The 288,358-nt window shown below is 39.7% G+C and overlaps 4 protein-coding genes across 4 annotated transcripts; 3 read left to right on the forward strand and 1 right to left on the reverse strand.

Moving 5' to 3' along the window:
• Positions 1–18,727: 18,727 nt before the first annotated feature.
• HtrA2 (HTRA2-related serine protease) lies at positions 18,728–88,180 on the forward strand. Its single transcript, XM_067156816.2, has 7 exons — positions 18,728–19,138; positions 26,520–26,643; positions 34,402–34,488; positions 42,435–42,629; positions 66,231–66,381; positions 66,459–66,630; positions 84,357–88,180. Exons 1-7 carry the CDS (start codon positions 18,741–18,743, stop codon positions 84,520–84,522), a joined length of 1,293 nt encoding a protein of 430 aa, XP_067012917.2. The 5' UTR covers positions 18,728–18,740; the 3' UTR covers positions 84,523–88,180.
• Positions 88,181–94,803: 6,623 nt separating this feature from the next.
• Positions 94,804–114,506, reverse strand: spt4 (Transcription elongation factor subunit spt4). The gene is made up of 4 exons (XM_067156240.2): positions 114,341–114,506; positions 114,068–114,174; positions 106,995–107,050; positions 94,804–95,071 (listed from the first exon to the last, which is right to left on the reverse strand). Exons 1-4 carry the CDS (start codon positions 114,407–114,409, stop codon positions 94,953–94,955), a joined length of 351 nt encoding a protein of 116 aa, XP_067012341.1. The 5' UTR covers positions 114,410–114,506; the 3' UTR covers positions 94,804–94,952.
• Positions 114,507–114,637: 131 nt separating this feature from the next.
• LOC136884047 (E3 ubiquitin-protein ligase Hakai) lies at positions 114,638–160,213 on the forward strand. Its single transcript, XM_067156072.2, has 5 exons — positions 114,638–114,877; positions 127,484–127,580; positions 133,197–133,384; positions 150,023–150,211; positions 158,619–160,213. Exons 1-5 carry the CDS (start codon positions 114,764–114,766, stop codon positions 159,051–159,053), a joined length of 1,023 nt encoding a protein of 340 aa, XP_067012173.1. The 5' UTR covers positions 114,638–114,763; the 3' UTR covers positions 159,054–160,213.
• A 44,496-nt stretch (positions 160,214–204,709) lies between these two features.
• Positions 204,710–243,101, forward strand: Vamp7 (Vesicle-associated membrane protein 7). Its single transcript, XM_067156824.2, has 7 exons — positions 204,710–204,942; positions 205,227–205,442; positions 205,534–205,671; positions 222,934–223,024; positions 229,943–230,010; positions 237,035–237,127; positions 242,678–243,101. Exons 2-7 carry the CDS (start codon positions 205,239–205,241, stop codon positions 242,744–242,746), a joined length of 663 nt encoding a protein of 220 aa, XP_067012925.1. The 5' UTR covers positions 204,710–204,942; positions 205,227–205,238; the 3' UTR covers positions 242,747–243,101.
• Positions 243,102–288,358: the final 45,257 nt, after the last annotated feature.

The raw sequence follows: 288,358 nt of genomic DNA on the forward strand, positions 1-288,358 counted from the left end.
CCGGCTATAGATTAAAAAATAAACACTCCAAACCATTCTGGCCAATTAATCAAAAATCACGGGAGACTTGCACATGGCTCCACACACCTACCTAAATAACACACATATACCTCTCTCGGTCGGGATTTCTTCTTTCTTGCTGTACATGCATTGATTAGATGTGTAAGCTAGGCATGCATTGTCTGACTGACCCATGAGTTTCCCCGGCATCTACGGCAGCCACGTGGGACAGTAACTACCAACATTTTGACATGGTTTTCCCTGCTCGCCAGCACTATTGTTCCAACCACCCCTATGGGAAACTCAAATATTCTCCTAACCTTGTTCCCATATTTGCTAGGACATTCTACATATTACTAGAAATATAACCCTCACGATAAGCTAATCATTAAGAAAAACAAATGAGTCGTCCGGGAATTTAGCTCCCCTGAATTTACTTCAGCTATCTAAAGATCAATAAAATTTCCATATAGGACATGCATTATCTTACAACATTTTGATATTTACAAAAGAAAGCTAATCCTATCCCCCGGTTATATCATGCTTAGAAATTAAATTTGGACATCACTCATCTGTTTGGTGGCCGTTGTTTCTCCTTCCACGGGAGACCCATGGTGAAGTTCTTAGTACTCCATGACCACTCGGTAGATGGCGGGCGTGCAGTCCTTCATCCCTGGTCCATACAAGTCCGACATCCTGGGGAACTCGTTCACAGCTGAAATCTTACAGTAATCCAAGATGGGTACACTTTACACTCGTCACACGGCCTCTATTTCGGAGTTTACACCCACGAATAAGACGGTCTTTCAAACCACGGCGGGCGCGTTCACAGTAAGAATCGGGTGGCTCACGAGACTCGAGCCCCTGATTCAAAGTAACACTTTGGGTGATACCAAATTATGAATTTCACTGACTCATTAAACCGGCACTGTCTCAGCCGTATTCTGCTACTTGCTTGTAAATTATGCTCGCGGAGTTACTAGTTTGACACGCAGCACAGAAACAATTCACCTAGGCTCGTTTGGCCTCCCGTTCACTTCACAAAGGCGTGCTGGACACAATAGCACTTTCAGTACGCGGTCAGGGGTTTCTGACTGTAAACTGGAGCACCGCGGGACACAGTGTCCGTCTCAACGACCCGCACGATACAACTGTCTCTGCAATGGCCTGCCCGGCCTATATTATCTTGCCCGCCGGAAGCTTGGGGGCGTCAACATTCACGGTTCATTAAGAACAAGAGCTCCTTTCATACCAAGAATTGAAGATATTTAAATAGTGCATCTTATGGCCCTCTGTCTCCTCTTTCATTTGAGCAAGGCGTGCTGGACCTACGATCGGCAGTTTTTATGTAATTTGCTTCCCGCCTTTGATTAATTCATTAGCGTCCTCTGGAGGGTGGAGTCATCTTTGAGCGCGACTCTTAGCTTGGGTGACGCTCTCGTATTCACATGTGTTAGCGATATGTCACCTCCGGACAGCTGGTGACCTCATTTCTTCCCCTGAATAAGTTATTACATATTTTTAGTCTGGGAACCGCAGAAAATTCCGCTCTATTCAATGGTGCGTCTCACATAATTTTCCTATGTCTGGATCAAAAATATCATCCCATTTTCACGCGCCAAAATCCGACGTTGGCACCCGTGACACGTGCATAAAAAACCGGAAGTTCCTTCTGTTGGTTTGAAACTCTGGGGAGCTAAGCCACACCTCGGGGCATATCTGACTACTCCAGCATCGCGTCCCCTTCTATCTCTCTCTGCAAGTTGAGAGGGCATTTCCGCGGGGGCTTGGCTCTTGCTTTGTCTTCCCTTTGTTTCCCAGGCGCTCCTTCGCGGGTTCCGTTCTGGCCGGACGCCGCTCGATCCCCTTCGCCCATACTGCTACCAATGACGCGACCTTTAGGAGTAATTTTAATGGAGTAGAAAGGCACATATCATTCCCATGAGCTGTACAGGACACTGTACGGTTTCACTATCTGTTGCCCAAGATCTTCCGTAGTAGCTAATACCAATATAAATGGTCCATAATTGGACATTATAAATTTTCCAGCTAACTCATTCCTGGTTGCCAGCGTTTCGCCACTGTGCTAAGTTGGGCTCATCAGTTGGTAAATAGCACACCCACCGAGACGCATGGCTAGTACATACCATGGAGCCCACTGCGTAGGCTACTTGGAGCCACCGGCAGTGCCAATGCACTTTGAGAGACTTTCTCATTTTCAAAAATATAGATGTTAATTCCCATAGGGAACCTGAAATATTTGTCCTGAATGAGTAAATTTATAAAATGGTCCATTACTGCAAACCTTTGTTTTTTCTTGTTAACTGATCCTCGCAAACCAAAAATGCCATATTGCACAGTTAATGTTGCACAAAATTTGAGTGAAGGGAGGAAATGTTTGCTTCGAAAAAATCATGTAACAGAATTTTGAGTTAAAGAGAAATAAATACTCGTGAAGAATGGGACAAACAGCCGGGAAATTGAAGTTACTTTAAGATATTGAATATTTGAGATGTTAAGGTTCGAATGTGCGTGTTCAATTTGTAATGGATTCTGTGTTTACAAAAATGAAGCATTTGTATCAACTTGCCCCTTTTGAATTTAACAAGCATGCTGTTTGTACCTCTTACTGATGTAAGATGTTAAAAATTAGTTTTATTAGTAAGTAGTGGAAAATAAGTAATTAACCCATGACAGTGTTGCTCTGTCAAATGAATACTTAAAACATGCTACATTATATTCACCTGACCACAGAACCCACTAGCGCGGCAAGCATGACAACACTGAAGTTCATTGTTTTTTAAAAAAAGTCAGGAAATATATTCCACATTTAAATGTTGCTAGTTCCATGTACAAAGATGACCAAAACCTACTGAATGAGGACTTGGGGAGTCGAGTGCCTATGGAAGCCTGCGCACACAGTTTTTGCTCCTTTAGACAGTTTACAACTATATGGTCGGTGAAAGACTGAAGAGAAGCCTGTGATCAACTATTTATTACTTTCATTTAACATATTCTCAATATTATTTCATGCAATATTTAGTAGCTTTCTGTTTCAATTTGTTATTCTGCTGGAATATCCAGTTATAATGAAATGAACCTCTCTGTTGTAACATATCAGGCAAGCTCTGCTACATAGCCATGCGTTCAATGATTTGAGAGCTTATTCTACAAAATTCATTACAGTTATGTACATTTTGAGAAAGAGATTATATGTATATAAGAAGTTTATTCTCTTTAATGTCATATAATGTTCAATACCAGTGCAACTAGACTGACAAGTCTTTAGTTATAATGGAGAGAAAGTAATTTTGGTTTATACATATTTATTTTACATATATGTGTTTAATTCTTTAAGATTGTACAAATTATCTTTGATGTACATTATGTAATTTTAGATATACATTACAAGTTTATTTGTGTCTTGAATTAAATTTCATTTTCACAGGTAAACCCTTTCTCCTTCAGTTTTTCCTTCAATTTTTAACAATTTTTTCTTTCGCATATAAAATTTTCAAGTACACTAGCTGATCAAATGTATCCAGACGTACGAACTGGAACCTAGACATCACTATGACTGCAACTGCTGCTGTAAAAAGAGGCCTAGGGTTTTACATTCAGTGCTACGAGATACCTACAGAATGGGTGGAGCAAGGCAGTTTAGTAACTTCAAAATAAAGACTAGTTATTGGTTGCTACAGCAGTAAGCGATCAATCAGGGCCATTTCCTCCCTTAGTTATTTGCCTAAGCCAACTACCGGGGGCATGATTGTGAAGTGGAAAAGGGAAGATGCGACTGCAACAAATTTAAGGCCAGACAGGCCGCATGTTAACCAGCAGGAACCATCGAGCATTGAAGAAAGTTGAATCCATGAATTCCACAGTGCCATTAATTGGGCAGCTAGCACTGTGACTGTGAGCCGGATGATGCGAGGATTAGTGATAGGCAGACTAAGACGGGATCTCAAGATTACTCGAGACTAACGTAAGCAGTATTTCTCGCGAGAAATTTCGAGATATCTCGAGAGCGTTGTCCCCGCATTGTGGAACGTGTCATGCCTAATGAGAAAGAAATATATAAGAAGTATATTCTCTTCAAATGTCATATAATGTCTAGTACCAGCACGACTAACTGATGAATCTTTAGTTATAATGGAAAGTAATTTTGGTGTTTATAGATTTATTTTACATATATATGTGTTTAATTCCTAAAGATTACAGAAGAGGGAAAGGGAAGACACGAACACAACAAATTCAAGGCCAGGTAGGCCACGTGTTAACCAACAGGGACCATCGAGCATTGAAGAACGTGATAGATAGAATCTGGACAGAGCTGAATGTTTGTGCCGAGTACGCAAATAACCAACCACAAGCTTTCTCCATTCTGTAAATATGTGTCAACAAGCAACTAGAACTTTCATTTCTGCCGAGGTCTGTTATTGATGCAGTATAACATATTTATAAAGGATACCCATTCTGGCATTATATGTAACAATAAGTACACGAATGAGCAGGATAAGTACAGAAACTGAGAGCCACTGTAGCTGTACATTGTTATCACTCATAATTTTTCAGACTCCACATTCAGTATCCATTTGACCAGTGCTTTTATGTCAGGTTGAGTGGCTCAGACGGTTGAGGCACTAGCCTTCTGACTAGTGATGGGCAGTCTGAGACGAGGTCTCGAGATTTCTCGGAATTTCTCGAGACTAGCGCAGGCATTATTTCTCGCGAGAAATTTCGAGAAATCTTGAGAGCGTTGTCCCCGCAATGTGCGGCGAGCAGCGTGTCGTAGGCCTGCAGGTAGTCGGAACTGAATGTTATTTATTCCCAATATGCGAATAGCCAACCACGGACCTTCTCATTTTCGTAAATACGTGTCAAGAAGAGACTAGGACGTTCATTTATACCGAGGTCTATTTTAACGAAGTATAATATAATTATAAAGGATACGCATTCGGGCATTGTATGCACTGATAGGTACACGAATGAGTGGTTTAAGTACAGAACCTGACGGCTACTGTAGGTATACGTAACGGGCTACTAAAGGCGTGCATTATTCGAACTCGAGACGAGGCAAGATGCGCCTTGCTGTATGTACAATCACCATTACGCATGAGTGGGATGTGCAATCTAAATTGCTATAGAGTATTCGCGTCATAATTAGGTAGGTACTTCGATATATGACGGTGCAATGTGAACTGTGTCAAACTGTACGCGACAATTTGAAGACTATGTCCGAAACGCAACGTAAGTCGTGGATGTTGGTTATTTTTAAGAGATGTCACATAGCACAGCCCACTGTGTTGCTTATTCAAAAGAAGTAAAATACATCGGCAGGAAAACTTCTGGTATGATCCGGCACTTACAAACGCATAATATCAATGAAGAGGAATCGTCACAGAACACCTCCGGCCCGGTCTGAATCACAAGAAACTACCCTGCCGACAGCGATTGTGAGGCATTCAGGTAGGGTTACATCCTAATAACAATTATTAACAAATTATACGGGTTATTCAGCTAAGAAGTCCACCTGACATAACTCGTGAACAGTTTAAGATACTGGCATTCTGTATTCACTTTCGTTAATGGTAAGGAGCTCATAGTTCAACATACAGTGCTTTCATAGGATTTTGACAAAATTTATCGTCACACACGTTTCCATGTGTGAACTGCTGATGATAACTATCAAGCTTAAACTCGTAGTTACTGGGACGTGGCACAGCTCGCAGCACCCCTGTTACATGTTCCACTCATGTGTAATGGGGGTTGCGTTCAACAGCAAAGCACATCTTTCCCGTCTCAGGTTCGAATAATGCACGTCTCTAGTATCCAAGTAGGTGTACATCCTATCTACAATTATTCACAAATTATGCATTGTTATTCACCTAAGATGTCCACCCCAAATAAGTCATGAACAGTTTAAGATACTGACATTCTGTTTCCACTTTAGTTAACGGTATTAAGGGGTTCATAGTTGAACATGCAGTACTTTTCCAGGCTTTTGACAAAATGTATTGGCTCACAGGTTTGCATAAGAGAACGTTATTTCACGCAATAACTACCAATGATATACTATCAAGTTTACAGTCGTAGTTACTGGTACGTCGCACAGCTTGCGCTACAGGAGGATCGGTCTCAAGAGTCTCGAGATCGGAGACGTCAGTCTCGAGCGAGAGCGTTGACCATCACTATTTCTGACCCCAACTTGGCAGCTTTGATCCTGGCTCAGTCTGGTGATACATATGTCAGCCCCATTTACATGCACATAAAAGAACTGGTGGACTAAATTTCAGCGCCTCCAAAAAAAGTAGTTAACGGGACACAAAGCAAATATCATTATGTTATTACCAGTGCTTGTGTTTACTGACATGGTGACAAAGGAAATAATTCATTACAATGATATAGAGTATTCACGTTGTAATTAGGTACTTTGGTATATGACAAGGCAATGTGCAATTGTCTAATTACACGTGACAACTTTAAGAATTTGTCCAAAACGCAACATAAGTCGTGAACGTGGGATTCTTTTGAAGAGTTGCCACATAGCACAGTCCGCTGTGTTGTTTATTCAAAAGAAGTAAAATGCATCAGCAGAACTATTTCCGAGATGATCCGGCACACTATCACTGAAGCGGAATCGTCACAGAGAACGCATCCGGCCCGGTCTGCATCACAAGAAGCTACCCTATTGACAACAGTTGGTAGGTATACATTCTATCTACAGTTATTCACAAATTTTGCAGGGTTATTCAGCTAAAAGGTCCACCTCAAATAACTCTTGAACTGTTTAAATACTGACATTCTGTTTTCACTTTCATTAGTGGTATTAAAACGCTCGTAGTTAAATATGCAGTATTTTTCCAAAAAAGTGAAAGCACCACATACCTAGGTATCATCATAGACAAGAAGCTGAACTGGACCAAACACATACAACATGTGGAGGAGAAAGTAAACAAACAGATGAAATTGCTGAAGAGACTAGCAGGATACACAAATATAAGGATGAAAATCTTCCTAATCAATACTTTTATTAATATAAGGCGTCTAAAACATTTCTATATCACAGTATTGGTTTTGACCTTTTACTCGAGTCATCTTCAGCTGCTTGAAGAACCTGGTAGTAATAACAATGTACAATTCTAAAACACTACTAATCTAATCCGAAATGACCTATAATTCTTCTTGTTTCCGAATTTGGGCGCCTATGGACCGCATTGAACTTCAGGCTTTCTCTTCATCTCCCAGAACCTCTTCATCCTTTCATTTCTGATCTTCCTTTCTTCCTCAGATATGACCAGTTTGGGTCTACATTTTGGTGGTTTTTCCTGGAATGTTTTGATGCTGTACACTCGGCTTCTAAACTATTTTCTGTTGTGAACCATATCCATTGTAAGTCACTTCCTATTGCATCTCTTTTTACCTCTTCCACCCACTTCGTCGAAGCTTTCAGTCCAGTGATGTACTTGAATATTTTCTTAGTTAGCCGTTTCTCATCCATTCTTTCTAGATGCCCATAGAATTTTAGCCTTCGCTTTTGGACACATATATTAGTGTTATAATATGCTTCATGATATTGTTCTCATAGTCTAAAATGTTCAATAGCCTTCTTGTGACATACTTAAAAACATCTTGAACTGTGTTGATAAAACATTATTTCCATTAATTGCTCATTGTAAGTTCTAAGGTGCATAGGTGAGTTATAGTTGCGAAGAATAATCTAGTATGTTCACCAGTATATTGAGACTCTGTTCTTGATGAGTCCACACACTTATTTACTTTGTCTGTTATTGTGCAATTAACCTACTTAATTTATACTAAAACATCATAATGTTGAGTTGTGTCGGCATCATTAGTAGATTTGGTAAGTGCGAATGCTCCCCTCTAAGTTAAGTAGGTGGACAGTCAAGATTTTCTTTAAGCCTTTCTAGTAGACAGTCGAGATTTTCTTCTGATGATGCAGAGCACAGTTCTCTGCGAAACGTAAAGAATGTCACCTTATTTTCTTGACAAAGACACAAGCCTATACAGTATCATATCTATAAGTATGGGCCGTGAAAGCATCAACGGCAAAATTTGTTTTGGCCTACTGGGAAGTGGAGTGAGAAGAGAGATTTTTAAACGATTTCAAAGAATTTTGAAATTTATCAAACATTTCCCTTGGTAAATTATTTCAGTCTCTAATTCTTCTTCCTATAAATTAATATATGTCCCAGTTTGTCCTTTCGAATTCCAACTTAATCTTCTCGTTATGATCTCTAAAAGCTCCTCTCAATCTTATTTGACTTGTGGGAAAAGTAGATGCTGCATACAGGAAAATCAAGGAAACCTTGGAGAAAGGAAAACCAGGTGTACCCTGTGGGTGGGGGACACAGATGATGAATACACCCATTGTATCCCCTGCTCCTCGTAAGAGGCGATCAAGGGATGATGGATCTTGAACCATGAGATTACCTGTGATTAGTACCATCACACGAGGAACACCATGGAAGTGTGGTTAGTATCATCGTGGGTCACTATACGCGGAACACCATGGGTTTGCGCTGCCTGTGATTAGTACCACTATGTGAGGAACACCACGGGTCTGGACGTTGCCTGTGATTAGTACCACTATATGAGTGGCACCATGGGTCTGCGTTACCTGTTATTAGTACCACTGTGTGAGGAACACTGTGAGTCTACATTACTTGTGATAAGTACCGCTACATGAGGAACACCATGTGTCTGTGTTGCCTGTGGGTGATATGTGTGATACACCGTGGATCTACATTGCCTATGTTTAGTACTACTATGTGAGCAACGCCATGGGTATGCGTGGCCTGTGATTAGTTCAACTGCGTGTGGAACACCATGGGAATACCAGGGCCCATGATGAGTTCCACTATGTGAGGAACACCATGGGTCTGCGTTTCTAGTGAGTAATACCCCTATGTGAGAAACACCCTGGGTCGGTGTTACCTATGAGTGGTGACATACCACGGGTCCACATTACCTGCGATTAGTACCACCGTGCAAGGAACACCATGAGTCTATGTCACCTGTGATTAGTACTACTGTGGATCAGTGGTAGAGTGTCTGCCTCCGGATCCCAAGATAGCTGGTTCAAACCCAGCAGAGGTAGTCTGATTTTTGAAGGGCGGAAAAAAGTCCATTCGACACTCCCTGGCGTACGATGTCGGCATGTAAAAGAGCTCTGGTAACACATTTTGTGTTTACCCGACAAAATTCATTAAATCTCAGCCATAGATGCCCAAGAGAGTTTCGGTTTACTCGGTCTGCCATCTAGTGGGCCTGGAGTAAAACGGAATGTCGAAATTGAAGAGCAGACAGCCAGATGGCGTCAAATTGAAGTGTCTGCGCAGAGTAGCTGAGGCCATAAGATTATTATTATTATTATTATTATTATTATTATTATTATTAGGCCTATTATTTAGTACTGGTATGAGGGGCCAGTGATCTGGATTTTGGACCTGTTTGTACACAAGCATGATCTCAGAAAATAAGACATTGTGATTTTGATTCACAGGCATTTTTCATAATTCGTTTGAGATTCTAGTCAGTGGATACATTTTGAAGTTTTAATTAATGTTTCATTAGGGGCTGATGACCTAGTTGCTAAGCCCCCTTAAACAACAAATATCGTCTACAAAACTAGGTTTATTAAGATCTCGGATGGAACACCATTTCTAGGGATAGAGGACAAGCCAAAAAGATGGCAGGAACATATCCAACAGTTCTATTAAGGTAAAGAAGTAGATGATATAGTGCTGGAAAAAGAAAAGGCTGTTGATGCTGATGAAGTGGGAGACCCAATTTTGGTGTCAGAACTTGACAGAGCTTTGAGAGACATGAATAGGAACAAGGCCCCTGGAATTGATGACATTCCCTCTGAATTACTGACTGCCTTAGGAGAAACCATCGTGGCGAGGTAACTCAATTTAGTGTGTAAGATGTATGAGACAGGAGAAGTGCCATCCAATTTTAGGCAGAATGTTGTTATACCTGTTCCCAGAAAGCGGGTGCGGACAAGTGTGAAAACTACCGTACTATCAGTTTAGTAAGCCACGTCTGCCAAATTTTAACACGTATTATTTACAGAAGAATGGAAAGACAAGTTGAAACAGAATTGGAAGCAGTTTGGCTTCAGAAGAAATGTACAAACATTTGAAGCAATCCTGACTTTACATCTGATCTTACATGAATTAAGAAGGGGAAGCCCACAAACATTGCTTCCGTACATCTAGAAAAGGCATTCGATAATACTGATTGGACCAAGCTACTTACGAATTCTGAAGGTGATTAGGATCAGATACCGAGAACAAACAATTATCTACAATCTGTACAAAAATCGGTCTGCGGTGTCGATTCGAGGGCTTTGAAAAAAGAAGCAGGAATCCGGAAAGGAGTGAGGCAAGACTGGTTTCTGACCCCTCCTTTTCAATATAGACAACAGACAGTGAAGGAAATCAAAGAGGCCTTTGGAAAGGGAGGTACAGTCCAAGGAGAGGAGACCAAAACATTGAGATTTGCCGATGATGTTGTTTTATTCGAGTCCGCAGAAGATCTGGAGAAATTGCTGAATGGTATGGACAGTCTTGGGTAAGGATTACAAGATGAAAATAAGTCCAAAACAAAAGTAATTCCATGCCATCTCTCCACTAACAGCTCAGAACATCCTGCATATTCAAGCAACTCATCTCCTTACTCCAAAGTCTGCAACATTTTTATAACTATTTTGTTGGAAATCATGCTTTCCTTTGGGTCTCGTATCGGATAGTCCTGGTGTGGGTCCCGTAAATTAATTGGGAGTCTTACCAAAGTTTTACATCTTTACTGCTACCCCTAAATGCCTACAAAACCATATGAAGGTGTCTGTCTCCCTTGTAGCCGGCTGTAACTAGGAACTGAGTCGTCTATTTGCAAAATCGGCCATCTCCAAACGGTTAAATTTTTCAGAAAACCGGAAAACTTATAATAAAATCTAAATAACAAGATTTATAATAATTTTTATTTGCTTAATGGCTTATAAATGGTGTAATGAATGTTGCTGAATCCCAATGATTTGTTTGTATAATTATGTGGAATATTTAAATTTCAAATTTGGAGATGGCCAGGTTTGCACCAAACAAAAGAAACTCAACAAATGAAAATATACCAAAAAGTTAACTAAAAAAAAAAAAAAATCAATACAGTGTAAAATCCAATGTTATTCACACAAAATGAACCAGAATTAAACATTAATTAATATGTCATTGTCTACATTGTGCTCATCTTCTGAGTTGTTTTGTGGAAGGTTATCATTATCAATGTGTTCTTTGTAAAACTTCAACATTTCCCATCTTCACACCAGCCAAATGTTGGGGCTATACACTTCATTAAGGCCACGGCCGTTTCTTTCCCATTCCTAGGCTGTTCCTGTCCCATCGTCGCCATAAGACCTATCTGTGTTGGTGCGACGTAAAGCAAAAAACCAAAACGACAACTTCAACACATCTACATTTTACCACCGAGTCCCAAAATGTTTAGTCAATAGAGATTCAACATCTTTTGCCTAACTCCAATTTTTGATGAAGGAAATAAGCTGGTTAGAGGCCAAATTTGCAGCTAATAGCTTGCTGTCTTGTGTAAAAGTGGACAGAGAAAATTTTCAGCACAAAAAGTGAATTCCAATTTTGTTTTGTTTTTTTTGTTTTGTTTTGGAGATGGCCAGTTTTGCAAACAGACGACTCAATTATAGGAATTGTTTGTACAAGCCCTGTATTCTTATCAGCTAATTCTTTCCTTTATTTTCTTTATTTATCAACAAAATTATTAGCGGAAATACACACAAAATATAATTTGTTGCGGCTAACTGATTTGTATAGCGCCACAGCAAGAAGTGGAGACTTTGCACGTGCTGTGAGGAAGGGCAGCATGAGGATTTTTTTTTTTTTTTTTTTTGCCAAGGTCATGGACATGCATTCATCAGTCTGACAGTCACTTTAGTGTCAGTTTCTTAGTGTGTGTGTCAGTGTGTACTCAAATACTACACACATACATACATACATACATACATTATTATAGACTTATGCCTTTCAGCGTTCAGTCTGCAAGCCTCTGTGAATTTACTAAACGTCGCCACAATCCTCGATTTGCAACTAGTGTTGTGGCCTCATTTAGTTCTATACCTCTTATCTTTAAATCGTTACAAACCGAGTCTAACCATCGTCGTCTTGGTCTACCTCTACTTCTTTTACCCTTCATAACAGAGTCCATTATTCTCGTAGGTAACCTATCCTCCTCCATTCACCTCACATGACCCCACCACCGAAGCCGGTTTATGCATACAGCTTCATCCATCGGGTTCATTCCTAAATTAGCCTTTATCTCCTCATTCTGAGTACCCTCCTGACATTGTTCCCACCTGTTTGTACCAACAATCATTCTTGCTACTTTCATGTCTGTTACTTCTAACTTATGAATAAGATATCCTGAGTCCACCCAGCTTTCGCTCCCGTAAAGCAAAGTTGGTCTGAAAACAGACCGATGTAAAGATAGTTTCGTCTGGGAGCTGACTTCCTTCTTACAGAATACTGCTGATCGCAACTGCGAGCTCACTGCATTAGCTTTACTACACCTTGATTCAATCTCACTTACTATATTACCATCCTGGGAGAACACACAGCCTAAATACTTGAAATTATCGACCTGTTCTAGCTTTGTATCACCAATCTGACATTCAATTCTATTGAATTTCTTACCTACTGACATCAATTTAGTCTTCGAGAGGCTAATTTTCATACCATACTCATTGCACCTATTTTCAAGTTCCAAGATATTAGACTGCAGGCTTTCGGCACAGTCTGCCATTAAGACCAAGTCGTCACCATAGGCCAAACTGCTTACTACATTTCCACCTAACTGAATCCCTCCCTGCCATTTTGTACCCTTCAGCAGATGATCCATGTAAACTACGAACAGCAAAGGTGAAAGATTACAGCCTTGTCTAACTCCTGTAAATACCCTGAACCAAGAACTCATTCTACCATCAATCCTCACTGAAGCCCAATTGTCAACATAAATGCCTTTGATTGATTTTAATAATCTACCTTTAATTCCATAGTCCCCCAGTATGGCGAACATCTTTTCTCTCGTAAAAGCCAAATCGATCTCCTCTCACCAGTTCGATTCAGTATCTCTTCATTCGTGATTCGATCTATCCATCTCACTTTCAGCATTCTTCCGTAACACCACATTTCAAAAGCTTCTATTCTCTTTCTTTCTGAGGTTATCGTCCATGTTTCACTTCCATACAATGCCACGCTCCACACGAAAATCTTCAAAAACATCTTTCTAATTCCAATATCAATGTTTGAAGTGAGCATATTTCTTTTCTTAAGAAAGCTCTTCCTTGCTTGTGCTAGTCTGCATTTTATGTCCTCCTTACTTCTGCCATCGTTAGTTATTTTACTACCCAAGTAACAATATTCATCTACTTCCTTTAAGACTTCCTTTCCTAAGCTAATATTTCCTACATCACCTGCCTTCGTTTGACTGCACTCCATTACTTTTGTTTTGGACTTATTTATTTTCATCTTGTACTCCTTACCCAAGACTTCATCCATACCATTCAGCAACTTCTCGAGATCTTCTGCAGTCTCAGATAAAATAACAATATCATCGGCAAATCTCAAGGTTTTGATTTCCTCTCCTTGGACTGTGATTCCCTTTCCAAATTTCTCTTTGATTTCCTTTACTGCCTGTTCTATATAAACATTGAAAAGGAGAGGGGACAAACTGCAGCCTTGCCTCACTCCTTTCTGGATTGCTGCTTCTTTTTCAAAGCCCTCGATTCTTATCACTGCAGACTGATTTTTATACAGATTGTAGATAATTCTTCGTTCTCGGTATCTGATCCCTATCATCTTCAGAATCATAAATAGCTTGGTCCAATCAACATTATCGAATACCTTTTCTAGATCTACGAATGCCATGTACGTGGGCTTGTCCTTCTTGATTCGATCCTCTAAGATCAGACGTAAAGTCAGGATTGCTTCACGTGTTCCTACATTTCTTCTGGAGCCAAATTGATCTTCTCCCAACTCAGCATCAACTTGTTTTTCCATTCTTCTGTAAATAATACGTGTTAAAAATTTTGCAGGCATGAGATACTAAACTAATGGTGCGGTAGTTTTTACACCTGTCAGCACCGGCTTTCTTGGGAATAAGTATAACAACATTCTGCCGAAAATCAGATGGGACTTCTCCTGTCTCATACATCTTGCACACTAAATGAAATAACCTTGCCATGCTGGTTTCTCCTAAAGCAGTCAGTAATTCAGAGGGAATGTCATCAATTCCAGGTGCCTTGTTCCTGTTTAGGTCACTCACAGCTCTGTCAAACTCTGACCTCAAAATTGGGTCTCCCATTTCATCAGCATCAACAGCCTCTTCATGTTCCAGAGCCAAATTATCTACATCTTTACCTTGATACAACTGTTGGATATGCTCCTGCCATCTTTCTGCTTTGTCTTCTTTCCCTAGAAGTGGCTTTCCATCTGAGCTCTTAATATTCATACACCTAGATTTCCTTTCTCCAAAGGTTTCCTTGATTTTCCTGTATGCAGCATCTGCCTTTCCCAGGACCATACAGCCTTCGACATCCTTGCACTTCTCCTTCAGCCATTCTTCCTTAGCTACCTTGCACTTTCTATCCACTTGATTCTTTAATCGCCTGTATTCTTTTCTGCCCTCTTCATTTCTAGCATTCTTGTATTTTCATTGTTTATCAATCAGGTCTAGTATCTCCTGAGTTATCCACTGATTCTTAGTTGATCTTTTCTTCCTTCCTAACATCTCTTCAGCAGCCCTACTGACTTCATTTTTCATGACTCTCCACTCTTCCTCTGTAGTGTTTCCTTCAGCCTTTTCATTTAGTCCTTTTGCAACATGTTCCTTGAAACAATCCCTCACACTCTTTTCTTTCAACTTGTCTAGATCCCATCTTTTTGCATTCTTTCCTTTCTTCAATTTCTTCAACCTCAGATGGCATTTCATGACCAACAAGTTGTCGTCAGAGTCCACGTCTGCTCCTGGAAAAGTTTTGCAATCCAACGCCTGGTTTCTGAATCTCTGCCTAATCATAATGAAGTCTATTTGATACCTTCCAGTGTCTCCAGGTCTTGTCCACGTATACAGCCATCGTTTGTGGTGTTTGAACCAAGTATTGGCAGGGACTAAATTATGATCAGTGCAGAATTCAACCAGCCGACTTCCTCTTTCGTTGCTTTGTCCCAATCCAAATTCTCCTACTGTACTACCTTCTCTTCCTTGGCCTACCACAGCATTCCAGTCTCCCATCACAATTAGATTCTCGTCACCTTTTACATATTGTATTAAATTTTCTATCTCCTCATATATTCTTTCGATTTCTTCATCATCCGCTGAACTAGTAGGCATATAGACCTGCACTATTGTGGTGGGCATTCGTTTGGTGTCTATCTTGACGACTATAATTCTTTCACTATGCTGGTCGTAGTAGCTTACCCGCTGCCCTATTTTCTTATTCATTATTAAACCAACTCCTGCATTTCCCCTGTTTGATTTTGTGTTGATAATTCGGTAGTCGCCTGACCAAAATTCTTGATCTTCCTGCCGACGTACTTCACTTATACCAACTACATCTAACTTTAGTCTATCGGTCTCCCTTTTCAGATTCTCTAACCTACCACAACGATTCAAACTTCTAACATTCCACGCTCCGACTCGCAGAATGTCTTACATAAAATCAGCTTCATGGTCCGTATCGCACTTCAATAGATTCACAATTAAGTATTTATTTTCCACCTAGTCGATACAATGATTGTTTAAGGCAATTTTTAATGGTCAAAAGTGGTACATGTTTCGTATATTATCAACATCTTCAGCCACATAACACTGTTTAGATGAAAAATGTATAAAATTGACAAAGTAATGCTTAGAGGAAGTGTCCTTAAAATTAACATAAGATTGACAAGATTAAAACAAACAAATAACTCAAGAGAAAATATATAAATTATTTCTACAATAGAAAGCAGTCGTCAAGGAAACACTTGTACAATATTCCATAGAGAAATTGTCCTAATAAATATTCTTTTCTTAATAATTCATGAAAAAAGATCAATTTATAAATTAAAAATTATACAATTTATAAGTAATTATCGAAATGAAGAAATTCTGATATCACAGTGCGGCTCTTATTATTAATGTAGATGAAGATATAACTAATTCCTAGTTGTCAAATCTTATTAAGCCTGCTTTCCTTTGGAATAGTAACTCCTGTCATTCTTTCACAGTTTTGCGCCGGGTGTAATATTGATGATGCGTTCTTCCTTGCTCTTGCACCTGAGGAGGTCTCAGTTGAAGCTATAGGTGACAGCAAGGAAGTTCTTGACACACCTATATCCCCCGCTCCTCCACCTCCTCAGGTGCAAGAGCAAGGAAGAACGCATCATCAGTATTACACCCGGCGCAAAACTGTGAAAGAATGACAGGAGTTACTATTCCAAAGGAAAGCAGGCTTAATAAGATTTGACAACTAGGAATTAGTTATATCTTCATCTACATTAATAATAAGAGCCGCACTGTGATATCAGGATTTCTTCATTTCGATAATTACTTATAAATTGTATAATTTTTAATTTATAAATTGATCTTTTTTCATGAATTATTAAGAAAAGAATATTTATTAGGACAATTTCTCTATGGAATATTGTACAAGTGTTTCCTTGACGACTGCTTTCTATTGTAGAAATAATTTATATATTTTCTCTTGAGTTATTTGTTTGTTTTAATCTTGTCAATCTTATGTTAATTTTAAGGACACTTCCTCTAAGCATTACTTTGTCAATTTTATACATTTTTCATCTAAACAGTGTTATGTGGCTGAAGATGTTGATAATATACGAAACATGTACCACTTTTGACCATTAAAAATTGCCTTAAGCAATCATTGTATCGACTAGGTGGAAAATAAATACTTAATTGTGAATCGCAGAATGTCAGTATCCATCTTCCTGATGATCGCCCCCTCTCGTGTAGTCCCCACCCGGAGATCCGTTTACCTCCAGAATATTTTACCCGGGAGGAAGCCATCATCAGTACATCATTCATACAGAGAGAGCTGCATGTCCTCGGGAGGTAGTTACAGCTGTAGTTTCCTGTTGCTTTCAGCCGTGTAGCAGTATCAACACAGCTAAGCCATGTTGAGTATTATTACAAGGCCATATCAGTCAATCATCTAGACTGCCGCCCTTGCAAATACCGAAAGGCTACTACCCCCCTTTCGATGAACCATTCGTTAGTCTGGTCTCTCAACAGATACCCATCCGATATGGTTGCACCTGCGGCTCGGCTATCTGCATCATTGGGACACGCAAGCCTCCCCACTGCGGCAAGGTCACATGGTTCGCAGAGGAGGTCTCCCATTTTATCAAGGCTAAATCTGTAAGTGTCGCATATTGTCCCTACTGTATTTGGTGTTCATCCTATCTGCAGTTATTCACAAATTATACAGTATTATTCAGCTAAGATGAAAACCTACAACCTGTTTTCCAGTCATTGATCGGGTCAGGGATGTAATGAATGAAACATATATAGGCTCCCAAGGTAATTTATGAAATGATAATGGAGAGTGTTGCTGGAATGAAATATGACAGAGAAAAACCTGTCCCGCCTCCGCTTTGTCCAGCACAAATCTCACATGGAGTCACCGGGATTTGAACCACGGTATCCAGCGGTGAGAGGCCGACGCGCTGCCGTCTGAGCCACGGAGGCTATTTCAGCTAAGATGTCCACCTCAAATAAGTTGTGAACAGTTAATGGTATTAAGGGGGCCATAGCTGAACATGTAGTACTTTTCCAGGCTTTTGAACAAAAATTATCGGTTCACACGTTTCCATATGAAAACGTTATTTCACGCAATAACTGCTTATGGTATACCATACAGTTTACACTTGTAGTTGCTGGGACGTGGCACAGATTGCAACACAGGTGAATCGGTCTCGAGATTCTCGCGAGAGTCTCGAGAGTGTCGAGCGAGAGCGTTGCCCATCACTACTTGAAGGTAAGAACTACAGTACTATCCTATTTTCGACTATTTAATTCTGACAGCACTGGGGTCAGTTGGTGCTGCCACCAAGAAGTGCGTATTATCCGCGCACTTTTTAGTGATAGATTTACACCCTAGTGCTGAAGCGGTCGACCTCGGTTATCTTCGAGATTCGTACTGGCAACCTTTGAAACACAAACTAAGAATCGCTTATCATCGCTGTGCGCCATCTGGCGTACACTTTAAGTACTCGTACTGTTGTTGTTTACACAGCAAAGCCAAACCATAGAATTCATGCTAGGAACAAGTTTCGCAACGGGAAATGTTATATAGTATTAAATATTGTGTGTGTGACACAGTTGTTTGCTTAAAATAATAAAGGTTTATAAAATTCATATCGATCGATCATATTATCGATTCAATTCAGATTTCATTTCCATTCAGTTGGCAGTATTGACGGAACCCTTCTTACTTCTCCAACGAGTACAAAAATCTATCACTAAAAAGTGCGCGGATAATACTTGTAAACGCACTGTGCCATGTTCAAATGTTGCAATAAGCAGGCAGTGTAAGCATCATTCGATGCAGATCAAGCAGGCAGTGATTTGCCTCGTATAATGACGTTGGCAATGGATATACTTGCCATTTGCAGTCATTTGTCGTATGTTTTATCATGGCGGCGAAGTTAATCACGAAAGGTTCGTGTGGTCGATTAAATGCCGGAATATTTGCTGAGTTGTGGGGTTCGACTTATTGCAAACGTGCCAGTGTTACTGCTTTTCCTGTCAGACTGTATTCAGGGGAAGATAAGGAATTTAATAGGCGGAGGACCGGATTCTATTGGTTACTCTTGACATCTGGTGTAGGTTTTGGTTTGGGGTTAGGTTATTATTTGTCAAGAGAACGTAAGAGGTTAAGTGTGCTTCCCTCTGTAATTGCCGCAAAGCCTACGGATGCTGGTAGTGGTGATGGTGACAATATAAACTTAAGAGAAAAATTCAACTTCATAGCTCAAGTGGTGACAAAAGTTGCTCCGGCAGTGGTATATATTGAGATTAAGGATCATAGAAGGTTAGTTAGACTTGGAATTTTTATTTTCCACAGTTTTATTATTTAACTACATTTGGTTAGTACGTAAGTACACAAAACACATGGAAACAGAAGTGACTTTTCGTATGACGGGGATGGTTGTTTGTTGTAGTGAAGGACATTTTATTGTCAAATGCATTTCTTGACAGTTATGTGTTTTTATTGACTAATGCTCGTTGTTGCCGCTAAATTTCTGTTCATTACTTTTCCGTTAATATATCCATTTTGAAAAAAAAGTAGTAATAACGCAGTTTCTGTAGTGATCTCAGACTGTTTTAAGAAGCATGAGAGGGAAATGAGTTCCGATCATTTGGAACAGGTTTAACATTCTGAAATTCGCGGATGACATTGCACTGTTTGCTACTGACTTTGAAGAACCAAATCCTTTGTCATGCACCATGCCTCAGAATACCTGAACATTGATTTTTCCTAAAGCCAAAGGCATGTCCAACAGATGCATTACAACAGATAGTGTATAGATCAGAAAAACATTGCTATGAAAGGTCAGTGAATATATCTACTTTGGATAGCTTTTACATAGAGATACTTGGCATTCTTCAGATGATACTTCCATATAAATCTAAAGAAGGCAGTTTTTGATGAGTGCTTTATCTCTGTGCTGCCTTTTGGCTTCAAGATCTGATTGCTGAATGAGTTTATTACTGAAAGAAAACAACTAAAAACAGCCAAAAGAGGTATGGAGAGGTCAATGCTGGATTTACACAGAATTATAATAGGAGGGCAGAAGATATCAGCTCGATAACAAACATTAATGATCCTGGAGGGAGCAGCCAACTATGTTGTCATCATCATCCTAAACCATCTCCAGTTTCCCGGGTGTGGTATATGAGCCAATAAGAAAAAGATCAGACTATGTTGTATGCATGAAAAATGACAGATTGACAAAATTATTGGATTGGAGACCAAGACAAAGATAACCTGATCGATGGGATAAAAATATTAAGAATATTGCTGGAGTTCACTGGCAGAGAACTGCTGGAAAGAACTAGGAAAGAATTACCAGTACTTAGACTTAGGACTTTTAAGAGGCCCAATCATTTCCATAGAATTGACTAAAATGTAAATTTTTTCCTCATCCTGAGATGGTGCAGCTCTTTTCAGGTAATCTCCCAATGGGGGTGAGCTGCATGTGCCTATTGAACCCGGGCCCTTGAGGTGTGCACCTAGTAACGCTAACCATTACACTACAGTGGAGGACAATGAAATTGGCTGATGATGATGAAGGCTGAGACAAGATGCACACAAATTTCACAGTTCAGTTCTGTAACAAGACAGTTTCTCATGGGGAATTCCAAAGGGGAGTTGTTTGAGTCATAAGAACATTGCCTGCACACTCTATAATGTAGGCCTACTGTGTAGTCAAACAATACAAACTTCAAGATTTTAAGTTCTTTTGGGTTTGTGATATGTGTTAACTTACGTGACAAGACTAATTTTCTTGAAATCTTAACGTTGTGTGAGTACATTTGCATCATTTTCTCAGAAGAGAAAGTTATAAAATGTAATTTCCTTCTATTTAAATTTAAAATACAAGTTTGTAAGTTATAGGCTCTACTTTGTCTCAGTCTTACTTATGTCCCCGGATTCACCAAACTTAGGTTTAAATTTGTCATTTCATTATACTTGAATGTATTGCAGTTAAAACCAGATGAATCTATACAAATGTTCTAAAGAGAGAATGTTTGTGAGTGATTTAGCTTGTTTGTTTTTGGAGACTAGCCTAGGAACCACTCAACAAATTTGAGTAATTCTTTCATCATTAGTAAGCTTATTTCTCCTAAATTATTATAGGCTATATACATGTATAATATAATGCAATTAATCATAATTTCGTCATATCCGTTCCAGGTGGATTGGGACATTTGTCGTATTTCTCCATCTTGCCATAGTCTTCCAACATTCTTCTTCTGTAATTCTGTTCCATTCAGGGTTCCTTCTTATTATTCTGATCTTGATCTATTATCTTCATCTTGCTCTGAGACTTGGTCTCACTGAGCTCGATAGCTGCAGTTGCTTAAGTGCGGCCTGTATCCAGTATTTGGGGGATTGTGGGTTCGAACCCCACTGTCGGCAGCCCTGAATATGATTTTCCGTAGTTTCCCATTTTCATCCCAGGCAAATGCTGGGGCTGTTCCTTAATTAAGGCACAGCCGCTTCCTTCCTACTTCTAGCCTTTTCCTGTCCTATCGTTGCCATGAGACCTATCTGTGTCAGCGGGATGTGAAGCATCTTGCAAAATAAAGAAATAAAAAAGGCCCATCTGTGTTGGTACGACGTAAACCAAATTGTAAAAAAAACTTTCCTTTTTTTTCCCTACCATACTACTTAGGAATTTCATTTCACTGACTTGAAGTTAATTCTCCTCTCTTGTCACTGCCCAGGACTCTGCTGCATATGTCAGGATGGGTGTATAATACACCTTCCTGCATCACTTTCTTGGTAGCTCCTTCCAAACTAGATTCCTTATTTATATTCTGGTAGGATTCATTCTTCTGTTGCACCCATTTGCTAACCTCTATATACATTTTACATAAGTTTACTTCTTAGATCTTTGAAGCTGTCCACAATTTCAAGGTTCTGATCTCCAATATTTGTGATTCCTTTCCCTACTGTGTCACCTCATGTTATCACAGTCGTCATGCCTCTTCTCCATGCTGAATTTCACACTGTATGTCACAATTTCCTCATTCACTATGCCCACTGGTTCTTGTACTTCCTTAGTATCAGTTCTCCTCACCACAATATCACTACCTTCATCTCTCTTTCACTGAATGCTTCCTTTGATTCCTTCAGAATTGCATCCATTACTGATTTAAATAATAGTGCTGAGAACATGTTTCCCTGTAGCATTCCTAAACCATTCTGTCCTCCCAACTTGGGTATGGACACAGCCATAACATTTCCCATACACTGCGTGTAGAATTTCCATAGTTTGTTTGCCAGTTTTCTTTCTTACCATGGTTTCTCATACACGTATCTTGGGTACACTATCGTATGTCTTTACTCTGTCGAGAAATGTCATCACTAGATCTTTCCTGTGTTTCCAATGGCTTTCCATCAGCTGCCTCATACTAAAGATGGGGTCTTCCAATGATCTGCCATTTTAAAAGTCATCTTTCTCCTCTTCTAACTGTCCTTCCAACTTTCCTCTCACCGATCAAGTGGCCGTGTAGTTAGGATCGCGCATCTGTGAGCTTGCATTCGGGAGATATTCGGTTCGAACTGCACTGTCGATAGCCCTGAAGATGGTTTTTCATTTTCACACCAGGCTGTACCTTAATTGAGGCCATGGCCATTTTCTTCCCACTCCTAGTCCTTTCCTTTCTGATCGTTGCCATAAGACCTATCTGTGTCGGTACTGCGTAAAGCAAATTGTAATAATAATCTTTCCTCTCAATCCCCTTTCCATTATTCTTGAAACTTGTGATGTGAATGAGATTCCTCGATAGTTATCGCATACTTCCTTGTCCCCATTCTTAAAAACTGGTATTATTTTTCCCTTTCCATGGAGTATGGTTCACACACTCCTGAAAACAATTTGGCTGTATGGCAGACATTATTTGATATTTGATTATTCTGGGCGGTGAAATAATGAAACATGAATTGAAGTTCACATTACCTCCTAGTAATCCAATAAATTAGGAAATCCACGTGATTTATGTTTGAATTATCTGCGTTATTTTAAATTTTGGCCTATTATGTGTTAATAACTTTTGTGTTGAAACGGTCCTTACGTTTTAATTTCATGTGACGATTATGGAGCCTTGCCTCTGAACATATCTCTGCTATGTAATACCTCCACTGAGGATGGTCACAAACCTCTCTTGTTAATTTCAGCCTAACTATTCGTCCCACACTTAATCTTACTAAATTTGATTTAATATTAAAAATAGGATGTTTAAAAATTGTGCGTTGGTTTAAGGTGCACCTTACCTAAGATATGTTAGTAAAAAGAAAAGGATTTATTTTAAATCTCTATATTTATTTTAATTTCATTGATTTATTTATTCATTTTGCAAAGATTATTACTGATCAGTTTACTTATATTTTCAAATTTTCTTTTATTTACAAAACAATTAAAATATTTAACATTTTTCTTTAATGTTATTAATTATAGTTATAATTTTATTTTAAAGAATACTGGTTTTCTCTTTTGATGCCCTGCTCAGTATTTCCCAGGGATCTAACCCCCCTTTTTTTTTAATAGGGTGGGTTTTCAGTGCAGATTTCTTTGCTTCCACTTGTGGCTAGGTAGGTTATATGTCTGTGTGTTATATTTTTGATCTGTGCTTCCCTCCTTTGTAGTTAACGTAGCCCTATGGTGTTTAAGCGTAACGTAATTCCTCCTCATCTTGGGGTCGCTTCGCACTTTCAATGCTGAGATTTACTAACAGCTTTTGATTCTTTGGTTGATTCTAGCATTGGACATAATTTATCTCGAAGGATAGCACGTTAGCTTCCAGCAGGATAATTACCCGGCTCATACTTCGTAGTTGTACATTTGCCACGTTTAGATGATGTTCAGTCGCATGAAACATTCTACGTTGGACAGCCAGTGCCAAGCCATCTGCGTATAAAACATCTTTTGGTTTGTTCTGGAAGTGGTTGGTCATTGGTGTAAATATTGAACAGGATGGGCTCTCAGACACTGTCTTGTGGTAAGCCATTCTTTTGTTATCTCCAGCAGCTCTGTTGTCCTTGAAAAAGAATCTTCAATTTTAAAGCAATTCGTCATTGAAGTAAACTCGTGTCGTCATCCCGAGGTGGTACAGCTCTCTTCAGGCACACTTCCGATGGAGATGAGCTGCATGTACCATTTCAACCACGTACCAGTCCCCCTGTCATTCTTAACTTTCTGGCAGAATAAAAGAGAATGAGAAAATACCTCCTCACTCACCGCTAATGGCTGACCTTGGAAGGAGGTTATGGCTTGCAAAGAGAACACTCCACAGATCTCAGAATCACTTTCTTGCCACTTGTCTTTCCCGAAATACACTGGGACATGTTAAACAAGCACGAATTATGTACCCACTAACCAATACACGGATGTAAATAAAACTACAACTATTTTTATACACCGATTATTAAAAGTATATTGTACTAACTTATGCTATGCTAAACTGTAACCACATGGTGAATGTAAATATTAGAGTTGGCAACAAGGTTTCGAGAATGGACTCTGCCAATATAAGTCGATATGAATGGCAGCTTGGGATTGGTTGGATGTCTATGTTTCAGCACATAACCACCAAACAGAGCCAAAATCGGCCAAAACGTCAATTTAGAAGTAAAGCAGTGCGGAGTATAGCTAATGTATGGATTCATGAGCAAGGATTAAAGTGGTTAATGGTTACAGAATTAAATGTGAATTATAAACCCATTAGATATGAATACTAAAACTGCTCAATATTAAAGAGATAGAAACATGGAATATAAAAATAATACAGTGACATTGAAAATGGCAGAATACATCAACTACAGAAGAATATGGGAGACAGTGGGTAGGACAAGAGGAAAGACGGGAGCTAAGCGGGTTGTTGAACTCCGGTAGGACTGGACTGAGATGGGATCAAGGTGGAAGGGACAGAGAACCAATATGCTAGAGCTCAATGACAGAGAAAGGTACAGGAACAGGGTAGAGAAGCACCAGCAGCGGTGCTAAGAAGCTCCCCCCCCCCCCCCCCCCCCCCCCCGGCAGTAATTGAAAATTGGCCCCCTCGTTTCCTGATAAGGAACGTTACAAGTTTATTTCATAGTACAAGGTTGTATATTATTATCATGAACAGAGACGACTATAATAAATAATAATAATAAATTACACAATTTAATTTTCAAATCCGACGGAATTACGGTAAAATAATACACTAAAATGGTACAAACACACACACACACACGAGAAATGCATATTCCAGTTACAGTAACCAAAGCACGCTGACGTCACAATATTAAGAAATAATCTCGGTTCTAGGAACAAATAATTTACAGCGAAACCGTCCATTGTAAGCGTACTTAGCTACACTGATTGCTGAGAGTTATAAACAGGCTCGGAACTTCCAGTATTTAGTGTTTAGATAAGGAGGATTTCTTTGTTATTGCATCTTCGCTGACTACTGGGTTCTCAGAACTGGCTAATTACTTCAAAAGCCTTGTTGATTGTTGTGAGTGGCAGCAAGGGATGGTTTTTATTGAAACAGGCTGGGAAACCCACACTCTTTCAGAAATAACTACCGTAGGCCTACTCATATTGACGAAAGAAGCTCTGCAATACGATGGTCTGAGTTTGGATTAACCCTCTGTAATACAGATAATACTGTGTTGTGTGCTGTAGCTTTATCAATATGAAAATCATTCTTCACCTATTGAAGTAAGAAACAGTGATAGTCCCCTCACAAGCCATGGACCCCGCCCCGCAGGGTCTGCGGGGTCCTTATCACCGCCACTGTGAAGCATCAGTGGGGGAGACAGGAGAAGAGGATATTGAAAATATCAGTTGAAAAACAGGAGAGGTGGGGAGAGAGAGAGAGAGAGAGAGAGAGAGGATGAAGAAGTTTTGGGAGGAGGAGATGAAACCAAACCATGACGTGGTCCTGCAGAGGCCATAACAAAAGAGAACTAATGCCCACAGCAGTTCTCAAATACGGATATGCACGCATAGCACTTTCAGCAGTTCAACCGTATCCTCCAAACGCTTTCCACAGAATGGCACGCGCTCGTTCTTCAGCTGCCCTTGCCTGACTTTACATTAAATATAATGACGAACATGACTTCATGTGTGACCCGTGCTTATGTGCAGAATGTGTAGCCTATTCATTAGCGAAGGCAACTGCAGCCACAAACTTATTAAAGCTGTATTTTCTCAAAGTGTTCGAGTCATTAAGAAAATGTAATTTCAAGGCCATGTCATGCAACTCATTTTTGGTTGGGGCCAGCCGTTTACCCATTATTTTAGTTGATGTAGGGCAAAAATTGTCCAAATTTTGGACACACCCCCGTAAAATCTCCCACTAGTTGGAAACTGTGAAATATGTAACAAATCTAAAGTATCCCATACGTAACTTGGAATTTCAAGCTGTATCCTTACCAAATTTCAGCTCAGTCTGTCCAGTAGTATTCGAGCCTATGTGGAGCAAACAGACACACACAATCTCATTTTTATTAATACTATAGATTATGTTCTGTTTGTGCTTAATATTTTACACAGTAAATGTTCAGTCCCAAGTGAATTGCTCTGTACGTCCCTTGCTTTGTACTGAGCACCTGTCTTCCATTCAGTAAACCATCATGGGAGATTTCACCTCAGGAATATGTTACTCTTACTTGTTAATTTCTGTTTCTTTGTCAGGTTAGATTACTTCACAGGCAGACCCACAACAGCCTCCAACGGTTCGGGCTTCATAGTCAAGGGGGATGGCCTCATTCTCACCAACGCACATGTAGTCATCAATAAACCTCACAGTTCTGTCCAGGTATGAATAGAGCTACTCACTGTGGAACACAGAAATTATCTGTTATACCATCCATGGAATCAGCAGCAGTATGGGCTGTGTTAGAATCTTGCAGGAAATACCCAATTGAAAAAATGGTGCGAGTATATTTCTGTGGTACCAATACGGCCATGTTGTTCATTGTGCTGTATGCCAACTTTAGCATTATGCAGTGGAACTACATGAATTAACCGGGAATTTTCTGTGCTTCGATATTTATGGTTTTGTGAAGCAAGTTGACCACTTATGTGAAACTATGTTGCATCAGAAAAGTTATTTAATGGGATCAACAGTGCTTTGTAAAATCCAGTTACAGACATCGTCTCATTTACCACCATCAGGGGGTTGTAATTCATGGATGATAGTCGCTCTGTAAGGTTTCAAATGTAAAAGTTTAGTAGTCAAATGGACTGAAGTTTTTGAAACCTGTATTTCCTGAGCAACAGGTGATGGGGATTTTTCTGGTAACTGTCCGAATGATGTGCTAATTTCAGCAATGTTTTTTTGTGTTAGAATCCTTCGATTACACTAAGGAATTGCAGTATTCAGTGATCACCTTGTTCATAACTTATTAACAAGACATCTCACAGTCTCCATACTGGAATGCCAGGAAATTTGTCCTGAAATTGTCTACAAACCTCTCTACATGACTTGGTTTTTACAGGTTTGTCATATATAAAAATTATTTATTCGGGAAGAAATTTTTCGGTTGACAAGGTGGCAGGTAGGGATCCCTCTTCAGAGGCAGCCCTACCCAGGGAGTGGTGCCCCTGCCTATGTGAGTCCCAGAACACACTGACCCAGTGTGTAACATCTGGTAAGGGTCCCAGCTCAGGGTTACGAGTGAAGACCTCAACGGAATCTACAATGGAGAAGATGGACTTTGGAATGGTGAAGATTGCAGAAGAGGCAGCCTGGTATTCGGGGAATAGTACGAGTACACTATTCATCATCAGCGTTTGTTTCCCATGTTAGGGGCGGCTGCGAAGTGTCTGTTCCCTGTTTAAGGGGTGGCCTGAATATTTGCTGGCAGTTGCTCTGAAGTGCTGTTAGGAGTGACCACATAGCCTGAAATGAGTGGTGGTAATTATCAGCCTCGGAAAAGGTTAGGGCATCATACTCTGCGAAAAGTGATATGCAGTTCTTGTGCTGGGGGAGCTGTGGTAAGTGGGTAACCAGCAATTCATATTATGAAGATGGGAATAATAAATGTTGTGACCCTGATGAGAAAATCAGGAGAGTTGATTGATTTTATGGAGAAAGAGAAAGTTGCAATGATGGGACTGCATGAGGTCAAGTGGAGGGGAAAGGGATTGGGGAGGATGAGTAGAGAGTACGCTCTATACTGGAGTGGAAGAGGTGAGGCAAAGAACGGAGTAGGAGTGATTGTTAAGAAAATGTGGATAAGGTAGACTACGTTAGTGATAGAATAATCAGAGTACGACTGAGGACAGAAGAAGGAGTGAAAGATTTCACCTATGTTTATGCACCCCAGACTGGAAACAGTGAGAAAAGTATAATGGAATTCTTAGACACACTCGAGGAAATAATCACCGATGTGGAAGTGATAGTCATGGGAGACCTCAATGCGCAGGTTGGAAATGACAAAATTGATAAAGAAGAAATGATTGGTCCGTTTGGATATGGAGAAAGAAACAGCGAGGGAGATAAGCTGATTGATTTTTGTGAGAGAAATGGAATGATTGTGTGTAACACTTGGTTTAGAAAAAAAGAATAGTAGAAAGATCACTAGATATGGCTATGGTGGAATGACAAAAACCCTTATTGATTATTTTTTGGTTGAGAAAATAAATCTTAAACAGTTAATGGCTGTAACAGCATTACCAGGTGAGGCATTTGATAGAGACCTCAGAGTAGCAAAATTGAAAATGGGTGAAATTGTGAGAGTAAAAGAAATGAGACAGAAGAAAATTAAAGTATAGAAATTAAAAGATGAAATAATTCAGCAGAAATTTCAGGAGGAATTAAAACAGTCCATCCTTATATATCAGAAATAGAAAGTGTACAAGAAAGATGGACCACATTTAAAAACACATTTATAAGCTGTACAGAGAAGATTTGTGGCAGCACTTTGGCGAGAGTGAAAGAAAAGGAGACACCTTGGTGGAATGAAGCAAGGCGAAGGAAGTTGTTCAAAAGAAGAAAACATGACAAGAATGGAATAGAGATAGGAAGGAAGGAAGTAAGATTAAGTATCAGGAAATTAAAAGTAAATGTAAAAAGGTGATAAATGAGAAAAGAAAATATGTTGGGAGAGATTCACACAAGAGTTGGAAAAGGATGTAAATGGTGGAAAAAAGATGTTGTATGGATTGATAAAAAATAAGAGAAAAGAAAAAATCTACTCAATACAAGAGAAGGAAGAGAGTGGAAATATAAGAAGAGATCCAGAGGAGATAAATAATAGGTGGAAAGATTATTTTGATAAACTGCTGAATGTGAGAAATGATAAAGAGAGCGTAGTGGTAAATGAGGAAAGTGATATGGCAATGGCTGTTAAACAAATCGAAACAGGAAAAGCAGCAGGACCTATTGGTCCACATTGGTTATATAGGCTGCTATATGGAGGAAAAATCAAGTGCAGTATGTGATGATTGGTGTAAAGGTGTAATAATACCAGTATTTAAGGCGGATTACAGGAAGGTATGTGACAGTTATCGAGGAATTGCATTGTTGTCACAAGTAGCCAAACTATTGGAGAGACTAATAGAAAGGAGGATGAGAGGAAAGGTGGAAAGAAATTTATAAGAAGGGGAGTATGGATTTTGACAGGGCAGGCCAGCGAAAGACCCTATATTTACCATGAGATTATTGAGGGAAAAACAGTGTGAATACGGAAAATATCTGGTGATGGTATTCCTTAATCTAGAGAAGGCATGTGATAAGTGTAATAGAAAAAAGCTGTGGGAAACCCTGGAAAGAAAAGAATGTGAAAGACAATCAAGGAAACTAGTGAAAGTAATGTATAAGTATTGCTCCAGCTGTGTCCAAATTCCAGTGGCGAGAACAGATTGGTATAGAAACCAAACTGGACTAAGACAGGGAAGTGTATTGTCTCAACTTATGTCTATAATGGTTATGGATGAAATTCTAAAGGAAACAAAGGCAAGATGTATGTATGTATGTACGTTCAGTCCATCAGCGCTAACGCTGGTGGGATCCTCAACAGCTCTGCCGTCAGCTGTCATCGATGGCCTAGGCATCACTGAAGGGGTGTACTAGAGAAAAGAGGAGTGAGGTAGTTTCCCATTACTTTCCTCACGGAGCCAGAGTTGCTATTACATATCAGTCTGCCAAACCCACTGAAATGCATCAACCGAACCTGCGAGCAACATTTTCACATCATTCATAGCAGGGACTGGCTGCATAAGGAATTGGCATTACTAGCATCGCTCATACCTCAGTCACTTTCGTATTGTCAAAGCCAAGGATAAGACAGAGACAGATCTATGAAAGTAACAAAATTGCTCTAGCCTATACTAGAATACATAGTGCACTGTAAACACTAGGTTCTGCCAGCAAAGGCCTAAAGGCAAGATACAGAGGGGATATAAAAATATTGTTGTTTGCAGATGACATAGTGATCCGGGGAGTCAACAGTGCAGACGTGCAAATCCAACTAGAGGTTTTAAATGACAATGTTGAGAAATATGGTATGAAAATCAGTGTGGAGAAGAGCAGAACAGTGGTGATGACAAGAGGAGAAAGAGAATGAATCGTTAGCATTCAGGGGAAAAAACCTTGAGGTTGTTGAATACTTCAAATATTTGGGAAGGGAAATAATGCAAGATGCAAGGTTGGATAAGGAGCTCAGCAGAAGGGTGCAAGTGGGAAATACATCTACCAGAATGTAAGGAACCTGGTGTGGAACAGAGAAGTTTCTGTGAAATGTAAAGAGACACTGTACAAGATGTACTACACCCCTACATTAACATATGCGTCAGAAACTTGCACTTTGACAGCAAGAAATGAAGAGTAAAATTCAGGCCAGTGAGATGAAGTTCCTGAGGAGTACGGTAGAGAAGACAAGGAGAGACAGGGTAAGAAATGTAGAGGTCAGAAAAGAGATAGGGGTAGAAAAACTGAGTGTTACGATGGAGAAGAATAAATTGAGATGGTTTAGACATGTTAAAAGGATAGAGGAGGGAAGTATTCTGAAATAAGATTTGGAGGCTAAAATAGAAAGAAAGAGCGTAAGATGGGGGGGCCTAGAGCAAGATGGATGGACTCTGTTAAGAACCATATAAGAAAATAAAAGACATGACTGGAATACAATTACTGAAGCGGTGTGGTGGAAGAAGAGGCAACGGTGGAGAAGTGCCATCAACACCTCGACCTGGCGTGAACTGGACAAGGGGAAATGAAAATGATGATGATTTCCATGGTCTAACAAACTAATGCACTTAATGCAAACACAGCTTTCTAACTAATCTTATCTCTCAGGTTTTAGAAATGTGTTGTAATACACTAGTGTCCAAAAGTTAGGCATAATCACTAAACAAGGCCATACCGCCTGATAGGAATGTCAGACGGATTGCTGAACAAACGGAAGCTGAATGACACACCAAATGTCACACAACTTGTCCAAAAAAAGTGTCAGAAAGGTTCTGATAGCTAAGGTACTCTTTTGACAACAACTAACAACACTTGGCAATGTCTTCCACAAAAAAATATGTTGTTAATAGGGTGTATGGTTACCCCTAATGGCCACACATGCTTCCCAGCGATGTGGCATGTTCTCTTTCAGATGGTCCAAGAGCTCTTGTTTCAGTCGATCCCATTCCTCCGCAAGGGCAATGCGAAGGTCTTGGTGGGTCCTTGGTGGAGGCTGACAGGATGCAGTTCGCCTCCCCAATGCATCCCAGGCATGTTCTGTAGGATTCAGATCTGCAGACCTCGCTGGCCAGTCCATGTGATGAATGTCTTCCCCAGCCAGAGCAGCGCGGTGTGGTCAGGCATGATCATCCATTAACAGGAAGTCTGGACCAAGCGCACCTCTGAACATGTGGTCTCATTACCTCATCCCTGTATCTCTGAGCGTTAAGTGTTCCGAGGACCACTCATGAAGATTTGCAGGTCCGTATGGCCATTCAACATGTTGCCGCCCCACATCTCGACGCCACCACCACCATACTGGTCCCGTTCGACAATGTTCTTGTGGTTGTATCGGCTACCCAGTTCTCTCCTGATTAATGTGCGACGGGAATCGTTCTGCAAACTGAAGCGGGATTCATCAGTGAAGAGCACATGCTTCCATTCATGGTCCAGTTTCAATGTTGACGGCTCAACAGTAAACGGGCCCGTCTCTTTGCATGAGTGAGCGGGACGCACACCGCTGGACGTCGGGCAAACACCCCTGCTGTTCTGAGCCTCCTGTACACAGCTTGCCGGGAAATGGCAACCCCTGAGACGGCTGCAGGCTCTGCTGACAGTTGTCTTGCAGGTGCACTCTGATTTTGTCGGGCAGTTAAAGGCAGATGTTGGTCCTGTTGTGGGGTAGTTACTGTTGGGCGACCTGGTACTGGCCTACGACTAACATCTCCTGTGTCTTGAAATCGTCTCCAAAGCCTAGAAATGACACTTTGTGACACATTCAAGGATGCGGCGACTTTGGTCTGTGTCTGGCCTACTTCCAGGCGGCCGAGTATTCTACCCTGCGAAACGGGGTCCAGATGGCGTTGTTGTGCCATTGTGTTGTCACGTTCACCACGAGGCTACACTCCGCACACTATAACAGGGCAAACACGACTGAGGGAATATGGGGCGCAGGCACTGGCTGTGTTTACCTTGTGGTTACGCCGCTAGTCACAGCCGGGAACAGTCCTTTCCTATACAGAGCGAACACGTATGGTTGGTAGGTGCATATGTCGTACGATTTGCGGTCTATTTCCTGTTTCGCTGCTTACCCGTAACTTATGCTTAACTTTTGGACACTAGTGTATAATGTAGTTCAGTGAATTGCACTCGGCACAGACCAGCAGACACTGTCTGCTTACAGAAATCGTCAGACTAGGGCTGTCTCGGAACCTGTCTGTCGCTCCACCCATATATACCACGCGGGTATCATTTGAGTTTTTCTGCTCAACTCTCTTGCATGCGTTCATCCGGCCAGGACTGGAAACGAATGCCAGACTGAGATCATGGACTAATAATTTACTTATATCTTTATTTTCAATGTTCTTTGTCTTGGGCAGCCTCCAATTGGAGGGAGATTTTGAAAATAAAAATAAGGCTTGACTTCAGTTGCTTTCTCTACGAGTTCTTTCCCTAGTCTGATATTTTCAATCATCAACAGTCCATTATATTTGCCTACTTTTAAGACTTTGTCCATTACCATGTATTAACATCTCTAGATTCTCTGCTTCAGATAAAATGGTATTGCCAGTGGCAAATAAAAAAATATAAATAACAAACAAATGTACGAGGGCAGATCAAATATAAACAGGAATTATTTTAAAAATTTAATTGCGTCAACCAAAAAAATACGCACATAGAGATCAGTTTTCTACATAGTGTCCTGCCTTTGATACACATTTTCTCCATTAGATTGGTAAGTTTTTGATGCTGCGCTGATAGAAAGAAGAGGGACGTGTGCGAGCCTGTTGCGCACAAACTCTTTTACACTTGCATCATTGAATTGCTGTCCTAGGGATTGTTTGAGTGGTCCAATCAAATGGTAGTTGCATGGTGATAAGTCTAGACAGTACAGAGGGTGTTCTAGAGGTGTCCAGTGAATTTTCTCAAGGTTTTCCTGCATTAAAGCAGAAGTATGCGGCCTTGCATTGTTATGGAGAAGAATGACGTTTTGGATCGGTTGCTGCTGTATCTTATTATGAAAAACAGCACTTTTTTTCATCTAAAAGGCGACAGTAAAAGGCTGCGTTAATTGTTCGTCAAGAAAATCCACCGGCAAAACGCCCGCGGAATCCCAGAAAACGGTTCAAGCACCTTTCTAGCAGATGGGTGTGTTTTGGCCTTGACCGGACCTGCTTCTTCTCTTTGCCGCCAGTCCATGCTTGCTTTCTTTGGCCCTGGGGTGTAATAGCGATGCAGGAGTCTCTGACAAACTTCCTGGCGTATTTTGTTCCTAGTCGAGGAGACAAGGAACCCACCTGGCAGACAAATTTCTGAAATAGAGTTCATCTCGGATGATGGTTTGAACACTTCCATAACTTATTCCTCTGCTAAAAACAATATACAGAATTTTTATTCGCCGATCTTCACCAATAATGGCACGAATGGCAACAATATTCTCTGCAGTGATGCTTGTCTGCGGTCTTCTTTCACGAGGTTCATTTTCCACAGCTTCTCTTCCTGACACAAATTTTTAGCCCAGTCATACACTCGAGTCTAAAAGTGTTTCTTCCGCAAACTGTGCGTGGATCAGTCTCAAAATTTCAGAAGGTTTGGTGCCCTCTTTTGCGAGAAATTTGATAATGATGCGTCGCACAACAGACATGTGCACCTCTTGCTCACTCATGGCATACTGAAGCAGCACTGTCGTTTGCGCATGCAGACATCTTCTCCAGACACCCCCACCAACATCCTGACAAAGCTACAGCAGTACATTCAAATTCACGTTTATAGGTGTTCTGCTTTCGTATTTAATTATTACTAAGCTTGGTTCGAGTTTTAAAAATTATCTTGAAGCTTATAGTTGTTAGGAATGGAACTTCCTGCAATGGCTGTTTAGCTCATCTCTTTGCTGTTTCATTACAGGTTAGACTTCACGATGGCCAGACCTACCCTGGCGTTGTGGAAGATGTAGACATGAAGTCAGATCTGGCAACAGTGCGCATCAATTGTGTGAGTAACCCCTCTCTTTCATTCATGTATTATATGTCATCGACCATGGGTTCTGAACTGTGTTGTGTGAAGGGTTGCCATATTTTCAAATAGTGAAATGGGGGCGGTTTTCTTGACAATGGTTGAGCCATTATAAATCATTGTAAAGATGTCTATACTCGTAATTAATTATATATGTTACGAGCTGTTACCCACAGCTTCGCTTGTGTGGATTTCATAATTTGATAAAAGTAATCGTTCCTCAAGGACCACCAAGTTGAAATAGTACACCAATAGGAAGCGTAATGGCTAGTAATAACAGAGCTGAGATAGAAATGACAAACAGAGTAACCAAAGGCTCTAACATTTACAGTATCGTTAAGACACCTACTATGGGATGAGAAGGTCCCACAAAGAACAAAAATGACCCTGTACAAGTCATATTTCATTCCCATCCTTACATATTCTCTGGAAACCTGCACACTAACATCAAAGGATTGTAGTAGGATTTAAGCCTGTGGAATGAAATTTCTTAGAACTGCCATCCAAAAGACCCGACCTGATCATGTGAAAAATGATGAGATCCAATCTAACCTAGGTCTAAATGAATCGATGGAGGAAAGACTTAGGTCATCTAGACTTAAATGGTTTGGGCATGTTAAAGGAATGAATAGCACAAGGTTACCATGTGCTTATTTGGAAAAGAGATATAACGGGTAGAAGACCAGCTAGAAGACCAAGAAGAAGATGGATGGACCAACTGAGGGAAGACTTGGAGAGAAGAGGATGGAATTTGGAATCTGTCTTGGACAACAAAATGTTTTTGAATAGGCAACTTTGGAAGACGCTCGTTTTCAAACACACTATCCGGCTCGCTGGAAGGGCAAACCGATGATGAAGATGAATCGTTCCTCAGTACTGCATTAAAAACTCACCGTAAAATTCAATTTCAATAGCTGCAATCGCTTATGTGCGGCCAGTATCCAGTATTCGGAAGATAGTTGGTTCAAACCCCCCTCGCTCCCCAATGTAGTAGATTTTCCAAAAACAAAAAAAAACAAAATTCTTTATTTTTAAAGGCATTCGAAATACCAATTTTCATGTGTGTAACATCTTCATTTTTTAAAATATAAGCATCTTCATAAAAAGAACTGAACTAATTTTTGACTTTTTATCCCCCCTCCCGTTCAGTGGCTCTTCCAAAAACAAAACACTTGTTCCTGTAAAGGACATTCCAGATACCAATTTTCACATCTGTAACATGCTAAGTTTTTGAGATATACTGTAGATATATTCATTTTAAAAATTCACCTGCTTTTTCAATACTTTTCATTCCCATAAGTGGATTTTCCGAAAACAAAAACATAAATGTTTCTCTATTTTGAAAGGAGATTCTACCAATCTTAACATCTGTAACATCTCCAGTTTTTGAGATATAAACGTCCTCATAAAAAGTAATTCAACTCCTTGTTCACTTCCTTCTAGCCCCCCCCCCCCCCAATCCTCTTCCCCTTTAAATTGAGTTTCTCAAAACAAAAAATGTGTTTCTTTATTCTTGAAGAAGATTCGAAGTTTTTGAGATATACTCATTTTAAAAATTCACCCAATTTTCACTTTTAAACCTCCCTTAAGTGGATTTTCTGAAAAAGAAAACGTGTGTTTATTTTTGAAGGAGATTTAAAATACCAATTTTTACATCCGTAACTTGTTAAGTTTTGATTATTAATGTACAACCAAAATTTAATTTTTTTAATGTCCAGTGGTTTTGGCTCGGCGATGATGAATCAGTTAGTCAGGACATGTTATTTTATTAGAGATATAATATAAATCTTTCTGCCTGTACTTTTTGAATATTTACTTGGTACTTTGTTTTAATACCAGACAGAAATAATAATAATAATAATAATAATAATAACCTCTGTTGGATTCAGAATATTTTTTTGTTTTAGTCTGTTTGTCTGTTACAGTATCACAGGAGAATGGATTGTTGGATTTTGATTGAACTTATTTAAGTTTATGATGAGGGTGATTAGGATTTTAGCTATAATTTGTTTTTAAAAAAATTTGGCAGGTTGGGGAGGGGGGTTGGGAGCCGTTAAGAGACATAAAACTCTATGCATCTCTTGCCCGGTTGGTTTTAGAGAAAAATTACTCGTGACAGAATTTATTTAGAAAATGATTTAGACTTTTTTTTCTTCTGTACCTTTTCTTCAATAATGTGAAAGATTAGGATAATATCAGTGCTGGTCGTGTAAAACTTCAACTCTTCGTGGGCAGAAACATTATATATATATATATATATATATATATATATATATACACAATTTTTTTTCTAAATAATAATAGTGTTACGTCCCACTAACTACTTTTACGGTTTTTGGAGATGCCAAGGTGCCAGAATTTAGTCCCTAGGGGTTCTTATACGTGCCAGTAAATCTACCGACACGAGGCTGACAAATTTGAGCACCTTCAAATACCACCAGACTGAGCCAGGATCGAACCTGCCACGTAAGGCTCAGAAGGCCAGCGCCTCAACCGTCTGAGCCACTCGGCCTGGCACTTTTCTTTCCCTCTGGGCAAAAACATATATATCATACCTGCCAAGTATTCCGGTTTTGCCGTAAAATGTACGGATTTTGAGTGTTTTTTACAGTTGTACGGATGAACAATATTATTGTATGGATTTTGAATATCCGCATTTGGTTTCGCTTTATGCAGTCATATCGGATTTGACTTTCGATAGTAGTTGGTAATACCAATATAATGGTCCGTTATTGGACATTATAAATTTTCCAGCTAACTCATTCTTGGTTGCCTGCGTTTCGCCCTCGTGTGCTAAGTTGGGCTCGTCAGTTGGGACTTAGCACACCTCCCAAGACGCAAGGCTAGAGCATACCGTGGAGGCCACTGCATAGGCTACTTGAAGCCACCAGCAGTGCCAATGCACTACGAGAGCTATGTCTCATTTCCAAAAATTGATGCCTGGCCAGGTCTGACAAGTTGCTGCTGCCAAAAGGGCAGTAAAAGCAAAACTCTTCCTCAATGTAGAAAATGTAACGTTTACTTGTGTTCGAACGAAGATTTAATTGTTTTAAATTATTCCCCACTGTAAAATAGAACATTTGATCATGTACATATGTATATTCACATGCATTGAGGTAATTTTTCTTTTTTGTAAGTAGTGAATTAAGTCCTGTTTCATGGCAGCTGTGAAAGGCTTTGTTTGTGTGTGGGTGTGAGTAACATTGGCGGTAGTTGTGAAAGTCGTGGAATTGTGTGACGAATTTGTAAGCGATTTGGTATTTTTGGTAGTGTTCTTAATGAGTTCAACTAAGGAACTATATTATCAGTCTTTTAGGGAGGCATATTCTGCTTAATTTCCTTATTTTATACGATCACGGAAAGTGTTCCCAATGTTAAGTGGAAACAGATGAGCACTCATCAAGGTGTAAGTTTGTATAAGTATTTAATTTCAGGGGTGATCATAACATATATTTGACTTGTATTAGTATTGTTTATAATCTCCCCTCTTGTCATCCTTTTTCATTATGTCTCAAGAAATTACGACGCATGTGTGGGTTGTTAAAAATTTTCCGTTTTGGGATCTTCCGAATTTTTCTTTTTGAAAGTTGGCAGGTATGGTATATGTTCTGTACAAATTTTGCAGCTTTACTAGCTGAGGAACTTCAGAAATATGATCATAGATGGCAGAAGCTGTTTCATTAATTCTACTGATAAGGAAAATTCCCTCGGTATCATGAAATGTTTCTTCTCCTGTTAGTAGGAGACAGTTTTTAGTGCGGGTACTTATTGTGTATTTTCTCGATTTTCTGGTAAAATGGCATTGCAGAAAACAGATTAATGTACCAATATAATGTCAATATTGTATGATACAATGAAGTGTTAGATTTTAGTTTATGTGACACTGAAGGCGAAAATTCTTTTCGAGCTCACCTAAGAGTAACAACCATGCAAGTGACACTGGCAACGACAGAGGGGGCAGTTCCAATATAAATGGTCCATTATTGGAAATGGTAAATTTTCCAGGTGCCTCATTCTTGGTTGTCAGCATTTTACCCCAGTCTGCCAGTTTGGGCTCATCAGTTGGTAACTAGCATACCTATCAAGACACATAGCTAGTTCATATACTGGAGGCCACTGCATAAGCTACCAGGACCCACAGGCAGTGCCAGTGCACTATGAGAGACTTGGTCTCTTTCCCAGACGTACAAACGTGCCATATAAATTCATCTCACCTCATCCCTGACCCGGTATCAGGAAATGAAACTAACGGGTAGACGTGCAGAGGACTATGTGTACTTAAAGTTCATCGTTGTCAGATCATATGTATCATTGTATGTCATTCTTTCAGTGAAAAAATTGAGACGATACTTATTTTCTCTTCAGACCACTTCAAAGTTGGGTTTCCTCTCTTGAACGAGGTATGTGGTTAATTTGGGTATATTTTCATGGTTTTAGAAGATTTTCAAAATTTTGCAGGCATTAATTATTATTATTTTTTGCCATCTACAGCCATGAATTACCACCACCTCTGAAGGATTAAATTTTAGACCTGATAACCAACTTTATGGAGACCTGCAATGGAAATCGTACTGACAGTGTTTAAAGGCTTTGTACATGCGTCTGCAGTCTACTTTCTTGTAATGTATGGGTTGGAACTTTAATAGTGGCAACTGCATTTATTTACTACTGAGACTGCTGTTACAATTCTTCAGTGTAGTCGCCAGCATTGTCTACAGCTCGTTGCCAGTGATGTGGAAGTCATAGAATCCGTGTAGCAGCGTCTGTTCTGTCGATGTCTCTGATAGAGCGAGCTACTTCCTTTAGGAACAGTCCAGAAGGCAGTGCCATGAAGTGGTTTCTTCATAACAGGGGCTCATATCCAGTGAATATGGTGGATGGAAAAGACTTTCCCAACCCCAGCAACCATACAAATTGACTGTAGAGTGTGCCACATGTGCCTGTGTATTATCCTGCAACACAATGGGAGAGTTCTACAGGAAGTGTCGCCGCTTTCTTTGCAATGCTGGTCTCGGGTGATGCTCCACAAAATTACAGAAATACTTTCCAATAGGTCTGTCCTTGTGGTATGGCATGTGTTAGGATGACACCATCGCAGTCATAGACAAAAATCATTATAACATTCACGTTCATTGGGGTGTGATGAACTTTTGTTTTGCTTGGTGACCCGTAATATGCCACTTGTTGGAATGGCACTTTGCCGGGCTGAGTGGCTCAGACGGATAAGGCGCTGGCCTTCTAACCCCAACTTGGCAGGTTCGATCCTGGCTCAGTCCGGTGGTATTTGAAGGTGCTCAAATAAGACAGCCCCGTGTCGGTAGATTCACTGGCACGTAAAAGAACTCCTGAGGAACTAAATTCCGGCACCTCAGCGTCTCCGAAGACCTTAAAAAGTAGTTAGTGGGACGCAAAGCAAATAACATTATTATTATTATTATTATTATTGGAATGCCACTTAAGTTTAGATTCATATGACCTTGTTCACGTCTCATCTAGTGCAGTAATACAGCGTAAGAAATCATGTCCTTCATGAAAATAGTGCTCAAAGTGAATTTCAGCATCGTCATACTATAACCATTGCTGTTGTTAACTCGTGGGAAACCCAACAATTTGTTTCAGCGAATGAGTCGACAATTTCATATTTTGACTTCATGGCTGTATGCAATTCATTAAAGGAAAAATGGTATATTCCAATTATTTTCTGGCTTTTTAATTTCTGCACGCAATGCACGATTGCTGAGCAGATTGTGTGGAGTGAATTTGGACGCGATTGTTATGTCAAGTGACGCAAAGCAATGTTACACAAACATGAAACCGTGTTTGCTTCACGGGAGCTGACAGAGCATCAAAGGTTGGACCATACTGGTCCTCTTCCTTGACAAGAACAACTATCCAGAAACGTGGTTGGGAGATCTTTCCAGCCCACTCTCCCCCCTATCATTTCCTCGATCTTGTGCCCTATGATTTCTGAATTTTCCATTCTCTGACCAGAAATATCCAAGGAAACTCCTTTGATAATGAAAATGCTCTTTGAATTTGGCTCAACGACTTCATTACCGGAACTCAGAACCAGCAATTTTTTGGAATTGAGAAGTAGCCCTAGCATTGACAGAAAGTCATAATATCATACTAATTAGATTGTATCTCCGTGACATCTCTGGTATTCATTGTCAGTGGTGATGAGTTTGTGGCAGTGCAAACACCATCCATCCTTAGCTAATACTTTCAGTACCCCATACTCCTTAACATTTGAAATTTAAATACAAACTTCAGTTTTTCAGCAGATGCCACTTGTGTAATTTCAGTTGTGGACATCCATTAACATGAAACTCGGTGTCGGTACTGATGGACTGTTCGACATTCAACTAGTTGTTCAATTTCATCTCAGAAATACTTTACATTTAATAAATTAGAACTTGCTTCAGTCCTACATTTTGATAATGAGCCCATAGAAGAGTTTTTGGTACTGAAGGTGCCATCCAGTATTGGTTAATATTGTCAGTTCCTGAAAGCTTGATAGCTGCAGTCGCTTAATTGCGGCCAGTATCCAGTATTCGGGAGATAGTAGGTTCGAATCCCACTGTCGGCAGCCCTGAAGATGGTTTTCCGTTGTTTTCCATTTTCACACCAGGCAAATGCTGGGGCTGTACCTTAATTAAGGCCACGGCCGCTTCCTTCCAACTCCTAGCCCTTTCCTGTCCATCGTCGCCGTGAGACCTATCTGTGTCGGTGCAACGTAAAGCAACTTGAAAAGTTCCTGAAAGGTAGGATAATAACACTGATAGATCATAAATTATAAGTTGTGAGCCGCTGAGGTAGCTCTCTTAAGTTAGGCCCATAAGAACTTCCTCAGTCTACGCTGTCTTCGTCTTCTTGTTCCACAGGTAGTAGAATAAATTTTTGGTTAGTCTGCTTTTGTCAATTCTGTACGAATGTCCGAGAAATGACATCCTCCTCTTTTTCGTGGTGTCTGAGAAATTTTCTCCACAGTTTTGTAGACTTCATTGTTGTTCCGAAGTTTCCAGCTAGTTTCAGTCTGGATTGGGCCCAAGGTTTTCCGTAGTATTCTTCTTTCTAGGATTTCCAGCTCCTTCAATTTGTATTTCACCGAGAGGCATTCGCTGGCATGTTGTTGTTGTTATTATTATTATTTTTTTTTGATTTTGATTTGTAAAGAGTCATACCGAAGAAGACCTTAAAGAGGACAAAACATTTGTGTATACACTAGTACCGTGTAATTTATAATTTTGTGAATATATTTTAGTATTGAAAAGGTGGAAACGTTTACGTTGTTATTATTATTACTTATATATTATTCTCAGTTCAATACGGACCAAAAACATGAAATTCATATCCATTAATAATACACTCAACTCTCGATTAACCGGGATAATATAGGATTAAGGCTTCCCGGATAATAAAATCACGGTTAACCCGCAAAGAGTTAAAAATAGATCAAGTGAATTGTAAGTACAGTTGTGTATTGTTTTTTTTTTTAATTAACTTACCCAATACCTTGCAGTAAAAGTAGCACTTAGCACAATAATAAATGGAAAAATAAACAGCATTTTTCGTTGAAACTAATAAGGCAAGGAAAAATATTCAGACTACATAACTGCAAGGTCGCGCCACATCTGCTGCTATTACGACTTGGCAATATTATCCCGACCCTTTGTAATTCTGTGTTACTGTAACTCCTAACACTCCTGCATTTTTAGCGTTTTTTATATCGCAGTTAAGCCGCAACGAGGTTGATCCGATTATGGTAAATCGAGAGTTGAGTGGAATATTATTATGTAATCCATCATATAGTATTGACTGGTGGTACAACTTTATTTATCATTTAACAGGTCATTATTTAGCATTTGGTAAGTAATCAACATCCAACCTGTGATGACTGTCCTAACAGAATTTCTCTTTTGCAGAAAAACCTGCCAGTAATGAAGCTGGGATCGTCTCGTGACCTGCAACCGGGTGAGTGGGTGGTGGCCATAGGCAGTCCGTTATCTCTGTCCAACACCATCACTGCAGGCGTGGTGAGCTCCGTAAACCGAGGGAGCGATGAGCTGGGTCTCAGAGGCAGGGATATCGACTACATACAGACGGACGCTGCCATCACGGTAGAGTACCACGTCTTAGTTTCTTTGCATACAGTGTGCCCCACCCCCAGCGGGGCCAGGAGACAACATGCATGTTCCGAGCAATATATTCATAGCCTCCCGCATGTTCTATTACTGATATTATTACATTTATTGCTCATTTATGAGTACCAGCCTTTTTTGCAGGTGGCGTTGAAAGAGGTGTCCTTCAGAATTCAAACATTCCTGGCATATTTTAATAAAATTGCTATTCACATGCATGAGTTCCAATTGCATAACTGACCTAATTACTGTAGTTTTATTGCTTTTAAGTCCATATATGGTGTAAGAATTACTTCTGTAAATTTTATTTTTTAGGGTTCCCCACAAATAAAAGTCGCACACAGTAAGATCAGGGGGGAGCAGGTTGATAATATTATCTTGATACTATCTTATCATAAAAAACTGCCTCTGTCTTGCAGAGAATCTCCTGAAAGTGCCTACACACCTCTCTATTTGACTCGGTTGTTACGTATGTGTCATACATCAAAACTCTTTGTTTAAGCGTGAATTCCACTGGTATTTCAATTGTGTAATACCGTATTTACTCGTGTATTAGACCCCCCCTGGTTTTTCGAGACGAAGAAAATGAAAATAAATTTCGCCTATAAGACCCCCTAACGTAATTCTTCAGAGAACGACGACGATTCCGCTTCGAAGCGGTTACAGGTCTTATTGCAGCTCTGATGACATCGCATAAATTTGTGAATAGTTTCGTCCGTACGACCTATGCAATGAAAACGTGTTGAATCCATGCTGTACCGGTACACCTTTGTTTCGTAGTTAAGAAATGCCCGCCTCTGTAGCGTAGGTCTACTGCAGCTCTGATGACGTCGTACATATAGGTGAATAGGTCTATCTTCGTGTCCAACCCGCGCATTGCAAGCATGCATCAGTCATGCTGTATGTCTGTGTTTTATAGTTAATAATGTCCGCCAGCGTAATGGTTAGCACAATTAGTTGCTGTTTTCGGGGTTCTGACTTCGATTCCCGGTACCGTACTGCCAGAGATTTACGAATGGCAGGAAGGTTGATATGCGGTAAAAGCGGTACATGTAACTCCCCTCCACTGGGGATGTGTCTAAAAAGAGCTGTACCACCTCGGGATGAGGAAACGAGTTTACTTTAGTTGAGAAATATTTGCGGCTGTTGCTATTTATATAGCAAGCGAGATCATTAACAAAGTGGTCGTTTAATATCTCGCAACTCGGGCCAATATAGGTAGATATTTGGAGAGAAGTAAGTTTGAAATGTGATAAAAGCTGTTCAATTAAAACAATTGTTTTACCCTCCAACGTACCTAATAATAAGAATAATTTTATGTCCCCACGTACTTTAAACGATTTTCGGGGACGCCAAACAAAACATACTAGGGTATGCGTTAATAATATGGGAGACAACGAATGTACGGAATTAAACATTATGATAATAAAATGCATTACCGCCACACCTGTAGATATCCATAAATGCGGTATATTTTCCTGTTATTTATTTTTATTCTTTCCGTCGAGGAACTTTTGGCACTATCAGGGCGATAATATACCTAACCTAAACCTTATCTCATGGACAGCTGTTTACGTAAATGCGGATGTGATAAATGTAGAGAACAAGCATGAAATGTACTTAAAAATAAGGGTCTGTGTTTCAACAACCGCAGTTATCAAAATAATGTTTCCAGTTACTATGTATTACATTCGGAAGTACAACTCGTAACATACCCTATTTATCAGCTGATGGTTTGGCATGCCTTCTACAGTACGGCTGTATTCGGAAGGAGTGGCTTCTTTTACATATACACCAACTGGGAATATCAGAGACCATCTCCAGAAACCATTTGGGAATAGATTCACACTGTTTAGACTCTATAGACGGGAACGAAATTATTTTTAAAAGGTTCAAGAAGACGGGACCTCGTATGCTCTCGATTGTAGTGCATGGCTCAAAGAGAATTAAGCACGGCTGACGCGACTGGTGAGATGCCAGTGAAGATGACGTCACATGAATTTCCGACACGCCGGTAGCACGACAGGAAAGTTGGCGGCGCAAGGCGATAATTCAAATGAAAGCAGTGATCAGGTTTGCTGTATGGTAGGCCTACTGCTGAACTTAGAGACAAATGACTGGCCATTAAGTTCTTTTGTATCAATATTTAATTAAATGATAACACGATACCCTTATCCCATTTTTCTACGGGGTCGAATATGAAGCGAGACGAATCTTCGTAGCTAGTTTTTACGACCATATGCCCTTCCTGACGTCAATCTCACCAGAGGAGTTAATGAGATGTAACGAAAGACGTGATATGAGTAACTAAAACGGACTTTTATATGTACCATAGGCCTAAAAGTCGTGTTCACCATTGTCTTTTTTACGTTTAGAAATACTGCCTTCCGACGAAAATAGCCAGTATAACTTAAACACTTTCTAAGTTTGTTAAATAAGAGTATAGAATGTTTACACGTACAATTTATAGCTCTTTATAGCCTAGAAGTAGTGTGTTCGCTGCACAAAATTTTGAGGTTATCGCATATATGACCCCCCTTTACTACTTTTGGCTGTAAAAGTGGGGAAAAAAGGTCTAATACGAGAGTAAATACGGTTATATAATTAATTCCCCCCATGTGGGTGGGGGACGCAGACGAAGAATACAACCATGGTAGCCTATCCCCTGCCTGTCGTAAGAGGTGACTAAAAGGGGCGACCAAGGGATGATTGAATTAGAACCATGAAACTACTTGTGATTAGTACCATACCATCACACGGGGAAAGCCATGGGTTGCCTTTACTTGCGAGTAGTACCACTATGTTAGGTACACAATAGGTTTGTGATTAGTACCACTATATGAGCGACACTTTGTTCTGCATTGCCTTTGATTTGTACCCACTATGTGCGGAACACCGCGGGATAGTACGAATCCCTGTGTTTAGTACACCTATATGAGGTGCGCTGTGGGTTTGCGTTGTCTACGAATGGCACCGTTATGTGAGAAACACCATAGGTCTGCGTTACCTGTGCGACGTACAATACTTGTGAGTAGTACCATAATGTTTGGAACACCGTCAGTTTACGTTACTTTTGATTAGTACCGCAACTTGAGAAATACCATAGTTCCACTTTACTAGCGACAAGAACAATTATGAGTGACCGTTGACCTGGATTTTGAACCCCTTTAGACAACAAGCATCATCGCTTCAGGATTGCGCTTTGGAAGCAGTCCCTTGGTCAGTTATATAGTTTCTGGCCAGGTGAGGCATTGTGGGTCAGATCCACTGATTGTTTTAAGTTCATATTCATCCATTCATTCTTCATCGTCACGTTTTGAATTCTGATCAGAGGATGAATTTTGTACTTTTAAATTGTCATTGCATTTTGTCTCATTTCGTACCATTAGGTTCTGATGACCTAGATGTTAGACCCCTTTAAGCAACAAGAATGATTATCATCAGTCTAATTAATTCTACTGTAATTCAGCCACACTTGCTCTTGCAAGAAACGTATCACTTTATGGCTTCCCACGATACACAAACTTGAGTAACTGACCGCCTCCTGGCTATGCAGCGAGTCATCATGAGGATATGAATACAGCGCTCGGAGTGCGCATGTGCATGTCGACTGCCGTACCCACTGTACAACTGATGATAAATTTTATCCTGTGCGCTGATGTCTTGCCAGGCCCATGTTACAGGGTCAGCGGCCCGGGTTTGATTTATGCCCAGATCAGGTATTTTTACCTGGATCGATTATCAACCCGTAGGCTGGTTTGATGCAGCTCCCCATGCCACTCGATCCTGTGCTAACCTTTTCCTTTCTACATATCTACTGTATCCTACATCTACTCTAAATCCTTTTGTTATATTCATACCTTGGTCTACCCCTTACCATTCTTACTGCCTACACTTCCCTCAGAAACCAACTGAACAAGTCCTGGGTGTCTTAAGATGTCAGATTTAACCAGATCATTCTCCTCTCACCAATTCGAATCAGTATCTCTTCATTCGTGATTCGATCTATCCATCTCACCTCCAGCATTCTTCTATAACAACACATTTCAAAAACTTCTATTCTCTTTCTTTCTGAGCTAGTTACTGCCCATGTTTCATTTCCATACAGTGCCATGCTCCCGACGAAAATCTTCGAAAACATCTTTCTAATTCATATATCAATGTTCGAAGTGTGCAGATTTCTTTTCTTAAGAAGGGCCTTCCTTGTCTGTGCTAGTATGCATTTTATGTCCTTTCTTCTGCCATCATTAGTTATTTTACTGTCCAAATAACAATATTCATCCATTTCCTTTAAGACTTTATTTGTAATCTAATATTACCTGCATCACCTGACTTCGTTCGACTACACTCCATTACTTTCGTTTTTGTCTTGTTTATTTCCATCTTGTACTCCTCCAAGACTCTGTCCATACCATTCAGGAATTTCTCCAGATCTTCTGCAGACTCTGATAAAATGACAATTATTGGCAAATCTCAGTTTTGATTTCCTGATTCCTTTTTTCAAATTCCAAATATTCTCCATCTCGATTTATCATAGAGACCCAAGGTCAGACCCGGTTTGATCAAGGCCATACATGTCTTTCATTATTTTGTGTAATGAAATGAATGAATTGTGGTGGGTTCAGTCCTGGTCAATCTGGTGGTATTTGAAGGGGCTCATATTTGTTCCCACGTGACTGAGTAAGGGGCTGCACGGTTTGGTCAATGTAGCTGTCAGATTGTGTTTCTAGTAATGGGCTTGTGGGATAAATTCACCTGCATATGCCCCGGTGTCAGTTGGTAGGGTCTGATACATCCCACTCTTACTATTAAAGGGTAAGGAAAGGTCCACCTATTCAATACTATTAGATTAGTATAGTATCTTAAATAATTGGTACTAGGTTCGACCTTGCTATATTAGAAGATATTGGAATCATTCCGTATTGACAGTTTTCACTTTACTAAGGAAAATTTAATGTGTCCTCCTATTCAATACATAATTCCATCATTAGATGGAGTAATAAAAGTCAAACATGTTTCAACTCGTTTGAACCATCTTCAGTGAAAAAGGGGGGTTCAAGTTATTAACATAATAGAAGCTAAAAATGTGCCAAAAACATAATGATTGAATGAAAAAAAGCAGACAATTCAATATATACATATCTACATCATTAGATGGAGCAACAAACAACTCGCTTGACATCCTCAGTGAAAAATAGGTTAACATTTTTATAGTTGAAGGTAAAAAGTGTGTTAAAACCCATGAAGAAAAGGACGAAATGAAATGAGACGGAAATGAACAATAAGTGTTTAAATGACGTTGTGGACCTCTTAGTCCAAAAATTTTTTTTGCGTGTCATATGATAAAAAAACAGGACGAAAGCACTGTGTCAACAAATTCAGAATTGACAGTCCGTCTTTGTAGAGTCACCATCATCACGAATAGTTAAGGGGGATGATATGAGTCGTGTAGTTTCAAAAACCCCTATCTCCAAGAAAATAAATTTTTCAGGAAGGGCAAAAAACTGCCATGACTGCATTTTACACTCCTTTTTAACATTTTCTTTACTTTTGCTTTAATTAGCTCATATTGAACAAAATACACAAAATGTATGCAATTTCATCTCTACATTTTTGTACTAGGGCAATATTTATCTAGAACATAGGGGGTTTTGAAAGTCACAGGTGGACATGGCGGGGTTTGAAAGTAAACATAGATATTGCAAACATACCCTTACTGTCTAATGCTCAAAGGAACTTTGTTTACTTCACTTACTAACATCTATGTAGCACACTGAGATGTAAAACGTACTGAAAACATGAAATACAGTATAAAATGTTTAAATGTTTAAATGTTCATTGCGATGGAATGGTTTTGTCTCTGAAGAATAAAAACATAATCATATTATTGCAATCTAATACAACAAGGATACGGAATCATCTCTTGGTCACAGTATTCTTCTTCCTCTTGCTCTTCTGTCATACTGCAACGATGTTCAGCCTGTCATGTTTCCAGCGAAACATAAAACTGGAGATCTGCAAGCTCCCTCCATCTAGCCCCATAATGTTTCTCAACCAATCTGCACACATCCTTCACTTTTGCATTTTTTAATGGAACATTGCCTTTTTCGATTAACTGTGGAACCAGTACAGAAAAGGTTTTGCCTCTCTTTAACACACTCTTTGGCTGGCCAAATGTGCAACGGTAAGCAACTTCCCCTTGTACCAATATATTGCTTTTCTTCCTTTTTAGACAAATTCTTTTCGTAGGACTGAACTGAAAATGCCACGAGCCGACAGGTTTCAAAACATGTCGAACAGCAGTCTTCCAGTCAAATATTGGTACTTCACAACCAGGCTGGAGAAGCTTCCCATGTCCACTGAAAATATTGTTGTATCCCTCTGGCTTAACTTCTCTTTTTCGAACAACTTTCTCTATACGTGCAAACACCCTGTCGGGTGGTAAAAACGAATGACCAACTACAGGAAAGTAAATTTCAACTTATTTCATATTCACTGGTGCATATAGAAGCCACTTACTAACCATACCCACAAGAATACTGTTTTTATTTTGTCCGCCGCATCCATCTGCAAATAGGCGTACAGTTTTTTTGTGATAGGTCAATGCTGTTGAGAGCATGAAACAAACAACTTGCAATTTCATTTGCACCTCTACGAAAGTCAGCTTCATTCCATGAATAGATCATCACATTTTCGTGCGTCAGTGACGTCTTAGAGCTTCCAAACACTACAGTGAAGTTGTACACATTTATTTGCCTGCTGAAGTAAGCACTTTGGTCATTTAGCTTGGGCAATAGCATGTTCTTCTGACAATCAAAGGAAACAGACTGAATAGACTCATATTCTTCTCTTAAATATTCGTAGAATGCACTGTATTTTAACTTGTGGACTCATTTCTTGGTCTGCAGGGCAACTTTTGCATGTTCTGATGTGCAGTTTTTTAGTTCCTCGTCAAGTTGTGAGCAAGTTGAGCAATCATCAGTCTTCGGACTTCCGAAACCAATATTATAGTTACGATTCAAGATCTTCCTGAAGAAGGCGTGCTTTGCCTGCAATTCAGGTTCAACAGTGGTATTGTATTGTCTCCACATTTCTTTGATATTTAGTTCACATGGCAGGTACATACGTGCCGCTGACTTGGTACGGCAATAGTGCGGCTCTTTAGCACGATACGATTCAATAAATTTACAGATGGGCTCACGTTTTGGTTTACTGGCATAGCTTCTTCTGTCTCCCCCTCTTCTCTCCACAGGCATTCCCCCAGATTCAAAATGACGCTTTAGTACCCCTTGAATTCTGTCCTTCTTCAATAGGAGAGCTCCCATAAATGCTTCTCGGCAAACTGGTGCCATCGTTCCATCCCGTTTCCGAATAGTGTACTTGAATGTGTGAGCTTTTCCGGACCTGATACTGTTACCCGGCCTGCGTCTCGCCGCTGGTATGCAAGAAACATGCTTGATAATGAAACTATCCTGCTGCAGTTTTGATGCTGTAGAGTAGAATACCGAATGAAACTTCACATCCAACAAAGAAATATTTCCGCACTGGCAGGCCTTGGATTTATGGCCGCACATTGGTGTGACAGGAGGTCCAGCCGAGGAGTACCTGTGTAATAAATACCCTTTTCACTTACGAGAATATGTATGTTTACTAAAATATCATAGGTATTTATGAATGGCCTGCATCGAAAATGAAAGGGAAGTTCGCTTCTCAACGTGACCATAGAATGTAATATCAGAAGCTGCACAAAGCCACAATGATACGGGCTTTCAGGAATCGAACGTGCACTGGCCGAGATTCGAACTGCGGCCATTTTTGTGACAGGAGAACGACCGATCCGGCACAACACCGTGCGCCGACTTCATGCAGCAATACATGTTTTCTAAAGCTTATTCTAAAAGTGCAGTTTCTGATACAGTTCTACAATTGTGCTCACAAGAGAGGAACGTAATAACATAATGTTACTATAATAAAACATACCTTGATATTTTTGCTTCCTTGCATTTCCACTGCTGTTCGTTACGTAATTTCTTCCTAGCCTTGCCAGGGCTACACTTCTCAATACATTTATGAGGTGAATCCATTAGTAATAGACAATACACGACACTGTGTCAACACAAATGCTTCCTCACTGTCGCGCCAAGAGCTCCTCACGCGCCTGACACATGGTTACGTATTGCCTTCCTATTGGCCGGCGGAGATGGCGGGTTATGTTATCTATCGCCGAGCGCAAGGCGTTGGAGATGGCGGAATATGAAAATAACCCCGTACTTTGACACTGAATTTCGAACTGTTAGAGCGGGTTTTGATGCGTACTAATAGTATACAGCGGTGGACATGCCCACAGCAAAATCAAATCAATCTTAATCTCCATTTTCGTGAAAATTGGAGATAGGGGTTTTTGAAACTACACGATTCATATAGATGTTGATTCCCAAAGGGAATCTGAAATATTTGTTTCGAATGAGTAAATTTATAATACCAATATAAATGGGCTCATCAGTTGGTACCTAGTCCAGCCTAGCACATGAGGGCGAAACACTGGCAACCAGGAATGAGTTAGCTGGAAAATTTATAATGTCTGATAACGGACCATTTATATTGGTATTAGTTAAGGGGGAGCGAAAAACTTGAGAATCCAAGTTTGAGATGAAACCCACGCCTGGCAAAATGTGTGTGACGTGATGAAAAACTGCCAATGAATTTCAGTGAATATAATCAAATTCCTCCTAGCAACAGATATTACAGAAAATTTATTAATAGAATGATAAATAAAGTGAAAAATTAACCAAAAACAACTTTAATTAAAGAGCGAAAGGAGAAAGAGAAATCTGCAGTACTAACTTTTCGAAATAAGCACTCTTATCAACTGGTTAAAATTTTCAGGAAAAAGAACAGCAATATCGCATACAAAACGGATGATGATAATAATAATAATAATAATAATAATAATAAGATAATTTTCAATTCAGATAAGATAGAGAATAATTGTGTATTTAATAAATCAGGAATTTACAAATTAACATGCCGAACATGTAAACAACGATTACATAGGACAGTCTGGAAGAAGTTTGGCTATAAGGTACAAAGAACATGTTAATGCAGTCAAACATGAAAGATATTGGGCAGTGGGAGAACATATGGTTGAAAAGAATCATAAATTTACAGACATTTCTAATGACACGGAATTAATACATTTGGCCAAAAAGGGAAAATTTACTGTTTTGGAAAGTTTAGAAATTTATCTTGCACAAAAAAATAATTTTGAATCAAGTTTAAATGAGAGAAGTGCAGAAGATAATCCACTGTATAGGCTAGCATATGATCATTTAAGGAACAAAAAGAAGAAGTTGAAGATCTTAAATTTAAATTATTCTCATTCAGTTCAACAAATTTTATGTATTGATCATTTTTATAATATTTCATAAATTTTCTTTATTCATTGATATGGTAAATTAGGAAACAGTACTTCTCTGAATTATAGAAGCAAAAGATAGTGTTATATTGTTTTACTCTTTGAACTGATAACTCATGAAGGGAATGGATGAGTTCCCAAAACATGTATGGTTAAATAAATAGTTTTCTCTCATTGAAAGGTGTATTGAGAAGGCGGATTCAAGTAAAACCATTTTAAATAATTCTGTATTACATCCATGCGAACTGTCAGAACTCGCCGCAAACTGCAACACTTTGTCTTTATTCTTCATTAGGTCCCGCACTGTTGTCACACCCACACCAAACTCTGATGCTAAGTTTGAGACTAGTTCAGCTTTCTTTAACCATTCGATTATATTAACTTTATTTTGTATGGTTAAAACTACATTTTCTTTTTACTGCAGATTTCGATCACAACATTTCTCGGCTGTTAGAACGGAAAATAAATGTTCAACTTCATCAGTCACACTCACATTTCCTTACTTTCCACTACAGTACAGAGTATAGCCTACCTGTCTAGTAATAGCGGAGACTATGACGGACTGCTGGCTGGTTTCCGTTTCCTGTGCATTATGAAATATTTACGATGCAGTAGCCTGTGGTGAAAATATTTAACCTTGACAGAGAACAATATGAAAGATCTATGTACGGTATTCGGAGATGTTACACGCTACCAAACGAGTTGTAGGTATTATTCTAAAGTAGAAATAACCACCATACCATACTCTACGCTTTGTGGGCTGGGAGAGGGCAGATTACAGTACGTTATTCGTCAACAATGGAATGGATAATAAAGTTTGTGACTGTTGAATTTGAATAGCATCCCTCTTCTTTCGGAACAGTTAAAAGTTAATTTTACACAACATAAAATTACGTAGTAAAAAAATGTATGAAGTCATGTCTCAAATGCCAATTGCCAGTCTATGTGCATGTACGTACAGTAGTTACTGTAATTTATGATCGTGGACTCAGGAGTCAGAGAGTCAATGTACAGTCGCTCCAAAACAGAATACTATATCAAGATACCTTGACGTCAAGAGCTGGGCTGAGTGGCTTAGACGGTTGAGGTGATGGCCTTGTGATCCCAACTTGGCAGGTTCGATCCTAGCTCTGTCCTGTGGTATTTGAAGGTGCTCAAATACGTCAGCCTCATGTCGGTAGATTTACTGGCACGTAAAAGAACTCCTGCGAGACAAAATTTCGGCACCTCCACGTCTCCGAAAACCGTCTAAAGTGGTTAGTGGGACGTAAAACCAATAACATTATTATTATTGTTATTATTGTTCTTGACATCAAGAGTACGTTCATTCAGTTTTGGAGGGTTTTTTTTGGCCACGGATAATCCGCAGCACGGTTAATCGAGGGGAGGATAATCATGGTTTTACTGTATATTGAATTGTTTTTTATTTTCTGTCATGTTTCTTTTGTTTTTTCATTTGTTCCTTCGTTAGGTTTTTGGCTTTTTTTAGCTTCTATTATATGAATAACTTCAATCCCCCTATTTTCACTGAAGATGGCTCAAACGAGTCGAAACATGTTTGACTTTTATTACTACATCTAACGGGGAGTTATGTATTGAATAGGAGGACGCATTCAATTTTCCTTTGTAAAGTTGCTACATTATGTCATCTTCAGCCATGATCGAATTGGAAACACCAGTAAAAAGTTACAAATTGGTATGTCTTAAGCAGAATCTAAATCTAAAACAGTGATGAAATTAAAGACTACAAATTTCTAATCTATATATGTACAGTAGAGTCTCGTTAATCCGAACTAATTGGGACCGGAGTCTGTTCGGATTACGAAATTTTTGGATTAACCGGAGAATATTTTCTAATAATAATGTTATTGTTTTTAAGTCCCGCTAACTACTTTTATGGTTTCCGGAGACGCTTAGGTGCCGGGTTTTTCTCCCGCAGGATTTCTTTTATGTGCTTGTAAATCTATTACACGAGGCTGACTTATTTGAGCACCTTCAAATACCACCTGACTGAACCAGGATCGAACCTTCCAAGTTGGAGTCAGAAGGCCAGCGCCTCAATCGTGTGAGGAAAATAGTTTCTACCATATAGTACATATTGTAATTTTAAATGTCCATTCTTTAACAGTTACATTAATAAAACACTATAAAAAATTACAGTAGGGTAGTTGAGAACCTGTAGAGGGGAAAACGACTAAAACTAGGTTACAACTTGTCTCCTTACATAACATTAAGTTATTCTAGTAAAATATGACTAATAAAATGCAAGTAAATCTTCATTCTATAATTTCTTTCATTTCAATAAGGAAATTTTAAAAAAATGAATATTTTAGTTCGGATTAACGAGACTTTCGGATTAACGGGGTTCAGATTAACAAGACTCTAGTGTATATATAGATATAAAATAAGAGTTCTGTCTGTACATTGCGCAGAATTTAAAAAAATAATTGTATTTCTGTATCGGTCGTGTCCACAGTGACAAGGAAATGCACTTTTTTATTTTCCATAATTTCTGTCTGTCTGTCTGTCTGTCTGTACACACATCACGAGAAAACAACTGAAGAGAATTTAATGAAACTCGGTATGTAAAGTCGGAGAAAAAGTCTCTACAATCTAGGCCATAAATAATTTTATTCACACTGAGTTGAAATGGTAGTTTAAGAGGAAGGCCTAAAACTTAATTCTCAAATATAAATTTTATTAGTGGTCCTAGCAATAAAAACTTTATAAGTAAAGTTATATAGTATTAAATTTCTGATCATTTATGTCATATACATTTTTAGCGTACCAGCCATGATAAGAGATGTTCATGAATTTGGATTTTTGTTGCTAAGTCCATATCAGCACCGAGTCACAAGAAAATGGGTAAACAGATTTTAATGAAAATTGGTATGTAAAAGTCAGGGAATAAGAAACTACAATATACGCTATAAATAATTTTATATGATGCCCTAATATCACAGAGTCAGAAGAAAACTAAATGTGAAAGCCTACAATATAAAATTGATCAACAATAACATAACATTGACCATTGTTTTCTTGTGCTTTGTGTCTTCTGCTACCACTCATCTCCAATAGATGGGAATACTGCTGCATACCGAGTATAACAGCCTGCCTGAATATTGGCCAGAAGTAGCTGGGGAGTTTGATCTCTCTCTCTTCTTTAGCATGCCATTCCTCTGGTTTATAAATTTTCTGATACTACTGGTACGTAACAGACTGGTTGATCATAGTTCATCATAGCATCCCAGCTATTCAATCCCTACTCTGAGGGTGTGCACATTTAACGGAATAATGGCAGACGAGTGTTTGCAGCTGTTTGTGACCTGATCATTCTAGCACTGGATCTTTGGAATTTTAGATCGGCAGCATAGAACTGTTCATTAAAAGTGACAAAAAAGTGCGGTTTTTCATTTGATCGACTATTTTATATGATAACATTGCTTTTAATCGCTACATTTGTACTGATGTCATTTTAATGACATATGTTGACTTCAGTTGGGAAAACCATAAAAACAGTCTTTCTGAGAATTGCGTAGCTCGCCGGGCTGAGTGGCTCAGACTGTTAAGGCGCTGGCCTTCTGACCCCAACGTGGCAGGTTCGATCCTGGCTCAGTCCGGTGGTATTTGAAGGTGCTCAAATACGTCAGCCTCGTGTCTGTAGATTTACTGGCATGTAAAAGAACTCCCACGGGACTAAATTCTGGGACCTCGGCGTCTCCAAAGACCGAAAAAGTAGTTGGTGGGACGTAAAACAAATAACATTTTTATTATTGTACCGGGCGGTACACCTCTACTCTGTTTATTTAAAAGTTGCGCCAGTTGAAACTCCTCTTCTGGAGGAAGTCTGAACTTTATCTATACTATTAATCTACTAATTTCTCAGAAGATGTCACTACCTGGAAATTTTTGAGTTTGTGAACTGTGTCATTTTTGATGTGTTTTTGTTTCGCTTGAAGTAAGAAGTGTGAACTTTCTCTTCTAGAGGACACTACTGAAGATCAACAATAGTGCGACCTAGTGCGGAGTCAAAGAACTATTTTGTTGGAGAAATTTTTATTTCAAGAGTTTGTTCTTGGTTAAATTTCTTTCTGTCATTGTTTAAGTTGGCTGTATACCCCTCTTTTTCCCCTTATTTTGGATCTAGCCAATCCCGAATTTCTTTAATTAATTTTCCACCAATAATGTGTTTCTTCTTCCTCTATGTAGGGGTTTCTTTTCCCTAGCCAATAAAATTTTTTTGGGAGGGTGTTTTCTTTCCCCTAACGCCTAGAATCTTCCGTGAGAGGATATAAACTGCTGATTTTGGGGTCTCCGGGCCACTTCTGTTCCATCTTTCAGTGTATTAAGTACATAGCAGGAGGCGGGGAGCGCCTCTTTCCTCGGCGGCGGTCAACAATAAGGTAATGGCCGATTAATAAATTCTTTCTTTTCTTGCTCAGCAGTTTAACTTTCGGGGCGGGTTCTAAGCGTTCAACCATGTAACCTTTTCCTAAAATGTAAAAACAACTGGTATCTACTCTATTTTAAAACGACATATCGGGATAGAGAGTGCTTAACCCTCTCGAGCTCCCACTCACATCGTCTTAAGGTGAACTTATTTTCTCAACCAATTCTTCCGTAATGTAATGTAAATTGCTATTAAGTCACCTCTGTAGTATGGGATTAGCCCTTGTAATAACGGCCTAGTGCCAAAGTAGGTTTTAAAAAATCAAAGTGTATCAGGAGTGCGGTTAGCCTCCTCTCAAATTGTTATTTTAGAGGTCATATAATCAACCTCCTTTTCATGTAATAGACCTCAGTAGGTTGGGTATTTTACCCCTGTGAATACGTCCTTAGAGGACAGCTTGAAGGTAGAGTTTGGTGTGGCCTTTGAGAGGCTTAAATTTTGAGAACGGATCGCTCTTTTGAAATGGAGTGTCATATGCCGCGTGGAGGCTTTTCTGTGTAATTCGGAGCCAGGGGCTCCTAGGGATGAATGGGGTTTTCTGCCCCTCTGTTAAAACTTGTGTTTGTGGTAAAACTGAGCTGATCGCTGAAGTCAGGGCGTGAAGCCCAAAACCTGTAAATATTGTAACTCCCCTTGTTTCGCTACATTGTACCTGCCATGTCTGTTATTGCTTTGTTTTTGAAAAGAAAATATAACCTTGTTAAATTTTAAATTAATTTTACATGCACTATAATTTCGTAGCTTGAAACCCATTCACACCCGCACCTTCTTTTACGCATAACTACCGCTAAAACACGGTAACAAGTGGTAGCAGAGCGTGGTTGAATGGGTCTCAATTTAGCCCCTTTTGACGGCTAAACATTGCTTTGATTCGAACTCTAACAATTGTCTCAGTTGCTGGAATTTTTTGAGTTTTTCAAAATTGTTCTGTCATCATGCCCGGCCCTCGCGATGTTCTCCTCCTTAACTATTTGCGCAAAGAGGAGTTGATATACGAGTTAACTATCAGAAATGTACAATCTGGAGGCACGGTTGCAATCGACACCAACAAGCTTAGAGAGTCCCTTGATTTGCCCATTTCCATCCCCAATTTTGGAGAGAAAGAAATTGATGATTCTCTTTCCACGATCGTCGAGAATATTACTGGGCTAGCATCTGTAGTCAGCTTTTTTGATGAAAACGATCCGTCTCCTAATCAAATTAAGCGTGTGCAAGGCAGGCTGTATCACTTTGCAAATAGAGTTAATGATCTGTTGTCTCTAAAGGTGAATGACGTTCAGAGGAAGGACGCTAATACGCTCCTTGAAACTATTTCTGAATTGTCTAATAAGGTTACTCAATTGCTAACCGGCGAAGTTCCTCCCAAAACTGATCAACCCGCCACAGTGAACGTAGGTAGTGATGAAGAGCCTCCTCAGGGAGAAGTCAATAGGATAACCGTTGCTGCTCAAACTATCTCTGCCCCATTGAACAACGAATCTGAACGCCGTGCGTCATTGGGTAACATCCGCTCTGAATTAACTTCTTTGCCATTGAAACCTTTAACGACTATGTCACCTGGGTTCAGTAGCTTGCCTCATCCATTGGCAATGTTGCTTAGAGGTATCTCTAAGTTTTCCGTCAACACCACCAGTGATGTAATTTCATTTTTAAGATTTCTAGTGGAATTTCAGGATCATGCTCTTGTTTTTTCTCTTTCGCCATGTCAAATTTTGCAAATTATCTATCCGTATGCTATTGGTATTCTCTCTGATAAAATCGTAAGAGCCATTGCCGAGCAATCATCTATTGAGGATTTCCATGCCCATTTGCTAGCTAACTTCATCCCGGCTAGGGCCAGGTCCTCCCTGATTCAGAAGTACTATTACCGTGTACAGCGCTTGGATGAAAACTTGGCTGATTTCATACAAGATATCAAATTCTACACTAGGGTGTTTGCTCTTCACTTCCCTGAGGATCAAATTGTACAAGCTATTGTGGAAGGCATTTCACCATCTTATAGATCATACTTGTGTTTTGCGGAGTGCCCGCAAACTTTCTCTGAACTTGAAGCGTTGGCCGTCTCAGCGGAAGGAGTTAGATACGCCGATTCTTTGCGTGTAGCGAAAGAACCCCCGCCTTCCTTTAGTAACACTCGGCCTCCACCTCGCCGACCAGTCAATCTCCGTAAATGTTATGCTTGCGGGTCGCCTGACCATCTGCGCAACAAGTGTCCACTGATCAAGCCAAGTGGGACTAGGAATGGAGCTGGTTCATCACAAGGCTGCTTTAAATGTGGGGCTTTCTCACATATCGCCAAGAATTGCCCAAACTCAAATAGCACCCCCTCCTGCTCTGGTGCAAATTCCAACCATGCCAATAATAAAAAGTGACTAGCGGCTTCGGCTGAGTCGACTAATTCTGCTTTCCAAGGCTCAGCCCCGGGCAAAAGGGTCGAGAATTCAGGGAATGAGCAATCTTCAAATTCTTTTTTTGAATGCCCCAGAGAGTGTCTTAGGATTGCGGCGGATACCCCCGCACCTGTTCCTTTTCTTAGGATTGAGTTGAATAACGAGCCTATAACAGCTCTCTTAGATTCAGGCAGCGTTTGTTCCATTATTTCGGCTGATTGGTATTCTAAATTGAAATCTGTTTGTAAACTCCCTGACTATGACTCATCTCCTGTTAAATATGTTTCGGCTAATTCATCTCCATTAGAAATTCTAGGTTCCTTACATGTCAAAATTCGTGTTTTTAAATTTACATGGAAAATCAAATTGTTTGTGGCCAAGCATTTGTCTTGCCCCATCATACTGGGAGCGGACTTCATGTCTCACACTGGTCTGGTGCTCGATCTTCTGAGTAAGTCGTGCACATTCAAATTTGCCTCTAATTGTAAAATCCCTCTATTAAAGTGTAATTCTGCATCATGTTCATCTATTTCGCCTACCCAGGATGAGATGTTGTTAGACCTTAGACATCTACCTGAGGAGCAGGCTGATAGTATTCGCAAATTGTGTCAGTCGTTTCCCGAGGTGTTCTCTGATACTCTTGGTGTTACTGACCTTATTGAATACAAAATTGAGGTCACGGATTCGATTCCTGTCCGTTTTCCACCGTATAGGCTATCTCCACCTAAAATGAAGGCTCTGAAAGAAATCATCGATCAGATGTTGAAGGACGGTATTATTAGGCCCTCTAAGTCAGCGTATTCTTCGCCTATTTTTCTAGTACCGAAACCTCAAGGAGGTTTCAGGCCTGTCATTGATTACAGGGCTCTCAATCGGAAGGTGGTGTTGCAATCTGTGCCCCTTCCCGAGCTTCATTCTTGCTTTTCATGGTTTCGTAAGGCCAAGTTCTTCACCATCTTGGACTTGAATCAGGCCTATAATCAAATTCCCCTTGCCGAAGAGTCTAAACACCTTACAGCGTTTGCCACGGACTGGAATTTATACGAATACAACCGCGTGCCTTTCGGGCTCCCCACGGGGGCAGCTGTGCTCACTAGGCTACTAGATAGGGTCTTTTCCGACATCAAATTTGAGTACTTATATCACTACTTAGATGATGTCGTCGTATTTTCAGAGACCTTTGAAGAACATCTAGATCATCTGCGAGAAGTTCTCGATCGCCTTCGTAAGGCTGGGTTAACTGTTAAGTTGTCCAAGGTTGCCTTTGCTAAGCCCTCTATGTCATTCCTAGGGCATATTGTGTCACCCGATGGAGTAGCAGTCGATCATTCTAGAACACAGGCCATCCGTGATTTTAAACCTCCCAAGGACATTAAAGGTATCGCCAGGTTCATTGGTATGGTGAATTTCTTCAGGAAGTTCATTCCTAACTTTGCTAATAGAGCGGCGCCCTTAAACCTTCTTCGTAGGAAAGGCATCAAATTCGAGTGGGGACCTTCTCAACAAGCCGCTTTCGAAGACCTTAAATTAGCTCTCTGTAATGCCCCTGTACTTGCTATGCCTGATTTCTCGAAGAAATTCATCGTCCAAACCGACGCATCGTCGTCAGCAGTAGCTGCAGTTCTTCTTCAAGAGACTGAACTAGGGAGGCGTCCCATCGCCTATGCATCTAGGACTCTATCGGTTCAAGAAGCCAAGTATTCCATCTATGAGCTCGAAGGGTTGGCAGTCTTATTCGCCTTAGAAAAGTTCCGTCTCTATCTGGAACATGTCAAATTCGACCTGGAGACAGATAATCAAGCCTTAAGCTGGGTCTTAGGTAGGCCGCGTCGTACTGGTCGTATAGCCCGTTGGGCCATCCGTATTTCTGCCTTCCAATTTGATGTACGACATATCAGAGGTACCGAAAATGCTGTTGCTGATGGACTCAGCCGTATGTTTCATAACGACGTCGAAACCCACGAACCGGTCGATAGGTCATCGCCTTCCGAGTCCATACTATCTGGTGTTAATGCCATCTTAACAGATGCTCCCATGCTTTTTAGGGATATTGAGAAATACCAACGTGAAGATCCGACGCTGGCTCCTATAATGGAAACCCTTTCTTCTGGGGAACATGCTGTCCCTTATGTTCTGAGGAATGGTGTTCTATGTTGCCCTTCGAGGCATGATAAGTTGATGAAAGTTGTAGTTCCAGCGGTTCTTGTACCTATGATCTTCAAATACTATCATGAGACCCCATTGGGGGGGCACCTGGGTATCTTTAAAACTCGTGAAAAGATTCGTGAAATGTTCATCTGGAAAGGTATGGACGGTGAAATTCGGGAACTTGTAAAAGCTTGTAAATCTTGTTTGATCAGTAAACCCACCATGTCCACTAAAGTAGGCCTTTTGTCTTCTCATCAAGCGTCGCGCCCCATGGAACGCCTGTATATTGATTATGTAGGACCCTTCCCCCAGTCGAAGGGAAATGCCAACAAATTCATCTTTGTATGTGTAGATGGTTTTACCAGATTTTCTTGGTTATTTCCGACTAAGCTGGCTACCGCTCAGTCCACCATTACTTGCCTAAATTCTATTTTCGCTTCTTTTGGTCCGTGCCAATACATTGTATCTGATAATGCTAAGGCTTTTACATCTAATTTATTTCGTAAATTCTGTTTTGACTTGTCCATCTCTCATGTAACTACTTCCGCTTATTACCCTCAACCATCTCTGGCTGAACGGGTTAACCGTAATCTCAGGTCTGCACTTATTGCCTATCATCATGAAGATCATTCCAGGTGGGACACGTCCCTGCATTGGATAGCTTTTGCTTTGAATTCGGCGGTTCATGAATCTCACAAGTTTACTCCAGCTTCTTTGATGTTCAAGTTCGTTCCCAACTCGCCGCTCTCTAACCTCTGGTCTCTGAATGACATTCTACCCGAGACAATAGATCCTGATAACATTAAAGATCTTTGGAAGAAGGCTAAAGCCAATCTTAAAGTGTCTCATGAAAAGGTTAGGGAAAGGTATGATCGTGGACGGAGACCCACCCCTTTGAAGGTAGGTGACCAGGTTATGGTCAAAAATTTTGTTCCCGCGGGCAAGCTTGCCCCCAGATTCCATGGGCCATGCATCATTCTCGATTTTCTCACACCGGTTACATTGTTAGTAAGCAATCCAGCCACCGAGAGGATATTTAGGGTTCACCTGTCCCAGGTGAAACCGGTGTAAATTTTGTGTCAACTTGCTTCATATAATTTGATAGGAATATGATGGTTATATTTTTTTTTTGAGTTCCACTTTTAAGGCATTCTGCTCCTTCTATTTTATTTTATATGTAAGCATTTCTTGTAAACCTCCCCCGATTGTTAAACTGCCATCCTGTCCTTGTCACGGCCATTACCACGCTCCCGTCTCCTGCTCCACTAAATACAGTGGCTGGCTTAGATGAAATGCCATGGATATCGCCACGCCGCTGGCCCCTCAATCTACATGCCTGTGCCCTCAAAAAAAAGATGATGGTCCAACACAATTCTGCCGCCTAGCTTTAATGTTTCAGCGCCCCCGCGGCCGCGCAGCGCCGTGCAGCGACTGGGGAGGGGGATGGGCCCCCTCCTCTCCAGCGAGGACGACATGTGCACGGCGAACCGGAGCTCTCCTCCCGGCCAAGGCTGATGTGCGGCGCACGACCTACTACATGCCCGCAGCCTGTATCTGTTCACCGCGGGCGCGGCGTACTTCTACACCTCTGCTCCCCTCATAGTGCGGGCGAGCGGTATCTCAGGGTACTTGAGGGGTCCGAGCGGCCTCCGTTGGACGCAAGCTGCAACGGCCGGTCTGGCCATCCGACTCAATCTACATCAACTACATGGACAGTCACCATAAGCAATAACTACACTTGGGAATTCAACAACAATATTTGGTGGACATTGCAAAATTTTTCTTCACCTTTAAGTATTAAAAGTTTATCTTCAGAAATTCAAATTCTAAAAACAGAAAGACTTTACTTCACCTGCAACAACAAATTGTGAAACTGAATCACACAACATTCTGAAAATCTTGTAATCTGTTTTCATATTCACTTTATAACTTGGAACTTGTTTCAAACTGATTTCATGTGTCACCCCTGGAGGAACTTTTGGGGGGGGAGGTCTGTACCGGGCGGTACACCTCTACTCTGTTTATTTAAAAGTTGCGCCAGTTGAAACTCCTCTTCTGGAGGAAGTCTGAACTTTATCTATACTATTAATCTACTAATTTCTCAGAAGATGTCACTACCTGGAAATTTTTGAGTTTGTGAACTGTGTCATTTTTGATGTGTTTTTGTTTCGCTTGAAGTAAGAAGTGTGAACTTTCTCTTCTAGAGGACACTACTGAAGATCAACAATAGTGCGACCTAGTGCGGAGTCAAAGAACTATTTTGTTGGAGAAATTTTTATTTCAAGAGTTTGTTCTTGGTTAAATTTCTTTCTGTCATTGTTTAAGTTGGCTGTATACCCCTCTTTTTCCCCTTATTTTGGATCTAGCCAATCCCGAATTTCTTTAATTAATTTTCCACCAATAATGTGTTTCTTCTTCCTCTATGTAGGGGTTTCTTTTCCCTAGCCAATAAAATTTTTTTGGGAGGGTGTTTTCTTTCCCCTAACGCCTAGAATCTTCCGTGAGAGGATATAAACTGCTGATTTTGGGGTCTCCGGGCCACTTCTGTTCCATCTTTCAGTGTATTAAGTACATAGCAGGAGGCGGGGAGCGCCTCTTTCCTCGGCGGCGGTCAACAATAAGGTAATGGCCGATTAATAAATTCTTTCTTTTCTTGCTCAGCAGTTTAACTTTCGGGGCGGGTTCTAAGCGTTCAACCATGTAACCTTTTCCTAAAATGTAAAAACAACTGGTATCTACTCTATTTTAAAACGACATATCGGGATAGAGAGTGCTTAACCCTCTCGAGCTCCCACTCACATCGTCTTAAGGTGAACTTATTTTCTCAACCAATTCTTCCGTAATGTAATGTAAATTGCTATTAAGTCACCTCTGTAGTATGGGATTAGCCCTTGTAATAACGGCCTAGTGCCAAAGTAGGTTTTAAAAAATCAAAGTGTATCAGGAGTGCGGTTAGCCTCCTCTCAAATTGTTATTTTAGAGGTCATATAATCAACCTCCTTTTCATGTAATAGACCTCAGTAGGTTGGGTATTTTACCCCTGTGAATACGTCCTTAGAGGACAGCTTGAAGGTAGAGTTTGGTGTGGCCTTTGAGAGGCTTAAATTTTGAGAGCGGATCGCTCTTTTGAAATGGAGTGTCATATGCCGCGTGGAGGCTTTTCTGTGTAATTCGGAGCCAGGGGCTCCTAGGGATGAATGGGGTTTTCTGCCCCTCTGTTAAAACTTGTGTTTGTGGTAAAACTGAGCTGATCGCTGAAGTCAGGGCGTGAAGCCCAAAACCTGTAAATATTGTAACTCCCCTTGTTTCGCTACATTGTACCTGCCATGTCTGTTATTGCTTTGTTTTTGAAAAGAAAATATAACCTTGTTAAATTTTAAATTAATTTTACATGCACTATAATTTCGTAGCTTGAAACCCATTCACACCCGCACCTTCTTTTACGCATAACTACCGCTAAAACACGGTAACAATTATTATTATTATTATTATTATTATTGTTAATTGCGTAGCAAAGCACGAGTACATCAGCTAGTTGAAACTAAAATGACACATTGAAACTGTTTTGACTGGTGTTGGACTATGTCAATGTATTCTTGAGTTGATCTTGGAACTGATATTCATTGTCTGTATAGTGAACCCATTTGATCTACAAATGATGCCTTGTTGAATAGTAATATGAGTAACAGTTTATATGTAGCTTGAAGGGGACATTCACAACTTGAACCAGTGGTCTTTCTATCAGATGTAATGATCTATTGTTTAATTTGGTGTGAAGTGAATGTCTGAAAAAGAAAAAATGTTCAAAGTTTATTTTAAGAAAAGAAGAGAAGCTAACATACGATGAGACTCACCTCCATGTCCCTCGTAATTTATATGCACTTGGCATGGACACAAACTCCAGACTTATTGCCAAAGGGGAGCGAAGGCATAGCTAATGATGGCAGGGGTTTGAGGAGGGGCGGGTTGGTAGGAATGAACAGTTTGGTGGACTTGACATGTCTTTTTAACATTTATACTTCGCGTATATAGGAATGATTATGTCAAACAAAATATTATGTTTTTCATTGATTTCATTAATATTATAGTTAGAATTGAAGTACTGTATGGTACGTGTATTATAGACATTGGAAAAATTGTTATTATTAGTTTTAAAAGCTATTTGTTGATTGTTTTTCTTGAAAATATTAGTAGTTTGCTGTGTAGTTGCAGTTTGTCCAACCCTTGTCCTGTTTCTCTGCGGGGTTGGGTATGAGGTGAGACCAATCTGTCGTGGCATGTTTTAATGACCGGATGCCCTTCCTGACTTCAGTCTCATTAGAGGAGTTACTGAGATTGAATGACATGATATATGGTAGTAGGAAGGGAGAGGGTGAAACCTGGTATCGGCACATAGCCTACTCCTGTCGAATAGCACCAAGGGGTCTGCTCAGGACTTAATGTTCCCATCCAAGGGACGAATCACCATCAGCAGCGTCATATGCCCTCACTCCATGTGAGCACTGCGGAAAGGTTAGGAATTTAATCCAGGCTTTTGGCACGCAATCTAGTGATTAGAAATTGTATACCACCACCTCTCCTACCCTGCCAGCCAACATTATGATGGGGATAATTTTTACGACCAACGGGACTCGAACTGGCTAACTACTGTGTCAGGCCATTTAGACTTCAACGCCTTAAAGATTGTGATCACCAGGCGGGCTTGGTGTATAGTTGCACTATTGAATCTAAAGGAGAGGTATGTTTTTTTGTCTGTTGATTCTTGGATTTAAGTAGAAATCTGACGTCTTTTAGTTGTGTTGATGAATTAATTGATAAATTGTGCATTTAGCTATTGATAGTGTAACATACAAGATACTATATTAAATGGTATTGAATAGATGCACCTTTCCCTACCCTTTGATAGTGATCAATTGTCAATACGGACCATAATGAAATTCATAACTTATGACATCCCACTCTGACGGGTTGTCAGGCCTAAGACAAAATGCTGGTTTATAGAGGAAACGCCTGAAAAGCCTTGCATTTAATTCTTGAAAAGCTCCACTTGTGGGAAAAATTGAAGTCATTCATCGGGAACACATGTTTGGAGTTCAGTAGGTTCATATAACTCGATTTCTCACTTGTTTGTTCCTTTCTGTTACTTATTCTTAATAGTAAACTTTCTTGTCTTGCAGTTTGGAAATTCAGGAGGACCCTTAGTGAACCTCAACGGAGAAGCTATTGGCATCAACTCGATGAAGGTTACCGCCGGGATATCGTTTGCTATCCCCATCGACTACGCGAAGGACTTCCTGAAGAGGAGCGAGGCGAAGGTCAAAGGCGCTGGTGAGCTAATTGTTGTGTGCTCCTTAGCTGGTATGTTAGCGCGTGCGGTGTGACAGAGGGTACTTTGCCTGTCGCAGGTACGTCGAACAGCCAGCAGCAGGGCCGGCCCAGACGGTACATGGGCATCACCATGCTCACGCTCACGCCGGAGATCATTGCTGAGCTCCAGATGAGGGACGCGCACATCCCCGCAGACGTCACACACGGTGTAATCGTTTGGAAAGTTGTCGTCGGATCGCCTGCATACACGTAAGTTTCTATCATTTGACTCTAGCTGAACACTATATTTGCTTATTTTAACATTTATCATCACTTGCTTATTTTAACATTTATCATCACTCTTCTTCTTCTCTTTCATTTTCCGCTTCCAGTCTTCTGAGTCGGGTTGTGAATCAAGGAAATCCACAGTTCTCTCTCTCCACCACTCCCTTCTTTCCTCCAATATTTCTGCTACTTTTACTCTGCTCTTCTCTATATTCTCCTTCACTGTATCCATCCACCTCTTTCTGGGTCTTTCCCATTGTCTTACTCCTATTATTTTGTCCATGAATACTTCCGTTGGAATTATATCCTCTTCCATTCTCATCATGTGTCCATACCATTTCAGCTTACTCTATCTTGTTTCGCAGTTTAGGTAATCCAATTCTTTCTCTGATGTTTCTGATTTTGTCCCTTCGTGTCTTCCCAATTATTCCTCTAAGGACTTTAATCTCAGCTGCTTGTATTCCGCTTTCATCTAGTTCTGTTATTGCCCATGTGCCTGAATACAGAATACAGAATTTCCATGCATTTTTCTGGGACGTCTACACTATGCCTCTCGCGTATTGGCAAAATCCACCGGCTTCCAGTTTCTTCTGTCCTTGCTTGTTTTCTGTACAGCTGATCTAAGGAATTTCATTTCAGCAGCTTGCAGTTGACGTATGACACAACTCTCCAGACTATGTCATGATGGGCAGGAGATAAGTCTTGAAGTATACTCTCCAAATATTTGAAGCTTTTCACAACTTCTAATGGTCTTCCATTTACTTCAGTTTTCCTCCTCTATTACCTCTCGTCGTCACTACTGTCTTACTCTTCTCCACACTTATTTTCATTCCATGTTCCTCTATCTTCCGACTCCACACAGTATCTTGTTCTTCTACTTCCATTTCATCTTCCCCCGATATTACTATGGGGTCTGCAAAGTGTAAGACCTTTGTCTCTTTGCTTCCTATTTTTTGTTGTACACTCTTGGGGATTTCATCCACGACCTGTGATGAAGAGTAGAGGAGATTATCATCACTATTTCTAAAAATAAAATTATAATTTTGTCTCTGCACTTTAAAATGTTGCCTCATTTTATCTTGGATTGGGCTCTCAAAAGTCAGGAACAGGTTCAGTTCAATTTTTTTCTGTCTGTTTGTAGCACGGCCGACTTGATGCGTCCCTCTAGCTAGCTCCTTACTGGCCTTGACAATTGAGTCCACGCACTGTGATCGGAGTAGTTTGATAGCTCGACACGTGGTGCTGGCGGCTTAAGTTTTTGTGGTAGAAATGCATACTCCTCTATGGAAAAAATATTGACTTGGATTGCCGATGCACCGTAATGTAGAGGTATGGAGATTGTTACGTAGGTTAATACTGTTAAAATGATTAATCCTAAAGGTGACTTTCATTTATATTTGCCAAAATAATGTCATGAAATGAAATTGCGCAGAGATACAGTAGTCCAACTGACGTTCCTTAACTTTGAGGAATAATAGTAATCACTTTTATTATCTATAGCATTTAGATACACAACCGGAGCGTGGTTAAAACATAAATGTCTTATTTGATCTCCTTATATATTCGGCATATGGATAACATCAATATTTTGACTCAAACCTGCTAAAATTTTAATTTCAATATGTATAATTTCAGATTACATTTCATTCATACCTTGCACTAGAATTTTAAATAAATTTTAAATAATAATTCTGTAAGAGAAAAGTATTTTGAGTAAATACTTCGTAAACTGTTCATTGGGCAGGTAACACTTAGCTTCATACGTTGGCCTTACTCTCATAACAATAATGGTTCTTACTTGTCAGCGATCGTACTCCTCTGTAGCCTAGCGAAAAGTGCCACGAGCTTGATTGCGCTCCGTGTTGCAGCTGTCTATGTAAGTCGTAATAGTTTGCACATATCTGACGGATGGCAGCTCCAGTCAGCATCACTCTGTAGTAGATACTACATAGTTTCTAAATCTACCACCAGATTCTCTGTGCGACATGTTGTGTTGATGTTATGATTTTTTTCTATTTCAGCCGTTTGGCGCGTACCTGAAGACCCTGTGTTCGTAATAATGGCAACTAGTTCTCGTATTGTTTGAAATTGATGACAATTTGGTACAATATATTGATTAATTGAGTGATGATTCTGATTATATCGAGTCAGGCGACGATTCAGATGATACTGAGAGTAATAATAATGCTGGTAACGTTTCAAACAATGACGATAGTGATTATGTTATCTGACTTACCAGTGTGACAGTGATGCATGAAATTTCTGATAAAGACGGTAATGATAGTGACAGGAATAATGATGGAATTGACGGAGACAGTAACGACGATGACCAAATTCCCGATTTCCGTAAAATTCAGTCTGATCACAATGTGCAATTTTAGCCCTCTCCTGGATTCCTTGAGACGCCCGGCCCTAAACATGCACTTCCTCCTGATGCTAGACCAAGTCGGTATTTTAATCCATTTTTACAAGAACTATTATTTCTTAAAACACTGATATTTTACAAACTTAGTAAACAATGCATCAGTGTGCACAAGAATACCAAAATTAGGTGAGTACAATCAATATACTAGGATGTACTGAGATCCAAATTTGAATTTTAAAATTTTCAAAAATTGCATGAACACATTTAATTTTTTGCTCGGAAGTATGAACTATTTTCGAGATGTTAATATAATTAGTAAAGAGAGGGATCACTTAGCTACAAGAAAATATAAACTACAATGAGATATCTTGAAAAGTGAGGATAGGATATGCTTTTATCTTCGGTGCTGCATAATAGGCATTTTCTCTCTGGCAACCACGGCAGTAAGCAAGCCGGCACTAAGAGAGTTAAGGTTGAGGTTATCTTGGATAAAAATATGTTGTGTTGCTGTCATATCGCAAATATGACTCCGCCTGAAAGATTATTCAATGAAAGAAAATTTAGGGGTAATAAATACCTGAAAATAGAAACAGAATACCAAGATGAAAGTGCTAATTCAAGGATGGTTGTAGGGAGGTATAATACAAACTTAGGTGTTTCAGTCATCTTCGTGCTTGTAATGTCATTTCTGCTTCAGGCATGTCTTCACTTTATGCTAGTTCTATAATGAAACTGACATTTGAAAAATTGACTGTACCTATCTTATTGGCTGTTGAACAGCTTGCATCAGGATTTTGAAAATGATAAGCAGTTTTATCTCTTTTTCATTTCTTGGGTGAGGGTGGTGCGGTTCTAGTATTTGTTCTAGAACTCTTGGTACTAGTCACCTTATAACTAGGATAGTTAGAGAAAACTGATGGTACAGAACCTTTCTTTAGTACTCTTCTACTTTTGCTTACAAGAGACTAATCATGTTCTTTGAAATGAAGGCTACAGACAATAGACGAAGCAGAATTAGTGTTACGGACAAAGTCCATCTTCATCATCATCATCATTATCATTATCATCATTGACCAACTCCAGTTTCCCAAGTGTTGTATACGAGCTCCTTCCATTGTGTTCGGTCCATGAACCATTCTTCGTTCACAATCCGCTCCCAATCCTGACTTCTCTCCTCTACATCCTTCTTCACTAAGTCTGCCCATTTTTCTCTAGGGCTGTCCACTGGTCTCTTTCCCCTCTTTCATACTCCTTTCTTGCCGACCTATTGGCACTCATTCTTTTCACATGACCAAACCACTTCAGTCTTGCCTTTTGGATCTTCAGGAGTAAGGAGTCTTCTAGTCCTGTGTCATCTCTGATTTTTTCATTCCTGATTTTATCCCTCCTGGTCTTCTGGATCATTGTGTGTAGGAACTTCATTTCTGCTGCTTGGAGTTTTGAGTTGTCCTTTCTTGTTACTGTAGCGGTTTCCAGGCTGTATGTGAGGATAGGGGTGTAGTATGATTTATACGGTGTCATCTTGGTTTTGAGTGGTACTTGTTTATCCCATAGTAGCTGTTTTACTTGGAGGTAAAAATGTATTGCTTTGCTGATTCGACTGTTTACTTCATATTTAGCTAAGTTATCCTTGGACATTATACTACCCAAGTACTTAAATTCTGTGACACTGTCCAGCTTAGTGCCATTTAGCATGATTTTTGGCTGGTTGTCACCCTTCTATACCTTCAACACCACCGTTTTAGCCTTGTTGATGTTTAATCCGTATGTCTCAAACTCATGACTCCACCCCTGCAGTCTCTCTTCCAGATCTTTCACTGAGTTACCCCAAATTACTACATCAAATGCAAATGCTAATGCTTTTAAGTCTTGTTGCCCCTTTTCTTTTAGCGCCTTTAATATGGTATCCATTACAATGATAAATAATAGAGGCGACAAAGCACTACCTTGTTGTACTCCCCTTTTTGTCTCAAACCAGTCTGACAGTCCAGAACCGACTTGTACACAGCTTCTGGTTTTCTCATAAAGCACCTTAACTTTTGAAATTAGACTGTCTCAAAATTTGAACTTTCTCAGGCACTCCATAATAAGCTCCCTTGGTATGCTGTCATAGGCCTTTTCGATGTCGAGGAACAGTAGATATAAAGGCTTCTCTTTTTCCCAATGTTTTTCCATTAGCATCCTGACAGCAAATATAGGATCTGTTGATCTTCTAGGAATAAAGCCATATTGTTCCTCTTCCAAAAGTGGTTCTACATTTTTTCGTAATCTATCCTCTATAATTTTTCCCAGAATTTTTAGTGCATGAGAGAGTCGAGTGATGCCATGGTAGTTGGTACATTTTCATCTGCTGCCTTTCTTGAATATAGGTACAATTATACTTTTCTTCTAGCCTTCTGGGATGGTATTTTGCTGCCATACTGCATTTAGGAATCTATATAGCCATTGGATTGCTGGGGTTCCTTATGCTCTCAACATGTCCACACTTAACTCATCTATTCCTGCAGCTTTCCCTTTCTTCATACTTTTGAGACTCTTCTCTATCTTGAGCCATGTTATTGGTGGCTCCATATTTTTACTAGTCTCTTTCACTTTTCCAGATTCTTCTCTGTTTTGAATTACATTTGATGCCTCTCCATTCAGGAGCTTGTCAAAGAAATTCTTGAATTCTCTCCTATCTTCCTCTTGTACTACTGATCCATTGTCCTGCTCTATTACCTTGATGTCTTATAGATTATTTCGCTTGTTTTTAATTACTCTGTAAAGAAGTTTCTTGTTTCCTCTGCTGTCCTCTTCCAACTTTTCTGCAAACTCATCCCATTTTTTATCTTTCTCTTCTCTTACTAACCTCTTAGCTGTAAGTTTTTTTGGCCTGTAGAGTTCCTGTAGTTTAGTTATTTCTTGGCCACCTGGATCTTGTGCATCTCTTTGCTTTTCTTTGTCTAGCATCTTTTTTTTGCCCAATTTCTCTCTTTTATAGCCAATCTGACTGTCATTCCACCAGGGTGTCTCTTTTTCTTTCATGGTCGATTCTGTTACTCCACATAGGTCTTTAGCTTCACCCACCAAAGTATCTTTAAAAATTTTCCATTCTTCTTCTGCTGTATTCATTTCCCATTTTGGTAAGTGTCTCTGTATCCTTATTTTATATTCTTCCTTCAGCTTGGCGTCTTCTAATTTCCAAGTCTTCACTTTACATTTTCTTTTTCTTTTCTTCGGGGTTGTGTTAGCCACATGATTAAGCCTACAATCGATAATCTATGATCATGTCCATACTCTCACTAGGGATAACTTTAACATCAGTTACATATTTCCCTCCTATATCTTGTTATCTTGTGGCTGTCTTGTTTTTGGAAGAAGGTATTTTTGATGATCAATCCATTTCTTCTGCACAAATCAAGCAGTTGTTTGCCTTCTGCATTTCTGTTCCCAAAATCCACGTGGTCCTATGATTTCCTCATAACCAAGTCTGTCTGTTCCGACTTGTTCATCAATTATATCTTCTAGATCTTGACAGAATTGTTCCTTCTCTTGAGCATTACATCGAACCTGTCGTGCATATATCTGCACTACTGTGTAATTTGTGGACCCCAGCTGCATAGATAATTTAATGATCCTTAATGATACTTCAGTAATGGCATCCATATCTTTTGTTAGCAGGAAAGCCTTTCCTCGTGTCCACTCCATGCTAATTTGTAGCCATCTCTGAGAATCTTGCTACCTGCCTTTCTCCATTTTGTTTCACTCATTCCCAATATGGATACATTTTTTCTTTTCATCATATCTATAAGTTCTTCAGTTTTTCCAGTCAGGGTCAAAAGATTCATAGTCCCAGTTCTTACATTGGGAAAATTAGTGTTTTATTATATTAAGCGCCAATTCTTCTTCCATACAAAGGAAATACGGAAATACAAGGTCATATCTGTGATTACTGCTGCATCCAAAGTCTGTGGGTCGGACAACTATAGAGTCTATGCTGTCCAAACATGCAAAAAAAAAAAAAGAATCACCCCATAAATTTTGTTCTGATCGCAATTTTTCTGAGTCTTCTTCTTCTACTTGCAATAGCAACCTAAACACACAGTGAAGGATATGTCAAGTATCGCAAGCCTTTCTTGGTGTCATAATCGTTAATGATGGTAAATGTTGCCACAGGTGCCTGTTCACTACGAAGAGTGGGAGCACAATCTAAGCAGTCAACATATTTGTCACTTTTTCCTACTATGTAGCCTGCCAGCTGAAACACTAAATTCTGTTTTGTGATATTTCCCTCGTAAGGAAGAGTTATTTCATTTTCCCAGTCTGTGGATACTATTTTTATTTTTATTTTTTTCTTTAATTTTGACCTCTGCTGAATCTTTTTTTTTTTTTTTTTTTTTTTTTCCTACTTGCTTTATGTCGCACCGACACAGCCAGGTCTTGTAACGACGATGGGACAGGAAAAGGGCAAATCGGTTAAAAATAGGCATAATTTGCAAAATTGCACATACAAACAGTTGAGAGTAAAATCATACTGTTTAATCACATATTGCTCATCATTCAGTTTTGAATACACTATGGAAAATAAGACAAACCTCAGCATAAGACTGCAAGCAGTATTAACACACACACACACGAACATGCACATTTACAAATTTACAAACACAATTTCAAAGTGAAAAATACTATTCCGAACGTATTCCTTTTATCACAGTACAACAGACTTACAAGGAAGAGGAATTTCGATGATGATTGAAGTACAACATGCCAGTTGTTTGAATGGTGTCCTCCTTCATTTGAGACCGCCTATTAGTTACAATCATGTTGTACTTGCTATAAAACCTCTCTACATCGACTGTTCGTAGGGGCCCAAATGCACTGCAGTCCTGCCGAAGCAAAGGAAGGAAACTTCAGCCTAAGTGCCATCAACATTTGGAGTGTGTCAGTGTTTTTTTTTTTTAAATTGTAATGCTGCAGCATCTGTTGGTGATATGCCTCGCAACCTTCGACAAATTGATCAACAGTTACACTTCTAAAATATTGCAACTTATGCTTCAAAGACATAAGTGATTTGGGTTCCAGAGCACTGTTTTGTCCTGCATCTGCAGGATTGAATACATTGCACATTTCTTTGGAAAACACATTAGTATCCCTGACGCTCATATGCTTCGAGAGCTTAGTTATGCATTTAAGCATACACTGCTTAAATTGCACCTTCATTTCCTCTTTCTTCATATTGTTTGCCAAATAAACTTGTTCTGCAGTTGGTGTGATCGTCCTGAATAGAACAGCGTAGACACATCTGCCTCGGTTGTCGGATGTCTCGCCTGCGATTACTGGAATGGGCTTCCCATCCAATGCAGCATTTACCTCTGCTCTTGCTGAATCTCCGCAACGTGGAACATGCTACTAATAATAATAATAATAAAGTTTAGAGGTAAGGACAAATACTTAAACATTTGATGTAGTGCTGGCCTAGTGAATCACTGAGCGAGTTTTGAAGCTTTCCCCTGTAAACTTCCATTTATGTACATTGTAACCTCCTAATAAGTAAGGTTACAAATAATAGTTTCTTCTTCTTCTTCTTCTTCTTCTTTTATGACCACATAGGATCACTTTAGTCAGTCCGTCGTTCAGGTCTCTTTGAAGGGATTGTTCGGGCTTTGCGGTCCTCCCAGTACTTCTTCAGACGCTCCGATCTTCGTGCCCTTTCCTCAGTTGAAAATGTGCATGTTGTTGGTTTGTTTTGTGTAAGGGTAAAGCGGAGGTTTGTATTCTTGAGTTTTGTATTCAATTTTATCTTATTTTTGGTGTCTTCTGTTGTAAGGCCTATTTCCTTCAGATCCTCTCTTACTTCTCTGATCCATTTACATCCTGTTGTGGTATTTTTTGAGACGAGATTGTGTTGTACTAGTTGTTTCAGAAGTCTCGAGTCCTGCATCCTCATGATATGTCCAAAGAATCCCAGTCTCCTCTTACGCATAGTAAATAATAGTTTATAATAACAATAATAATTATATCTGCTACCACTGTGCAAACACATCATTACACAGAAACACATTTTGACGAAAGGAGGAATGATAATAAATTGCACGAAATTAAAATCATAACAAACAGGTTAACAAACATAACGGCTAAGAAAGGATGGTGTGGAAGGTGGCTGGGAACCATATCCAGGCGGTGGAAGGTATAGGCATTGCTGAAGAAGCGAAGTCAGTGATGATTCAAAATTAATATAGTTTACTTAAAATTAAATTGAAATGAAAGCTCAAATGATCCACGAAATTACACCTTTTAAAATCGGAAATAAATCAAACAATAATTACAATGATTACCCAGAAGGTCCCAATTCAGTGATTCTACTTCATACGACTTTAGGTCGGAACACTTCACACATGGCGTAACGTTTAAATTACATAAAACTGTCAGAAGGAATAAAATTTAGGTAACATAATACGTTAGGCTATTCATAGAAAATGAGGGAAAATATTTAAGATAATTATCCTAGTGCAGCGCACCCTTAGTAGGCAGCCTCCTCAAAAACACTTCTGAGGAAGGTGCCTGTACTAAAAGTGAATACTTCTAGGACGATGCAGAACTGAGACACAGCCCCAAGGGTAAATTAATAGGTTTTTTTTTTTTTTGCTAGGGGCTTTACGTCGCACTGACGCAGATAGGTCTTATGGCGACGATGGGATAGGAAAGGACAAGGAGTTGGAAGGAAGCGGCCATGGCCTTAATTAAGGTACAGCCCCAGCATTTGCCTGGTGTGAAAATGGGAAACCACGGAAAACCATTTTCAGGGCTGCCGATAGTGGGATTAATAGTTTATCATTACATCAAAAGGCGTTGAACACACAATTTACGAAAACAACGAAGTGGGAACTGTCTCTTTACAAATGTGACGCGACTAAGGCTAAGTCATTTTAATAAAATTTGGAAGCTGAAGGAAAACACGGGTAAGCTCCGGCGAGAGAAATTAAATGAAACACTACATTTGAAAATAAATACCTGAAAGATGAAAAAACAATTAAGTGCTTACCTGGTGGAGGGGCCAAGAAGACCCGTTACCTTGTAGAAGGCAACCTTTCCCTTCACTGGTCAAACAGAAAAGACGCCTTGGAAGAGCAAGGCTCTAGCGAAACGCTTCTCTCCGGAAATTAGGAAACCTTACAACAACTAATGAGCGTCCGATCTTTTTCCTTCACTCTTCACCTACCAATCACATTTACGTTTATTTTCTCCAATTAGTGCTGACCAAGAACATTGAGAAGCATCGAGAAGTTACGAATTTGATGCAATAGGCTGAAACCGGAAATATCCCACGCCGATCTGGCGCGTGTGCACTACAGTATGTCCCAAAATATTACATTTTACTTCACTTTTCCCGCGATAAGAAACAATATTGAAACCATACGAAAAGCAAACAATTCCAAAATTCACATACCGAGGAGAGACAAAAACAAATGAATAAATACATACATACCAAATTAACACAAACATATACAATTCCTCGCCGTCTTCCAAATCCAAGTAATCACTACATACATGAAAACAAGCTATTATTTTACATCCCAGATGATCTAATAAAATGTGACATTTTAAAATAACGTCCATCCACGTTTTCTTTGTCGAAAATTTGAATAACCTAAACTTAAATTCCACATGGAGTTGTCATATTAGGAAACATGCATCCACATGGTTTTTGGTCGAAAGTTTAAGAGACCTAACCTAAAAATCAACAAGGCCGTATATAGCAATCGTAATACTTCAAACCAACCATCCACATGGTTCTTTTTGGTGGGGTTGATGGGGGATATAAGCTAGTTTATGAATATACCACTCAAGATGGTGTAAATGTATTTTAAACACAAATATATATATAATGTCTGAAAATATATCTGAAATAGGCACTTACTCTTCAAGGTAGTCTCGGAAAGCAGGATGATCCAGCTTGTGGCTGAGGATGTTAGTTTTCAGGCATATCTTAGTATCCTCAATGAACGTTTGTTTCTTGCTTTTGCTCTCTTTGAAATTTGTGCTATTGTGGCGTGACGCTTGACGGCACGCTGTTCACATGCTGGTTGGGAAAAAAATTGGTCCTTTATTTTCTGCCTTTGCTGTGTTTATACAAAACAATTTTCTTCTGCGACTCAAGTCTTTGATTGTCATGTCAGCACATTAATATATTTGTATGTCTTGCATAAAAATGTTCTGATTTGTAACTCTCGGCATGCTGTTTGATCGTCACTTTGCTTCTATCCATGGCTACCAGACAATAAATCGCTACTGTACTTTAAAACAGAACTCAACACCTATGTCAAGAATAACCGACTACGACCAAAGGTCAATACGAAGTGAATGAACGCAAGTGCTTGAAAGTGTATTATACTGTTTGATTGGTTGTTCTTTGCACTGCTCTTTGGCCAATGAAAGATATTCCACACATTGAAAGATTTAAGACGCCGTACTAATTCTTTCCCCAGAAATTAACAACATATATCTTATTTTTAAGAAACAAGTATCGTTATTAAAAAGATAAATATTTATTTCTCATAAACCCAAGAATTTCACATCTATTTTGCACTTTGAACCAATTTTGCATTTTATTGCGGATTCAAAATCTCTAAAAATCACTTGTAGGGGTCATACAAGATGAAGGCACATTCACTGACAATGTTTCAACTTATTCACATTTATCGCAAATGATAAAAACCACAAACTCTACCAATGCATTTTCAAGCACTTCATTTGATTCACCATCTGTATTATTACTTCCTCAAAACACGTGCATCAGTTTGTCCAAACAATGACATGGATCATATCAGCACCAGAAATGCACAAATATTGTACATTAGACTACATAATTTGCTAATATTTTCCAAATTGTACACGTAGATTTTAAAGAAATTTTTTTGTTTTTGTTCTACATTATACAGAAGTAAGAACATTATACCACCGTAAGCTTCACCGGGACCGAGCACAATTTATTGTTTGTTGTATTGAATAGGAGGATTCATTTTACATTTACTGTATATTGCTGTAATTGTTGTTCCAATATCATTCATATCTTCTTTTACTCCTTGAATCCACTGGTTGCCATTCTTGCTCTTGTAAATGTTGTTGAACACTCGTTTTGACAATCTGGTGTTATCCATCCTCATTATGTGATCAAAAAAATTTCATTTTATCTTTCTAATCGTGTCTGACATCTTTTAATTTTCTTCATCCGTGTATAGATCTTTATTTCTCCCTTTCATTGGTGTAGCTTCAGTAATTTTCTTCCTTTTTTCTGGATTGAACAAGAACAATTGATTTTCTTCCAGTTGCTTGTAAATGCCAACAAAATTGGTGCCATTGTCACTGTTCATATTCATTGGACGACAGGTTCACTGGGTTATTCAGCAGTCTAACTGCTAACCGGCAAGCAAGAGACAACTTTCCTCAGGCTAACAACTTGCTTCCCAAAGGTACAGTGTACCCTGTGAACTTCAGGAATTCATGGCCTTTTCCTGTTATTGTGCAGCTTTCCCCACTTTCCTGCTGTGGCAAAGGCTTTAATCTGTGTTGGTAACTGATCACATTCCATGCACAAGGGATAAGAGCATTTTCAGAGCTGGGAAAAATATCTAAACAATAATAGTGAAAATTTGTGATCCGAGGTATTTTTATATAGATTTAATACAATGGGAATCAGGACTTTGAATTTAAGACTGCAAAGCAAGAAAACGTCTAAATGAAATGGCGTATGGCTTTTAGTGCCTGGAGTGTCTGAGGACATATTCGGCTTGTCAGGTGCAGCTCTTTTGATTTGACGCTCATAGGCGACCTGCGCATTGTGATGAGGATGAAATTTTGATGAAGACAACACATTCACCCAGACCCTGCCGGGAATCAAACCCGGGACCCCTGTCACCAACAGCCAGCACGCTGACCATTTAGCCATGGAACTGGACAATGTCTTAATGAGGAGGACACCAATGAAGTTTCACCGTTTTTAAATTTATCGACCATTTTCAGGGGCTTGCGTGGGGGGAGGGCGGGGATGTGTCTTAGCTGCTGGTTTTCCCTCTGGAGGGCTGAGGGTCAAATCGCGGTCAATCTTGGGTTGGAATTTTCACTGGATAAATCATATGGCATCAGCTCTTAAACTCTGGCCAGAACCAAAATGAGCCAAGATGCCCCAGTGACCCCAGAATTCCACCAGTCATACAGAATACTCCATGGAAGACATGCAGTCAAATATTGAATAAAAACAAAACTAGGAAGTCCTCCAGCACTGCTCTTGATCTTCATTGTTGAGGTGGCATAGGGCCAGCTACTCGGGAAGCTTTCGGTTTCTCAGTGCACTCCAAACCAAATTATTCTTCAGTTTCCACTGACCTGCTGTTGTATTAGAAGGGTTCTATTTTGCGGCCAGTGTTGAATACAGCATCACTCATTCAGCTAGTCAGATTGTAACTGGTAATTCTTCACCAAGGCCAATTAGAACTTGGTTATGTGGACATTGGCTTGGACCAGTTATATGAATATATTGATTTTTACTCCCACCTTTTCCTTCTTTCTTTCTTGTGTTCTTCCTGCATTCTTACATTTGTCTTTGTAATGCTTGGTAGAGTTAATGAAAAGTTTCTAAATTTGTAATAATAAGTTTAGACAGCCTGGGATTCGCTGATGACCTTGCTATCCTGTCCAACAATGCACAGGAAGCTGAAAACAAATTGAATCACTACACCAATGAAGTTTCACTGTTTTTAAATTTATCGACCATTTTCAGGACAAAATCAGCCTCAGTATATCCTTGAAAAAAGACAGAAATCACTTTAACTGACCCACAACTCATAAATAAAATTACAATGGAAGAACAGAAAATGGGAAACAAATTTAAATAGTCATTCTCCTTATTTCCTCTTATCCAGCTCCTGCGGGGTCGGAGCATTTATGGCACTTTCCCATCTTCCTCTTTCCTTACACCATTTTGTCCCAGTCTAGGCTGCTGCTTCTTCTTCCTCCTCTTTATTGAATCGATCCACCATGTTCTATGTCTCCTTCTCACATTCTCGATCTGTCTTTCCTATCATATTCTTAGATATTTCATTTTGCTGCTTGGCATTTTGCAATGCAGCCAAAATTCATTGACGAATGACTAATGTGTACAGTGAAACTTTCATGAATGACAGCAAAGTGCAGCAGTAGTGCAGGAACTTGAAGCAGGAAGTACAGACGTTCATGTTGCAGGCAGTCAGGGACGGAACCAACTGTGAACCGACGATATGTTCAGCGAGTGGATCAGGCGATTAAAGAAAATTGCATTGTACCCCTCAGCATGAAGAAATTGAATGACAGGACACACTTCACATTTAGCGGAAGACTCTCTTGCTCTAGGCGTGTTTACGTGCTCACTGCGCACTCAGAATTGACAAGTGTGACGTGACACGGTCGACGAGCACACTAGACACACTGCGTAACGCTTCATCGGATTCTAACTGTTGTTTTAATTTAGCAACTGTATTTAAAACTGTCCACAATTTCAAAGCATTAACTACCAATTTTCACACTACCTTTCCCTCTCTCTCTCTCCTCTTGATAATTCCATGGTCTACTTTTCTTTGCACTGGGTGAGTTGGCCGTGCAGTTAGGGGCACGCGGCTGTGAGCTGTGGGTTCGAATCCCACTGTCGGGAGCCCTGAAGATGGTTTTCCGTGGTTTCCCATTTTCACACCAGGCAAATGCTGGGGCTGTACCTTAATTAAGGCTTCAGCTGCTTCCTTCCAACTCGTAGGCCTTTCCTATCCCATCATCGCCATAAGACCTATTTGTGTCGGTGCGACGTATAGCCACTAGCAAAAAAAAACCTTTTCTCTGCACTGATTTTCGTACCATACATTTCAGTATTGTCTTGTTGTTGTTGTACTTCTTTGCTGTTCGTAATATCGTCTGCAGGTAGTAATAACTTCATCTCCCTTCCTTTGTCTCTTTTCTTTTACAATTTCATCCATAACCATTAGAAACAGAAGAAGCGACAGTTAAGAAAGTAGTACTGGGTTCAATTTCTAGCCGTATCATAGATTTTAACTGTGTCTAGTTAACTTCTCTGGCTCGGGGATTGGTTGTTAGTTTTTGCCGCCTCTTCACGTGCACACAATGCATCACACTAGCTGTAGTCATTGTCACCGGCTGATACACGTATCAGAGTATTCATGTCTCTTGTGCGATTTGAATTCAGAGATGCAGATGCCTTTGATGGCTAAAGAGACCAATCTTGGCATGAAACATATGACTACATTGGTTAGACCGTATAGAGGAAGGAGGTTGTGGTTGAGCCTGGCGTTGTTTACGCCTCTGACATTTTTTACTTCCTGTCTACGATGTTCATGTTCAAATTGTGTAACAGCAGCTGCAGTAGTTGTGCGCTAGCGAGTGCGGTCATCTGCAATGATATACCAACTCCTTGGATCAATGTCTATGCTCCTAAAGGTCTTTTTAATCTGATCTTTATAGCGCTTCTGAGGGCCACCATGCGGTCTCCTGTCTATACTGATTTCACTATACAGAATTTTTTGTGGAAGTCTGTCATCTTTCATGCACTGGACATGTCCATTCCATCTGAGTTGGTGACCAACGATCATCTTTGCTCCCTCTAGAACTGGCTGAGCAAGTTGGCTGTGCGGTTAGGGGCACACAGCTTTGAGCTTTTGGGAGATAATGGGTTCGAACTCCACTGTTGGCAGCCCTGAAGATGGTTTTCTATGGTTTCCCATTTTCACGCCAAGCAAATGATGGGACTGTACCTTAATTAAGGCCATGGCCACTTCCTTCCCACCCCTAGTCCTTTCCTATCCCATCATCACCATGAGGCCTATCTGTTTTGGTGCAACAAAAATCAGTTTGCAAAGAGATAAGAAAAAACCTCTAGAGCTGTTGTTTGGAATGTAGTCATCCCATTTATCTGTAATATATCTCGGTTTCCGTTGATGGAAGCATTCTGGTTTCTTCATGCCACAGTGATATAGAAACCAGGTTTCATGTCCATAGAGCAGGGTGGAGATGACATCTTCTAAATATACCATTAATTTTGTATATATTGTTAGATCTTTATTCAGGAAGACCTGATGTGAGAGACATCTGAAAACTATATGGGCGACATGTATTCTGTTTTCTTTGTCCTTCTCCGTTGAGGAGTCAGTAGAGAGAATACTTCCTAGATAGTGGAAATCATCTACTTGTTCTAGAGGCATACTGGAGATAGAAATACCTGCAGTAGTCAATTCTTCTTCTTCTTGTCGTTTGGGCCTACTGAGGACCACAGGGCCTGTTTCGACTCCTTGTATGGAAATTCTGTTTTTTCTTCGCCCAGAAAGCTTTCATCTTCTGGCTGTGTGCTTGTTTCCTTTCCTTGGTCCACTTCGGTCGGGTGGTGCCTGTACTCTGTCTGCTAGTGAGAGACTCTGGAAAGACACCTTGAAAAGTCAACTGCCGGAATAATACACGATCCTGTACGGTTTGTTCTGAAATACTCAGCTGTTCTAAGTTGGACTTCACTGTGGTGATCCATTTATTTTTGGACGCTTTCCCTCTGCCTGTAGTGGTAAAGATCTTGCTGGTAAGTCTGTAAGTACTCATACGAGTCAAATGTCCATAGAAAGTCAATCGCCTCTTCCTCATGGATGTAACTATGTCTTCTTGATGGTCATAGATCCCATTGTTGTGCCTTATCCTGTAAGTACCATCCCCTTCTCTTATTGGTCCTAAAATCCTCCTTAGTATTTTTCATTCCTTGAGCTCTAGCTTCCTCAGTGGACCTTTCTGTTCATCAGAAGACACTCGGAGGCGTACAGTACGGACGGTCTTACTACCGAATTGTAATGTTGGAGTTTAAGGTTCTCAGAGAGGCACTTGGATGTATACAGTAGATGCTCTTACAGGTACGGTAGATCCTTTCCAACTTGGTGCATCTGGTGTCTATTGCTAATGTCTCATTCTCGGTTGCTGAAATCCACTCCGCTAGGGACTTCACTGCAGGAACCTTACGAATGGTGGTGTTTTGTAATGGCAAAGTAGGTGGGACTCCTTTTATGGTAGTCATGAACTCAGTTTTCTTTATATTGACCCTCAAGCCAGTTTTAGCTGCTATGGTATAGAGGCTCTGTAGCTGGTGAGTAGCTTCTTCTATGTTGTTGGCTAATAAGGTAAGGTCGTCGGCAAAGGCCAGGCAAGGTGCACTGAGATTATCTTTCTTGTAGCCAATTTTCAGTCCACTTCCTGGAGGTAATGTGGCAGTCCATTCCCTGATAATCTTCTCTAGAATGCAGTTAAAGAGAATGCAAGAAATTCCATCATCTTGTCTAACTCCCATTAGAGTAGCAGAGATGTGGAAACATTTGAGAGCTCACCTCTAAACTTTACCTTGGAGGTGGTGTTCTTCAGCGTAACCTGGATTAGCCTGGTGGTCTTCTCATCGAGGCCTAATTCCTATAAGGTGGAGAAGAGGGTCTGCCTATCTGTTGAATCATATGCCTTCTGGAAGTCCACTAGTATGACTACCCATTGGTGTCCACCACTCCACTATTCTTGTACCTCAGGATTGTCTTGAGGTTCTGTATCTGCTCTGTGCAAGATCTATTTGCGCGAAAACCGACCTGATGTTCACCTAATTGGGAATCCAGTTGACTGACCACTCTGGTTTGCAGGGCTTTAAAAAAGATCTTGTACGTAACCGATATTAGAGAGATGCCTCTGTAGTTCTCGTGGTCTATCTTACTACCATTTTGTGTAGAGGATGGATCACCGCTGAGGTCCATTCCTCAGGTAAGGTCTTCGTTGCCCAAATATCCTCTATGATCTGGTGGATGCTTTGTATGGATTGTTCGTCAGCATGTTTCCACATCTCCGCTACTGTACCGTCTTCACCTGAGGCCTTGTTGTTCGATCCTGGCTCAGTCCGGTGGTATTTGAAGGTGCTCAAATACGACAGCCCCGTGTCGGTAGATTTACTGGCACCTAAAAGAACTCCTGCGGGACTAAATTCCGGCACCTCGGCGTCTCCGAAGACCTTAAAAAGTAGTTAGTGGGACGTAAAGCAAATGACATTATTATTATTATTATTATTATTACATTCTGGTAGAACATATTTCCCGCTTGTATCCTTCTACTGAGCTCCTTATCCAACCTTGCATCTTGCATTATTTCACTTTTCAAATATTTGAAGTATTTAACAACCTCAAGGTTTTGTCCCCTTGGTACTAACGATTCCTGCTCTTTCTCCTGCAGTAGTAACAGTATTAAATCACAAGAACTTTAAATATTACAAACCACAAAATACAGATGTACAGTGTAACTCTAGTTGTTGTTTTCCTTGCTTTTGCAGTGGTGGTTTGAAACCAGGTGACATCGTAACGCATATTAACGATCAGCCTGTGCAGAATGCTGGCACCATCTACCAACAGCTGGATGCAAGTGGGAAACTTGACATGTTGGTGATACGTCAAGGGAAGCCAATCAGACTCACAGTCATCCCAGAAGACACCGTGTAATTGGCTGCTGTTGGAGAACATGTGTACTCTGTATTCTTTTCCAGTGAAATGTTGGACCTAGAGCTAGTCTGTTTGTGGTCATTCTTTGTTTTGCTGGGTAAGACAGGAAGTTATGAAAGATTCATAACAATGTGATTTTTTTCATATTTTAATATTCATATTAAAAAATTATATTTATTAGAATAACCTCAATCGACGTTGGTTGTATTTAAATCCAGAATGGCCGCCCAACTGACAAATTTGAGATTAGGAATTGAAGGAAATAGGCAAAATATTTTCTGTTTTTTCAATGTATTTTGTTGAGTAGCTATACAGAGCTAGCAGATGATGGAGGTAAAGTATTGTGTTGACATGCTGTCAAGAGAGAGGGAAAAGCTGTTTTATCCAGCACCTTCAGGATCAAAGGATTGCCGGTTATTACAATTTCCCAAATATTGAAATGCCATTTCATCACAACTTACATAATATACTGTAAACAATGCCACAATGAGCCCATTTCATCAGCATTATGTATTTGTTTTGGTGTTAAGATTCTGCTCCTTCACTATTTCCTCAAACTTATGGACAATTTCTATTGCTGCATTATAGTTCGATGATTTTTCAAATACCGTGAGTGTCTTGAAACCAACCATCTGAAAAGGCGCACTTCTGTTAGTTCTATTTTCTCGCGCAATTCATTAGCCTTACCTATAATCATTGGTAGAGAAATATGCGCTTCCTCTGACCGTTTAATAGTAATAGATTTCAACTCTTGGACATGTGCTGGGGTCATGCCCCAAAGGTGAATTTCTGGTGAGCTCAAGACATCACGAATTGAGAAGTGGTCTAGCCTCACCTGTGAGGGTTAGGATGGGAAACGTGAGTCCTCTAAATGATCTTTTAGATGAGCTGATGTTGAAATCTGTTGCTTTATAGGGAAGTAACTCTAATAGACAGTCTTGTATCATCTAAATGAGCTGATATTGTTGCAGTAAATCAGCACATCATAAAAGCTGTTGTATTAGATCCAACAATTCCCTTTGAAAGGGATCAGCATGGGGCATCTGAAGTAAACACGAGAAGAAGTCCGTCTACAAACCCTGCCTACTCTACCTCTCTGATCACCACCATGTTCATTTGAAAAATTGGTGTGCTACAGAAGTACAGTTTGGCAGTAGGGGTGCTGTGCCGCTGTTAACCTGGAAACGTGAAAAGCCTTGGATTGTCATTAACTTGTCTAAATGACATCACCCACGTGGCAGATATGGGGGTCCTCACCGGTATACCGTCGGACTTGAGGGAAATAAAATAGCTCTCGCGGACCAAACACACACTTCACAACCTCATTAATAAATTCATACCTCACCAATTGCCTTTCCAGATCACATCTGGAATTGTAAACCCTGACCTCAGTCAGAAATGTTTCGATTGTAATAATCAATTAGCCAATCATGAAGAGTCTTCTAACGAATGAATCCACCGGCTCAGGCATACAACATTGTGGATCCGAGTAAAGGTACCATTCGGATACGTAGGAGTGTCGCATAGAAGATCAAGGCGAGTCGGAGCGCCTGGAAGCCTAAAGGAGCATGCAGCCACAGCAAACTAAGAGAACTCTTAAATTCAACAAGCCAGGGAAATTTTCATATTTTACAGGTGTGTTATAGTGTAATATTTATATTGAACTTTTGTGTTCGACAGACTGAAAAGCTTTTAAGTTACATTAAACTGCTGCTAGACACAATTGTACAAGTACCTGCCAGATGGAGCACCATAACAAAGTTAACTGTTGCCTCTGTCATTACACTTTTTTGCTCAGTGTATTCCATGTTGTTTTGTCACATGAACACTACGGCAGTGTTTTTTGCTGTCTGCACATGATCTTGATGTTTGCATCTCTGATCGATCATCAGACACTTCAGCAGACCTGCATTCAATTAATTCAATTGAATTTCCCATCAAACTGAGTCATACGATACTTCCACAACATTTTGTGGCATTCTTCAAGGTCATGACATCTGGAGCCCAGAAGCAGTCACAAATTCTCTTCTTCATATTTACATCTTCTCTAGTGTTTCTGGGAACTTTTCAACACTACAGCAAACTACCAATTATCTGTACTAATATGGACCTGAGGTAACACGAATAATTAAAAAACACAGTTAATTCACAAACGCCTGTGACTTAACATGAAATTCATGTATAAATAATACTGCATATGAAATTCAGAACCGACTGAACTCTCAGTTTACTTTTGGGAAGTAATCATTAATTTATTCTCCTTCAACTTATCATTACATTATTTTTTTTCCTTATAATTTTCCCTTTTCCAGCTGACACCAGGTGGGGGCAAATATGGTTCCTTTCCATCATAATCTCAGCCTCCCTCGTGCTCTCTTCCCTGTCATCTGTCTTTCCAGAGCTTGTCTTGGCAATTTTTCTTCTGTTATCTGCTTGACATGTCCAGATCACTTAATTCTATTTTGTTTCAGTTTGTCATTCAGTTTTTGCACATTCAGCTCTTCACGTATGTCTTCATTTCTCACTCTATCCCTCCTTGTCCTCTGTACCACACTCCTGCCTGTACTCTACTCTCGTCTCTCCGAGTCACTGTCGAGGTTTCTGCTGCATATGTCATTATAGGTAATATCTCTTGTACATTATTTCTTTAGCCTTCATAAGCACATCTCTATTCCACATGAATCTCAGTACCTAGTGGTAAAAGACACTCCCATTAATTTCCATATACAGTTTTCCATTTTCTGTTAGTTCACTTGCCAGTTATTTGAAGTGTTCTACTATTTCCAGTGTCTCCAATTTTGATAGCTCATTTTCCGTGTGACGTAAAGCAAATTGGAAAAAAATTTACTTGGTCCACCGATGTGCCTCTTGCCTACTCCGCTGTCCTCTACCCACTGAGCACTGCTCTCCTCCAAGTGCAATCATATTTTGAGTATTTAATAATAATTTTTATTATTAAAAAGTATATTCTTCCTAAAGATAATCATCGTTCAGCTATTCACTTTGACGATATTCAGTCATCACAGTTTGTGACATGAGAACTACTCCATTCCCACACCAACGATGTACGCTCTGTAATGAAATTGGAGGTTGATAATTCTAATCTCTTTTTCAATGTAATACACGTTGTGATGCTCTGGTTGGGTTTGTGGAAGTTACTCGACAAAATGTGGAACACATGCCATTCAGCATTATCCACATTGATTTCAAACTTTGACACCCCACAGGGCCCAAACTGTGTATTTTGAGGCTTGGGTCGCCCTCTTGAAAAATGATCAGTTTGTCCTCCCGCACTACAGTAGAGGCTAAGCATTATCATATTCATTCCGGATCACACTGTATAATCACGGGACAAGGCAGAAATAAACGGAGGATCTTCTAAGTAAAATTGTGTGGCTTCTTTGTAAATAAGAGGTGGAAGTTTTGGATTTGTTATTGCAATTTTATAGTGTACATAGTATGTATATAGAATGTGTTCATGTGACTTTGATGTCCCCTCCTCTTCATGTTTCTGCACTTGTGTGTTCTGTTTGAAGAAGAATGTACATAATCTTACCACATTTACTGGCAGCTGTTTTATAGTGTTGAAAATATGTAATGAATTCTGTGTACAATGTTCCTTTGTATCAATAAAGTGACAAGATTTTTATATTTGAAATATTAATACAGTAGAATTGGGATAATTCAAACTTTTCTTTTGTTTCCCTTAATATTCCTGTACAACAGATTGTTAAAAATCTATGTATAACTTGAGCATGTAACACAATATTGTGCAAAATCTGAAACACTAACGCCTATGTGTTATACTATATAAGTAATAATAATACTAATAATAATAATACTTATTACTTATATATTATTCTCAGTTCAATACGGACCAAAAACATGAAATTCATAACCATTAATTTATGTGTTATACATCAAAAGAAAGATCCCTATCCCAGGATTCTTCTTCTTCTTCTTCTTCTCTCGGTGCCTATCCGTTTCGGATGTTGGCGATCATGATGGCTATTTTCGTCTTGTTTGTGGCAGTGCGGAACAGTTCAACTGATGACATACTGTACCAGCCTCTAAGATTGTCAAGGATTACTAGAACAATATTATCTATTTCATAACGTCCTTTATTTGTGTAAAATAGTAATTTATTCAAATAATACGATGCTCTATGAAAGTTTTACATACAGATCTTTCTATGTTAGTGAAATCAAGTCAGAACATCTTTTTCAGAAGCTCCAGGAGGCTGTGGGAAAACATTTGTTTATTCAAGTACACACAATTCGAAGCAGAGGTGAGATTGCAATTGTTGCTGCATGAACAGGAATTGCAGCTTTCTTATTACCAGATGGTATGACAATTAAAAAAAATTGCATTGATCGCCTTCTGAAGGACACAAGATGTGGAAAAGAAATGGGTGGTAAAATTGTTATATTTGGGGTAAATTTTTGTCAAGTTCTTCCTGTGGTATACAAAGGTGAAAGAGGTCACGTAATTGAGGGATGTATCCAGCATGCTCAAATATGGCCAGAAATTAAAGTATTGCACTTGAAAACAAATATGCGTGCAAAGCATTCCAAAAAGGAATTTGCAGCATGGCTAATACAACTAGAAAATAATTAAATTAAAAGTGAAACAGGAAATGATATAGCCTAATAAATGTTCCCAATGACTTCATAAGTAACTTTTTTTAGCCATTGTATAGACTTTAATTCTTCAGCTTAATGGCCAGCCGGCAGCTTTAGCTTGTTTCTGAGTGATGAACTTCTTCAAATAAATTCACTTCTGTCTGTGCATATACTTTCGATGGTTGAAGAGACCAATTCTTGCATGGAATAAGCATCCACACAGATTGCACAAAATTGTTGGAGGAGGGCGTGGTTGTGCTGTACGGAATTTTCGTGCATCCCTCTTGGCCTCTTCACACCTGCATCATTCCCCTTCAAACAGATTGACAGCAGCAGCGATGGTCCGGCGTCAAATTGTACAATCTTGAACAAGCGTGTCCCAGGTTTGTGAAACTGAGACCTGTCATCTTCATAGTGTGCTTAAGCTGGTCCTTGTAGAGGCTCCACGAGGTCTGGTGCCGGAACAAAGTTCATCACACAGGATTTGGCTTGGAAATCTGGTATCACTCATCCGACAGACATGGCCAATCCATCTAAACTGATGACAAATGATGGATGATTCTATGCTCGTGGCATGCGCTTTCTCAAGAACAGCAGTGTTGGTGAGTGACATAGTCATCCATTTTGATCCTAAGGATGGATCAAAGTTTTTGTTGGTGGAAATGCCCAAGCTTTTTCAAGTCTCGTCAGTAAAAGGTCCAAGTTTCAAAACCATACAACAGAGTGGTACACCATGAGTTTCGTCTACACGTTCAGGTCTTTATTCATGAACACCCAGTGTGATAGTCGCACAAATGCTGCATGGGCAGCACCAATTCTCTTCTCCACATCTTGCGCACAGATAGGATATTACCCAAGTATGAAAAGTGGTTACCTGCTCCAGTGGAATATGTGAGATGGAGATGTTGAAATGTGGAAGGGTTGTACCTTGTGAAGGTTGTGCCACGACCTTCGTCTTTTGAATGTTAATTGTGAGACCAAAACAATCACATGCACTCTTGTAGCAGTTAACTGACTGTATTCCTCCGGTGTGAGTGTAGGTGATGCAGCATCATCTGCATACAGCATTTTGGTTACTTTTGAAACCTGGGTGAGCCCTTGGGAGCTAGTCTTGCTAGGGTGAAAACCCCTCCATCGAAACGATGCCTAACCTCCACACCTGGGTTGTTTGTAGAAGATTCATGTAGCATGGCAGCCAAATATAATGCAAATAGTGTTGGAGCAAGCACTCACCCCTGTTTCAGTCCATGAGTAATAGGAAATTCATCTGAGATCCTATTCTGATGGCAAACCTGTCCAGTCATGCCATCATGGAGGGCCTGAATCAGATCAACAAAGCACTGAAGACAGCAAAGTGTTTCAGTACTGCTCACATAGCAGGTCTTGGAACAGAGTCAAATGCTTTTTCCAGGTCATAAAAGACTAAGAAGAGAGGATTCTGTTGCTCTCTGCATTTTCCCTGAAGTTGCCTTGCAGAGAAGATCAGGTCAGTTGTGCCTCTGGAAGTTTGAAACCCACACTGGAACTCTTGAGATAACCTGGTGGTGGTTAAGCAGAATTCTTGCGAGAATTTTATCTAGAATATAGTAGTGATATACCGCGATAGTTACCACAAACACTGCAATCACCTTTCTTTAAGATGGTGATGATAGTGGCATTTCTTATTTCACCATGTACACTACTTCTGACTTTCCAAATTTTTGAGGATGAGTGAAAATCCTCGTTTTGAGTGATTGACCACCAGTTTGAATTAACTCCAGAGGGATGTTATCTGGGCCAGGTGCCTTTCTGGGTTTCAGATGATTGAGAGCTGCACTGAATTCTTGGTAAGTTAGCGGCACTGCCACCCATGGTTATTCAGGCTGTCGAGGCACATCGCAAAGTAAGTCTTCTTCAGCAGTGGAAGGACAATTTAGAAGGGTGGAGAAATGGTCCTTCCAACATTCCAATGCTGTTAATAAGAGTGGTAGAGTTGTCAGCAGTTTTCAGTGTACCTGTTGAAGAGCGAGATGGATCATACAGCTCTTTTATCCCCCTGTGGGTGGGGGCGGTAGAATAACACCCACTCTTCTTCTTTTCCAACCCCGACGCTGTTAGGTTTGCGAGAGCTAGGGAGTCTTTCATTTTCATGCCCTTCATCTTCCTTTGGCCGATATCTTCATTTTTCGAAGTGTCGCATCCCCTCCATTTTTTCCCCTCTGATTAGTGTTATATAGAGGATGGTTGCCTAGTTGTACTTCCTCTTACAACAATAATCATTACCACCACCACCACAGCTCTTTTATTCCTGCATAGAAGTTCCTCAGGTCCCGAGCATCAGGTAGTTTCTGAAGTTCCTGAGCTTTCTGCTGCCATAAGGTATTCTTAATTTCTCTTATCTTTGTCCGACATGTTCTTTTAATAGTTCGGCTGTTGATCAGTCCCATGTTTCAAATTCTTCCTGCCAAAGATCTAGTTTTGCTTGAATTTCTGTTTCTGTCCCACCCCATAGAATAACAACAGCAAATACACATGCACTGGTTCATTTAAATTGTGACATGTATTGAGTTTTGTTCAGGACTGTTTGCAAAGGAGGATAAACCACTGAAAAAGTAGGGTTCGTTTTGAATTCAAGATCTGGGAAAGTATAGTGAGCGATATTGTTTGATTCAGTTCTTTTCTTTTTTGGACCCTATGGGTTTGAATTAACAAAGTTCTACTGTATACACATAGTTGACAAAATTGTGAAGCCGAATAAGTTCTCTCGATAAGTGAAGATCTCTGACTGACAGTTATTTCTTTTTCTTTGTGGCAGTCCTCACCAAGATTCCACAAGCGATGACTTGGATGTTACGCCTCTTAAAACGAGTAATTGTTATTTCATAGAGCAGAGAATTTCCGGTATAATTTCGTAAAGTTTCATGATGAAATTGTCTCCTGCACATTTCCATAATTCTGCAGTTATTTGGTCTTCCCCTACAGCCTTGTCGTTCAGTGATTGAATGACTTCCTTTATTTCCTGGGCATTCAGTAGGATTGAATCTGGATTACTTTGGGGAAAGTTGAACTGAAACCTTTCCTTAGGTGATTCACGGTTAAGTAGTTTAGAAAGATGTTACTGAACTAGGATCACCAAATCTACTACTAGATCGGAATGAAATTAGAATTATAGTCCAAACACAGGGATTTGAGGAAGAAAAACAGGAACTGACAAGAGGTAAATGGTCAGAGAAACAGAAACTTGCACACTCCTGCAGATCAGCAGTATCCTTGTCGTCTTTTAGTATGAGTGAGCGTCTCCTGCAGGCCAAGGTTCCGTCTTAGCCAGAGAGATCGGCGCACTCTGTGAGGATGTGGGCCCTCTTTAGTAGAGAAGAGTGTGCAGATCTTACGTGACCTATCTTTACCCGACACAAAATTATGGCCCCTCTGCATGAAGGCCAGAAAGTGGGACTGCCATACAGTGGTACCCGCTGTGGGTGGGGGATGCAGATGAAGAATACACCCACAGTATCCCCTGCCTGTCGTAAGAAGCGACTAAAAGGGGCGACCAAGGGATGATCAAATTAGAACCATGCTACTACTAGTAATTAGTACCACCATGGATCGCTTTTACTTGCGTGTAGTACCACTATGTTACGTACACAATAGGTTTGAGATTAGTAGCGACAATGTGTGCTCGGGATGCATTTTACAGTACCTGTGATTCGAATCACTATATGAGTGACACCATGGTTCTGCCTTGCCTATGATTAGTACCCACTATGTGAGCAACACCACGGGATAGTGCGAGTCCCTGTGGTTAGTCCACTTATGTGAAGAACACCATAGGTTCGTGTTGCCTGTAAATAGCGACACAATGTGCAAAACTCCATATGTCTGTGTTACATGTGTGCATTACATTACCTGTGAGTGGTACCATAATGTGTGGAATACAGAGAGTCTACGCTACTTTTGATTAGTACCGCAACATGACAAATACCATGGTTCTACTCTCCTAGCGGTAAGTACCATTATGAGGAGCCGATGACCTGGATTTTGGATCAATTTACACTACAAGCGTCATCGATTCAGTATTGTGCTTTAGAAGCAGTCCCTTGGTTAGTAACTCTATTGTTCAACACTAGTTTCTGGGAATGTGGGGCATTGCGGGTCGGATCCACAGATTGTTTTAACTTCATATCCATCCATTCATATTTTGGACTCGCGTTTTGAATTCTGGTCAGTGGAGGATTATGGATTTTTAATTGTCCTTACATTTCGCCTCATTTCGTGCTATTAGGGGCCGACGACCTAAATGTTAGGCCCCCTTAAACAACAAGCATCATCATCATCATCATCATCATCATCATCATCATCATCACACAGTGGTTGTCTTAAATTTTCTCAGCTTGTTGGGAGTTCAGATTCCCAGTAGGTGCAGCCTGTTCTTCAAGTTCATTCCCTGCAATACCCACGTGGCTGGAAGCCACATGAAAATGATTCTAAAGCCAGAAGACGCTTGGGAAAATGACCATAGAGAAGTTGAACATAACTCATTGAACTTTGCAAATCAGCAGTTCTCTATTCTGCTTTGACAACCTGGGTATTTTTCTTTAGAGAATCTCAAAGATCAAGCAACCAACCATTGGGGAGTTAAAAAATAATGCAAGAGCAGAAACTTAAGCGTCAAAGCGTCACAGAGGGAAACTCTGGAAAAAGCCTATCTTTGTGAAGAAGCGAATGGTAGTCATTTGAAAAACAATTTACAGTTCTTCAGTCTTACAAGTTAAAAACTTCATCCTTGTTCCGTATTGACTCCGAAATTTAAATTATAATGGTTGGGGAGATCCACCAAATCAATACAGCCTTAAAATCACTCTTTGCGATCAATTATTTTTACAAAAAACACAGTATATGTTTCAGCTTCTAAGAGCCATTTTCAGCTGTTTCAATAGTCTAAATTAAAATAGCCATAAATAAGATATTGTCTACACGATGGTGTGCACAAACAATTATCTTTTTTTGTGGGACTGTTGTAATTTGAAGAAACAATATTTTAAAATTTTAATCTGGACTGTGAACTTATTTTAAGATTTGAGTTGAATGTACTTGGTACATACTGTGTACACAGTGTTTTAATGTGTTAGATCTTGCTATGTTTTTTGTAAATATAATTGATTGCAAAGAGTGATTGTAAGGCTATATTGATTTGGTGGATCTCCCCAACCATTATAATTTAAATAGAAGTGCTTCAGTCTGTTGAAAACACGAAATGTAACGTTATAATATACCTATAAAAATGAACAACTCTTTTGAAAGACGTAATTTTCCATAAATAGTGTGTCACCATATTCCAAACATTTTTACTGACATGTGGCGCCTAGAATATTGCAATGATGGTAGGCTGGCATGTAGTGCATTTTGTATTGTTCCATGCCTTCAGCTATGGTGTTCTGCTAGTTGGGTCATTTGCTCCAGGTTGGTATTGAGTAAGGTTTCTAAAAGGTCAGTTCAGACATGTCTTCGTAGAGTGTAAACCTTTCCCATGTTTAGCAGAAACATTGATCAAAACAATATATATATAATTGTATATTCCAATGTGTTGCCATACGCTAAATAAATAAATAATTGATCAAAACAAAGAACTTATAGATTCATGAACATGTAGAGACCATGCAAGTTTCTAAAACCAATACTGTGTGGGAAGAAGCAATAAACTTAATTTTATCGGTCAACAATGTGGGAAAGAAGGAAAGAATCAGCTTGTTGCTTACAATACGAATATATATTAAGAAAACGTAGTTTAAAGAGCACTTGAACACGCATGATAATTAAGAAATAATATGGCTATCGCTGGCTTGTGTCACGAGGACGATAGACAAGTCCTCGACTCTTCATCTCCCTGACAACACCTGCTGGCAATCTGCCCGATACGGAGATGGCATAAATTCCCTTGCAGAAACGATCTGTAAAGAAAGCAAATACACAAGATTATTTCGTTCCATAAAATGCATTACATTTATTTTATAATCATGGTTTATTGTAAAATAATAATAATTATTATTATTAACAAACATCAAGCTGGCACCCAGAGAGCTCACAATGGGACAAGACAAAATGAGACGAGAAGATGAGTTCAAGTATGAGAGAAATGACAATACCAAAATTTATTATTTAAGCAAGCCTCAGACCTATTGGAAGTAACAGGATACAACTTCTATTTGACAGGTTGAAAACAACTTGGCGAAGAAAATGGAATTCGATGGGGAGCTATCAATATTAACCCATTTGATTGTAATGTCCTACACATAGGATACAGGCGAGTATGTTCAAATTTTTCTCTGAATTATTGAGTACAATTTATGAATTTCAGGTTTTTTTGTTCAGTTTTGTCTTTAAATGTTCTATAAAATATTCCTTAAAAGGAAGCAATTAAGTACCGCCTTATTCAATACAATACAAATCTTTAAATGTCTAAATCTTTAACAAATGTTTTCACCATAACTTAGCCTTTTTCAGCCATGGAAATCAGTGGACATACAATAGTTCAAATCATGAAATTGATAAACATACATACACTGAAAATCTCTAAAAATGAGTGTTACATTAAAACTGTTTCTCTTAAATTTGAAATGTCCACATCAATGAAGCATGATTACATAAGCTTGAAGAGATCATTCTTAAACATTCATTGAAACATAACATTTTGACGCGTAAAGACGCAGTCATATTATATTTTCTTGACAAATGTCCTTGATGTAGGAAGCGTGAAGTCATGAAAATTCCAGTTGTAAAAATTATTCTGATTGAAGGCAACAGCAGGCGGTTCCAACAGCTGATCTGTGGCAGTCTGGCAACTCTTAACATTGCAAGGAATCGGTTTCATTTCCCATCATCATCATCTCCCTTTATACAGCTGTAGCCAGGTAGGGGCAAATATTGTTCCTCTTCACTTTCTTTGCTCTTCATTTCCCACATAAAATCTTATCATCATCATCATCATCATCATCATCATCATCATCATTATTTTACAGTTCCAGTTTCCTGGGTACTGTTAGCAAGCCTTTTCCATTCTGTCTTATTGAGATACGTTCTGTTGTTAATGATGTCTTCCAGTGTCCTTCCCTGATCTGCAATGACCATCTTTACGATGTCCATCCAGTGGGTTCTTGGTCTTCCTACCATCCGTTTCCCTGCCACATGTTGCTCTGAGTTAACATATGCTGTCCTTGTTGGCTCCACACTCATTACATGCCCAAACCACCTCAGTCTGGACATGCAGATCCGATCTAACAATGATGTAACGATCCCAGCTCCACATCATTCCTCAACTTGTCCAGTTTTTTGAATTGTGGACCTAAGGAACTTCATCTCAGATGCCTGCAACCTTGAGGAGTCTTTCTTAGTGAGGGTGCAGATTTCAATACCATAGGTTAAGACTGGTATGAAGTACTAATTGAACATCACCAGCTTTGATTTTGTTGGTACTTTGGGATCCCAAGGGAGTGTTCATACTTGCTGGTAAAAGTGAGAGCTCTTCTGCACTCTATTTGCCACCTCCTTTGTGGCTAGTGTATCTCGAGATATTACACTGCCGAGGTATGTAAAGCTTTCCACACTTTCTAGTGGATGGTTTCCTAGCATGATGTTCGCTGGTCGTCCCTCTCTGTTTATTGCCATCATTACTATTTTGAGTTCGCTTACCTTGAGATTGAACTCCTGGAACTTTACTTTATTTACATTAAATCAATAAAAGAAAACTTCCACCTGTTTTATACTATATAATTATATTCTTTAAGCAAATTAATTACTTGTAGAACATGTTTCATTCCTTAAGAACATTATCAGCTGTATAGCATCCCTTAGATGAAATGAGAGAGAATATTTCCCTTCTAAAAAAAAAAACATCTTAAAATAGTACCTATGTTATGCTTAAAACAAATCTAATTAAAAAAAGATAAAAATAATAAAATATGTGGGAAGGGTTGAGTGGGGCAGTGAAATGGGAAGTGAAGATGGATCTACTTGTGTTTTAACATAATTTAAAACAATTTCCTATTCACTTTAATGTAAACTCTCAACTTAGTGAACACATGTTTACGCAACTGAAACTTTATCAACATAACACACAATATTTTATCTGGAACAGGATAAACTCGCACTGCAGTTTAAGACTCCCGGACCATTGGGCTACAAACGTTCATCTCTTGAAGCACGGAACTTGAGCCATTTACGAGGATCACAGAAATCCACAGCCTGTTCCCAGTTTCAACCGAGTCAGGAATGGAATGAATGAAGCCCCCATCTAACGACGAGGATAGGAACTGTGCAGGCTGCTAAAGCCTGCCGCACTCCTCCAAGGCAATGATTAATGACGGAATGAAATGATATCGGAGAGTGAAGCTGGAATGAAAGATGGCGGGGGAAACTGGAGTATCTGGAGAAAAACCTGTTCTGCCTCCATTTTATCCAGCAAGAATCTCTACTGGACTGACCGAAATGTGAACAACTGACCCCAGTGGGTGGGGAACGCAGACGAAGAATACATCCTCAGTACCCCTGCCTGTCATAAGAGGCGACTAAAAGGGGCTTGCAAGGGATTATTGTATCAGAACCATGAAACTACTTGTGATTAGTACCATCACACGGGGAACACCATGGGTCGCCTTTACTTGCGAGTAGTACCACTATGTTAGGTACACAATAGGTTTGTGATTAGTAGCAGCAGACAGTGGTTCACTGTGGGTTTCCAGTACCCGTTATTAGTACCATTGTGAGAAACGCCACGGGTCTGGGTGTTGCCAGTGATTAGTACCACTATATGAGCGACATTGTGGGTCTGCGTTACCTGTGATTAGTACCCACTATATGAGGAACACCACGGGAATATTGACGCCCATGATTAGTACACCTAGGTGAGGAACATCATAGGTCTGCGTTACCTGTGTGATGTACAATACTTGTGAGTAGTACCATAGTGTGTGGAGCACTGTGAGTCTACGCTACTTTTGATTAGTATTGCAACACAACAAATACCATGGTTCTACTTTAATAACAGTAAGTACCATTATGAGGGGCCATTGACCTGGATTTTGGACCCCTTTAGACAAAGAGCATTCTCGATTCAGCAGGATTGTGCTTTAGGAGTCCCTTGGTCAGTAATACTATTGTTTATGATAGTTTCTGAGTCGGATCAAGCAACAGTTTTAAATTCATATCCATGCATTCATTCGTTATCACATTTTTTATTCTGGTCAGTGGATGATTTTGAACTTTTAAATTGTCATTACGTTTCGTACCATTAGGGGCCGATGACCTAGATGTTAGGTCCATTTAAACAACAAGCATCATCATCATCATCATCATCAGTGAACTACAGAACCCAGCTGTGAGAGGCCGGCGCAGTGCCGCTTGAGTGACGGAGGCTTTTACAAGGACCACATTTTCAATTAATATGCCGTAACATCCTTTTTTAGAATTTCTTGCCTTCAGAGTACTGCATATTGGATCTTCTGTGTTAATATACATTCCCATGGATCAGGCAGGCTTCAGACCAGGTCGCAGCTGTTGTGATCAAGTTTTGGCACTTACAACATTCATAGAAATGGGGTTCCAAAGACAATTGAAAATATCTGTTGCTTTTGTTGATCTCACTGCTGCATTTGATACCGTGTGGAGGGAAGGTATGGTCTATAAACTTCTCCGGGTCATACCATGCATAAAGATAGCAAAACTTATTAACAATATGTTGAGTGATAGGAGGCTTCAGGTTATTATCAGGAACAATGTGAGCAAGGAGAGGAAGCTTAAAAATGGTTTGCCTCAAGGTTCAGTCCTATCGCCACTCCTGTACAGCTTATATATACCTGATCTTCCTGAAGTTACATCACGGAAATTCTGCTACACTGATAATATAGCATTAGCTGTGCAACACAAAGAACTGGAGAGAACTGAAGAGATGTTAACAAGGGATTTGTCCATCTTGGAAACTTACTTCAGGAACTGAAGACTCAAGCCCAGCACCAATTAAACGGAGGTGTCTTGTTTCCATGTAAACAATCACTTAGCAAATACTAAATTGAATGTAAGTTTCTGTGGCAGGATACTTCACCACAACTGGAACCCAAAATATCTTGGAGTAACCTTGGATCGAACACTATCCTACAAGCAACATCTGCAGGGCTCTGCACAGAAACTGAAAACACGTAACATCATCATTCATAAGCTTTGTGGAACTACCTGGGGTTCTTCGGCAAGCGTTTTACGGACTTCAGCGTTAGGCTTGGTGTATTCAAGGGCTGAGTACTGTGCTCCAGTATGGATGAACAGTCATCACACAAGACTCATTGATACTGAATTGAATTCCACTATGCGCATAATAATTGGCACAATTTGATCTACACCAACTCATTGGCTCCCGCTTCTATCTGGAATAATGCCATCTGACTTATGTAGATCCACCGCTCTCATCAAGGAATTCAATAAAATCTTAAGGAACCCCAATCTACCTGTACATGAAGATCTACGAACTATCAACCAAAACAGATTACGTTCATGCCATCCAACTTTACGTACCGCCTTAGACATGGTTGCTAGAGGCTACGACCCAACTACAGAGTGGAAAAGACGGTGGGAAGCAGCAACAGAGATGCACCTGCACAGTATGTTCTCGAATGCCAAACTTCCAAGTGGATTCCAGCTACCACGTAAAACATGGTCTGCTCTGAACAGAACAGGCCATGTTAGATGCAGAGACATGTTGTTTAAATGGTACAAGTTGCCGACACCTGCATGTGACTGTGGAGCTGCAAGACAAACCATACATCATATTGTCAGAGAGTGTGAAACGCGGGCATATACAGGCAGCAAAGTGGATTTTCTGATGGCAACTCCAGAAGCAATACAGTGGATCAATGATCTTGACATTCAGTTGGAGGGAGCCTTTTCTTGTTCATTGTTTTCTCGTTATGTAAATACTTTTGTTTTTTCTGAACTCAACTTGATTGTATGGGCCATACGCTAAATAAATAAATGTGTTAATATAAACAAAACTGCTAACTTACATAAATTAATGAAAGAGAACAAACCCTAATATAGGAACTCTTCAAAAACAACCAAAATATAATTTGCTATTAAAGAAATACAGAGGTTATTCATCTGAATATGTTTTGTGGTGTGGGTTACTGTAATCACGTCCAAGTTCATGAACCACGGGCAACGGCTGAGTGGCCTAGTAAGAGGTCGAGAGAGTTGGGATACCAGTTGCTAAAAGAATGGGAGTAGGCAGCTTGGACATTCCGATTTATGGCCTCCCTTGTACTCAGGCAGCTAGGACTATATAATTTACCGGTGGTCCCTACACCATTAGAGGAGAGATCCTCAATGGAACTATGTGTAAGCAGGGTAGCATCCTGCTTCACAGAATTTTCATCTTGCACGCTCAGAATATTTTAAATGAGGTGCAGCAAAGCGAGTTCACAGTTGCGATCGGCAGTATTCTGTAAGAAGGAAGACAGCTCCTGGATGAAACTATCTTTACATCAGTCTGATTTCAAACCAAATTTGCTTTATGGGAGTGAAAGATGGGTGGACTTAGGGTATCTTATTCATAATTTAGAAGTAACAAACAAAAAAGTAGTGAGAATGATCACTGATACAAACAGGTGGGAACAAAGGCAGGAAGGTACTTGGAATGAGTAGATAAGGCTAAGTTAGGAATGAACTCAATGGATGAAGTTATACCTTCAATCAATCAATCAATCAATCAATCAATCAATCAATCAATACTGATCTGCATTTAGGGCAGTCGCCCAGGTGGCAGATTCCCTATTTGTTGTTTTCCTAGCCTTTTCCTAAATGATTTCAAAGAAATTGGAAATTTATTGAACATCCCTCTTGGTAAGTTATTCCAATCCCTAACTCCCCTTCCTATAAATGAATATTTGCCCCAGTTTGTCCTCTTGAATTCCAACTTTATCTTCATATTGTGATCTTTCCTACTTTTATAAACGCCACTCAAACTTATTCGTCCACTAATGTCATTCCACACCATCTCTCCGGTGACAGCCCGGAACATACCACTTAGTCGAGCAGCTCTTCTTTCTCTCAATTCTTCCCAACCCAAACATTGCAACATTTTTGTAACGCTACTCTTTTGTCGGAAATCGCCCAGAACAAATCGAGTTGCTTTTCTTTGGATTTTTTCCAGTTCTTGAATCAGGTAATCCTGGTGAGGGTCCCATGCACTGGAACCATACTCTAGTTGGGGTCTTACCAGAGATTTATATGCCCTCTCCTTTACATCCTTACTACAACCCCTAAACACCCTCATAACCATGTGCAGAGATCTGTACCCTTTATTTACAATCCCATTTATGTGATTACCCCAATGAAGATCTTTCCTTATATTAACACCTAGATACTTACAATGATCCCCAAAAGGAACTTTCACCCCATCAACGCAGTAATTAAAACTGAGAGGACTTTTCCTACTTGTAAAACTCACAACCTGACTTTTAACCCCGTTTATCAACATACCATTGCCTGCTGTCCATCTCACAACATTTTCGAGGTCACGTTGCAGTTGCTAACAATCTTGTAACTTATTTATCACTCTATAGAGAATAACATCATCCGCAAAAAGCCTTCCCTCCGATTCCACTCCTTTACTCATATCATATTGTACGCATAAACTGGCTTCGGTGGTGAGGTCATGCGAGACTAATGGAGGAGGATAGCTAATATTAATAATCATACAGTCTCAATTACCGTGTGCAAGTACTTTAATTTGGCTGCTTGCCTGTAAATTTTAATATTCCATTTTACTCCAGGCCTACTAGATGGCAGAGTAAACTGAATTTCTCTTGGGCGTCTATGATTGAGTTTTAATGAATTTTGTTGGGTAAACACCAAATGTAAAAACACGTCAACAACATACGGCATGGAGTATCGAAACTGGACTTTTTCCCGCCCTTCAAAAATCCAGCTACCTCTGCTGTGTTTGAACCCGCTATCTTGAAATACCACCGATCCACAGAGGAAGCTAGGAGGATACGTTACCTAGAAGAAGAATGGACTTGGTTATGGAGGGTAAGAGAAGTAGAGGGAGACCAAGACGATGATGGTTAGACTCAATTTCTAATGATTTAAAGATAAGAAGTATTGAACTAAACGAGGTCATGGAATTAGTTTCAAATAGAGTTATTAAATTCACAAGGGCATGCAGACTGAACGCTGAAAGGCATAACAGTCTGTAATGAAGATAGATGTATGATGTACTCATCTCAATTATGCTCTCTCTTGATTTTTTTTTTACAAAAGCAGTGTTTTTTTTCTGCTAGTTGCTTTATGTCACACCGACACAGATCGGTCTTATGGCGATGATGGGATAGGAAAGGTCTAGGAGTGGGAAGGAAGCAGCCGTGGCCTGAACTAAGGTACAGCCCCAGCATTTGCCTGGTGTCAAAAAAGAAACCACAGAAAACCATTTTCAGGGCTGCCGACAGTGGGGTTTGAACCCACTACCTCCCGGATACAAGCTCACAGCCGCGCGCCCCTAACTGAAATGCCAACTTGTCCGGTAAAACAGTGTATTTAACTGTAAAGCTTACCTATACATAGTATAAAGTGAAGTCAGTCCATTTTCTCTGTCTGTTTGAAATCACTAATCTCAGGAAGTAATGAACGAATTTAATTCCAGTTTTCACCAATTAGAGTGTCTATCGAGGAACATTTATGTGTATAATTAATTAATACATATATGTTGTAGTACATTAGCTGAGCTGTCATGGTTTATGTCAAGCAAGCAAGCAAGCAAGTCGTATAGATGTGATATATTGTATACTGCAACGTTATGGAAGATTGTGTCCCTTTGTTTCAGGCTATTTTATTTAGTTGTGCTTGTTGCAGTACTGAGACTATTTCTAGACATCGCATCTATGTAACAATTATTGGTGTCTCTTTAAACTACGCTTAACAACAAACTGACCACTGAATATAGACCGACTTAAATCCGTTGAAGATGGTGAAGACTACAAGTACGATGTACACAGCAGAGTATAAACCTCCAAAGATCCATCCCTTAATAATGATGTAGTTCTCAATTAACAAAAACACAACGGAAAAAAATACTGCAAGTTTAATCCTTTAACTTTCACTAATTTCATTTGAAACTCCGATAAATTCACTAACAGTACAGTATTTGAAAAACCAAGAAACAAAGGAGAATTAGCCAAATCTTTCAATTTAATTGGCATATTTAATATGACTTGGACACAATATTATGTCATTAACGATACATTTTGATTGTAAAAAAAAAGTTTTTTTTTTTTAAGCAGTGACAAAAAAATGTATTGTGTAAAACATTTTCAATGAACAAAATTATTATGTATAAGGTTTAATGTATGACTCAACCTTAAGAAAATCGTATAAAAGATGGCTGAAGATGCTTGATACAGCGAGCGAAACATATACCAATTAACATTTGTTTTGTACTGTCCCTTTAGAGATAAACATTTTATGTATTGAATTGAGTGGATAATAAAAATAAGAATTGTAAACACTAGTAGTAAGTTCAATATGGGTAAAAACATGAAATTGGTCTTATGCAATAAGTGATATGTTCTGAGCTGTCAACGGAGAGATGGCATGCAATGTCATTAGTAAACAAATAGGTTTGAGTGGTGTCTTTAAAAGTAGGAAAGATCACAATATGAAGATAAAGTTGGAATTCAAGAGGATGCATTGGGGCAAGTACTCATTTATAGGAAGGGGAGTTAGGGATTGGAATAACTTATCAAGGGAGATGTTCAATAAATATCAAATTTCTTTGAAATCATTTAAGAAAATGGTAGGGAATCTGCCACCCAGGTGACTATCCTAAATGCAGTTCAGGATCAATTGATTGATTGATAAATAATGGCAGAGGAGTGTTCACGGCTATCGGCGGCCTGGTCATTCCAGCACTGGGGCTTTGGACTCTCAGATCGGCACTGTAGTACTGGTAACTAATCACATTTTGTTCCGCATTGAAGATAACAATAAGTAAAATTCTCTCAAGAATAAAATTTACTGTGTCCACCTATTCAATACAATTATATTCTGTAGTGACTAAATCCTACATGAATTACAAACACTAAGTAGGAACATGTTTCGCCCAAGTTTTGGTCATCTTCAGCCTAATAGTAATCTTATCAGCAGAAAGGCACAGCTATGGGAGACCCTCTTTCTGGCATTCTAGCAGATGTTTACATGGATTCAATAGAACATACAAAAATTATTTCACAAATAAAGGGTATTTGTTTATGGCTAAGATTTGTTGCAGAAACTTTCGTGATCATCAATAAGGGCATTACTAATAGTGACGATATATTAGTTTCACTAAACAAAATAGATCCTAATATCAAATTTACCGAAGACGATGAGGTCAATAATTCTTTAAATTTTTTAGATTTAACAGTTACATGCTTGAATAACACTTTTGAATTTCAAGTTTTTAGGAAACCTACTCATTCACCCATAACTATTAAAGATTCATCCTAGCATCCTAAGACGCAAAAACTAGCTGCCTATCATAGTCTAATATTTAGGGCACTAAAAATTCCTCTTTTGCCAAAAAGTTTGGAAATAGAGCTGAATTACATAAGACAGCTCAGTTCAATGGCAAAATAAATGCAATCAATCGGTTAGTTAATAAGATCAAAATTAGGCTATCTTCTAAACTAGTACCAGAGAAATCAAAGAAAAATAGCTACGCCACATTTACGTATAACAGCCCGGCTATTCATCAGATCACTAATGTTTTAAATAAAAACAACGTCAACATAGCCTTCAGGACAGTAAATAATAATCAGAACATATTCCTCAACCACAATAAAGTCAATAATAATGCTTACTCAAGATCTGGTGTTTATAGGTTAAAATGTACACAGTGTGGGTTCACGTATCTTGGTCAAACAGGGAGAAGCTTGTACACAAGGTATCTGGAACATTACAATGCTTCCAAACATAACAAGTATTCAGCCATGAGCCAGCATATGAGTGAAACGGGACATAAATTCACCTTAATGGAGAAAGATTTGACGATCGTTAGAAGCCTAGGTAAGGGGAAGTTATTGACTGAGATGGAAAACTTGTACATTTATTTGGAGCAAACTTATAATAAAAATAATAATCTCAACCACGTCATTGACAACAAAAATCCGTTATTTATATGAGGCAACTCCACGGTTAATCCAGGCTGTAAATCAGAATAAAGTCCCCAGTATGTTTCAGTCACAGCATGCATGTGTTCCAATTACCACGCCTAATGCTGGGCCCGCCCAATCCAATTCGAGTAATGCCTCTCTGGCAATAACACAGGTGCACGAGTTAAAACTCACTTCACCAGAAGTAACAAGGTCAGTCGTTCAGACACAATCAGAACAAGTGGATCCAGCTAACATCTGACTGGACAAGTAAGTTTGTCCACTTTTATGGGGTATAACACTTTCACTTTACAATTATTACGTGGACTCTACATTCATCATTCTAAATTCCTTTTTTCTCTTATTCAGTTACAGACAATACTCATAAATCCTCCCAAACAACGAGAACATTAATCCGACAAGAGCGGCACAAAATTCCAGGAAACATCAGCACAAAATTCCAGGAAACATTTTATCAGATGAGGACCTGACTAATGAATGATATTAACAATATGTTCCAACATACATGTTTTAACAATAAAATATTACCATCCAACCATGCTTCTTTCTAAAGGAATATTCAAACCCAACAAGATGCAGCATTATACCACGATTCCTGTTTCGTAACAGTATACTTACGACGTAGGTGACCATAACCACCTTTCAACGAACACAACTGTATAAACCTTCAACCTAATGTTTCATCCATACAGTTGGAGAAGCTCCAATTTACGCTGTGGTCAATTCTAGTCAAAGTGAACACATTTGCAAAAACTTTCATCCATACAGTAGGAGAAGTTCCAATTTACGCTTTAGACAATTTCTAGTCATTGTAAGATAATTTTAATTGCTTCCTGGTCACAAATTCTGGCTCTTAATTAATGTACACATTGTAAACTATGTAAATATCACCTATAGCACAACTTTTTGTAAAAATTGTTTAGCATAAGACCATTGTATTTAGTTTTAAGTTCCAATGTTTAATAGATGTAAAGACTTGACCTTAAGATTATTATGAGGCTGAAGATGCCCAAAACTAGGGCGAAACATGTTCTTAATTAGTGCTTGTAATTCATGTAGGATTTAATCACTACAGAATATAATTCTATTGAATAGGTGGACACAGTAAATTTTATTCTTGAAAGAATTTTACTTACTGTAGTACTGTTCATTAAAAGCGAGAAAATATGCAGTTTTTTATTTGATTGAGTATTTTCTATGATAACATTGCTTTTAATCGCTACAATCCGACTGACTTTTTTAATGACCTATGTTGACTTCAGTTAGAAAACCATAAAGACAGTCTTTCTGAGAATCCGTAGCGAAGCACGGGCACATCAGCTAGTAGTTTATGTAGTAGCGAAGACATAACCTATTCTGTCGCTGTTGAACAAATAATAATAATTTTTAATGATTTTGGTTTTCTGCCCCACTTAACTATTTTTACTGCTATTGGAGAAGCTGAGGGGCCGGGATTTTGTCCCGCAGGAGTTCTTTAATGTGCCAGTAAATCTACTGACACAAGGCTAACGTATTTGAGTATCTTCAAATACCACCAGACTGAGACAGGATCGAACCTGCCAAGTTGGGTTTAGAAGGCCAGCAGATCAACCATGTGAGCGACTCAGTCCAGCTGTCGAACAAATGACAACCATCATGGTCAAGTTAATAGATAAAAATGACAACCAAGATGGAAGATACTTACTAATTCTCTGCCATTTGCAGACCCAACTGTCTTCCGGACTCATTGCAGCAATCATCCTTAAAAAAAAAAAAAAGTTTTTTAAAATGCAAAATTGTTATACATAGAGTAAATGCTAGATTCAAACAGTTCAAACGGGAAGTGGTTTGCCCTTGAGAAGCTATCCAGAATTGTTCACCCAAGCAGCTGTTACGTTATCAGGTTATCCCAAACGCTAATGCACTGCGCTCAGCAGAAAATTTCACTGCATTTTCGCTGGTGCTAGGCCAAAATAATTTTATATCTTAAAAATGACCACAACAGAAACAACTTCCCATTTGACACACACTGTAGCAGTTGTCACACTATAATTCTCCTGTAAGTTACACAATGATATTTGCACACAATCCCAACCCAGCAGATATAATGAAACCTGATATTTTGTACATTAGGTAGTTCATGCATTTTTGTGTTTGTGTGCATAACAATTTGTCAGTTTCAACACTTAATTAATCTGAATCTGTACCCATTATAATTTTTATTAGCAAGAAAACTAATGGAGAATTCTTACTTCTTTGCTAACATATAAATCTGAATGTTCAACCTTCCTTTCAAGCAAAAACCACTTGACCAATTGTGCTCAAATTTGGCAAGCTTATAGCTGATATCTTCAGTTAATATATAGGCTACTTACCATCACACTGTCTTTTAAGAGGGTCATGCAACAAACGAAAATGTGAAGCAAGTCAAAGAAAAATGTTCTCTGGCATCTTTAAAAGTGAATATGTTGTCTGCAGGGTTAGTAACATTAACAAATGGCGTCTACCAAGTGTATTCAGAATTAATGTTTGGAAAAATGTATATGCATTTGTTCTTTTCCAACACTATTCAATGAGAAGTAAAATATTACAAACAAAAAGAGCATACCTATAGCATTTAGAATACAATTTCCTATAAAAATGCTCAGATATGTCTTCTATAGTGCTATTAAAACAACGTGCGTGTTCTGACAGCTCTCAGCATGGTAGTAGGAGGTGGGAGTTACTATGGCAACCAGTACACGCCTCACGTTTCAGCCAATCCCAACTCGACATGCGCTCTCCCTTTTCCTACCCCCGCTGTCTTAAAGCTTCGTGAGGCGGTCGGTCCGAGTTCCACGTTGCCAATATAGTATACCGCAGCACATGTAGCTGGGCTATATAACAATGTCTACTTTGAGTGATATCATTGTCTGTATAGTGTGTTTTTGAAATCAACTACATATTATAGTGCTATTGTGTTCATGTTAATAAAGTGTATAGTTATCGAGGCTGGCATTCTAGTGTAGTGTAAATTATAGTATTGTGTAGCATAGTGTAATTTTAACACCGTCTCATTTACTGAACTCAAAATGTTGCAACCCATTCATAGCGCCGATAAACGACGAGGGCGACTAAGAATGTATTCACCTCGAGAAAAGGCAAGTGTAATGGGGAGGCATGGCTTCGCTATTCGTGGTCAAGCTCGCGTGTGTCTTAGGAGAATATTTTGAGGCTGAAAGGGAAAATGGAGGCCCACTGATAGACGTTAACAAAGTTGCAGAAAGAACAGCAGCAGCTTTAAAAATTTTTTTTTTTTCATTAGTGATTTGGTATATAGCTGGGTTAGTAAATGTGAAAGTTGCAAATGCCATCAAAAAGCAAAATATTAACACTGCCTTCAAGACCCAAAATACGAACCGAAACGTTTTCTTCAACCACAATAAAGTTAATACAAATAGTAATCAATATCAAGGATCTGGAATATATAGGCTCACGTGCGCAGAGTGCAATTTTTCATACGTTGGCCAGACTGGCCGAAGCTTTATAATAAGATATCTTGAACATGTAAATGCAGCCAAACACAGGAAACATTCTGCAATGAGTACACACATGCAAGAAACTGGACACAGTTACTATTGAAAGGGATTTAAAAATCTTAAGAAGAGTAGAAAAAGGAAAAGAAATGACGGAATTGGAAAACATATACATTCGTTTAGATCAACAATACAATAAAAATAAAAACCTAAATGACGAAATAGAAATAAAGAATCCCATCTTATTACAATTACCGGAACTAATACAAATACTCAAATCAAATATAAATAAATTCTATAAACATTTTAATCCGATAAAAGTTAATGGCTTATTGACACAAACAAACTCAACTCCTCCCTTCACTTCCCCTAGACTATCCCCTCCACAGTCTACTGCAGCTACCAATGCGCCACCTACCTTAACTTCCCATTCCCCCTCCCTGCCAAAACGTAAACTCATCCACACTCACTCATACAACACAAGAAGTGCAAACAGGATAACAAGTAGTTCTCAAGAGGCTAGGAGTAACATCAAACAATTACGCAGCAGAAAGGAAAGTAAGTGACAATTCTTCCAATAAGATGTTATACAGAAATACAATCATACAACCATAAACATATAAATTTTTATCTTTCATTACAGATACACCAACGAGCCATTATGGAACGTTTGAGAACATTTAAAATCCAATATCACATTCAAAAAGTGTTTCATCAACAAGTTTGTTCACGAACAATTTTACCCCATTGATAATATAAATTAATACCAATATATTTTATAAATGTTACTCCAGCAACGAGAACAAGTCTATCGACCATAATGACAATTATCAACTGCAGAAAATATTCAATACTGTTATGAAATTTTAATGACAATTATGTAAGTTAAGTAACGGGAATCAACACAACTAGCCAGATTTCAAAGTTTTTTATTTTATTTTATTCTTATTTTTAAACAATTTTAAAAGATGTTCACCGGATGAGTTTCGGCGATAAAATGTTTGGACTGAAGAAGATTTTAGACAAAAAGTGTTAACTTAAGACATAATTTTATTGTTGTGTGACTTTTAAAAAGTTTTAAGATTGTCAATTAATTTTATAGGAGTAATCTTGAACCAAAAGAATTGTTTTATGATCTTACACAATCTTAGATTAATGGCTGATGATGCTCACGAAAAGGAGCGAAACATGTACCATGTAAACATCATAATAAATATGTAAGTTTGTAATATATTTTTATTGTATTGAAAAGGTGGCAATTGGCAAAACTAAAGGAATTGTATCACACAGATAGGTCTTACGGCGACGATGGGACAGGAAAGGGCTAGGAGTGGGAAGGAAGCGGCCGTGGCCTTAATTAAGGTACAGCCCCAGCATTAACACGTGGTTTATGAAGAGGAATAGCCGTAAGATCAGCCAATATAGTTGGGATGGACAGTATGGAATACTCATCGATTTTATAATAACAGCCGGGCTGAGTGGCTCAGACGGTTAAGGCGCTGGCCTTCTAACACCAACTTGGCAGGTTCGATCCTGGCTCAGTCCGGTGGTATTTGAAGGTGCTCAAATACGACAGCCCAGTGTCGGTAGATTTACTGGCACGTAAAAGAACTCCTGCGGGACTAAATTCCGGCACCTCGGCGTCTCCGAAGACCTCAAAAAGTAGTTAGTGGGACATAAAACAAATAACATTATTATTATTTATAATAACAGACCGAGAATGGGGAAGATACACCATGAATACGAAGATAATCTCCAGTGAAAGTATGGAAGGTGATCGTAGATTATTAATTGTTGAATTAAAACAATTAAAAATCCCTAAAATTGTTCTGAGGAAGAAACCAAAGATCAGGATTTGGGAATTGGAGGAGGAGGAGAAAAGAATGGCAATTCAAGATTGTGTAAAACAGAAGTTGCCTAACACAGAAATACGAAGGGGAGAATAATTTTGTTTGTTTGTTCAGTCCGTCAGCGCTAACGCTGGTGGGATCCTCAACAGCTCTGCCATCAGCTGTCATAGATGGCTTAGGATTACTGCAAAGGCGTACTAGGGAAATGAGGAGTGAGGTAGTTTCCTGTTGCTTTCCTCACGAGCCAGAAGTTGCTATTACATATCAGTGCCAAGCCCACTGAAATGTATACATCAACCGACCCTATGAGCAACATTTTCACACCATTCATAGCAGGGACTGGCTGCATAAGGATTGGCACCTCAGTCACTTTCATATTGTCAAAGCCAAGGATAAGACAGAGACAGATCAATGAAAGTAACAACATTGCTCTAGCCTATACCAGAAGACATTGTGCATTGTAAACACTAGGTCCTGCCAGCAAAGGCATGGAGAATAAATAAATAAAATAAGTGTGGGACAATTTAAGACAAACATTTGTGGAAGCAGCAAATTAAATGTGCGAGAAAACAAAAGCAAAGGGTAAGGGAAAGGAGACACAGTGGTGGACAGACAAAATAAAAAAAGAAAGGAACAAGGTGAAGAAAGAAATGGATAAGGAAAAGCAAAAAACGTATCATAGGGGTGAGGATAAGATAGAAAGGTTATATGTGGAATACAAAAGATTGAAACTACAAATAAAGAGGAGTATCAAGGAAGAAAAGGAGAAATGTTGGGGAGAGTTTACCAACAAAATTGAGTAAGATAGTCAAGGAAATCAGAAACTACTATACAGAGTAATAAAATCGAAAAGAATAAATCAAGAAAAAATTAAGGCATTAGGGAGAGAAGATGGATCCATAGTACATGACGAAAAGGGTCTTCAGAAGGTGATGGCAAAGTATTTTGAAAAACATTTATAATGAGGATGACTGCTCGGAGGAAGAAGGAGATAAGAAAATGAAAATATAAACGGAGAAAAAGAAGAGAACCTGATAACATGGTTGGAACTTGAAAGGGCAGTGAAAGCAATGACCAAAGGTAAAGCAAGTGGAAAAGATGAATTCAATGCTGATATGATTAAGGCAGTAGGAAGCATTGGACTACAGTGGCTATACAGAGCCCTCAATGCCATATGGAAGGATGAAAGGATACCTGAAGATTGGCAACAAGGAAGCATTGTAACACTGTTCAAGAAAGGAAATAGGACGAAATGTGAAAATTATAGAGGTATAACCCTATTATCACATGGGCTAAAAATAATGGAGAAAGTCATACACAAAAGGCTGAGGGATATAATAAGTGGTGACTGATACATTTTATACAAAAAAAGGTCTCAAGCAAAGAAGTGGACTGTCGCCATTATTGTTCATTATATTGATGGATGAAATCACAAAATGTCTAAAACAGAGTATCAGTAGTGATGAAGTGAATGCTTTGGTATTTGCAGATGATGTGGTGATTTGGCAAAATAGAGAAAAGGAAGTACAAAGGAGATTGGACATTTGGAATGAAAATCTGAAGGAGTTTGGAATGGTAATCAGTAAAAAGAAAACTGTAGTCATGCACTGTGGAAAAGAGAAAAAGACAAGCCAAGTGAACATAGACGGAGAACGGATAGAGATTGTAGAACAGTTTACATATCTGGATAGCATTATTAATGGAAGTAATAAAATCAATCCTGAAATTAATAAGAATAAGTAAAGGCACAACATTTTATCATCAAGTCAGAGAGCTTTTATGGGATGACAAAGTACCCAAGAGAAGTAAATTAACATTATATAAACAGTATTTCATACCAATTGTAACATACAGACTAGAAATGCTGGTAACTAATAAGAGACGAGATAGTAAGACCCAAGCAGTAGAAATGAAATTTTTAAGAACATCGGTTAAAAAGAGAAGAAGAGATAGAATTCAAAATATTAAAATCAGAGAAGAGCTAAATATAGAACCATTAGTACAGAACATACAGAAAGCAACACTGAGATGGTTCGAACATGTAAAAAGAATGGGAAAGGAACAGGTAGCAAGAAGGGAATTGGAAAGAGAAGTTAAGGGAAAGAGTCCAGTTGGAAGACCAAGAAGGTGGATGGACTAAATTTGGAAGGACATTAGAGAAGCTGGACTGGATGTGGCGGAAGTTTTTTTTTTTTTTGCTAGTGGCTTTACGTCGCACCAACGCAGATAGGTCTTATGTCAACGAAAGGATAGTAAAGGATTAGGAGTTTGAAGGAGCAGCTGTGGCCTTAATTAAGGTACAACCCCAGCATTTGCCTGGTGTGAAAATGGGAAACCACGGAAAACCATCTTCAGGGCTGCCGACAGTGGGACTCAAACCCACTATCTCTCGGATGCAAGCTCACAGCAGCGCGCCTCTGACTGCACAGCCAATTCACCTGGTGTGTGGTGGAAGTAATGGAGCAGGAAAAGTGGAAGGACAGAAAGGAGTGGAGGAGGCTTGTTAACCACACCCGGGCGACTGGAGTGCGACACTGATGATGATGATGATGTCAGCAGACACATTTAATCATGCAAACTGACAGAGCAAAGGAAAGAATGTGGAATACAGGATAGGAATAATTTTATATGAACCTTACCATAATGTAGTGGAGGGTACAGCGCTGCAGCAGCATTACAGAATTCGTGCAACCTTGCGTCTAAAGGTGAGCTCTTAAACAGGGATTTGGCAAGATATCCCGGCAACTGGTGTTTCCTCCAGTCGAACCCTGGAAGGGAGTGGCTGCTGTGCTTGAAAATGTTGCCACCTGTTTTCTATATTCTGCGTTTGCATGGCAGGGCGATCGTTGGGCATCCTAATTCCGCTTTCCACAACTAGCCCACATAGAATACACCGCTATTGACAACCCTAATCAGTGCAGACCAATGGTATTTGCATAAGGGGAAACTAGAGGCCTAAGGCCACTTTGCAGCTCTAATCTGGAGCTTATGCCCCCACATCCCCTTTACCTGTCCCTATACCACCGGTCTGGTACAGGCCCTACCCTAACCTATCCAGACCAATGCTCTTGTCTACCCCTACCCTAACCAATCTAACAAAACGAATGGTCTCTGTCCAGGCCCTATCCTAACCAGTCCAGACCAATGGGGCTTAAGGCCACTTACGCCCCCAGACTCCCTTTGTGTGTCCCCGTATCACTGGTCTTGTTTATGCACTTCCCTAACCTATCCAGACCAATGATCTAGTCTAGCCCCTTCAGAGCGCGGTATGGCGATAAAATTACACCATGTAAATAACAGATTGCTTAACCTCATCACAGCTGCTTTCGAATGTACTGATGATATAGATTGGAGAACATCGTCAATCATACAGTAATTATAAACTTAAAATTATTACTGGACAATACACTTACCCATCAAAATTAGAACTGGTGCAGTCGTAAACATTGTCGCGGTTATTCTTCATTCGAAGGAACTCGTCACAGTTATCACACCCATCGTACTCGAATTGTTCAAACGTCTAGGAAAAGTAATACAACTTTATATTGACAATTAATGGTTACTCTCAAGAAAGAGCCCTTCCATCACTGAGATCTAGTTCAACAATTCTTACACTAGCCTACTACTTTAAGTCAGATGTTTGATCATGCACAAAGATGCTGAGATGTAATGTAAAAATATCTTACCTTAACTAATGAACAAACTAAACACGCTCGTAATCCCCTTAGGTCTTTTGGAATAGTTTCTAACGACATTATTACCGATATACATCAACTGATGGTCCACAAATTTCGCGTCAATATAACAATAACAAGAGCAAAGAATGGTCTCTACAAAAGCGAAATGTAAATACACAATCAGTTTTACCAATGCCAACCAATGCACTCGCTGGGAAACTTACCTTTCTCCCTCGAACAGGGTGTATATTTTCCGTTGCCTACGATATTTTCTTAGAGATGGTAAAATTTGTTTTGTATGGTTGGTGTACTGTAAACTGTATTATTGTTTTTGAATGGAGGGTGAACTTGTTTATACGAGACTGAATGTCAAAAATATATTTACAATAGCGTGATTATTATTATTCATACTACTGAATATTTATAATTGTGATGGACGTGACTAATTCTGGATCCAGGGGCAGAGGTCGGGGAAGAGCTAGAGGAAGGGCCCGTGGAAGAGGAAGAGCCAGAGGCCGCGGCCGGGGAAAGAAGACCGTCGACAAGGTGAGAAAATTGAAATTGTCCCAGTATTGGGGTTATTTTTAGTACATGGTTTTCTTCATTTATTTCTTTTGGAAAAGCCCTATTATTCAGTTAGCAACATTTGATCTCAGTTTTTTCTCCATTTGAGAGGTATATTAAACCAAGATTTGAAAAGTTGGAAGAGTCCATGGTATAGCAGTTGGGTGGGTTCGAATTTCTCCCAGCCAGTGAACCATTCTTTAGATAATTTACTATAGGCATACTTCAAAACAAAGAAAATTCTGAGATTATAGCTTTCGTATTCCATATTTGAAAAAAAAAAACATGCTATTACAGTGCACTGATAGTTTTTGGCCTACCAAGCGACCGCCCCTCAGCCCGAAGATCTGCAGTTTACGTGGTCGCATAGTCAGGGTGGCGAATCCACTCGGATGTTATTCTTGGCTTTCTAGACCGGACCCGCTATCTGACCGTCAGATAGCTCCCAAGTTGTTCGTACGTAGGATGAGTGGACCTCGAACTAGCCCTCAGATCTGGCCGGGAATCGAACTCAGGGTTTCCGGTATGAAGGACCGGCTTTCCTTCATATTTGCTGTCCAAATTACAAATGCTCAAACCAACACCCACAACATTTCTCTTTGGGAATTCCAGCAGGTACCAACTGTTGAGCCCAGCCTAGCACATGGGGGCGAAACTCTGGCAACCAAGAATGAGTTAGCTGGAAAATTTATAATGTCCAATAACGGACCATTTATATTGGTATTATAAATTTACTCATTCGGAACAAATATTTCTGATTCCCTATGGGAATCGACATATCATCGTCAGAGGCAATGTCGTGCTACATTGAAAACTTCCACATCGTCCACGTAGTGCTTCTCGCGGAGTGCATCCTCCATTCGGCCAAATAGATGGAAGTCAGAAGGTGCAAGATCTGGGCTGTAGGGTGGATGAGGAAGAACAGTCCAGATCAGACGGGTTTGCTCGATGTTGTTGTGATGAAACGCCTCGCCCAACGACTCACTGTGCTTTTGTGCACTGCCAGGTCTTTGTAGACATTCTACAAGCGCGTATGAATATCTGTAATGCCTTGGTTTTCCGTCAAAAGAAACTCAATAAATGTTCTCTGTTTGGTGCGCACCTCCATTACAGATGCCATTTTGAAGGCTAGTTATAGCGTTGCCACCTATTGGAAATTAATGAAACTCTACGAGATGAAGTGGGAATATTGAAAGATGTCCCAAACAAAATACCAATTTTTAAAAACCGAAATTGGCCGAGAAATAAAATGTGTTGTATTATATATTGAAAGCCCCTCGTAATAATTTGCCATTTATGTTACAAAATAATTGGTTCTTAAAATTCTCATCGCTAAGCCTCAAGCTCTTGGGGAAAGTACATCTTTGCATTTGCTGAAAAGATGTCCTACATGGGCACTTGAGTGAATGCCTGATTTAAATTTTATGAACATCTCCAGCAGTGATAGATATTCTGGGATAAGTTCTAGAGAGGTAAGAAAGCATCTCATCCAGAACTGGTGAAGCTACTGAAAATGTTTTCTCCGTCATTACTTAAATTTTTCTAATTTTTTCTTTCATGCCAAGTGCGGTAAAATATCAGTTACCTAGTGTAACAATTAAAATTGCATTTCCAGAAGTAAATTATAATAAAAATGACTTGTTAAAAGTAACAAATTCAAGTTAAAATTACTGAAAAGGTATTCATGATATTGTAATTCATTAGTTCTACTCATCTACCTCCCAACTCCCCTATGTGCCGGCCCCGCGGTGTGGGGGCAGTGTGCCTGCCTCATACCTGGAGACCCCGGGTTTGATTCCCAGCCAGATCAGGGACTTTTACCTGGATCTGAGGGCTACATGATTACAATTGAGGAGCTATCTGATGGTGAGATGGCGGCCCCGGTCTAGAAAGCCAAGAAGATTTGTCGTGCTGACCACATGACATGTAATCTGCAGGCCTTCAGGAGAAATGGAAATCTGCAATTCTAACTTTTCAAAATAAGCACTCTTATAAACTGCTAAAATTTTCAGGAAAGGAACATAAATGTCGCATACAAAACTGATGATAATACTAATAAGATAATTTTCAATTCAGATAAGATAGAGAGTACATGTACTGAATATTTAATAAATCAGGAATTTACAAATTGACATGCCAAACATGTAAACAACGATACATAGGACAGTCTGGAAGAAGTTTGGCTATAAGGTGCAAAGAACATGATAATGCAGTCAGACATAAAAGATATTCGGCAATGGGAGAACATATGGTTGAAAAGAATCATAAATTTACAGGCATTTCTAATGACATGGAATTAATACATTCGGCCAAAAAGGGAAACTTCATGAGAGAAGTACATAAGATAACCCATTATATAAACTAGAATTTGATCATTTAAGGAACGAAAAGAAGAAAAACTTGAACTTAAATTTATATAGGTATTCTCATTCAGTTCAACAAAATTTCATGTAATGATCATTTTCATAATATTTCATTATTTTCTTTATTCATTGATATGGTGAATTAGGACGCAATACTTCTTTAAATTGTAAAAAACAAAAGGTAGTGTTATATTGTTTTATTCTTTGAGCCGACATCACTGATGAAGGGAATGTGTGATTTTCCCCTAAATATGTATTGTAAAATAAATAGTTTTCTATCATTATAAGGTGTATTGACAAGGCTGACTCAAGAAAACTATTTTAAATAGTTCTGTAATAGATTCAGACAAGTCAATACAGGATCGAACAACCATATTAACCTATTATGGTTAAGTTTATCAACATGCATGGCTTCGGGGCTATTGTGCCATTTGGTTTGGTTTGGTTTGGTTTGTAGTAAATGTAGATGGCTCAACAGATCATATACATCAGACAATGGCAATAGCAGGATATGCAGTGTCAGAGCTGGAAGAATTGTGTGATAAACAGACACATCAAACGAAGGCTGCTGAAGACCCAAGTTTTAGAATTTTCTTTTGTAATGCAGTAAGGTTTTGATGATTTAAATCGTAAGATATATTTTTGTGTAGCTACTTTAAATACATTTGTCGTCTTAAAATTAAAGAAAGTGATTCAAATGTAACTGGGTTATAAATAATAAAACTACATTAGATAACATTGAAACATTTTCAATGAAAATATAAACAGGAATTTAGCCGTGCGGTTAGGGTCGCGCAGTTGTGAGCTTGCATTCGGGCGATAGTGGGTTCAAACCCCACTGTCAGCAGGCCTGAAGATGGTTTTTTGCTGTTTCCCATTTTCACTTCAGGCGAATTCTGGGGGCTGTACCGTAATTAAGGCCACGGCCACTTCCTTCCCACTCCTAGCCCTTTCCTACCCGATCATCGCCATATGGTGCGACGTAAAGCAAATTGTACCATTATAATATAAATATAAATTTTCAGGCTAACTCATTTCTGTTGCCAGCGTTTCGCCCCAGTGTAGCTCATCAGTTGGCTTGTCAGTTGGTAAATAGCACACCTACCTAGTGCATACCATGGAGGCCACTGCGTAGGCTTTTTGAAGCTACCGACAGTGCCAATGCACTATGAGAGACTTCGTCTCCTTTGCAAAAGTTGAAGCTCGCCAGGCTATCAGATGATATGGATATAGATTCCCTTAGGGAACCTGAATTATTTGTCCCGAATGAGTAAATTTATAACACCAATATAATGGCTCTGTTATTGGGCATTATACATTTTCAGGCTAAGCAAATTGTAACCAAAAAGAATAAATATTTATACTGTATGCTGCAAAAGAAACGGCACTGAATTGTTATTTAATTGTGTTGGTATTATTTTTTTATTAATACAACTTCTCCTATGAGGAGTATATCAACTACACAGTATTTTGCCTTCAGTATGTGATCAAAATATGCACCATCATGTGGCACACATCGTCCATAACATTTCTGAAGATTATTGAACATGTTGATTAACAAAGGTTGCTGGCATGATCATAGTGCTGATAATGCTCTAAAAAATCCCTCCAGTCTATCGCTTGTTTTTAGCCACACTGCAGGTCACATTGTAGTTTGCACAACTACAGAGCTCGCACTTAATTGTTTAAAGACAAGTTATCCTTACCTTCTAAATTAAATTGAAGTCATCTGCAAATTCAGTCTCCTGACATCCACGGTTCATCAGCCCTGGTCCGCACAGGCTACATCACTGTAGATCATACATATTTACCGGCATATGTATGTAACTGCGTTGTTTTATTGAAATGTTGTTGGATTGAAATATTTGCAAATGGATCGGATTACCTAAAGGATTCTTTTACCTTTGGGGTGTATAGTAATAATGGCATGTGGCCTCTGGAGAGGTCTGGTGCAGGTCTTTCAATTTGATGGCTTATAATCAGTCTGAATATCTGTGGTACAGGAAATTCCAAATGGTGCCTGCTTTATCAATACCAAACATACGTATTTAGGAAACAACAGTATGTTTATTTCATATGAATTCTTAGGGGCATCTCACCCCCCCCCCCCCCCCCCCACAGTATGTTTTTCAGATAGAAAGTCATATATGTACCAGGTTTCATTAAGAGCTGTACTGAAACATAGATTCATTCATTCATCCATCCGTAATCTCGATCGTTTTGGACATCTTTCTTTCTTTACCCCGTCTCGCCCTCCAATGCCGATGGGTACTGAACTTGGACTTAAATGACACCTGGAGTGTCACTATGCATCTCAGCGACCCAGAAAACTATGGATTCTACCTTAATATTGGTTGTTTTCTGTTATCCCACAGTACCTTTTGTCCAGATAATAAGTCATATGTGTACCAAGCTTGGTTAAGAGCAATGCTGGAATATATACACATACATCAATAATCTTTGTCATTTTTGGACACAGTCTTTTTTACCCCATCTAACCCCCATTCCAAGTGGGGCTGAACTTTGAATTAAATGGCATCCAGAGGGTCACAGTTAGTCTCAACGACCCTGAAAACTATGGATTTGATACTAATTTTGATTATTTTTATATGCCACCCCATTCCCACTCCCACCTCTGGGGCTCCTAGGGGTAGCTTACCCCAGAGTGTTTGTCTCCAGAAAGTAAATCATGAGGGTACCAAGTATATAAATATCTCTCTCTCATTTATTTTACATAATTAGATAGAGTCACGTAGAAGATAATATTTAAAAGAATAACAAATTCATGTTGTTTAGCCTTTATGCATCTCATGAAAAAATAATTCTCATGTAATGTACCAATACTTGTGTAAGTTTAATGTCAGGGTAAATTAAACTTGAAGTTCTAAAAGGCAAGTGTGTAGTTTTATGTGGAATCTTAACCTCAGTGACGTGACTTTTCATTTTTTAAATCCCACACGCATGGGCCTGCATTTGAATTGCAGCCATCTTGGTAAGTAGCAGTGATCGTACCGCACAGCTATCATGCCTGTCTTGAAGTTTTCCAGAGTACCCTACAAGTAATAAGACGACGTCAAGCTTACAGCCGATAAACCGAATGCATCATATGAAATAATCTTCATGTTTAATCCGTATTGATGAACCAGTACAATAGGTTGAAAAGAATGTCCACCTAATCAATACATATTACATTGTGGTACTAGTTTTGACCATGTTCTAGGTCACCTTCAGCCACATATAATTAAAATTGACAAATGTTTAATTTATTGTATCCTTGAAACTGATAAAACCTGTTCTTAAAATCTAATAGTGCACTTATTAAACCATTATGGTGAAAATGGGAAACCATGGTAAACCATCTTCAGGGATGCTGACAGTGGAGTTCGAACCTGCTATCTCCCGATTACTGAATACTGGCCACATTTAAGCGACTGCTGCTATCGAGCTCTGTATTATTATTATTATTATTATTATTATTATTATTATTATTATTATTCATGAATTACTCACCTAGGACCACACAGAATCAACTTTTTCTTCGGCCTTCCCACTTGCCTAGTAGTTCTTCATTCTTAAGAACTGTACATGTTTCTGTCCCTCTGACCTCGTTAGGTTCCTATTCTTCTTTCTTAAATCCCATAGTTTGTACCAATATTAACCAGTTAGGCAAAGCAGTATCCTTCTTTGCTGCAATTGTTAGGAACAGAAACCCCAAGCTCAGAAATCCGTCTATGCAGCAGGTATTAAGGGCAATAAATGTGTCACCAGTGTACGTCAGGGGACAGGTAGCTGACCTGAGTTTCCTCCACGGGATCTTAAATGGGCATTACCGCTCGGAACATCTTGTCTTACTCTTCTCTCTCCGTGTTCCATCCCGCTCCACCAGAACCAAAGACCTTCTCCACATTCCCCACACTTAGCACTCAATACTTCAATGATCTTTCCTAATCTGCCTCCGAGCTCTCTGATAACGATATTAAAAGGAGACAAGAGCTTGATATAGCATCAAGTAAAAGTATATTCGGGAGGGGTGTAAACACTCTCCTAAGGATAAGTTTGATTGTGAAGAGGTTATACCACCATTTGGACCCACGATGACTTGGCTATGAACATGAGCATTCTCATGGTGTTAGATTTGGACAGTCGTTATTGGTAGGCTGTCCGACTCATTGGCTGAATGGTCAGCGTACTGGCCTTCGGTTCAGAGGGTCCCAGGTTCGATTCCCGGCCGGGCCGGGAATTTTAACCTTCATTGGTTAATTCCAATGGCTCGGGGGCTGGGTGTTTGTGCTGTCCCCAACATCCCTGCAACTCACAGACCACACATAACACTATCCTCCACCACAATAACACGCAGTTACCTACACCTGGCAGATGCCGCCCACGCTCATCGGAGGGTCTGCCTTACAAGGGCTGCACCCGGCTAGAAATAGCCACACGAAATTATTATATATTGGTAGGCTGTGTACCTGATCTTGTTATCTTTTGTTGTGTTTGTTGTATTTTATCATGAAAGTTTACATTTGTTAATTAGTCTGTTGACAGTACAAGTGAAATTTGCTCAGTGTATCTTGTGCTTTGTGAATGAATAAATTATTCTGATTTTATTCTGATCTAGTAGATTTGGTGACCCTAAAGGTTTATGCCACTTCGGTCTAGTGGCCTTGTTTTGCAGATATTTGTAAATTTTTTGGGGAAGTCTAGTAGAGTTCTTCCTAAATGCCCTGTAAATTGGATTTGTTGCAGTCATATCATATCTGTGATTTTATAAACACATTGATATATTTCAAATTAGGTTTAGGGTAATGAATTCCACTTTTAAATCTTGGCCCTAAAATTCTTCTCGATTTTTCGTTCCTTATTCTCTGATTGTTCCTTTAGGCCTAATCCTTTTGTTGCAGACTGAGGATTTCTGAATAATATAGTGTGTCTGGATTAATCACTGTTACGTCATGATGAATCTTACTTTTCCAGGAGAGGCATTGTTTGCTGTAAACAGTTTGATAGATGGAAAGCAGTTTCCATCTTCTGAATTCTTGATGTTATGGATTTATTTCCGTTACCACTTTCTGTAGCCTAATACATTCACATACAAGAGTTTTGGTTCTTTGAGGAAATTCCACCTTTACAATGTTATAATTATTCATTCTACTCAGAATAACAGAGTTAATGGGACATGTTTATTCTTTTTAGGAGACACCCTCAGCCCTAAAAAGGAACAAAAACCAAAAAGCTAAGATACACATAAATTTTTAAAAATAATACTAAACAGTTTCTTATATAACTTATCCTAGTCTACGGTGATAACCTAATTCTTAAAGAAAGACGGGCTGAGTGGCTCAGATGGTTGAGACGCTGGCCTTCTGACCTCAATTTGACAGGTTTAATCCTAGCTCAGTCCGGTGGTATTTGAAGGTGCTCAAATTGTCATTCTCATGTCGGTAGAGTTACTAGCTCATAAAAGAAACTCCTATGGGACTAAATTCCAGCACCTCAGCATCTCTGAAAACCGTAAATGTAATTAGTAGGACGTAAAGCCAATAACATTATTATTATTATTATTATTATTATTATTATTATTATTATTATTTGTTCTTGAAGATTATAGTCAAATGCGCCACTGTGGAGACATAAATTTAAAGTAAGATGCATTCAGTTGAAAAGGATTCATACCATTGAGGTGTTTTTCACAAGTTATGTCTTAAGTGTTTACAAAACCTTGGTAACACAAGGCTGCATGGCAAGATGGCCACGCCAAAGAAAGACCGGTGAGAAAACATCCCTTTTAACTTCAGAGGTATCTTTAATTTCTTCATTTCAACGTATGAGTCACCAGTTCAACCTAGCCCAATAATTCAACTTCAAATAATAATAATCTTTGAGAGAAGTTCCCCTCCGGATTCAAGCTCAGTTTTAATCAACAATGAGCATGTTAAATTCCAGTATGCTAGCCATGTGTTGGAACTGTCATTTTAATACTTTAACTCAGCAATTACAAAAAAAGCACTCATATTATTTTGGAACAAATCTAAAGTATATTAATTTGAAGGACAGAGTAACATCTTTGTCTCACACATATCAGTGCTCCGTAAGAACCTTTTTTGAGGACTATCTAACAACCCAGGTTTTATAAACACTTAAGGCACAACTTGTGAAAAAAACACCTAAATGGAGTGAATTCTTTTCAGCTGAATGCATGTTACTTTAAATTTCATATATCCTCATAGTGGCACATTTGACTATAATCTTCAAGACTAGATTATCACCAAAGACTAACATACAGGGTTATTCACTTAGGATGTTACACGGAAATAACATCTAAACCATTAAAGATATCAGTATTCTGTTTTCATATTCTAAATGATACCCGGGGGCCTGTAAAATAATGTGCTACTTATTCCCATGGGGTGATTAATAACTGAGATATTGATAATAACTCCATATTTTTAAATGGAACTGCACGAATACACACAGCTAGCCTAAAAGTTCAACTGTGTACAAGTTCAAATGTATGTATGTTGGGTATTCAGCCCAAAGGCTGGTTTGATCCTCTGCAGCTCCACCAACAGCTGTCATAGTTAGCCTAGGTGTCACTGAAGAGGCATACTAGGGAAATGAGGAGTGAGGTAGTTTCCCATTGCTTTCCTCACTGAATTAGAAGTTGCTATTACATATCAGTCTGCCAAGCCCACTGAAATGCATGCACCAACTGACCCTATGAACGATATTTTCATACCATTCATAACAGGAACTGGCTGCATAAGGAACGGTGTTACTAGAATCGCTCATACCTCGGTCACTTTCATATTGTCAAAGCCAAGGATGAGACTGAGACAGATCAATGAAAGTAACAAATTTATTCTAGCCCATACCAGAAGACATAGTGCACTGTAAACACTCCATCCTGCCAGCAAAGGCATACAAGTTCAAATATGTAAGTATTTTTAAAATCGGACTGTTACTTTTTGAGATGTCAATAAAAACCGCATTTGGGCTTTTGCGTGCCACATCGGACAGCGTGCGGTCGGCCAAGGACGTATTGGCACGCAAGCTGTTTCCTGGCATTGATTCCAGCCACAGAACAGATATCAGGCATGTACCGTAAACTGTCGTACACATAATGTGGTGTACCGTAACATACCCTGGGTGTGCAGGGTTATTGTATGACTGGCGAACACACAACGGGGAAGGGAGATTAAAGTTTTTTTTGTTTTGTTTTGAAATCCATGTGTGACAGGTTGCATTCAGTTTGGCATCTTTCCCCACGGATGGGAATGGGAAAGATTTGGAAAGGACGTTGGCTGTGGGCTATCTGAAAGGTACCAATCTGGCATTTGCGTGGTGTTGAACATGGGACACCAGGTCGGGCGAGGCAGGACTCGAAGCACTCTACTACATTATTAATTTGCTTTGCTAGGAGCTCTTCAGGTGTCCTGTGTTATGTTTATTTCTCAATTCATACAGTAGTATGTACTGTACACTCAAACCAGTGACAATTATAGTTTTCGTTATGTTCCTTTGAAGTCAAAGTTATTATTTTATTCCTTTTAAAAACATCAACCCTCCCTGTCTTGTCATGAGTTTGCCTGTCATACACACTTTGCAAACCCATCACATATGTACGATGTGCTTATATGCCTGGTATCCATTCTGAGGCTGGAATCACACCCAGGAAACTACTTGCACGTCAGTATGTCCTTGCCCAACTGCACGCTGTCTGATGCGGCATACAAAACCGCGCATGCTGTTCTTATTGATATCTCAAAAAGTAACTGTCCGATTTTGAAAATACTTACATATTTGAACTTGTACGCAGTTGAACTTTTAGGCCACCTGTATGAATTTGTACCGTTCCATTTAAAAATATGGAGTTAGTATCAGTATCTTGGTTATTAATCACCCCATGAGAATACGTAGCACATTATTTTACAAGCCCCTGGGTATAATTTACGAATATAAAAACAGAATACCGATATCTTTAATGGTTTAGACGTTATTTCCGTGTAACATCTTAAGTGAATAACCCTGTATATTATGCCTTTACAAGAAATATTTTTGACTGGGCGAGCTGGCCGTGCGGTTAGGGGCGTGCAGCTGTGAGCTTGCATCTGGAAGATAGTGGGTTCAAATCCCACTGTCGGCAGCCCTTAAGATGGTTTTCCGTGGTTTTCCATTTTCACACCAGGCAAATGCTGGGGCTGTACCTTAATTAAGGCCACGTCTGCTTCCTTCCATCTCCTAAGCCTTTCCTATCCATCATTGCCATAAGACCTATCTGTGTCGGTGCAACGTAAAGCCACTAGAAAAAAATGGTTTTTTTAAAAATGTATGTGTATATTTGCTTCTTGATTTTTGTACCCTTTTAGGGCTGTGGGAGGTAGTGTTCTGTCCTCAGACAGTACCATACATCAAGAGATTAGCAACAGAATACAGAAAGCTCCCACATTCTGTCACGTCATACGTCAAATACTTTGGGATGAAACATTTCCGTTAATTTCCAAGATCAGCTTGTCTAAAATATGTCTGGTACCTATATTGATGTATGGTCTAGATCAACAAAGAGTCATCAGATGACAGAAATGAAGTTCCTATGTTCTTGTCTATAAAAACAAAAAAGGATAAAATATGGAGTGTGGATATCCAACAACAGCTTGGATTGGAAAGAAGCTTGGTGGAGAGTCTCAAAGTGAAGAGATTGCAATGGTATGGTCACATAAAAAGAATGGATCCCCACAGGACTCCTTGAGTATACTTTGATCGCAGTGTTCCTGGAAAGAGACCAAGCGGAAGACCTCATGATGTTTGGGAGAAGCAGATTTTCAAGGACCTTGAAATTCGAGATGTAAACTGGCGTCGCAAATTTGAACATCATGTGTGGATGGACAGGACAAACTGGAGGAACCTCGTACACAACCGCATCTGGCTTCCTGGAGCGAAGAAATGATGATGATTTAGGCTTGAGGATGTTTCTTAAAGAGACAAATCATGTCTCATTAACTTGATTATTCCGAATAAAATAAATAATTATAGTATTGTAAAGGTGCAATTTCCTCAAAGAACAAAATACTTGTGTTAGGTTAACAATACGGGCTTTAATAATGAATTTTATTTCATGCACATTCACATCGGCATTTAAATTCCTTCCTGCGGCGCAGTTTTGAGCTCTGTCATAAATATATTTTTTTCCATATGATATTTGAAGTCCAACTATTATTCTACCACTTTCCCCACACCTATGGGATCGCAGGTGCAAACTTTACGTGTTATAATTCTCATGTTTAGGTCCATATTGAAATGTACAATGAAGTTAAATAAATATTAAAGTTTATTTATTCGACCTGTTCAATACATAGAAAAAGATAATGAATTAAATGAAATTATAGGGACATGTTTCGCCCTTTAATTATGGGCATCTTCAGCCTTAATCTCAAACTGAAAGTTGATTAATCAGGTACCTGATTGTAATTAACTTACATATAAATGTGAAGGAAATGTTGGAAATGTGCAAAATGGTTGACAATAGTTATGAAATTCTTAATATCAGGCCTTAATAAAGTCTAAAATACAAATATTCGTAAAATTATACACTTTCTTGAATATAGTTAAGAAATTCTTGAAATGAGGCCTTAATGAGGTTTAAAATACAAGTAGTCATGAGTTTATACACTAGAGGAAACTTTTAGATCTTAAACAGTTTGAATGTCACTATAATAATCACATCAAATTAATTCTTTAACACGTAAATCTCCTATTGTTACAGACTTCAATCCAAACTTCCCTTACGACTCTACACAAGAGACTACTGCCGTTCCTTCCTGCTAACATTTAACACAGCAACTTACCTTCAAGCAGTCTACTTCTCTCATGCTTCTAGAAAACCACAGTTTTATCACTTCACATTTATTATAAACCCCACTTGATGTGCATCTGATTAATTCTTCTGGCTTTGGGATTGGGTGTTTGTGTTTGTCCCAACACTCTCCTCTTCATATTCAGACAACACACTACACCACAAACCACCATAGAAACACGCACTAGTGATTACATCCCTCATTCCTCCCTCTGGGAATTGAACCAGGACCCTCTGGACCGAAGGCCTCAACGCTGACCATTCAGCTTAGGTGTCGGATTATTATTATTATTATTATTATTATTATTATTATTGTTATTATTGTTATTATTATTGACTGTGGTTATGCAGAGATTATTATTTTGTTTGTTTCAGGTTCCAGACATCACAGACATCACAGAAGAGCCCAATTCACCTCCACCTGAGATAGCTACTGAGTGCAATGTTGTTGAAACTCACGAGCCTCCAAAGTGTAAGTTATCTGTACAATATTCTAGGTTTGATCAAGCATTGCTTTTTCTCATTTTATTGTTGACTGATTGAATATCTCCAGGTAAGAGTTGAGAGGTTCTATTGTGGATAACATAGTAGCATACTCAATGATGCCTAGTCTCTTATACCTCTCTTTCTTCTTCTTCTTCTTCTTCTTCTTCTTCTTCTTCTTCTTCTTCTTCTTCTTCTTCTTCTTCTTCTTCTTCTTCTTCTTCTTCTTCTTCTTCTTCTTCTTCTTCTTCTTCTGGTTGGGTTGTGGATACGAATTGTGGCCCGCACATAGACATGGCCCAGTTTTACAGGTGGATACTCCAACCCTATCACCTGTGACTAAAGAGGAATTCAGTGAGGCACTGACATCATTACCAAATGGGAAGCTGCCTCTGTGGGTCCGTGGTAGAGTGTCGGCCTCCGGATCCCAAGATAGCGGGTTCAAACTCGGCAGAGGTAGTCGGATTTTTGAAGGGCGGAAAAAAGTCCATTCGACACTCCATGTCGTACGATGTCGGCATGTAAAAGATCTCTGGTGATACATTTGGTATTTACCCGACAAAATTCATTAAAATCTCAGCCTTTGACGCCCAAGAGAGATCCGGTTTACTCTGTCTGCCATCTAGCGGACCTAGAGTAAAATGGAACGTCAAAATTGACGAGCAGACAGCCAGATGGAGTCAAATCAAAATGTCTGCACACGGTAGCTGAGGCCATACGATTATTATTATTATTATTATTATTATTATTATTATTATTATTATTATTATTATTATTATTATTACCAAATGGGAGAGCTCCAGGTATTGGCAACCTTCTAATTGAATTTCTTAAAGTAGCAGGTGATGAGTAGACCTCAGATTTTAGGCAAAAATCTATTTTGTTCCTTCGGAGATATCTTAAAATGAAGTTGTATTTACACATTTCATGTATTTATAAGGTTAACAACGGTGGTCCTATAGTGCCTAAAAATGCCTAAATTGATGTTAGAACCTATGTTTGCCTATATTGCTATAATTCCTATTTTTTAATCCCTAAATAGATTAAAATGCTTTTAATTTATTCCGAGAAACTCAAATATTTGTTGATTCATTATAAGTATCTTGAACAGTATACTCACAAAATACTTTTCAAACAAAATCCTAAAATCTGAAAGCTGTAAACCTCACTCCCCAGAATTCCTTAAGGACCTCCCACCACTAGTCTTGTGTCATGAGTGTCCATTGACCTGTTGAAAACAAAGTGTTAGCTTCCACGTCATCTTTAATTAACACATTGCTGACGGGTCCCGAGTTAACTCCTGTTCACGAAACTTGTACATTAGGTGACATCTATTGGAATTTCTGAAACTGGCTAGCAGTCTTGGTTTATAGAATCTTGTTGTTGAATGTTGTATTTATTCCATGCTACCTTTATGTTTTGTTCTTCTCCTGTTTTATCCTTCAATTTCGTAGTTTTCCGACCTAATGTTTACATCGTTCGATGAGCCGTGTGGTGGGTAAGGTGGCGCTTCCCCGACTAATTGTATGCTTAGATCAGGACGAAATATTTAAGGAACTGTATGCAGATAATTATTCGGAATGCCCAAGTAAGGTTGAAGAACGTGAGTTTGATACTGAAAACTCTTCTGATGAAAGTGCGAGTAGTGATGGTGAAGATATCCACCCTTCAAAACAACGTGAAATCAGTACAAGTTGTCGTATGCCACTTCATCAAGGTCATTGCTACACAACCTATCGCACCAGAAAACAATATTAGGAGTACTTCAGAAGGTTTCCAGTAAATATTAGCACAATCAGTACAAGGGCAGTGAAGCCAGGCTCATTTGATTCTATGTGTGTGGAAACATTAAATTGCTCAGGAAATGGCGGGCACAGGGGATGGGCGATGTGAAGAGCATCCAGTTAGCAATGCGTTAAAGGTTGCAGTCATTTCCCCTCTCCACATCGGATGCTCAAATAATATTCTCTGACGTTTGTAACAAAGATGTGAGTGAAATTTGTTTTATATTCCTCCCTAAGGAATTATCAATTTAGCAAAATAGCAATATTTTAATTGATAAATGTCTTAAAATATGTAAAATTGAAAGTATCTAAAATATATATTTAGAACTTTTTTTTTTTTTGAGAACCCATTTTAGGCACCAAAATAACATTTTTAGCACCAAAAAATCCAAGGTTTAGTGATGAGCTTAAAATTCTATTCTACAATCTCATCCAAGGAATTTACTAGGGAGGTGTCTGACACCGTGAATTTCATAAGTCGGTCATAATACCAATTAAAAAGAAAATAAATGCAACTAAATGTGAAATGTACAGAAGTATCAGTCTGGTCCCACATGCATCCAAGATCCTATTGAATATCACAAAGAAAAGATTGGAAGGAAAAGTGTCTACTTTAAAGAAATTTGGTTTGGTTTCTGCCAGGGCTTGAGCACAACAGATGTTATCGGCTGCTTCAGAATCCTAGCAAAACTCACGATTGACTGAGAATAGAACCTTGTACATTTGTTAATTATGAAAACACCTTCGATAGAGCATACTGGCAAAAAGTAATCCCTCTACTCCACAAGACAGGTGTAGAAGACCAGCTTATCTCTCTCATTTGGTATTTGCACCATTGTTAAAAAGTTCTAGTACTGGTGGTATCCCTAAAGAATGGCCATTCGAACCCTGTACCCATCAAGAAGGGTGTAAGGCAGGGATGTCCCCTTTCACCAGCACTGTTTAACGCTTTGGAGAAATGATGGAAGAAGCACTAGAAGGATCAAATATGGATATAAATGTAAGTGGAACATTGGCCAGTATAATCAAATTTGCAGATGACCAGGCCTTACTAGCAGGTAGTGCACCTTCATTACAATCAATGATTTCTAGAATCGCATCCACTGTGACAAGGTACAGAATGACGTTAACTACCTCAGAGACAAAATACATGGCCATATCACAATCACCAAAAGAACTCCACTTATTCATCCTCAGTGACATGATCAAACAACTCCAAACGTTTCCCTATATTAGTCAGAAAATAACTGAGGGTGGAGGGAGTATGACAGAGATAAAGATTGCTTTTATGATGATGGTGATGATGAAGGAGTAATAGTTACTGTGTAGCAATAAACTCAAGTCCACCCCTTCGAATAAGGATCCTACAGGCATTTGTTTCGACAATAAAAAAGTTGTGACTGAGCAAGTTGGTCGTGTGGTTAGGCGTGTGCGACTTTGAGCTTGCATTCAGGAGATAGTGGGTTCGAATCCCACTGTCAGCAGTTCTGAAGATGGTTTTGTATGGTTTCCCATTTTCATACCAGGCAAATACTGAGGCTGTACCTTAATTTAGGCGGTGGCTGCACCCTCTCCTTTACATCCGTACTACAGCATGTACATACCCTCATAAGCATATGAATATGTACATTTTGACTAGGGTCTATAGACTATAGCTCAAGAAGACTAAGACATGGTTTTTAGGAATGCATATGTATCTTTGCTATTTCTTTTTGTTCCTCGAATGGGTGAAGATGTCTCTTAGAGAGAGACGAAACATGTCCCACTGATGTTATGTTTCCAGTACCGGTGTTGTGAAGGTGGATTTCTCTTCATTCACTCATTCATTCATTTAAAAAGATGTAGAACACTTGATAGATATTATATTTTAGGTGCTAGTTTTGACCTATTAAGAGGTCATCCTCAGCCATTGACAAAATATATACAAATTGGCAAGGTCCAGATTAATAAGAGACATTAAAATATGAATGAAGGAAAACAACTGAAATATGATCCTCAAACAATTAAAATAATACGATAAGTTAATAAAATAATCTGGCAGAGATTATACGTCAATCAGATTATTAATCTGTTAGGCATAAGCTATGGATTCCATCGTCCATTTTGAGTCTTAATAATGTCCATATAAAGGAGTTGTATATCAATTATTACAATATAACATTAAAAAAAACAGTAATATCAATATAAAGCAATATTGTATGTCAAGATATTACAATATAACATTCAAAAAACATCTGGAAGGCACGATTACAGATTATGAAAAACAACCATCCAAATAATGGTGTACCAAGCTGTTGTTATTTCTGAGTTACTCTACGGGTGTGAAACCTGAACCCTATATCGCCGGGACATGAAGAAACTGGAATACTTTCATCAACAAAAACTTAGACCCATCATGGACATCAAATAGGATGACTATATAACTAATATAGCAGTTCTTGAGAAAGCGAAGCTTAACAGTATCGTAGCCACCATCGTATGAGTGACAGCAGACTCTTTCGGCAAATCCTGTATGGTGAACTCAGCACTGGCAAGAGGACTCGTGGTGCTCCTCTGAAGACCAACTTAAGCAGACCATGAGAAGAGTAGATATAAACCCAAATACTTGGCATACTCTCGCATTGGATCGCCCTCACTGGCGTGCTATTATCTCGGCTGCAGTTGCACAGTTTGAGCAGAAACGTCGGAGACAGGATGAGGAAACTTCCCAGAGAAAGAAGCTACACCAAAGACTGCCACGTCCCCCACCTTCCATCGGATGCAACCTGTATGGCTGCATGTGTTATGCAAGAATTGCTCTGATAAGCCATCAGCGTCATCTTCATCGGGTGGACTAAGGATTACGGAACTGCAGGCGAGAAACAAAAACTCTAATACAACGATGTAAGGAGTAGACTTATTGTATAACACTGAATCGGTTGATGTAGTTGTGGTGATTATGACATATCATAATATTAAACTGAGGACGACATTATATTGAAAAATAAAGCTTGTAGTGAGTGGCCCAATTCAGTGTGGTGTTATTTGTAATTGATGTCAATAACAGATCAAAGTAGTTTGTTGATAAACAGTTTAGATGTCCACCCACAGCTGAACTGGTGTCCTCCTGCTTAGATAACATGTGCCAGGTCAACTGTGAAGTTGATATGATGATAAGAGTGGGCCACAACTCAGGTCAGAAAAATCTTAGTTCAAAAGCAGGAAAAATAATGTAGTGTACAACACTTTTTATTTATTTATTCTTACGTTTCTATTTTCAATTTTTTTAGGGTGCGTGATTAACCCTCAAATTGGGTGAATGCATATGTATTATCAGAACTTGATTGTATATAATGTTTTATATATTTTTATCTGTCCATCAATTTAATAGCCAGGCTGAGTGGCTCAGATGGTTGAGATGCTGGCGTTCTGACCCCAACTTGGCAGGTTCGATCCTGGCTCAGTCTGGTGGTATTTGAAGGTGCTCAAATACGTCAGCCTCATGTCGGTAGATTTACCGGCACGTAAAAGAACTCCTGCGGGACTAAATCCCAGCACCTCAGCATCTCCGAAACAGTAAAAGAGTAGTTAGTAGGACATAAAGCAAATAACATTATTATATTATTATCAATTTAATAGATTAAGGATATGAGTAAATATAGTCAAAGTCATAACATTCAGAAATTGAAGGACTTACATACACCCTCCTTCTCTCCTTGATCCCATAAGCCTTCAGTACTCATATCTATTGATAAATCTGGAATAAAATTGTTGAAATTGTGTTGTACTCCAGTACCTCTTTGAGAACTTTTACTGACAGCATGCCTTCTGCTAACCCACAGTTGATATGGAGACAGACATATCTATGCTGGAACCTCCAACATTCACCACCATCGATCGTGGCCCGTCAGAAGCAATGCTGCGTCTCAATTGGGACCATCCAGTCAATCTGGTTGGGGTCAAAGTTGAAAATCCTCTGATCCACTGTTGTGACAAATGTCGGAGACCTATTCTCATCTACGGACGCATGGTGAGTATATGTATTTATTACCACTAGTTATATTTTTCCATAGCGCATTGCAGAAAATATATTCCTTTCTTTTATACATATATATTCTCTTTAACTATACCAGGCTTATGCATAAGTCTTTTCTGTTTTACTAAGAGATGGCACCCGCGAACAGTACGCAGAGTATGAATTTGACACATACGTCAGTTTGTTCGTCTGACGTTAACCTACCAACACACACAAGTTGAGTCCGCCAAACACTAGCGTCTGTGTTGTATCATTCAGTGATCATGACGACGTTTGTGCCTGAAAAAGAACATTTGCGGCACGTATTGCTTTTCTTATTTAATCAAAGCGAAAGGCTGTGGAAAGTCATCGTTTGCTGGTAGAAACATGTGGTGAGCACGCTCCATCGATTAGAACATGTGAGACACGGTTTCGACCATTTAAACATGGTGATTTCAAGACGAGCAATTGCAGGCGTTACTGGATGATGACCCAACTCAAACTCAACAGCAATTGGCACAAGCATTAAATGTGTCACAATGAACAATCAGCAGACGTTTACGAGCATGCTATGTTGGAGATCACACCTCATGAAGTGACGTCAGCTGTTGCTCTCATTCCTGTTTCTACTGAGCAAGTACTGATATCGCAGCTGACACCAGTGTCAAGTACTTCGAGGAATCCGTGAAGTGCAAGGAATGGGCCCAAATTAAATAAAGTGGAAAAAGACCGAAGCTGCCAAAGCCCGTGAGAAACTTTCCGAACTGTCTGAAGAAAGACGAAAACTATGCAACATAGAGTTGAAGAACTTAAAAGAAAAACATGATTCAGAAATGCGGCTTCTTGAAATGCAGAAAGAAACTGAACACATGAAACAAGAAAATGAAGAGCTTAAAACATCTGTGTTGCAAGCAAAACTTGCCAAGTATTTGAACAAGTAATTATTTATTAATAATGTAGTATTGCTAGTATTTAAACTATTTAATTTAATTTTTCTCTCGTCCCATACAAGGGATAATTCTAAGAGTTAGAGAACAATACTTCTGCATCTTTGCATTATGTGACAAAATACATATCAGTGAAAGTGAACTAACAAAAATTACATTGATGTAGACACAATTTAAATTGCCAGTAAACTGAAACAAATGAGTTAAAATGTAATAAAAATAAGTTCATATCATTGTGTAAGAACATTTCATTAAAATGCTTGCGAATTTGTTTGTTTAACTGGACTACTTTCTTAGAGGAAATGAGTTTCGACAATCCTTTCACGAACAGCAGCAGGTGCACCGTCACGAGGAACTTCTACGGCAGGGACAGGTACCACATCAAATATAAGATCATTTCTGACGTGAGCTCTTTTCTCTTGCAAATACTCACGAAGCTCTTGATCCTCCTCTCTAGTTTGTATTGAAATATTGTGAAGAACAGCAGTGGCTACTATGATGGTTAATGCAGTTCTTACTTTTGTTCTTAATCCTAAAGATAGCACAGGAAACCTCCTTTTTCACACCCCATACTGTCTCTCCACAGTGTTTCATGTCTCCACATGAGCTTTGTTGTAGTTTTCTTGACCTTCAGTCCTTGGATTCAAAAAGGGAGTTAGAAAATAGGGGGCTAAACGGTAACCATTATCACCCAATAAATGCCCTTCTGGTATTTTTCCTGTTTTGAACATCATTCTGATTTCTGAGTTATCAAAAATGAAGCTATCATGTACCGAGCCGGGCCATCGTGCTACTACATTTCTAATCAGTAGATTCGTGTCAGAAATGGTCTGAACGTTAATGGAAAAAATATTGTTTTCTGTTGCGAAACATTTCCGCATTATGACCACCAGGAGACTGTATTGGTACATGAGTACAGTCAGTTGCCCCTATTACACCCGGAAAATTACATATACCGTAAAATTCCTGTATAACAGCACGTACTTCATCTGCGCTGGGAAAACAAACATACGGTAGTGATGTCTTAAATAGGTGATTGCTTCAGACACATTCTTGATATATCTACTTACTGTAGCTTTCGAAACTCCATTTGTATCTCCAATTACTATTTGAAAAGAGCCAGTAGCACAAAAACGCAGTATCAGAAGCAATTGCTGGATAGGAGTGAGTGGTCTATTCGTATTAGTGGGATATTCAAGCCTTGCTTCAATTTGTTCTAATAATTTCAAAGTCACTTGTTTATAAAGCCTGTACCTCATAATAAATTTCAAATCGTCCATCGTGTGGAAATGGTCATTTCATTCCATAATTACTCTTTCAGGCCCAAGATTCTCCAACAGTTCTATATACATAATCTCAGCATCGAAATTCTTTCCCATTTTGCACTACGAGCTTTAACATATAAATGAGCACAATAATAATTGAGATGAAAACCGGTTTTTCCCTTAGTGCTCTCACGTTCTCAAATAAAATTAAGAGAGTAAAAAAAAAAGATAAATAATTAGAGAGTAGACACAGTACAATATTAATGTCCAGAATAAAACTATTGTATTACTCCACTTTACAAGGCACTATTGAACAGCACTCCAAATGACGACTATTCTCACTTCATATGTGTAGCAAACCTGTTATCACGAAGCCATTGCACTGCACTTCAATTCATCGTACACTAGCACTGCTTGTATTGCCGATGCGCAATACCGAAGTAAAATCATCCTCCGTTGGAGCTATAGTCATAAAGTTTGCTGTTGAGATATGCGATATGCAGCGGGCCTTTTCTTGACTTCACTTGTGGAGATCTAGCTCACCTCAACTTAACGACAGCAATGTTGTTAGTTATTTATTTCGCCTGATCACACTTCCTTGAATTTACATCAAGTCTGTGACCGTTCGTCAGTTTGACAGGAGTAGATATGTCTAAATTGCAATGAACATTACCGTATGTTTACAGCTTGGTAACCATTTTAATTAACCTGAGGATCGTCAAGTGAGTTGACGAACGAAAAACCATTCTTCAAAGTTAAGGAACAATTTGATGATCATCAGTGAAAATGGATGTTGGAGAAACGTAAAAAGTGGATTTGACGGACCATCAAATATATGACGATCGTCATCTCCCTTGACGAAGGTTGGTGAAACCGGGCATAAAAGTATTTAAATAAGTAGTTTTAATTCAACATTATTAACCTTAGCCAAGCGTTACACGTCTTTATCCGGAACCCGTCTGTTCGTGCGCGAGCGATAGATGTGTTTACCTGGAATTTTGAGTTACGCGCTTTTGCGACCACATGAAATATTAGCCATTAGATGCCAGGAGTGTATAGACAGGCAGTCCAAACACAGGAATTTAGAATTTTTAAAAAGAGGTGTTTTTTACGAAGAACAGTTTCCATGCTGGTGAGCTTCAAGTTTGCTGACGTTGTGAAAGTTCATGTTTTGCCTTTTCTACACATTATGTCGTGGAAATATATTCAAAACGAGAGTGAAATAGAGTCACAATTGTTAAATAGTAATGATGAATACCCAGAAATTAGTAATGATGAGTGGGAGAACGAGGAAAGTGAAATTATTGCAAGTGAGTGCGAAAAATAACCTAAGTGACAGAGCAGACACCGATGATGAAAAAGGGGTTCTGTAGCCTGTGTTGTCTGTGAGGCCCAAAAAGTAAGAAAATAGACTATTTATTATTGTAATATTTGCACAGCAAAGGCATTCTTACACCCTGATACATGCTTTGAAATGTATCACACAAGTGAAAGTTTCTAAGCTGTCAGGGAAGACTCAACATCGTGTGTATAAAATTGTATCATAAATACCAGTTAGATTGTTACTGTACATGCGTATTACGAATTTGCCAGTTCAATGTTTATAGCAGTAGTCATGATGAATTATGAAGTAGGGTAGAAAGTGAATTACAGCTCAGTTGTTTAGTGATCTTAATCAAGATTACGTTGTGTTGTGCCTTGTGTCATTTTTGCACTATAACCAGCAGTTAAGGATTTATTTTTTCAAGATTATATGGATACCTGCAAGCTGACCTCCTGAAATCAGGTATGAATGACTTAATAAGCCTTAGAGTACTTACAGATTTGCATTTTCATGTGTGTTAAAAATAAAAAATATTTTACAAAAAAATAATTATGCTCACAAGCAAAAACTTATCCGCTTGGCAAGGATTAATGATAATTAGGTAAGTAATATCATTAGTAACCAAGCAAAAAAGATAATGAAATATATAATCCTTCAAAACGGTACAAATCATAACAACCTAATAATAATAATAAAACAACCTACGAATCAGTGTTATCAAGTTGAAGCTGAGTTGGAAGAAGATGGCTTCAGAAGAAATGTAGGAACACGTAAAGCAATCCTGACTTTACGTCTGATCTCAGAAGATCAAATTTAGAAAGACAAGCGGTCGATCATACATGGCATTCATAGACTTGGGAAAGGCATTCGATAATGTTGATTGGACCAAGCTATTTGAGATTCTGAAGGTGATTGGGTTCAGATGCCGCAAAAAAAGAATTATCTCCAATCTGTACAAAAATCAGAGTGAGGCAAGGCTGCAGTTTGTCCCCTCTCCTTTTCAATGCTTACATAGAACAGGCAAAAAAAAGGAACTCAAAGAGAAATTTGGAAAAGGAATCACAATCCAAGGAGAGAAAATCAAAACACTGAGATTTGCCGATGATATTGTTATTTTATCTGAGTCTGCAGAAGATCTGCAGGAATTCCTCAATGGTATGGACAGAGTCTTAGAAAAGGAGTACAAGATGAAAATAAATAAGTCCAAAACAAAAGTAATGCAGTGAAGTCAAATGAAGTCAGATGATGCAGGAAAAATGAAGGATGCAGGAAATGAAGTGTTGAAGGAAGTAGATGAATAGTGTTACTTGGGTAGTAAATTAACTAACGACGGCAGACGTAAGAAGGACATAGAATTCAGACTATCACAAGCAAGGAACGCTTTTCTTAAGAAAAGAAATTTGCTCACTTTGAACATTGATGTAGGAATTAGAAAGACGGTTTTTGAAGACTTCCGTGTGGAGCTTGGCATTGTATGGAAGTGAAACATGGGCAATAACTGGCTCAGAAAGAAAGAGATTAGAAGCTTTTGAAATGTGATGTTACAGAAGAATGCTGAAGGTAAGATGGGTAGATCGAATCACAAATGAAGTGATACTGATTTGAATTGGTGAGAGGAGATCGATTTGGCAAAATTTGATCAAAAATTAGATGTATGGCTTTTCAGGCGTTTGCTCTATTAACCAGCATTTCGTCTTAGGCCTGACACTAGACTCGTCAGAGTGGGATGTGTCAGACCCTACCCGGGATATCTTAAGACACCCACGACTTGTTCAGTTGGTTTTTGAGGGAAGTGTAGGCACACGAAGAGGATGCCAGTTAACAGAACTGCAAGGAAGGAATTTGACAGAAAAGTAGAAGGAAGATGACCCGTGCGAAGGCCACGAAGGAAATGGGTAGACTTAGTTAAGAACAATGTTTTGTGTAGATTATTTTAGTATAGAGTAATTTTATTGAAAACATAAATAATTCTTATTTATAAGCAAAAAACTGAGAGGGAAAATTATTTGTTCATGTTTTTTGGCTATAGCTCAAATTCCAGGAAAATGTTTTGTTGGGAACTCTCAGATTCATAATCAGTATCCCAAGAAACATAAAGGATCAAAAAATCATAACTACCCCACAGTTTGTTTCAAACAAGGTACCTAATGACTGGAGTAATAGTGTTTTCATTGTTTTGTTTGTTTTATGGATTAGAGATCAAGGTATCTACTGGTATTGGAAATACTAGAACAGTTGTGGAATGTTTTAATTGTATAGTGTAAAATTAGATTAAATATCTATAAAATATTATTACTTTATTTCAGGTGATAATTTTAAGTGATTGGTCTCTTTGTTTTCTTTTTAGTAGCTCTTGTTTAGCCTGAAGCTATTCCTCATCTGTGTCTTTGGTCTGTACAGTTTCAGGTCGTGTGTGCTATGTCTCTTTCGTTCCCGATCTTGAGCGGCTTTTCTTTTCTTTGTTCTTGTGTATGGATTGTTCATTTGGAACAGTGACTGGTGTGCAGAAACTACTCTATACAGTATATATTTATTTGGACAGCATATACTGTATGAAAACAACAGTATAGTGATGATAGTTTGAGAGGTTTTTTTTTTTTTTTCTGTTATAGTGGAAGCCATTTCTCAGTCTCGACTCGGTTCATTTAGAACTGTTAGTTTCTCGGGTCTGTCAGAACTAACTTCTGAAAAAGAAACAATTAATTTTGGGTATAATCTGTTGTTGTATATTTTCTTTTTCAGGAATTTTCTGCATTTTATTTATTCATAAATTAGTTTCGGTAGACTGAGGAACTTAACAGTTATAAAACAAGCATGAGAGTCTACCGATGATGGTGGTGGTGATTATTGTTTTGAGAGGAAGTACGACTGGGCAACCATCCTGTATAGAGTCTGCAGAAATCACCCTCACAGCAGCAGGAAACCTCTTGCTCAGTGGATTGATTGATTGATCTGTCTGTCTGTCTGTCTGTCTGTCTGTCTGTCTGTCTGTCTGTCTGTCTGTCTGTCTGTCTGTCTGTCTGTCTGTCTGTCTGTCTGTCTGTCTGTCTGTCTGTCTGTCTGTCTGTCTGTCTGTGACCGGGCAAGTTAGCCATGTTGTTGGGGCGCGTAGCTGTGAGCTTGCATCCTGGAGATTTCTTTCTTTCTGAAGGTGTGTATCTGAATAAATAAAATTTAGGAATTTCCTGAAAAGGAAAACATATGACAATAGATTATACCCGAATTTGTTTCTTTTTCATAAATTAGATCTGACAGACTGGAGAAACAGGGTTCGAACCCCACTGTTGGCAGCCCTGAAGATGGTTTTCTGTGGTTTTCCATTTTCACACCAGGCCAATGCTGGGGCTGTACCTTAATTGAGACCACAGCCACTTCCTTCCCACTCCTAGCCCTTTCCTATCCCATCGTCATCATAAGACCTATCTGTGTTGGTGCAACGTAAAGCAAATTTTAATTTTTTTTTTTTTTTTTTAATTTACGTCGCACCAACACAGATAGGTCTTATGATGACGATGGGATAGGAAAGGGCTAGGAGTGGGAAGGAAGTGGCTGTGGTCTCAATTAAGGTACAGCCCCAGCATTTGCCTGGTGTGAAAATGGGAAACCACGGAAAACAATCTTCAGGGCTGCCGACAGTGGGATTCGAACCCACTATCTCCCGGATGCAAGCTCACAGCTGCGCGCTCCTAACCGCACGGCCAACTCGCCCGGTAAAAATAAAATTTAAAAAATCTGTCTGTGTCTTTCTAATTAATTTTTTTTATTGATTGATTTCTTTCTTTCTAAAACATACTGAAATTCAGTAATTTGGAAAAGCGTATCATCTAGTTCCTACAGTTGACATTTACTTGAAGAAAGTAAATTATCTGACGATATGTGGAATGGACTATGTTCTTACATTTAAGTCATGTTAGCAACACCTTCTTTTAAACAGTTGTGTACTAGGAATGTCTCAAATTTCTACCAGCAGGGAATTCCACAGGCAAATAGAAGTAGGTATGAATGAATCACTATAACTAGCCATGCGATGAACTGGGGAACTTCGCAGGGAGTTGGTTAGTGACCTCTTTTGGTGATTATTTCTGGTAGTGAAGGTCACCTATCAAGTAACCCGGTACAGTATTTCACTCCTAATTGCCTTATGAATAACTTGAATAACAGACATGGAGTGCAGACTCTATCTCTCTAGATATAGCCTAGACAGCTGATTGTGGCATATTGAGGTATGGACATAATGTCTTGGTTTACTTGAGGTAAAGCAGATACATGCATTGTATTCATGCTGTAATTTGATGCTGACTATGCTGTTTAAACTGTTGTATAGAACATCTCTATAGTTGAAAATGGGTAGAATTACACTTTATATGAGTAAAAATTAAATGGCTTATGGCTTTTAGTACCGAGAGTGTCTGCCAGGTAATTTCTTCGTTTTAAGTGGAAGAAAATTTCTTAACTTCTTAAGTGACTGTAATGTGAAGAAAGTTCACTCGAGTTATTTATGGCGAGGTGGATGTCGTTTGGGTCTCTATGTACAGTATAACTGTATGTTGTTAGGATACAAATGGTATTTACAGTCTTTGAGATTTTCTGGTAATTATGGAGAAGAGGAGTGGTGCCAAGACATTGCCCTGAGGTACACCTACTTTTGTTTTGTATCCAGTTTGAGGTATTGGTACCTACTGATACACATCGTTGGCATCCTCTGAGGCATGATAGCAACCAAACAAAAGCTTTAAATTTTGCCAGTAATATGTTTCTATCTGTGCAGTCAAATGCTGTATGAGAATTATCATTCATTCTTTATCCATTTCTAATTGAATGTCCCTGGTAACTTTGCAATGGTGCTGTGGTTAGGTCAGAATCCTGATTGATATTTGTTTGGATAATCAGAGAATTGTTTCTGTACAAGTCTTTCAAGTAATTTACGTAGACAGGGTAGGATACAAATTTGTCGAAAGTCTTCTGGGTTGCTTGAGTTCTGTCGTTTTTCTAAAGGTTATATTATGGCACACTTCCATTCTGAAGGGAAAATTCCAGTCTTGAGTATGGAAGTGTTAATGATGTGTGTGATTGTGGGGAGAAGAAATTCCAAAAAAAATTTTATCTGCGGAATGTTTATTCCATCACATCCACTTTTGTCCGATTTTATTTCAGATATCATGGTCCTAACTTCATATGGTGTATCATGAGAAAATTGAAATGGATTGGTGGAATGCCTCTGTTTAGAAATTATTCTTTTAGTTGACTTTTTTTTTTGGTTCATTCGTCTGTGTACTGATGATCAAGTGTTAAAACGCCTACAGTGGTCATCCAGTGGTATGCCTATTTTTACATTACTTCCTTTGTTTCCCACCAAACCAATACTGTGGAGAGATTTCCACTTGTTGGTTGAGTTGTTACTTTTTAGGATTTCATGCGTAAGTTGTATTTTTTCGTTTCTGATCAATTGTTGTATTATGTAGCTTTTGGTATTTTCAACATTTTCAGCCATCAGTTGTTAATTGTAGTGTTTGTATGCTGCATCTCTGTCAATAATTTTTTTTGTCTGATTTCTTGTGTCACTCAAGGCGTTTGTTTTCATTTTATTCTAGCTATCCAAACTAATCATTGTTCTCATTGTTAACTAATAATTTATACATGATATATTGCTTCTTCTTCTTCTTTTATGACCACATAGGATCACTTTAGTCAGTCCGTCGTTCAGGTCTCTTTGAAGGGATTGTTTGGGCTTTGCGGTCCTCCCAGTACTTCTTCAGACGCTCCGATCTTCGTGCCCTTTCCTCAGTTGAAAATACGCGTGTTGTTGGTTTGTTTTGTGTAAGGGTAAAATGGAGGTTTGTATTCTTGAGTTTTGTATTCAGTTTTATCTTATTTTTGGTGTCTTTTGTTTTAAGGCCTATTTCCTTCAGATCCTCTCTTACTTCTCTGATCCATTTACATCCTGTTGTGGTATTTTTGAGACAAGATTGTGTTGTACTAGTTGTTTCAGAAGTCTCGAATCCTGCATCCTCATGATATGTCCAAAGAATCCCAGTCTCCTCTTACGCATAGTATCCGTAATGGGTTCTAGCTCTTTGTACACGACTTTGTTAGGTATTAACCGCCACTGTCCATCTTTCTGGTATTTTTTGTTGATGCAGGTTCTTCCAATCCTCCTTTCGATTTTCTGAAGTCTGTCAGTCTTTGATTGTTTATTCAGGTAAAAAAGTGTTTCTGCTGCATATGTAGCTTCCGATTTTATAACTGTGTTGTAGTGTTTTATTTTTGATTTATTGATAGACATTTCTTTTTGTAGATTTCCCATGTTAATTTTTGTGCTTTAGCTAATCTATTTGTTCTTATTTGGATTGAGATTTTTTCATTTAGGTTATGTGTTATTACTTCACCAAGATATTTAAATTGAGTTACTATTTTGAGTTTATTACCATTTATGGTAACTTCTTTTAGTTGTGTTGGTTTTTGGGGCATAATTTCTGTTTTTTCAAATTATATTTTGAGGCCAATTTTGTTTGCAATGTTGTGAAGTTTTGATATCTGGGTTTTTGCTTCTTTTATGTCCACTGCTAGTAATGCTAAATCGTCAACAAAACCCGGGCAATTTGTTTTGATTTTTCGGCCAATCTTTAATTTTGGGGGGACATTTCCTAAACCATTCCCTCATTACCATTTCTAAAGCACAGTTAAATAATAGTGGTGAGAGCCCATCTCCCTGCCATGGTCCAGTTTTAATTTCAAATGACTCTGATGTTTCACCCCTAAACTTCACTTTTGATTTGGTGTTGCTGAGAGTCAATTTTATCATGTTAATTAATTTGGTACCGAGCTCGATAGCTGCAGTCGCTTAAGTGCGGCCAGTATCCAGTATTCGGGAGATAGTAGGTTCGAACTCCACTGTCGGCAGCCCTGAAAATGGTTTTCCGTGGTTTCCCATTTTCACACCAGGCAAATGCTGGAGCTGTACCTTAATTAAGGCCACGGCCACTTCCTTCCCACTCCTAGCCCTTTCCTATCCCTTCGTCGCCATAAGACCTATCTGTGTCGGTGCGACGTAAAGCAAAAAAATAAAAATAAAAAATAATAATTTGGGGGTGTAGTCCGAGGTGTCTTAAAATTTTAAAAAGAGATTCTCTATGGATGCAATCATAAGCTTTCTTGAAATCTACAAATGTTATCACCATATCTCTGTTTCTTCTCCTGTTATAGTCCATTATCAACTTAAGACTCATGATCTGATCAGGACAGCTCCTCCGGGGTCTGAAACCTCCTTGATATTCTCCTAGTTCTTTCTCAAGTTGTAAACTTATCCTGTTAAGGATGATTATTGAAAATATTTTGTATGTTATGTCTAGGAGCGAGATTCCTCTGTAGTTATTAGGGTCGGTTTTGTCTCCTTTTTTGTGCAGTGGATGAATGAGGGCTGTTGTCCAGTGTTCTGGTAGTTCTTCTTTAATCCAGATAGAGATAAGTTGTTGATGGAGGGCAACTTTTGCTGATGTTCCTGCATATTTCTGGATTTCCGCAAAGGTCTGATCTTCTCCTGGCGCTTTGTAGTTTTTAAATTTATTCAGAGCTTGGTAGACTTCCTTTATTGTGGGGGGATTGATGTTCTCTGGTGGTGTTTTTATCGGGGTGCTGGTGTCCAAATGAAGGAGTTCTGTAGGTTCCTCACAATTTAGAAGCTTGTTGAAATATGTAGCCAGAATTTCTGCATTGTCTTTATTGTTATGGGCCAGCTTACCATCTTCATCCTTCATCAGTAGGGTCGGGGGTTCATACTTTTGGAGCTGCTTTCTGAAGGTTTTGTAGTAGTCCCTTGATTGAGTTTTATTGAATTGTTCTTCAATTAACTTCAGTGTGTCCTTATGATGTTGTCTTTTTATTCTTTTTAAGACTTGGGTAGTTTCTTTTCTCTGTTTTACTAGATTTTGATAGGATATTTCTGTTTTTTGGGACTGATGTAATAGCCATGCCTGATGTCTTTTCTCCACTGTTTCATCACATTCACTGTTCCACTATTGGTGTTTTTTACGTGGTTTAATTGGAGCCAGGTCTTCTGCAATTTGTTTAAGGTTGCGTACTAAGTCTTCAAGTTTATCTGTGATTTTTATTTTTTCAGTTGCTTTCTGGTAATTTTTGTTGTTGATTAGCTGGGTAGGATCTATTTTTCTTTTAGTTTTAAGGGCTTGCTTTTGTTGTCTCATCTGGGGAGTGAGTTTAATTTTAATTTTAACTACGTAGTGATCTGAACCTGTGTCTATTCCTCGGAGGACTTTGACGTTATAGATCTCTTTGTGGTGATATTTGTCCCTGCAGATGTGATCCAGTTGCCATTATCCTTTAGTGTAGTCAGGGTGTTTCCATGTTTTGAGTTTTTGAGGTTTCATCTTAAAACATGTAGATTTTGAGATTAAATTATGGTTTCTACACAGGTCAACTAGTCTCTCTCCATTTTTATTTGTTTTTTTGTGTGCTGGCCATTTTCCGATGATGTCACGGTATTTTCTTTCTCTGCCTAGTTGAGCGTTGAAGTTGCCTATTAATAATTTTACACCGGGCGAGTTGGCCGTGCGCGTAGAGGCGCGCGGCTGTGAGCTTGCATCCGGAAGATAGTAGGTCCGAATCCCACTATCGGCAGCCCTGAAGATGGTTTTCCGTGGTTTCCCATTTTCACTCCAGGCAAATGCTGGGGCTGTACCTTAATTAAGGCCACGGCCGCTTCCTTCCAACTCCTAGGCCTTTTCTATCCCATCGTCGCCATAAGACCTATCTGTGTCGGTGCGACGTAAAGCCCCTAGCAAAAAAAAAATAATAATAATAATAATAATTTTACATGGTGTTTGGGAATGTTATCTATGGTCTGGTCCAATAGGTCCCAAAATTCTCCTGTTTCCTCCTGGTCTTTTGAGGAGTTGTTTTTATCATTAGTGGGAGCATGGGCATTTATTATAGTGTATATTTTATTAGATGCCTTTAAAATGAGCGTTGAGAGTCGCGGAGACTGTGATTTGAATTCTTGAACTGAAATTATTATTTTAAGGCTGGCCAAAAAATCCTGTTCCAAATTGTGGGACATTCTTCATCACTCTCTTCTCGGGTATACCTTTATAAAGTCTGTACCCTTGAGATTCCAAGGCATCCTGGTCAGTGTTTCTAATTTCCTGTAATCCCATGATAAGAATTTTGTGTTGGTCCATTGTGTCGGTGATCACTTTTAGTTTACCGGTTTGCATGAGTGAGTTTATATTGTGTGTAGAGAAGTATGTTATCTGCTTTGGTTTGATTCTTGATTTTGTCTCATTCGTGTATGTGGTACTGGGGTATTTCCGTGCCTCCGACTTCACGGTATCTTTCAGGTGGCAGCCCACCGTATCCGAATGTTGCATTCTCTGAACTCTTGGTTCAGCCGGTGGAGTATTCCTTAAAAGACCTTCCATGGTTGACCGTCAAGGTGTCACCTGTGTGGGACTAGGTCCCGAATTGCAACTCTGGATGTGATCCAGTGAGGTGATAATGAGGCCGCTCCTCTGGAGTACAGACGCCTTGTGCAGCCGCCCCTAACCTGGAGAACAGACGCTGCATAATGGATTCCAGTGGCATTTCCTCCACTGTGGGGACCATCACCCCACCCAAAGGGGCTCATTCATCTGAAGCCGTTGGCCCCCTTAGGAAGTCGATGTATTGCTTCTGATACGAATAAATAAATAAATAAATAAGCTAGATATGAACTCGTCCTGGTTTATGTTTTTAATGTCTTTGTATGTGATCAGTTTGTATTTTGAACACTCGAGGGAGTAGGTTGCATAGAGGTCATGGTGTGATAATCTAGGGGTGGGTAACTGTCTGTAGATCTGTATTCTGTCTGCATTGTTGGTTATGATCAGTTCTAACGGGGTGTGGGAAGTGGCTGTGTGGTGAGTGGGATTTAAGGGTAGGGAAGTCGTCGTCGGCTGCAACTCTTACATGAGTACACGTGTTCTTCAGCAGTTTACATTTTCACACTCACAATGCCCAACCTTGGCATGTAACATACGTCCACACAAATCACATGGAATGGCTGAGGGAAGGGCGAGGCTGAGTTTGACGGAGCTTCCGTGCTTGTCGTTCAGCCTCTTTGTGTCTACGTCGTTCCTCTTCAAACACTGATGTAGAAACAGTGTTGATAGAGGAGCTGACAAGAAAGTCTGGTATTACTCGTGCAGCGGACGTGCCCTGTCCATCTGAAATTATGGCCTATGATGGTTGCCTCAATGCCTATAGCATGCACTTTCTCTAGAACAGCAAAGCCTCCCATTTGATGTTCGAGATGGTTCTAAGTTTCTTGCAGATGCAAGTGCTCTTAGCTTTTTGATATCCTGATGGTAGAGAGTCCAAGTTTCACAACCGTAAAGCAATGTTGATGTGCCAATAGCACGGTAAACCATGATCTTGGTTTTCACTGCAAGGTCCTTATTCGTGAAGGCATGATGGGATAAACGTCCAGATGCTGAATTGGCAGCACCAATTCTCCTGTCCACATTTTGTGAGCAGTTAGCATTTGTTGAGAGGATACTTCCTAGATATAGTATCCACAGTCAAGATATTGAAAGCTGGGAGGTTTGACCCAGGTGCAGGCTGTGCAAGTAAACATACTGTACTTTAAAATCGTTTATTCTCCAGAGTATCATGATTTGCCAGATCAGTATTATAATCTCTTGCTCCCTGGATAATATGTTCTGAAGTGGTTCTTCCAGCTCTTCAATATGCCCAGTCTTCAGCACACTATACACTACACTAACCACACATTTCACAATATGAGCTTGCATTTCAATAAACAGGAATTCGGGGCCATTGTTGAGTTCATTGATCATTGTTCACTCTGTACCTCGCCCTCCCTTCCCTATTCTGTCTTTCCTGATCAGTGTGTAACCTTCTATATGGACAAATGTTGGGATGGATTCTTTAAGTCAGGACTTGGATACCATTATTGCATGTATGTGAGTTCTAGTGAATATTTATGAGAAATCAGTGAAATGAGGAAGTATGGTTTGTGTGGTGACATGGCTAACTAACAGGAAACCCGTAGATTCAAGGTCTGCCATGCAATTAATGGTACTAGTTACGGGAGTGGGGCGTGCGGGAAGGTTTGGGTCTTGTTAAACTCTGTCCGGAGAGTGCTGGCTGAAATTCAAGGCATTTGTTTCCCTATACCTTTGCATTGCCAAATTAACGTTTACTAAACTAGCTTAAACAGTGAAAAGATGAAATTTAGAATGGATTAACCTATCTTTATCTTATAAATAAAGTTGTAGGAGATCCACTGTCTGTAATGTCACTTATTTCTCCAGATTTTGATATATCTGTTTTAGCTCAACTCAAGATCGTACCAGTAGTTTTTAGCTTTCGTGTCTGTTTGTTCCACCATCACAGGCTGAATAGATCCTGACCAAACTTCATATTTAGAGTCTACTCATCAGGAGCATGTTTTAATATGCATACTATTTAAAAATCACCTAACAGATTGGGGGTTTATAGGGAGACCAGAAGAGGGTTTTTTTTTTTTTTTTTTTTTTTTTTCTCTTACACTATTGAATATATCTCAACCAAACTTCATATTTAGAGACTACTCATCCAGGAGCAGGTTTTGATATGCATATCGTTTAAAAATCACTGAATAGACTGAGGATTTGTAGGAATAAAAGAACAGTTTTTCAAAAAAATTCTTACACTTTTGATTATATCTCGCTCTTGTGTTTTACAGATTATATGTAAAATCTGTGCACTATATGTGAAACGTCCCTTCATTTTAAATCATTTTGCTTACTCTTCAAATGATGGAGAGAAATACTCCTTTCTACGGGTCTACAGGTTTCATGCTCTGCAGCCAGTGACAGACACCCTCACAGACCTGCAGTTATTTGAAGGATTCATAACAGGAGAAAATCATAGAACGCATAATATTTCGCTCGGCTTGAAAATTAACCCCACCTAATGTAACTGAACACCGAGGAAACATGAGGTAGAACTTCTCCTTATGGTGTCTGTCTGTCTGTCTGTCTGTCTGTCTGTCTGTCTGTCTGTCTGTCTATTCCTAAAAGTGGAAAACTGCTGGACTTATTTCAACCAAACTATTTACTTGGAATCTACTCACTCACGATTGTGTTATCAGGTGCATATGATATCATGGTAATCACATGGAGTTGGTATTTATGGGAAAATTATTCTCAAATATTTTCGTTAACATTAGGTCTATTACAAGGCTGTATATAACAAAAGTTTAAGAATATGTTATTTCCATTCCTTTATGCCATGTACATATTTATTGTATGATGGATAATAACACAGATGATTATGAAAAATTGGATTTTTAGTCCAAGCCCCATGGGACATGTCGGTAATGTCACTTCAAAGTGGGTAACGGGAAAACCTAAAGAGCAACTTTACTCTTTTCAATAGGGCAGATATTAAGGGAGGTATCAGAGATATGATATGCAACCTTAGAACCACAGAGAATTTTGCACAACCTCAGACCAGGAACTGTACCGTACAATAAATTAGGAAATTGTCCTCATTCTCTCTCGACTTTGTTCAGCTTCATCATATTTCACATTACTGCCACACGTGGTTTTAGGAAAATATAATTTTAACATGTCGCATTAAACTTGTGAATAGGACCATGTTACTTCACATAAATTCCTGAAGGAAACACATAATCCACTGCAAATTCCCGTGCGAAGAACTGGTAAAAATGCTAGTTACTAATAAAAATGCTATTCTATACCTAGGTTATATTGTCTTCCATTCTCATAGTTAGTTAGTTAGTTAGTTAGTTAGGTTTTTTTTTCCTCACAAATCTCAGGCTAGTGAGTGGTTAGTGAGTTTTTTAAGTTGTCTTGTAATATAAAACTTGCACGCGCGCACACACACAAATGTTGCCATGACCTTGTGTATTTATATTGGTGTATAATTACTGTATATTAAAAATGTAAATTGCTGCAGTGTTTTATGTGCTTTGTCTAAAACAACCTGTCTCCATAAGGAAGTTTGTGTAATTTAAGTTAATCTTTTAAATTACAGGGTTATGTGTCCTACTGAGCAAGTGTTCCACCTTAAAGGAGATTATGAATTTTTGTCCTCTCAGATTCCCTGTAAACATGTGTTCTGCCTGTCGTGTGCCAAAGAAGAAGACAAGGTGTGTCCCAGGTGTAAGGAGAAGGTGCTCCGCATCGAGCAGACGGGACTCGGTACTGTCTTCATGTGCACTCACGGAGGGACTCGTTATGGTAATACAGGCTGCAGGAGGACTTACCTCTCTCAGCGCGATCTGCAGGTGAGAAACACTTTTTTCTTTATGACCTGTTAGTCCCATTTTATTTCATCCATATGATTTTTTTTTAGGAGGATTTGTGTTCTAACTGCAATAAAGGAAATTAGTGACAGTGGTACGGGAAGTTCCGTAAAGGAGATCTGAATATATGTAGGAGTATGTATGTATGTTTGTTGGGTATTCAGCCCGAAGGCTGGTTTGATCCTCCACAGCTCCGCCAACAGCTGTCGTAAAGAGCCTAGGCGTCACTGAAGAGGCGTACTAGGGAAATGAGGAGTGACGTAGTTTTGATTATCTCAGGGTACTGAAATGTTATTTTTTTCTAATGGTAGATTTTGGGTTCATTCCATTGATTTTCTGACACACCAATACAGCATTAACAAGCTGTTCTGCTGCTGTAAGGAACTGGTCCTTGCCCATTGTAGAGCTCTGTTGTTTGCATACTGTGCAGGAGTTGCTGTTAAAAATGTTGATATGTTGCAAGACTGTTCTGGCCAATATTAACACAACCATTTGTTGCTGCTTCTTTCACGTACACAAGAACCTCGTTTATCTAGACTAGGTGGAACCGGAAGTGATCTGGATTATCGAAAATTTGGATAATCCAGAAGCAAACTAATAAATGAATATAAGCTACTAATCTATACAAACCTTTATTTTGAGACTAACAAGAATTTAAATTTAAAAAACGCTTTTTGGCACAAAACTCACTTCTCTTTGCTGAAATAGTGTGGAAGTTTCTTCTGTTTCAAATTTGTGTGGCATTTGAGAGCTGCACAATTGTGTAGACGTTTCACCAACATCACCGGCTGTAGTTGTTTCCTTCTGGCATTCTGCACATGAGGCATTACTTCGTTCTCTAAAACGTCACTTTCATTTTCCAATTCACCATCACTGTCCTCCTTTTGTATCACAGTGGCAATAATTTCGTCATCAGTTGTCGTGTGATGATATAGATGTTGGTTCCCACAGGGAATGCCGTAACTTACATCACTGTCATTCTGCAACCAGGCATTTACGTCACTGTCGTCTACATCCGAACAACCAGGGATGTTTGCAAATATTTCAAGGAATTCGGGCGTGTCTGCAACTTCAGAAACTTCAACAGGAGAATCCCAAACAACAGGCCATTACTTCTTAATTGATAGTTCAATAAGTGATCCGAAGGAGAGGCAACCATAAAAATAACATGTTTGATATTTACCTATTTCAGTACAGAAATCACACCGACTTCTTCTTCTGCTTCTTCTAATTTATCCAGTAGCTGTCTTCTGTATTCATGTTTGCTGTTCTCCAGTATTACCTTAATCCATCAGTTCTAAAAGAGCTGTTACATTAGGAGGGAACAGATCTAAACTGACTGACCTTGGTAATAGTAGCTTGAAACATTGGGACCGGGGATCTCTATGCTACCTGCAGTGCAAACATAACAACTATATAGTTTCATATGTACAGTGTTACTCAAAGGGTGCACATATTTTTGTGTGAAAAAGCATACAAAAATCGTCGGCCGCTACTCGTTTCTGAGAAAACAATTTTCTTCAGCAATTCTTCTTAAAGTCTGTTGGTTCTGTAGAAATGTTGCTGATGACTGATCAAGCCAATCTTCGCACAAACATGCGGTCACACAGGTCGCATCTAAAGCGGGGTGGAGGACGTGGTTGGATCTGACAGTTTTCACTTTTCATGGGTTTCAGTTTGTTGTCAGTGACGCGCCTGCTCAAACAGTGAGACACCTGCAGTAGCTTTGGGTCAAAGAACACGGTTTTGTGCAGTTGTTGCCCAGGTGTTAGCATTTATTTTGGTGCTATTCATAGTCTTCTTAAGCTGGTCTTTAGAACGTTTCAAAGGAGCACCTTAAGGCCTTTTGCCATGACCAGTCTCACCGTAGAGAAGTTGTTTAGGCAGTCCGCTATCATTCATATGCGGGATGTGACCAACCCATCTAAGCTGATGAGTGATGATGAAGGCTTCTATGCTGTTCATATGCACCTTGTCATGAACTGCCACATTGCTTATATAGTCATCCCATTTGATGTTCATAATGGGTCTAATTTTCTGCTGATGGAAGCGTTCCAGTTTTTTTAATGTCATGACCGTAAAGTGTCCAGGTTTCACATCCATATCTACAGCTCGATACACCATTAGCTTGGTATATATTTTGGGATCCTTATTCAAGAAAACTGTGAGAGAGGTGGTCGCAAGCTGCGTGGGCAGAGTGTATTCTATTTTCCACATCCTTTTCTGAGTTGCAGCGTGTAGTTAGAACACTACCAAGGTAGGTGAATTGGTCTACTTGTTAAAGAGGAGTTTCTGCTATAGTGATATTTAGTTCAGGGGCGGTACCACCTGGTGCCAGCTGTGCAAGTACTTTAGTCTTATGGGTGTTGGCGGTCAGACCAAATTGTTCATAAGCTTCCGTAAAACAGTTGATGGATATTTGAATCTCCTCAGGTGTATGGGCAGGTGTACATACCAGTAGAAATCCATTAATAGAATTACCATTCAGTTCAAACTATGAAAATTGTGCTGTGCGATTACATATTTACATGCTACTGCAATTAAAATAAACTCTTATATCATTTACCGCTGTGCCAACATAACGTTATAATTCAATTGACCAATCTATATTCACATTGTGAAACGTTTGCTCTGTAAGGCGATGTCCCTTCATATCCCTATATCTATTCCATAAAGTATGAGATTCAGTTAACCTAGCATTATCTCTCATGATATACTACCAATCGACCATTAATCACCTGGACTGTACCTCTATATTCGTATGAGCATGACCTAACCTCGCTGCTTGCTGTATTATTTACCATACAATAACCGTAACTAACACATAAATCCGTAGCAACATCTTCCAACCATTGCTTACACAAGGAACAATTCATATTTCCCAATACTATTATTACTTCATAATTCTCATATATCTCTTCTTCCAGACTCATCTGCATATATAAATTCTCATCTCATTTATTCTAAGCAACTTACGGTTTACGGTTTACTAGTCCATTGATGACATATTCTTCTTATTAACGGCGAATTCCCAATATTTAATCTATTTCTTCTTATAATACAGTCATAACGGCCATGTCTGCCGATCTGGTCTTACTCCGTAATTCACAGACTCCCTTCTTAACCTCGCCTAGTTCAACGCTAAGTGATCTTTCCGAGTAGATTGGTACATAAACATCGATATTCACATTCCGTATGTGTTCACAATAACCTAAAATCATCTTACGAGCACGGTATAACTATTACTCAAATTGGCACATGCTTGCGGTTAATTCCTTAAAATCTAGCCCTGATATTCATTTACTGGCACATATAATTTATTTGTAGGCAATTCTGCACTTCTACTATTATATTTCAACAACTACAAATAACTTTGAACTGGTAATTTGGAAGCTTATTACTTATCTCGTCTCGAATGGTCAGCTGCTGGCTCCCGTTCGCTTCTTATGACATCTCTGAGCAATCAGCCTTGGTCCTCGTTTACGTCACAGCTGGGCATCAGTCTTGGCAGTCCGGCTTGAGCTAAAGCCAGACTGCCAGGTAGTCTTCCTCCACCAGTTTAAGCGTGCTTCATCATGACTCTGGTGTCCATGCAGTAAGAAGATGACATTAATCGAGCAGAATAACTATCAAGATCTTCCATTTTAAGCTTTCTAGGGCGTATGAATATCTATTGGTATTTCTTAATACTCAAAGATAGTCGTCTAAATATCTATATATTTCCTAATAGGCTTGTTCTTGTCAAATATATCGCCTACTGAATGTTGATCAGAGCTTCTGAATAATATCTCTGCAGTTTTTTTAATGGTATCTGCCCACTTATTATGATGCGACTGGCCCTTTTCCAATCTTTTACTGGTCTGTAGCTTTTCTTTACTTCAATATTTTTAAACGAAGTGAATACGTTTTCCTCTCGTCTTGAATTATTTTCGCAGATGTAAATAACTAAATCCTTCGTTCGAACGTATATTATCTCACAGATTCCTCTCACGCGTTGATAATATTCTTCTTAGCTCGCAGTGAAAATTGCTATCTTTTTTAATGCGGTCTTCTCTTACAAAGTAGTTAAGAATAGAATGAATTCAATTATTTTTTTAAGGACCATAGTTTTTCTATGTAAGAAACTCTTTTCTTTCTCGCCGGACTTTTTAAGTCTCCGCCTTCTAATTACGATCAACATGCCACATGGATACACTTCACATCTATTTACGCCTCCTGAAGCTGCTCCGCGCCATTTTATCCACTGTATCTCCATGTTAATGACCATCTCAACTGTAACATAATGGTACAGTACGTAGGGTCATCATGCAATACTGAAGAGAAATCACTGTCACTCTCATCACTTTGTTCCAAATAATGAGCCATTCATCCAAGATCAAGTGCTGTCCTAAACCTCTTTCTTTTCCGTGCCACCGGTGTGTCAGATGTAAAGACTCCATGCCAAAAAAAAAAAAAAAGACCACTCCAATAAATAAAAATCTGAAAACCTATATTCGCTCTCCTGAGAGCAATGTAGAAAGGAATACGTTACACAAGATGTCAGAAGGGATGTCGTATTAAACAACAATCTGCCATCTGAAGGCAGCAACATTGTAAGCTTCATTCACCGTAACCATGCAAGTGATTCCTGCGTAAAAATATAGGTTAGACAACAGTCCAAACACAGGGTGACGCGAAGCTATATGAATGGAAGATGCAGAAAAATTCCTTCGGGTCACTGGTGGGCCGATTAAACTAGCTGTATGCCTCGATCCTTTACTTCAATACGAACACTATATTGCCAATAGTTATCGCAAATTTGTAACTAGGACATGGTTACTTCGCAGTTTTGGGAAGTGTGCACCGACGGATAAGAGTAACATGGTTCAGGACGTAAGGTGACACAAACTGCGAGGATCGTATTAAAGTATTGTAAAGGTGGAATTTATCCTGAAAAAATCTTTTCACAGTTGTTCAAAGTTGACAATAAACGTCAATAATGAAATCAATTTCTTGTAACGAATGAATTATTCAATAGAAAAGTAAACAAAAAAGAAAAATTAAAGAGCGAATTGGCTGTACAGTTAAGGTCGTGCAGCTGTGACCTTGTATTCGGTAGATGGCGGGTTCGAATTCCACTGTCGGCAGCCCTGAAGATGGTTTTCTGTGTTTCCCATTTTCACACCAATGCCACAGCTACTTCCTTGGCAATACTAGTCCTTTCCCATCTTTGTGTCACCAAAAACCTTCAGAGGCCCGGTTTCATCAACACATGTTAAATATATACTAACAAGTAGTTAGTTAATACGGAGTTAGAAATTTAACATCTTGTTAGGTTTCTTGCGTTTCATCAAACTTTTCTTGTGAAATGTTAACTAATCGACTGTTAACTCTCTCAATATTGCGAACTGGTGCGAATCAAGGAGGCAGTGGTACGAACATGCTGTTTTACAGCGCGCTCCGATGCGCTTTTGTTTGAGCACAGCTGTAAAATATGGCGCGTGAAGTGAAACGGAATCGTAGTTTTCATTTTTCCTCCTTCGAAAAAGAGTTGTTAATTGAATTAGCTAGTAAATATATGTTATTGAGTGCAAGCGCACAGATGGCTTGACGATAAAAGAAAAGGACGAGGCGCGGGAAAAGTCCACGAGAGTTTCAATGGGGTAAACAGATACTTTTTTTAGCGGGTATCCGCTGTCACCTAACAAAATCACTTCGTTAATTGTCCCACTTCAAACTGTGCTCCGATATGGGAGTTATTAAATATTGTATTGTCGTGTGCAGAACCAGACCACCTAGCAAGTATATCCCTGATTTGGAGGCTAGGCTCACTAATCACATTAACATTAATAGAGAAATATCCCTTTCGATTACGATATATTTCGGCCCAATTGCCTCCAGGTGATTGGATTCTTACATGTGTGCAATCTATTGCACGTAGAACAAACACCAGAAAAACGGCTTATTTCATAGAAGTCGCGGATAATTTGCTGACGCTCTTCTACTGAAGGGAATGTTATATACCTCCTTCTCATGGATGCTATTGCTGCAGACACTCGACAAACAACTCTATTAACAGTGGCTTTAGAAATGCCAGCATTGTCTCCGGCCATTATGTGAAAATAACCAGTAGCAAAAACTCGTAATATTATCAGTACCTGCAACATTGGAGAAAGAGGTAAATTTCTCTTCGTAGGATATTCTAACCTCACTTGAATTTCGTCAACAACCTTAGCAACGACTGTTTTCGATAACCTGTATCTATGAAGACATTTCGGATCCGTCAAATTTTCAGAGTCATTACGTCGCTGAACTCTTCTTCGATCAGGATTGTTTTGTAAAAGTTCTAAATAGAGCAATTCCGCCTCGAAAGCGAGATTCACAGCAGCCATTTTGGAACAGGTTGCTAAATGCTAATGTTAGCCATTTAACATTGGAAATAGCTGATGTTAACTTTAATACGCAGTTTAACATTTGTTAATGTTAACATTTGTTGATGAAACGCAAATTTTCTTAAATCGTATGTTAAAGTACTAAGTAAGTACTAACATGTGTTGATGAAACCGGGCCTCAGTGTGTTAGTGTGACATTAAACCATTCCCAGAAAGAAAAGAAAAGAAGTTTAACAAAAAGACAGAACTTTGGAAAAAGTGTAAACTTTTTACTTACGACAGGCATTGTCTCAAAATTGGTATAAAGGATGTGAATTCATGTGGCACAAGTCCATAAAAGTGTAATTTTCAAGTCAAGTACAATTACAGCTGTGTTATTTTACATTTAAATTTGAATTTTACTCATCGTTTTCAAGTGATCAGGTTCTTTGCTTATTAGGGTACTTCACCCAGCGTGATTAAAATTATTTATAGCTTAGATTGTAGAGCCTTCTCCCCGACCTCAAATACTGATTTTTATTAAATTCTGTTCAGCTGTTTCCTCGTGATGCATCTACATAGGTACAAACATGACAGGATTTTTAAAAATGCAATTCTTTTTTATTCTGGACACGACCAACATACAAATACCAATTCTTTTACATTCTGACAAAACTCTTATTTCAATTATATATTTTCTATTTATTTCAACTTTCCCGAACTAGAGATTGCCCCTGAGTACGAAGTATACAGAAAAGAAGATAAATATTAAAAGTTATTCTGAGGAGTTTATTACATAATAGTTGTTTAGCACATTTGACAGCTGTTGTTTAATTAAAAAGTTTGGAACATATGGCTCTTCAGGATTTGGTTTGAATATTTCAAGTGAGTCACTGCAAATTCTCTTATTAATGCCTGATCAAGGTTAAATGATTTGCAGAACTTGACAAAAGTGTGGAATAGTTCCTTTAGCGTCAACCATTAATGTAATCATCCAACTGGTATTCTTCTTGATAAAATGGGTTGTTTGGTTCATATGTTATTTTCTTTTCCTCATGTACCTCATTGAGTTGTGTTTTGGATGTGATCGTCGGATATATTACAAAGCTCTTTTGTTGGTCATTGGAGGTTGTCATGTTACTTCAACAGGTGCTGCCTGTAACATAGCCTCTTATCTCCTAAATAGTGAAGCACATTTGACAGCTGAGAGAGGTGACACATGTTCCTACCAATCGGCTTGTCAGAAAGAGTGACGTTGAAGAACGTTATCCCCGCTGCCAGGTATTTTATGAGACTGCTCCTAACCTTGACAACCAGTGTGTTCTTGTAGTGCCGACTTCACCGTGGCCCTCATCCACAGAGTGCGCCGATCTCTCTGACCTAAGACAGAGCCTCGGCCTGCAGGAAACATTCGAACGCATATTGGCCGATGAAGCGACTACTGCTGATCTTATTATCCACTTTGTGTGCGACAGTGGATTAATCGAGGGTATGTAAATTGCAAGTGTTCAGTTACTCAGGGAACTCACATTCCCTTTTGATTCATCAGTGATATTTCGGCTTAATTCAATACTTTTTTGTCTTATTTTATACTTTGTTTTAAAATTCCTTTGTTGAATAAATTATTTTATTTTAAATTTCTTTTCCACTTAATTTGTTCAGAGGGGATGATTTACCTAGTTGTACTTCCTCTTAAAACAAAAATCACCACCACTACTATCACTGGGATCCACCATGCAGCATCTGTTGTCAAGGTTAGGAGCAGTCTCATAAAATACCTGGCAGCGGGGATAACGTTCTTCAACGTCACTCTTTCTGACAAGCCGATTGGTAGGAACATGTGTCACCTCTCATGCATATGGCAGAAATTAAATATTTAGTAACGTTTATTAGGGATTAATGTTATTTGAATTTATCTTAACCTGTTTTTTCTCGTGAGTTTATTCCATTCTGAATGTAGTGATCCGGTTGTCTGTATTTTTAAAAGCTGAATGTTATGTATTTGCTATAAATATAAATTTGTATCTTGTATGTTCCAGGCACATATCAGTCATCGGCACATTCCAGGGAGCACCATTGTTCAAGCTGCACCGGATCCATCTCGCTTCCCTCCTATGACTCCAAGTGCTAGCGTTGCCAAGCTTCCGGACCAGAAGCCTGTGGTGCCACCCAGTCCACGAGCAAAGCCGTCGCTGGGAGATCCACGCCTGCAACAGATGCAGCAGCCAGCAGAGTCCCCACCGCCTCCTCCGCCCCCACCCTATGCTCCTCCCCCCATGTTAGTCCCGGGCTATCCGGCCCCCACCGCCCCGCCCAACATGCGAACTAACCTGATCACCGTGCCTATCCAGGACAACCCCCCTGTGTACCAACCTTACCCTCAGCAGTACCAACCATACTACTTCCAAGACTTCAACGTCCCCCCTCCAACACAGTGGCAGCATCCTCCTCCTCCTTTCTACCGACCATCGTGATTTGTCTTCCATCCCTAGTAGACTAGTGCTGTAGGAAGTACACCTGTGTGTTGAATGAGAGATATCATTCTGTTAATGTGTGTTCATTCTCAGTGGAACTGTAGGTATCCACAGCTATGATAATCAGACCCTTTGAGAAGAACTTTTTACGTTCTCCCCTCAGTCCTAAACTGTTTCTAAATCCCAGACTGGCAGTTGTATTAAACAGCACTTGGACTCAACCTCACCCATTTAGAAAACAACTGAAAATCAGTACTTTCTCAGCAGCCAAGATCACACAGCCAAATGCAAATACAGTAAACATTTGTTTAAACATATTCCAGGTGAACAAAGGAAATAAAGTGTATGTGTGAAAAATGCTTAAATGAAAGTCTGTAAATGTGAAGTTGAGTTATATTGCAAAACATGTATGGCAGTATGAAATAATACAAAAACAAAAGATGCACACCCAGATAGAAAAAAAGTACAAAGATAGGGGAAAGGGTCACTTCATGAAATACAATGGTAAGTTATCTTGACTTTTTTTTCCCGGCCATGAGCCCGGTCTGAACAGTGTTCGCAAACAGGTACAATTAGGCAATTTCCTCAGAAAAGTTATGGCGCATCACAAAATGTTTGATAGTCCATAGAGCATTGACAGCATCACCAGAAGAAAAGCAAATAGGATAAATTGATGTATTATTTTAAATTTGTTTGAAGACATGAGGTTATTATAACAACTTCGAGAATAAATCAAATCTTTTAATGCATGGTACTGTGCAAAGTCCTAGGAAAAAGATTCCATATATACATTAATAAAAACACAAAAAGAGGAAATAAATCTGAGAAATCTTACCTGTAATATGTTGATCTTCATTTTGTGCTGCTTTCTAAAGTTTACACAGCTGATCGTGTGTTGCACTAGCATCGAGTGATAATGCAGCTTGGAGTTGCATATCGAGTAGTTGCAGCTTTTTCATGCAAGTCACTGTGTTGTCTCTACTACTTGTATTTTAATGTGAATTTCCATGAACTGTATTATTCTTTCACAATTTTGGAGATAGCACTTACCGGGTGAGTTGGCCGTGCAGTTAGAGGCGCGCAGCTGTGATTTTGCATCCGGGAGATAGTGGGTTTGAATCCCACTGTCGGCAACCCTAAGGTGGTTTTCCATGGTTTCCCATTATCACACCGGGCAATTGCTGGGGCTGTACCTTAATTAAGGGCACGGTCGCTTCCTTCCCACTCCTAGGCCTTTCCTATCCCATCATCGCCATAAGACCTATCTGTTTTGGTGCAACATAAAGCAAGTTCTAAAAAAAATGGGGGAAAAAGAGATAGCACTTGCTTTTAAATGATAGTAAAGACCCACCTTATTATAACAGAGAAATAAAAAGACTTAGAAGGAGGTGCAGACTGGAAAGAAATAGAGTTAGAAATGGCTGTGGAAGTAAGGAGAAATTGAAGGAACTTATTAAGAAACTGAATCTAGCAAAGAAGTCAGCTAAGGATAACATGATGGTAAGCATTATTGGCAGTCATACAAATTTTAGTGAAAAATGGAATAGTATGTATAGGTACTTTAAGGCAGAAACAGGTTCCAAGAAGGACATTCCAGGGGATGGGAGGGTTTTCCCTTCCACCGATGATTTTATCTCAAAGATTCCCCCCCCACTAAAATTGCCCAGGGGGGATTTTTTCATTATAAAATGAGAGAAATGTAACACATATATTGCTGAAATCAATGTCTTTTACTGTGCATATTTTCATAAAATCATCAACAATAGTACACATAAGTTAGAAATAATATTATGACTGCCACACCTTGAGCAATAAACCAACACAGCGGTGGCAACTCCACACATGCAGCCTATTTTTCATGTTTCACTCTGGCAAGTCCAACTGAAACCCGGGAATAATTTTCCATTGAACATCATTCTTGTTATAACAACAGAATTCAAACAAAAACCTTTTAAATTTACATTTTTAAGGGGAGGGGTTAATTTACTTAGAAGGGAATTATATACCCCTATATAGTGTTTGAAATACATTAGTAGTTAAGCCCTACGATCCTTCTACCCCCACCGCTTTTTTTTTCAATTTCGCACCCTGGGCAGAAGTATTCAGTCTGCAGCATATAAAGATTGTTGGTTACAAGGATAATGTCCAGATAGAGGAGGAGACTAAGTCCAAAGAAGTATTAAAATTTACATATGATAACCATGACATTTACAATAAGGTACAAAAGTTGAAAACTAGAAAAGCAGCTGGAATTGATAAGATTTCTGGGGATATTCTAAAGACAATGGGTTGGGATATAGTACCATATCTGAAGTACTTTTTTTGTTTATTGTTTTCATGAAGGAGCTATACCAAATGAATCGAGAGTTACTATAGTAGCCTCTGTGTATAAAGGAAAGGGGATAGGCATAAAGCTGAAAATTACAAGCCAGTAAGTTTGACATGCATTGCATGTAAGCTTTGAGAAGGCATTCTTTCTGATTATATTAGACATGTTTGCGAAATTTTCAAGGTATCACGCCATTCGCTGCAATAACTGGTTCGATAGAAGGCGGTTCAGGTTTACGAAAGGTTATTCCACTGAAGCTCAACTTGTAGGATTCCAGCTAGATAATAGCAGATATCTTGGATTCAGGAGGTCAAATGAACTTTATCGTGATTGGCCTGTCTAAAGCATTTGGTAGGGTAGATCATGGGAGACTACTGGCAAAAATTAGTGCAGTTGGACTTGACAAAAAAGTGACTGAATGGGTTGCTATATTTCTAGAAAATAGATCTCAGAGAATTAAAGTAGGCGAAGTTTTATCTGACCTTGTAATAATTAAGGGGGGAATTTCTCAAGGCCGTATTATTGGACCTTTATGTTTTCTTATATATATATAAATGATATGAGTAAAGAAGTGGAATCAGAGATAAGGCTCTTTGCAGATGATGTTATTCTTTATAGATTAGTAAATAAGTTACAAGATTGTGAGCAACTGCAAAATGACCTTGATAATGTTGTGAGATGGACAGCAGGCAATGGTATGAAGATAAATGGGGTTAAAAGGGAGGTTGTGAGTTTCACAAATAGGAAAGGTCCTTTCAGTTTTAATTACTACGTTGATGGGGTGGAAGTTTCTTATGGAGACCGCTGTAAGTATCAGTCAGTCAATCAATATTCTAAAGGCTAATGCCTTGTTGACGCAACCACTCTTTTCTTTCATTGGCCGTTTCTAGGTGTTAATATAAGAAAATATCTTAATTGGGGTAATCACATAAATGGGATTGTAAATAAAGGGTACAGATCTCTGCACATGGTTATGAGGGTGTATATAAGTCTCTGATAAGACCCCAACTAGAATATAGTTGCAGTATATGGGACCCTTACCAGGATTACTTGATTCAAGAACTGGAAAAATCCAAAGAAAAGCAGCTTGATTTGTTCTGGGTGATTTCCGACAAAAGAGTAGTGTTACAGAAATGTTGTAAAGTTTGGGCTGGGAAGACTTGGGAGAAAGGAGACGAGCTGCTCGTCTAAGTGGTATGTTATGAACTGTCAGTGGAGAGATGGCATGGAATGACATTAGTAGACGAATAAGTTTGAGTGGTGCATTTGAAAGTAGGCAAGATCACAATCATCATCATCATCATCATCATCATCATTCCAAACCATCTCCAGTTTCCCGGGTGTGGTATATGAGCCTCCTCCATCTCATCCTGTCCTTGTACCATTCTTCCTCCACCAATTTGTCCCAATCATGACCTCTCAGCAGTACATCGCTCTTAACTAAATCTATCCATTTCCTTCGTGGCCTTCCCACGGGTCGTCTTCCTTCTACCTTTCTGTCAAATTCCTTCCTTGCAGTTCTGTTTACTGGCATCCTCTTCATGTGACCAAACCACTTCAGTCTTGATATCTGAATCTTATTGAGGAGAGAATCATCTATTCCTACTTCTTCTCTAATAAAGATCACAATATGAAGATAAAGTTGGAATTCAAGAGGACAAACTGGGGCAAATATTCGTTTATAGGAAGGAGAGTTAGGGATTGGGACAACTTACCAAGGGAGATGTTCAATAAATATCCAATTTCTTTGAAATCATTTAAGATGAGGCTAGGAAAACAACAGAGCCGCCTGGCGACTGCCTTAAATGCAGATCAGTAGTGATTGATTGATTGATTGATTGATTGATTGATTGATTGATTGATTGATTGATTGATTGATTGATTGATTGATTGATTGATTGATTCTACAAACATTTACAGCATACTATACTGGAACAACTAAAGGCAATATGTGCAATTTAAGACAAATTATTTTATATATTTATTATTATTACTATCGTTATCGCCTACCGATTGGTTTCGTTAGTAATTTCACTGAACAGATTATTGGTAACAAACAATTGAAAAACTCTAATTCAGTCCCCGGTTTCATACCTTACGGTGGTTTGTAGCCTGAAACCGCTGTAAACGACGATTTATTGAAATTGTGATCTGTTGATTTATAATTGCAGTTACTGTACACAAAGTCAAATAATAATACTAGATTATAAATTCGACCTGTTCAATACATAAGAGTTCTTAATTTAAATTTAAGAAATAGTTCTTAACATATTAGATATAGGGACATGTTTCACCCATAATGAAGGCATCATCAGTCTAAAAATCTCATACCTGAAAGAAAGATAGATCAGGGTCCTGATTGTTCTTATACGTCTAAAATATAAATAACAGGATAGATTTTTACGAATGTCTTCATCGGTGATGTCAGTGAAATGAACTTCACCCTGGCACACATCCTCACAGAGTGCGCCAATCTCTCTGGCGTAAGACGGAGCCTCGGCCTGCAGGAAACACTCGAATGCATATTAGCTGATGACAGGACTACTGCCAATCTCGTCATTCACTTGGTGTTTTCCAAATTCGTACATTCCTCATCGCCAAATGTTTCATTCCAGGCTTATGTCTATGTCTTACACCTGTCATATGTTACGCAAACATGTTATGTGAACCGTTTAGTCTGATTGTGATGGTTCGGTCAGCTTGCGCTTCGAACGCTAGCGTTGTGCCACGTCCTGGGGGCCATCTGCTAGTGAATGAACGTACCATTTCCACTTCTACTTCTATTATAGCATTCCAAATTCAAAAGTGTCATTGTTTAAGAAACCTTTCTCGTGGACATTCGAGAATTCTTCTGAGGACGCAGAGCACAGTTTTCTGCGAAACATTAAGAATTTCACCTTATTTTCTTGACACGGCACAAGCCCAAAAGCCTATACAATATCATGTCTATAAGTACGGGCCATGAAAGCATTAATGGCAACATTAGTACCTTTTTGTTTTATTTTGTACTACGTTTTGAAATTCCTTTGTTGAATAAATAATTTTGTACCTCGTTCTACTTCCTCTTAAAACAAAAATCACCACTGCCACCACCATCTGGCAGCGCCGACAACAGTTAGTGTCTACGGTCGTACCTGGAATCGCTTGTTCAGCTGCTACGTTGCCTGTCATTTTCAAGGCATCACGCCATTCGCTACAATATAATCATTGAATGTGACTAACCCACTGATTAGCTTGAGGGTATTGACAGAAAAGGATAACGTCTCTCCCTTTCTTTGGGAGATCGCACCACTTACCAAATTCAACTTCTCTCAACTTGTTTCTTATTTTCCGGGTCTGTCGTTTGACGATATTTCCATTACTTGTAATAACAAATATGGCTGTGGATATGCTGTCTCTTCTGAAGTGAACCAAATGAAATCTTTTAATAAGCTTGAAGTCTAGCAGTTTAAATTAATGTCTGTATATTTTACTTCTTTGCCATCATAACCTCATTCACACACAATTGTGCTTACATTGTTCCATGTTTGTCTCAACATTCCAGAGTTGTGCTATTTATTACTGACAAATGCTGAAGTAATTTATCTAAGACTTTGTTGTGATTTTTTTTTTAGTTGTTCTTTACCAAAGAATGAAATTTTGTATTGAACACTGAAGTACATAATCTGGCAATTACTTTTGTTTGCTAGTTGATATATACCAAAGAGTCATCCCACCCATTGAGATTAATATTGTTTTACCTTTTTTTAACGTACAAATTATTATTTTGCAGTATTCAAGTTTAAACGTACTCAGATTTGAGATACCCCTGTGTCGAGCTTAGTTTTGTACTCGGTTAGTTGTTGTCCTAATATTGCAAATGAGTGGTGGAATTAGGGTGTGGAGCGCATAGAGAAAGTTAGATTCGCCTTCACTGAAATGTGTCCTCTGCTGTGCTGCTGTAATCGTACTCTTGCAATGAAAATCTGAATAGTTATTTGTTACATTATTCTGGTGCTTAAATATGGAACTGAAGCTTATCATCATCATCATCATCATCAGCGTCATGAATTCCTTCCAGTGAGCCGGATAGGATGTTTTAAGAACGATGTGCCTCCATTTGTTACTATCTTGGTATTCTTCTTCTGTCTCTAGAGCATCCCATGTTTCTCCTCTCTTCTCTTGGTCTTCTCTTATCTGGTTGCACCACCTTTTTCTAGCGCATCCAATCGTCTTCGTCCCAGAACGATCTTTCCAAAATACTTCCATGGTGTTTGAGTCTCCTGCATCTGCTTAACTTGTCCTAGGCACTTCAGCCTTTCAACACTCAGCCTATCTTTCATGGTCAGGTTGACATGCAGGTCTCTTCATATCTGATCATTCCTAATTCTGTCCTTCCTTGTTTTCTGTAGAGCAGATCTAAGAAATTTCATTTCACAAACTTGCAGTTGACTTACTTCTCTTTTATCTGTGATGCAACTCTCCAGAATGTATGTCTTAAACATGCTCTGTTTAGCCCTCTGAGAAACTCCCTTGTCCATACTATGTTCCGTACCTATTGGAAGAAATGGGATCCTTTTTGCACCCTGTTCAACACTTCATACTTGGAATGTAAATTGAGCACAGTATGCAAAAAAGGGATTGAAGTTTTCAAAATGTTCATGTTTTGATGGTTATTGAAAAATTTCCTGGGGGGACCGCGTGACCAAGGTCGAAATATTACGTCGCAATGATAGAGAAAAAAGAACTTTAAAAAAAAATTCAAAGGAAGCTGGAATATTTTGCTCACGTTATGAGACACGAAGAGAAATACCGCACCCTCCAGCTTGTGATTCAAGGGAAGATCTTTGGCAGGCGAGGCCCAGGGAAAGACGGTGGATGGATTCCTTGGCTTCAGAATCTCAGGGAAGGAGCTGGAATGTTGTCTGCTGAATGGTTCAGGAGAGCAAGCAACAAGACGATGATCATGATGATGACAGCCAAAATTCGGAACGAATAATGGCACAGGAAGAAGTTCTTGTCCTGTCTTTGGTCCCAGTGGAGGTTGGTGGCATTTAAGAATTTTCAAGTGCAACAACGTCCGCCTCCGTAGTGTAATGGTTAGCACTATTAGCTGCCGTCTTTGGAGGCCCGGGTTCAATTCCCGGTATTGCCAGAGATTTAAGAATGGCAGGAAGGTTGGTATGTGGTTAAAATGGTACATGCAGCTCACCTCCATTGGGGGTGTGCTCAAAAGAGCTGCACCACCTCGGGGTGAGGACACGAGTTTACATTTTAGTGTTGGCTGGTGTGAAACGGCATCCCCATGGTATTTGCAGGGATACAAAACAGGTGTTTTAAATTTTTATATTGTATTGTTTTGGCCACAAGGAACTACGGTCAACACTTTTCAGACTCTGGATCTCTGGTACCCCTTCATCTTCCACTTCGTGCCCGTTCTGCTTCTCACTCTTTCTGGAAGATCCTTTATTCCATGTGTCCAGGTCTTTCTTGAAGCAGATCCTCCGTTACCGCAGTTGCCATTTCCAAGCAGTGAGAAGATCAAGAATTCTGCGTACCATTCTGTGTTAGGCAATTGAGTGAGATGGCCGTGAAACACGAGAAGACTTTTTTTTTTTAAAGAGAGCAAGAGCAAACTTGGAATCGTCGTCATCATCTAACCATCTTCAGTTTCCCAGGTGTGCCGGGCTGACTGGCTCAGACGTTTGAGGCGCTGGCCTTCTGACTCCAACTAGGCAGGTTCGATCCTGGTTCAGTCCAGTGATATTTGAAGGTGCTCGAATACGTGAGCTTTGTGTTGGTAGATTTACTGGCACATAAAAGAACTCCTGCGGGACTAAATTCCGGCATCTCCAAAAACCGTAAAAATGTAGTTAGTGGGACGTTAGTGTGATGTAAGAGTGCTCCCATTTTCGTTTGCACGGGTACATTCCTTCCTCTTCAAATTTAAACCATTCTATGCCTCTTCTTGGCAGATCTTTAATTTGGGATATCCATCTTGTCCTTGGCCTGTCTCTAGGTTGCTTGGACTCCAGGTCCTTTTCAAACCATTCTGTTCAAGTGAGCAAACCATTTCAGTCTTGATGTTGCTCAAGTTTCACAAAGTAGTTCCATTTGGGTGTCTTTTCGGATCAGTGAATGACAATAAGGCTCCTGAAATCTGAATTTACATATGCTTACTTTATTTATTGTATGACTTTTAGAGCCAGGAGTGTCTGAGGACATGTTCGGCTCGCATGGTGCAGGTCTTTATATTTGATGCATCTGGATGTGGGGATGTTGATGATGAGGTAGGGAGAGGGTGAAACTTGGGTGCCTGCATATAGCCTACTCTTGTCATATAACATCAAGGGGTCTGTTCAAAGCTTTACATCCCCATCCGACGGACGAATCACCCTCAACAGCTCCATTCGACCTCACTTGATAAGAGCACTGTGGAGAGGTTTGGAACTGAATCCAGGCTTTTGGCATGCAATCTAGTGATTAGGAATTGTATACCACTACCTCTCCTACCTTGCCGGCCAACATTCTGATGGTGAAATTTTTTCGACCAACGGGACTTGAACCGGCTAACCACGGTGTCAGACCGAAGAGGCTCAACACCTTAACGATCCTGACCATCAGGTGGGCTATTACACATGGTGAGGATCCTGTGTGAAACAAAGACAGGTCTGGAGAATCAACAATTTATCTTCGGTGATGATGGTTCTGACACGAGAAGTACAGTTGCTGTACGAAAGGGGGCCACTAACACTCACTTAAGGTAGCCCATTCTTCCGAGTCCTGTTGCAGTTCTTGTTTCAACTGATTTAAGGAAATGAACAATGTTCAAAATATTGGAATCTAATTAATAATTCACATACCTGGGTTTGATTCCTACCACAAATTCAATATCTAAAAAACATTTCTCTGCCTTGTCAGTACTTTACATTTTAATATAATTATCTACCATACAGGTTTCGAGAGCTTCTACTTCATAAAATCAGCTTCATGGTCCGTATCTTATGTTAATTTTAAGGACACTTCCTCCAAAGCATTACTTTGTCAATTTATGTATTTTTCATCTAAACAGTGTTATGTGGCTGAAGATGTTGATAATATACGAAACATGTACCATTTTTAACCATTAAATTGCCTTAGGCAATCATTGTATCGACTAGGTGGAAAATAAATAAATACTTAGTTGTGAAGCTTCTACTTCAGCGGTGCCAAAACATCAAATTAAATCCTTGGACTTAATACATTTGTACAACACAGTCATCAATAAAACAAATTATACATATATCTTGATCGTTGGAATATTTCTTTGTGTAAACTGTTACTATGTCATTTAGTAACCTTTAAAAATAGAATAATTTTCAAACCATAAAATGAAATAAAACCTATTAAGTTAGTCACTATATACTAAAGATTTTAAAATCTGCTCTGGTCTTGAAACTTCTCCTTTCCATAAGTCCTAATTTACACCTAAAAAAATAAAATAAAAATATTTCTCTGTGTCTAAACTGTTCACTTACACTTACTATGTCATCTAGTAAACACTTCAAAAAGAGAATTTTCAATTTATAAAACCTATTAAGTTAGTCATACTATATGCTAAAATTTAAAATACTGTCTGCTCTGTTCTTGAAATTTCTCTTTTCCTTAAGTCCTTATTTACACTGCTATAGTTCTGAGACCTTTCATATAAATCGGAATTTCTCCTTTAATCCTGTCTGGCCATGCGAGTCGTTTTTAACCGTCAAGTTCTTCACTTTCAGCTGGTTAAATAAACATTACACTTGTCTGAACCAAACAAACATGTCCTTGCTCCTCTGCTTGCTGCCAATGACCTTACCTGTATTGTAAAAATGTATCAAGTCCAAGGATTTAATTTGATGTTTTGGCACCGTTAAAGAAGAGAGTAGTAGCCCTCGAAACATGTACGGTAGATAATTATAATAAAATATAAAGTATTGACAAGGTGGAAAAGTGTTTAATAGGAACTGAATATAAGTCAGTCCGGACAAGATTGAACCAACATTGTTAAAATAATCATTTTCTACCACAAATACGCCATCTGACCATATGAAAGGAATGTAGACTTCGTGACCACTTCTCTCCCTACCATGGCACTTCATCACCAGTATCACTTGGCAAACTTTTCCCACCAACCCCTGCATCACTTCGTGCACTGTCAAAATCTGCATCTGAGTTAATTTATTTTACAAAACCAAGAGAATTTCCTCAAGGCACATATTACTGTTGCCTGTGGAAGTGATGAACAGCAGAGTGTTGGTGTGTACATTCTGGTAACAGAAAATAATAAAAATTAATTTATTCCATGACCGTCTACATATGAACAAAGAAACTATGTAGTTGGAAACATAGTCAACTGACTACAACAGCTGACACTTATGTTTCAAGTAAACTGAGCTCCTTGGGAGTGCAACATTCAAGTCGAGTTAACTCAACTGCAGCACTGGCAGACCACTCAGTGTGGGTCCAGTAAACTTCACCGAAGCAGTTAACATGGTACTCATTTTTTGTGCAGGATGAGTCAACTTTAGGACTATTTACTGCTCCAAAAGTGGAAATCTCAATTCCAAAATTGTTATCTTCCTGATGGGGAATCAAACCCGCATTGTTCCATGTGAACTGAGTGCACCTTTATCTCCTATTAAAATAACTAGGGGGGGGGGGGGGGTCTTGTTTTTTGAGTAAACACTGTTCGTTATTTTGTTAGTTATTTTCATATTACTTTTGCTTGCTTCCAGGTTATTGACTTGAAGTGTATAGTTCATTAAGGATTGTAGATCCTGAAATAAACAAAGAGGCTGAGACTTGTAGGATGGTTCTGACTGAGATTATGTTGATGTACCTGTAATATCCACATCCTTGTAACCATAGTACTTTCAGGGTTTGTAAGCAGCAGAGTCATAAGTCAGCAACATTAATATTCCTTAATTGAAATTCATGTATTTGATGTTCCATACATGTTTTTCCTGCTGTAAGGCTTCATTAAATGTTTTGATGAATAAGTCAATGATTGATTGGGTTCAAATAATAAATTGTAATACTGATAATAATGAGAACGTATGAGGGAGTACAAGGTAAGAGTTAAACATCGAGGAAGAAAACAGTTGAAGTACCGTGGTCCATAGCTGGCCAAATTAATAATAATAACATTTTGTGTCCAAAGCTGTCACTACTGTTATTCGTAATGGGTATGGACAAAGTTGTGAAGGAGACAGAGGGATGGGGAGCTGTTTGCAGATTATATTTGGTGTAGGAAAAAAACGGAGAAGTACAAGTAAATACTAGGGAACTCAAAATGTTGAGTGAGATTATTGAAAATTATGGAATGAAAATCAGTGTGGAAAATAATAAGACAATGGTGTTGACTAGGGGAAAAAGGGAAGGGAAAGGAATTATAAAATTAAAAGGACAAAACCTTGAAATTTTTAAAATCTTCAAGCACTTGGGAAGTGAATGGATGCAGGGCTGAACCTGGAGATCAGTAAAAGGATTCAACAGCAAAATGCATTCTACCAGATGTGTGAGGAACCTGGTGTGGAGGAAGGGAGTATGACTGAAGTGTAAAGAGGTGATGAATAAGATATACTACTGCCCAGTACTGAGATATGCAGTGATGACAGAATGGAGATGGTTTGGACATGTTAAGAGGATGAAAGAGGGAAGGATACTGAAGCAGATGATGGAAACCCAGACAGAAGGAGGGAGGGCAAGAGGGAGACCCAGGCTAAGGTGGTTGAAAGCGATCAAGAATAATATAATCTTTAGAAACCTAGATTGAAACATTGTTAAGGAGGAACAATGGTGATTGGATAGAGGAAGATGGAAAGGTACCATAGATATCCCAACCTGGTGGGAGATGAATGAAAGAAATGGATGATGATCCAATAATCTGTGTGTCTGTATTTTTCATACAGTAATTGCTGAACAGCAAAGTCATCTCTGTACAGGCCACGAAGGTCTTTTGCGAGGTGGAAGGTGAAGGCTTCCGTTATCCGTAACCTCGGCAATTGGTGGGGTAGAGTGGTTAGCTCTATGCCCGCCTGCTTTTGCTCCCAGAAATTAACCTGGTACTCATTTCTGGTGTAGGCTGATAGAACCTTAAAGCCATGTACACCTCTGGAAGTGGAAATCTCGTTTCTTAAATTTTTCGACTTCCTCCCATAGGGGAATCGAACCCACGTCCTTTACAGCTCGGCCAGGCAGCCCTTCACACAGTAATTGACCTATAATATTTCAATCGTATATACCAGGTGATTTTAAAGGTTATACAGAAACTAAAGTAGCCCGTGGGTGATTCTAAGTATAACAACTTTTGAATAGGAACATGTAGTCTAGTACAAATCCATGCATCAAGGCAAGCTAGGGAATGTCAAAAACAACATAATGGATTACATGTTCTTTACTGTTTCCTTCTTCAGAATGCAAAGATTCCTAAAAGATACAGAACTGACGATCAGTGGAGCTATAGTCGTCGTGCTCACAGCGAAACTAGACATTGGACACTGACATTCCTGGACGAATTAAGAACATTAATTTAGTTTACCAATCCATCTAATCAATACAATTCCTAGACTAGACCGACCCATTCAAAAAGTTTTTTTTTTTTTTTTTCCAGCTCCAGCATTGCCTGGTGTGAAAATGGGAAAGCACACAAAACCGTCTTCAGGACTGGCATGTCGTGAATACAAGCTCACAGATACACGACCCTAACCGCACAGCCAACTCGCTCGGTTCATACAAAAGTTTTTGCATTTCGACCCCTCTGTAGGCTCCTTCGGTTTCTATGCAGTCCTTGAACAACTCTGTATGTGTCCACCGAATGCTACAAAAAAAGGTAATGGCGCCAAGGTAGCTGGTCAAAACCAAGCTTGGTCTTTACGATCTACTTTTTGCTGCTGAAACTATATGGGCTCTGCTTCTCTCAGATGAGTCTCTGCAGGATCAGCCTTGTCTGCAGAAACGTCTCGTAGCAGGCACGGCATGGATGTTATATAGCGATGGTAACTTATTCGAAACAACAAAACTTCAAGCCACAGCTCGTAACTTAACTCTGGCTCTTAAGAGTACAGCATCGTGGTACGACTTAAAACTGGTGATTTTTCCACTGTAACCCAAGTAGCGATTATATCAGCTGCCACACGGTATTTAGTGGAGAGCATTGGAACTACCTGAAAAGAACACAATTATGTAGGATAGTTGGCAAGCCAGTAAAGACGGCTATTTTTGTCTGAGGTCATTCAGATTGTTTGCTCAGAAATGAAGAGCCTTGTATTGAAATCTGTTCAATCATTTCCTGTCAGTTTCTATTAGCGGAAAGGGCTTATTAATTTTATAAAATCCAAATTGATAGTGTTCAGGCTCGTCAATCTTGCTGGTTTTCAGTATGTCCATGTCGATGTGCTTCACACTACAGAATGGCTGTAAACACCATGCCACAGATTAACGGTAACTCGGACGGAAGGTACATCCTAAGCGCTTCTGCAAAGATGCTATAACGTGCTTCTGTGCACTTTCAAAGATCGTACTGTTGGCCATGATTACGCTATGTTTAGTTGAAGCTACATGGCAGGACATTTGCATATTGTAAAAATTTGTACCGATGACAATAACCCAAAAATTCTTTCAGATAGAAAACAAAACAATTGCTGGATAAATGATGTTTCACGCGGGACATTTAGAAAATACCTTAAAATATGGGGCGGTTGATCACCCTAGACCCCAGGCAATAAGAGCTACAACCAGGTGGGTATTGACTTGGCTGCTTGGTTCGACTACAGAGGCCCCTGATCAAAGTGGGTGGCAATTGGGATATAATCGAAATTGATAGTGTTCAGGCTCATCAATCTTAAGATAACCAGCATTTCGGCCCAGCGTTATCACCTCTGTAAGATACTGGCTAATCCACTGCCTCCTTTGTGCAGTGACAGTGCACTAGGGTAGATATAGCTCCACGTACTACAAATGCCTGTCTCGATTGTCATCCGCAGAAATGAGCTTTCTCTGTATAATAATAATAATTGTATGGCCTCTTCTGCCTTGTATAGGCATTACTGTTTGAAGCCACCTAGGTTGCCTGGATGTCAGTTTCGACATTCCCTTATACTCCTATTAGGCCCAAATTGGATCTCCATTGGGCAATCTATGGCCAAGTTTTAATTGATTTTGTCGGGTAGATATCAAGCGTATCACATACAACATGGAGTGCCATATGCATTTTCTTCTGCCCATCAAAAAGCCGACTCTCTCTGCCGGGTTTGTACCCTTGATCTTGGGATCCACAGGCCGATACGAATACTACTACATATTTTCATTTCTCCCCTGAGGGGGGAGGTGGGCCTCTTAGATGGTGATGCCGTCTCTCAGCCAGGAAATTTGTTATGGCGAAGGAGATGCTCGGAAAAGGCGAGTTGTTTTGACGGCCATTGCCTGTACTTGGAACTGTCCCAGCCTGTGACCATCCCTCCTCTGCTCGGTTGGCCGTTAAGAGTGCAGAGCTGTCGGACCACGGGCCAGGGCGTAGCCACTTGTAGCCAGAAGCCTACTCTGCAACCACCGACACTGATCCTTGGAAGGAGCTAGTACACCTTTGAGACACCACCACAAGTCTGTAGAGGAGATAATGCCGAGGTATTTGTATTTAAAAAATTAGGTTTCCTCTATGGAATCATAATTTGTTTTCACATATTGAGATAATTTTGACATTGATGTTCTACTGATATTGAAGAGTGGAGGGAGTTGTGCTGGGACTTGTGAGTAGGATTAGCACACGGTAACAGGAAACACTCTATCAATTCCCCATTTTATTGAACCTGACTGCTCTGCCAAGTGATAAACGAATGAGAAGGTGACATTAAATAAAACATACAAGTTCTGCTAGTCTTGATGAAGTTGTGACCAGTAACAAAACATGTATGAACTTTTAAAAATAAATATCAAAATATATGTATTGACTGGCTGGCTTTTTCACTTAAACTTAATATCATTTGTCTGATCTGTGTTTTTCAGTTTAATTGTTTCCTTTCCACTGAGTGTACATTACGTTGTATTAATTTATTGTTGTGTATTGTTTAAATATCTCCCATAAACTTACTTCAGGTATGAACCTCGCAGGGCCAGGGAATAAAGTTAACCCCCCAGTGAGAGAGATGATCACTTGACTGTTTGTAACTGCAGTCATGTTAAGTTTTATGTTTAATTATATATCTCACGTTCATCTTGTATTTTTATTTTATGGTGTATGTGCTAATCAAGGGTTATGAATTTCATGTTGTTGGTCCGTATTGAACTGAGAATAACATATGAATAGTAACACAGTAAAGGTTTCTACCTATTCAATACTAAGATGTATTTACAATATTTTAAATTACATGGAACTAGTTTCGACCCACCTAGGGGTCATCATCAGCCATATTAAAGCATAAACAACTCTTGGCGAAATCCTAAAACTTGTTATTTTAACGGTAAGAATCTTATGGATTTATAATTTATAAAGTGAAGTGTGGTGGATGAAATGAGATGTTATTATGGTACAGGTGAGTAATAGTTAATAATTATACAAGGAATATACATATTAATATCTCCACGCGCAGTGTCCACTTTCTTCTTAACCAGAAATTCAAAAATAACTTCACATCCAACAATCAACAATGCTGCCCGTCAACACAGCTTTAATACACCAACTCCCTATTTCTCTGCTTAAGCTGATCAGTGTCAAGCCGACTCGGCATATAAAGCGTATCACTTTTAACTCTCCAGACTTTGTACATACTTGTATTTATATTTTTATATGTGTCATTTTACGTTGTATTCTTTATTACGAGGACCTACTGATTTCCATGAGTGTATAATTTTTACAACACTAAGCACCCCATTTGTACTTTGTTCCAAACTTCTTAGTATGTATATTCCTTGTATAATTATTAACTATTACTCACCTGTACCATACTAACATCTCATTTCATCCACCACACTTCACTTTATAAATTATAAATCCATAAGATTCTTACGGTTAAAATAACATGTTTTAGAATTTCGCCAAGAGTTGTTTATGCTTTAATATGGCTGATGATGACCCCTTGGTGGGTCGAAACTAGTTCCATGTAATTTAAAATGTTGTAAATACATCTTAGTATTGAATAGGTAGAAACCTTTACTGTGTTATTATTCATATGTATGTGCTAAGCAGAGATTCATGAAAGCCTGTAAATGTGAAAAAAGTTCACTATTTTGAGATGCTTTATTCATGATAAATTTTGTAATGAGGATTTGTGTAATGAGGAAAATATCCTGGAATCAGAATAACGAGTTTCTTAAGGAGGACCCTACTAAGATTCTAGACCAAGATTGGTCACAAAAAAAAGAAAAAAAGAGAGAGGGCTTATGGTACTAATAAACATTTTTCATGATGGTACCTGCAGAGACATTTAAATCACTCCTGTGCGCCCCTGTAACTGGTCACGGTCAATCAACTTTCCTCTTCGTTTTTTTTTTTTTTTCTTCCTGGAATTCAGTATGCTCCAGACAATCCAGTTTTAATGTGATAATCTTCAAACTTTGCAATATTATGCACCTATCTGTTTGTAATTTGTACGTGTAGTATCTGGTTATAAAATGGTTGAAAACTTTTAGTAATACTTTGAGTTAGCGCTTGGAAAAATCAACTGTGTTTAGGATGCAATAATGCTTATTAACAAGCGTGGTTGACATGGCAGCAAGTCACTGGACTTCTCTGCGATGAGGAAATACCCGATTAAATGTATAAATCCATGGTAAGACCAGTGGTTCAGAATGCTGGCCAGCCTCAATAAGAGGCCCTCCATGGGATGAAAATGAAAATACTTTGTTGGTCGTTAGGACTTGCCAAACTCAACCACATCAGGAATGACCATTACAGACAGCGGATAAGAGTTTCGCCAGTTTCAGACAAGATGCAAGAAGCTCGCGTCGGATGGTATGGACATCTCGCTCAGTTTACAAAAGAAGTACATTTATTGATGAAAAATGAGAGTGATGGTTTGTAATGGTATGGACATGTCATGAGAAGAAAATATTGATTGGTTACTTAGACAGCTTTCCAGTACAACCGAGGAGGAAATTGAGCACACAGCCGTCCGAAGAAACAGTGGCTTCATCGTGTCAAGAAAGACATGAAGATTGTGTGTGTCAGACCTGATGATGCCCTCAACAGGACCACATGAGAAATGGTGCACAAAATAGCAGACTCTGCAATGTCATGGGGAAAATGCTAGGATGAAAAAGATTGTTAAATATATAAGCTTTTAATTAATTATAAACATAATGGAGCAAATTATTCTTTTGATATTTCTAAGCTCAACAACCAAGTTTCAAGCCAAAAAACAAAAAAACGTGGCATTTAGAGCATTTTGCAATAAGCCCACCTGCTTTTATAAAAAATGAGCCTTAATTCCAAATCTAATTGCTCAATTGAAACCAAATCTTGATGTTTTTTCCTAATTTAAACTCTAATAACTGTTACTCTAAATCTGATGTAAATGAGGTTAACATTTTACAAAGATGAAAAATTCGATAGGGTCCTCTCTCTCAAATGTTGATCACCAGGCTAATTGGCTCAGACGGTTGAGGCGTTGGCTTTCTGACCCCAACTTGGCAGGTTCGATCCTGGCTTAGTCCGGTGATATTTGAAGGTGCTCAAATATATTACCCTCGCGTCGGTGGATTTACTGACACTTAAAAGAACTCCTGCGGAACAAAATTCTGGCACCTTGTGTCCAAAAACTGTAAAAATTGTTAGTGGGATGTAAAGCAGATAACATTATTGTTATTAAATGTTGATCTGAGTTTCATTGTTTGTGTTCAGTATTAACATAGAAAGAGAGATATAAACAAATCACACCTCAGATTCAAATTGACTCTCTCTGTCCCTCTTTCTGTATTTTTGAAAACATGTAATTTGTTACTATTGCCATTCTCAGTGATATTGTCTCATCCCTGCTTTGCTATTGTGTAACTTAATCAGGATAATTATGGAAATACAATGTAGAAGTTTTGTTTTTAATGAATGTTTTGTGAATGTGTATTAAAAATGAAACACTTTGTGTAAATTGTCTTTCTGAGTTTCTTAAGTTATAATCCAAAGATAGACAGTTTATGTGGAGACTGATTTAGATGGAATATGCAAAAGGAAAATTGTGCAGTGAGAACACAGTTACATTCCAAATGATCCAAACATTAATTTTAACACGTTAGTTGCCATGGGAGTCGATCAGACCGGAATCCACTTCTGTTCCTCTGTCTCGACACCATCAACACAGAAGTGTTAACACCACACCCTTGGACTCTACTCTATGCTGATGATGTTATGGTCGCCTGTGAATCCCGTCAAGATTTGCAACACCTTGTCCTTGGACAGATACGGCCTGCAACGTAACGTCAGTAAGACTGAGTATCTAGAGTGTGGAGTGTAAAGTGATGAGTCGGTTAATATAGACAGTGTTGAAATTCTCAAAACAGCTCAATTTAAATATCAGGGATCAGATAGTGACACGCTCCCAGATGTTTGAAGCAGAATCAACGCTGCCTGGATGTAGTAGCGTTAAATCACAGGAGTCTTTCTTGAACGGAGGGTGCAATGTACCTGAAATCCAAAATCTATAGAACTATCATTAGACCAGTGGCACGATATGGAACCGAGTGTTGGCCAGTCGCAAGGAGACATGGACTACATCTGCATAAGGAATAAATATATCAAGTTAATATTACATCAGTCTTGGGACTAGTTTCAACCACTTAATGGCCACCTTCAGCCAAATAAAAATTAAACAGATCATGTGATAACTAAAATATATGTCTTTGTCATGTATACATATGTTTTCGTTATCACATGATTATTGAAAAGGTGGACCCTGTTGTCAATTTATTTCTTATAATTGCACTTAATACGGAACAAAAATGAAATTTATAGCTTATAACAACAGCTGCATGTCATTGAGATGAAGATGCTTCGCTGGCCAATGGGACTCGCTAGACTGGATCACATCAGAAATGATGTTCGGATGGCATTTGGTGTGGCCCCAATCCCTCAGAAAATGCGAGAGAATTGTTTGCGATGGTATGGTCACATACTACGCAGAAACTGTTCTTCAGTTAAGTCCTGAGGGCCACAGACCACGAGGGTGACCAAAGAAGCGCTCGCTGGCTTGACACTCAACGGAAGGACATGCATGTGGCAAAAGTCTCTTCTGAAAATGCATCAAGTGGAAAAGGAAGTGCAGAATGGTTTCCCAGTGTAGAATTTGGGGTTGTTCCTTCAATAAGGCCATGGATGCTACCTTCCTATTCCCAGCTTTTTAATATCTCTTGGTCATCAAAAACCTATGCATATTAGTGTGCAGTGGTAAGCCGGGAGGTACAGTTTTACAAATCGAAACCCTTTGTTTTTTCTTACTTTTTTTAAGATCATCTCCAAAGCTTACAACAGCATGCATAGAATGAGAGCATACACAGTTCAAACCAGAGCTGAGGTAAAACACCACGAGGAGTTGTCCTGAGAATTTGTTATGCAAACAGGTTTGCAGCAAGGTGACACCATACCACCAAAACTCCAGAACATCATTCTTAATTCCTAGCCATTCCTTATTTAAGGGAGGCTGTCTGTCTGGAATTACTGTGTTACTTTACGGGCATTTAAACCCAATAGACGCAGCAGCATTAATGCCACCCACTACAGAAAATGACACAAAAGCCAAATTAATGAAGACATAAATGTAATTTCTTTTGCATTTTGTCTCTAAATGATCAGTACATGTATATATGTACTCACCCTAATTTTTAATCCAAATATTGCCCAAGTTCCTAAACTGTTTCAGACCCATTGCCTGCCTTGCTAATGGACACATGCATATATCTCATACGAAGTAATTAGAACACCTGCATGTGCCCTTACTTGCATTTTGTCAGGTAGCATAAACAGCGCCAGTTTTCCGATATAAATATTTGGCATGAATTTTTGTCTGCTTTGCTAAAAGCTCATAAAATTCCGATCCCACAAATAATTTAAAAAAAAACTCCTTGTTTACTCCCAGAAGATAAATCGTGATTTGGACCAGCATTATTTTCCCATATTTTGGTATTTGTTCACGATGTTCATGATTCTCGGAATCATTATCACAACTATTTTATTTTTTGTATCAGAAGCACAAATATATACATATAAATACAATTTATAACTAAAACTATAACTAAAAGACTGCCTGACAAAAAAAGTTCAGCACCCAGAAGAAGTGGTCCAATATTATCCCATTTCGGTATACATGCATACCATTGATGTGTGAGTAAATGATTAGATTTACAAGGATCTGCAATGTGTAGAACGCCCACCAGTGCATTAGTGATGGGACCGTCCTGTTGTTCATAAGTTGTTACCAGTTAACTGCTGTGAATCAGACAGTTGCAGAAAGGACTATGTACAGTACGAAGCACCCGCGATCCCTCACAGACACGTTAGACAGCCTAATTGACAGCATTTAACAGAGGCCGCATTGTGAGACTGCATGAGGGTGGTTGGTCGTATCGTGCAATTGCCAGGCATGTGGGCCATTCAGATGTCACAGTGGCCTGATGTTGGACTCGGTGGGTTCATGAGGGCACCCAATCACATTGTGCAGATTCAGGTCGACCAAGAAACACCTCCAGGAGGGAGGAATGTCGTATGGTGCGCCAAGCATTGTGGTATCCCATAACTTCGGCACCCGACATCCACGAAAATGTACAGGAGACTATACAACATTCAGAGTTCCCGCACAGTGTCTCGACGACTCGCATCCGTTGGATTGAGGTCCTACTGCCCCATGCATTGGTTGCTATTGATACCAGAACGCCTGCGTTTGGAGTGGTGCCTTGCCCAGGAGGCATGGGTAGGGGACGACTGGGATCACATCAGGTTCAGTGATGAGTCCTGCTTCTCCATACATAACCTCCGATGACCATCGTGTCCGGGTTTGGCGGCGTCGAGGGCAGAGAGCAGATCCTGCCCATATTGTGGAAAGAGACACAGGCGTAATCTCTGGCATCACAGTGTGGGGAGCCATAGGATATGCGTTCAGGTCACCTCTAATAGTGTCCGGCTCCATGGCCAAATTGTTAGCGTGGTGGCCTTTGGTCACAGGGGTCCCGGGTTCGATTTCCGGCAGGGTCGGGAATTTTAACCATCATTGGTTAATTTCTCTTGCACGGGGACTGGGTGTATATGTCGTCTTCATCATCATTTCATCCTCGTCATGACGCGCAGGTCGCCTACGGGAGTCAAATCGAAAGACTTGCACCTGGCGAGCCGAACATGCCCTCGGACACTCCCGGCACTACGCCATACGCCATTTCATTTCATTACCTCTAATAGTGCTTCGGCAGACTTTGACGGCACAGCGATACATTACAGACATTCTGTATCCGCATGTCCTACCCCTTTTATGGCACAGCACCAGTGCAGGATTAAAGTGTTTGGGGGCCCTGGGCTATTTAAAAATGTGGGAACCCTTCTTCGTAACATCACATAAGACTAGCATACTGAAGTCGTTATAGAACTACATCCACTTAAATTGATGAATAGGGAAGTGTTGAAATAGACTACAATTTTTTTCTATTTTTCATGTTAATATTTTATAATGCCAAAACATATTTTACATTTGTCCCATCTTCACTATCAAATCGACATACAAAACAGAACTTACTTTTTTGGCACCACTAGGATATTTTCTATCCATTTCACAAGAACGTTACAGTTGTAACTTACGAATGGTTCAATAATCAGAGGTGAACTGGAAGTTCTCTTCCTGATGCAAAGATATAGTATAGCATGTGCATTCCACTGTGCTTCCCCTGTCCCCTCCCGCTCACCTCCTAGACCTCTTCCCCCTTTCCCCTCTGCCCGTACTCGCAAGCTGCCAGATTTAAATTTTTGTCAGCAATAACCTTTACAATAATTACAGTGCGTAAGTAGCGAAGATTCGTGTCTCCGGACGGTAATTGATTCTAGCAGTGATGAAATACTAACGCTGACAGCTGATGAGAAGGATGGAAGAGTGCGTGTTCGATATTTTGCGAGCGTAAATATTCATATACATGCACGGAGGTGGATCATCAGGCCTTTTAATACAATTTAAGGTTCAGCCAAGGGCCGGGGCCCCTTGGCATGAGGGGCCCGGGGCTACAGTCCCTTCAGCGCCCCCCCCCCGCTTAATCCGGCCCTGCACAACACCCTGGGACAGTGTTCCAACCAGATAATGCATGTCCACACACAGCACGCGTGTCTACGGACTGCCTAGAGCATGCTGAGGTCCTCCCGTGGCCAGCAAGATCCCCCCGACCTCTCCATTATTAAACACGTGAGTTGACATTGGAAGGAGACTCCGTCCCTGTACCAACCTGCGGGATCTGGAGGAACAGCTACAACAACTGTGGAGGAACTTGCTTTAGGAGAGGATCCAAAGTCTGCCTGACACCATTCTGAACCGCATAAGGGCATACATTGTGGCCAGGGGAAGTGCAACACCCTACTGCCCTGGCACCAATATTCCACCTGTAAATGCCAATGGCCTTGTCTCTTTCATCCCATATTGTTATCAGTTCAATTAAGGCACATGGTCTTTCAGCATATTTCATTCACTTTCAACCACTCCTTCTAGGTGCTTAACATTTTTTTTGACAATAACAATTAAAATAGAAGTAAGAAAGAGGTCCTAATATGATAGATTTGGACTCTTTTGGAGACTTCCTGTCGAGCACGGTGCTTAGAAAAGTAGATGCTGTGCTGACAGAAGAACAAACATATATGGTTGCTGACCAATAGTTAGCCACTTGTAGAGACTCAGATGTTGCTTGCATGAGGTCTTCAATAGTACATCAAATTGGACACAGTTTGCAGTGGAGAAGATGAGGCGTCTGCGGAGAACCACAATCACGTAATGGCGAGTCTACGTGAAAATCCCACTTTAATAGATTAGATTTGCATCTTGTAACACCTGAGCGGAATCTGTTGAGAGATTTCCACGTTAGTCAACCTTTTATATGACCAAGAGAAGTTCTTCGATAGGAGTCGCTCTTCTTCTGAGTGTTATCACAACTACATTCATCAGAACCACAGCTATAATTTTCACTATCTGTACTAATTTCTAACATATATCCAAATTCACATTCTTTCAAACCTTTCGATACTACTCCCAATAAGTAGACGACATGATGTGAACTCGAACATGAATAATCTCGCAACTGGAAGATGATGTTGATAAACTAGGTCTACTTGAGAAATACGCACAGGAAAAACTGTCAATAAGGTGTTAAGGGCTTGTTGAGTCATGGGAATGCAGCATGGTTTCAGAAGACACTTAGATATTGCTGTCAACTCGCTTTTAATGACAGCATATGTGACTAGCGCTTCAGAGCGTCCAGCACAGCATGCGAGCCATAAAATTTGAGCGTTCTGGAAAGGGTTCAGAAAGTTTTACATGAATGAACAAGGGATAAACTTGAGCGGCTGAACAGAACTTCGGTACATGTTGATGACATTGCATTTGTGGTGTAGAGAGCCCTGTAGCTCCAAGAAAGGAGAACTGGATACAAGTCGGGGGATGGGCTCTGCCAGGGTAGGGAACTTAAAATACTGTACTTGGGTACCTGCTTCATCAATCAGAACAGCTCATTCAGTAGATTATAAATGCACCCAAAACCTTACTACAGCTTGAAGCAGATCATAACATCGCGCATGTTATCGACTCAAAGCATATGATAACACAATATTTCCTGTTTTGATGTATGGAGACCCAGAGTGCAACAAGAAGCAACATAGAGAAACCGATGATCTTAAGGTGGAGAGTCTTGAGAAAGTTCCTTGGATCTGCATGGAGTGAAAAAGAGGAGACGCAAGAAGAACCAAGAGCTGTATGATGAGATGAATCAAGCCAACAATAGAGAAAGAATGAACGCTAGAAGAAGCACATCTGGCTTGAATATCCGACCACATCTGGACTGCAGGGGTCCTGCTAGTAGGAAGACCTGAAAGAACCCGTCCATTCAGTAGATCCAGAAAGCAGTTGGAAGTTGGACCCCGAAAGACCTTTGGCAACTTGGGTTTCATGAGAATTGGATCCAGTCAGCACAAAATTGCAAGAAATCAAGGCATATTGTGAGGTGGATGTTTGATTGCTGGTTGAAGTAACTTTACATTATATACATTTTACATTTTAAACATTTTTATTCACTGTCAATATCCTAAATACAGAGGTAGTAAAACATACAGTGCGAAACTCACATAAGGTAAACTTGTGTGTGGGCTTTAAAAATACAATAGTTAGATTATGTACATCATGACATCTAGTGAATAACATTTACTCCATTAACATTTTGATGATACTTTTTCTACTAATTTTATGAACTGCTTTCCTGCATTTGATGTAATAAGCAGAAAGCTGGAAATGAGAGGCATGGGTTAAGGAGAAGGTTGGTTTCTTAGTAGAGAGGAATAGTGCGCTAGTTGATTTAAATATTATAATAGAAATTTATAAGCTGATATACGGGTACTTTGCAATAATTGTTAATGAGCCATGTGAATAGCCTTTTATTCAGGGTATTCTGGTTGCCACTGATAACGCACTTCTTATTCTGCAAAATATATAAATACGCTTCTGGAGTTTAATGATCAAATTTGATGCATGAAAATTCCATTTCAGATGACTATTGTAAACTGGGGTGAATAGGGACAACAGTTCCAGAAAAAGTATTTATTTGATACTAACACAAAAGTAATTGAGCTATACTAGCGACATTTGCTGTTTTAGAATCCTGGTGAGTTGCTTTTCACAACTTACTTGCTTAATATAGATACTTTTTGGTATTTGTTCGTAAGTTGGCACACCTGCGATTTTTGTATTGGCGCCAAAACTTCTTTCGTGCATCCGTAACTCGTGAAAATACACATTTTTAAAGCTGACAGGTAATTACTGTTACTATTTCTAAGATATATGGGCATATATCCATAGCAAAATTGTGGGGTTAACATAAGTTATCAATAATTCTATCTTGTGATGTGATTTTCTTTCTAGCTGCCTTTGCTAAGCCACGTCACTGCATATTACCTAATTGCTTGCCGATTTTGACAAATCCTAAATTAATTGAGACACAGACGAATGAATAGCACCACCCTGTGCGCTGTCTCATGAACCTCAACATATCCCAGTCTCATTAAAAACCATTCACGGAAACAGAAGTTATTCAACATAATGTAAAACGAAATCGTGTGACGTAGCACGTCTAGCGGTGTATAACGGAACCAGCTAGAGCACTAATCAGCGAGTGCTGCACGGCAGCGTTTTGGGCCCCATTCTCTGCGTCCTATTTACGTCCGATATACACTGACTGACAGAGCAAATGCAACACCAAGAAGGAGTGGTCAGAACTTTATGCCAATTGCAGGGTAGACGGACGTCACTGAGGTATGCTCATGATGTGAAATGCGCCGCTGTGCTGTGCACGTAGCGAACGATAAATGGGACACGGCGTTGGCGAATGGCCCACTTCGTACCGTGATTTCTCAGCCGACAGTCATTGTAGAACGTGTTGTCGTGTGCCACAGGACACGTGTATAGCTAAGAATGCCAGGCCGCCGTCAACGGAGGCATTTCCAGCAGACAGACGACTTTACGAGGGGTATGGTGATCGGGCTGAGAAGGGCAGGTTGGTCGCTTCGTCAAATCGCTGCCGATACCCATAGGGATGTGTCCACGGTGCAGCGCCTGTGGCGAAGATGGTTGGCGCAGGGACATGTGGCACGTGCGAGGGGTCCAGGCGCAGCTCGAGTGACGTCAGCACGCGAGGATCGGCGCATCCGCCGCCAAGCGGTGGCAGCCCCGCACGCCACGTCAACCGCCATTCTTCAGCATGTGCAAGACACCCTGGCTGTTCCAATATCGACCAGAACAATTTCCCGTCGATTGGTTGAAGGAGGCCTGCACTCCCGGCGTCCGCTCAGAAGACTACCATTGACTCCACAGCATAGACGTGCACGCCTGGCATGGTGCCGGGCTAGAGCGACTTGGATGAGGGAATGGCGGAACGTCGTGTTCTCCGATGAGTCACGCTTCTGTTCTGTCAGTGATAGTCACCGCAGACGAGTGTGGCGTCGGCGTGGAGAAAGGTCAAATCCGGCAGTAACTGTGGAGCGCCCTACCGTTAGACAACGCGGCATCATGGTTTGGGGCGCTATTGCGTATGATTCCACGTCACCTCTAGTGCGTATTCAAGGCACGTTAAATGCCCACCGCTACGTGCAGCATGTGCTGCGGCCGGTGGCACTCCCGTACCTTCAGGGGCTGCCCAATGCTCTGTTTCAGCAGGATAATGCCCGCCCACACACTGCTCGCATCTCCCAACAGGCTCTACGAGGTGTACAGATGCTTCCGTGGCCAGCGTACTCTCCGGATCTCTCACCAATCGAACAAGTGTGGGATCTCATTGGACGCCGTTTGCAAACTCTGCCCCAGCCTCGTACGGACGACCAACTGTGGCAAATGGGTGACAGAGAATGGAGAACCATCCCTCAGGACACCATCCGCACTCTTATTGACTCTGTACCTCGACGTGTTTCTGCGTGCATCGCCGCTCGCGGTGGTCCTACATCCTACTGAGTCGATGCCGTGCGCATTGTGTAACCTGCATCTCGGTTTGAAATAAACATCAATTATTCGTCCGTGCCGTCTCTGTTTTTTCCCCAACTTTCATCCCTTTCGAACCACTCCTTCTTGGTGTTGCATTTGCTCTGTCAGTCAGTGTATGTAAGACGGAAGGAACAGAAATCGAAAAATGAAATGGCGTATGGCTTTTAGTGCCGGAGTGTCAGAGGACAAGTTCGGCTCGCCAGATGCAGGTCTTTTGATTTGACTCCCGTAGGCGACCTGCGCGTCGTGGTGAGGATGAAATGATGATGAAGACGACACATACACCCAGCCCCCGTGCCAGCGAAATTAACCAATTATGGTTAAAATTCCCGACCCTGCCGGGAATCGAACTCTGGACCCCTGTGGCCAAAGGCCAGCACGCTAACCATTTAGCCATGGAGCCGGACGGAAGGAACAGAAATAGCACTATACGCCGATGACACGCTCATTACCGCTGACTCATTCAAAGTCGATTTAGCCGTCGGGAAAATACAAGATTGGATGGAAACCTGGACAATTAGACTTAACGCAGGAAAGACAGTAGCTGTACTTCACACCCTCCGGTGGGATCATAAAACCCACATCACACATAACGGTCGCAAACAATATCATTCCATGGCCACCTGAAGGCAAATACCAGGGAGTGATACTGGATGAGAAACTGACATTTAAAAGCCAGATAGAAATGGTCTTAAGCAAAACAAAACAGGTAGCTGCCCCCATCCATTGTTTCCTCTGCGGAAAGTCTAAACTTAATCGAAAAAACAAGCTACTGCTGTACAGGTCACTCATTAAGAGTATGACGATGAACACGGTACCCGCCTGGGGTACAGCAAGAGACGCGTGCCTGGACAAGCTCCAGATACAACAGAGTAAGCTTTTAAGAATGATAGCAATTGTACCCAATCACATTAGCAACGCACGAATTACACAGATGCTAAAAACACAGACAATATAGGAAGACATTAAAAATATACCGTAAAGCGGATCAGACAACTACATGAAATGGACGCGAAGGTATACTTCAAACACCCCAAAACATTAACACATGCCAAACACTACCCCATGGTGTGAACAACTTTAACATGTAAATAGTGTACATACAACACAAATAGTTAGCCATACACTTGCAATAGTAGTGTATTATTATTTTATTTTATGAAATACTTCCTCTCATGCAGAGGCTGCCTTGCGACAAAGTATACTTTTACATTTATTTTTAGAAGATAAATAGATATACTGTACTTGATAAATGTTGAAGGTAACCTAAGTGTAACAGTGATTTCTTAGAATTATCAGTGAGCCCCTTAAGGCTATGATGGCAATCTCCCGTAACGCTGTAACTGACAGAGACATCTGTTTCCAGAAATTAGCGGCAAAAGCGGGAATCGTTCCCCTTGCTCCAATCATCAGACCTACTATGTCGATTTCCTCTATCTGGTATTTATCCCTGTAGTAAGGAATTGTTGGTAAGTAAATATTCCTTTTCTCTAGGTTAACATCTGAGGGCTGCGACTTATGGCTTTCAAAGCGAATTGTGGGGTCGATGATGTAACCTCTCTTCTTATTCTTGAAAGCAATGATGTCAATCCTTCTGTGGCTTCCCTTGTCCGCTAAGCCATGAACCATGTGTATATGTAACAATTAATCGCTCCAGTAACTAGGAGCAACCAACAATTAAAACACACATTACACATTTGACACAATACTCACAAGATGAGGTGGTGGTGATTATTGTTTTAAAGAGGAAGTACAACTAGGCAACCATCCTCTATATAACACTAATCGGAGGGAAAATATGGAAGGGATCCGACACTTCGAAAAATGAAGATATCGGCCAAAGGAAGACAAGGGCCACGAAGGGCATGAAAATGAAAGACTCCCTAGCCCTCGCAAACCTAATAGCGTCGGGGTCGGAAAGAAACAAGAGTTGACCAAGAGAGGTCGGATAGAATAGATGAAAGTGAGGAGCCTGGCACAAGTAAGTGGAAGCAATGCCAAGACTCAGCTAAGGGCCCCGTGGTCGCCAACCCACGCTCCAAAGTTTAGAGCCCCTGGGGCTCACAAGATGAGGAAAAGTTTCTCTTAAAAAACAATGCACCAGACAAAGAAAACCCCCAGTTGTACTGGAACAAAAGACGGTACCAAAAGACCCATTGCATTACTCAGCGAGGACGAGTTTGGCACTCACAGCGAGCGGACGTACGTGCTTCCCGCTGTCACTCTCCTCGTACTTATAGTATAGTAGCCTATAGCACATTTATTTTCTCCTGATTCATACAGAATTCTTCCAGTTAGATCATTATCGCTGGAGAAAATATAAAAAAGGAAACAAGGTAAAAGGAACTAGTCTACGTCTTGCTGCATGTGTGCCTGCGGAGCCCCTCTCACAAACCACCAATCTCCTGTCCAGCAATCACTCTCGCGTCCCCTCTTCCCTCCCCTTCTACCGGATCCAGTAGCAAAGGAGGCTATCATGAAAGGTAATGCATGCTTGTTTAGGGGTATCTGTTCCTACCTCAACAATCCCAACTGACTTGACGCTCTCCAACTTTACGGATAGCCAATAAGAGCTCCCTCCTCTTCGTTCCCTTGTATTTACTCCCTTTCCAACATATTTTCGGATAGGTAACTCAAATGTCTAATATCACCCATGCAGACACACCCTTTGATTTCCTCAGCTGGGATAGTCATTAGCTAGGAGAGCACACTCCCAAACTTCTTCTCTTTTGCTGAGTTGAAACACACAGAACATTTACATACCCTGGCTTTCTAAATACATCTAACATCAATTTCTTACGGCTTAACACATTGTATTTCTGTTTAAGGCAACTAATTGACGAGTGCAGTCCTTTCTAACTACATCTAAAATATACTTCTTACCATTTAACAAATTGTCTTTGACACTCACTCATGAATTATTTTTAGTAACTGGAGTATTCTAATACTATACAGTCCCTAACACACTTTAACTCTTGACTTCTGGCAACAGGAGTTTTCCTTACACACTATACACAAATGAAATTACTTTTGCTACCTACTCACTAACGCTTACCTCAACTATTCCTTTACACTCTTTTTACACAGGTCTTCCTAACTACATCTAAAATTCTACTTATATCAGTCGTATTTTTTCATTCTTTAACCAACCACACTATGATTTTATGGTCATTACCTTCTTGGGCAGCAAACTGACTCTCATTCATGAATTTTCTTCTATTAACTAGAGTTCCCTTACATGCTTTCTAACAAACTATTTGTACTTTTTAGTACTCGTCGGGCAACTTGTACTGATCAGTACAAACAGGAAGAAGCAGCATTCGTCGTTCACTTTTAAGAGCACTGCCTACAGTGTACTTTACATACACACACATAGCATTGTCTACTAGCGCTTCTTAGCACTCTTTTCGAGTCCGCTTCAGGCACCTATAGGAACGATGGCGGTCAACAAGGAGGGCAGCCAGGAGAGGAAGAAGAGCAATGAAAGAGCGTTAGTCGCCATTGAGCGTTAACTCGCTGAGATCGGACAGCCTGCACATGCACCAAAAGGCAACACCAGATAACCTGAGACTCCAGCACAGGAGTCGGAGATCTTGGTAGAGACGGAGCCGCATATTGATGGCGTGACACCACCCTAACGACTTCTTTTCCTCCGAGAGCTACTCAGAGCCGGAGAATGAAGTGCCGCTCGTCTACTACAGGCCGGAGCGCCACGCAGTTTCTGGAAAGGGCTTAGTCATGGACAGGATACGGCGCTCCCTCCATGGAAGCAACAAGATCTCGACCAAGTCTGTCGAGATCTTCCTACCAGAAGGCCTCATCATCAGGCTTCACGACCAGGGGCATGTGCGCGACGTGGAGAGCGAGGTTTCTACACTGTTTCAGGTTGTCCGAATACCAGGGAGGGACGGCGTCCGGAGAAAACACCAGCGCCCTCTGGAGGACCGAGACCAGCGAAGCCACCACGGAGGTGGAGCGTACCTCCCCCTAGCGCTGAGACTGTGCAACCCATACAAAGCGGCCCAGCTTTGCCAAGTGGACGCAGACCTATGCTTACTACTGTGCAATGGACGCAGACAAAGGGCAACCAGGAAGGGCTACTTACCCGGATGAAATCAAGGAAGGTGCCCCAGACGGCGGACCAGAGCAGAGCAGTGGAGGAGTACAGCCCTGGCATTCGGAGGCTGCTACCCAGGTTCGGCATGTCAGCGGGTCTGTCAAGGTGCAGGCATCGATGTGCGCCCCACATAATACGGAACGCAAACATGTGCCAGCAAAGGCCGACGCTGCCGTCAGCCAGGAGGAGAGGGGATCCGGCACAGCAGCGGGGCCGCCTGCTACCCCACAGTCACAATGTTGGGAGGAGGGCCACCAGGATGAGGTCTCTTCCCCCGCCAAGATGAGAAACCCCCCGCGAGGAAGCAGACGCCGCCCGCGGAGCAGGAGGAAGAAGACGATGCTGGCCCACCATTAGAAGGCCACACAACTGCAATCCAGTTATACTCCCAGGACAGCAATCTATCGAGGAGCCAATCAGGAGAGGACCTCAGCAGGCAGCGGAAGTCAGATGAGATCCGTGCGTCCCCCTCAGCAGCTCTTGCAGTGTTTCCGCTGCTTGAGATTGGACCACCATCAGGATAGGTGCGGGCTCCTAGTGAGGTGCAACTGTTGAGGGGATGTTCACCACTACACGGCCTGCGCAGCTGTTAAGAATGCACTGGTTTGCGCCAACTGCGCGGGGGGCAACCCGGCCGCTCATCGCAGTTGCCCAGTTTACGGGGCCATGGCCCGGGCAGACAGAAAGAAGGCCTGGCGCCATGTCCCACCCCCATTCAGAAGGCTCCCGGCTTGGGCTTAACCTCATTCTCCGAGATCGGAGACTGGGTACGAGAGACCCCAAGGTGACCGAGCGGTGCGGCAGGCCCTAGTGGCTGTTGCCGCATAGCTCGGCAACCGGCAAGGCCCGCGCTAGTCACGGCAGTGCCCAGAAAGGCTGATCCCCAGAATAACTGGACTGGCCAGAATTAGGTTTATGACTTGTGCTTGATAGCTATTCCCAACTAACGCATTTACCTGGATCTTTCCAGAACCACATCCTTGCATGTGCTATTTACAAAATGTCGGAATCTTTCAATTTCCGCCCATGTGGTTTTGTCCTGACTCATACCTGCTATTGATACCTATCACCACATCTGGCCTGATAGCATGCTGGGCATGTGCATAGACAGGTACTCAATCCTCCCTGCTATCTCCTTCTTCTTAGAACTAATAACATTGAGCCCATAATTCTACCTTGCTGAAATTTCAGCTACCAGATGAAGTGCATCCATATTTTTATTGCAAGCTCATCTCGCGTTCTGTGGCGTGACAACCCACAGCGGGAAGCGGCCCACCAAACGTTGAACAAGGTCGGAACATTTCGACAGACCTCGGGTAATTAATGATGAAATTCTGGATAATAACCCTCATTGCGAGAGATTTCGGCACTGTCACGAACAACGAAATAAGTAATTAAACTTTTGGAGAAATATCTGATGAAGCTAAAGTGCACAGAGTGAAAATGTATATAATTAGGCTCGGAGAAAATTTGTCATCCATGCTGGCGGAGTGGGGTACACCTGTCAAGGACATACTGTCCAATATGCGCGGGAACCCTCCTGCAAGCAGTTAATGAAATACGCCCTTTAAGGAAACAGGAAAAATCAGCATACATCACTATCATGACTGGAAAAATAGGTGAAATCTCTGGAGTAAGTCTTGAAGAAATCGCTTCAGTGGTCATCAAATGGAATGATTGCACAACAGTAGATAACGCCAAGCAGGGCGTAAATACTCCCTCCTCAACCAAGAGCGTCAGTCATCATCCAATTGTCTGAGAGTGTGGATCTGCGTCGGGGGACATTAAGAAGAAGATTTAAAGTGGGCGAAATTTTCTTGTAAAATCTCTAAAGCCAGTTGGCTTTATGTATTGAAAACGTTGTATGCAAGATATCCATCCCGGTCGGGGAAGAAAATCATAAGTTAAATAATTGTAGGATTCCTGAAATTCTCATAAGGAGACAGCAGATTCATAGATAGCTCGGACGACGTTAATTTTGGTAATCGGTAAGGGAGGAATGTAGTCTGGCGGAGACAAGCTTGTGTCTCACGGTCAGTCACACCTGAGAGATATCTGGATAGGAAGGAGTTGGAAGATTCCACAAACTGTATTAGTTGAGTTCTCGACACGAAGCGGGGCGGTTTAGCTGTTGTATAAGTGTTCTTAATAAAAGTTATTGCCAAGTGTTAGATATAAACAAATATAATGTGTGTTGCTTCAAGCCGAGTGCAGAATCTGTGTATCTGTAAGGTAGTGTTTATGAAGAATGTGTCCTGCAATTATGAGAGGGTAAGTCCGAGGTGGTTGTCATAAAATGAAGCCGGAATAAGACCATGCCAACGACGAAATCACAGATGTGTCTAATGGTTTGTAGTTGGAAATGTAAAGGCTTGTCCCCTTAAATTAATAATGAATATCATCGCGTTGTATATGTGGCGTGTGTAAAATATAAGTGTTGCGACGACGATGATGTGTCTTGTCGTTATTCTAGTGTGGAGACGAATGGTCTATTATTTATGTCAGTGCGCGAGACTTTGAACTGGGTTTAAATTTCTTTAAACAAGATTTAAAATTGAAGTTAAATACTGCTATGAAAATCATTGAAATATTGTTCGGGCCGGTATAATTTACAATAATAATAATAACGATAAAATAACCGTTATGAGTGTGGTAAAGTCAAATATCCACGTATCCAATAGTAATAATAATAATAATAATAATAATAATAATAATAATAATAATAATAATAATAATAATCACGTCAGGAAAAAATTGAGATAATAAATTATGTGTTCAGCAGTAATGCCAAGCGAGATTTGCGGTTTATGTCGAAATCCAGTGAAGAAACTCATAAGTTGGCATTTTTAGGAAACTTAAATTTTGTGACACCGTGTATTTGTGATACAGAAAATCACGGTATACTCTTTTGCTCCTGAGGTCAGAAAAAATTTCTAGGAGTTAATTGTGAGATCATTATAAAGTTGTTTGATCATAGGATCGCTTGTATTTAAAAAGTTTCAAGCAAGAAGGAAATGGATTGTAATGGAAATGAAATACAGTAGTTAGGAAGATGTTAATGGCAGAGTAAGCCTGTATTGTATGAGTGATGTAGAATAAGCAGGATGCCGAGGATAAGAAGCCCTGTATTTCGACGGAGAAGGATTTTTGTTACATGGTGGGTAGGTTGAGGTGTAATATTTCTGAGACAGGCTGTATAATGGGAACGATGTCCTGTAGCAATGCAGAACGCTTGATGAATATAAAGGTTGTCAAATCCCAGTGAGCGCGTTGTAACGCCTATTTTAAGTACTAGTTGATGTTCTCCCATGATTACTATTTTATGTAAGACCGTAGGTAACACAGTTAAGTCTATGTCACAGTTTTATCTGATACCAGCGAAGTGCATTTTGTGATAGCCGACCTCACGAAAAAAATGCATTCTGTAAATTGAATTCTATTATGCATCTTTACGAGACGAAAGTGTCGCTGACTGGAAACATTGCGGGTGTGAAAAATGAGTTTTATTGGACTGAGAGTTTAGCTTGTCTAGATCGATGGGAAGTTACTTCACTGGACAGTTCACGATGATACATGTTTGGAGTGTTGACATGGTAGATCAGTTGGATCCTCACACTGGAGTTGTACTATGAATATCGTGATGGTAGTGATTATTGTTTTCAGTGATATTTCGTAATATCAAGCGAGAGTTGAGTTCATTTTTTGGACATGTTGTTTAAGTTCAATTTCACGCTTTAATGACGGAAATAGACACAGTCATATTTCCAGTTTCGAGTTCATTTTTGTAGCGAATTTCACTTCAAGTGATATAGTTCCAACGAGGATCAGATTTAAATATCCGGGCATTGTGTTAAAAGTTCCGATTCCGCCTGGCAGTATGAATGATGTGTAGATACCATAAGGTTGGCTCAATGATAAATTTAGGATGCTGCGTGTATAATATAACTAGGATGAAAACATTGTAACGTTGACTCGACGACAGGATTAAGACATCGTCTGTACATAGTCAAGTCATTAGGTTAGGCATTTTTGCGAATTGACGTGAACAATGTTAGTGTTTGCAGTAGTGGATACGAATGTGAAAGATATTAGCAGGTACAAGTCAGGCCATGTTTCGGCATAATTTTGCTAGCAGAAGGTGTTCCCATATAGAGTTACATCAGTAGCGGCATGAATGTAATGGTTGTCCCACGTGGAAACCTATCTAATGGAGACTGATCTTTACTGATTAGCCACGTGTGTTCAAGTTCGATGAACTTTTGTTCATATTTATTTACTTTTATTTACTTTAAGATTTATTGTTCGGGTGTCCGGTATATTATGATAGTACCGTGTGTTGACACTTAGTTGATTTTTCTAGGATTTACACTACGAATGCGGTTCCGATTCATCAGCTGTAAATATATTTTATTCTCATTTTTGTTATTCACATTATTTATGTGAGACGTTGATCTACCGATCACTTGTAGTATGGTTTAGTGGGACAAGTGTAGGTAGACAGATTTGTAATTGTAGCCATAGTTATAGGAAATTGGAAATATTTCCTTTTGTCTGCTTATATTGTTGGGTTGTGTTTTAACGAATTTAACGACATAACTGTTTCATAACCTGAAAGTTGATTTAGTAAGAACATGTTCAAGTGATTTTTCACTTTCCTTTAACTTCAGTGTTTGGCATTTCTTCTAAATGCATAATGAATTAATGTTTTCCTACATTCCGCACTTTTGTTCCTTAAGAACGATGTAACGTAAGATCCCATCGGACCAAGTGTTGTTAGTTCCTTCTGAGCATCTGTTTGGGGTGATGCATGTTTCAACATCGGGATCCATCTGTAACTTAAGGGTGTCACGAGATGACAATACATGGTGGAATTTTATTTTTGATTGTGACAATTGCTGTTAACTTGTAATGAACACCATGCTTCAAGTAATATTTCGCAATTTATTCAATGCAATTGATAGTCGATTTCGTTCGATAAAGGATCCATTCGGGGGGTGTTACAATGTCCGATAGGGTAGTCGACTGGTGGATAAACTTAACTACATGTAAATCTGGAATTCTATTTGTTGAAGATCAGATTTTCCACGAATCGTGTGGATTAACTCTCAGTTATCGTTTGGATAAATGGTGCCCGACTTTCAGTTTTTATTCTCGTTTTTTGGTTTTTGCTGTCAATGACCTTTACACTACGTTTTCATTCTTTGAAGGACAATAATAAACAATTACAATAAAACTTTACCACTCACGTTATGCATTGTGACTGCGTTAAAATGTGTAAACATTTCAAGTGAAGTTTTTGTCTATTTAATAAATAAATGATCGTGATTTACATTGAATAAATTTTAGTAAGCATATTTTGGTCATCATCTGAAGTAGTTATGCTCTCCCCTGTACCTTATCGTTTGGTCGATGAAGTGACAGAAAAAACTCGCAACGACCCCAAGATCCAAGAGTACGATATTGCTTTACTGAAGCAACCGAGGCAGACGACCAACGATGGAGCGGTGTGTTCAGGGGTTCAGCATGTTGGAGGCGATGTAGATTAGAATCGATCGCCACGCCCGGGGAGAGCGGGTTCCCCCCCCCCCCCGCGAAAAAAGTACTAATTAGCTTACGAGCCACCGAGGGCTCTGGACAGATAGTTTGGAGAGAACCTTCGCAGCTTATAGGTGTCTGAGTGGCTGCATGTACAATGTATCTGTTGAAGAGATACTTTGAATCTGATCGAAGTCTCGAAGTCCTGCGTTTGCTGAAGTTATAGTCTGCCAATTTAAGAGGGTTTACTTTGAAGGATCTAGTTGTAACATTCACCCAGAGGAAAGTAGATGACAATATGCATGTTTTGGAACCTGCTATTGATGAGTCTCGCTGTTCAATTATTTCTGTAGAAACTCAGAGAATGTTAGTATGTATTGCTAGTTATACGAGCACGACCGTCCTGGTGAAACTAAGGAAAAGAGAGAAGTGATTGGAATATCCAAAGGTCACTAGGAAGGTTTTGCAATACGCAAAAACGGTTGGCTGTACACCCCTGTTATGGTGAGGGATGAAAAGAGGGGTGAAAACCGGTCTAGAAGACAGCAAGGCGCGACCTTTACACCAGTTGTTACCAAGCAGTGGGATTGAAAGCAAGTTAAGATGTCAGTGTGGTCTAAATGTGAATATCGCGCAGTTATCCACTACAATTTTTCTCGTGGGTTAACTGTTGACCAGTGCCTGGAGGAAATGACTCCTGTGCTGGGGAAAGACTGTCCACATCGGAAAACAATTTTCCGCTGGTACAAAAGAGTTCCAGAGGGGAAATTTTGGGACTGAAGACGATCCTCTTTCTGGGCAACCGCCTGAATCAGTGACTGAGGAAAACATTGCAGCAAGAGAGGCGGTTGACATATCGGCAGGTAGAAGAGACCCTCCACATCCCTGCACCAGCTATTCATTCAATTCTACACGACCATCTCCATGTTAGTAACGTTTCTTCCCTTTGGGTTGACCATTCACTTTCAGAGGAACAAATGGCACATCGAGTAAAATGGTGCGGAAAAATGCTAAAACAGTTTTAAAATGTGACTTCGCGTAACGTCAATAGCACCTTTACAGGTGACGAAACTTGGCTTTATTATTACGATGTCCTAACAAAATCCCAGAACAAGATGTGACTGTTTGAAGAGGAGGGTACTCCTGTGACTGTGCGAAAGTCAAGGTCAGTGAAGAAAAGGATGATTGCAGTATTCTTCACTAAACGAAGCATCCTGACTCAGTTTGTGCTAGAAATACAAAGGATAGTTACTGCGAAGGGGTACAGTGTGACTTGTCTGCCTCAGGTCATCCAGGCTCTCAAGCAGCTCCGTCCAAGGTCACAGCTCAACACTTGGCTCTTGCATCATGACAATGCTCCAGCACATCGTGCTGATGTAACAATATATTTTCTTGCCAGATCAGGTTTGAGTGTGTTTGATCACCCTCCTGATCTTGCCCGATGTGACTTCGCACTCTTCCCAGAAGTGAAGATGAAGCTGAAAGGGCGGTGTTTTGCAACCGACGAGAAGCTTCTGGCAGCATGCGATCAAGCGTGCGAAAATGTAACAGAAGAAAAGTAGCAGAGTTGGTTAAGTGACTGGTTTCGGCGTATGGAGAAGTGTACTGAGTGTGGTGGAAATTCTTTTGTAAAAGTCTAAAGCGTTCACTCACATTGCAAAACTTTCCTAGTGCCCTTTGTGAAGTTATGCTACTGTCTGATGAAGACCTACTTCTTGATAGTGACAATATGGAACTTTATTCATACTTCACTCAGCTAAACAGGGGTGGATTGAAGCATCCTTCAGCTTTCCCTCTATCCCTTACTTTTGATGTGTATTGCCTTTTCCAAACACTCATCAGGGTTGAATATGAACCACACTTTTTTGAAATTAGACAATCAGAGAGATGCTCTAGTGAAACTAGTTCTCCAAATGGCTGTAAATACTTTAATTTATGCTTACTATGTCAGCAAGTGTCGCATGCCATTAATAACATTTTTGAAGAAGTGCATTAAAGTCCTGGCCAAAATGTGTGTCAAAAACTACTCAAAACCTCTGCATGACAAACATGTCTCCAAGGACATTGCTAAAAAATTCACATTCAACGGATGAAGAGGAGCAATACTGAGGAATTAGGAGCGAAGCAGAAGATCCGCAAGGGTCTTAAGCTCAACAGCATGTAAACTTACTAGGTAAACCGCTTTTCACATAACATTACTTTCTATTTCTTCCTGTTCTCTCTTAATAATCTCGTTGCTATTAATTTAGGCAAAGTTGTTCATCAGAAAGAAGACTACTGCGTGTGCTATTTTTTTTTACATATTTCTGTATGCCAGTGTTGCTTTATTCATAATGTACCTGATGCTAAAGGAATTGATTCGACATCGCTACATGTATGTGTGCATTTATCTTCAGTAGCCTCTTAGGTACTTGTTCTTTAATGTACATCATTTCAATTATTTCTTCTAAATAAGTACATTTTAACATTAATCTTGAAATTAAAGTGTTCAAATACGTCAGTCTCGTACCGGTAGTTTTACGCACGTAAAGGAACTCCTCCGGGACAAAATTCTGGCATTTCGATAACGTGATCAGCAGTTAGTGGGACGTAAAAGAGAATTATTATTATTATTATTATTATTATCATTAAATTTTATTATTATGGATATGCGGTGGAGTTATTACCACTCAACTGCAGGCAATACTGGAACGCTCACTGTATGGGAGCGAAGTGCGTCTTCCGGGGCGACTACCTGTACGGCATGGAGGCATAACTGACGTATACGTACATGCGACGAGACACAAATATCTTGGCGAATTTTAAAGGTTTAGGCGTAATGTCTCTTGCAAATTCCATCTCATTTACGGTGAAATATATATTTCAGAGGATCAATAGCAATTTCAAACTGAAAATGGCCTGGAATATTGGATAAAATGGAAATATATTCTGGACCTGTTTATCCCCAAACTTTTTTCTTTAACTGATCACAATGTAGTAAATACGTATATCTACCCTAAGAAAAGTACCAAAACCCTGGCACAACAGCCTCGAAGGGCCAGGGCTTACCAAGCAACCGCTGCTTATTCCTAAGTTCTGCAGATAGGAGGTGTCGCGGGGTCAGCACGACGAATCCTCTCGGCCGTTATCCTTCACTTTGGAGACCGATTCCTACACTAGAAAGGCTATAAACTAGACGGCATACAAACGAAACATATGCAAACAAAATTATAGCCTAGTGATTTTAGACGGGACATATCTGCGAATGATGGTGAATTGAAAATACCTTGTAATCAGTTTTTGATGCCTTTGCTGGCAGGACGTAGTGTTTACGGTGCACTATGTCTTCTGGTATGGGCTAGAGCAATATTGTTACTTTCATTGATCTGTCTCAGCTTTATCCTCGGCTTTGACAAGATGAAAGTGACTGAGGTATGAGTGATGCTAGTAATGCCATTCCTTATGCAGCCAGTCCCTGCTATGAATGGTGTGAAAATGTTGCTCATAGGGTCAGTTGGTGCATACATTTCAGTCGGCTTGGCGGACTGATGTGTGGTGGCGACTTCTGGCTCGGTGAGGAAAGAAACGGGAAACTACCTCACTCCTCATTCCCTAGTACGCCTCGTCAGTGATGCCTAGGCCATTTATTACAGCTGATGGCGGAGCTGTTCGAGGATCCAACCAGCCTTCGGGCTGGGGACTAAGCACACATCAGTTCTTGAACCATATTTATTATCAGGACAAAGGCAGCATACGTATGCATGTATATATTTATACACAACACACAACTTTACATTGGATGTACACTTAATAAACAAAATATATACACTTTACAAAATAATCAATCAATATTGATCTGCATTTAGGGCACCCACCCAGATGGCAGATTTCCGGTGAGTTATTTCTTTAGTCTTTTCAGAAATTATTTCAAAGAAGTTAAAAATGTATCGAACATCTCTCATTTTTTTAGGCTCCAATCTATCCTTCTCACAGCTTTAACCCACTTCTTTAATATTTCCGGATGTTTCCATGGAAATCTGCGATTGAAGTTATAAATTCTATAACAATATCATTCTGACTATAATCTATAAAACGTAACGTACGACATTATATATGCCAAAATATCATGTAAGATATCTCCATAAACATAGTATAATTAATGACAAGAGCCAAACCGGAAGAAAATAGTAATTGTTGTTTTAAAACACCATATTTATTGCTTTGCAGTGAGATAATGCTTAGACTGCTTACCTGTGGAAACGAATCTTTTGTGAGTTCACATCTTGTTTTCTTCTGCTGCCTGTCAGTGTAATAGTATGTTACACAAGAAATAGGCATCTTGATTGTATCACAAATTTGACGTACGGTCAGATATTACCAAAAGAGTCCATAAAACACAACATATCAGCTAACTAACAGGCTCTGTATCTTGTCAACTTTGCCGTACACGAGGAGGCGTGACTAGCCAAGGAACAGGAAGCCGTTTTCTGCGAGAGGTACCACCACAGTCAGCATCCCAGTATTAACTATAGTTCAATGGTTATTACGTGCTACCTAACCTTCAGCAGTCGGCACCTGCTGCGCCCACGTTGTCCACCATGTTGGTTTCGATATTATGGTCTGATTGGACAATAATTGTTACGATATCAAATATCGACCATCGCTACATGGAATGTGCGAAGTCTCTATATGGCTGCGAAACTTGCAAACGTTGAATCAGAAATGCAACGCTTGGAAATCAAGATTTTGAGCCTTAGTGAAGTTCGATGGTCTGGGTCAGGAACACAACAAACTAATCATGGAGTTCTGTATTACTCTGGTGGTAACGACCCTCAACATCAATATGGAGTAGCTGCGCTCCTCTCATCGGATCTGGTGAAGTCTGTCATCGATTTCATTCCCTTTGGAGAGCGTGTCATGTTTCTTAAACTGCAAACTTCCCATCGTCCCATTTATATTATCCAGGCTTATGCTCCAACCGGCGATAAGGAAGACGAATTAGTCGAAGAATTCTATTCCATTCTAGAAGAGGCAATGTCCCATACAAAGAAAGGGGATGTAACTCTTGTCCTTGGTGATTTCAATGCTAAGATAGGTCTCGGTGCAGAGGATGAAATTGTTGGACAATATGATCTTGGTGAGAGAAATACCAGAGGTGATCATCTAGTTCAGTTTTGTTCAGAACAATAGCTCTCCGTTATTAATACCTTTTCAAGCTACATCTCCGGCGCTTGTATACATGTACATCTCCTGCAGATTGTGAAAGTCATATTGTCAGGATTCAGATAGACTTCATTCTCATCAAAAGTCATCTGAAAAGATACGTGAAAGCTGTCAAAACCTACCCTGGGGCAGATGTTAACAGTGACCGTAATCCCGTCGTCATGGACTAAACACTTCTTCATTTCGTCAAGAACATACGCTCTGACAGACTTAAGCGCATCGATACAAAGAGTCTTGACAACCCCGTATTTCGAACTCAAACAACCTTGAAGCTCGAAGAACGTATGAGAACAATAAACAACTTGGAAACAGAGGATATTGAATCTCAATGGCTACACTAAAGAACATACTCACTGATACTCAAGAGAATGACATAGGACATTCGAACAGTTCAAAAAACAGCCATGGATGACAGAAGATATTCTACAGCTTATGGACCAAAGGCGGAAATTGAAAAATGTAAGTAAAGTCCAATACCAAGAACTAAACAGGACAGTGAGGAGGAAGTGTAGGGAAGCAAAAGAACTATGGCTCGTGGAGAGATATAGAACTTCTCCAAGAGAAACATAACTTGTTTAATCTCCACAAGAAGATCAAGGAACTTGTACGGAAATATCACAGGCCATATAAAGCTATACTGAAGGATGCCAATGACACCATTTTGGTAGGAGTCGAAGACAAGTTGTAGTGTTGGAAATAATATGTTGAAAATCTTTTTAGCGATGTAAGCCCAGACAAACCACCTTTTATTGGCGAAGGCAGCGAAACAAGTCCAAATATAACCCAAGAGAAAGTACTGTATGCAATCAAACTTCAGAAGAATGGAAAAGCTGTAGGTTCGGACAAGATTCATACAGAAACTCTCAAACTCATTGCTGAAGGTCATGGAAGAGGACTAGAGCTGCTAATTACATTATTCAACACAATATATAAATCTGGTAGAATTCTATCTGACTGGCTAAGATCTAATTTTGTCACCATACCTAAAAAGGCTAGTGCATCACATTGTGATGATTATCATATGATCAGACTAATGTCCCATGTGCTAAAGGTATTTCTGCGTATCATCCACACTCGAATCTACCTCATATGCGAACGCCACATTGAACATACTCAGTTTGGCTTTAGGAATGGACTGGGTACTCGCGAGGCTCTTTTTTACTCGAATGTTTTGACCCAGAGATGCCTAGATATGAATGTACAGTAAATGTGCACGCTTGCTCAATCGACTACCGAAAAGCTTTCCATTGCGTATCTCTTGCAAAACTTGTTGAGATTTTAAAATCTACTGGTGTAGATATTGGTGATCTTCGTATCGTTACCCATCTGTACTGGAATCAATCGGCAGAGGTCAAAATAGAAGGAACTACTATTGAGGACATAGCTATACGAAGAGGTGCGCGCCAGGGATGTGTCTTGTCCCCACTCCTTTTCAACATCATCTCTGAAGCTGTGTTCAGAGAGGCTATGGAAGATGTTAATCTAGGTATGAAGATCAGTGGCTATGTCATTAATAACATCCAATTTGCTGATGACACGATTGTTTTAGGCAGCAACCCAGTGATCTTCAAATCATTATAAACAACATCGTGAGGACCAGTGAAACCTACGGTTTATCCTTGAATATTATCAAGACCAAGCTGATTGTATTCTTGAGAACACCAAAACAGGCCTCCCTTTACATCAACAACAACATCGTCCAAACAAGTATCTTCCATCAAATATCTTGGAACTCTAGTGAACCAGCATTGTGATTCAAAATGTGAAATCTTATCCAGGATTGGGCAAGGAAAAAATATGTTCAATACCATGAGGACCTTATTCACCAGCCGAGAACTCAGCCTCCAACTCAGTGTTCGAATGGTACGTTGTTATGTCTTTCCTGTCCTTCTGTATGGTTTCGAAGCGTGGACGCTCGGCCTTTTATTGGAGAAGCGGATTGAATCTTTTGAAATATACTTATATAGAAGAATATTCCGAATATCTTGGGTAGAAAAGAAGACAAATGAAGAAGTCCTCGACATCTTGAACAAGAAGAAAGAGCTTCTCATAACCATCAAGGAGTGTAAGCTCAGCTACCTGGGGCACATCATGAGATGTGAACGATATGAACTTCTCCGACTGATCATTCAAGGGAAGATTGATGGAAAAGATCTGTGGGAAGAAGGGGAAATTCCTGGCTGAAAGACTTGTGGCGGTGGTATGGACATACGTCGATAGAAATCTTCCGTGCTGCCGTTTCGCGTGTAATCATAATCAATTGGATCGCCAACCTTCGGAGGGAGACGGCGTTATAAGAAGAAGAAGATATCGACCAAAGCGATTGCAATATTGCAATAACTTGGCAAAAAGAAGACCAACTACAATTACATCAGACCGTAATCCAGAAAAAACATGGCGGACATCGGTGTGCGATATGAGAGGCTGAGGGAAAGGTTATGCATGTTTATTCCGAGTCACCTAAATAAAATATCACAAGTCGAATGTCATGAAATACAAATCACTAACTCAAAATGTGAATAATTAAACACCAAAAGTAGCGTTATTGCGTATTGTAAGTCTAAATGCAATTTCAGTGGGGAAAATAACGAAGGGAGAATTATTGTATCAACGTCAGGTTGAAATAGACACAGAGTATAAAAATATTTCACATATGAATCTCCGGTCAGCAAATACGGTATATAGATGTCAACAAAGTATATTATTAACCTTACATGAAATACTATGTAACACCACCATTGAACAGCCTATTATGTAAAACACGCAAACAAATTTCCCAACAAAATTTCAACCCCCCAAAATCCACCTGTATTGTTGAGTAGGTACAAGCGATGTTGTATGATACACCTGACCACCTAAAACACTCGTCACCTTAAAATTCACCAGAACTGATGGCATAATTGTATTTTATATAAAAAAGAACATAGTCCTCATGTTCACTCTCGGGAAATGGGGTTAGGTTTAGATTACGCATGTTCATTGTAAAACGTTGAACATTAATTACATCATTCTTGCACCACCGTTTAAGATTAATTTAGTCTCTAAATCATATATCTTGGTAATGATTTTCCGTATCTTTCTGGGACTGATTTAATTTTCTTTGTATTAAGGTACGTTGGCTGATAGGGCAAAGGCTAGGATAGACATCATTAGTTTTAACTTCGGAATTTTGCGCGGCACTCGAAGTAGATCACCGCCTTGTATGGGTATATAATGTCTTCCCTGACAATACATTTGATTTCAAAAATGATTAATGCACACAACATTACCGGTATCAGTCCTATGATTCGGTTCGAAGTTTTCCTTACGAATGCTCTTAACCTAATTTTGCCTTAATGCTAGGTCTTTTGGAAACGGGAACACTGAAGCTCTTACATCCAGGCACACAGCGCATTAAACTATAAACATATTGCATAGGTAACTAAAAATGAATAAAATACTTCCAGAGAAGAACACGAGAATCAACATTAACCTACTTAATCACCACCGATTTTGTTGGAATAAATAAGCTCTTTGAGAACAAACAGTTTCTTACGGCACTGAAAGAGGATCTATAACCTTCTTAAGAGTATAAATAAATATAATGTACGATTAATCATATTCAAATTTCCGAAAATATTTGGTAACAACACGGCTTACCCAAATCAAAACAAAGGCATGCTAGCACTCCGGCTGCCGCCATTATGGACAGTTTCGATAGGTCGGTTAAGATCTGAGATATTTTAGTTGGTCTTGGCAAAAATAAGATCGACTATAATGATGTCGAGTCAGTATTGGCAATAACAAAGAAGAGGATGTTGGGTGTTATCGTTCTTTATTTTCAGAGCACGCCCTGCAGGTCATGTGATTCACTAATGTCGACTGTTGTGTTTTGTTTGATTCAATTCCGTTTGACATCAGATCAGCTGATATAGTGCCTGCGTTGACAGTAAAATGGATCACTGAATTCTCATTCCTGTTTCTTCTGTGTATCATAATATTTGATTTCGGTGTATCAAGCGACATTCAGCTGTTACTTTACTATAGGTACGTCCTTCAATTTGGTTAACCTCCAAATAAGTTACTCGCCTTGAAATTAAAATTAGTCCGTGGTGTTAAGGTTCAGTCTCATTGTGTTGATGTATGTCTGCATTATATATCATTCGAATAGTACATGTAAATAAGCACCTTTATGTTTCTGTGTAACTGAAATTATTGTACTATGTCAAATGCGCAACTACTGTTGAAGCTCCGTTTCGAGCAAATTTTGACAGCTATTGAGTAGCGTGCTGATCCGTGAGTCATCATCGAAACATTCGTTTACATTTCAGAAATCCCATAAGATGGCTATCCTCTTCAGTGTAATATCGCGAGGAACCACTATTCTAACTAAATATGCATCATGCCCGGGAAACTTCGCGGAAGTGACAGAACAGATTTTAGCGAAGATACCTCCTGAAAATGCCAAACTAACATATTCACATGGAAACTACTTATTTCACTATATCTGCGAGAATCGGATCGTTTACATGTGCATTACAGATGATGTAAGTTAAATAATTTCTTGAACTGTATTTTCTTTGTTGTCATTTTAACTTCTTAATTTATTATGTTATAAATACAACCTTTTGTGTTTAGGAATTTGAACGTTCCAGAGCTTTTCTTTTCCTCAACGAAATTAAGAGAAGGTTTCAGGCTGCATATGGAACCAGAGCGGAGACTGCTTTGGCATATTCCCTGAATACAGAGTTCTCTCAAGTGCTAGCGAATGAAATGGTGAGTAACCTTTTTGCAGAGTTTGACAGGTGTGATTAGCTGTGCTTGTGGATGTTGTTTATGAACCTATTATCAACAATTTTTATTCATAACTGTTCACATTTATGCTGTGCATAGCCATTAGCATTTGATAAGCTATTTCATATTTTGAAGCAGTTATGGTAAGTGTTCTAAAATCAGAAGTACACAGTCATTATAGTCTTATCTAATCTAATCTTATATAAACAATTGCCAATTACCAATATTAGGAACTTGTCAAAAGTGAATGAATTGAAGATGTTTTGCATTAACCTACCTTCACTATACACCAACATCCAAACTATGTCTGTGCTTTTGTTTACAGTACCAGGAATCTACAACTATCATTAAAATAATCGTAACTGTCATAACAATGCAAAAGGTAGAATAACAACATTGTAACAACATTGTCATGCCATTTTTCTTCTCCCTCTCACTATATCCTATCTATTCTCCATCCAGTTCTCTGAAGGACAGTGATTTTATATGGCTGTGCATGTAACAGATGCATAGTGCATTAACACATGCCTTCAGTGGAGGTGTTTGGGAGTAGATCTTGTTAAGGAATCTGTTTGTTACTATTAGTGACAGGTTAGGGTGTGGTTGACCGAGCTAGTGGTTGCGTTGTTTGTGCCGCATAGCTGTCAGCTTGCATTCGGGAGATAGTGAGTTTGAACCCCCACTGTCAGCAGTCCTGAAATGGTTTTCTGTGGTTTCCCATTTTCCCGCCAGGCCTTAATTAAGGCAACGGCCTCTTCCTTCCAACTCCAAGCCTTTTTCTATCCCATCTTTTGCACAAGAACTATTTGTCTCAGTACTGCATAAAACAACTTGTAGAAAGAAAAAAAAAAAGCCTGAAACTGAAATTCAGTTGAACTGTATTAATTTTCACTTTGGTTGTCCCCAGCTCAATGGTATTGTCACTAGTCTTACCTTAGTTCGTAAGTTGTACCAACTTTCGTGCAGCGTACTGAGACTTCATGCGAGTCATGCTGTGTTACATTCTTAACCTTTCTTTTGCCCCAGGGGCTTCTTACTTGGGAGTGTGGGTTGGCGACTACGGGGCCCTTATCAGAGTCCTGTCATTATTTCCACTTGTGCCAGGCTCCTCACTTTCATCTCTCCTGTCCGACCTCCCTTGGTGAACTCTTGTTCTTCTGTCCAACCTCTCTTGGTGAACTCTTGTTCTTTTCTGACCCCAATGGTATTAGGTTTCGGAGACCTAGTGAGTTCTTCATTTTCACACCCGTCATGGCCCTTGTCTTTCTTTGACCGATATCTTTATTTTTCGAAGTGTTGGACCTCTTCCATTTTCTCTCTCTGATTAGTGTTAATAGAGGATGATTGCCGAGTTCTAGTTCTTCTTAAAACAATAATCACTGTGACCACCGTCCATTTTGGGAACTAGTTAAGGTGTACTGTTGATCCTTGAGTTATCGGGCGAGTTGGCCATGTGGTTAGAGTTGCACAGCTGTGAGCTTGCATCCAAGAGATAGTGGGTTCGAATCGCACTGTCGGCAGCCCTGAAGATGGTTTTCCGTGGTTTCCCATTTTCACACCAGCCAAATGCTGGGGATGTTTGTTAATTAAGGCTTCCTTCCAACTCTTAGGCCTTTCCTATCCCATCATCGCCATAAGACCTTTCTGTGTCGTTGCAACATGAAGTCACTAGCAAAAAAAAAAAGAAAAAAAAAAAAAAGCACACTGGGGTGAAATGTTGGCAAGTCCAGGAATGAGTTAGCTGGAAAATTTATAATGTCCAATAACGCACCAACTATATTGGTATTGCTATTCATCCTTGTCATAAAACCCATCACGAACATTGTGCACTCTCTCATGCCAGGAACTGCTATTTGTTTACATTCAGTGCTCTGGCATCTGATTCTGTCGCCAGGTAAAGAATCACACTAAATCTGTGACTACTCAGTTTGTCAGTTGGTCGGTCCTTGGTGATACAGTGGTTCCTTTCAATATATTGGCGCTACCTCCTGAACGTTCAATTCACATTCCATTCTGATTTTTTTATTATTAAGGTAAAGCACACAAATGTGTGCAAAATGTTGTAGTTCTCATTTCTCTGTGCTATAGTATATCAACAGCAGGAAGTGAAGGGGTATCATTCAAAGACTATCACATAGTTTACACACGCATTCTGAGCAAGGCACATCTTACGATGATATCCATGAATTGCTAGCTGAGCTGGGACACACTGTACGTTGTTCTTGTTGGGTTTGGCCCAGTTGCGGTTTATCACGACGTCAGTCGAGTAAAATTTTAAGAGAATTTCTGACTTCTTTTCCTTCTCTGTGTGAGGAATTTTATCTCATGAGGCGTGTATGGCAGGTGTGCATTTAGTCGGGGGTCTTCTGTTAGGGACATTTCTCTTGTCAGCCATAAACAAATCTTGAAGGGGAGCAGTATGACACTGATGGCCTTTTTCCAGAATCTTGCTTTCACACATTCTAGAGATTTGGGATCCGATACTGTAAAGTGTTCCTAGATTATTTCTAAGGAAAGGATTTTAAGGTGGAAAGTATGGTCAGAAAAGGGGCAAAAAAGGTTCTGAAAATACATACAAAAATGTGCCAACATAAAAATTTTGAGGAAATCATTTTATTAATGTTTAAACCAGCTACGTGAACTTTATCGCATTTACTGGGTTCTGGTAATTAATTAACATATTATGGATTACGCACAATATTTCATAGTTTTTGATATTAAGTCGCTGGCGCTTTGAGCTCAGTAGATCCTTATATAGCGAGAAACTCATGGACATCTACAGAAACCAATGGAGCTTGTTTCCACATCTGTATTGTTCTTCAAATTTAATTCAAATTTGTCTTTAGCAAATCTATCGGGGTTGTCCCTAACTTCTTCCACTGTTCCTTCTCCATACCTCCTTCATAATCATCAACATGATTTTGTGTTGTGAAAAATACGCTTTGGTCCGGGCTGGTAAAACCTAACACGGCCAACAAGAGAGTACACAGTCGATAGGTGGAACTGTTACATTTATTCCAGTACTAACTGAACTTAGTTTAAACTATTGCAACATCATTGTTTTAATTTAATTCGATTTCACAGTTGCAGGTTGGCCAATCTTGCTGAGGTTGGTCATTGTTGTAAGGTGGTTTCCATAACTTAGATTTTAACACTTGGTTACACGCACAAAAATTATAACGTACTTACACGCATAGCGGGGATTCCCTCACCTTATATAAATTGTTAATTTTGTGTTCTTTTAGAAGCTTTATTTGTCTCATCTTTTCTAGATAAATGTCGGAGTGTTATTGTTTTATATTGGTCCTACTCTATTTTTGCTGTTAATTACAGTGTGAGAGAAACTACATAAATCTTATCATCTAATTTTCTTGCTGGTGGTGTAGTGTAAACCATGATTTCTTTACACGCATTGACGGTGTTTCCCTGCCATCGTGATTTTTACTGCAAGTAGGCTTCCGTTAATCTGCATGTCATTGTTTCCATGTCGTCAAAAAGTTCTGTTATGCATTATTGCTCTTTCGCGAAATCCATGGTCCACCAAACAATAAATGAACACTAACAAAGCAGAGAAGACAACGCTAGCACTGTTACATGCGCAGGCGGCGTATCCCCGCTCCAAACAATGAAACAATTAATCCACTCTTAGAGAGATCTCGCAGCGAACTAACTACATTTCCACCCTACGCAAATTGTATGTGCACAGGATGACGTAAAGTGCCATGGCTCCACCTGTCACACAACTGCTGAAATCTCAACATTTCCTATCTGGCGGTGATTCCCCGCGTCTAACCAAGTGTTAATATTTATTTATTGAGTAGTGTTGTTCTGATCAAGCAAAATGTTAAAAATCTGTTCAAGAAAGGGGAAGAAAAAATCTAATGTTTTAAAAATGGACATAAATATGGGATGAAAAGGTGCTGAAACATGAAATAGAAGGGAAAAGGTGGCAAAATATAGTAACCTTACAAAATGGTGCAAAAGATGCAACAAATAGTGTTTATTTCGCTTCATTTTATGTCCCCACATACATGTATTGACTTACTGTATGAAAATTGGTAGATTTAAAAAAAAGGTGTCCTGCACGTTAAAACACTGGTTCTTCTGTTTTGACTCAGGAATGTCTCATGGCTGTTTCAAGGGAAAGTTTAGCGAGGTTTTTGATTTCATACATCCTTTTGGTAGTAGCCGATACCTCTGATGTGGATTCTAAATGATGATCCAGGGGGTTGAAGGGTCATTCCCAGGTGTCCGAAAGAGTTTTAATCCTGATCTCGTCTGTTATTCACCCATCTTCCCTGAATGTCATCATTACAGTTTTCTTTGAATCTGCTTGTAATCTGTTGTCCTCTGCTCGTGTCTGTAGACCGTTTGTAGCTTCTTGTAGGACAATTTTTGTTATAATTCCAATATAATTTGTCCATTGTTGGAAGTTAATTTTCCAACTAACTTATTCTTGGTTGCCAGCTTTTTGCTCCATTGTGCCAGATGACCTCCAGTACATGCACTAGCCTTGCATCTTGGTAGATTACCAACTACCGAGAGAATGGCTGCGCGGTTTGGGCTACGTAGCTGTCGGGTTGCATTCAGGAGGTAGTGGGTTCGAACCCCACTTTTGGCAGCCCTGAAGATGGTTTTCCGTGGTTTCCCTGTCTAGTGAAGTTAGACTGCTGCCGCTATCAAGAGGAGACGGTGGTGAAGGGAAAGGCAGGGTAGCGTTTGTCTGTTGTGATCCTTCATAGTGCTTTTGTTTTAATTTTGGAGGAAAATTTTGTTGCACATAAGCTGTCTTGTCCATTTGCAATACCACACCTTGTCTGATGTTTTAGAAAATATAGTGTTGTACAGTTATGCCCTTCGGCCAGAGTTCTTGTTTCTTCACAAACTCTGATGATTCAAATTGTACATCCATCTTGAATGATTTGTTCTCCCTCCATGTTTGTAGCTGCTTGCTTCTTTTTTGACTCTATTTTTCTGTAGTTTCTGTAGGTGATAAGGCTTTGACTTTCTGTCATCGAGTGTAGGTGACCTCAGGCATTTTTGTATGTCTGTCAGTTTGCTTTGTGCCAACGATAGGGGCATTCTCTCTCCTCTATCCGTGACTCTTCCATTCTGAATTTGCTTTGTTTTTTTGTCTTCATTTTTAGCACTCTGTGAAATTCTTCTATAAAATCCATGTTCTCCTTTAGCTAATGCAATGCTCATGCGATGACTACTCGATGTACTGACCACTGCTGGCCGTTTTATCACCTTTTCACTGCGACAAAGAGGCACTATTGCCTCCTCACCGAAGTGCAGTTGTATGTTGAATAACCCCTGTGTAGACAAATAGAATATCCACATTTTGTCCTCTAAATCCTTTGTTTCCAAAATATATCATATCCTGTATAGATCATCTTTATTGCTACCTTTGACCTTAACATTTTTATTCTCTCTGGCATTGAGTCTGCAAGTATTTTGGAGATATCTTCCAATATTTCATTTTGGAACCATACTCGGTGGTGGTGGTGGTGGTGGTTTTAAAAGAAAGTACTGTACAACTAGGTAACCATCCTCTCTGAACAAATTAAGTGGAAACAAAAATGAAAATACATTTAAAACTATTTATTAAATGGAGGAATTCGAAAATTAATTTTTTAAAATAACTAGATGAAACCTGTCAAGACATGACGGTCAGTGTGGTAAATATTTATTGAAGGACTCATTATATATGACATTCCTTGTACTGTATATTTTTACAACGGCCGGTTGAGTTTTGAATTGATAGCTTGTGTTGTGATATAAATATAGATATTGGTGGTTTTCTTGAACGGACTCGTAGCGAGGTACCTCCGTGGTTAGATCCATGACCAGATATACGTCTAGATGTACTCCGTGGACCCAAGGTGAACACGGATTTCTCTGTTTATCAGAGGTATTTCCAGGACTTCATTCACCAGTATCTGGCTGAGACATATCTTCACGGATGGTTCTAAAATCGGAGAAAATGTTAGTTGCTCTTTCGTCACTGATGATGTGAGCATGAAGATCTCTCTTCCTAGTGTATGTAGCGTGTATACTGTGGAGTTTTACGCCATCTTAGAAGCCCTGCAGTTTGCACAGGGTGACGAAAAAAACCATTTTCTTATGTGTACTAACCTGTTAAGTTCTCTGCAGTCTGTTGAAACCTGTTTCTGGCAACACCCACTGGTGCAGCAGATTCATAACCTTCTAGCCACGTTAAGTGATGCTGGCACCAGAATCATTTTTGTGTGGCTTCGAAGCCACATTGGGATTGCGGGAAATGAACTTGCGGATGAAGCTGCAAAGGACCTATCAATGTACCTGCTAAAGATATTTGTTTTCAGCTACGTCGAACCATCTTGGCGTCCTGGGAATCGGAGTGGCTAGCTATCCAAACTCCCAACAAGCTGAGAGCAATTAAGAAGACAACCACCGTGTGGCGATCCTCTGTCCGGCTTTCACGGAGGGAGGCCATAGTATTGTGTAGACTGAGGATAGGTCATGGACGATCTACGCACTCTTATCTCCTAAAGTGTGTTCTTGTGGTGCCGACTTCACTGGGGTCCACTTCCCTACAGAGTGCGCCGATCTCTCTGGCCTAAGATGGAGCCTTGGCCTGCAGGAAACACTCAAATGCATATTAGCCGATGATGCGACTCCTGCTGATCTCGTCATCCGCTTTATGTGCGACAGTAGATTAATCAGTGGTATTTAAATTATAAGTGTACTGTTACTCAGGGAACGCACGTTCCCTTTTGATTCGTTAGTAATATTTTTGGCCTAATTCAATAATTTTTTGCTTTATTTTGTACTGCATTTCCAAATTCTTTCTTTGAGTAAATAATTTTGTTTTATTTTAAATTTATTTTCCACTAATTTGTTCAGAGAGGATGAATACCTAGTTGTACTTCCTCTTAAAACAAAAATCACCATCACCACTATTTTTTACAATTTTCTTTACCTTACACGGACACACACGTCTTACGGTGACTATGAGATAGGAAATGGCTAGAAATGGGAAAGAAGTGACCGTGAACGTGCTACAGTCTGGTGTGAAAATTGGAAACCACGGAAAATCTGTTGTCCAGCTTTATCATCACTTATGTTTTCCAAATCGTAACAATTTTTGTACATACTCTAGAATCGGCCCCTAATTTGGTTCCGTTTAGGAGCCGTTGGGAAACATTTCGATTTTTAAGGAGCATAACTATTGCTCCAATTTTTACAAAAATGTGTGGGGAAACCATTAATTCCAAGAAATTAAAGAATTGTGTAGAAAATTGAAGTAGCTAGCTTTCATCTTCAGTATTAATTTGCTGACACTGGTGTGTGGTTTTGAATTACCGGTTACAAGCCCAGTGACTTCCAAATTAAATACTTAAGAATGGCAATTTTTGAGTACATTTTATCTTTTGCAGAAGCGAGCATTTTATCAATTTAAATTACAATATGTGCTAAAATTCTGGCTGGTAGGTCATTAGCATGTAATCCGTCACCATGTACAGAGGGGCAATCACCGTTACTGATTTCTTACAAAACAAATCAGCGAATTCTATTTGTTTTGTGGTTTGCCCGCATATTTGTATGCAAGTTAAGTGGCGTAACTTGAAAAATGTTCGAAGAGGAGATTATTTAATACATTTATAAATAAATATGGTATAGAAAACCAAAAATAACAGCCAAGAGGATTCATCATGCTGACCACACGATACCTCGTAATCTGCAGGCCTCCTGGCTTAGTAGGCCATGGCCCTTCGGGGCTGTTGCACCATGGAGTTTGGTTTTATAAATAATTGTTTGGCGATGAGCATGTGGCAAAACAGACAAAATCTTTATGAAATCTTTCCCAAGAACCATTTTCACACCAGGAGGAATGAAATGATGATACATTTTAGAAGACATTAATGAATGACTATTTGCCATTGGGGCTTTAGCCCTTATTGAGCCTTGCTAATCGAATATCACCAGCTGCTTTGGAATTTAATTTTAAACCAGCGAATTCTCATTTAAATTGAGAGGAATGTTGAATATAATGCACACTGTTCAACAGCTGGGCAGCAAAACAGCAGGACCAGCTGACTGCGCATGTGTGCCCTTCCACCTGCTCAGGTGGCCTTTGCCTCGCCAGTAGTCGAGCGCATTAGCCAGGGTTCCAGCTCAGGGTAACAAGTGGAGCTGGCGGTGGAGGCAACCCATTTCTCTGGGGGTAGTGCAGATGGAATCCACTGCCTTGTGGGATGAGGAGGGATCCTCCAGGGCTAAGAGAGTAAACCCCGAAAGAAAATCCTCAATTACGTTAGGCCTAGCAAGCTAGTAAAGAGCTTATTTGTAGTTATTTCAAAACATATGAGCCTCGGGATGTATTTATCAACTAAATTAAGATGCCAGCATGAGCAAACTCGTGTCAGGGATGATGGTTTATGGCCTGATGATAGACAGGGTCTTGCAGAAATGCAAAAATCCCGGAGGTGACTAACACAGATTGGGACCATCAGCTTACTCAGTCTCACAGGAAAATGTGAAGAACTAGTGGACCTCATGGCAAGGAGGAAATCACTGATACTGGGGCTGAGTGAAACCAGATGGAGAGGGAAAGGAATGAAGAAATTAAGAAAACAGTATACACTGTGTTGGCATGGAAATGACAAAGAGATGAGGAATGGTGCTGGTTTCATCATGAGTAAAGATCTAGAAGGAATCGCTGACATTCAGTATGTTAGTGAGAGAATATGAAAGGTGACTGTGCATTTAGGGAAAGAAAAACTATCTTTGGTACAGGTGTATGCACCTCAAACTGGATGTTGTCAAGAGGATAAGAGCCAGTTTCTTGATGATTTGGAAAAAAAGTTATTAAAGAGAGAGTAATAATTATATGTAGATCTGAATGCACAGATTTGGACAGATAGAACAGGATATGAGAACGTAAGCGGACCTCATGAATATGGTGGAAGAAATATAGAAGGTGAACATCTCTTCGACTTCTGTATGAGGAATGGGTTGGTGGTGAAGAACCGGTTCAAGAGGAGACAGAGCCCTAAAATAACACGATACAGTTGGGATGGACTACAAAAGACTGTAACTGATTGTCATTTCAGATGAAGAAAGGAGCTGAATGGTAACAGATGGCAGAGTAATACCCAGCGAGAGCCTTGACAGTGACCACCGTCTCTTAGTAGCAGAACTGAGAAACTTCTATGTGCCAAAAGTACAGAACAGGAAAATGCCAAAAATCAAAGTATGGTAACTCCAGAAAACTGAGAAGAGAGTTGAGTATCAGAACTGGATAAAAACTCTGTTACCAAGAGATGAAAGGAAAAATGGAGAAGCAGAATGGACCAGGCTAAGGGACACGTTGGTTAAGGAAGCAACTCAAGTTTGTGGAAGGACAAGTATGAAAATAAAGGAAACACCTTGGTGGAATGAAAGGGTGAGAGCAGCAATCAGGGAAAGAAATCTCTTGCAGAAAGGAAGGGATCAGGAGAAAAATAAACTGGATCTTACTAGAGAAGAGGCAAAGATCAGAAACCTCGAACAAATATACTGAAATAAGAAACTGGATGTTAAAAGAACAGTTACAGAAGAAAAGACCAAGGCATGGAAGATATTCACTCAGAAACTGGAGGACAGCAGAGGCAATAAGAAACTACTGTATAGTGTTATCAGAGGTAAAAGGAAACCAATAAATAACATAAAGGCACTTGAAGATGAAAATGGAAATTTGGTTAGGACAGAAAGTGACATGAGAGAAGTCCTGAAGAACCATTTTGACCACCTACTGAATAGACCAGTTCAGGAACCAAATACAGAACCGGAAATCCAAGCCTACAATGAGGAACCTCCCCTCACCTGGACAGAAACTGAGATAGCCTTAAAATCTATGCGTAAAGAAAATCTTCAGGTGCAGATGTAATGAATGCGGACATGATAAAGGCAGCAGGCATACAGTGGCTGCACAGAGTACTAAATGCTGTATGGACAGACAACAAAATACCTTCAGATTGGAGCAAGGGCATTATAATTCCCCTGTTTAAGAAAGGCAGCAGACAGAAACCCACCAACTATAGAGGAATAACCCTGCTGTCTCATGGGCTAAAAATTCTAGAGAAGATCATAGAAATGAGATTGAGAACCATTATTGAACCACAGTTAGAGGAGGAGCAATATGGATTCAGAAGTAACAGATCAACAATGGATCTAATTTTTAGCACCCACATGCTGATGAAGTATTGGGAGAAAGGCAAGAACCTGGTCATTATATTCCTGGATATAAAAGGCCTATGATAGTATTATAAGAGAGATCTGGTAGTGCCTGAAGGACTGGTAAGGAAAATTCAGATGTTGTACAAAGACTGTACTAGCTGTGTACAAATTAGGGAAGGTCGATCATCGTGGTTTGAGACAGAGTGGAGTTCAGCAAGGAAGTGCACTGTCCCCACTACTGTTCATCACTGGACAATATAATGAATGTCAGAGAAAAGTTAGGTGAACCGAATACAGTCGCCTTTGCTGATATGTTTTGGGGTGAAATGGAAGAGGAAGTACAGACCAGACTCAACATATGGAAATTCCAGTTCCAGGAATATTACCTCAACCAAGACAGTGGTGATGGCAGTCAACAGAGAAGGGCGTCCAGCAGGTGTAAAACTGGAAGACAACCAGCTGGAGTGTGTGGATAGTTTTCCTTACCTTGGAAGTGTAATCCCCAGTGATAATTTGGTCAGAAAGGAAATTACAAGCAGAGTGCAAAAGGGATCAGAATTCTACCAACAAGTAACAACACTTTTTTGGGATGACATGATTCCAAAACCAGCCCAACTGATGATGTTTAACAGCTATTTCATACCAATATTGACCTATGGTATTGAAGTGTGCACCCTCACAAAAAGTGATTCATCAAGACTTCAAGCATCAGAGATGAAATTGCTGAGATCCACCTTCCAGAAGACCAAGATGGACAAGTAAAGAAATGAGGAGGTGAGGAAAGAAGCCAGAATTAAGACATCCCTATTAGACCGAATTGGCACGTCCAAACTACAGTGGTATGGGTATGTGATGAGGATGGAGCCTACAAGAACAGCCAGAATAAATTTGGAAAGACAGGTGGAGGGGAAAAGACCTAAAAGGAGTAGAACCACAACAGATAAGTCACCGTAATGTAACAAATACCACAAGGTTTTGTAGTAGCAGTCAATGCACCATCATTCAAATATTGTGAAAGCAACAAATCAACACCTCAAGATTTTGGATTGACGTCCCTTTTGACTAAACCCTCATAAATACAAACTACTACTAAAGGAAAGTCTGATCGGCAAAACAAGACTAGTTCGATGAAACTACCTAATTCACCATTTTACTGTTCAAAACTAATAAATTACAGTAGCAAGCCTCAAAATTAATATCTGAAACAGAATTCCAATGTAGCCAAGATTTTAATCTTCAGACACCAATAAGTTTTAGCAAAAATTACGACCCAAATTTTAACATAAAGTCAAATCATAATTGTTTTTAATAAACTAGAACTTTGGGAAAACAATTTTAGCCATTTCAACATTTTGAAGATACTGTGTTTTGAACGTCAATGTCTTTAGAATTAACGGATATTCCAATTTTAGTATAGTCATTCATATTGTTAAACTATTAATGTGTTCACAAATTCCTATCTTTATGTATTTTATTACTTAATTTTAGAATCATGATGATGATGATGATGAGTAGCTGTCATTTAAGTAATACATGGTTGCCAGCCTTTAAGGATGTATGTAGGTAGATATCTTTCCTCTCCCTTCACTATTTTTATTTAGTTCTAGTGTTTTCCAAATTGGTATGTTCCTCGTCACCAGATGTTCCATTCCAGGCTTGTGTTAGTGTCATACTTTCATAACGTATGTACACCTGTTATGCCCCCCCTACCTCCAAGACCAGCTCTAGATCTTGCCATCAGCTGCCACTTAGAATGCTAGTGTGCTACTTATCAACTGATGAGCCCAACTTCACACACGGGGGTGAAACGCTGTAAAATTTATAATGTCCAGTAACAGACCATATATATTGGTATTATAAATTTACTCATTCAGCACAAATATTTCAGGTTCCCAATGGGACTCAACATCTATATCGAGCCATCTGGTGACGAATGAACGTGCCACTTTCTGTTACTAACAGCTAAATCCATACCTTCATTATTGGAGAATCTTCCTCGTGATCAGTTGAGATTTTCTTCTGAAGACGCGGAGCTAAGTTCTCTATGAAATGTAAATATTTCGCCTTATTTTCTTGCCACAGCATAAGACCAAACGGCCTATCATGTCTACAAAAATATTGTAGACATTGTGCTGGTAAAACCAGATGAGACTCTGAAGTGATAGATGGTATAAGTCATTATGAAGCTGTTTTTTGTTGTAGTTAAAAATAAATGTGACAGAAAGGAAAGTTGTAGAAGTAGGACTATTAGGCAATACCATATGGTTGATAACAGGCATGGGAGAATTTGAAAAAAGCAATGATCAGTGGAAAGTGGTAAATAAAAATGTAAGCAGACTATGGGATTGTTTAAGCAATTATTGAGGAGTGTGAAAACAGGTTTGTACGAGGGTAAGTCATTAAGTATCTGCAATCAGTTTTTATAATGTATTGCAAAGAGAGTACACACTTTTTATTGATATTAGTTTTCAACATAGTCTTCATTTCACAAGATTTCTGATACCCTCTGTAGAAAAGTTTTTTGGTTGCGCAGCAAGCCACATACGCACCACTTCCTCCATCTGTTGATCGGAGCTGAAGCGACGGCCTCTTAGAGCATTTTTAAGTGAACCCAACAGACGGTAATCTGACGGGTGAGATCAAGACTGTACTCAGGATGCTCCAACACCTCAAAACGCAGTGTCTGCAGAGTTTGAGCGGTACTTGGGTGTGAAACTCGGTGAGCATCACTTTTCCTGCAGAGGGTTGACTCTTGAATTTCTTTTTGACTGGGCATCTGGGATGCTTCCATTCCATGCTCTGATGTTTGCCCTCTGGTTTGAAGTGGTGAACCCATGTTACATCTGCAGTGGTGATCACACTCGTTAGCATGACAGTCCAGTAGTTACTGACAGATTCTCACATGATTGCACTTCTGCTCTTCATTCAGTTGTTTTGGAACCCATCTTGAACAGACTTTGTGAAAGTTAAGCCTGTTATGTACGTAGGTGGTTTGAAAAGTTCTCGGAATGTACTAGAATTAAGTATCTTACCTCGGCGGAACTGTTTTCACACTCCTCAATAATTGCTTAAACAATCCCATAGTCTGCTTACATTTTTATTTACCACTTTCCACTGATCATTGCTTTTTTTAAATTCTCCCTGTAGACTAATGCATTTGGTCCAGCGATGTTCCAATGCCTTGATCCCATCTCGAAAATGAGATTCCTCCAGGCCTGCAAAATACCTCTCCAATTCGGCTGTCAGTTCTTCCCTTGTAGAAAATTTTCAGCTTGGGGAATAGATGAAAGTCTGATGGTGCCAAATCAGGTGAGTAAGGTGGATGTGGCAACAATTCGTACCCCAGTTTATGAAGTTTTGCCATGGCAATAACGCTTGTGTGCGGCGGAGCGTTGTCCTGGTGAAAGATGACTTTTTCCTTGCCAAACCACGCCTTGTTTTGCGTATCTTTTCTTGTAGTTGGTCTAGGAGGTTTGCATAGTATTGCTCCGTAATTGTTTGGCCAGTAGGAAGATAATCTGTCAGCAGAATGCCTTTTGCATCCCAGAAAACTGAGGCCATGACCTTTCCGGCCGAAAGCACTGCCTTTGCTTTCTTTGGTGGTGGTGAATCGGCATGTTTCAACTGCTTTGACTGCTGTTATGTCTCTGGGGTATAGTAGTGAACCCAAGTTTCATCTGTAGTCACAAACTGGCGCAAAAAATCTTGTTGGTTGCACTGAAAACGGGCCAGACTTTGTTCTGACATTTCCAATCTGGTGCGTTTATTGTCAAATGACAATTTTTTCATGCCCAATTCTTCGGTTAAAATATGATGTACCCATTCAGAAGACATCCCTACAGCTTCAGCAATCTCCCGCACTTTCAGTCAACAATCCTCCTTTTGCGATAAATTCTGGGGTCGTAACACTTTTTGGCCGTCTACTATGCGGATCATCATCCAAGCTCTCCCGACCAAATTTAAACTCACTGGTCCACTTCGCAACAGTTGAAAATGAAGGAGCAGAGTCCCCCAGTGTGTTCTGAAAGTCGGCATGAATTTCCTTTGCTTTCATACCTTTCTTTACAAAGTATTTAATCACTGTTCGAATCTCAGTTTTTCCCGTTGTCACAAATCACTACGCAGGAAGAACAACAAAGAGTCGTCATTACCACACTCCTGCAGCTAGAGCACTGACGCGCCACGTGTTCACTCACAAAGGAAGTGTGATTATTCCGCGGGAAAACCTTGTTGCTGTAGCACTGACATCTAGGGGTGATTCTGAGAACTTTTCAAACTGTCCTCGTATGATTTCATATGCAGAACCATGGCTTATGTGCATATGGTTTGCCATGTCATAAACAGTCACTCGTCTGTTATTCAGGATCATATCATACGCTTGTTCAATATTGGGATCAGTTACAGCTGCAGTTGGACGCCAGGATCTTTCCTCATCCACCGTGCTCGTGCAAACCCTTTTGAACGGTTCAATCCAATGGTAAAGACTTCGCTGTGGCAAAACATTGCTGAAAGTCTTCTATGAATTTCCGCTCCTGGTACACCTCGGACCACAAAAAGCGGATTACGGAACGCTGTTCTTCCTTGGTACGAACAGAGTGGTGTGGCCATATTTACGTCATAACAGCGCAAGCTGTACTGATCTGATAACTCTGAAACCTACCACAGATGTAGACAATGGTGCCTTCTAGCGGCTGGTGAGCAAACAACGCCATAGAGCCAACCTAAAGACAATTAGAGCAAAATTGTAGATACTTGACTTGTCTACCTCTAAAAGTGATAAGGAATAGTAAGGATCCATTATATTATAACAGGGAAATAGAGATAAGGAGGAGGTGCAGATTAGAAAGAAATACTTACAAATTATTATAGGAGTAAGCGGAGATTGAAGGAACTTGCTGGGAAATTGAAGTCAGCAAAAAAGTCAGCTAAGGATAACATGATGGCTAGCATAATTGGCAGCGTTATGAATTGTAGGGAACATTGGAAGGATATATATAGATACTTTAAGGCATAAACAGGTTCCCATAAGGACTTTACAAGGATCATTAATGAACAAGGGGAGAGTAGCGTTATGAAATGTTGCAAACTGGTAAATCTGGAAATTATAGCCAGAATTAGGAATGAATAAACATACAGGAAAGAAATTAAAAAAGAGAGAATTTGAGACTCACCTCTAATGTCTCATGTAGATCAAGCACTGACTTGCTGGATGAAGCAGGCAATGTAAACAAAGGAGTAGATAAGGAGAGGCGGGGGGAAGAAGGCTGGGGAGGTGGAGGGACGAGAGAAGGGGTGTCTAAGATGGGGCTGAAGGATGCAGAAAGAAAGACAGCCCCCCCTTAGTCACCCCTTCTCTTCTTCTCCCCTGCCCTCCCACCCATACCTCTCCCTTCTGCATCCCCTCCCCACTCCTCCTCTCCTTATCTACTCTTTTGTTTACATTGTCTGCTTTATCCAGCAAGTCAGTGCTTGTTCTACATCAGATATTAGAAGCGAGCCTCATAAATAATTTTTCTCCTTTTAAATTTCTTTTCTGTATATTTATTAATTCCTAATTCTGGCTATCATTTCCAGATTTACTTCAACTTAGACATCATATTGTGACAAGATAATTTATGTTATTATATATATTTTAATGTTACAATTATTCCTACAACATTGTCTTTGCTTGGTATACACGTTTTTGTTGTCACGTAGTATAATTTTTATTTGGCTGAAGATGCCACTAAGTAGCTGAAACTAGTCCCAAGACTGATATAATATTGTTTACTTGATATATTGTATTGAAAATTTATTCTTATAAGGTGGACAAATTCAAAATCGGGATCTGAACAGATCACTTTGTTCAGCTTATCTCTAGCTGCCGCTGCTACTTCTCCATGCGATGATTGCAGACACATTTAAATGTCTTCAATAACTACTAAAAATTTGACAAGGTGTAGACCTGTACCTTCCAACTTTGTTATTGTCGCAGGCAATTTGCCAAAATTTGATTTTATATACATTATGTCTTTGCTGAATTCCACTTGCACATCTTTAATACAAGCAGTCATCTACTGGAAAACTGTCTATGACCTAAAACTGGAAAAAGTCAATTAAGTGATATTACACGTAATCAGTGGCATTAAGTTCGTTGATGGCAAATTCAGAAATTGGATTAATTGGATTATAGGATCTGTAGTGTATGTACTAACTTTGTTTGTCAGGTAGGATGCCAGGAATACAGTCTTTTTCTCTGCATTTCTCAATAATAGAAATATAACGTGGAAAAACGATCCCAAATTCTGCTAACAAACATTGATAAAAGCCACTATCATGGAACTTACTATACAGTATAGTACCAGAGTCAGAAGAAAAGTCACATTATGCAGTATAAACGTCCCAGTATTCACTGTTAAATCGAAAATCTTCAAAATATGCATTGTGCATGATTTTTCTTCTAAAAGGGCCAAAACGTGCAAACATGCAAGGAAAGAGAACGATTATTTGGAACCGTTAAGTCATAAAAGAAATATTTGCAAAGTTTGTGAAGTGTAACTAGCTTATTTAAAAACATGCATTTGCATGGAAATCCAGGCTCTATTGTTATTATTATTGTTATTGTTGTTATTATTATTATTATTATTATTATTATTATTATTATTATTATTATTATTATTATTATTATTATTATTATTATTATTATTATTATTATATGTGGTATTTCTTCAGAATTATTTTCTTTTGTGTCCTTCCAGATATTGCAGATATGTAGAGTATTTAATGTATGTCCTGGAGGTGATATAGCTGTTGTCCTTGTAAACATCTGGAATGACCTTAGGCCTCACTGTGTACCTTGAGTGACTAATATTTGTATGTGAGTGTTATCTCTGGTCAAGTTATCTGTCATTAGGAACCAGAGCTGCCATGGACGAGAAGTGCTCATCTGAAGTCAGAGACTTACCCCAGAATGGTTACCAAGTAATTAAGCACCCCTGTTTCACCTTTAGGGTATTAGTGTTATAAAGGTATGTGTATTAATGGAGACAATCGTGTTTTCAGAGACACTTCTCGGAGTCTCGGGAGGTGGACACCATCTCCCGGGTGCACGGGGAGCTGGACGAACTTAAGGACATCATGGTGAAGAATATTGGTGAGTCAGATCTGGTAATCATTGGAAATTCTGGTATAACCTTTCATACCACTAACATATCTTTTAAACAAATTCATTAAAAATACATTTTGGAATCATAAGCTATGATTTTCATAACGCTTCATATTAAACGAAAATTACAGAGAAAGAAAAGAAAGGGTTTCACCTATTCAGTACACTTTATTTGAATTGTACATTTTGGAATGTGTGTGTGAAGTCTATAAAGGTTAAAAATTAGTTCAACAGATTCTGGAAAAGTACCACCACAATCATGCTGATTAAGAGGGGAATTTGTCAAGGAAGTATTATTGGACCTTTTATGTTTTCTTATTTTCATTTCACCTCGTCCAGCTCCTGCCAGGTTGGGGTGTTGATGATACTTCTCCACTGTTGCCTCTCTTTCCACCACTCCTCTTCAGTAATTGTATTCAATTCCATTCTTCTTTTTCTTACGAGGTTCATGACAGAGTCTCTCCATCTTGCTCTGCGCCTCCCTCTTGCCCTCTTTTCCGCTCTCTCAGCCTCCGACACTTGTTCTTGTATCCTTCCCTCCTCTGTCCTCATAACATATCCAAACCATCTCAATTTATTCTTCTCCATCCTGTCACTCAGTTTTTCTACCCCTATCTCTTTTCTGACATCAACATTTCTTACTCCGTCTGTCCTTGTCTTCCCTATGATACTTCTCAGGAACTTCACCTTGCTGGCGTGAATTTTACTCTCCTTTCTTGCTGTCAAAGTCCAAGTCTCTGATGCATAAGTATAGTATGTCTTGTACATTATGGGCCGATTGCAGAAACGATGACTAGTTTTAAGCCTTAGACATCGTCTACCTAATCAACGTCTAAATCATTCACGATCTTCCATTGCATAAACAATGTTCAGTCGATATTTAACTAGACATCCCTCAAACTTTCAATTTTGGTTTGAAAATGGAGACAGAAGTATCTTTCATGCAACTCTTTGCTTGTCGCAACCAATGAAATTCGTCGGTGCGCGCGCCGAACGCCAGTCAGCTGTTTGTCTTCCTACATATTACTCAAATATGGCTGTGCATGACTTGCCCATAGATAAGAGTATCGCTTTTGGTGGAAATTAAATCTCATAATATTATCGACACTAAAGTGACACGCCACCGTATGGGGAAGTGTAGCTTTGCTTATAGCGTTGTTACAGTGAGTGTAATCTACTCATAAATACGGTAGCTTCGACGAAGGGAAGATGAAGCAATAGTAATGTGTAATCGAAAATGTGTTGTACGGGCCATATAGATGTAGCTTGCATTCTGGAGATCGTAGGTTCCAAACGCATCATCGGCAGCCGTGAAGATTGTTTTCCGTAGTTTCCCTATTTTTACACCAGGCAAATACTAGGGCTGTTATGATGGCCAGGGCTCTTCTTCCCCAGTCCTCTTTAAACGATAATCATCACCACTTGTCTTTTCCTATCTGATAGTTGCCGAAAACGTATACGATTATATATATATAAAAATCCCATACAACCTACTTTTTTAGTTTTCACTATTATGTGTGTTTACTTGGCCGTAAATATAAGTGAATCCCTCCTGGTTGATGTATGTGACAGCCCTCAGACGATCGGGACACGTGATATGTCTAGTCGAAGTGACCTATAATTCCATGGAAATTACCCCATGTACCGTATATAATAAAATATATCGGTTGCCAAGAATTGTATTCAAGTTGACAGTTACCGGACTGTCACTTTGTCAGTATTAAGAAACAAGTTCCTCGTAAAGTGAAACCTTATTTTTATGATTATCTCCCCGTGCATATCAAACGAATTGCTGCGATTTAGCAGCAAGCGACCAACAGAGAGGCCGTCGGACTAACCTTTCTTCCCGGAATCGTCTCAACATAATACAAATTACATATTTCATTGTACATAACCTCTGATTGTGCTTCACCCCTCTCATTTGAGGTTAAACAGTGCTCTCGGCAGTGTTTAAACATGACCGGTTGAACATCGGTTTTAGACAGTGTCTAAGTGATAAATAACGTCTCTGCAATGCGGCAGCCATACTTAGGCATTGTTTAGCCGTAGACATCGTCTAAATACCGTTTTTGCAATCGGCCCTATCTCTTTACATTTCATAGGAACTTCTGTTCCACACCAAGTTCCTTACATCCTAATAGAACATATTTCCCACTTGCATCCTTCTGCTGATCTCCTTATCCAACCTTACATCTTGCAATATTTCGTTATTTATGTTTCTTTATGTACATAAGTAATATGAGTAGAGAAGTGGAATTAGAGATAAGCCTTTTGTGGGTGTAATTATAACATAGAGTAATAAATAAGTTAAAGGATTGTAAATGACTACCAAAAGACCTCGACAGTGTTGCAAGATGGACGGCAGACTGTGGTATGATGGTAAAGGAAATAAAAAATAAACTTCTTAGTTTCACCAGGAGGAAAAGTCCTCTCAGTTTGTTACTTTTCTGATGAGGTGAAAGTTCCTTAAGGAGATTACTGTAAGTACCTAGGTGTTAATACAAGGAAAGATCTTGATTGGGGTAATCACATAAACTGGATTGTAAATAAAGGGTACGGATCCATGCACATGGTTGTGGGGGTAGTTGGGGAGTAAGGATGTAAAGGAGAGGGGATATGTTACTGGAAAGACTTCGAGTGTGGTTCCAGTATACGGGACCCCCACCAGAATTGATTTGAGAACTGGAAGAAAACCAAAAAGAAAAGAATCGGTTCTTTTTCTTGTAGTGTTACGAAAATGTTGCTAAATTTGGGCTGGGAGATTTAGGAGCAAGGGGAGGGGCTGCTTGACTGAGCGGAATGCTCTGAATTGTCAGTTGGTGTGGAATGACATTCGGGAGACTGCAGGTTCGAATCTCACCATCGACAGATCTGAAATATTTGATAGCTCTGCATTCGCGTCATAACATGTCTGTGTGCTGGCTAAGTCGAATGCCCGGTGGCTTGCGAGCGCTTCATTTTCTACACTGCTGTCTGGCTGGTATTACATTTAACTTACTCTACATTTGTAAATTAAAACATTCTAGATGTTTTCACATGAAGTGGAACAATAATTCTAATAAATTAGATTTTCGAGCTGCCAACATTTTACCAGGAACCAAAATATTAAGAAGCGAGAAATTTATAATATTTTCATACATCACCTATAACTGTTCATTTTTAGACCCATTCTGACTCCTCTAATGATGTTTTAGCACACATCTATTTTATCTTAAAATATATCTTGTGTAATTTCAATACGTATATTGTCATTTCAAGACATTTAATTCTAACCGAATGTTATTTCTGTGGAGCTGAAGATGGCCTAATGACGTTGAAACGTGCACCGTTACTTTTAATGTGATGTTTTTGTAATCTTGAATTGTGAATACATTTGAATGTATTGGCTAGGTGGAACAATCCTCTCACCCGGAGGCCCCGGGTTAGATTCCCGGTCAGGTCAGGGATTTTTACCTGGACCTGAGGGCAGGTTCGGGGTCCACTCAGCCTACGTGATTAGAATTGAGGAGCTATCTGACGGTGAGATGACTGCCCCGGTCTCGAAAACCAAGAATAACGGCCGAGAGGATTCGTCGTGTTGACCATACGACACCTTGCAATCTGCAGGCCTTCGGGCTGAGCAGCGGTCGCGTGGTAGGCCAAGGCCCTTCAAGGACTGTAGTGCCATGGGGTTTGGTTTGGTTTTAGGTGGAACAATTACGCTAGTTTTTTTTTTTTAAAGTTCTTAAATCTCATTCTTGATGACTGATGGTGCTGGTCTTTCTGTTTGACGCCCATGCGTGACTGGTGCGTCTGGGTGTGTGGTGATTTTGATGATGATGATGATGATGATAATGTGGTAGGGAAAGGGTGAGACCTTGATAATCGAGTGCAAGAAATAGCAGGTTAAGGCGACAGAATGAAAAGCTTTCGAACGAAACCTCACACTGGCAAGGTTTATAAATTGTGAAGAAGGCATACTACAGGCATTATCATTTGGGGGGGGGGGGGGGGTACATTACTACTAATTAATACTCTGATTCCTTGGCTGAATGGTCAGCCTTAAGGCCTTCAGTTCAGAGAGTCCCAGGGTCGATTCCCAGGTGGGCCGGGGATTTTAATCGCTTCTGATTAATTCTTCTGGCTCGGGGACTGGGTGTTTGGGTTTGTCCCAACACTCTCCTCTTCATATTCACACTACACTACCAACCACCACAGATACATACGGTAGTGACTACATCCCTCCACATAGGGTTGGTGTCGTGAAGGGCATCTGGCTGTAAAACAGGGCCAAATGCGCACATGTGATGCAGTTCGCACCTGTGACCCCTCGAGTATGGGAAAAGTGGTAAAAGAACTTTGATAATTTTATAGTTCTTTCCATAAGTGTAAATAAGCTCACCGTCAAAAAATTAATCACCCCAGGAGAAATCATTACAAGCATCATTTAATACATTTAATAACTGTGTAACTTTGCCTCTGGACTTGATAACCACCTGGATTCAGTTAGGAAGCGAGTCCACAAGGTTGTACAGGTACATCGCATCCAGGTTAAGCCACTCGCTAAGGATTTGATTGTGCAATTCCACCAAATTGCAGGGATGCTAATGTCAGCGTTTTACCTGCTGTTCCGACATGTCCCTCAGATTTTCAATCGGGTTCAAGTCAGGTGATTGTGCAGGCCAATCAAGATGTAATAGGGTAGAGCAGTGTTCATAAAACCGGTTGCATATGCGTCCAGCCCGATGAACTTTGCTGTTGTCATCAGTAGCTCACTCTTCATGCAGATGTTGATTGAAAGGCAACACCTGTTCATCCAGAATGTTTAAATAAACATGATGGTTCATGTTAGTGGTCACCTCAGTGAACGGGCCCTATCCATGATACGAAAAACGCCCCCAAAACATCACATATTCACCTTCGGCTTGAACCTGACCTTGCTTCATTTGGCCTTCGATTCACTCGACGACGTGTGTCATTGGAATACAGGCAAAAATGTGATGCGTCAGACCACATTACATTCCGCCAGTCAGCTACTGACCACGTTCGATGATTTCTAGCCCATTGAAGATGTGCAGCTTTATGTGGCCTCTTGGGAGGTGACAGACTCCAAATGTTCATTCCATGCACTTCCCGTCACGATGTTCTCTCGCTAACATGTTGCGACTGACCTTCATTCAATGACTGCAGGAATTCCTGTCGGGTTTGGAAGTGATTTTGATTCACAGGCCATGAAACGAGTCTCTGGTCCGTCTCAGTCGGGATCTTTTTCAGACCACAATTCTGACGTGTTTTGTGGCCACGTGTAGTACACGACCGTTTGTAGAAACGTTGAACAGTCCGCTACGAAACGCCAATAAATCCAGCCACTTCATGCACTGCATGGCCAAACAGGATTGCCCCTTTTCGCCACTTCCACCCATGTTGATGTACACTGTCTACTTGAAACATCAATGTCTCACTGCTCGTACGGCCTTATCCTCACTTAGAGGCAGTCTGGGTGCTGTTGAGCACGGGACTCGTGATCCATGTGTGCATGTGCGTTAGGGTGGCTAATTTTTTGTCTGCTGAGCTTATCATAGAGTTCTTAACCTATTGAAGTCCGAATTTATTCCGAACTTGTTGATCCCTGTGACCGAGTATTTCTTAGCTTAGTTCTGATGTAAGGGATGACTGTTCTGAAGGATAAGAACACTGGAATATTTACTGGTTTAAAAAAAAATTATTTCCTGACTTAAAAATAGGTTTAGTATGGCCAAACTGACAACTGAATACAATATTTCAGGGGCATCCAAAGTTTTTCCTTGTGCGGTATGTTTTGAAAGAGTCTTCCAAATGAAGAGGAACAAGGCGCTGCTTGCACTGGAACTTGCTCCAGTAATCATTTAGGTTAGGTTTTGTATTCTATGACATTATTATGACGAGGGCAAAATAAGGATTCATTTCATGTATGGATACATCTTTCTATGTACAGCCAGAAATGCATTGTGTGCATATTTATTAGTTTCGTTTACGATCTCCATCCAGAAATCATCGCCCAAGAATTGACTAACAATACATCTCTGTACCAGATCAAGCAGTTGTCGAGAAATCAATGGATTCTCTGCATTGACTGCTTAAATGGAATTTTACTGGATTATTCAGCTCGTAAAGCAGGCCAAATCACTCACGCATACATTCCTTTCATTTACACATACTTCACTATCCTCACTGTTTTCACCCAACTTGTCATCAAATTTATCTTTACTGAATTCGTCATCATTTATATCACAGTCACTTTCATTTAAAACTTTATTCACCCACTCATAAAATTCACCAGATTTGATAGACTTTCTTGTGTTCAAGCCTTGGCGCCACCATGATCACAATATACGCGTATCTGAAAAGATATCCACCGATGATAAAATACTTATGTGAAATAATCGATAGTAGTCAAGGAACTTCAAGTACACGCTACAGATATCAATAATCAGCACTATCTATATTTATGAATAAGAAACTTGAGATTAACGGTGGACGGGCAGAGCCCATCTTTCGTCTCCAATCAGTTAATTGTTGACTTCCATAATGTCAAAATATTTTAAAACATGTAGTGGAACAATTTTGTATGAGCTGATTCTTACACACTTCCCATTTAGTCATAAGTGGATGCACATCTCAGGAAAGAGTGACGTGACAGACTTCAGAAAAACTACACCGTCCCTTGTTTGAAATGTCGCCTCTTCAGGCCTTCTGTTAACTAGTAGACGATGATACTGTTCACTTTGTACATTAAATGCACACAGTGTACATTGAGGCCTGACACATTCTGTTTTAGCTATTGTACCCCAAGTCAGTTGAAGGAATGAGACTTGTGTTTGAGTTAAGAGTGTAATATTGTCCTAAGTCTTGTTTCATTTAAGTTATGTAAATATCTCTCTTTTTCAGATAACGTTGCAATGCGAGGAGAGCGGTTGGAGTTGCTTATCAACAAAACTGAAAACCTTAGTTCCAATGTAAGTATGTCTGTTGTTTTATTATACAACACCGGGCGACTTGGCCGTGTGGTTATGGACGCTCAGCTGTGAGCTTGCATCTGGGAGATAGTGGGTTTGAACCCCACTGTCGGCAGCCCTGAAGATGGTTTTCTGCGGTTTCCCATTTTGACACCAGGCAAATGCTGGGGCTGTACCTTAAGGCCACAGCTGCTTCCATCCCATTCCTATCCCATTGTTGCCATAAGAGCTTTCTGTGTCGGTGCGACGTAAAGCAACTTGGAAAAAAATATATACAGCTTGTTAAATGTAATTGTAGTCAGGCGTCTCCGAAAACCGTAAAAGAGTAGTTAGTGGGACGTAAAACAAATATTATTATTAATTGTAGTCATTGCATTTCTGTGGCTTGGTTCTAAAAGGGCCAATGCCATTTTTTATCGAAATTGAGATATTAACTGATACAAACGCGTTTTATCCTGTCTTGCAACATGTTAAAAGAGCCAATGTCTCTGTTAAGTACTAAACGAACAGTTAACGTTTAATTAAATAAGCCCTTGCCAATAATGTTAGATTACCAAGAAAGATTAGAGACCTGGCAATTTTTAAAGAATACGATAGAAAAAATTAGTGTTTAATAAAGTGACTTCCACAAAGAAAGTATAAAGTTATTTAAAGTTAGTTGTTGAAAAAAATAATTGGAAAACTATAAGCAAAACTTCAAATGCTCGTAGCTCAAAAAGAGGTTTTTTGACATTGGCCCTTTTTTTAGAACCAGGCCACAGATTTATCAGTTTATTATCATAGTATGACCAAAAGTAGAAAATGCCAGCATTGTTTGGAGCTCTAGACGTCAATCATGTTTCTATCAGGTTAAATAATCACAAAAGAGATTTTTAAAATACTTACAATATTAAAAAAAGCTGGCTTCTATCCACGTGTGGTACCCTATAGTGATATGCTTCTAAATTCCGAAGTGGAGAGTTCAGAAATTTGCAGACGTAAAAAAAGCTGTAAAATTTATTTTTAAAATTGTAAACTATGCTATTGATAATCCTGAATTACTATGTGTCTACAATTCCCATGCACCTCGCTTCTATTTTAGAAATACCATAACATTTTTAAATGAAAAATCCAGGATGTATGCCCATGGTAACTCGGTGAACAAGGCTTTTGAATTTTTGGAAAAAATGTTGATATTTTATATTTATATTATAGGAGATTAGGGTATAATTTAGATATAAGTACCAGCATGTTAATTGTAGTTTATATAACCTAGTTGCCACTGTAATTGGGACCTAAGTCCTGTAGTGTGCAATAAATAAATAATTAATTAAGATTGCTAGTGTTTAGTATCAGTCAGGAATTCTGTATCACTCTGCAAGTTTGAGTTTTCCAGCCTGTTTCATAGTTTTGCTAGTGGCTTTACGTCACACAGACGCAGGCAGGTCTTATGCCGACGATGGGATAGGGCTAGGAGTGGGAAGGAGGCGGACATGGCCTTAATTAAGGTACAGCCCCAGCATTTTCGTGGTGTGAAAATGGGAAACCACGGAAAGCCATCTTCAGGGCTGTCGAAAGTGGGATTCGAACCTGCTATCTCCCGGATGCAAGCTCACAGCTGCGTGCCTCTAACTGCATGGTCAACTCGCCCTGTCTGTTTTATAGTGCTGTATATGTGTGTATGATTGATGTATGGTCCTATCCACCTACCTAGCTTACTATCTAATCTACACTAATCAGGACTAGAATTGATTTTGCGAAAAAGCTGATTTGTGCTAATGATACAGTTACTTTCTGACCGTGAACTCAATTTAAATCTGTTGCACCTTTGGGGAGCAAGCTGTTAGCCTCAGGAATGTTCAGTTTTGCTTGACAGCTAGCAGCAAGATTGTTGAGCCTGTTTGTGCTTGTATTTCACATTCCATTCAGGAGTTGGAAACATATGTTGTGTTCGCTGATACAATGAAGGATAGTAAATGTTTGTTGCCTGATAGTCTATATCTGGATTAGGAACATAATCATCTGAATTTGAATAGTGTTGTGCAAATTTTTCTTGTGACAGCCTGGTTATGGATTCAGAAAGTCATGAAATTCCTTACTAATTAAGACAAAATTAAAATCTGTCAGAAAATGGACTGAAATCTGCATCTTTAAGTGCGCAGAGCGTGAATGTTGGAACTCGCAGGTTCGAGTTTTAACTCGGTCACTTGAGTTGGTCGAAGTTTTGTTAGATTCAAAATAGCAACAAAAGTTGTAACCATAGTTTGAGCTTAGCATACACAAATAAATAATGAATGGAATAATAATAAAATAATAATAAAAATAATAGAATAATGCAAAAATATTGATATAAAATGTGAATAAGGAAATAGTAAAATGACGCAGTGGCAGTGGTTACACATCAAAGCATGGAAACGTAACGGATAACTTTCAGTACTCAAAATTAAATCTGATACAAGGGAACACTTGCAGGCCTAATAATGACAACTAGGACAGGATTGTGGAACGTGGGGGCCCTATGAGGTCCATGGGAACGTATGACGTTATGAGGGAGAAAAGACTTGCAATAATACACCCAACAGACAAATAATTATTGAGAAAATGAACATACAATTATAAATGAACAAATAAATGAACTGCGGATTAACTGATACTTGAGACACAAAACAAAAGATGTGTAAGGGAAACAATTAAACTCTTCGGTCATGAACAAACTTTGACATAGAGGTTTACATTAAAGTTAAATTTACGGAATGAAAGGAGGCAACCTCGGATGAATCAAAAGTTAATTACGCTATTCAAGAAAGTGTGTTACAGTTACAATTACAACTAGAGTTAGAAAAGAAGGTCTGCCTCCGAAAACAACACGTTGCAGACTAGCATAATAGCTAAGTCATACAAATGCTCTATTTTGGTAAATGTGGAAAACTAGAAACTCCGCACATAAGATGAAATTCTACATAATTACGGAAGTTACATAAGTGGGAAAAGTCCAAAACACAAGAATGCATATAAATAAATATAAGGCAATAACATAGCGCTTACCTTGGCCGTCTGAAGACCCATTGCGGGACGGACGTAAAACGCATCCGTCCGCTGTAGTGATCCAAATTCAAAGACGCGGACAGATTAACTCGCACACGCGAGGAGCCACATACAGGAAATCAAGTGATTACAAATAACCAATAGCAACACTCCAGTTTGCCACATTCACCAATTAAAAATCCTAATATACTGGCCAATAATAATAATAATAATAATAATAATAATAATAATAATAATAATAATAATAAGTGAAATGCGCACAAATGTGCAAGAAATTTAATTTAATTGTCTTTACTGGCCAACAAAAGCACGTGTATTTTGGCCAATGACAATGATTTTCTAGAATAATCCTTTCTGCTGAATTTGCATATTAGCGGATATTACCAAACGACAGGAAAGGGCCACTTACACGTGGCACACCCTGCCTCACAAGTCGTGTATAAGAATCCACATCCCTTTATATAATTTACAGAATAATATACAATTTAAAACAGGAAATGTAAATACCCAGATCTCTTTGAACATAAATCTTCTTCATAGTCCATTTCTTCATAAGCCTAAATATGTAATCATTTTTAAACGTTACACCCCATTGATTTTTCAAGTCTTTTCTTGAGGTTTTTCAGAATAAGAAAGCTACATACAATAATTTGCTTTGCATAAACACTTCAGTTCTTTAAATGTTACATAACAAGGACTTCTGTTGCTTCACTGATTTCTGTTCACTGCTGTTCAACAACGGCCACAAAAGTCATTCTCTCACAGTAGCACATGATCGAGTGTAACCTCCAATTCATTGTCTAAAAAAGTGTGACCAGAAAGAGTGTGATCTACAATAATACTTTGATATTTTTATGGCCCATTAGTGTATTCAGTAGTATGTTTTCTCGCTTAACACATTCTTTTTCCCTGTCCCTTGCAGAAAAGTCCTAATGAGGTTTCACTGTATATTAAGTTTAGGAGTTATAACTGCTTGAGTGAAACATTGATATGATTGTGCCACAGTGAGAAATGGCTGGCCACTGTGGGTAGTTGTGTACCAGATAGCCTGGACAGCAGTGTATTAAAGCATGTGTCCCTGTTTATTCCCCACGGTGAAAACTATGTCTATCTTCATCTAGTTGGAAGATATTTAAGGTGAAATACTTAAGAAGGCCACTCTCTGTATATACAGAATTTATTTGCATAATGGACACATGTGAATCTTTCCATTAATTTTAAAAATAGCCATGAGTATATCAAATACAAGAACGAGGAAATTGAAAAGTATGGTATGAAAATCAGCGCAGAGAAAAGCAAGACCATGGTGATATCAGGAGGAGAAAGACAAGGGAAAGGCAGTGTGAAAATTGGTAGTCAAAGCCAGGAAATTGTTGACAGTTTTAAATACTTGGGGAGTAAACGAATGCACAATACAAGGCTGGACATGGAGGGTGCAACAGGGCAATGCATTCTACCGGAGTCTAAAAAAACCTTGTCTGGAATATGGAAGTGAAAATTGATAATTTACAAAATGTATTATGTATCCGTATTGACCTGGACGTTGACAAGTATGGAGGAGAGTGGAATTCAAGCCAGTGAAATGAAACACTTAAGAAGTATGATACCGGGTGAGTTGGCCGTGCGGTTAGGAGTGCGCAGCTGTGAGCTCGCATCTGGGAGACTGTGGGTTCAAACCCCACTGTTGGCAGCCCTGAAGATGGTTTTTCGTGGTTTCCCATTTTCACACCAGGCAAATGCTGGGGCTGTACCTTAAGGCCACGGCCGCTTCCTTCCCATTCCTAGGCCTTTCCCGTCCCATCGTCGCCATAAGACCTATCTGCGTTGGTGCGACGTAAAGGAAAATAGCAAGTAGAAGTATTATGTGTGAAATAATTTTGTGTGGCTATTTTTAGCCAGGTGCAGCCATTTTTAGCCAGGTGCAGCCCTTGTAAGGCAGACCCTCCGATGAGGATGGGCGGCATCTGCCATGCGTAGGTAACTGCGTGTTATTGTGGTGGAGGATAGTGTTGTGTGTGGTGTGGGAGTTGCAGTACCAACACCCAGTTCCCGAGCCAAGGGAATTAACCATTTAAGGTTAAATTCTCCGATCCTGCCATGAATCAAACCCGGGACCCTCTGGACCAAAGGTCAGCGTGCTAACCATTTAGCCATGGAGCCAGACAGAGTGTGAAATGATTTGAGAAAGGAGGTTGGAATAGAAAACCTAAATGAGAGAATTGGTAGGAGTAGACTGAGATGGTTTGGGCATGTAAAGAGGATGGAGGAGGAAAGAGTACCAATAAAGAGTGCTAAAAGAAGAAACCTGGACTGGAACAGAATGGTGGAAGGGAAGAGGAAGGTGGTGCGAAGTGCCATAAATGCCGCGACCTGGCAGGAGCTGGACAAGGGGAAAGGAGGAGGAGAATGATAAGTCGTGATAATATGCCATTGCATTTAGTTCAGTTAGTTAAGAGATGTACAACTAAATGAGATCACAGGGATTGTTGCAACCAAGAGGATTATGGAGCTGCTCTGTTTATTGAGGAATGTCCTCACTTGTATGCAGGATCTGCTCACCGGTCCAAAAGTGAACACGGACCCCTCCATATCAGAGGCTCTTCCTGTCTGTTGTTATCCAGTATCCGGGCTCGGTATTTATTTACATGGATGATTTGTGGGCAGAAGCAAAAGCAGGCTGTGTGTTCACTGTCTTTTAGAAGTGGAAATTTGTAGCGTGTACACTGCAGAGCACTATGCTATTTCTGAATCTCTGCGGTACACACGGTCCAATCAGCATCAGCACTTTCTGCTGTGTACCGACTCCTTGAGCTCGTTACAATCTATTGATGCAAGCTTCCCTTGGCACCCTCTGGTGCAGCATATCCAGGTCCTGCCGGCTGGGTTTCAGAGTGCTGGCACCAGAATCACGTTCATGTGGTTCTCAAGCCACGTAGGTGTACTGGGAGACGAATTAGTTGATAGAGCTGCCAAGGAGGCGATCGCATTGCCCCCATTACCTAACAAGGTTTCAGCCAGTGATATTTGTTTGACATTTGCTGGTGTCCTGTTCGGTGTTGTAGTGCCAGGCCACTCCTCTTTCAAATAAGCAGAGCAGTTAAAGGAACTACAAGGGTTTGGAAGTCTTCCGTTTGGGTTTCTCGGAGAGATGCAGTGGTATTGTGTTGTCTTGAGATCGATGCTATGGTATAGCAACCCACTCCTACTTACCGAAGGGAGAACACCCCCACCCCCCACCCCCCCTTGCAGTATGTACTTGCGGTGGTTATCTCACGGTAGTACACATATTTTTAGAGTGTGCAGGCCTGGCCGATCTGCGACATAGTCTAAAACATAAGATAGGTAAATTAAAAAAAGTCTAAAACTTCCAAGTACCATCTCCCTCATTCTTCAAGATGACGAGCAGTCATTAGAACACCTTGTCATCCATTTTATGACGAATAGTGGCCCAGTTTATTGCATTTAAAAGTAAATTTTCTATTTTTTAATTTTTATTTTATTGTTAACTGCTCTTTTATTCTATCGGTTCTTGTGTTTGCATTTTTAATCTTGAATTATCTATACGATTTCATTTCAAAGCAATGACATGTTCCATTTTAATATATTTTAATCAATTTAAAATAGTTTTATAATAAAATAAGGCATTGCGAATTAGATCCGCTGATTATTTTAAATTCATAAATTTTTTTCTTCATATTTTTAAAATTTTAATTAGTGGGTAAATTGTTGTTGTTATTATTATTATTATTATTATTATTATTATTATTATTATTATTATCATCATCATCATTATTTTTTGTTTCATCTCATACCATTATGGGCTGGTGATCTAGACATTAGGCCCCTTTAAACAAGCATCATCATCGTAATCTTCTATTGCTCATTGGGAATATTACATCTAAACACTTGTTATTTGTGATACTGTGAGCCATTCGTGTATATTTTACGTCTTCACTGTGTGTTCTCGAAGAAGTAATATTGTTGTTATGTTCTGTTGCAGTCTGTCACCTTCCGCAAGACAAGCCGCAACTTGGCCCGGTCCATGTTCTGGAAGAACGTGAAGCTGTACGTTGTCATCGCTATGGTGGTCACGGTGAGTCATCCACAGGTGTTGGAGAGAATTAGCATGAGTCAGTGTTGTTGTCAAGGACAGAGTTTTAGCAGCTCGCCAGATGCAAGTCAGGTTGATAACATAATCCATATGAGGCGAACGACCTTGATTCTTGGCTCCTTGAAACTGTAACAGTCATCTTGTCTATAATAGTGTCGTATCATTTCCACCTGGGTTTAGTTTGATGGCAGTCAGCATCGTTTGTTGGAGGGGAGCTTTGCCGTTAACTCCACTCTTCTTGTTAACAGAAGCATGCGGCAAGTTCCTGGTCCTTGTGTTGTCAAGCCTAAAATTCTTTAACTTTCAACATTCAGCTCAGAAACTGTCATTTATGACTAATTTCAGAATTATTAATGAACAATTGTAAAATGAAGTAAGCAGTCATAATTGTTAGGGATCATTTAGAAACTTTTTTTTTTTTTTTTTTTTTTTCAGTAGATATGAGTAGATGGGATTGTATTACCGTATTTACTCTTACGTTAGGTCCCACTTTTTCATTTTTACGGCCACAAACTGTAAGTGCGGGCTCCAGTATGTGAGACCCTTCCATTTTGTATGGTGAGCACACGACTTTCAGGCCTACACACCGTATTTACTTGCATAATGGACGCCACGGCATAATAGACGAACCCCAATTTCTCCCTTACGCAGGCAGTGCCAATGCACTGAGAGACTTAGTGTCTTTTACTAAAATTGATGCCTGCTAGGCTATCAGATGTTACACTGTAAATATGTATTCCCACAGGCACTGCCGGTGGTTCTAAGTAGCCTATGTCCCCATCTGGGTGGGGGCAGCAGAATAACACCCACAGTAGCTGAGTCCTGGCATTGCTTCCACTTACTTGTGCCAGGCTCCTCACTTTCATCTATCCTATTCGGCCTTCCTTGGTCAACTCTTGTTCTTTTCTGACCCCAACTCTATTAGGTTCCCAAGGGCTAGGCAGTCTTTCATTTTCATGCCCTTTGTGCCCCTTGTCTTTCTTTGGCCGATCCCTTCATTTTTTTAAGTGTCGTATCCCTTCTATTTTTCATCTCTGATTAGTGTTTTGTACCTAGAGGATGGTTGCCTAGTTGTACTTCCTCTTAAAACAGTAATCACCACCACCACCACCACCAAGTAGCCTACGCAGTGGCCTCCCCACGGCATACACTAGCCATGCGTCTTGGTAGGTGTGCTAGTTAACTGATGAGCCCAAATTGGCACACTGGGGTGAAGTGCTGGCAACCAAGGAGGCGTTAGCTGGAAAGTTTATAATGTCCAATAACGGACCAACTATATTGGAATTATGAATTTACTCGGACAAATATTTCAGGCTCCCTATGGGAATCAGCATCTACATCATTGTCTGGTACATCTTCAACAAATAAATCATGTCTGTATTTTCCAGCCTTGTAGTCCAGGACTTGGGCATCAACACTCATCGAGGAGTCATCTTAATGGTTGTTCAGTCTTCATATGGTATAAATGTTGGATAAGGAGGAGACCAGATAAGTATAGAAAAAGGGAATACAAAAATAAATACAAGTGGTCAAAGAATAGGAACACAGGACAAACTGTTGCTTTCTCTTTCCACATTGTCCTTCCATGGTGTTCGTCCTGTTGTGTGTTCCTCTCTTATCCCTCTCCACCTCTCTCTATATTGTATGTATTATCATAGTCATCCTCATATGCAGTTTCCAGCTGTTGGCTGGGTCTGCTCGGAACATAAGCCTCTCCATCTCCTTGTCTTCCCACCACTTCTCTTCTCCATACACACTCTTACACTCCTTTTATTCACCTGTCGCTTGGTCTTCCTCTTGGCCATTTTCCTGTTATCTGCATTTGTTCATCCTCCTGGGTATCCTTTCCTCTGTCGTTCTCTTCATGTGTCCATACCATCTAAGTCTAGATGCCTCTATACTGTTCTGTAGTGGCTCTTGTTTTACTACATCTCTAACCTTCTCATTTCTCATCTTATCCATTCTTGTCACTCCTATCCTGCTTCTCAAAAATTGCCTGTATCCTAGTCACGGCTCTCTGCCTTTATGGTGCGTATGTCAGAATAGGTACACGGTACGTCCTGAGGGACGTCCTTCCTTGTGACACATCTTAGGATTATTTCCTTCTCATTTCTTCCGCTTTCCTCTATGATACTTCCCAGGTACTTGAAACTCTCTAGCTTGCTAAGCTGTTTTCCCATCCAAGCATCATCACTCTCGTAGGTCTCTCCTTTTTTTTCTCCCCTAGCTGCGATCACTATCTTGCTCTTTTTGGCATTAAATTTAATTCCGTATTGTTTCACCTCATCATTAGTCATCGGATTTATGTGCTGTAAAAATCACAAATATGGGCATGTAGTTATGTTGCAAAAAGTGGTGAAATATGGATTTAAGAATTTTTCGTGCTACTAAACACTTACATGAAATGCAAACATAATATTCCTTTGCTAGACTCGTGCGATTCACCCGCACTAATACATAAAATCATGGTCTTGAATAAACAACTGAATGAAAAACGGAAATCCCTCTATGAAGAGCTGTGGCTGTTCCGCTAGTACAAACAGTCTGTGCATAGATTTTGAGATGTATCAGTCCATCAGTGTTCAACTGTTAAAACAATATGAACATGTCTCCTAGACAGTGTGTTAATTAATACACATGATAAACCAATTCTTTCCGAGGCTAGTTTTACTTTTGAAAGCAGGCTTCAGAAATGTAGTTTCTAAGAAGCAAGCTTCAAAAGACTAGGAAAGACAAAGAAAGAAATGAGAAGATTAGAGAACAAGCTGGAATAAATCAGTCCCTGAAGGAGACCATAACTAGGGCACGTTTGCGATGGTTTGGTCACGTCAAACATATTCCGCCTGTCCAGGGCGTATTTTAATTACCGGAGTTCACAAATACAATGACTGAATGGAACATGTTAGATGAGACCTTCAGAAACAACCCCCGGCATCGAAGTCCATCCTCCCTACTTTCACATATACCATGGCTAAACTCGAGAGCAAAATGGATCAATGGTCTTTTCTCTATGAAAGTTGGCACTAAATTAATTATGTAGAAAGTAGGGGAAGCTAAATATAAGAGGAATATAACTATTACTACCAAATAAGAAGAAAGTTGTTCCTTACTCTGAATCATAACCTTTAATGAACTGAGAAAAACACATACGAAATTATATACGAGAAATATGCCATATGATTTTATGGAAAAGAAATATATACTATCTTTCTGAGTCTATCTTAAATGTCTCTTCAGTCTCTATCTGATCTGCATCTTTGCACTTCATACTTGTAATGTTATCGAAGAGGCGTCCCCCTTCTAACAAATATTCACTAACAGTTATTACATTCTGTACACTAAATGATTTAAACAAACACACATAATGAAAGGCGCATCTCTATTATTATTATAATAATAATAATTATTATTGTTGTTGTTATTGTTGTTATAATAATAATAATAATAATAATAATAATAATAATAATAATAATAATAATAATAATAATAATAATGACTGTAGGTTGGCATCATTGGATTTGCATGTACGAGCTCTCCTTTCTCTCGTTGCACATAACTAGACCCCAGCTCTCCCTACCAGCATAGGGCCACTCGCGTCCCGGGCGGGGAAAAACATGGCACATTGTGATACTAGGATGTCGTGACGTGCTCATTATGATGTAGTGAATGGTTTCAGTATGACAGAAAGAATTGCAAAACAGTGGTTGCATACTGAGATTACTGGAAAGAAACCTGTTTGAAGAACTACGAGGAGATGGCTGGACCAAGTGAAGGAAGATATCACATCCAGAGGAATCAACTGCGATGAAGTCTTGAATAGACTAAAATGGAGAGCGCTCATAAACCATACCTGGGAAGCTGGAGTGGAAACATGATTATGATAAACCAATTAGTAAGGTTTGTAAGACAACCCTGTGAAAAAACAAAACAAAAAACAAACACTCACAGAACAGTGGGTTGTATTGAATAGGTGGAACAGTAAAAATACCTTTGTTATTTCTTATATGAATAACTTTCAATATGGGGAAAAAAAAAAAAAAAAGAGGATAATAACTTCTAATAAGTGGTATGTTCCGAGCTATCAGTGGAGAGATGGCGTAGAATGACATCAGTAGATGAGTAAGTTTGAGTGGTGTCAATAAAAGTAGGAAAGATCACAATATGAAGATAAAACTAGAATTCAAGAGGACAAATTGGGGCAAATATTCGCTTATAGGAAGGGGCGTTAGGGAATGGAATAACTTACCGAGGCAGATGTTCAATCAATTTCAAATTTCTCTGCAGTCGTTTAAGAAAAGGAGGTTATGGCGAGAAAGCTCACGGCGCCGATACATCAGCTCTGTCCTGTTTAGGGATATTGGTCATTTGCGTGTCTGTTAAATGAGAACAGTTAATCGTGACAGTAACTTAAAGCGATGAATTTGCGTTTCACTCTACAGATATATCCACCAGCCATACAAAATGTTTTTATTTTCGACAAATGCAATCTGTCGACTGTGAATGTGTATAAGTTATTGCGTGGATCTGTTTTGGTTGGCTTATGAATACAATAATTTGATCTTGCTATCAGTTTAGTTTCGAGTTTGTTTAGTTTCTTTGGAATATCGTGTGTTCCCTGTACTCCATCTATTAAAGAAGAGATGGCGTGAAAATACTAATCTTTTGTATAGACCGTAACAGTTCTTCTATAGGACTAATACATGAAAGGATAATGATGAAGAACTATTTAAAATAGCTTTTACTTGAGTCTGCCTTATGATTTATTTTACCGTACATGTTTCGGGAAAATCATCGGTGATGTCAGTGCTCAGTCACAGCTGCTTATCGCGCACCGGACCGCGAGGACCTGACATCGATGACAGTTACGTGTACAGTGAATAACTTTGTGCCAATTGCAGCACGCACATCATATTGATATAAAATTATTCAGAATTAAATGTTCTTTCTTTCACGTCTAAGAGTAGAGAAGAAAGACACAAAGTCTGATCATTCTGTCATTGAAAATCATCATTTATTTTTAAAATTTTATTTTCAAAGTTTAATCATTTTTTTGGCTTTACCAATAATAATACGTCCAAGCTATATTCATTTCTGAAATGCTCATAGTTTCCCGTATTGGTGTCATTTATTTTATTTTAATGTGTGTTAAACTGTTTACATGTTGATTTTTTGTAATTTGGTTGGAAAATCACAGAAATTAGCTTGAGTCTCTTCGAGCAAACCCCTGCATTTAGGATGAGTGCCAAAGGGTTAAATAAAGTCGTATTAATATACAAACAGTCGATGTATCTTGACATAACCTCTCAGGTTTTGTTTCACAAGACAGATCATACAACACAAATAATAAATGATATGACCACGATTTATGCCAAAGAAAGTCCATACATAATTATGTAAATACAATAATACCTACTAAGCAGGCTCTGTATTTCAACTATTGTGTCCATTACACTTGTATGAACGTATGGGCAAATAAAATATGCATTTGCGTACAGATCCGATGTCTACCATCATGTATACTTGTGTTGACAGGTGGTGGTCTACCTGATCGTGTCGATGGCCTGCGGAGGCCTGGCGTGGCAGAACTGCGTGAGCAAGTGAGGCGGCGCTGCAGTCTTCTACTGGAGTATTTATCCTGTAGTCTCTACCGAGTGTTGGTAGGACTGGGAAACACTAGCTCGTAGGACTCCTGTGATATGTTTTGTACCCTTCCCCCACCTCCACCTGTCGAGCACCTAGTTGGCTTCTCTCCAGTGTGTGCGTGCGTGTGTGGGTATATGTTATATATAATCAGTGGTGATGCTTACGGAGATGTGTTTTATTGTATGGACTTGACTTTGCGTTCCGTTCTCTCGTTACTTAAGTTACTCCTGCATTTTTAACCTTGTGGTTTTTTTTGTAACAGATGATGTTGACCTGGTTCCTTTATCAATTAAAGTCTGATCAGTTATGCCATTTTGGTTGAGATTTTCTTCCCTCCTTGGTACCCTCCCTACCAAGCTCATCTACACTATTATTATAAAAAGGGAGAGTTAATTTGTTTGGTTTTTAATTCATGAAGAATTTTAGTTTACGAGTCCACCTTTCAATACTTAACACATTGGCGACAGGCCCCGAACAGAGGCTTCTAAGAAAGAAACTACACTGCTGCACTCAAGAAGCGTAAGCTCATGTAATAGTAGGCTTTATTTTTTTTTTCCTGGGGTTCTAAAAATCTAGAAATCAGATGTTAGTTTAGTATTTTACAAAGTGCCTAAGGACACAAACTTTTAAAGGAATGCTTTTTACTCTTTAAGGCCAATTGTACATACTATATAACTGTATGAGTTTTGCCCTACAAGAAAGTTTTTATCAAAACTGGGTGTTACAATAGTTTTATAATAGTTATATCAAATTGATAACGGGACTCAAAAATCGGACTTCGAATTACGTGATTTCGAATTAACCTCCAATTCGCAATTCAAAAGTACCAACCCTTGCCGCGTTACGAAATATTCTAAGCCCGTTACTGCATGCCGTTAACCTTGATTCACAGTTTATACCTTTCAAATGCCATGAAAAAAGAACTATTTCCAAAATGTATCCAAAAAAGGTGCATTTACAGTATTCAAATAATGCACTTGCATATCTCACTGCAAATATAACCTCACGCAACGAGAAAAAAAAAAAAAAAAAGCACGATTCAAAGACGAGGAGAAATCTATGCTGGCTCCCACGTGCAAGTGCTTTATTCATTGGAGTACTATACTGTATGCATTTTAGATGCCTTGTATTTACACAGAAAGTACCCGTTGCCCTTAAAATCAAACTTTCTTATGACTCTATCCTTGTACGATTTCCCGCCATGGCACTTCTCTCGTACTTCAGAAATGTAAACACTTGCCACGTCACGAAGTATTCTAAGACCCATTAATATATGCAATCACCTCGATTCACAGTTTAAACCTTTCAAATGCCATGGAAAAAACTATTTCCGAAATGTATCCAACAAGGTGCATTTACAATGTTGGATAAATCACTGACGAACATAACCTCACGCAACGAAAGAAAAAAAATCGCACAATTCAAAGAAGAGGATAAATTATGCTGGTTCCCCTGTGCAAATGCATTATTTTTTGGATATCTATACTGTTTGCATTTTTAGATGCTTTTTACTGGGATGGATAGTGCCCGACGCCCTTAAAACGTAGCTTATCGAACTTTTCTATGACGAGGGGATAAAGTTTCTCGCTTCCATGTGCATTGCAATTGCAACGCACTACAATGACCCCCGTCCCCGACCCTTGTACGATTTACCGGCTGGCACTTTCTCCTTTAAAACCATAAGACCGTTTGGGCTCGCATTAAAATAAAGCAATGCAGTTTCATCGGCAATGACAGTATTGTTCGGTGCGTACGAATTTATTATATGAGCCGCGCTTTTTCGTCAACTGTTGGCATCGCCAGTGTACGCGCATTCTGTTTTCCCGCACACTGCCTGTTGCGTGATATTACGGCGTTCCTGAAAAGGTTGAATACAAAAGAATTCAGATTTCATTCAACTTGGCAATCATGAAACGCCCTGTAGACCCACCGAAGTGACTAAGTGCGGAAAGCTACCGTACCCCTCCACGTTCCGGAACACGCATTCTATTATGACACGGATAAATTTCGAGTTGAAATTACTCTTAACATACTATTGTTTTAAAATGTAAAGGCAGTTTCGAATTAAAAGTCTGAATTTCGGTAATGGGACCGACATTGTACTTCGAATTACGAATTATCCGTATTTCGAATTAAACAATTTAAATAACATGCAAAACGGTATCTCATGTTTCCGGGAACAAGAGCTTCTTCGAATTACGTGGGATTTTGAATTAACCGATTTTGAATTATCGAGGTTTTACTGTAAATGTCTCATGACGTGTCTATTACCCCACAAAGATTAATCTAATCTCTGTAATATAATCACATAGATTTCAAGTCACATATGTAATGGGTAAAAACTTACAACTCAGTTTAGAATGCTCTGTTAATGTTCTTGTACAGGTATAAATATTTCATATAACTATTTGAAAAGCCATGCAAAATTTCCTAGGCTCATTGAAGGCACAAGAAGGTGCCGAAACCGGTCCCTAAATGACAGATACCGGGCGAGTTGGCCGTGCGGTTAGAGGCGCACGGCTGTGAGCTTGCATCCGGGAGATAGTGGGTTTGAATCCCACTGTCTGCAGCCCTGAAGATGGTTTTCTATTAATTTCACTATTTTATTGTATTGAATAGGTGGAAACATTTATCCTTATCTGAAACTGTAAATTTTGATTCAATACGGACCAGAATGAAATTCTTGACATTAAATAAGTTGGTGCCGGGCTGAGTGGCTCAGATGGTTAAGGCGCTGGCCTTCTGACCCCAACTTGGCAGGTTCGATCCTGGCTCAGTCCGGTGGTATTTGAAGGTGCTCAAATATGTCAGCCTCATGTCGGTAGATTTACTGGCATGTAAAAGAACTCCTGCGGGACTAAATTCCGGCACCTCGGCGTCTCCGAAAACCGTAAAAGAGTAGTTAGTGGGACATAAAACAAATAACATTATTATAAATAAGTTGGCCCTCCAGGTAAAACGTAAAGCTCACTATTACATGAGGTTACGTATCAAAATAGGAAAATTAGACAAGGACATTAACTTCATAAGAAAAAAGCACTCAGGAAGTACAGTGAAACCTCAATTCTCCATTTTTTTAGGAACCATGAAAATAAAATGTACAACACAGAAACACGGAAAATCCAGGAATGAATGAAAACCATCAACAGTTAGCTAAATATCCCAAAAATGAAATATGTATAATAGGGTGGGCCGAAAAAACTTGAATTATTTTTCCCAAGTCGTAATACCGCGGAAAAGCTGCGAATAGAGGAGAATAAAACGGGGTATAGAAAGAAACAAAATAGGTTCATTTCTTACGGTCGCACACGTGCTCTTAAAGTTTGCCGAAATTCGGAAAAATGTATATTTTTACAATAATTTTCTACCTTGCTCATCTTGTCAATATTTAAATGCAATAGCTCTATTCGACTCTTACTCCAACCAATAATGATTTAGAGAAAAGAATGGTTCAAATCGGTTAAGGTCTTTTGCTCGCGCAACAGCCGTCAAATCTAACAAATTCTCGCACTCGTCGTAACTCGCTCGGGGCAAAGACCCTGACGTTCCGCCCACCTACCACTCACCACCACGCCACGGCATTGTTGTCAGTCTGAACTTATCCCTCGTTTGATGTGTGTTTCATTCGCTCTTCCAGTTACTACTGTGGCATTTGTATCGACTGAATTTCGATGTTTGTTTTGTGTTATGACACTTTTGTGCAAGTTTGTGACTTAACGGTGGTATAGGCTACTATGACTGTACCTAAGAAACTCATCGCAAGACAGGTATTTGATTGCCCTATATTTGCTGCACATAAAGACTTTTCATCAAACAAGTTAAAGTTGTTATCCTTCTGGTAAAGGTAGCGATAGCGACCAAGACATTGATCTTCATGATCATTTTCAACAATATTTACATTTGAATACGAGCAACAACGTTTCATATGAGATTCAGATTCATCATCCAGAGTTAAATGGCTGTCACGCGATCTCCTTTCCAATGATTGAATAGGTTTCTTTGTTTCAGACACGTCCAACCCTCCAGTTTTTCTTATTGTGTGTGCTCATAATAAGTAAACAAATCTTAGCTCAATAGCAGGTATTTTGTTTGATTTTGCACACAGTTGACAGTTATATCACATATACATACATAAATCAAAGGTTCTGTTACAAATGCAATTAACAACAATGGGGCATTTGCTAGCTGCTACGAATCTTTATTCTTATGATTTTCAAATGCTGTAATATTTATCATGCAATGCTTTTATAAGTTGCACAATTCTCTTACCTGTAACCATTGGAATTGATGCTTTCTGATACAAAACCACTTACTGGCAACGTATGAAAAACTGACGCTCTTATTATTAACTTTAAGCACCAATTGGTATCTCTCCTGTGAACAACACCGAATCACGTCCTCACCAATAGGAAGCTTGTTTGATGAAAAGTCTTTAAGTGCAGAAAATATAGGGCAATCAAATGCCTGTCTTGTGATGAGTTTCTGAGTTACAGCCATAGTATATCACCGTTAAGCCACAAAGTTACACAAAAATGTCATAACACAAAACAAACATTGAAATACATTAGATGAAAATGACACAATAGTAACTGGAAGAGCGAATGAAACACAGATTAAACACGAGGGATAAGTGCAGACTGACACAACAATGGCACAGCGTGGTGGCGAAAGTGGTAGCTGGGCTGAGCGTCAGTCTTAGAGCCGAGCGAGTTAAGACGAGCGCAAGAATTTCTTAGATTTTTGACGGCTGTTGCGCGAGCGGAAGACCTTAACCGATTTGAACCATTCTTTTCTCTAAATCATTATTGGTTCGAGTAAGAGTCGACTAGAACGATTACAATGAAATATTGACAAGTTAAGAAACATATGAAAATTATCGTAAAAATATACTTTTTTCCAAATTTCGGCAATTTTAGAGCACGTGCACGACCGGAAGAAATGAACCCATTTTGTTTCATTTTTTACCACGGTTTATTCTCCCCAATTCGCAAATTTTCTGTGGTATTACGACTTGGAAAAAAGAATTCAAATTTTTTCGGCCCACCCTAATGTATAATTACAATCTTAGAAACATGCCTAAACCAAACCAAACTACAGCCCCAATGGGCCTTTGCCTGCCAAGTGACCGCTGCTCAGCTTGAAGGCCTGCTAATTATGAGGTGACGCATGGTCAGTGTGATGAATCCTCTCGGCTGTTAATCCTGGCTCTCTAGACCGGGGTTGCCATCTCACCATTAGATAGTTGAATGGACCGGGAACCAGCCCATATATCCAAGTAATAATGCCTGAACTGGCTGGGAATCAAACCTGGGCCCTCCGAATGAGAGGCAGATAAGTAAGACTGCGTAACCGCCATCAAATATTAATTACCGGTACGCGAGTTCAAAATCTCCATACTTTATATTCATTTTTACAGGGGAAACTTCATCAGTTTCCCATGAAAACTTCTTTCAGTTCAGCAACTTTGATCAACCAAACTCTTCGAAAAATCTAACACCAAGCCAAACGACAGTCGACCACAAGTAGTTTCTAATCTCTCATCTAATAAAATAAAGCATGTTAGATACAAAAGCACCCAATATGATGGTGAAATCCCTTCTTTTCTTAATCTTCCATTGTAACTTGGTCTCCGGTAATACTGTTCGTAGTCAGCTTCTGGAAATCTTGTACCACGGAAATTAGGCCTACATCGTCGACTTTTAAAGGTTATCATATCTACCAACTTTCCCGATTTAGGCGGGAGGCTCCCGATTTTCGACGGTTTTCCCGCTTCCCGATTATTCTATTATTTCTCCCGATTTTAGCTTATTTTTTTGTGAACTTCAAACATTTGTTTTGAAATCCTGCCATTTCAGCATTGTACGCCAGTGGGAGGAAGTTCTTCGCTCATTCGCCGCTTTCAGATGAAATTTAGACTTTTATTAATACGAGAAATACGCACGAATGTGCGGTGTTTATTGAAACCTGTATATCGCGACGCGTATATTGATCGTAAATCGCTCGTTCTCGCGTGCTATGTTCGTATTCGTTAACATCAGTCTATTCGATTGTAGAGACTAGTTGCTAGATTTGGAGTCTGTTTTAGTAATTTAGTGACAGAATTTCAAAGATAGCGATTTTGGAAGCGATCTGTAGACAATTCTGTTGAATTTTAATTTATTACTTGATAAAAATAGCATTGTGCTTCGCATAATCGCGTGGACGCGTTGCATTTGCTAAGTAATAGCATCTTAGTGCATGACTGATTCACACATGTGGAGTATGAGTTCATACTATTTTCGGAAGGCTTATCGGAGACAGATCATCCCACCTCCGTATTTCTTGTGAGGGAATTAGATGTGTAATTTTTAGCCTTGTAGCCTCGTATAGTAACAGTTGGATTTATAATATATACCATAGAACTCCTGTACTGCGCAAGACATGTAGAATGACGCAATTTTGACCACTTGTATGTCCTGATTTTTCTGATTTTCATATCAAAATCTCCTGATATTTGGTTTTGTAAAGTTGGCAAGTATGGGTTATGTTGAGCTTGAGAACATGGTTTCAAATGTATGTATCGATCCTCAAAAGTTCTTGAATACATTTTATTCAATTCTGCCCATCACTAATCCAATCAAATTGGAAAGAGAAAAAAAATCATCAAAGCTTCAGAAAGTACGGTTATTCGTGACCCTGAGCTCAGCCGGAAAGCACGCTCGCTACACACGTCAGTACAAATTGGAAATGATACAAGTCATTTAAATGTAACGTGCGCAAATAAAACGACTGCGGTTTTTGACATTTTAACACGAAAGCGTAACATTCCCGATCTAATATTAGGACCAAAACAGTAATAGGCAGTCCCAAGACCTCCCATGGCTTTTTGTGTGTAAGGTGTAACATCTGTTCTGGTCTCGATAACATAATCGTAGGGCTTATACGATAATATTAACATACTAGATTTGTGTTAAGGAGGAGTAGTTTTGATTCCTGCCTGAAAGCCCAGTTACTATACAGTGCCCTGAGGAAAGTGCCGAAAACCTGTTCGGCTATATAATTGAAAAAAGTACAAATATAAACATCTAACCCTGGACATAACGTGGATGTTTTATAACTGCGAACATTTGACAAAACACGTTCCGTCTTCAAGTAGAGCTGTCGAAATGCACTATCTCTCCTTTCAGTTGTTGTGGCCACTCTCTGCTTTATGATTTCCGAGATTCTCTAAACAGTACCACCTGAATGTGATGCTAAAATGATCCCTTATGCAAGTTCACCGCCGATAGTTTTTGCAGTACAATACTTGTTCTAATTGTCGCAATGACAGGGCGTTGACGCCAAGATCCATAAGTATGCCATAGCCATCCTTTTGTAAGATACAGTTTATTGAAAAACGTTTGATCGAGGTTTTAGCGTTGATGGGACTGAAATTTCTGGACGGTTGATCTGGGAAATCGTTTCTTGGAGGAACGGATAATGCGGGATTTTTACAACGTGATTTAATTACGATGCTCATGGGACCACGTAATTTGAACATATAATCTGGGAAAACTTACATTCCGGGAGCGGATAATCGGTGTTCTACTGTGTTCATGATGATGATGATGATGATGATGATTATTATTATTATTACTATTATTGTTACTATTGTATCAGAAATAACATTCACACAGTTCAATTGTGTGTACTAAACTACATAAACTATAACACAGATAAAGATCAAAGCACTTCATACCATCCTTGACCAGAACCTAGAAACATCAAGTGCATTCCGTGTTGCGTGAAAAAGATCTTCATTGCAGGAAGATGGACACAATGAACACTGAAACATATGCTACATAGTTTGTTCTTCGCCACTGTCACATTTGATGCAGCCCCATCTTCCTAGGTTGACTTTGGATCTGCCCACTCCTGTCCTCAGTCTGTTCAAGGACTTCCAGACAGACCAGTCTTCATGACATCTGGTTGGCAAACATTCTGCAGTTGTCATTTGGTCTGGGATTTTAATTCCTTTGAAACACTTTTCCGCCTTGTCAATACATACGGACTAGAAACGCTGGTAACTAATAAGGGACAAGATAGTAAAATCCAAGCAGTAGAAATGACATTTTTAAGAACATTGGTTAAAAAGAGAAGAGATAGAATTCAGAATATTAAAATCAGAGAAGAGCTAAATATAGAACTATTTGTACAGAAGATACAGAAAGCAAGACTGAGATGGTTTGGACATGTAAAAAGAATGGGAAAGGAACGGGTAGCAAGAAGGGAATTGGAAAGAAAAGTTAAGGGAAAGAGACTGGTTGGAAGACAGAGAAGAAGGTGGATGGATCAGATGTGGAAGGACATTAGAGAAGCTGGATTGGATGTGGTGGAAGTAATGGAGCAGGAAAAGTTGGACAGAAAGAGTGGAGGAGGCTTGTTAACCACACCTGGGTGACTGGAGTGGTACATTAGTGGTGGGAGTGATGATGATGAATACTTCACATTTTATTGTAATTACTTCCCGTACATGTTTCGAGAACTCAACTGTTCTCTTCCTCAGCAGTGTGAAACATCAACTAAAAATCCTTGCACTTGACACATTTGTACAATAGTCATTAACAAAACAAACTATACATAAATCTTGAAATTGTTAAAATATCTCTTTTGTGTCTAAACTGTTCACTTACACTATGTCATTTAGTGAAAACTTCAAAAAATAGAATAATTTTCAAATCATAAAACTATGAAACCTATTATGTTAGTCGCTATATAGTACAATTTGAAATGCTGTGTGCTCTGTTCTTGAAAACTTATTTACATGGCTAAAGTTTTACGACCTTTCATATTGCACCCATATTACCTGGCTACTCAGCCGGAGAACGAGAGTCTCAGTCGTAGACTGTTCGTTTTCTGGCTTTGCAAAAATTTTTAAGGGCAGGAATAGAAATAAGGACTAGCGACAATAAAATCAACACTAAATAATATTAGGTTTTAACATTTATTATAACTAAGCACTCTTAACAACAAATTTAAATTAAACAAAATCTTGGAATTTAATTTATCTTCTCTGCCGGTATTTTCAGTACAACGTAAATATTCTTCCCATAATTCTGGTGACATAATTTCTGGAAATACACAGACGAGTATTAGCCTACATCTGATATAATAAAATAATAAACGTAATTTTATGAGAAGACCTTTCTCTAACGTTAACAGGATTATTTACAAATTAAAATTTTAACAAATAATTTTCTGATTCATTTATTGTCAGCGATTAAATTATCCCTTCCTGCTTAATGTTTTAAATTAACGTCACTTCCACAAGATTGAAATGAGAAAAATTTAAAATAAAATTTTCCTGTCGAAATTCCATTCAACATGTCTTCCTCAGATTTAAATTTATAAATGAAAAATTTCTCCATAATTATCTCAAAATTTCCCATAATAATTACATAAATTAACGCAATATCCTTCTTCAATAGTACACTCACTGAGAAATTTTTAGCTTTGTAAGTTTTACAATAAATTGTTCGTGACTCCTGTCCACTGACATGACCCTTGCTTATTCATTTTTTTCTAAGACATTAAACCCTTCTCTATCTAATTTCGGAATAAAATCCACTAAAGATTCACTTCTCAACAAATGGGAGCAACACAAATAACTATTTTAATCAAAACACACGCAATGAACAAGTGATCGAGTCAAATTGCAATCATAAGAAATATCACAATCCATAGAAATAATGACTAATCACACATACAACATTCACACTAGGGTACACGGTAACAATTTATAATATTTACGACGATTTCTAGTCCTTGATTATTATATTTTAATTTTAATGTAAGTCATAGAAAATTTTCTGATGATGGTAACGAGTAAAGAAATACCATTACAACAACTAGGAATGTGATAATGTCAGGATTATCACTTAAATAAAGAAACTAGGTTCAACAACGAAGTTCCTGACAATATCAGTGATAGATATCATCAGAAAATTATCGTTACAGAAACGCACATAACACAGGTCAAATATAAACGTACACGTTTATGGTTCATGAGTCACGACATTATTATTATTTAAATACCATGGCCATCAACTAACACGTGCTCCACTCGAAATTATGTTCAACAACATATTCTCTTCACATGAGACTCAATAAATGGATTCACAAGTCACACATAACTGATCCATTCCCAAGTCCATAAATACATTAAATAATCCGTCAAGATTCGGCCGTCTTCCAGGCTCACATTTATCCTAATAGAGCACATATTAATATTTCACACAAGAATAAACAATATTTACACTCATGACCCTTATTTCCGTATTTAACCTGTGATGGAGTTTAATTATTATTATTATTATTAAATGTGCGAGATCACAAATTCGCGTAAGCTAAGGTTCGATAAAATTACCAGATGACACTAACACGCTTGAAATCCACATAAAGACCGTAATAACGTCTAGAGAAAATTCGACGTAATAAAACGTAACTATAATGTCCCACATGACTTCAAAAAAAATTATAAATTCTTTCAAAATTAAATTATTGTTATCGAAACAGACTTTCAACGTATTAGGTCAGAGAGGTCAATTATTTTTAAATCACTCCTATACTATTGAATGGGACAGTCAGAATAAATATCGAAGACACTCGCACATCATTAACTATCTAATAGGAACCAATAATCATTCACACTCAATAACTACCTTACACCATGGAAAGAAGAAATGAAATGTCAGACTACTGCAAGACTAGAAGAAAATTATGCCAAATGAATAAGGAAGCGTTATGTCTACATTGTGTTTACAAAGATGGATAGATATTATAACATTGTACTTAAATGATTTGATGAAACTGGATTTCGGCCAATGACCCTGGACATGAGGTAGGTCACCCACCGCCGGTCGTCATCTCCTCCACGTCAGAAATTGCCTTACATTTTAAAACACCATTGTAGCTGCGATGATGAATATGGAATAGTAGTAGGCTTCCTCTTCCTGATGTAGTGGCCTCTTGATTTGTCTCGATCCGCATGTAGAATTCCTCTTCTCTCTTCCCAAGTAGTAGAAGCTGAAACTGACAAATAAGTTTTAAGATGTGCCCAGTACACACACACGATGAATGATATTTCTGAATAATACGTAACTTCTTCTGTAAATCTGCTAAACTCGTAGATCTAGAATGTGTAATGAGTCTGTTCTGCCGAGTGATCGAACCCAAGAGTGTCTGCGACGTGAATGTCAGCGTAGAATTCCCAAGACAGTCATCCAAGAAGACTCAAATCAAAAAAGGCAATTCCTTCTGGAAACACCGATATATAATTATCTTAAGATGAGGGTGTGTTGCTGTAATCGTCTGTGATTGGTCAATAACTTGCACCCAGTAGGTCAAGTGATAGCTGGCAGTCTGACACACAAAAATACCACAGCTCACCCCTCGCTTGGAAAATCCGGTTTCGAGCGAGCTCCTCTCTCTCTCTGTAACACGGAGTTGGGAAAAATTTTCGCCCTTGATAATGAAATGACATTCTTACACCCGTAGATATTACAAATATTCCCAATGTGCCAAATTTGAAGGGGACAATATAAATCTGTATTTCTCCCCTTAATCTCGTCCGACTATGTGAGCCTTTTTTTTTCTTACTAGTTGCTTTATGTCGCACCGACACAGATAGGTATCATGGTGACGATAGGACAGGAAAGGGCTGGAAGTGGGAAGGAAGCGGCCGTAGCCTTGATTAAGGTACAGCCCCAGCATTTGCCTGTCGTGAAAATGGCAAACCATCTTCAGGGCTGCCGACAGTGGGGTTCGAACCCACTATCTCCCGAATACTGGATACTGGCCGCACTTAAGCGACAGCAGCTATCGAGCTCGGTCCGAGCCATTTTTAACCACAGAGTTCTTCACTTTCAGCTGGTACCAAATTTGTCAAAATTAAAACAAAATTACTCCTGTCTGAACCAAACAAACATGTCCTTGCTCTGATTTATGTTGATGTTTATTGTTGAGCCCTTCCAACATGCTGGGTTGGGTGGTTCTCAACACATTCAACACTATGCCCGTATGAGATACAGTCGCACTGCTTTCTTGATTGTGAATTTTGCATTTAATTCTGTTTTTTTATTTCATGAGTCATTCTACTTGCCTATAAAATACCAGTAGATGAACTAATTCTATTTCCGTAATATTTGTGATGACTACAGATTACTGTGCCACATGGTTACAAGAATTTATTGTGATTGTGAAGTTTCTTGCAATTTGTATTGCTTTCTGAGTGTATTACTTCGTGATTCCAAAATTCATTCAGGCTCTTCCCACTGGCATAAGCCGAAATACAAAAGGAAAAAGAAAAGAAAAATTGGCAGTATTAAAAAATATGCATGGTTTTAGAAAAATGCCATTTTCTTAGTTTCACATTTTCACACGTATAAAAATAATGTACTACCGTAAAATTTCAAGAATTTTACTTAAAATAAACTTCAATGAAAGGGAAAATTCTATCTTCATAGTAAATAATACAATCTCAAAAACGATGCACCGTTTCATTTATATAAGAATAAGGTACTAAACTACTTACAGAAAAATTGTGTTATCTGGATCGGTTTGGCACACTTAACATATAGAATATTTGAATAATATGCATATAAATGTGTTTGTTCAACCCTTGTCCCGTTTCCCTACAGGGTCGGGTATGATATGAGATGAATCACATGATATATGACAGTAGGGAGAGGGTGAATTCCGGTGCTGGAACATAGCCTACTTCTGTCGAATAGCACCAAGGGGTCTGCTCAAGGCTTAACGTCTCCGTCCGACGGACGAAACACCATCAACAGCGCCATATGCCCTCACTCCATATGAGCACTGCGGAGAGGTTTGGAATTTAATCCAGGCTTTTGGCACGCAATCTAGTGGTTAGAAATTGTATACCATCACCTCCCCTACCCTGCCGGCCAACATTCTGATGGTGAAATTTTTTTCGACCAACGGGACTCGAACCGGCTAATCTCCGCGTCAGACCGTTTAGACTTCAGCGCCTTCAACGATCATGGCCACCAGGCAGGCAATAATATGCATATAAATATTGGAAAATAATCAATACCGTTTTTAAGCGAATAATCCCGGCATATTTAAAAAAAAAAGATTGAGGCACAAAATTGGGGTGCGGGTTTTATTTGCGTCAAGGTTTGCAAAATGCTCCTGCTCGCCTAGTTTTCGATGTTGGGTGTACAGTTATGCTTTGCGTAATTGCAGATGGAAGAAAGCCGCCGCCATTTGTCATAGTTGAACGGAAAACAATTCAGAATAATTTAAAGTCAAAATTTACCCAAATCACGATAGAATGGGTCTTCCATAACGTTCAGGGGTAGTTTTCCGCACTTTCACTTCGGTGTGTCGACAGTGTGTTTCATAGTTGCTAAGTTCGAGTTAAATCGCAATTATTTTGTATTCACCGTTTTAAGGAACGACACAATATCATGTAACAGGCAGTGGGAGGAGAAGCAGAATCCGCAAACATTGGCAATGTCGACAGTCGGCGAAAAAGCGTGGCTCATTATTATGATCAATTCATACGCACTGAACAATATTGTCAGTGCCTATGAAAGCGCATTGTTTTCTTATGACCAAACGGACGTTTTTTAAAGGAGATGGGGTCACTGTACTATGTTGCAATGCAGACAAAAGCGAAAGCCTTCCTCTCCTCGTCATAGGAAAATTCGATAACCCATGAAGTTTTAAGTGTGTCGAGTACTTTCCGTGTAAGTTACAAGGCATCTGAAAATGCAGACAGGACAGTAATCCAAAAAATAAAGCACTTACGCAGGGGAGCCAGCATAATTTATCCTCGTCTTTGAATCGTGATATTTTCTTTCATCGCAAAAGGTTGTGTTTGTTAGTGATTTATCCAAGTGCATTATTTGAATAATGTAAATGAACCTTGTTGGATACATTTCATAAATAGTTCTTTCCAAGGTATTTGAAAGGCTTAAATTGTGAATCAAGGTAACTGCATGCAGGAACGGGTCATAGAATATTTTGTGACGTGGCAAGGGTTGGCTTTTCTGAAGTATGAGTTTGTGGTTAATTCAAAATCATGTAATTCAAAGTCTGATTTTTGCTTTCCAACGACTTAGAAAACAATTCAGGAAAAAGGCCCTCTTCACTGCTAGGGTGCACGTTCAAATATGGTAGTGTTGAAAGTTTTAACAATCTCCAATGTTTTCTTTCCAAAAAGGTCTCTTTGCTCATGACAAATTGCCAATTTCATCCTCCGTTCTCCACATCTTCCCTCAGTTGATCTATCCATCATTTTCTTGGTCTTCCAACCACTCTCCTGCCTATTCTTTTTTCCATATAAACATGTGGTATTCTTGTTCCCAAACAGGTTGTTATCAACCCATCGAATTTTGTATAAACTGTTTCATTGCCAACTCTAACCATATAGTTTCTTTGCCCCTTGATATATTTTTCACTACTTACGTGGAAATTTTATTAACTGTTGCTATTGTTCTTGATTTGGAGTCTTACGACAAATATGGATTGTCAGCTGTCTGCACAAACAAGAAGAAGATTCCTAGAATTACTGTATTTACACGTGTATTAGAAACCCCCTCCCTGGCTTTTTGGGGACAAAGAAAATGAAAAAATAATCTTGCAAACAAGACCCTCCCCCCAACGTATTTCGTCAGAGAAGAACAATTATTCCGCTTTAAAGCGGATACAAGCCTTACTGCAGCTCTGATGACATCGTACAAATAGGTGAGTAGTTTTGTGTCCGACCTACGCAATTAAAGTATGCATCAGTCATGCTACATGTTTTTTTTTTTTTTTGTTTTTTTGTAGTTAACAATGTCTGCCAGCATAATGGTTAGCACAGTTAGCTGCGTTCTCGGGGGCCAGAGTTCGATTCCCGGTACCGTATTGCCAGAGATTTAAGAATGGCAGGTACTGGGCGAGTTGGCCGTGCGCGTAGAGGCGCGCGGCTGTGAGCTTGCATCCGGGAGATAGTAGGTTCGAATCCCACTATCGGCAGCCCTGAAAATGGTTTTCCGTGGTTTCCCATTTTCACACCAGGCAAATGCTGGGGCTGTACCTTAATTAAGGCCACGGCCACTTCCTTCCAACTCCTAGGCCTTTCCTATCCCATCGTCGCCATAAGACCTATCTGTGTCGGTGCAACGTAAAGCCCCTAGCAAAAAAAAAAAAAAAAAAAAAAAAAAAAAAAAAAAAAAAAAAAAAGGCAGGAAAGTTGATATGTGGAAAAAATGGTACGTGCAGCTCCCCTCTATTGGGGGCTGCACCACCTTGGGATGAGGAAACGAGTTTATTTAAGAAATATTCACAGGTGTTGATATTAATATAATAGGAGAGATCATTAACAAAGTGATAGTTTAATATCTCGTAACTCGGGCCAATATAGCCTACGTAATCTGTGGGAACAATCCAGTCATAACGATTGTTTTACTCGCCAATGTACCATAATAATAATAATAATAATGGTATTGATTTTACGTCCCCTCTAATTTTACGATTTTCGAAGATGCCAAACAGAACATAATGTGCGCTAATAAAAAAAAAAAAAATAGAGGCATCAAACATTCAAAATTAAACGTTATGACGATAAAATGAATTACTGCCACATCTGTAGATATCCATAAATGCAACAAGCTCTCCTGTTATTTATTTTTATTCTTCCCTCCGTGGAACTTCGACACTATCCGGGCACTTAGTAGCATACCTAACCTAAACAATGTGGTCTCTCTTATCTCAGTTACAGCTGTTTAGGTAAATCCTGATATGATAAATGTAGAGAACAAGCATGACATATACTTAACAATTAAGGTCTGACTTTCAATAGCTGCAGTTATCCAAAGAATGCTTCCAATCACTGTGTATTAGATTCGGAAGTACAACTCGTAACATATACTAGTTATCAAGTGGTGGGTTGGCACGCTATTTTTACTGCACGGCTTTATTCAGAAGGGGTGGCTTCTGCTACACACACCAACTGGGAATAACAGAGACCATCTCCAGAATAGATTCTCACAGTTTGGACTCTATAGTCGGGACCGGAAACAAAATCTCGAATGCTCGTGATTGCCGTGAAGATGACTTCATTTGGAATGACAAGCCGGTGGCAGGGAAGTTAGCAGCACAAGACTTTGATAATTCAAATGAAAGCAATGATCAGGTTTACTGTATGGTAGGCCTACTGCTTAACTGACAGACACAAGTGACTGCCATTACGTTATTTTGTATTAATATTGCATAATACAATACCCCTTTTCTCTACGGAGTAGAGTATGAAGTGAGACGAATCTAAAACGCGAGTAAATACAGTATTTGTACTGTGTGTTAGCATTTCCAACTTGCAGTGTTTGATAGTTATAACCTGAGTACCTCCTGTGTTTGGGAGACGCAGGCGAATACACCCACGGCATCCTCTGCCTTTCGTAACAGGCGACTAAAAAGGGCGAACAGGGGATGATGTTAGAACCATGAGACTACTTGTGATTAGTAGCATTACGTGCGGAACACCATGGGTTTGTGATGCCTGTGGGTGCTGCCATAATGTGTGATACACCATGAGTTTACATTGACTATGTTTAGTCCCACTATGTGCATAACGCCATGGGTTTGTGTTACCTGTGACTACATACTGTGGGCGTACAGTACCTGTGATTAGTACCCACTATGTGAGGAACAGCACAGGATAGTACGAGTCCCTATGGTTAGTACACCATAGGTTTGCGTTGCCTGTAAATGGCGCTGCAATGTGCGCAACACCATAGGTCTGTGTTACATGTGCGAATTACATTACCTGTGAGTAGTACCATAATGTGTGGAATATTGCGAGTCTACGCTACTTTTGATTAGTACCACAACATGACAAATACTATGGCTCTACTTTCCTAGTGATAAGTACCATCATGAGGGGCCGATGACTGGACCCCTTTTGACTGCAAGCATCATCGATTCAGAGTCGTGCTTCAGAAGCAGTCCCTTGGTCAGTAATACTATTGTTTACCGCTAGTTTCTGGGAATGTGGGTTACTGTGGGTCGGATGATGATGATGATAACAGGGATCCAAAGTACGCTGGAATTGCTGAAGTGGATCCAAAAATGGTCAACTTCGAATCAAGACATACCAATTAATCCGCAAGTGAAGGACGAGAAGCAGAGAAAGGGTGCTGTGAGGACTAGATGGAACACGACTGCGTAACGCATTGTCAAGACATCGCAGGGTTATAAAACCACCCAACAGGCTTTTACTGTAATTAAATAATTATGTATTATTATTATTATTATTATTTCGTTTTAAACTTGTGACGGAGGGATGTAGTGTATGTAGTTAGTTATGGTTGCCAAGGGATATTTTGCCCTATTGTTTTGACTCATTAAATAAGTTACACAAAGAAGGTTAGTAGACATGATATAGGCTTTTGGGCTTTTGCCGTGTCAAGAAAATAAGGTGAAATTCTTTACGTTTGGCAGAGAACTTTGCTCTGCGTCTTCAGAAGAAATTCTCGACTTTCCACGAGAAAGGCTTCTCAAACAATGAGGTTTGAATTTAGACGTTATAATAGAAGGGGAAGAGGTACGTTTATTCATCACCAGATGGCTCCCCGAACGCGGGTAGGCGTATAAAGTACTGAAGGATTTGTGTGATCCGACACTTCCAAAAGATGAATTATGTGCTCTTTTAAAATAACAGTATTCCAAAAGGATAGCTATTTTCAAAGAGAGGAAAGAATTTTATAATCTACGTCAGTCATCTCAAGAAAGAGTTGGGTAGTGGTATACCGAGTGGTTGACCAGCCCCCTATGTTATCGGAGATAGGCAACCCAAATAACGCGTGTAACCTAAAGATCCTTATAATTTAGTTTTATGTTCCCCAAATAACTTGGAAATTTCTCCGTATGGTCGATAAGGCTCTCCCCTACCGTGTGTCATCACTGTAAATTGATCCATGGACCTAGCAAAGGAAAAACTACTAAGCACAAATACTAAGGACCATTTTGAAAATATGTAATTTATTGCGCCTTGAAATAACACAAATACCTGTATTAGATCGAATTAATACGACATGCCACGTGATCTGTAAGGTAAGGAAGTTAAATGAACACTGTAAATCATCATTGAAGACTTTTGACACGTGGAACGGCCATACTTAAGCATCACGTACAGTGTGTTGACTCCGTGGTAGACGCTGTTGAGGGCTGGAGGAGAAGGTGAATATCGCCAGCATGAGGCTATTTTTTGAGGTGCTCTATTTTATCAGAGATACAATAATAATCTGTTTTTTGCTGTTGGTTTTTTTCTAGTGGCTTAACGCCGCACCGACACAGATAGGTCTTATGACGACGATGGGATAGGAAAGGCCTAGGAGTTGGAAAGAAGCGGCCGTGGCCTTAATTAAGGTACAGCCCCAGCATTTGCCTGGTGTGAAAATGGGAAATCACAGAAAACCATATTCAGGGCTGCAGACAGTGGGATTCGAACCCACTATCTCCCGGATGCAAGCTCACAGCCGCGCGTCCTTCCCCTAAGGATGGATGGGAGGAAATCGGCCTTGGTCTTTTATTAAGGTACCGTCCCGACATTTGCCTGGTGGTGAAAATGGAAAACAAGGAAAACCGTTTTTTCAGGAAGGCCAGCATGGGATTCAACTCCACAATCTCCCGAGTCCAACGCACACAAATAATAATCCACAATGATAAGGTCACATCACAACACTTCCTCACGATATATTCCTATAAAGAGTACGTTGAAATTTTTGCTAATTTATGGAGAAAGTAGGGTGGAATTAATACGTATGCACGTATGTCGTTCTTTCTTTCCTAGTCTGTTTACCCCCCAGATTTGGTTTTTCCCTCGAACTCAGCGAGGGATCCCACCTCCACCGCCTCAAGGGCAGTGTCCGGGAGCGAGAAACATTGGGTTGGGGGATACAACTGGGAAGGATGACCAGTACCTCGTCCACGCGGCCTTAGCTGTTATACTGAACAGGGGCCTTGTGGAGGGATGGGAAGATTGGAAGGGATATACAAGGGAGGGGAAGGAAGCGGCCGTGGCCTTAAGTTAGGTACCATCCCCGCATTTGCCTGGAGGAGAAGTGGGAAACCACGGAAAACCACTTCCAGGATGGCTGAGGTGGGAATCGAACCCACCTCTACTCATTTGACCTCCCGAGGCTGAGTTGACCCCGTTCCAGGCCCCGTACCACTTTTCAAATTTCGTGGCAGAGCCGGGAATCGAACCCGGGCCTCCAGGGGTGGTAGCTAATCACACTACACCACGGAGGCGGGCTACTTACTTCGTAATGGTAAACAGTTAAATGAACACTGTGAAGCAATATTGAAGACTTTGACACGGATATTAACTTTCGATGCGGAACGGCCATAGATTTTGTGGCTAAGTCGATTAAGGGCCATTGACACAAGGTGTCTGAATACCGGTAATGCAGTGTTTCGATTCTGGATGTTTTTTTACATTTTTGAACGACAGATCATGCCCCATTTTTACGGACACACATGTTTATGCTCATTTAACAGATCACATCACAACACGTATTCATTCACTCACGATGTATTCCAGTGACGAGTACGTTGATATGTCGCCCCCACCCATTGAGCCAGACGCTCATAGTGTGCACTCAGTCTCGTCCAAAACGGGATCCGAACCATGAACCTTGATCCTTGTTAATGAAGATCTCAGAAGATGCAGGAAATGGCCTCATCTTAAGACATGAGAAACTGAGGATCCAAAAGTCCTGACTCCACTTCTCTCAGAAACCACAAGTAGAACTCAATACACGAAGGTACGTCTGGACGTTTTAACAGTAAATTTGCAACGGTACAGTTTCGACACGACCATTTCTTAATTCTCACTTGCACATATGAACGGCGTTGAGATTTCGTCCGACTTCGTTCCAAGCTTTCCTTCACTCGAACAGTATTTTCTGGTATTCGAACTCTTTTCGGATAGTTACGGTCTTTTTCACCTCCAGAGTCCGTTTCACGTCATTTTGCCGCGAAGTTTTGCATTGCAGACTTTGCTGGATGTGTTGCCAAAACACTTCCAGGCTTAAACTCATCTGAGGACTGTTCCGCTCAGGTTTTCCACGAATCGTGCTTCGCAGAACACTCGACAATGAACACGCGCTGTTTTATCGTGAGCACCATTTTGTGTTTCATTCAACACGTAATAACACAGCGACGTACTCGCGAGATCCGCACGCGCAAACATGTGACAGCAGCCGATTGATGCATCGAAATAACGCTTTCCAGCACTTCTCCTGTTCATTAACAAGGGTCAATTCCGTGCCAGTCTTACAAATATATTCCGGGACAATTTTATTTTACCCACCCTGTATCATCAAAGACGGAAGAGGCATTCCTTCTGTTCAGCTCTAGAACGCAACACGCCCGATAGAACGGTCGTGCAGGTAGTCTACCATTCACGGCGCTCCCGCTTGGCCGGGCAGTTCCAAGGCCGTCAAAGCAGCGGTTTGAAGTGTGAATAACGCAAACAAAGCTAACACAGGTTGGGCAGTGCTTCGGAATTATCTCCCAGAGCATTACATTTCTTTCCGAATGAGTTCCTGGACTACATCCGAATGGACTCCGAAGCACTGCATCGACATTATCCTTCTCAGTTTAACAGACTTAGGACTGTGTACATAACGTTGGTATGGTTTTCCATTCTATTTCCTGTGCGACTACTGTATCTGCTGTGAGCCTTTCCACTCGAAGTTGAATTCTCAATTTTATTACGCTTGCTGTTATTTTAGTGGGTATCCAGAAATAGCACACACAATCAAACTGAACAGTAAGGAACTATACAGAAACAAACGACGATTTAAAATGTCTTAAAAGTCTTAAGCAGTAATACTGCAAACGTGATATTAGATATTTTCAAAAACTCAGTTTTAAGATTTTTCCGTAAATGGAAAAAAGTCATACTCAACGTATGTGATTACACAACGAAGTTATCGATGTCTTTACCAGTAAGAAGCAAATAACTTTAAAAAAGGACCAGGTTATCGTAATATAGACAACCTTCGCGTAATGGAACGAGCTGTACGCTGGGGGGGGGGGGGGGCAGTACGAAAAATAAAATAAAAATGGGAGGCTGTCCGGACATATTTTATTCTGGGAGCTCAGATCCTTTCAAACAGAACAAAGATGGCCTAGGCCACCATAGCTCAATTGGTAGAGCAACCGACGCGAAATCGGGAGGTTGTGGGTTCGGATACCACTGGTGTCCGGCTGGCCATTTTTGTTCTGTACTTAACATCTCTTCAACACGTACTACATGTACGTAACACGACCTAATACGTTGAAAGTCTGTTTCGATTACAATGCGGTCGTGAAAATTCAATATTCATTAGAATGTAGTCTTATCTCCGCCTCTGTGGTGTAGTGGTTAGCGTGATTAGCTGCCACCCCCGGAGGTCCGGTTTCGATTCCCGGCTCTGCCACGAAATTTGAAAAGTGGTACGAGGGCTGGAACGGGGTCCACTCAGCCTCGGGAGGTCAACTGAGTAGAGGTGGGTTCGATTCCCACCTCAGCCATCCTGGAAGTGGTCTTCCGTGGTTTCCCACTTCTCCTCCAGGCAAATGCCGGGATGGTACCTAACTTAAGGCCACGGCCGCTTCCTTCCCTCTTCCTTGCCTGTCCCATCCAATCTTCCCATCCCTCAACTAGGCCCCTGTTCAGCATAGCAGGTGAGGCCGCCTGGTCGAGGTACTGGTCATTCTCCCCAGTTGTATCCCCCGACCTAAAGTCTGAAGCTCCAGGACACTGCCCTTGAGGCGGTAGAGGTGGGATCCCTCGCTGAGTCCGAGGGAAAAACCGACCCTGGAGGGTAAACAGATTAAGAAGAAGAAGAAGAAGATGTAGTCTTATTCGTTATACAATGGAATACATACATGGTATTCATTACTGACTGTTATGCCTTTCGGTGTTCAGTCTGCAATTTATAATAATTTTATAATAAATAATATTATTGGCTTTACGTCCCACAGGAGTTCTTTTACGTGCCAGTAAATCTACAGACACGAGGCTTACGTGTTTCTTCTTCTTCCTTTTGCCTCTAGCCGATAAACCATACTTCGTCATTCTTCCCTATCTAAAGCTTTCAGTGTGGTTACTCTGAGAGAACACTGTAGGGGGCCGTTCACCATGTCAATCCATCGCGTTGGTATTCGTCCTCGTTGTCTGGTTCCCTGGAATTTGCCCTCAACAATCAGCTTTTGTAGACTACCATCTCGACGCATTATATGTCCAAAGTAGCGTACAATCCGTTGAGAGACCTTATACGATAGACGAACTTTTATCTGAAGTTGGTTCAGGATTGATGTGTTCGTGCGATGAGCTGTCCAAGGAATCCTTAACATTTTCCTCCAGCACCACATTTCAAAGCTTTCTATCCGTTCACGATCACGTTTGAGGACGGTCCACGTCCCTGCGCCATACAAGAAGACTGAGAAGACTAGAGATTCAACGAGCTTCTTTTTTGTCTTAATGGTGATGTTGTTATCTTTCCAGATCTTCCGCAGACGGATCATTGCTACCTTTGCTATTTCAATTCTTCGCTTTATTTCATCTTTGGAGCCACCAGAATTGGATAGTAAGGAACCTAGGTATACATACTGATGTACAACTTCACACCCTCCAATCTGTTTGATATGTGGACTGTTGTTGTTCTTACGATCAACAATCATGACTTTGGTTTTCTGTCGATTTAGGTGTAATCCAATTTCTAGGCTTGCTTCCTCTACTCTCTTGATCAGCTCTGCCAACTCCTCTTCAGATGATGCTATCAAGGTGGTGTCATCAGCAAATCTCAAATTGTTGATCTTGCATCCTCCAATGGAAAACCCTTTGTCCCAGCCTTCTAATGCAGTTCTCATTGCATATTCACCATAGATATTGAAAAGTAACGGTGACAGGATACATCCCTGGCGAACTCCAGCCCTTGTACGAAACTGCTGAGACTGTTTGTTTTGAATCTTCACAGTGGCTGTATTTTCCTTATACAAGGACTTGAGGAGATCAATCAAATGGAGTGGCAAACCCATGTCATCCAAAATTTTCCAAAGATGGTTCCATTTGACAGCATCGAAGGCCTTTTGGTAGTCAATAAAACACAGATATACCGGAACATTGAATTCTCTAGCCTTTTCTATTTGTCTTAGGCTTAAGATCTGTTCTCGAGTACCTTTTCCTTTCATAAATCCAGTCTGGACTTCAGGAATTTGATACTCTAGGAATGACCGGAGTCTCTTGTGCAGGCTATGAAGCATAACTTTACTGGCATGTGAAATCAAAGCAATTAAGCGATAATTTTCACATTTTTTCCTCGATCCTTTCTTGTGGTTTGGGACAAAGATTGACTGTACCCATTCCTCGGGCCATCTTCTAGAATTCCATATTGCTTGGCAGATTTTCAACAGCATTTCAATTCCAGCATCGTCTGTAGCTTTCAAGACTTCTGCACTTATTCCATCAGGTCCACACGCTTTTCCAGTTCTCAGCATTTTCAAAGCCATTTCTACTTCATCTCGGAGGATGTCAGGTTCAGGATCTGACTGCTTGTCTATCTTCACTTGGTCTTGTGCATTACATTGTTCACTGTACAGATCCTGGCAGTACAATCTCCATGTTTCCAGAACATTCTCTATATCCACAACATCATCCCCCCTTTGAGTTCTGTATATTCCAGGAATATGGCTTGATCACCTTCAAATACCACCGGACTGAGCCAGGATCGAATTTTCATTAGAAAAATAAGATCTATTATTTCGCCCTGCGAACTCCCTTCTCTGTACCGGCTCCTAAGGATCGCACACTACCTCAGACCTTTCCCATGCTCAAGAGCCTAACTTTTCCTGGTACAATACGTTTATTTTACAAAAGAAATAGGGAAACTTAATTGAGGAGCTTACAATCAAAAGGCGTTTTATCCACCCCCACAAAAATGAGTTCCGCACATCAATGTCTTTGTCTTCTCAATAGCTGTCATGATTTAACGATTTTGTCGTTCAAAAGATGTTTTATCCCATTAAATCTGGAGGTTGAAAATCACAGTTTCAATCAAAATGGTTTTACTCCATACCCTGTTTTCGAAGAAATTGTATTTTTTCACTTCAGCCAATCAATCATTTGCTGCCTAGGCGGACATCTGATTGGCCGGTCATTTTGTTTGCTTTGTTTTGAGAATATGAGGCTAGAATCGTATTGTTTGTAGTAATATTCGTGAACCTGTGTTGTCTGTAATCACAAGTAAAGGAGTGAAATATGTAACTAAATAAGAATCCGGCCCTACTGATCAGTTTTGATTCGACACAATACCTGTTGCCAGCTGGATCACGTGAGGAAAGTCACTTTCCATACCACTGATACGCTCAAAGAAAAAAGAAAAGAGTGGTTTCTCCTTGCTTGCCTGATCCAAAGTGACAATGATCAAAGAAAATTCTATTGCATCCACCTTCAGGGGAAGTTTTCCTCCCTAAGACATGAGAGCGCCTGACTTAAAGATCAAGGGCTTAATTCAGTATACAAAGAAAAATACATTGTTCACATAATATGATAATCCAGACAGTGGGACGCCAGTGGTTTTTCCTGGTATAAAACAATTGTGGCTCATCATTGTGAGTATGCAAGTGGAAATGAGGACACCTGTGACTGTCTTGAGGCTGACGTTGGGGTAAAGCTGTAGTTCAGTTACAAAGCTACCCGTACTATTCATGATATGGCTGTATAAACATTGCTTTTGTTTGGATATCAGTCATATAATTTCACAATTTTAATTTTTACGTAAAAGTTTAAGATGTATTCATATAGGCTAATAAATGTTTGTAACTCATTTTTCAAGTATTTTGGTATCATTAAATTAAAAAGAGTTTTCCCCACTTCACTTTCAATCAAAAGGTAATTCCTCCGCTCCTTTCAATCATAAGGTGTTTTCCTCAAAGTTTTCAGTTAAATTACGAGAAATACTCCTGTTCTAGATTTGTTTCAACATGTTATAATATAAATATATGTCAACATAAATCAAATGTTAAAATAATTGAGCGTGTATCATAGTTCTTCCAAGAAACGTAAGTTTTCCTCATATTCTGAAAAAAGCGATTTGGAGGAGAAAACGCCTTTTGGTGGTTAGCTCCTCAATTTCTGCGTGGCCTACGTACCTTTCATGAGATAATCCGTGTAAACTATGAACAACAAATATGAAAGAATACAGCCTTGTTCAACCCGTGTAAGTATCTTGAACCAAGAACTCATTCTTCCATCAATCCTCACTGCAGCTCAATACAACACAAATATCTTGGATTGCTTGAAACAATCTACACTTAAACCCATAATCCCTCAGTACGACTTACATCTTTTCCGTAGGTACTCTTTGTCATATGCCTTCTCTATATCTATGAAACATAACTATCTATTTTTCAATTAGCTGGCGCGCAATAAAAACTTATCCTGACAGCCCCTCTGTTGTTTGAAACATCACTGGTTTTCATCCAATTTATGATCCACCACTGATCGCACCCTTCGTTCCAAAATGCAGGTGAACACCTTGCCTGGTATACTGTTCAATGAAATACCTCGATAGTTGTTGCAATTCTTCCTGTTCCCTTGCTTATAGATAGGTGCAATTACTGCTTTCGTCCAATCAGACTAACATTCCATACTAAATCCTATTACTCTATGAAGCCACCTCATCCCTACCTTACCATATACAGTATTTCACCATTTCAGGTCTAATTTAATCTATTCCTGCTGCTTTATGACAATGCGCTTTATTTATCATCCTTTCCTCTTCATCAAGCGTAATTTCACCAACATCATTGTCCTGCTCCCCATGAGCTCGGTTGTTCGCGACGTCGCCATAAATATTTCCATTTACACTGAGAAAACGTTCAAAATATTCCTTGCAACTGTCCAGCGATTCCCTAGAATAAGTTCACCTGATTTACGAAAAAACGCTATCTGTTTTTCTTTCCCCCCTCCCTTCCTGAAATGAAAATGAAAATGAAAATCTACAACCTGTTTTCCAGTCATTGACCGGGTCAGGGATGGAATGAATGAAGCAGATATAGGCTATTAGTACGATGGGGTCGCCACTCCCAAAGTGATTTATTAATGACTGATAGATGCAATGAAATGAGAATGGAGAGTGTTGCTGGAATGAATGATGACAGGGAAAACCGGAGTACCCGGAGAAAAACCTGTCCCGCCTCCGCTTTGTCCAGCACAAATCTCACATGGAGTGACCGGGATTTGAACCCTCCCTTCCTAAAATTCTTTATTACTGTCCAGAAAGATTTCCCTGCTGCTTAACCTAGCCTTTACAGATTATTAGAAAAATCTTCCCACGACTTCTTCTTGGATTCAACAGTTATTTGTTTCGCTCTGGTTCTTTTATCTACGTATACAATTCCCTGTTTGCATCAGTCCTTGTTTTTTTTTTGTTTGTTTGTTTTCCTAGTTGCTTTACGTCGCTCCGACACAGATAGGTCTTATGGCGACGAAGTCCTTGTTTGGAGCCACTTCTGATCCACTTTCGTTTTACTGTACGTTTACAAGCTGCTCTCAATTCATCATTCCACTAAGATGTTCGCATTTTTCCTTCTGTACAGACGGTTGTTTCTAGGCATTCCCTGGCTGTTTCAACTACAGCATCCCTGTATGCCACCCATTCTCTTTCTATATCCTGGACCTTCTTACTGTCTATTGTTTGGAACTTTTCAATATACATCTGTCTAATTTCCTGGTCCTGGTTATTCTCTACCCTTGTATAATTACTTTAATTACCCTTTCCCCAGTTGGTGGTCATCCGTGATCGGGACAGAATGGTATTCTATTAAATTCTATCAATTTATTAACTTCATTATCAGATTATGTCAATCACGTGCGTAGTAGAATTATCTGACGGTTCTACCAAATAAGGGGAAATGCTTAAGGAAGAGAGGAATAATTCCTTCATAGAATGACGTATTCAATTGGGGTATATTAAAGTTTCTGTGCGAGCGGCTGTTGGCAATATGAAGCAAGTAGCTAGAGACAACTCTATCAGAACACGCAAGAACAATGTTGTGTTGTGGGATACCGGACACGCCTGGGGCTGGAGATGGAATGTGACATCACATCGGTTCAGTGCAGTTCGCCAATTCCGCGATAAGGCCCGCGGCTGGGGAAGCGCCCTGCAGCTAGGGGAGCGTGAAGGGGTGTACAAACATCAACTTGTTTACAGAGCAGAATAGCTGTGCAGGTCCAGAGGCGTACGTAAAGTGGGGGTGGAACATTAAGCACTTGTACTCATTGTTACATTTATAGTTTTAACCGTTTATAAGGCAGTACTCAATAAAACACTTTCCTTTCTAACTAACCTTATTTACAGGCTCTATAAGTGCTAAATAATACAATTTGACAGAAAAAAAAACAATCCAGTGCTCAGGAGGTCAGTAATAAGATGGGAACATATTTCCCACCTACGGCCACAATTTCAGTTCAGTTAGTTCACTTTTGATTTAGCAAAAAATATTTCGGACACCTGTGTGGGCTAGGGGAAGCATATTCCCACATACAGTGTGAAAGAAATTTATATCTCAGAACTCTTCAGTTGGTAAAAGGAAGTAAATAATCTCAGATCAAATGAGAAGATTGCACAATAAACAAAGAAAATTCATGTAAATAGTATATTGACTTATAAAATGTTGGTTTTTACCCTATTTTCACTTCATAAATCTCGTTCACATCAGGCGTTGCGCTGGCACAATATCGCATTTCAGATGTTTTCCAAAGAAGCTAAAGATTCCAAGTAGATCAGAATAGTTCCACAGATATTCACAAGAGTGCAGCACACATAAATACATGCACTGCCTTCGTGATGTACAGGCCGTACTGTAGCTCAGATGACGTCACGCAAAGAGGCGAACTGTTTCCTCCGTCCGACCCGTGCAATGCAAAGACTTGATACGTCTGTATCTTGTAATTATGAAATATTCACAAATGTCGTATTAATATAACAGATGAGATCACGAACACCTGTAATCGCATCGTAATTCGTAAGTCAGGTCTATGTATTTTAGGAGAAGTAGGTTTGAAGTGCGATGGACGAGGCCAAAGCTTCAGTGTTTTAGTCGTCAGTGTACTCAACAAATAATTATGCATTAATACAAATATGGAGACAACATACCTACAACAATAATGATGATAATAATAATAATAATAATAATAATAATAATAATAATAATAATAATAATAATAATAATAATAAAATACTTCACCTCCATAAGTCTAGAAAGTCATTAATACACTGGCTTTCTTCTTGCTGTTTTTCCTCGACACTTCTGGCACTATCCTTCGAAGACTTTCATGAGACCCCTTCTTCCACACAAACATCTGTATTACTTTTGTTTAAGAATAGCCCGTGTTTTCCCTAATATTTATACACTGACCAGCAAGATCTGTTAGTTACTTCCCACACTTACAGAAACGGCCGGGGAATACTTGCTTAATTAGTACGTAAGTATTAATTACTTAATTATTAAGGTGCATGGCTTCAAACATCTAAATGTAATCTACCAGTAATAGTTAAATTTTAAAATGGTAAAATCATTTAGGTTTTATAAGTTGCATTTAGTTTTACAATTTTAGACTGGGTTTTGTGTTTACTCGCATTCATTTGGGGGAGAAAAGGCAGCACGTACTCAACATTACTAACTTATATGTAGGTTCGATTGGTTACTGTCCACTTTTATGCTTGTTCTGTGCCAACAAGAAAACGCCCTGCTGTAAATCTGTGTAACAAGAAAGTCAAAAGCAGAACTCATCTCAGCTCGGGAAAATGAGTGAAACATACTCCTTTATTCTTCGTAAGAGGTACATTTTCGGTTGGGATTTTTGTTTCTCATAAAGGTAACCTGCCCCTCATACGAAGAAAATAAAAATATTAGTTTACATTTACTTGTATAGTTAAATTTTCGCCGTAGTACGCACAAGTTCCTAGGATTGTGGCAACTGCGAACTTTCACACACTGTATTTAAATTCTCAAAACATTATATTTCCACAAGAAAAGTGTTATACGAAAACAATTAAGTGAATAAATTCCACGAGAAGTATTACGTCCCTTGAATTTACATTACTCATGACGTGAAGATTCCATACCTAACCTAAACTATGAGGCCTCATTATCTTAATAACAGCTGTTTACGTAAAAACCGATGTGATAAATTTAAAGAACAACCCTGAAATATCCTTAAATATAAAGTTATGTCCCTTAACAGTCGCAATTATCCAAAGAATTCTCCCAATATTTCGATTTACATTCACAAGTACAATTTATAACATTTGCTTAGCTCGCTTCAATTGATCAGCTGATGGGTTTGGCGCGCTTTCTACAGTACGGCCTGTATATTACGAAGGCACTGATACATGGGAAATAAACTCCCAGCGCCCAGAAATGGCAAAAAGCCGAGGTGGGAAAAATAATTCCCACCGCCTTATAAAGGGTTAACGTAGAGAATGGTACATGGAAAGACAATTTTAAGACGCTTTTTAGTGTTTGAGCAGAACGCGTAAACCAACCAGAATATTTAACTTACGATTGTGTTTAATGTCTTAATTGACAGAGGAGACTACCTGTTGAAAAAAATCTAAAACATCAACGTAGTTTTCATTAAACAGCGCTTCCAAGTGTAAGTTTCCTAACTTGCTGACTAACTTTTGAAACACATATATTATATATAAAACTGCTTTTATGTTGAAAAATATGAAATATCTGCATTTAAAATGGAAATTATGAAAATTAACATTCATTAAATAAAATACACACTCGTCGGACCTTGTACTCACACTTACTTGTTACATGCTTACTTACACATACGTTATTTGAAGGGCGCCAGCTGTCACTCAGTACAGCAATAATAGAATGAGACTCTTGACTATCTCTAGGGTGTGGGGTAATAAGCTTACTTTTGACAACATACCATATAAGTTCTGGGAAAAGGAGATTGGCGTTCGGTTTCCCCATTAATTTTGAGGTTAAGATATTTTACTGTCAATGAAATGAAACTATGAATTCGTTTGATAGAACAATATATATTCTTTAAATAATATATCAAAAAAATAGTGAGTCTTGTTGCGATAAAACAGATGAGAATGTGAAATTATGACATTGCAACTGAAAGAAACTAGGCATGAATTTAAATTCTTCTTGACCGGACATTTAACAATTTATACGAAATATTTCCCTCACTGATTCACTTGACTGTACCTTCAACACTTTTAGTTTAATTACGACGTATTCCTTTGATCTGGTGTTTACTGTAGATGTGTCACGCCTAACTTGGTGATACATCCTTGTGACTGCTTCTTCTCCATCTCATCTGACTTCTTTGTAAGTCAATATGGTATTACCTCTTGGTAGGTCCTGGGTTGCCCTCTCTGACTTCATGGTAAGCCCTTGCGTCCGTGTCTTCCACTAAGTGACGGACCAACCATTTGGTCTCACTCTCTCAATGACCAATAATTAATGGCTCACTGAGTCTTCACCATCTCTCGTTCACACTGGTTGACTGACCAACTAAGGCCTCTTGATCTAGTAGACTTCTTCACTGTACTGCATCCGTATAACTATTGACTGACGCTACAATATGCACCCACCTTATATAGACGTTGGTTGACACCGCTACGTAATCTCCAGAAATAACAATGACATACTCCCACCTACGCGACAGATATTACATCCAGTGGTGAAATAGCCCCGGGCCGCCGACTCTCTGAGCGCATGTTCTAAATAAATACGATGACATAGCCATGGCGCGGCGATGACTTGGCAGAATCGCCACTAATCTTGCACAATGTCCCAACGTCACACCCAATCTCTGATATATACAACAATTCTCACTGTACAGGCATTGAGTGTTATTCCACACATACGTATATATGCATACATCTAAGTACAATCTTGCAAGCAACAGGCAATTGCAAAATCGAATTAAATAAGACTGATAATTACAATAATAGTAACAATATCACAGATAACATAATAATAATAATAATACTGACATAATAATAATAATAATAATAATAATAATAATAATAATAATAATAATAATAATAATATACAGATAAAATCATACAATAATAAAAATACAGATATCATCTTGTAACGGGATTTGAACCGTTACACAAGTTAGGCAAAAGTTGTGCTAAATATGTGACGTCACATGCATACTCTGTTATAATATGGCGACTCATGCGCTCAGTTTTCCCGAAGGTGAAATAATAAAAAAAACACCCATTTGCAAAAGCATCCATTTAAAATGCGTGGTTTCCCATTTTCACACGGACTCGGAAAAAGAAGGCACAGGTAGTGAAGATGAAGATCAAGAATGCACAGAACAGCATTATTACTATGGTAAAAACCCGTTATAAATGGTCCGCTAAAGAACCTACTTGAAATGTACGCACCCCAAGTCACAACATAATTCGGTTACCTGCGTTACGTGCTCAAGCAAGAATTGACAATCAAATAGAACCTAAAACGGCCTGGGATTTTATATTTTTCAGGGATATGGTGCAACTTATAGTTCAATAGACTAATGTCAAAATGCGGAATATGAGACAGAAATACAAACACATGGATCGTTCCGAAATTGACGACACTGATGACATGGAATTTGAAGCTCTTTTAGTATTACTTCTCTACCTGCTTGTTTCAAATCAAACAATGAAGATATTTCTGCAATGTAAACAAGTTATCAAAAGTAATATTTCTGTTCATTTACGAAGTTTCACAAGATATGTGTGGCATGTCTATTGATCACTTCTTAATTTGAACACTTAGGCCACTTTTGCTCCAAAGGGTTCAGAAAAAGATAAACCCTACATGTATTTTCTTGAGATTAGTGAAAATATGAAAACAAATATAATATATGATTCGGGTGTGTATTGGACGAAAAAGAAATCAAATAAGACAAATTACAAATATTTGTAATATTTTTGAGTATTTTGAAAGTGCAAAAATTAGTGCATTGCAGGTTTTTGTAGATTCAGTGAATGTGTGATAAACTTAAGTTTTCTGAAATGATTATGTTTCAGTCTGTGTAGGAAAGTAGTTTTTGAGCCATTCGGATGCATATGAGGGACGATGATGCAATCTAAGTTGAAACCTAAATTTCTTCTCCATAAAGTGACATACACTTGGATTCAGAATTTTTTTAAATTTTGGTGCAATGGAGTTGGTAATAAAATGTGTTAAACCATTCGTCAAGATATGCCTTTTCAATATAAAATGAATAAACATCGCCTTAATAAAATGTGATTCCATTACAAAATGCTCAAATTATAGACGTCTCTCAGACACTATGTCACCAGTTATGTTCCTTCCGGAATACGTCACCAGTTGAGGGTTAAACGGTCTTCCTTTATAGCAGAAATATAAACGCTACTCTCTCACAGTTTCATTATCTGTCGTCATTCGTCAACTAAGAGATAAGTACCCTTTCCCCACGCATTACAAATTTATGATACCATGATCTCATAACATCATATTCAAATAACATGTTTTCCTCATAATGACTGACAGGTCCTGATAAGAAATACGGAATAGCTCGGAGACAGACTGGAGTGCAAATTTTAAAAAACGTAAAATGGATAAAACACTAAATTCCGCTATAATAAATATAGAATTCCGCCAAAAAATCCGCTGTCCGCTAAATGATATATTTCTCCGCCGACAGTTTTCTAATTCCGCCAAATTTAGCGGAAAATCCGCTAAGTTGGCTACACTGCCTACTATCTCCCGGATGCAAGCTCACAACTGCGCCATCCTAAACGCACGGCCAACTCGCCCGGTCCAATAAAGTGTAAAGAGGCGATGTGTAAGATCTACTACTGCCCAGTTCTGATGATGATGATGTAACGGAGACCTGGACACTGACAAAAAACACAAAACGAAACAAAAAAAGACAGGAGAATGAAATTATATTTTTAGGAAGTGTGATAGGAAAGACAAGAAAACACAGAGTAAGGAATGAGGAGTCACGAAGGATATTGGAGTGAAAAAGCTATACGGCAGAATTGAGAGGGATAGTTTGGATATGTCAAGACGATGAAAGAGGGAAGGATGCCGAAGCGGATAATGGAGACCCAGATAGAAATAGGTAGGGCAGGAGGAGGATCCTGACTAATGTGACTGAAAACGATCAAGAATAATATAATCAGAAGAAACCTGGACTGGAATAGAGTTAAGAAGGAATAATGGTGGTTGGATCGAGGAAGATGGAAAGGTGCCCTAAACATCCTAATCCAGTGGGAGGTGGACAAGCGAGATGATGATGATGAACTAGTATAATGGCCTCTGTCAGAGTAATACAATAAACAATGTTTTCTTAATTCCTTTGTTTTTTATCGAGTTCAATTATTTTTAAAAGTGATTTCAGTCACATTAGAGCAACACTTCAAAGAAAAGAAATTACAAACTCAGATGAAAATACATCGTGCGCGCGAGAGAATCCAAAGTGGATAGCTGCCAGTGCATAAGGGTCACGTGATTATGTTCAGTCCTCAGCCCGAAGGCTGCCTGGATCCTCAACAGTTCCATCATTAGCTGTCATAGATAGTCTAGGCATCACTGAAGAGGTATACTGGGGAAATGAGGAGTGATGTAGTTTCCCGTTGCTCTCCTCACTGAGCCAGAAGTTGCCTTTGCATGTCAGGAATCGGCTGCGTAAGAAATGCCATTACTAGTATCGCTCATATCTCAGTCACTTTCACACTGTCAAAGCCAAGGATAAGACTGAGACAGATCAATGAAAGTAACAAAATTGTTGTAGCCCATACCAAAAGACATAGCGCACTGTAAATACTACAGGTCTCGCCAGCAAAGGTATTTTTGTTTAATATCAAGAAAGAAAATTAGACCATTTCTCAGCAACGGTATGTCAGTCTTTCATACAGACCCTAGAATCCGCAAAGGAAATAAACTTATTGGCAAATTCAGGACATAAGTTCACATGTTGATGCTCAAAATCCGTTTTGGCTAGAGTGCACAATTTTCCTTATCACAGTGTACGCTAGATAGATAGATAGATAGATAAAGCCTTTATTTTCTGTGGCGAAGTTAGGGCTCTTGGCCCTTTCTTACACTTAACCACACACATATTGTTATTATTCCATATAATGACATTGATTAATTTAAAATACCAAGAACTACAAATAACACTAATTTTTAAGACAAAAATATGAATATATACACGCAAAGAAGAAAGAAAGAAAAAGTAACTGCCGACATAATACAGGTTTGAAAAAAAATTCAATACACAACGAAAGAAATACGAATGTAAAAAATACTAGTAAGCTTAATAAAAATACTAAATGAACAGTTAACTAATTGTATCCTTGCAAGACTAGATCTAAGTTAAATACTGTACTTACTACTAGCTATTTTTAGGCTACTTTTACTTCGTAAATACAATATGGATGTTTTTAATTTAATTTAAATTATCATATTAAACCAATATTTAATTTATTGTGCAATAATCTCATATCATTTTAACACACAATCACTCGTTCCACTCATACAGGTACTGTACCTTGCTGGAAGCACTTAACGAGGAACTGCTGGTAGGAGGTTTTAAATATAATTTTTGATGCAGCATCCTTGATGTCTTTGGGAAGAGCATTCCACCATCCCGAAGCGGTGATAGTAAATGATCGATGGTATGTGGTTGTTCGGTGGATAGGTATTTCTAGGAGGGACACTGAGCGAGTATCATGGAGATGTAAAGAACCAAGGTGACGAAAATTGCTGGAGAGATAAGCAGGGATGTCTTCCGAAAGTACCTGGTACACAAGAGTATTTGCATGTAGTTTACGCCTGTCGTAACCAAGAAACTCGAGCGTCATACCGTAAATCCATAGCATATCTAAGACAAGCATTTTGAGTGCGTTGTAGTTTCAAGCTTAATTCATTTGTTATATCCGTAAGAATTACGTCACAGTAGTCAAAAACTACTTGTTCATCGGGGGAAGAGAGGAGGGACTTTTGGCAGCCGTCTCACAGACAAATGACACCAGTTGAGAGTTACACCTTATTTGAAACCGCACGAACTGGAAACGTTGTTCGAACCCACATCTCCCAAATGCAAGCGTAGAAATAATGTTAATGTAATGCCTTCATAATTGGCTGCAAGATAAGGTTTGATTTAATGTTGTTATAGCGGCTGCAGTTTGAAAAAGGTATTCTTAGCATTTCAGACAGATAAGAATTAATCTGAAACTTTGAAAGGACTGATCCTCCTCTAATCACAAAAATTATCTACCGCCACTAGAGTGGCGGCGATTAGCGCTGGGTAAGGGGGCAATCGCCTCCCAATTTATGGAGAAAAAAAATACATTTTTATTGCATTTTAGCCGAATGAAGCTGGAAAAAATGCCATTTGTGCAAGTCCTGTTGTATTTTCAGCTAATTCTTTCTTTAAACGTCTTTAATTATTAAGAAAATACTTACAAAATGTCGTTCGTCGCGTAGGGTAGCAGGGGTATAATTTTGCGGCGCGCATTCGTCACTCAGTCAGTGTGTTTGTTCAGTTCTATCTAGTGTCTGTTAGTGTGTAGTCAAATACTAAATGAGTTTTTATTGTAATTCATGCGTAATTATTGTATTATTGTACAGTTCCAATATTTCCGCATTTACGTTGGCAGGCTGTCAACCTCAGCTTGGCAGGTTCGATCCTGGCTCAGTCCGATGGTACCTGAAGGTGCTCACATACGTCAGCCCCGTGTTGATAGATTTACCGACACGTTAAAGAACTCCCGCGGGACTACATTCCGGCACCTCGGCGTCTCCAAAAACCGTAAAAGTAATTAGTGGTACCATACGTAAATCATTATAGACTGTCAACCTTTACGTCTTTAACGAAATTCGCTCAGAGAGCTTAAAAATAACTCACAATTTTATTTCCCCCTGCTATATACTTTATACCCGGGTACATTTTGTTGCCTATAAATGTTTCTAATTCCCAATTGCCGCCACGGGCTCTGATCATAAAAGTATGTTTTCAATAACATCTCATCTCATGGCCTATTTTTAGTTCACGGTGATTTATGCAGCGACCCGTGGATTGTTTTTCAGTGAAAGGGGTTGCACTGAATATCGCGGTCCTGAGAGCTGTGATGTTGTCAGTAGACAGCTACCGAGAATAATTATTGCCCTCAAGTCGTTCGAGACAGGCTCCTTGCCCTTTGAAATCTGATCATCTGGAGGTGGCGGTCAGGTCTTTTTTTTTTTTCCTACTGGGTAAAAGAAGTAAAAAGAAGAAAAGGAGCTTTTGTGGTCGTGCACCAGAGGATCGTTTTTCCCCTAGATGGCAGCAGTGTCGCCCCCTTTCCTCCCCCGTGTCCCGCGCAGCCGCTGAGCCCTGGCAGTTCGTGGACAACCCGGGCCTTGTCCGCGATCGTTATTGCTTCTTGTTTGGGAAGTGGTTTCCAGCGATGCGCGATAGAGCGCGACACAGGTCTTGTGTTAGCGGCCGCCAGACCACGGCCCCCAAACATTTTGCTCAAATCGTGAATGAAAATTTGTGTAGCTTGTGCTGAAGTAAGGTTAGTGTACGAGTGTGTGCCGAGCTGAGCCATGACCGAGGTTCAATGAGTTCTGATATGGAAGACAGCTCCCCGGACCTGAGCATTAAGCTCCGTCCCCCAAGGCCGGGTGAGGAACAGCAGGCGGGGACAGACACGGGGAATGATACGGACGTCGACGACGATGAAGACGAAGACACCATCCCTACGGACGAGAATGGATCAACCATCCTCCCGCCACCACCGCCTCCACCCCCACCCCCGGCCCTGGAGGTGGACGAGGACGACAACGAAGGGTGAGTAATATAAACAACAGCAACCAAACATGCCGCCCATTCAGTTTCAGTGACTGCTGTTTGGTTGTTTATCCGTGATGGGCGGATTTGCGATTGAACTGTTTGATCATTTTGTACGTTTGCCAAATAAATGAGTGATCAAACTTCATGATGTGCCCCTTAGCTGTAGTTGAACTGTAGTACTCGTAGTAGTATGATAGTAGTAGTTAATGGCATGGCTGATTCGCGGGAATGGAGCACACACAACTCGATCGATTGCTTGCACAGTCATTTGTTTTCAAATGCTCTCTGTGAAAGACCCAAGTTCTTTGCTCCTTTCCCAGTTGATTGTTACCTCGGAGAGTTGAATATTCTTAAGGAGGATTCTTTAAAGACGCTTTTACGAACTTAACGAAATACGGATGTTTCTCCGATGGAAAACATAAATAATAAGAACATGTAATGGAATTGAAGTAAGGGAAAAGACGCTTTGTTTTGATTCATAGGCTTCAAATCGAATGGTTTACAGAGTTTACAAAGCCTACATATTTATTTATTTATTTATTTATTTATGTGTTGTTGCCTTTTATAGCTGCTTAATGACAAATTAGCAATTAAAATTATGTAAACAGCTAGTGCTTCAGAGCCAGTGGGATTTGTTTACTAATATCGCCTGAAGATTTGCGCCGGCTTTCCTACTCTGATGGCATCTCGTGTAAAAGACGCCATGCCAATTTCCCTTGCAGCGGAATTCGCAAGCTTTAGCCCTCGGGACATATTAAACACGATTGCTGTTTTATATAATTCCTTTTGATAGTGCTACGTTATTTTCTGGTATGTTAAGGATTATTTTCTGTCAGGTTGTGAAAGCGTCTCTAAAGTAATATTCCTCTGGCATTTTTTGTACCACAATTCTTAACATAATATGCTTGCTACCTTTCTCCATGTTGTGTATTTGCCTGCAGATATATGTACAGTAGAAATGCAGAATCCGTGGAAACAAGCTGTTTTCCCACCATGATTTTCAGAAAAAGAATAAGCGAGATGAAGAAGTCTGCCTTAGTAATTCTGGTGCACTACACGTTAGTGATATGTTTACGTAATGTTCATGAGAAAAGTGCTGAACATCTTGGAATCACGTTGAATAGTTCATGTCTCAAACCGATCGCTGTCAAATGAAACCATTTAATGGCGGGAAGGCCGCAGACAAGCTGCCCCGCGTTAGGGCGTGGGTGGATGATAAACATGCGTGGAGTAAGTGCGGTTGTGTTGACATTGTCTACATTAGAGATAACCGAGACACCATGCTGTTCTTTATAAATGAATGTCTGTCAGTGCAGATTCTTTATTTAACTTTTCTTTACTCATTTGCTGACTTTTCTGCGTTCCTTACCATCAAATAATATAAACTAGTTAAAGCATCTTGTGTAGGGAGGCTGCACGTGGCCCTAGGCGCATGCGCTGGTCCAGCCCCCAAGCAAAGTGACAGACACAAAAACAACAATGATGGGCTTTGTGGGAGCAGGCCTCCACTTGGTCATTCGTCAGTGAAAGGGAGGGAGTTGCATTTCTATGCGCTAAGTAGGGGTGGCGATAGCTTGTATCTCTGTACAGCGACTTTCCCTTTCCTTGCTGTTTTTCGTAACAGGGGAGTAGAAAACAGCTTGGATCGGGGAAGACTGTTTCCGTGCATCGGATCATAGTGTTAGCAGGAACTATTCTATCGAGCGAGTTTGCTACGCTCTTCGGACCGCATAGATGCTAGCTTGAATTCGCAAGAGGTGGATTTGAAACCCACGCCAGTAGTCCTGAGGATGGTTTTCCGTGGTTTCCCATTTTCACATCAGGTTGACCCCCTGTGGGAGGGGGCGGTAGAATAACACCCACGGTATCCTCTGCCTGTCGTAAGAGGCGACTAAAAGGGGCCCCAGGGGCTCTGAACTTTGGAGCGTGGGTTGGCGACCACGGGGCCCTTAGTTGAGTCCTGGCATTGCTTCCGAGTCTTTCATTTTCACGCCCTTCGTGGCCCTTGTCTTCTTTTGGCCGATATCTTCATTTTTCGAAGTGTCGCACCCCTTCCGTATTTTCCCTCTGATTAGTGTTATATAGAGGATGGTTGCCTAGTTGTACTTCCTCTTAAAACAATAATCACCACCACCACCACCACCCACATCAGGTTGTACATTAATTGACCTCAGTCTCTTCCTACCTAGCCCTAGCCCTAACACGTGTCACAGTCGGCGAGACTTAAGGCGACACTCCGGAGATGAAAATATATATTTACTTAAAGCATGGATTTTCACGAAACTTTGTGGGAATGTCACCTACACGAACATTTCTTTCATTTATAATTAATAGTTTTTCCAAAATAATATTTTTGACATTTTTAATTCCATTTTTAATTCATTTTAATTAAAGTGTAAAATTCGTAATTAGGTAGGTAATACTTCTTTTAAAAGCACTACGTATCGATTTTTCTGTACATCATTTATATGAGGAGATATATTGTACTAAAGTTTTGTAATTTTAACGTTCTAATATTTTGGACTTAAAAGTCCCTACTACTTGAAAAAATTCTGCAATCCAAACTTCCATATGCAGGTTTCTTAATATAGCTGTGACACATACACCATACAAATTTTGTTACATTTGGGAGAATATTATGGGAGAAAAATGGTATTTAAATGTAAAAATTACAGTTGGCAAACAAAGCATTATTACAGTGATAAATTGTTTGAATTCAGCGGAATGACTTCGTGAGAAGAAAAAAAGAAACTCAATTCTTTCAATTTCAGTCAAAAAAATATTTTACCAAGATGACCAAAATAACGATTTTTATCTCTTGGAGTGTTCGCCTTAAAAACCAATAGACGAAAAAAAAAAAAAAAAAAAAAAAAAAAAGCACTATTTCTTAGTTTCAAGTTTAAGCTCGCAAGTCTCAGGCCTAAATAATTATAATAACACCATCTCTCTCTCTCACCCCCCCCCCCCCACACACACACACTTAACAGATGTGCCTCCCATTGTTTCAGTTATTTGTGCCAATGTCTTCAATTTCGTCTTCGCTGTTTGACCTCCGTTGGTCAAAACTTGCTTTCCTCCATTCTAGGGGGGATGAGGTTTACAAGGCCTAGATTTTTAATTTTTTATACCTTTCGTTTCCTTTCATTCTCGAGTAATAATAATAATAATAATAATAATAATAATAATAATAATAATAATAATAATAATAATAATAATAATAATAATAATAATAATAATTTCTTTCTTACTCTGTTTACCCTCCAGGCTTAGTTTTCCTCCCTTGGACTCAGCGAGAGATCCCGCCTCTACCGCCTCAAGGGCAGTGTCCTGGAGCTTCAGACTCTGGGTCGGGGTAAACAACTGGGGAGGAGGACCAGTACCTCGCCCAGGCGGCCTCACCTGCGAACCCCTGTGGGTGGGGGCAGTAGAATAACACCCACGGTATCCCCTGCCTGTCGTAAGAGGCGACTAAAAGGGGCCTCAGGGGCTCTGAACTTTGGAGCGTGGGTTGGCGACCACGGGGCCCTTAGCCGAGTCCTGGCATTACTTCCACTTACTTGTGCCAGTCTCCTCACTTTCATCTATCCTATCCGACCTCCCTTGGTCAACGCTTGTTCTTTTCCGACCCCGACGCCATTAGGTTTGCGAGGGCTAGGGAGTCTTTCATTTTCACGCCCTTCGTGGCCCTTGTCTTCCTTTGGCCGACATCTTCATTTTTCGAAGTGTCGGACCCCTTCCATATTTTCTCTCTGATTAGTGTTATATAGAGGATGGTTGCCCAGTTGTACTTCCTCTTAAAACAATAATCACCACCAATCACCACCTCACCTGCGATGCTGAACAGGGACTTTGTGGGGGTACGGGAAGATTGGAAGGGATAGATAAGGAACAGGGAAGGAAGCGGCCGTGGCCTTATGTTAGGTACTATCACGACATTTGCCTTGAGGAAAAGTGGGAAACCACGGACAACCACTTAAAGGATGGCTGAGGAGGGAATCGAACCTCCCTCTACTCAATTGACCTCCCAAGGCTGAGTGGACCCCGCTCCAGCCCTTGTACCACTTTTCAAATTTCGTGGCAGCTAATCATACTAACCACTACACCACAGAGGCGGGCATTATTATTATTATTATTATTATTATTATTATTATTATTATTATTATTATTATTATTATTATTATTATATGGCCTCAGTTGTTATGTGCAGACATTTAATTTGACGCCATCTGACTGTTTGCTCATCAATTTCGACGTTCCGTTTTACTCTAGGCCCACTAGATGGCAGAGTAAATCAAATCTCTCTTGGACGTCAGTTGCTGAGTTTTAATATTTTTTTCGCATGAACACCAAATGTTCTCCCCTTCAGCGCGGTATCACCTGCGTGTCGTAAGAGACAACTAAAAGGAGTTCCAGGGGCCCTCAACTTTGGAGTGTGGTTTGGCGACCACGGGGTCATCAGCTGAGTCCTGCTATTGCTTCCACTTACTTTTGCCTGGCTCCTCACTTTCATCCATCCTATCCGACCTCTCTTGGTCAACTGTTGTTCTTTTCCGACCCCTAAGGTATTAGAGCACACGAAGCCTAGGTGAGTCTTTCATTTTCCCGCCTCTCTACCGGGCGAGTTGGCCGTGCGGTTAGGAGCGCACAGCTGTGAGCTTGCATCCGGGAGATAGTGGGTTCGAACCCCACTGTCGGCAGCCCTCAAGGTTTCCCCATTTTTACACCAGGCAAATGCACCTTATTTAAGACTACGACCGCTTCCCTCCCAGTCCTAGCACTTTCCTACCCATCGTCGCCATTAGACCTATCTGTGTCGGTGCGACGTAAAGCAAAGCAAAAAAAAAATGTAATTCCCGCCGTTCGTGGCCCTTATCTTTCTTTGGTCTATACCTTCATTTTTCGAAGTGTCGTATCCGTTCCATTTCTTCCATATAGAGGATGATGGTTGCCTAGGTATACTTCTTTTAAAACAATAATAACCAGCACCACCTCGTTACGGTAGATTTGCCGGCACATGGAAGAGCTGTGTAATGTATAGGTGCGTTGGGGGGCGAACCTGCGGAGACTGGGCAAGGAGAAAATGTGGTAGATGGCAAAGCTAAAAGGAGAACAATAACAACGCTCGACCTTGGGTTGACAATGAGCCAGCCGGTGTTCACTCTTACCTTCCAGGAAAAAACTCTTGGCTCAGGTAACAGTCGAGATGAACAGCGAACTATAAATTGAATCAGTTAATTCAGGAAGGAAAATCTTAACTTTGGAGATAATGAAATACAAACTTGTTCCTTCTTTCGATAGTCGAGCAATCCTTATAAAACATTTTCTCACTGTATGTACGTAAGTTAAAGCTTAGTTCGTTTATCTACGGGGTCGAGTACGAAGCAAGATGAATCTTTGTAGTGAATTTTTACGACCGGATGGCCTTCCCGATCCCCCTGTGGGTGGGGATGGGAGAATAACACCCACGGTATCCTCGGTCTGTCGTAAGAGGCGACTAAACGGGGCTCTTAGCTTGGGTGAGTGGGTTGGCGACTGCGGGGACGTTAGCTGAGTCCTGGCATTGCTTCCACTTACTTGTTCCAGCCTCCTCACTTTCATCTATCCTATCCGACCTCCCTTGGTCAACTGTTCTTCTTTTCCGACCCGGGTATTACGTATGGAGCTCCAGGGAGTCTTTCATTTTCACACCCTTCGTGGCCCTTGCCTTCCTTTGGTCGATATCTTTATTTTTCGAAGTGTCGGACCCTTTCTATTTTTTTCTCTCTGATTAGTGTTATATAGAGGATGGTTGCCTAGTTGTACTTCCTCTTAAAACAATAATCACCACCTCCACCTCTCAACTTTGAGCGTGGATTGGCGAACTCGAGACCCTCACCTGAGTTCCCCCTGTGGGTGGGGGCGGTAGAACACCCAAGGTATCTCCTGCCTGTCGTAAGAGGCGACTAAAAGGGCCTCAGGGCTCTTCCCCCTGTGGGTGGGGGCGGTAGAATAACACCCACGGTATCCCCTGCCTGTCGTAAGAGGCGACTGAAAGGGGCCCCAGGGGCTCTGAACTTTGGAGCGTGGGTTGGCGTCCACGGGGCCCTCAGCTGAGTCCTGGTATTGCTTCCATTACTTGTGCCAGGCTCCTCACTTTCATCTATCCTATCCGACCTCTCTTGGTCAACTCTTGTTCTTTTCCGACCCCGACGCTATTAGGTTTGCGAGGGCTAGGGAGTCTTTCATTTTCACGCCCTTCGTGGCCCTTCTCTTCCTTTGGCCGATACCTTCATTTTTCGAAGTGTCGGACCCCTTCCATTTTTTCTCTCTGATTAGTGTTATATAGAGGATGGTTGCCTAGTTGTACTTCCTCTTAAAACAATAATCACCACCACCACCACCACCTACAGACTAAAAGGTCCAATGGGAGGGTGTTTTTAGTTGAACAAAGGAAGGCAAGACAAATAAGAAGGAAGACATATTGCACTGATAGAAAAGCAAAAACTCCTCCGTATAATTTACTATAGTGATCCAATGTAGGCCATAAAATATTATTATAAAAATATGAACGGTCATTATTATTATTATTATTATTATTATTATTATTATTATTATTATTATTATTATTATTATTATTATTATTATTCGCTGGGGCCATCAAGGACCACGTTAAGTCTTGTTGCATTTGACACTGAACTTGGCCTTCTTTAGAGCCCAAATTTCCCTCATTCTTTGTGAGTGGGCCTGCTTGCGCTTCTCTGTCCAAGGGGCACCGTGTCTTCTCTTCGGTTGCTCGTCTCGGTTTAGCCCGTTCGTCAATATTTTCTTGCGGAAGAGATCTCTGTTAAGGCGTCTTCAGCTGAGATATGTAGCATTTGTAGGTCTTCTTTGGTATTTCTAAACCAGGGAATTGTGGTTGTGGGGTTTGAATAATCAAAAAAGTGAAGAATTTCTTTAGTTAACTTTCTTCCGTCCATTCTTTTCAGATGACCATAAAATCGTGCCCGTCTTTTTCTGATTGTGTCGGTAATTTTCTCTATTTTGCTGTAGACTTCCTTGTTGTATCTCTTTTGATGGATTCCATTTCTGTACTTTGATCCCAAGATTCCTGTCACAATTTTGCGTTCTCTTTTCTCCAGTTATTATTATTATTATTATTATTATTATTATTATTATTATTATTATTATTATTATTATTATTATTATTATTATTATTATTATTATTATTATATAAATATGCAACAGTGTAGAGCCTTCGTGGCTCAGGCGGCAGCGCGCCGGCTTCTTACCGCTGGGTTCCGTGGTTCAAATCCCGGTCACTCCATGTGAGATTTGTGCTCGACAAAGCGGAGGGGGGACAGGTTTTTCTCCGGCTACTCCGGTTTTCCCTGTCATAATTCATTCCAGCAACGCTCTCCAATATCATTTCATCTGTCATTCATTAATCATTGCCCCAGGAGTGCAATAGGCTTCGGCAGCCGACACAGTTCCTATCCTCGCCGCAAGATGGGGGCTTAATTCATTCCATCCCTGACCCGATCGAATGACTGGAAACAGGCTGTGGATTTTCATTTTGATTCAACAGCGTGTGCTAACTGTGGACTTGAGGGGATAAGTATCTTATTCTATTTCCCCTTAATTAATGCCATGGCCGCTTCCTTTCCTGTCCCATCGTCACCGTAAGACCTATTTGTGTCGGCGCGACGTAAAGCAAATTATAAAAACCAAAAAGAAACCAATAACCACTATCACCACTAACTTTGACATTTTCTCACGTTCTTCAAGTTTATCTCGGATTAGACAAATAGAAGTCAAGATTAGTTGAGTTGAACTTTCATCTGTCTGGCTGCTATGCCATCGTGTCAAGACGATCAAAGAGGAAAACTTAGTATTTAGGAAAGGGAAAGGAGATTTCAAACCTTGGCTGTTAATTTTTGATTAGTGAAGGGTAGTATATGGAAGGGGGAAAGATGAATTCGCAATATTGTGTAGCTCATATTAGTCCTATCGAGAATTTGTACGATTAAAAAGACAAAGGACATATTTACGGTTTAAATTTTAAGTTTACGGTACTTAAATGCTTTGTACCCCTGTGGGTGGGGGTGGTATAATAACACCCACGGTATCCCCTGCCTGTCGTAAGAGGCGACTAAAAGGGGCCTCACGGGCTCTGAACTTTGGAGCGTGGATTGGCAACCACGGGGCCCTCAGCTGAGTCCTGGCATTGCTTCCACTTACTTGTGCCAGGCTCCTCACTTTCATCTATCCTATTCGACCTCCCTTGGTCTACTCTTGTTCTTTTCCGACCCCGACGCTATTAGGTTTGCGAGGGCTAGGGAGTCTTTCATTTCACGCCCTTCGTGGCCCTTGTCTTCCTTTGGCCGATACCTTCATTTTTCGAAGTGTCGGAACCCTTGCCTAGTTGTACTTCCCCTTAAAACAATAATCACCACCACCAACTAGGCAACCATCCTCTATATAGCACTAATCAGAGAGAAAAATGTAAAGGGTCCGATACTTCGAAAAATTAAGGTATCGGCCAAAGAAAGACAAGGCCCACGAAGGGCGTGAAATGAAAGACTCCCTAGCCATCACAAACCTAATAGCGGCGGTGTCGGAAAAGAACAAGAGTTGACCAAGAGAGGTCGAATAGGATACATGAAAGTGAGGAGCCTGGCACAAGCAAGTGGAAGCAATTCCAGGACTCAACTAAGTGC

This window comes from Anabrus simplex, chromosome 12 (genome assembly GCF_040414725.1).
Source record: "Anabrus simplex isolate iqAnaSimp1 chromosome 12, ASM4041472v1, whole genome shotgun sequence".
Lineage (NCBI taxonomy): Eukaryota > Metazoa > Arthropoda > Insecta > Orthoptera > Tettigoniidae > Anabrus > Anabrus simplex.

Coding starts and splice junctions, on each gene's coding strand:
- spt4 (XM_067156240.2), bottom strand. CDS start 114,409: ATGTCGTTAGAAACTATTCCAAAAGACCTAAGGGGATTACGAGCGTGT. Junction 114,175..114,340: donor TAGTTTGTTCATTAGTTAAG/GTAAGATATTTT, acceptor TACTTTTCCTAG/ACGTTTGAACAATTCGAGTA. Junction 107,051..114,067: donor ACCAGTTCTAATTTTGATGG/GTAAGTGTATTG, acceptor TTTTTTTTTAAG/GATGATTGCTGCAATGAGTC.
- LOC136884047 (XM_067156072.2), top strand. CDS start 114,764: ATGGACGTGACTAATTCTGGATCCAGGGGCAGAGGTCGGGGAAGAGCT. Junction 114,878..127,483: donor GAAAGAAGACCGTCGACAAG/GTGAGAAAATTG, acceptor TGTTTGTTTCAG/GTTCCAGACATCACAGACAT. Junction 133,385..150,022: donor TTCTCATCTACGGACGCATG/GTGAGTATATGT, acceptor TTGTCCTCTCAG/ATTCCCTGTAAACATGTGTT.
- Vamp7 (XM_067156824.2), top strand. CDS start 205,239: ATGGCTATCCTCTTCAGTGTAATATCGCGAGGAACCACTATTCTAACT. Junction 205,672..222,933: donor AAGTGCTAGCGAATGAAATG/GTGAGTAACCTT, acceptor TCGTGTTTTCAG/AGACACTTCTCGGAGTCTCG. Junction 223,025..229,942: donor CATCATGGTGAAGAATATTG/GTGAGTCAGATC, acceptor TCTCTTTTTCAG/ATAACGTTGCAATGCGAGGA.
- HtrA2 (XM_067156816.2), top strand. CDS start 18,741: ATGGCGGCGAAGTTAATCACGAAAGGTTCGTGTGGTCGATTAAATGCC. Junction 34,489..42,434: donor CAACAGTGCGCATCAATTGT/GTGAGTAACCCC, acceptor TCTCTTTTGCAG/AAAAACCTGCCAGTAATGAA. Junction 42,630..66,230: donor AGACGGACGCTGCCATCACG/GTAGAGTACCAC, acceptor CTTGTCTTGCAG/TTTGGAAATTCAGGAGGACC.